The following is a 245531-nucleotide window of genomic DNA, read 5'->3' as shown; positions in this document are numbered from 1 at the left end:
TGTCTGCTTTTTTTAAGGAAGAGAAGTGTTTTGGAATGGTTATGGGTGTTACCGGAAATAGAAAATTACTTCATATAAAAGCATAAGGATAGAAATGGAATTAAAAGCTAGAATCTATACTTTCTTTAAAAAAAGTCAATTTTTCTTCCTAGCAGGCTTAAGGAGAACTCTATCTAAAATACATCACCATCTCTGTCTTTATTTTCTGAGATATTGGTTGCTACCTCTGCTATTTTTCTAGCATCCAATCATTTAGCCAGATGAAAAGTACTGGGAACCTTTGATTGCAACAAGTTAGTTTCAATCAAACTGGCATTTATTTCTGAGAACTGCCTGGACAAACGCTGGCAGTCTTGAAGCACTGCCCCCACCCCCTTAGGCATCTAGCAATAACACATAGCTCTTCTGAGGATATTCCATTAGTTTGCTTGACCTCATCCATCCATCCCTACTGACTTCCATTCTCTCAATCACACCAAAATATTTTCTTTAGCCTATCCTCTTGCATCATGAGACCAAAGCATGTTAGTTTCTCCTTGATGATCATCACTTCAATAACCTTTATTTGGTCTAGAAATCAACAGATTGCTCTTAAAAGTCCATGGTACTTTTAGAATAAATTTTTTATTAGGAACAATGTCCAACACTTGAAGCCCGAGACATCTCCTTTCACTATAATTTGTGGCATGAGTGGTGGCTCACATACCATACTTACTTATAATGTGGCTTATGTTTGGTTTTAATATATGTGAACCTACTGGGATTATTCAACAAATGCTTATTTAAAAATGCTTACTTAATAATGTAAGATAAAATCAACACAAATAAAGAACAAATGCTGAAGTCTACACATGCAAATGCAAACTGCAAACCTTTTCATAAATGCTACCATTTTAGACTTTTTAAAAATATTTCTCCAGTAAAGGATCTTTCATTTCTATATACAAATGAAGCATGTTTTCGTGCATGGTTACGGTAGTGAGATCATTGCGTGCACAAAGATGGACAACAATTCAGCATTATTCACAATGAAAGGTTAGTGAAAATGATGGAACTTGCTGAAATGGCTAACTACTTAATATGATCAAAGAAATGACATGTCTACATTTATTTTTGATTGAATCATTAAAACTTTTTGTTGAAACAAATAAAATGAATTTATGGTGTTTTTTTTTTTTTTATTCAAAAAGTTTTACAAAAAAAATTTCCCCCCCCTACCCCTCTCCCTTCACAAACCCTCTCCCCCCTCCCCCCCTGGCTTCCCGGAACAAACACAAGGTATAGTTAAAAATAAAACAAACATATGCTAAAAAAATTTTTCCCCAAAACTATTATACCAATTCTCCCTCTCTAGCTCTGACTTCCTCCTTACATAACCAAATCCTTCAAAAAATTAACAATAAACAGTAATAAAATATATAAATCAGTAGAACAAATTAATCCTAAAATATTTAAAACCAGCTAAAGCATAAAAATCCAATCCAGTTCAGAGAATATCTCCCTTATAGTTTCTATAACCATATAACCATATAATTTCCCCCCCAAATCTTTCTTACATAAGATCTTTCAAGAATATTCTATTTAAAATTCAATACAACAGATTATAAAATTTATAAAATTTCAATAGAGAAAATTACAATATTATTTAATTAATTACAATATCTATTCAACTTTAGTCCTTCCTCATCAAAATCCAGTATATCCAAATATCTAGTCTCTTATAATCACAAATTGTCTTTCGGGGACACTAATATTTTTGTCTATTAATATTTTAAAAAAACCTTGTTTCAAAAATAATACTTTTGTCTCTTGCCATTTTTTTTGATGCATTAATCTCTCTTTCCTTCGTTGCACCTTTTAAAAAGTCAATCACAATATTTCCTAGTAATTCCTTATGTCCAGAAATCCAAAAATTACTGCCGTATATTCCATCAGTCCAAAAAGAGAACTCTTGGGAAACATTAAGCTTGTGAGTCTTTTCCATTTGAGGGACAATCTCCTGTAGCACAAATTCAGGCAGCTCATCCAAACTATTTAAAGAAAACTTCTTTAGATCACCTTGTTTCTTCACGATCAAATCTTCATATTTATCCACTTTTATTTGTAAGTCCTCCATTCCATTTTCCGAATGATTGCACTGGTTAATTTGCTCCAAACTCTCATCCAAAACGTCCCCATTTTTTATCAATTCGTATTTTTGAATAATTAAATACATACTTTCTGTGTAGTCCTGTATAAAGTCACGAATCCATTCTTCTGAAAGAACCTCCATAACAAAATTCCTGCTGAGAATCCCCTTGTAAAGTACTTAAACAGCGTAATATAATCCAACAGTCCACAGTCAAACACAATAAGATAAAATCTCCATTCAGTTTCGATTCAACAGCAAAGCTCCCTTTGATGTATCGCTCTGCTTTCAGTTTCTCTAAAACGAAACTGAAGGGGGGCGAAGTCAGAAAATCAAAAATACTTGCAAACCAATAATTGTTCCTCACACTGTTCCGCCTGCTTTTCGTATCCACAAAAGAAATCAATTGCTAGCAGAAGTGGACACCTTCCTCTTTTCCTGCTTTTCAGGAGCGCAGAGAATACTGGAGGTGGGGAGGGGTAAATAAGGATTCGACCGTTCAGGACTTTGTATTACAAAACAAAGCCCTAGGGAATCTACCCAATTCCTCCCCTTGCTCTGTCTCTCTCTTTCAACCAGAGAGAGAAATGAAGCCGGGATCAGTTGTTAAATCCGGCTTTTACCATATTCAATGCGGAGTGCCATAAATTAGCACCCAGCGAGAAAGGTGGCGCCACCCAGAAGCCCATGAATTTATGGTTTTGATGAGATAGTTTATAGAAAGCAAGCTGTGTTGTAACCAGCGAGCGAGAATTGTACTTATAACTTGACTACTGTACATTGGAAGCTACATCTTTTGTGTTCTACTTTTCTTCTTACTTTTCCTTTCTTACACCTTTAGCTTCTTTTTTTCCTTCTTACATTAGTTTGTATTAATTTTTATCTTTTTAAAAAATGGACTCTCCATTCTTTCTATATCCCCCATTGAAAGAGACAAAAATGACACCATGAGAAGTTTAAATAATACACCCTTTTTAGCCATTGCCTATCAACTGCAGGACGAAGGCCTCTTCCTGATGTTTCCAACCAATATGGTCCTGCGCTTTATCAATTGGGCCTGCAATATTTGATGATGTTGATCCATCTTGATATGTATATGCACATACACACACACATTCCAGCGGAAGCAATTTCTTCCATTGAAGAAAGCCATCTTTATTTTGGCATGAATGCTAATGAAAATGCTGTTACTCATCATTTAGCATTCATAAGATTTCAAATTATTTTTAAGGCATCATAATTCAACATCTGCTGTATAAATTTGAATAATTGAGGGAAACATAATAGATTATTTTGCCGTATATAAACTTTCAAATGGAAGGCATTGATCACAAACTTAATATCACTGCAAATAAATTTCTCAAGAAGTATTGGATGTATTACTAAATCCATTAATATTTCTATGTAGTAATAAGACAAAAGGACACATTTATCAAGATTATGATTTTTATTTCTTAAGGTCTAGCCAACAAGGTGCAGATTCAGGTCTGATCCATCCTTGAAGAATAAAAAGTTGAATGACCTTCAAGATGCTGTTGACCCTAATGCCTGGTTGTAAAGTTCAGTTCTCTTCTTCTGCAACACAAAGATAGATCAGAATGGAAAATGTCTTTCTATCCCAGTCACACACAAAAAAGCCTTAATTTTTGCTCTTTCCATATATTCCTCAGTATTAATTTCTGTATGTATAGATAATAACTTTCTGTACAATAGAACCTCTCATGAATCATTTGACAATCAAATGGCAGCAATGTTTTTAGCAAAAACTTGAAATTTCCCTAACTGTTTATATACAGTTGAAATCAGAAAAGACAAAGATAGAACTGATTTTTTTTAAAAAATATGATTAATATTGTCAGGTATGAACAACCAGACCCACTCATGCAGAGTTCAAGCTAACTACTTGATTACTGAAATTAGATAAGGCTCAAAGGAATTCAGGAAGGGCCAGTTTTGGTTCTGGTCCTTTTACAGTTGTGCAGTGATTCTAGACTAATTCTGCACATATCCCTCCTACCTGCCAGGCTGGGTGCTTCTCAACAATATTCAGTGCCATATACATTTTTCAAAATTCTTGACTAAGGAAACTAAATAACGCACTGAATATCTATCTAGATCTTCTTAATTATTTAGTTCCCATGTACTATATGAAAATCACAGAATGCTGTTCTACTTTGGATAATAGCTTAATCATCCCTTTTAATCTATGGACTAAATTCTGCAAAATATATAATCCGATAAATTGATAAAGCATGCTATGAATAATTCTATCATGCAAAAGATGTGGGTAGTAGAATTATGGAAATTAGCCTCTCAAACAACTTATTTTGAAATAACTCTTTTACAAACTATAGCCTTAATTGGATGTATCTCAAACAGGCACCTCTAGCAAGACAAGCTTCCAAAGATAATTAGATAAAAACACATTAATATGCTTTGATAATATGAAAGTTTGTATTTGTATATTTGGTTTTTTTAAGATAAATTTTTTTGACTATTTTATTTAAGGTCTTTATTTTTTGTATGTACCCTAAACCTTTGCATTTAATAGTACCAAAATGTGGACTAGCTAGCTTGCTAAATCTCTAAGAAAACACAACTCCTATCCCTTTGATATTAAGCAACAAGGAATGGTTGAGACTTTTATTCTCTGAAACATCCAAAAGCAGAAGTTAGATGTAGAAAATAAAGTAATGTAGCAGAAGTTAGATGTAGTAATAAAGTAATCCTTCCAAATGGTGGGATGAATTATTCCAGGATGGGGAAAAACACCAATATATTTAGAGTTCTGCAAGAGGACTAGATCAGAATATATTAAGAGTTTTTATTCTGGATCTGCTGAAGTTGTACCTAATTTCTTTCAAAGCTATTTTTCTCTGAGGTTCAATTCCCCTTTTGGATGAGCTACACACTTTTCATTCTTTACATTCTTTAAAATGTAAAATGTAATTCTTTTTTTCTAAGCTTTTATCTAGCCCAACATTTTTTTTAAAAAAATTGTAAAAATACTATTTAAACAAATGTTTTTGAAGGGCGTGTATTATTAATGTGCCCCAGAAGGCCTGGGTCTCTACAATATGGATATGATAATGTGTTCTAGTATTTCCTGTAGCAAAATTAGGATGCATTTTGCTTCTTTTCGTTTTGCTATTTTAATTCTGGTTGAGAGACAGAAGGTGAGGGCAGCAAATACCAACTGAAAGCAGTAACTGCTACATCACTGAAGCCTATTCTAGTCAGATGGGTTAAGTTCTAGTTGTGAAAGAAAGTTTAAGAGTAGTGATTTATCTAGCAGTCTGAAATTACCTTCCTCTTCCTCTTCCTCCTCCTCCTCATCTTCCTCTTCGTCAGAGCTGAAGGTGCCATCAGGCAGGCTATAAATCCGGATGACTTGCTTATTGGGATCCTTCAGGATAAGGTACTTGCCCTCATCCAGTTTCATGCAGATGTCAATGACACAGCGCAGAATGCCCCAGGCGTTCTCCATGATTAAATTAATTTGGCTTGCAAATTCATTAGGTTTGAACTGCTGTGTGCCCAGAATCACATGGCGTGAAGAATCTTTCACATGGTATCGGGAGACATATCTAAGCAAGGATGAAGAGACAAATATATAATATTATATATTGTATATCATTTATAGGAAAATTGAAAGGTATGTAGATTTAGGAAAATTAGTACACTGCAGATATCATACAGTACGTAAGAAGTGGCTTTTCAGAAATTCGGTACGGCTACTAACAAGAGTATTAACTGGTAGCCACATCTAAAACCCAATCAGCCCTTAATTCATCACTATAGTATCACTGTATCAGTAGCATTTCTTCTGTATACACAGCATAAAATATTCTCAGATTAGCAATAATTGAATTAACTACAGATACAAGTTTGCTGTGTCCTGTTCCTGGTTAAGGTTACAGCTGATACACCTATGCAAAAGCCTTCTTGACTATGATCTCCACCTGCTTTTTAAAAAGGACCCCAAAGGCCAGGACGACCCTAGATTATTTATTTGTTTCACCTTGATAATTTTTTTGCAAATAATTCAAGGGAGTGAACATATCCAACACATCTTTCTCTTCCTATTTTCCCAACAACAGCAACCCTGCGAGATGGATTGGATTGAGTGAGTGTGACTGGCCAAAGTCATCCAGCTGGCTTTCATGGTTAAGGCAGAACAAACTCAGAGACTCCTGTTTTCTAGCATGGTGCCTTAATCATTAGTCCAAACCGGCGGAGACCACTCTTTCTAGCAGAATAGAAGAATCCTAGAACCAGCTGGTCTCTGAATCAAGATGTCAGAGTCAGATTTCACCCTAACAGCCTCCAGAGACTGGATCAAAAGTTTTACATCATCTTCAATGAGTCTGAGGTGAAGATGTATAACTGAATATCTACATATTGATGATACCTCACCCCAAACCAGTGATGACCCCTCTCAGTAGTTTCAGGTCTGAACCTGGACTCCATAACCAAATGTTTGGGGGTAACAACTTCTTCCAACAATCCTCTCACGTCAGAGCAGAATCATCATAACATTGTGCTTCCAACTCCTGATCCTCCCTCACAGTCCAGAAGGAGGCTGTGGTCAAAAGCATCAGAAGTCACTGAAAGACCTAGAATTTATACACTACTAATTTTCAGAAAACTGTTCGAGAGGTTACTGCAATTCTAAATGTCTGCCTGAAGACCTAGTTTCCCCCATGTACACCAGACAACACTCTATTTTTAATATATTTTTGATCTTACCCTAATTTAAGATATTCTGATCCAGCCAGCAATGCACAAGTAGTCCAACGAGCAAGTTTGTAACTATTATTTTTCAGTTCAGTGGCAATCACAGCTCCTCGCTGGGAATCCAGTTTCTGACGCCAATCTACTCCATTACAATGCTAGAAAAATATGCAAGCATATCAGTTTTTCAATTATCATTATCATCATCATCCTTTTAATGACCCCATAATCCCATGCGGGGTGGAGTCTGGGCAACTGAATGGAGCTGAGTGTTTACTGGCCGGATGCCCTTCCTGTCGCCAATGCAGAGTTTTCTGCAGCAGATATATTCTCAGTGGGCCCAGAGAGAAATATCTGCCTCCACCTAGGATTGAATTTACAACCTCCTGATTGTGAGGTGAGAGCTCCACCTCTAGGCCACCACATCACTCATCAGATTTTCAATTATACCATACCATATTATGGCAATTTACAAGCTGGCTATACATGTAACAAACTCATCTGTCTTGGCATGGTTGGCAGCAGAAAAAGAAGGTAGTATGCTGAACTATTATTCTTTTGTTTTTCATTTAGCACTCAAACTATGCTTTGCATAAAATTTGAACATACAAGTTAGTTGATTCAATATTTATAGTTCAACAAACAGTGCTTAATGAACCTGGCTTGCATGACAAGAGAAAGGCATTAGTATGGTAGGCAGATATTCAACCAGTGGTGGTTAGATAATCAAGATGAAGACAAAAATGGAGAACGTTCACATTCATAAGTAATCATAATCAAAAGATTAATCAGCACAAATACTGTCTATACAAAATAACTATGTAATACTCTTCTCATATAATCAGTATAATCATATAATCAGAGTATATACGTGAATATATACACAAATTTCTCTTTGTTTTGATCAGTATCTCAGCCAACATGCTGAGCCACTTTTATTTTTTCTTACCCTTGAATCCCATTCATTCAGTGTTTTAATGTTGATGAATGATACTTCTCCATTGGCTCCAATCATCACTCCATCATGCTCACAACGTACTATCAGATCAATGTCATCTCCCAGCTTCCACCTTCGATACCTACAATCAAAGAGAGTTTTGCTGATTTCAGTGGTATAACAGCTGTTTATATGACGAGTTTCAATAAAAACTGTAATATGTATAGAACTGACCATCAAATCCCATCAATGAGCTAGAAGCAACAACGTACCGATATGCAACAGAAGCAACTTCATTCTTATCCATATCATCTTCCACAAATGGGTTTGGATTGGGAAATGTGTATTTTTCTTTCCCCTATAAAAAATGACATGCAGAAATGTAACCAACAGCAATAACTATACGATCAAAATAGTCATGGTTGCTTCATAAGGGATTCCATTTTGCTTCTTTATCAATCTTTCCACAAACAGCATAATAGCTTTAGGGTGCCACTGTGTGGATTTCATTACATGTTGAAATCCACACCAGAACACAGATAGTCCCTCACTTACAACCATTTGTTTAATGACTTTGAAATTAAAACAGCAATGAAAAATGTGACAATTGATGCTCACACTTGTGACTGACACAGCATCTTTAAAGTCATGTGATCAAAACCTGGGCACTTGCCAACCAGTTTGAATTTAGAACAATTGCAGCATCCTGGCGTCACGTGATCTCCAGGGGGGGCTTCCAAAAAGCAGTTAATGAAACCAGATAAGCTTAATGACTACATGATTCACTTAACGACCATGGAGACTCACTTAACTATGGCAAAAAGATTGTAAAATTGGGCATAACTCACAATGATGACATTATTTAACAATGTTAAGTTCCAGCCCTAATTAACTGTGGCAATAAATGGACTACTATTTCTCTGGTCTTGCTCAGTAAATATACCTCTAAGAAAAAAATCTGAAGAGCTTATAAATGCAGAAATAATAGTTCTAAATCTATTTTTTGCTTGTTTAATTGGATTATTGCTGGATAAGCGGCGTTTTCTTGCTAAGCAGAGCAAAACCTCCACCTGGTTAAGCTGAAAATACAGGTAGTCTTCGACTATTTAGTGACTGTTTGAAGTTACAACAGCACTGAAAAATGTGACTTATGACCACTTTTCACACTTATGACCGTTGTAAACCCCCCCCCCAATGGTCATATGATCAAAATTCAGATGCTTGACAACTGACTCATATTTATTATGGTTGCCATCTCCTCGGATCATGTGATCACTTTTTGCAACCTTCTGACAAGCAACGTCAATTGGGAAACCAGATTCACTTAACAACCACGTTACTAATTTAATACAACTGCAGTGATTCACTTAACAAATGAGGTAAGAAAAGTTGTAAAATGGGGCAAAATTCACTTAATAACTCTTAGCACTTAACATGTCTCACTTAGCAACATGAATTTTGGGCTCAACTGTGGTCCTAAATTGAGGACTACCTGTATAGTCATTATAGCCAATATCCTTCAGTAAGCAGAAATTCGTGTATTTTAGACTTGTGATGCAAGCAGATCATGGATCAAACCCCAACCCAACTATACTCAGTAAATTTGAAGGAAATTGAATAGGAAGACAATAGATTTGGTGATGTACAAGATCAATGAAATTATTAATGTCCTTATAAAGGGTTATAAATCCAAGGAATGTCAGAATGATAGGTATTTGTTCACAGATTCATCAGGATTCAAACTGAATCCAGTGATATCTAATTAAAATTTTAAAAATCTATGGCAAATTAAATATTCTATTATTACCATTCTTAAGCATTGCTGAGAGAAGTTGTGGTTGATGTAGGTGGCTTCCATAGCAAGGTTGCGAGGTGAATTGAAAGAATTGCCCTCATCCTGTGGTGGCTCATTAGCAGTTTCACTCACTGTAAGAAGATCTGAGAATACAGCCAAACACAACTATCATCAGAAAGTTTAATATCTCAATCCTATGCAACAAAACTACTCCATACTAAGATAGCAAGCCATAAAAACTAGAAACTCTTGATTTTTCCCCCCTCAAACACTGTTTACCCCTTTCATATAAAGGAATTATAGGGCCACCACTATTACCTTGTTTTTCTGCAAACATACATGAAAAAACTCACCAAAATCAGAGTTGTCCCTTTTGTCAAAGAACAGCTTGGAACCAACTCTTTGGACTATGATATCCCAGGAATATACTGAACGAGTGCAAGACATCAGGGTAGCTAAGATAGCATCTGTAGCAAATACATTCCCTTGAGTTTTGGCCAGCTATATGCAGAGAAAAGGCATAATGGGTAAGAATAGGAATGTAGTACCCAGATTAAGAAAAATGAGCTGAATCCCCATCTACTTCTAATGGTCTATATCTCAATTTCTAGAAATTCAAATTTTGGGATCAAAAAAAGACAGGTGGTTTTAGAATATTTTTCTAAAATAAAGGAGAAACAACTGTGTCATTTGATTTCCCTCAATCTACCCATATGATATTCAATATTACTCTAATATTTATAACCTTCACATTTTAAGATTTTTGGCTGGGAAAGGACGGAAATGAGAAACTAATCATCTGCCAAACCAACTTTTTAGTTTATTATTTATCCCACCATCTCTCTAAGATTCACAGAAATTATACCATCTATTATTCCATCTATTATCAGTATAATAACTACAAGTCATTATCCCCAAATCCAGTAAAGATAAAAAATCTGTAACACTAATAATTTTATTTATTTAGTCTTGCCCACCATAATGTAAGTTTCTTGTCCTATCAAAGGTAAAAAAAATCTATTTTTTTTTCAAGCAAAGCACTATTACAATGGTCCTCAATTTAATAATATAAACTAAACAAATAGATACTACACCTTGCGTATGACTGGATCATCAGTGGTAGTCACAGTATGGAAGATGCGCTTAATGCTACGAAGATTTCTTTCATTTCTTGTGGTGATGCGGTCAAAACCTTTGTCATAATATTCTAAAGCCCCACAGCATTCTCTGCAAATTAAAGAACATGAAAGTCTCCCCAAAGTAGCACAGAGTACCGTGTAACTTCAGTGCAACCAATCCAAGGAATAAACATAAATTATCATCCCACTTCCACGACATAGTTCTCTAACCCATAATCCTTTAGGTGTGACAGAACATAATTCTCACTTCCAACAACATGACCATGGGAACTGTGGCCAACAAATCTAGAAAGAATTACTCTCTGGCACCATCTTTGCCAAATCAGTTTAGTTTCAATCTTCATGCAGCAAACCCCCATTTTAGAGATGTGAAGATGATGAGAATTCTTATCATGGAATTGGGCCATGTCTAGTCTAAATAACTGGTGTTGTCCTCAGATAATTTTATACCTCGGATAATATTCTGGTTTGCTGGTTTTGATTAATCGTCTGCAGGCTTTAAATCTTAATTTGTTCCTTATTCAGGAACCAAGTATATTAGCAAAGGGGACTGTAACACAGAGAAGGGGGGGAGGGAGAGGAGAAGAAGGAAGGAAAGAAAGAAAGAAAAAGAAAATATGTCACCCTTTCCTAATAAAATGTACTTTAAGTGTCTGGGATTCTTAACTCTTAGGAATTTGAGAAATTGTAGTCTGGGAAATGTGAACAGCACTGGTCTGAAAAGCTCAGTTGGTATTGCTAATTCCAAGTCTTACATGTCCTGAGGCTCTGACACCTCCAAATATCTCATCTTCATTAATCTAGGAAAATCCATCTCCTCCTTCACCTCCCAGTCACTACGAACCTCCACTGAGGAATCACGTGGCTTCTGCAGATTAAACATAAGGAGATGGAAAAAAGGAAAGAGAAAACTCATCAGTGTTTAATGCAGGAGCAGTAACAGTTGAAATGAAATACCTTAGGCCAATAACAGCAACCCGAAAAAATATTTATTTATTTATTTATTTATTTATTTCGATTTTTATACCGCCCTTCTCCCGAAGGACTCAGGGCGGTGTACAGCCAAGTAAAATTCAATATATAAACATTAAGAGAAAATTAAAAAGCATATTATAATGTGGCCCAAATTTTAAAACAAATTTAAATCTTAAAATATAAATAACCCCAATAAAATTTCAGTCCAGTCTCGCTTGAATAAATAGGTGCGTTTTCAGCTCACGGCGAAAGGTCCAAAGATCAGGCACTTGACGTAAGCCAGGAGGAAGTTCATTCCAAAGCGTAGGAGCTCCGACAGAGAAGGCCCTTCCCCTGGGGGCCGCCAGCCGACATTGCTTGGCAGACGGCACCCGGAGAAGGCCCTCTCTGTGAGCGTACGGGTCGGTGGGAGGCATAAGGTAACAGCAGGCGGTCCCGTAAGTACCCGGGTCCTAAGCCATGGAGCGCTTTAAAGGTGGTAACCAAAATCTTGAAGCGCACCCGAAAGACCACAGGAAGCTAGTGCAAACTGCGCAGGATTGGTGTTACATGGGAGCAACGAGTTGCTCCCACTATTACCCGCGCAGCTGCATTCTGGACTAACTGCAGCCTCCGGGTGCACTTCAAGGGCAGCCCCATGTAGAGAGCATTGCAATAGTCCAAGCGGGAAGTGACAAGGGCATGAGTGACCGTGCATAAGGCATCCCGGTCAAGGAAGGGGCGCAACTGGCGCACCAAGCGTACTTGGTGGAAGGCCCTCTTGGAGACGGCCGCCAAATGGTCGTCAAACGACAGCCGCCCATCCAAGAGGACACCCAAATTGCGCACCCTCTCCGTTGGGGCCAATAACTCGCCCCCCACAGCCAGCTGCAAATATCCCAATTTGTTACGAAAAGGAATTATTTTACCTGAGATTTTTGGTCCCATTTTTGTCTCACTCCAAACTGCTTCTGAAATTTCTTTTGCAGACGCAGTCTATCTCTGAAATAACAGAAAACCAATAATATTTTTGTCAAACAAGAAGACTTTGGCAAAGGAGTTGCTTATTCCAAATCCTTCATTCACAATAAAGAAGTTAGGCTGCTAAATTAAAGAGTATGGTTGATCCCAGATATACTTCAGATATTTCACTCCATATTGCAAACTTTAATATAATTACTTGAAAAGTACATTAATCAAGGGTGGATATGAGAAGATATAAATGCAAGTTTAATAAACAAAACAAATGGTATTTTTGATTCACAAAAACAAAAACAATTCAGCAACTGGATGAATTCAGAATACAGCATAGCGGAACCTAGCAACTCATTTATTGAACTATTTGCTTCACAGAAAAACTGACTTGTTACTGTTACAAACAGAAACAAAACTGTTCTGCCACAGACAAATGAAGATTACCTCTCCTTCTGCTTGGCACTTTTAGGCAAAGTCTGTAGGTTGAATTGAAGTATGTTCCGTCGGTCCTTGTCTCTTCGAAGGTTCCTCTGAAAGGAGATATTTGTGTAAATAGGAAAAACAAAATTCATTTTAGAGTATCTTGGAAACCAGGGAAAAGGACAACAAACTTGCATGATACCTGCACCATATTCACTGCAGAGCATTAGATATAGTCAGAAATGTCACTGAGCTTTTGGAGGTAAAATAGATGTGTATTTTAAACATTAGAGACTGCATGTTGCCCATTCCTCACTTAAGGAGTTTCAAACTTGTTTCAAAAGTTAATTCTATGTTAGAGAAAAGGAAACATTTCCCGCATATTGCAGCAAGAAATTATCTAGTAGGCTGGAAGGCAGAGATAACATTTTCTGCATATATCTTGAAAAGCGTGTGTGTGAGAGAGAGAGGAGGGGAGGGAGGGAGAAAACCACTAAGTAGTCATTCAAGTGTAAAACCTTTAATGAGAATATCATACCTGTGCAAATCTCATACGATTCCTCTGGTATGCAGTTTTCTGGGCCCGTGTTGTGTCCACTAACTGGAAACTGGCTTCATCTTCCTCATGGAAGTAAGCATATTGGCTTCCTCCTCCAAACTGGGATGAGTATTTATCTAGAAATATAATTACCACTATCAGCTTTATGCTCAGGTTTTGCATTGTTTGGAAGACCTAGGATTGAAATGATCCTAGGAATAACCACCATGAAAGAAAAATCATAAGGGAAACTATACTAAGAACAAAATTACAAGTAAAGAAATTTAATGGCTGATCATGAATTGAAGCTGGTCTGTTTTAAAGCCTACAAGCACAAAATAAATTCTATTTTATTGTGATTAATATAGAGATACATCAATAGTTTCTATCAATGTTTTGTACATCCAATTCAATAGAAATGTATTCATTAGATGAGATACTAGTGTCATACACATTTGAAGATAAATGTAGGCTTGCAGAAATGCTTAGCTGTTCTGGGATGATAAAACAAAGGAAGCATGATGGCCATGTCCTGGAAGCCTTAGCAGAGGAAAAATAATACTTAGACAGATAATAATCTGCTCTAAATCAGGTCTTTTAGCAAATAGAACCTCAACACCAACTCTGTGTTACTTAATTAGCACCAGACTGGGTTTGATTCTTGGGGACAAACATTTACTATCCTAACTTTCTACCTTTTCCTCTTCTCCCCCCCCTCAACTTGCCAAGCATAGTTTCTTTTCCCTATGATATCCACCCATATGACATTCAACCCCCCCCCCCCATATGTGGGTTCTTGCTTGTTGATTACAGATTCAGGATAGATTGATTGGCTCTTCCTAAAACTCACTCTTAGTAACTTATTAAAATCCATAATTTGAAGATTTTTATCCTTTCTCTCACTTTTCCTCAATGACTGACTTTCACAGCTGTGCATTATGTCTAAATTCCACTGCTTTAATTATTCTGACTATTGTCATCATAAGAATACTTGTTCTGCATGATCCTATGCTGCTCACTGTCTTCCCTCCTAGCATTTATCTTCTGTTTGTTTTTCCAGAACAATGCCCAGCTTAGTTTACTCTTGAATCAAGAAAACAAAATTATCTACTACCTTCTCATCTTATTCTCAACTGTAAGTAAGCACACAGACTGCAATTTTTAAATATTTAACATTAGCTTGGATACGTCGTTTCCCATATTTTATTTTTCCAGTTAGGCTTTATTTACTTTAGGCAAATAAAGTGAAATCATCTGCCTATGTCACTAATTAATACTTTGACTTCAAACTGTTGATTCTACCCATCATTTCTTCCAATTCTGGCTGTTATATTCGTTATGAGTATTTCTCAGAAGAGCAATAATGTGTTCTGGCTCTCCAAATAGCCTTTTTATGTTCTACATAATGGATCTTTTTGGAGTCAATGGGATCTCCATTACCCATCTTAAATTAATTATTTGTTCACCAGTCTTTTTGTCTTTTCTGAAAACTTGCCTATTCATTTGGTATTTCTCTTTCCATGTATGGTTTTATTTACAGATACCCTAAAATAATATTTTAAGCTTAGACAAGTGTGCTATTTCACTCACTTGTGTATCGTTTATCTTGATAAGTAGCTCCGGTCCAGTCTGCAACCTAGACAAAATAAAAACATGCATCTATATGAAACAATCACTGAAAAAAATTCAACAGATTATCTAAAATTATCCCTCAATCCCGTTGAATTTTGAACAAAAAAAGTGGGTGCAAATGTCTGTGCGAATATTGCAGTGGTGGGAGGGGGGCCTGTCACCGCTGCCGCTGTTCGCCACCACCAGGGAACACTGGAGCCTTCGCTGCCGATCAGTTGATCGGCAGTTGGATCGGCCTCCTGGAATACTGCTGATCAACTGTTCTAAGCAGTGGAAATTGCTGCTGCTGTTCGTCGCCAGCGATTGACGGTGGTGATAGGTGATCCCCACTGCTTCTGGGAGGCCAATCCAACTGCCAATCAGCTGCTTGGCAGCAAAAGCTCTAGTGTTTCTCAGCGGCAGCTCAGCTCAGCTCAGCTCAACTCAGTTCAGCTCAGTTGACCGGTGGTGGGTGCAACAGAGCGGAGTCCTGATAAGTCACGTGCTGGGGCTGCGATAACATGCTGAAACTGACTAGCCTGTTTGCTGCAAGGACACTAGCCAGATGAATACTGGGAAGCAGAGGCAGATATTTTTTCTTGTTTTCCTCCTCTAAAGCTAATACTACTAATGGAGGGTCTTGTATCAACACAGGGTCTCAAACTGACAATGAGTTAAAATCAATTAAGAACTTCTGTGCAAAGATTCAGATAAAAGTACCTTTCCAAGCCGGTCTCCTTTGCTGAAGGGCTGATAAGGCATATCTTTGAATTGCTCAGGAACAGCACATGGACCCCAACCAGATGGATTGTCCTGGACAACAGGTGTCACGAATTTTGCCATCTTCTATAACTATCAAGAAAGATGATGAGAGGAGATAAAATACAATAGACAGTCTAGAACAGACCTGGGCAAATTAAGGCCCGCGGGCCACATCCGGCCCTTTGTACGTCCCTGTCCGGCCCGCGTGAGGCCAATCATAAACACCATAAATTAAACTTTTTTTTAAACTTTTATTTTGAAAAATAAATTGCACTGGTTCAATAATTGTTTTTCTTATTTAACCAATAGACCACAGTTTCACATAACCTAATATACATATTTACAGAGTGCTTTATTCTTCTGATTATCAGTACCAGCTATTCAAAATATTTAATTTAAGTATTTTACAATGAAAGAAAGTTGGTGGCCCTCTGACACAATTCAGGCTTCTCATGCGGCCCCTGATAAAAATTAATTGCCCACCCCTGGTCTAGAACATGGGTGTCAAACTCAATCACGTCACGTGACATATTGTGACTTTTTTGCCTTTGCGGAGCCAGAGTGGGCGTGACCTGTGCTAACGCATCTGGCCCACCAGTTTGACACCCCTGGTATAGAGCAATAATCAGTTGATGGTTTAATATAATGAAACTCAAAACCAATAGACATAAAAGCTGCTAAATCCCAACAGAAGATAAAATTTATTCAAAACCCAAATGGAAAAAATATCCATCATTATAAAGAAATAATTTGGAGAATTTTTTATATTCTGATATGTATAAAAATCCACAAGGCATGATACTTAACTTCACATTCAACCTTTGGAAATGATACACTATGCATATTTCTTGTAAACAATTGCAACATCTAAAACAATGTAGTATCATGATATAATATAAGGGCATAGAGCATATCCAAATCAAGATGTATTCACAATCATCAACAAAGGTCTGTTAACATATTTTACAGAATCTGGGATCAGATTATATTCTCTGGACTCTTAAATTTATTTCCAGTATTTTTAATTTTGTTATATTGCTATGTAGTTTATATAAACATCCCATCTTCACATAAACTGATTTGATATCTCCTTTTTTTAGTGACAGTGTAATTTACAGGTCATTTTTTTCTCAATAAGGGATACTACTGTATGAGAGGAAAGTGATAGGTGTCAAACTTTTCCTGTTTTCTCTGAGAGGAACCAGTGGCAAGTTTAGTGTTTTATGTATTTTTAGGGGATGGGGTGGGGTGGGGTTATATTATTTTTTTGCCCCAACATGGGAGTAAATTATGCCACTGTCAACTACACTACATCTTTAAAAAGTAACATACATATCCACACTCTGCATTAAGTCTCTCTATAAATTGAATGACAGTTTTAAAGAAAAATAGCCTTGAAATTAAACGTTTTAGAAGACAACTTCAGTTAGGCAGCTGTTTGTAACCACTGACAATTTATATAAAGATCTGCTTCCCATTCAGACTATGAACTCAAATGAACATGGAAGAGATCACTATAATCTAGACCGGCTCTCCAACCTTGGCAACTTTAAGACTTGAGGACTTCAACTCCCAGAATTACTCAGCCAGCTTTGCTGGCTGAGGATTTCTGGGAGTTGAAGTCCACAAATCTTCAAGTTGCCACGGTTGGAGACCCCTGGTCTCGACGTCTCAAGCCAATTCGACCAGACCAGGTTGCTCTGTTCTTAACCGATGTGGGGAAACAAAGAGGTAAATGTCACATCTCAGTATCATCATCAGTATTTATACCCGGAGTTGAGTTAATGCTTCGGAGCACCGGGTTTTAATCGTGACGTTGTCAAAAACCAGGCCCCAGGAAACTAGGCCCAGATTCCCACACTTTTAATATGGAGATCTATTAACGGGGCAGGGGAATGCGTGAATACCGACGGATCTAGGAAGGGGTGAATGGGGCCTATTCTGAAGGTTTCACCACCGGAAAGGCAGGCAGGGGTCCTTAGCCCCACCCGGCATCCTAGCTAAACCTGCCGAGGGAGAAAGACGCCGATGTTCCGCAGCGCGAAGGGTCGCGGGCTCAGCTCCAGGATTCGTCTCTCACCTGAACGACCCAAATGGGCCCAGATGGCAACGGATTCAGCCCAGCGGCTGGAAGCGAAAAAGATTCGACGGGTAATCGCACCCTGCTTAGTCGCTCGTTTCAACTTCCGGCGCTTTTTTTTTTTTGCGCTGTGTCATTGTACCGCGACACTAGTAAAAGGTGATAGAGTACTGTTTAAAAACTCAGACAGAGCGTCGCAGTTGGTGTAGTTAGACTGGATGCCTGGTTTTGGTTACACTAGATGGAGATAATGTGGGAGATTACATGGAAGAAAGGAGGATGGGGGCGGGAAGGCGGGGGGGGGGGCGGGAGCTTAAAAGAAAGCCTTTAATAAACTAGGGGTGAAATTCTTCAAATATCTTGAGATACATTAAAAAAAAATCATTTCATCTGGCTAAAGCTGTCATTAATGGCCAAACTTTCACAGAACTGCACTCGTATACGTATTTAAAGAAAGAAGAGTATGCAATTTTCAGTAATTAACTAAACTAAATAATTAGTTTAGAACTAGAAATGGAAACATCAGTCAAGGTTGTTTTGCAGAAGTTATGAGTACTTGAAGAGGGCTAGTGGAAATGCTAAAGAAAACATTGGAAAATTCAAACAATCATATTTCGGTTGGGAAATTTAATGAAAGAGGGTGGGATGATGTTGCAAAAATTTCAGGAACTGGATTGTTTTTCTACTATTAGAAATATTTTTTTGCCCAGATTAATAAATGCAAATAAATGCATTCTTAAACCAGAATCGTTCTCGTCCTCATGTATTTTACTTGAAATAAAGATAGTTGTTTTCTTAAATTATAATGGGAGAGTCCTACTGGCCAGAATATGAATCTGAAATGCTAAACAATAGTGCAAAAGATCTAGGTAAAAGGAAGGAGAGAGTCTGCTTTTAAAAAAAATGCTATTTTCTAGACAAGGGTGTATGTATGGTACTAACTTGGACTTGCATTATATCAGGGATATGCAACTTTTAAGATTTTTGGACTTCAGCTCCTACAATTCCCCAGCCAGCCTTAAAGTTGTCGAAGTTTTATACCCCTACATCAGATGGTTTATTTGTAAGTCAAACTGGTGGTTTTATTCCATTGTTTTGTTACACATGTTAGTAAACTATAAGTCAGTCTTTATTCATATATTTGGCTACATTCATATATTTTGCTTTAGCTCAAAAAAATTCTGTAGAAAACAGTATCCAAGAGATCTGTAATATTTATAGCAGCAAAGCACTGTAATCTACTCAAAACATTATTTCTTAATTAAATTTGTATTTTCTTTTTAACCAAGTGGCATTTATCTTCCAATGAAATACTAGCATTCTGAATATTCAGTGGTCCCCCCTCCCCCATTTTTCAGCTTTTCAATCCTCAACAAGACTAGAAATATATTCTACTCATACAATCTGGTTACTATACTATGATTATTGTAGGATGGATAGGTTATTACCTTTTTTCTCTTCCCTTCCTCTTATGCCACAAGGAGCCAGAGAGGAACAGTGATACTAATACATTCCCTTCCCACTGAGCCACAGGTCATGCTTAGATACATTTTGTTTTTGTAATGGTTTTCTGAATATTTTCTACAAGGTCATCTCAATGGTTCCCTATATGATATTGATTTTGTTCATCTCAATTAGGTAGTTCAGAAGCTGAGATATATTTTAAAGTCTACCACAAATTACAAATTCACCTGGCTTCAAGCATAGATTGCTTTTAAGGCAATCAATTGTGCAGTTCCTAGATCTGATACCGTGTCTTTACTATAGTTTCCCTTTCCTGCAGTTTTCACAGCTGAGCTTGGTGCAATTTATTTCTACATCAGCAAGCTCATAATTCCACCTTCATTCAGTTTCAATGGTCATTCATATATTCATTCCAACATGCATATCTTAGACGAGCTTTGCATTTTGTAGTATTATGAACATTTTTTTCATCACTGACATGGGGAAAAGCTAGAGTCTATTATAGGTATAACTTTAGTGCCTAGAGTATAACGGCACATACGGAATGTGTTAAGCTTTATTTTTAGTGTTTTAATCCTATCAATAATTTCTCAGTGGGAATTCCTTTTGAACAAACATGAATAATGTCTGGACAAAAAAACATTATTTCTGATCTCATATACAGTACAGGTAATCCTTGAGTTACATCAGTTCACTTAGCGACCATTCAAAGTTATGACATTAACACCCACACCCAAACCTACTTATGACACAATCCCAAAGTTATGAATGTTGCAGCACGACAGTTGTTCATACTTGCGAACAATCACAGAGGCTCTGCAACATTCACCCTGCCTATTCCCCACCCCCTAGCCAGGTCTCCACAGGCACTAGGCCTATGGATACTCACCTTGCAAAGATCTAGTGAGCCTTTGGTTTCTTAGCCTGCTTCAGTGATTCAGGCTTCAGTGTGATTGCAGAGAACGGAGGCCTTAAGTACCACAAGATCACATGAAATCAGTAGTGCGAGATCTCACGCTAATGATATTGCATGATCTCATGGTACTTTAGACTTCTGCTCTCTGCAAATGGAGGCTTGGACGAGATCTGTGGCAAAAGGCTTTGCAAATGGAAGGAAGGCCTGAAGAACCAAAGCCTTCCCTTTGTTTTGCAAAAAGCCCTTGCCACCGAGTACGGAGGCTGGGAGGGGTGCATGCATCCCTCCAGGTCTCCATTTACAGTCGCAAAGGTCGTAAGTCTTTTGCCAACCAGAATGGAGGCTGGGAGGTTGCACGTGTCCCTCTGGGCCTCCGTTGTCATCAGCAAAGGCCTTTCCTCAAGTTCTCTGCCTGCACAAATGGAGCCATTCCTTTGCTCAAGGCGAAACCGCAGCAGAGAGTCTGGAGAGGAGACAGCTCCGTTGATCATAGAGCTCTATGTAAGGGTAAGTGACCCGGTTGGGCAGGATGGGTGCGGGGAAGCATGAGATATCTCAGTGGTCAGGGGAGGCCTTGGATGGCCAGAAACACTAGCCCCCCCCTACCCTGAGATACCTTGTGCACTTAACAATCCGTGCATTTGATTAGCAAATACGTGGGCGAAAGCAGGGAGTGATCATGTTCAAATTACATGATTCATTCCTATGACTCCTTGGGTTACGAATGTAATTGGCAGGCTCCATTACATTCATGATTACATTCGTAAAATTATAGTTAGCCTTACATTTACAGCGGGATTTTGCTGTAAATGTAAAGTTAACTATAATACTATAATAACTTCCAACCATTTGGAATAAAGATGGGGATTGGAAATAGGTATGGGCTGATCATTTCATTGGCATTTATAAAATAACTATACAACCCATGACTTCTTGGGTCATTGTTTCATAACATAACATAACATAACATAACATCAGAGTTGGAAGGGACCTTGGAGGCCTTCTAGTCCAACCCCCTGCCCAGGCAGGAAACCCTACACCATCTCAGTCAGATGGTTATCCAACATTTTCTTAAAAATTTCCAGTGTTGGAGCATTCACAACTTCTGAAGGCAAGTCGTTCCACTTATTAATTGTTCTAACTGTCAGAAAATTTCTCCTTAGTTCTAAGTTGCTTCTTTCTTTGATCAGTTTCCACCCATTGCTTCTTGTTCTACCCTCAGGTGCTTTGGAGAACAGCCCGACTCCCTCTTCTTTGTGGCAGCCCCTGAGATATTGGAACACAGCTATCATGTCTCCCCTAGTCCTTCTTTTTGTTAAACTAGACATACCCAGTTCCTGCAACCGTTCTTCATATGTTTTATCCTCCAGTCCCCTAATCATCTTTGTTGCTCTTCTCTGCACTCTTTCTAGAGTCTCAACATCTTTTTTACATCGTGGCGACCAAAACTGGATGCAATATTCCAGTGTGGCCTTACCAAGGCATTATAAAGTGGTACTAACACTTCACGTGATCTTGATTCTATCCCTCTGTTTATGCAGCCCAGAACTGTGTTGGCTTTTTTAACAGCTGCTGCACACTGCTGGCTCATATCTAGATGGTTATCCACTAGGACTCCAAGATCCCTCTCATAGGTACTACTATTGAGCAAGGTACCACATATACGGTACTGGTGCATTTTGTTTTTTTGGCCTAAATGTAGAACCTTACTTTTTTCACTGTTGAATTTCATTTTGTTAGATAGCGCCCAATGTTCAAGTCTGTCAAGATCTTTCTGTAACTTGAGCCTATCTTCTGGAGTGTTGGCTATTCAGAGATATTTCAGAGATACATCCCTACCAAACTCCTTAATATCTCCAACAGTAGCAGAGCTTCTAATGTATTGGAAAAGTTCTTAAAAATTCAGGGATACAATCAGGGATGTATCTGCCTTGATACTATACAGTTCAATATGAACTTATATTGAACTGTATAGCATAGTGAAACACCAACATTTGACCACAGGAAGTGTTTATGACATTTTGTATTATGCAGGGATGGGCTTCAAAATTTTTAACAAGGAGTTCTCTGCCTGGTTGCTGGGTGGGTGTGGCCATGTGGGTGTGGCCTAGTTGGCCTCCTGCACTATGGTGGGGGGGCGTTTTAGCCCTTCCCAGGCTTCAGAGGCTTTTGTTGAGCCTCCGGGAGGGCAAAAACGGCCTCCTTAGGCTCTGGAGGCCCTCTGGAGGCTGGAAACAAGCCTATTTCTGGCCTTCCCAAACTTCCAGTAGGCCCGTTTTTTGCCATCCCTGAGCCTCCGCGCACACCCTGTAATTACCTGCATCTAAAACAGGCTGCGTGGGGACTCCTGGGAGGGGGGGGGGCGGGATGGGCAGGGCGGAGCCAGCCATGAGTGGGATTTGGGGTTCTCCGAACTGCACAGAATCTTAGCTACAGTTTCTCCCAAACCCCTGTGAACTCCCAGCAGCCCACCCCTGGTATTATGCCATAAAATACTTTCTAATAATTTTAGTATGTCATAGTTTAGTATAAAATGTTTTATAAAATTTACCAAATTTTCAGTTCCACAGGCCTCGGATTTTGGATGCATTTTGTAAATTAGCCTTGGTTCAAAAATTGTTGCTCTGCAATACACCATTTCAACCAGTTCAAAGTTCAAAGTTTCAGTATTATATAGATTATGCTAATATATTGGGGCATTCAGGTGATATAATCTTTTATTCATTATCCTATGTTTTATGTCCTTTTCTTTTTTGTTAGAGATAATCCATTTAGACAGAATCTTTGAAGTTTGGTAATTCTATGGCATTATGCTTCTAAAGGAGTTTTTTTTTTTTTTTTTTTTTGATGGGGGGATTCAGCACCTAGAATGTGCACTGCTTTATTTTTTCCCCTTTTTTACAGCAGAATATCAAAATATTACAACTGTACAATTTGGAGATTTCTGCATCTTGCTTGTATTTTACTTTTTGCATTCGGTATGTTACCAACATTGAGTAGCCCATATATAAAAGCAAGACATTTATGATCTATAACTAGAAATTGTGTTATGCATTGAAACAATAAAAAATAATATATCTGCAAACAAAAAATAAACTTTATAAAAATAGTATTCCCATGTACATAGCTGACAACATTTATTTTAAGGAAGAGAAAGAGATCTTTTAAACAGTTGCCAAATTGCTGATCTCTAATGTTAGCACCATTGTGCATTAGGAACAGTTCCTTTATACAAGTCATTAATTTGGTTTAGACAACGAATTCTATTAATGTTTATATTCATATGATATTTTATTTCATTGTTATATGAGAAAAACTGTGTGAGAGGTATGGAATGGCTTGAATATTTTGAAGTTCCAGAATTGCTATTTATTCATTAATTTATAGAGCAACTATTTCAGGTATATGCTATATTACATGAAATCACTGATCTTTACATGTGTGCTTATGTTGATACCTTATTGACAAATAAAGATGTGAAAATGGAAGTCTCCGTAAAACATGGAATTAAAGGCACTGAATTAATTTCAGTGGTAATGGAATCTAAAGTTACTTGCTGGGAATGTTATCTTGTCTCATACAGTGCAGAGTTTATTTTCTTTCTCTTCACAGTTTCTCTGTGTTCTGATAATGCAGCATGGCTCAAACCATTTCCAGTTTGTGGATTTCTAGCTGAGTACCAATTGCCCAGTGGTGACATTCAAATTTTTCCCCTGCTGGTTCTGAGGGTGGGGTTCCTGTGACTGAATGGGCGTGGCCAACTCTATGTCACTCATGCCCACTCAGTCACATGACCCCCCACGCCACGCCCATAGAACTCGATAGGAAAAAATGTGTGTATGAGCATGAGAAGGGCTCATAGGAAATGCTTCTCCCTCCATTCACAGTGGAGATGCTCCTCCCTTTATGGTGTCCCCCCCGGCCCTCCCTCCCGGGGACTACCTTATAGGGACAGGCTGCAGCAGCTCCATTGCGAATGGAGGGAGAATAGTTTAGATTCTCTCTGCCACAGAATTCAACGTTACATGCAGCAGAGAGAATCCAAACTTTTCTCCCTCCATTCACAGTGGAGCTGCTGCAGGCTGTCCCTTTAAGGTAGTCCCTGGGAGGGAGAGAGGGAGGGAGGGAGGGAGAGAGGGGTGGATGGGTGGGTTGAGAGGCCTGAAGGGCCAAGTGAGCTGTCGGAAGAGGTGACCGGTGACTGGGCGACTGGGCGGTGAACTGATTCAAATTGTCCCTACGTTTGCCCGAGATGATCTAATCAGTTCGAATTTCACCCCTGCAATTGCCACATTTCACTAATCTCCCCTTCTTCTTTTTTCAAAGCAATAGCATCACTTACATAAGCCAGAATTCTCAACCAATCCCTCAAATTCTTTACCCATACCTTCTAGATTTCTTCTATCCCAAAAATATTACTGCTTTATTTGCAACTGTGATTCACACCTAATTAAATAGGTTCAACAGTCAACTTAATTGCTTTTCAATTGTTTATAAAAACAATACTATTTCTAGTAGACAATATGAACTAATTAAGGGAAATCGCCTAATTCCTTTTTCATAGGATGTCCTGTGAACATGGAATTAATCATTTCTAAATAATATCATTCTAAGAAATATTAAGAACCACAATTTCTCTCTTCTTACACTACCACCTTAAGAGTTTCAAAAAGTTAAGTAAGCTATGTGGAGAAAAATATTCTGAGAGATTCTTCTGTGTTGTTCTGTTATCAAGGCTCACCTATACGTGCTCAAGCTCTTTAATTACAGGTGCTTCTCACAACCACTTGATCAGTGATCAAAGTTATGATGGTACTGAAAAACCAGATTAAACTGTAACTTTTTCCTCAAAGTCAAATAAAAATGCTATCCCTCAGTCCTTGAACTTGCTGGAAACAATACTAACATAAAATTTTCTGCCCATACTGGTAAATTTTATCCTACCACAGGTATGATGCAAGCAAATGGTACTCTCCTTATTTACACATACAAGGTGTATTAAGGACAAGTATTGGTGGATTCTCCTGGCTTTCTTTTACTCTCATTAATTACTCTCATTAATTTAGGTTAGGGTTGGGTGATGGCTAAGGTAGAGACAAATTCTGACAGATAGCTAGACTGGCAACAATTGACATCAGGCAGAGAGTTGCATCCTGAAGCAGCAAAGAATTATTAATTGGCCTGTTACATTCCACTTCACTGTATAGGCTCCTCCCTACTGCTAAGCACGTGCTATTTAGATTGATTTCTTAAAATCTCTTGACCTGGGAATCAGCTTGGAAATCTAACAGATATAGGACAGAGGTTGGTTTGAAAGGATCAGAGTTTTTCTATGCCCAAAACAGAATGCAAGGGGATCCATTCTGATAGAAAGATACGTCTAGATCTGAATGTACTTTGGGAGGAGCCTTAAGATGATCTATGATAGATTACTGGTTGGTATCTCACAACTTGTTTTCGTCCTTTGTGAATTGTTGAACTGTATATAATAATTGGTTTCCACCAGTTTTGCATGTGTTGCTTCCAAATGAAAATTGTAGGAGAGGAAAGTTAAATAATATTAAAGAGCAGAGATACCACTATCCACTTACCACAAAATGGAATTCCTAACTGGCTGACCAACCATACTCAACATGTAGTCATTAATGGAACTGCATCTATATGAAGGGAATTATACAGTGGGGTACTCCAAGACTGTGTCTTAGCGCCAGTACCCTGCAGTATCTTCATCAATGATTCAGATGAGGGGATAGATGGAGAACTCATCAAATCTGGAGATGACACCAAGCTGGCAGGAATAGCCAATACTCCAGAAGATACACTTAAGATATACAAGGATCTTGACAGATTTGAACACAGGGCCCTATGTAACAAAATGAGATTCAATGGTGAAAAAAAGTAAGGTTCTACATTTAGGCAAGAAAAACCAAATGCACAGGTATAGTATAGGTCAGGGGTCACCAACTTTTCGGACCTCAGGGACCACTAAATTCATAATTTTAAATCCCGTGGACCACTAATATGATCTGCCTAATGACCGGCTGGGTGGATGTGGCAAGGTGGTCATGTGACTGGGTGGGCATGGCCAACTCAATGTCACTCACGTCGAGGGGCACCTTGCTAGTTTCTACTCGCCACTCCTCACCTGCCCACCTGGGCTCCTTAGGGATCCAACAGGAAGCAGTTGCTGGAGCTAAGCAGCCACCATGAGAAAGAGTTGGCAAAATAGCTCAATTCAAATTGAATCTGACCAAGAAAGAGGCTCAGCAGAAGCACCTCACTGAGGACTACGAGCATAGGCTTTCCAAGCAGAAGGAAGACCTGCGGGAGTGCAAGGCCAGGTACTGGCACCTGGAGGCTCAGCAGGGTGAGATTGTCAGCCAGTTCCAGGCCATGATGCAGTCCTACTGGAACAAGGCCCTGCGGCTCTTCACCAACAGTGACGCTTTCCTCCAGCCTTCGCCCAAAGCCTCACACCAGGAGGCTGAAGCAGACCCTGAGTCAGAATTTCTGCCCCCCTCTGACCCACACAAAAAGACCCTGAAGGGGGAGACTCTCTGCAGCAACACAAATGTTCATTGCACGTATCCGGCCCAGGGGTCTTAGTTTAAGGACCCCTGATTTAGTGCAATATAAAAAATGCAAATAATTTTTCTGGGGACCACCAAAATTTTCTCACGGACCACCAGTGGTCCACGGACCACCAATTGGTGACCGCTGGTATAGGTGGCACCTGGCTCAATAATAGTAACTGAGAGAGGGATTTTGAAATCCCAGTGGACAATCACTTATCTATCACCAGTGTGCTGCAGCTGCCAAGAAATCCAATGCAGTCCTAGGCTGCATTAACAGAGGGATAGAATCAAGATCATGTGAAATGTTAATACCACTTTATAATGCTTTGGTAAGACCATACTTGGAATATTGCATTCTATTTTGGCCACTATGATATAAAAAAGAAGTTGAAAAAAGAGAATAGAGAAAGGGTAGAAAGAGTACAGAGAAGAGCAACAAAGATGATTACGGAATTGCAAACTAAAACACATGAAGCACAGTTGCATCGTTGCAGGAATTGGGTATGTCTCGTTTAATGAAAAGAGTTTAATGAAAAGAAGGACCAGGGGTGACATGATAGCAGTGTTCCAATATCTAAGGGGCTGCTACAAAGAAGAGGAAGTCAACCAGTGGTGGGTTTCAATTTTTTTTACTACCTGTGGGTATGGCTTGCTGGGCATGGCATGGCTTGGTGGGCGTGGCTTGCTGGGTGTGCCAGGGGAAGGATACTGTAAAATCTCCATTCCCACCCCACTCCAGGAGAAGGATACTGTAAAATCTCCATTCCCTCCCCAATCCAGAAGAAGGTTACTACAGAATTCCCATTTCCTCCCTATCAGCTGGGACTTGGGAGGCAGAGAACAGATGGGGACGGGGCCAGTCAGAATTTTTACTACCAGTTCTCCGAACTATTCAAAATTTTCACTACCGGTTCTCCAGAACTGGTCAGAACCTGCTGAAACCCACCTCTGAAGTCAACCCATTCTCCAAAGCATCTTAAGGTAGGACAAGAAGCAATGGATGGAAAGTAATCAAGGAGAGAAGTAACCTAGAAGTAAGGAGAAATTTCCTGGCAGTTAGAACAATTAATCAGTGGAACAACTTGCTGTCAGAAGTTGTGGGTGCTCCAACACTAGAGGTTTTTAAGAAGAGATTGGACAATGATTTGTCTGAAATGGCATAGATTTTTCTGCCTGAGCAGAAAATCTCCAAGGTTCCTTCCAACTCTGTTATTCTATTTTTCAGTTATTTAAATGGAGCTAAAGATGCACCAAAGATTCTGCAGAATGGGAAAACTCACGGCATGTTAGAAATCTGACCAGGAGATAACATGATTAAGAAACAACTTGACATCAACTGACTATATTGAGCAAAACTAAATAGGGAAATAGATGCAGAGATGTTGATGTCTAGTCTACCAGTATTTTTTATTTTATTTATTTGTCACAACAGTATATATAAGCATAAGCAAGAAATAACTATACGATATATAAGCATATATATAAGCATAAGAATGAAATAACTATATGAATTGGATACAATCAAAGGGAACAGTAGGACAGGAACGGTAGGCACGCTGGTGCTCTTATGCACGTCCCAGTAGAATGATAAGGGAAATTTAAAATGTGTACTTACTTCCACTGACTGTCAGTATAAGGGGAAATACTAATACTGGTACAGCTAGGGCTATCTTAAGGCTGGCAATCAGATAAAGGCAATGTCATCAAGACACATTAAAAGAAGGTTATTGGGGCATGTTTGTGCTGCAGTTAAAGACAAGTGGGGAAAGGTTCTGGAGCCTTCTGTGCTAGGTTGCAACTGCAAAAGCATAGATCAGAAACTATGAGTCAGAGCTCAGTTGTACTTCTGTGGCCTCAATCCCACTGAAACAAAGGGATTTGGAAATAGGAGAGAGTTTGAAGATCAAAGCTTATGCCCTGTCTTCTTCCTTATATGCGTGCAGGGAGATTAGATAATTTGAGATACAGTCTCAAATTACAATGTGGAACTGCTTCCACTGGAGGGCACTGCTTCCTAAAAAATGGAGATTACAGCTCAGCATCTTGATGAAATTAATAGGAGGAGGCAAGGTAATATAATTGACAGATCCCTGGAGAGCTCATTCCTATATTTTATTTATAGCTTCTCAGATGGCTTGGCCCTGCCAGTTCCTTCTGATTGGTACTGGGGTTATTGAAACAAGTGACTCCATTTTCTGGACCTTTAACTCTTTCTCCTTTGTTGAAAGCAGTTCTGACCAGAAATGACTCTCAAACATTTGAATCTCAGTCTTCACTTGTTTGCTCTTTGACCCAATTCCACAATCAAGAACCAGCTACTTCACTCCAACTCAGCTGCATTTATGTGCACTTATGTGTAAAGATTTGTGGCTTGGTTCATAGCAGGGATGTTTTCACTCTCTCTTGGTTTCAGCAATGAACTGATTCAACACAATGCCTCTAGCTGAAAAGGTGTGGCAGAAGAAATCAAAGTTATATTTCCACCTGGGAAGAAAACGCATAGTGCCACATTCCTCCCAACTCCCTAATGGTTCTGTCATCTAAATAATGCCTTGTTATTTGTTTATATGTTCATATGAGACTTCTCAAGTTTAATTAGGCTTTTGGTGTAGGAAATGTGTTGGTTTTATTTCATCAATTTCTTAAGTTTTGTTTACGTAGCAAACATTTCAGCAAAAATAGTTCCTGAAGTTTTAAGTGTTACAGAACCCAGATGAAGTTATTTCTGAATGAACAAGGTTAGGCTATATCTAGTGAAGTGCCCAAACATAAGCCACATACTTTACTGTGTGTAAGAAGGCTGTTGAGATTTTTATACAAAGAGCTTTGCTTAAAAAGAGAGAGAGAGAGAGAGAGAGAGAGAGAGGTTCAAACAAAATACCCCTTGAATACGCCTTGTGAAGCCATGCAGCAGCAATCTCCCTTCTAAAGCAAAAAGCCACAGCATTTTTCACCTTGCATCGCCAGGGGCAGAGGTCTCCCTGGCAGCTTCCTCTGCAGGCAGAAAGCCTCTCCTGCTTGCAAAAAGCAAGTGAGCGAAGAGACTGTGAGATGATCAAAAGCACTTCCTTGAGGTGAATCAAAGTCATCTCATACAAACCTAATATGTCATATCACAAAGCAGCACACTGAGATGGTGTGATAGCTTGGATAATTAGTGGGGGGGGACTTAGATTCAAATCTAGCAGAATGGAATATATGTATTGTACCAATTCTGTGTAGATCAGTGGTTCCCACCCAGGGGTGGAATCTAAAAATTTTCCCTACCAGTTCTGTGGGCATGGCTTAATTGGTGGGTGTGGCTTGGTAGTCAGGTGACCAGGTGGGCGTGGCCAATAAATAATAAGAATAATAAAGTACACAAAACAATAAGAGGTACCAAAAATCAACTTTCACACTTTACACACACACAACACACAACACAACTGACTCACACACAATATAAAAGCAGCTTACTTCACCCAAAATGGCCCCTGCAACAAGCAGGAACCTCACACAATCACAAACAGCTCAAAAACCAACTTTTACACTTTACACACATACAACACAACAGAACTGACTCTCTCTCACACACACAAAAGGTCACATACAGCTCTGTGAGATTTTGTGTGTTTGTGTAGTTAGAGTGAAACACTACAGAAATACACCAAATCTCAGAAAGCTGCACAAATATTTTATTTTACTATTTTATTTTATTTTATTTATATTTTTAGATAAAAGCAGCTAAATTTAAAACTTCCTTAACTTTAAATTGCTATGTCTAAAAAAAAATAAAACTCCTAAAAAAAAACCCAATTAACTATTTTTTTAAAGCCCCCCACCTTACTTACCCAATTGAAGGGACCAGGCAGGCAGATTGAATTGCTCACTGATGAGATGGATTACAGGCAGGCAGATTGAGTTGCTAGCTGATGCAATTGATTGCAGCAGCCGAAGCAAGGCAGGAATAGTGAGCGAGCCCGAAAGAAGCAGCAAGCTGCCAAGTAGGCAAGTGGGGACTGGGTGATTGGGTGGGCATGGGCAGGTGGGGGGCAGGAATTTTTGCTACCGGTTCTCTGAACTACCCACCCCCATTGCTACCAGATCGTCTGATCCGGTCCGAACCGGGAGCATTTCACCCTGTTCCCAACCTTTTTTCGGCCATGCCCCACCTAAACATCTCTAAAATCCTGATGTCCCCCCCCCCCCGGTGACAAATAATTCTTACTTTATTCAAAAAGTGAACTCTACTCACACAGAGGAAGCCTAAAAGGCCATTAACTTGGTTTAAACAAGGTTCAGATTGCCCCCCATTAAAAATCAACTTGTCTCCCTGTGGGGCATGGGCCCCATGTTGGAAACCACTGGTCTAGATTTTTGGAGAATAGGTTTCAAATCTGTGCAGTATTTACTGGGGCTTTGAAAAGTTTACTCCACTCAGTTCAATCTATTTCAGAGGATGGTGTTTTCTGTAGGTCCCCAAATTATTTGTTGCTCCTGGCAGCCCTTTTAAGACCCCAAAGTTAAAAGACTCTGGAGTTGGACTTTGAGATTCAGCTTTAGATAAAATTAATTTGAGAGACTCATCATCTTCGTAGCATGGAAAGCTTTTTCTCGTCGAGCAGACACACTCAGATTTCTGAAATGAGTTTTTGTTTTTGGACTTTGCTTGAAGGCTACACCCGTGGCTCTTTATTTAACTTACTTGACTTTAAAGGCACTGCCTGAGTCAACATCACAGCAGGATGCAGACATTATTGTGGCAGCTGCCAGAGAATTTGTTCCTGATTGATCCCAATCTAGATGATTTTCCCGTCATTTTGTGATTTTAGTACAGTCACATAAATATACTGTTTTATATGGTGCCCTGGGGATTTCAATATCTTAATAGTCCTATACAAAAAGTTGTTACATTTGTTACAAAGAACACAAATGGTGTTTCTGAGATAAAATAGAAGAATCACATAGGGAATTTCTTTTAATATGCAAAGGAATTTTTCTCACAACTTGTCCCCTGATGTCAGGTTGGCCCCAACCCTCCTATACATTTGTAAGGGTCTAAAGATATGGTTCTGGCTTGGGGCACCAATGGGGGAATAGCACAGTAGTGGTGGTTGATCGAGTAACAGTTCCCACCTCCCCACATTCTACCTCCTTCCTCTTCCCCACATGCCTTTAGATTTTAATGTTTGATTTTAATTTATTTATGTATTAATGTATATATAAAGGGACATGGTGGCTCAGTGGCTAAGACGCTGAGCTTGTCGATCGAAAGGTCAGCAGTTCAGCGGTTCGAATCCCTAGAGCCAAGTGGCGGGGTGAGCTCCCGTTACTTGTCCCAGCTTCTGCCAACCTAGCAGTTTGAAACCACATAAAAAATGCAAGAAGAAAAACAATGACCATCTTTGGTGGGAAGGTAACAGTGTTCCGTGCACCTTTGGCATTTAGTCATGCCAGCCACATGACCATGGAGATATCTTCAGACAGCGCTGGCTCTTTGGCTTTGAAACGGAGATGAGCACCGCTCCCTAGAGTCAGGAACGACTAGCATGTATGTGCGAGGGGAATATTTACCTTTACCATATACATATTTTAATGACCCAGAGTTACCCTATGATAAGATGCGAGGTCATTAAATTTTATTAAAAACAAACAAACAAATAAATGAATAAATACATTTATCCTGTTCCTTTTATTTTTAGCTAACTTATAGACCTGTGAAGGAATTTGACAAAAGGAACAGCAACTGACATTCAGAATTACCCGTAGAACATATTTAACTGACAGGATCTGGCACTAGGAATAGGTGAAATAATTAAAAAAAAGTATACAGGTAGACCTTGATTTAGGACCACAATTGGAACCAGAATTTCTGTTGCTAGGCAAGGCAGTTATTAAATGAATTTTGACTGATTTCACAACCTTTTTTTGCCAAATTGTTAAATGAATCATGGCAGTTTTTAAGAGAATCATGTCATCATTAAATGAATCCAACTTCCCCCATTGACTTTGTTTGTTGGAAATCAGCTGGGAAGGTCACCAAATGGTGATCACATGATCCTGGGAGACTACAACAGTCATAAACACATGGCAGTTACTAAGTACTCAAATTTTGATCATGTGATCCTGGGGATGTTATGATGGTCCTTAGGTGTAAGGACCATCATAATTTTTTTCAGTGCTGTTGTGATTCAAATAGTCACTAAATGAATAGTTGTAAGTTGAGGGCTACTTGTATTGTACATAGTAGATTTCTTGTACTATTAGAAAACCAAATCAGTCTATTTTTTACATCTAGCCCAGAGGCTTTATTCCTAAAAAAAAATCTCATGCAGAGATATATTTTCCTCCTCACATTTATTCCACTACACTTGTATCTTGAACTTTTGTCTAGCTTTGTCCTTTTTGGAGTGTGGTGTGGTGTTGACCGTCATTGTGTCCTCGTCACTTTGTATTTGGATGACTTCAATGAACTTTATTTGGAGCTATCTTTGAAGGCTGTTTAGAAATTGTAGTTAATTCAAAATGTATCTGCCCACTTGCTGACTTGTGGCAGTCATTTCAGCAGAACAACATCTATAGCTGCAGACTAAATAGGTTTCTGAATACATTTCAAAGTGCTGATAAGACTTTTATGGCTCAGATCCTTGTTATCTTCAGATCTACAGCAGAGGTGGGTTTCAGCAGGTTCTGACCAGTTGTTCTGTTTCCCTTCCCCCAATACTCCCAGCAAAGAGTCCGTCAGAGGCCTTCCTTTTTTTCCCCTTTTATTTACATAGATACATGTCCTGGCCACGTCTACCCACGGGCCTGCCAAGTTTCTGGAGATAACGAGGAAATTATAGATAAGGCCAGAATTACTCACGAATATATTCTTCCCTCCATGAAATAGTTAGCTCGCGCCAAATTCATTGCTTTGTCCAAGACAAAAAACCAGGAAGTCCCGCCTCCTATTTATAGTCTCTGCAGATGTCACTGCATGACAATTATGACTTGGCTTTGTCCCAACTCTTCCGCTGCTGCGCACGTCGATCAAGTCTTCGTAATCTTGCGTCACTCCAAAACTGCTCTTGGGGCGTTGCCAAATCAGAAGAAGGCCCGGGAGAATCAGGCCGTGCCAGCCCCTCCTCCTCCCTTTGAGTGGGTGCCAGGGAGGGAGAGGGCTCAAGAGAAGCAGGGCTTGCCAGGTCTTCTCCTCATTTTCTGAATCATCCGAGTCCAGGAGTCTGGGTCCAGGAACCTGGGTCACAACACTATCCCTCACCGCAGGGCCCTTCCCCCGGGGCTGACGATCGGGATGCGGTCGGGCTGGGTTCTGCTCATGGAAGGCCTGCACCAGGTCAGGGGCATGAACGTCGGAGGCATCTACCCAGGAGAAATCAGTCCCGTATCCCTTCCACGCGATCAAATATTGGAAACGACCCTTTAGCCAGCGAGAGTCTCGTACGCTGTGGACTTCGTATTCCTCCGATCCGTCCTCAGCGACAGTGACGGGTGCTGTTGGGCACCGAAGGGGACTCGGTGTGGCCTCAGGAACCAGAAGGGACCGGTGAAAACGGGTGGATCCGCATGGATCGTGGCAGGGTCAGTCGGTAGGCTACCGGGTTGATGACTGCCTCGACAGGGAACGGGCCGATGAATCGGTGGTCCAACTTTACCGGGCAGTCGGACGGGAGGTGTTTGGTGGAGAGCCACACCGGTCTCCAACTGCCAGCGGGGCGTTGCCGTCGGGAGCGGTCGGCGGACCGTTTGTAGTCCTCCTTTGCCCGATTCAGCTGCTGACGTACCAACTGTTGGACCGCATGCAATTCCGTCAGGAAGGTCTGCGTTTCGGGAACAGGAGAGTCCGGTGGTGCCAGAGGGAAGAGCCGCGGATGGTACCCCACATTGGCAAAGAACGGGTCATCTGAGTAGAGGTGTGCTGAGAGTTGTTAAAAGCAAACTCCGCCAGGGACAGGTAGTCGGCCCAGTTGTCCTGTTGCTGGTTGATGAAGCAACGGAGATACTGTTCCAGTATACCGATGACCTTCTCTGTACCCCCGTCGGTCTCCGGATGGTGCGATGACGACAGACATACCTGCACCTCCAACGCGCCATCAGGCTCTTCCAGAAGCGGGCTGTGAACTGAACTCCAGCGGTCCGAAACCACCCTGTCCGGTAGACCATGGAGGCGGAAGATGTGCTGCAGAAAGAGGCGGGCGTTTTGCGGCTGTGGGCAGTCCGCGGCATGGGATGAAGTGTGCCATCTTGGTGAGCATGTCCACCACCACCAGCACCGTGGTGAACCCAGAGGGCGGCAGGTCTGTCAGGAAATCCATAGAGATCGCCCCAGGGTCTGTCGGGTGTCGGCAAGGGCTGGAGGAGCCGGGAGGGGCCCCGTGGCGGTCTTGGCTTGCCGGCACGGCACGCAGGATGTCACGTGAGGCATGTATATCATGCCGCACTGGGCCACCAAAAGGTCCGTGTCACCAGGTGGAGGGTCTTGAAGAACCCAAAATGTCCTGCTGCAGGGTTGTCGTGGCACTGGGTCATGACGAGGGCTCGGAGTGGTCCTGTGGGCACATATAATCGCCCAAACTTGAGTAAGTCCTCCTCCAAGGTCCAAGGAGACGGGGCCCACCTCCGCCTCCTTTGCTGCGACCAGGCGTCCTGGCGCTGCGCCTCGCACCTGGGCCCGCAAGTCCACTGGCTCCGTGCTGCGCCAAGGCTTCTGCCGCAGCACTGTCCGTGGAGGAAGGGGTCCTTGGCGCAGAGGTACTCTGGCTTGCGGGACAGGGCATCCGCCTCCGGTTGTGACCGCTGGGAATGTAGGTCACGCGGAAGTTGAACCGGCAAAACAACGACCACCGGATCTGCCGCTGGTTCAACTTCCGAGCTGTGGTGAGGTGCTCGAGATTCCGATGGTCCGCTCGACCTCCACCTGATGTCGGGCCCTCCAGATGGTGTCGCCAAGCCTCGAATGCAGCCTTGATAGCCAGCAACTCTTTTTCCCAGATAGTGTAGTTGCGCTCGGAAGGGTTGAGTTTCCGGAGTAGTAAGCGCAGGGAAAAGTGTGCCGCCATTCGTCGGAGCCTATAGCAGCACCGCTCCCAGAGCCACATTGGACGCGTCCGTTTCCACCACAAAAGGCCGGAGCGGGTCGGGATGCCTCAGGACGGGTTCCGTGACGAAGGCTTTCTTGAGGGCTGTGAATGCTTCTTGCTGCGGGGGACCCCACCGGAATGCAATCTTCTTCCTGAGGAGCTGGGTAAGTGGAGCTGTCAGTGTGGCGAAGCCCGGGATGAAGGTCCGTAGTAGTTGGCGAAGCCCAGTAGGCGCTGACCATCCCTCACCCGACGAGGGGCTTCCCAGCTACACAAAGCTTCTACTTTACATGGGTCCATGGCTATGCCCTCGGGCGAGATGATATGCCCGAGGAATTCTATGGAAGTCCGGAAGAAGACGCATTGAGTTGTTGCTCCCGCAAGCGTTGCAGAACCAGACTGACGTGTCGAAGGTGGCTTTCCTGGACCGAGTAAATCAGGATGTCGCCGAGGTAGATAACCACGAACCGATCCAACATGTCTCGAACACGCTGCTCATGAAGTGCTGAAAACGGCGGAGCATTGGTCAACCCAAATGGCATGACAGTGTATTCAGAGTGTCCGTATCGGGTGCCGAATGCCGTCTTCCATTCGCCTCCTTCTCGTATCCGCACCAGGTTGTAGGCCCCGGAGATCGAGCTTGGTGAAGATCGTGGCCTCCGCAACCTTTCCAGTAGCTCCGGGATGAGCGGCAGGGGTAGCGATTCCGCACCGTAATGGCGTTTAGCCGGCGGTAATCACAGCATAGGCGCAAGTCCCCTGTCTTCTTCTTCACAAAGAGGACCGGGGCCGAGAGGGACTTTGAAGGCGGATGAACCCTCGGGCCAGGTTTTTGTCCAGGAAGTCCCTGAGGGCGCCAACTCGGCCCGACATGGAATACAGGCGCCCCACAGGCAGTGGTGCGTTGGGCAGAAGGTCCACGGGCAATCGTAGGGCCGATGCGGGTAGTCGGTCCGCCTCCTTCTCGCTGAACACGCCGGTGAAGTCCGCCAGCTCAGGAGGCAAGGTGATGGCAGCGGTGGGGACGTTCTGGCCGGCACAGGTGTGGCGGATGTGATCGACGCACTGCAGACTCGGGAAAGAGATGGCGTTCGCGACCAGGCCACCTGAGGATCGTGGGTCCGAAGCCAGGCCAACCCAAGGACCAAGGGAAAATGAAGGTCCGCCGTGACATAAAACTGGATCGCCTCCTCATGGTCCCCAATAGCCAGGCGCAAAGGCTGGGTGGCGAATTTAATGGGGCCGGACACCAGTTCTCGTCCATCAATTGTCTCTACCCGCATCGGAGGGTCCACCGGAACCACGGGGACCGCAAACTGGGTCACAAAGGCCTGGTCCATAAAGTTTGTTGTGGCCCCTGAGTCCACCAGCGCATGCGCCTGGAGCCCGTCCGACTGGTTCCCCAACCATATCCGTGTGTCCAGAATCAGATGCCGAGGGGGCCCAGAGTCTACTTCCGCACCGTCCAGTGGGGGCTTAGTCCGTGCCCGACCTAGGGTTCCCCCGAGGTCGGGCCTGCTCCGTTTCCCGATTGGTCACGCTGTGATTCGGGGACCGGCGTGCGTGCCCCACTTCGCTTTCTGGGGCAAGAAGCAGCGAAGTGGCCGGGCTCCCCACAGTACAGGCACAATCCCCCTTGGCGCCTCCGGTTCCGCTCCTGGGCTGTTAGGCGAGGTCTGGCCGCTCCCAACTCCATGGGCTCTTCCGCAGCGGTTACAAAACGTGGGCGACCCTGGGTGCTGGTGGTGCAGGAAGTGGGGTGCAGATGTCGACGGAGGGTCCCGGGGTGCGACGGACGGTCGCCGTTGCAGACGGGCATCGAGGCGGAGACAAAGGGCACCAAGTTGTTGAGGGTCCGTGGCGCCCACGCGGGCCAGCTCGTCTTGCAATTCCTCTGAGAGTCCCTCCTGAACGCTGCCCACCAGCGCTGCATCATTCCAGTCAGAGTCCTGGCACAAAAGACGAAATTCGCGATGTACTCCTGCAGGGGCGTTTCCCTTGACGGAGTTCCTTAAGGCGCCTGGTTGCCGTCAGCATTCGAACGGGTCCTCATACATGGTGCGCAGGTGCTGCCAAAACGCTGTTGGTCCGCCAGCAGGGGCTGTCCTGGAGCAAGAGGGCGTGCCCCATCGACCAGCCGAGCCGGAAAGAAGGTTAATCACGAAGGCCACCTTAGCCCGGTCGTCTGGGAAATCCTCTGGCCCCATAGCCATGTAGAGCTGGCACTGTCCCAAGAAGGTCGGGAACATCTCAGGCTGCCCAGAAAACTTATCCGCACGGTTATCGGGCACTTGCGGCGAGGAGGAGGAGTGGGAGGATGGGGGCTGCAGGCACATTCCTGGCAGCAAGTTGGCCTGCCAAGTGAGCCACTTGCTGCTGGAGCTGTTGATTAGCCGCTGTAGCTGCTCTAACTGCTGCTGTACCTGCTGCTGATCCATCTTTGGTGGAAGATGTTTTAGTCAGGTCTTGGACAAAATGTTCTGTTTCCTTCCCCAATACTCCCAGCAAAGAGTCCGTCAGAGGCCTTCCTTTTTTCCTTTTATTTACATAGATACATGTCCTGGCCACGTCTACCCACGGGCCTGCCAAGTTTCTGGAGATAACGAGGAAATTATAGATAAGGCCAGAATTACTCACGAATATATTCTTCCCTCCATGAAATAGTTAGCTCGCGCCAAATTCATTGCTTTGTCCAAGACAAAAAACCAGGAAGTCCCGCCTCCTATTTATAGTCTCTGCAGATGTCACTGCATGACAATTATGACTTGGCTTTGTCCCAACTCTTCCGCTGCTGCGCACGTCGATCAAGTCTTCGTAATCTTGCGTCACTCCAAAACTGCTCTTGGGGCGTTGCCAAATCAGAAGACGGCCCGGGAGAATCAGGCCGTGCCAGCCCCTCCTCCTCCCTTTGAGTGGGTGCCAGGGAGGGAGAGGGCTCAAGAGAAACAGGGCTTGCCAGGTCTTCTCCCTCATTTTCTGAATCATCCGAGTCCAGGAGTCTGGGTCCAGGAACCTGGGTCACAACACCAGTTCTGGAGAACCGGTAGCAGAAATTTTGAGTAGTTCGGAGAACCGGTAAATATCACCTCTGACTGGCCCTGCTCCCATCTTTTATCTGCCTCTCAAGTCCCAGATGATCGGGAGGGAATGGGCATTTTACAGTATCCTTCCCCTGTTACGCCCACCAAGCCACACCCACCAAGCCACACCCATAGAACCGGTAGTAAAATTTTTTTGAAACCTACCACTAGTCTATAGTAGAATCTACCCATCCTGTGTGTTCAGTCTGACAATGTCCACTTCTGATTTTGCCTGCCTGAGATGTTAAGGGTTGGGGACTGCGAAGCAAGACTTTTTAGTGGCTTCCCTACTCTTATGGAACAGCCTTTCTTTTGAGATAAGACTGAACCTCTGTCTGTTGCCTTTCAGAAAAGAGATGGAAACAATTCTGTTCTGCTAAACTTCTGGATTATAAATTCCAAGACTTGGTAACTGGTATTCAACTTTTTGTGCTCTCGTTTATGGTTTTATATGGGAATTGTACATTTTTATTGTATGTAATTTATTATGAAAAATATATGCTTTAATTGTTTGTTTTTTTTGTATGGTTGTAAAGAGACCCAGTTTGACGTAGTTCTTAAGGCAGAGGTCTTCAAACTTGGCAGCTTTAAGACTTTTGGAGTTCAACTCCCAGAATTCTCCAGCCAGCTAGAAACTGGGAGATTGAGTTCTACTCCTGCCTTAGGCACAAAGCCAGCTGAGTGTCCTTGGACCAGTCACTTTCTCTCAGCCCTAGGAAGGAGGCAATGGCAAATCACTTCTGAAAAACTTTGCCAAGAAAACTGCAGGGACTTGTCCACGCAGTTTCCAAGAATCAGACATGACTGAATGGAAAAGGAGGGAAAAAAAACCAAACTACTCTAAGTCTATCCCTGGAGTAGCATTTCCATTCTGTGAAATAAAGAAAATAATGATGCTTCTTTAGGACTAAAGTACTCTTTAAATATGATTACATGCACAATTATTTTTACATAATTCTTGCACATGATGCAGAGTTGGAAGGGGAAAAGACAACCTTGTGCGCTCTAAACAATCTTACTATTTTTGTTTCTGTATGCTAAAAGATAACAGTTGCTCAAATAATTAACATACATGGAACAAAAGAAATATTCTATATAGTGCTAGATAATTTATCCACAAAATATCATAGCCTGCTTGGACTCTAAGGAGGAGACCAACAATGAATAGCCAGTTCCAGAGATGCTGGACAAACCTCAGTTTAAGGAGTTCCAGGCAGAGGATGCTATGTTGCCTGGTGACCAGAAGACACAGCTGCCCCCAGTCTCTGAAAATGAAGAGTCTGAGCTGCCACCTCCTCCCAGTGCAAGGGTGTGTCATATAGAGAGAAAAAACAGTGCTGTGCAATGCCCCTCACTAGAAAAGAGACTTTCCTTCCAAATCAGCAACACCTATAGTTGCTTCTATTTAAGAAGAGTGGCGAGTTCAAACCCTTCATTTACCCAGATTCCAGGTGCCTTGACTCCCAATTTAAAATTTTGTAACTTTGGCTCTGGACTTGCATTTGATGGCTCTTCTATAATATTTGGACTTTTGGACTTTGCTTTACCACTCAAAGGGTAAAGGGACTTAAAGGGACACGGTGGCTCAGTGGCTAAGACACTGAGCTTGTCGATCAAAAGGTCGGCAGTTCAGCAGTTCAAATCCCTAGTGCTGCATAACGGGATGATATCCCATTACTTGCCCCAGCTTCTGCCAACCTAGCAGTTTGAAAGCATGTAAAAAATGCAAGTAGAAAAATAGGGGCCATCTTTGGTGGGAAGGTAACAGCGTTCTGTGTACCTCTGGCATTGAGTCATGCCGGCCACATGACCACAGAGACGTCTTCAGACAGCGCTGGCTCTTTGACTTTGAAACAGAGATGAGCACCGCCCCCTAGAATCAGGAAAGACTAGCACATATGTGTGAGGGGAACTTTTACTGTTACCTTTTTCCACTCATGCCTGCTGTTTTGCCAAAGGAACTTTCTCAAGACATGCTTGCTGGACTTTGGGGGAACTTGTTTTCTATAATGTGTGTCTGTGAGTGTGTATGTGTGTGTGCATAATTTCCACTCACTTTTTCTTTGCTGCTTGTTCATTTGCTTCACAAAGTTTGCAACCATTTTGTCTTTGTACCTGCAGGTGCATGGCCCGAGACTGGACACTTAGGGCCACTATTTTCATCCCTGTAGATTTTCCAGGTTCTTTACCAAGTGTCTTTGGAAGACCTATCCCCTCTGATTTTAAAGTTAAGTAGAGATTGAACCTGGGACTTTCTGCATCAAAATCCATGCTCTACCACTGAGGTCCAGAACATCTGAAAGGTTTTTGATGGAATAAGAATCTTCTCTTCCATTACAACAGATTTTTGGTTAGCTAGAATTTGCTGAACAGATCCCTCTGTCATATTGTGTATGCGCCGTTTTACTGTGGTGCTTCTGAGTCATATGTCATCCCCAAACAGAATAAATGGCTATAGGTACCAGATGCTGTATATTGAGCACTCAAGTCTTAGTACTTGCTCTAGCTACTTCAGTACTTAAGGTGAAGATGCAGGGTGCATTTCCTATTATAATAACAGAATGAACACTTCTGCTGATTTGAATCTACCGGTATATAGTAGCTAAAGAACTGAACCAGGTTATCAAATTGATACCTAAGGCTAAAGAAAAATGGGAGGACGAATGTTTGCAATTATTAATCAGTATTTCTACTGATCTCCAGTGGTAGCTTACCAATGTGCAGATCAAAGAGAAAATAGGGGATATTGTGCTTTGATTTTTGCTTGCATGAATGGAGAGGGCTTGCTGTGTTCTAAATCATAAGGAGAAAACACATAAAGATGAGAAAGGGATGATTTCATGCCGTTTTTGAAATATTATTATTATTATTATTATTATTATTATTATTATTATTATTATTATTATTATTATTATTATTATTATTATTTATTTGATTTTTATACCGCCCTTCTCCCGAAGGACTCAGGGCGGTGTACAGGCAAAGTAAAAACAAACAATACAATATACAGTTTAAAATGCAAATTTAAAAAACTTATTATAATTGGCCTGAAACTTTAAAATATATAAACACTAAAACCCCATTTAAAAATTAGTGGTAGAAAATTTAAAATCAATAAAATTTAAGCCAGCCCCGCGCGAATGAAAAGGTAGTAAGTTCAGGTAGTATGTAGGCTTGGAACTTAACCTCTGCTCTTGCATTCCTGGGATGTATTATTAAACCTGCATATTTTTCATAAACATGGACGTAACTGCAACCAAAATTAATATAAAGTAGTCGGATGGGAAAAGAAATTTAATATAGAACAGGTCTGTCAAATTGGTGGCCTGCGAGCCGGTTGGCCACACACAGGCCACACCCGCCCCAGCCCCGCAAAGGCAAAAAAAGTCGTGATATTGTTGTGGTCCGCCAGCAGCCCGCCAGAGTCAGACAGTGATGAGGCTGAGGAAGAACATGGGCCAGTCCTGGAGGCTGGGGAAGGCCCAGATGAGGGCTCTGAGTCAGAGGCAGAGGTGGGGCCAGTTCTTTATTTGCTTACACCCAATAGATAGAATCTTGCCAGACAAAACACTTACTACTGTTCTGTCACCTTATGGATATACCCTGGGAGATTCTAGGGAGTGGCTGCCCTTACTCTCTTCCTTTGTCTCCTATCTAGTTCCGAACTGTTTACCTTTTGTCTCCTTCCTTTCTGGACTGGGCTCCCTCCTTCCTGGGAAACTGCCATTTCACTGTAGTCCATCACACCAGCTCCCCTTTTTGGGCACCATCTTTGATATCAGTGAAAGAGCTAAGATCAGGTTTCCCACTACAGCAATCAAGGATGTTATTATCACATATTTTAGTGGATGGAGAAGAAACAAAGCAGATTAATAGCCAACTTCAAGACAATTGTTATTAATTCTTTAGTTATCTGAGGAGACTACCTTATGAGCCATAGATAGACGTATCTCAAGATGTGGAGGCAAACAAAAAAATATTTGAAGAGTAGAAGTCTAAACTTGAACGAAGAGAACCATGTACAGACTGGAAGCTGTCTATATTATGTGAGTTTGGCTTATAACGGATGTTAATTTACTTTGAAATTAAAATTAATTTAATTTACTTTGCTTTGAAATAGTAATTATATTTAGGAGTTAAGTAAGATATTAACGGATCTGGAAATTCAAAAGCACGTACTGTAATAAGATCAAGAGTTCTTTGTCAGTGACTCTGAAAATAATAGGATTGTTAACTCTAGTGGATCAAAATTACAGTTGCATAGAGAACTGCAGCCTTGGCTGATCCTTCTTGTGATTCTGCTGGTAGGATAAAGGAAGTTGATAAAAGTTTTTGAATACTGCAAAAAAAGTTTTATTTATTTATTATTTTATATTTCCTATTTCTTAATCATCCACCTCCCTCAGAGAGGGACTATTGTTGCAAAGAAGTCTACAGAACACAAGGAAGAGGTATTTAGATTGCATACTATAGGGAGAGAAGTAAAAGTAGCTAACAAACCTACCAATAAAATAGAAGAAATATATGAGAAGGGTATCTCATGCATGTCCTTGCATGCAGGCACATTCATGGATAGAACAAATTGTCTTCTGGGTTTTCATGTCATGTGACATTGTCATATTTTCAAGCCAATTTTCATAACTACAGAGTAGAAACTTTTTTTAAAAGTGATGGATAAAAATATCAGGATGATAAATTCAACACCTAAGATTTAATTCCATGCTTGACTTGCTTAAATACTGTAAATAACAGAGAAAGTCCTGAATTAAGGAAATGGGGGTGATGCTTGCTTGGTTCTCTAAATATCTGCACAACCAATACAACAATGGAGTTTTTGTGTCATACAGTTCAGAACATAAGGAGCCTCCCAGGTGAAAAACTCCAGTGTACTTAATAACCCTTAACTCACTGTAAACTGGAATTATTCAAATGCAGCTGCTGAAGGTAGATTTTGAGCACACACACAGTTGAAACAGAGCAAAAGTTAAGGAGAGAAGAGACCAAACGGGAAGATAAAAGATGAATAAATGATGAAGAGAAGGGAGATGAGAGAGGGGAGGGGCAGAGATGCTGTTTACAAGGGGCTGAATCAATTGTGGAATTTTAATCTGAGCCCTGATATTGATTGGTGGGAGATGCAGCAGAAAACTGCAGTGCTATTAATACAGAGAACACACGGCAATTTATCAGTGTCAGACAGAGAATCCAACCTGCTGCTTTAATCCTTATGTTTTCTGAGGGTTTTTTTTCATTACTAAATCTGCAAATAAAAGGGATGCTCATGTGATCCATGCTGGAGACCATTACAGAGAAGAAATTTTGATATTTCTGTATTTCAGAATGTTATAATCATATTATGCCCATACTAATGATGTCTTACTGTGGAAATGTTGAATATTATACATAATACTCAATAGAGAGCTTTGACTGATGACAATTAATGCTTCCTGTATTTTTTTTCCGCTACCAGTTCTTGTTCAATTTGCAGAAAGACAATTTGTTTTGGAGAGGAGAATTTTGGAGAAATAACAGGTGTGTGTGTGAGAGACAGTCTGGTGTTTCCCATGGCTCTCTAGCATCCAGTCACTTATGTATCCAGCCAGACACATTACATTTTTTTAGCTAATAAAGTGGAAGGTGAGCATGAGGGTGATAGCACAAGTTCTCAACTTTCTCATAGGAAAGGGAGTTCCTGCTGACTGGCAAGAAGGAGGAGACAGGCTGAGATTTGAAACAAAAGGTCTTACGGAAGGAGCGTGGAGAGATGGAGGTGTAATGGCTGGAAAACCAAGGCTAACCTCAACAGTCTTGGTTGATAAATAGATTGTTAAATAGGTATTGCTTCCAGGAGAGCCTGGAGCATATCTTTGAAATGATTATGAGTGGGCAGGGATGTACAATAGGCAAGGGTTGACATTGAAGATAGACCATTGCTATGTGATACCGTTGTTAAGTGAATCATGTGTGGTTTTAATACCTTTATTACTAAATTGGGATTACATGGGAAAAATGAAATTCAATGTAGAGAAAAGTGAAGCCTTACACTTCACAAAAGAAACCAAAAGTACACATATAGACTGGGTGAAAGCAGGCTTAATAGCAATAACTGTGAGAGGGATCTTGTAGTCTTAGTGGACAACCAATGAGCAAATAGTGTGTGGCGGCAGCCAAAAAAGCAATGCAATCCTAAACTGCATTAACAGAGGGATACAATCAAGGTCAAGTGAGGTACTAATACCACTCTATAAAGCCTTAGTAAGACCACATCTAGAATACTGCATCCCTGTTTTGGTCACCACACTATAAAAAAGATGTTGAGACTCTGGAAAGAGTGCAGAGAAGAGCAACCAAGATGATTAGATGGACAAGATTAGGGAACTGGAGTCTAAAACATATGAGGAACTGGGCATGGCTAGTCTAGTGAAGAGAAGGACCAGGGGAGACATGATAGCAGTGTTCCAATATTTGAGGGGCTGCCACAGAGAGGAGGGGAGGTCAAGCACCTGAAGACCAGACAAGGAATAATGGAGGAAAACTGAACAAAGAGAGATTCAACTTGGAAATAAGGAGAAATTTTCTGGCAGTGAGAGTAATCAACCAATGGACCAGCTTGCCTTCAGAAGTTGTGGGAGTTTCATCATTGGAGGCTTTCAAGAAGAGACTGGACTGCCATCTGTCAGAAAAGGTGTAGGGTCTCCTGCTTGGATGGGGAGTTGGACTAAATAACTTACAAGATCCCTTCCAACTCTGTTAATCTGTTAAAGTATAAATTGTAAGTGTGAGGATTGGTCATAAGCCACACTTTTCAATGCCATTGTAACTTTGAATGTCATTAAATGAATGTTTGCACGCTGAGGATTACCTGTATCTGTAGCTATAACTGTTACTTATCTCCTGCAGTCTCTTGTCTCAGCTGGGCTTATTTCTGTTACCTAAAGCCAGTTTTGTATTGAAGAAATAAAGAGGTTTTACTGAAAATATAAATAATGTGACTTTTGTACATCGAGTCAATGTGCTTTTGAATATATATGAAAGAAATGGAGAAAAACACAGAAATATGCTCTTGAATTTTGAGCTCTGATTAACTGATGATTGTTAAATCTAGTGTAAAATTTCTGTTTACATAAAATCTTCAGTATAATTTTTTCATATAGTCTAAGACTCAGCCTTATTGTTCTTTACTCGAAATTATTATGTTATTAAATGTGAATGTTGTTACATCTTTAGAAAAGATCACAGGGCTGCAGTAGATGCACAATAGCTGAGCAGCATAGCTTTACACAAGGCCATTCAGTTTTGCAATTCTTATTTTTTAAACGACTATAACACTCCTAAACCATATCTCAGTGATACGTTTGCATTCAGATCTCCACAGGAGAAGCAGTGAGCAGCACCTCCCATTTCAAACATCTTGTTGGTAACATGATTGAAGTACCGGTCTCCATAGCTATGCTGCAGTCATCTGCAACACAGATTTTTGTGTACACTTTGAAGGATGTTGAGCATTTGTTGCTGAATGTTTGAAGAAGTGAACTGCTTATGCTTATGGCTTTAAATAAAATTTGTTAGAAAAAGTGCTGCCATTCTCCTCCTGACTTTTGTGTATACACGAACATGTCCACAATAGCTCACGCGGAGGTCTTTGTTTATATGCTGTTTTTGTGAAGATTGGCTCTTGGTGAGATCACCAGTATAACTACAAGAAAGTGGAACTGTTCCCAGCTCCTCTTCATCTAAATATATTATCTGAATAAGGCTCCCATTCCAAATATTTCTGTACAGGTAGTCCACAACTTGTAACCACACTTGGGACCAGACTTACCATTGCTAAGTAAAGCAGTTGTTAAGTGAGTCATGCATAATTTTACCTTTTTTTGCCACAGTTGCTAAGTGAATCACTATAATTGTTAAGTGATTCATGTGGGTGTTAAACGAATCCAGCTTCTCCCATTGACTTTACTTGTCGGAAGCTAGCTGGGAGGGTCACAAATGATGATCACACACTTAGGAACTCTAACTGTGATGGCTTCCCCAGATGCCTCTCCAGATGTCAGTTCAGAGGAGGATGAACTTGTCCCAGGCACATCAGGAGGGGAGTTGGTCAGTGGCTCCAAGCAGCCATCTGAGAGTGATTTGGCTGAAGCACAGCTGCAGCAGGACAGCTGTGAGGCTTCGGGTGGGCAAAGCACGCAGTTGCAGCCGGTCAGCAATAAGGAGGAGGAACTGCCTTCTGTACCTGATCCAAGAACACATAAGCTAGAGAAAAGGCAGGAGCAGCGAAGGTCAGCCTGATTACTTGTGAGGAGGCAGCCTCCCCCCTCTTGATGGGCTTGCACCAGAAACTGGCTATTTAGCACAGCAAACAATCCTGGGAACAATGTGTTCATTTCCTTGCTCTGTGTTCTTGCCTTGAACATCAGATTGTGTCTCTTCAGCTGTGGCCTTGCCTTTGCCTTGCTTGCCTTTCCCTGTGGCCTTGCCTTTGCCTTGGGAACTTGCTTTTGCCTAGTGGACTGGAGTCGCCTTTGCCTTGAGGACTAGTGTTGGCTTCATTTGAGTAGCCTGTGGAACACATTGAGGTTGAGCTGGTGCCAGCACAGGGAATTGCTGGGGAATACCAATTCAGGCTCTGAAGTCTTAATAAGGACTCCTTACACCCGTGGTGTGTGTATGTGTGAGCAGGACAGCAGAGTCATCCTCATAAATACATGCTGGTTGCCAAAGTTGATCACATGATTGTGGAGATGCTCCAACATCTGTAAGTAGTCTAAGGACCAGTCATTACTCACTGTTTCCACTGCTTTTGTAACTTTAGATGATTGCTAAATGATTAACTGTTAAATCCATGACTATCTTGGATTTCAACCTCAGATCTATATTCTACTAAAACTCTTATTTCTGTTTGCCTGTAACCTTCAATGATTGAAATTGGAAGGTATAGAGCAGGGCTGTCAAACTCTTGGCTCATGGGCCGGATGCGTCAGGCACTGGCCACACTCACACCCAGTTTAACGAAGGGGGGGGGGAAAGTCCCATTACGTCAAGTGACAACATTGTGACAATGCAAGTCTGACACCCCTGGTATAGGGCAACAATTATTGAACCAAGATAACTTCAATGGGCTAACTTACAAAATGCTGGGATCCTGTTTATTTTAAGAATGAAATTTGGGAAAGTTGTGCCTCTTTTGGCGTCACCATGTCTTCCAACTACACTCTCCAGAAAGCCATACATTGTATGGTACAAAGGAAGATGGGAGGGCTGTAGCCTCACCCTCTTTCCTGCCTCCCTCTGGCCCCTGCACCCAATCAGCTGGCAGCTAGGTCTGATTGGCAAGCTTTGGAATCAAGGCTGAAATTTTAAATCTTTTAGCAGCAGAGGGTGGAGGGAAGAAAAGGGAGTGACTTGGATATTTACTGGTAAGGTAGGGCTGACTTGGGGGGGAGGGAAGAGGGGGAGAGGCACTGGTAGTGAATGATTTTTTTCCCAGAAGAGAGGAAAAGCTTGGGAATATGTCAGAATGAGGAGCAGCAGTATAGTTTTCCTTGCAGTCTGTGATTACTTTTGTTCTCTCTCCCCACTTCAGAGTGGCAGTTTGTTTTCACAGGTCATCCAAGAAGGAGGATTGATTTCAGACTGTCCCTGCCAGCTTCCCACAACCAAAGTCAATAGGGAAGCCATTAGGAAGTCTGCTTCTCTCTTTGGGCAAGGAAAACATATGGATCCTATTAAATTTGTTTTCCTTAATTTTCTTTGGAATATTGTGCATGAAAGACTTCCCTGGTTCATGTCCACAAATATTAAGCAATGTTAGTTAATTAAAAAAAAGGGTAGTCAATGATCTAAACATGATTTGAGTTATTTAAAAGATAATAGTTGTATAAATATCTATTCCAAAATAATTTTTAGAAGTTGTTTTGCAGTAGCAAAAGACAATAGTATAGACCTAAATTTGCTTAGGAAAAAATTATCTGTATGGGATTCTATCAAAAGCAAAGTGATGCCATCACATTAACAGTCTACAATGTAAATGTGTCTTCCTCTTCTGAAAAATAGATACATAGAAAATATATCTATATAGTTATTTTATGAAGAACACGATGCTTAGTTGCATGGTTCCCAGGCTATGGGTTGAATCTGTTATCTGAATATATAAAATTGCCTTAGTAAGAGTTAAAATACTTTTGAAATGAATTTTATTAATTAGCAAGCTAAATTTGTTTGGCTAAATATATTAGTACACTGTACGTTCAATATCTTTGTCCTCTTTTAGAGACCTAGATATCAACATTGTGTAAACTGTCCAGAGAAAATATGGTTCTGAAAAGTAGCACACAAATTTTTAAAATAAAAGAAAATTTTAATTCATTTGCGAAGAGTTGATGGTTAAAGTAATCCTTTGTGATGTGAGTAATTTTTACATAACATTCAGGGTTTTGGTTTTTTTTGAGAAAAACCTATTGTACATCAGATGTTACTAAGCCAGAATTTCTATGTCAGGAAATAAATACCACAAGCAAGTTTATTGTCTTATAGAACATCAAAAGGCACAATATTTCCCACTTGCACTTAAATGTAAATTATTTAGGTTTCCCGATGTTTTGCACCATTATGTGCTTTTTTTGACTATATTTTCCAGGATTTCTCATCATTGGTTGGACAAGCTGGGAATCCAGAGAGCTGAATTGCAGCAACAACAGGCGTGCCACATATGTCTTAACCTTGTTCCTGGTTTTCTGCTCATGTTTTGTCATGCTGTGGTGTTGAAAAGGTAAAATTCTTTAAAAGTAGGTTTTCTTTTTTAAGATTTGGTTTTTTATGTTTGAATCATGTTTTCAGGGTCAGCAGAAAATGACACAGAACTAAGAACTTTGTTGGGATTCAGAATGCCTTATGATACTGTAATTCAGTTTAAAGTGACTTTGAAGATGAAGCAAAAGGCAGATGAAATGATGTTGGCTTGTATTTTGTAGAGAAGTATGAAAAAGAGCTACCTGGTCATAAAATAGAAAGAAATACAGATCCGGATGGATGACAAGGGAAAGCCAAGACGCCAGCCTCACGGCTAAGTCTGGCTGATGACAATATTACTGATATTGAGTCGGGGGCTTTTCCTGTCTGTGCTATGTAATTAATTATTCACGTTTATTGATATCAATCTATTGTCAGGGCACTCAGTCAGTTTGGCTTGGAGTCCAATAATGTTAATAATGAAACTTTGTTTCAACTCTCCATGCTTCACTTTGTATTGTTGTGAATCACTTTCCCCCACAAAACATATTTATTATGGTTTGTCGCACAGTCAGCCAGATGTTCAGACTGGCCATTTTTGCCATTTTTATACCTACCCTCTGGAGAAGGGGTCTCCACCCTTGGCCACTTTAAGACTTGTGGACTTTGCTGGCTGAGGAATTCTGGGAATTGAAGTCCACAAGTCTTAAAATGACCAAGGTTGCTCTGGAGTCTTTCCCCAGGACCTGGGATAGGTAGTTGTTTGATTGTATAATGTAGGCGGTTCCGAGTAAAGCTGCCTTTTACAATTTAGTGATGGTGAATTTGTCATTGCCAAGTGGTGCTTCCAGTTATTTTGGGATTGCACCCAAGGCATCTATTACTATTGGTACTACTTTTGCTTTCTTTTGCCATAGTCGTTCTATTTTATTTGCAGGTCTTTCTAGTTTGTTATCTTCTCTAGTTCTTCTCTTCTGCTGTCTCCAGATACTGCCATGTTCCTTATCTGTTTTTGTCTTACTTATTGACAATTTGTTATTATGGTCCATCACACAGTCAGCCAGATGTTCAGACTGGATTTGGCATTTTTGTCCACCTATTGTGTCTTTCCGAAAGACCTTGGGTAGGCAGATGTTTATGTTTGATGGTGTTAAAGTATCTTCACAGGATGTAAGCTGTTTTGAGTAAAGCTATCTTTATTTTTGCATTTGATTGATAGTGAATTTATTGATGCTGCTGCTGTTCAAGTGATGCTCCAGTTGTTTTGTAATTGTACCCAAGGTGCCCATTACTATTGGTATTACCTTTGCTTTCTTTTGCCACAGGTGTTCTATTTCTGTTTTTTGCTCACTTTGCCGTTTGAAGCAACTCTGACTGGCTTAGATTTGGTCCATTATGGATATGAATGTTTAGATCCTCCAAAACTTATATTATCACAGGATCTGAAAAAAACTTCTACATGTAGTTAAAGAAAAGTGTCCAGGGGTATCTTAAAGAGTTACCTGAAAGATTGCAATTAAGATCATCATAAAAATATTTTCTCTGGATAGGTCACAACTAGAGAAAGGGCATATTTAGTGCACATTTATGAAATTGCTTATTAAGAAAGGTGTACTTAGTACCTTCTTTTTTAAGATGTCAAGTGAACTCCATCTTATAGTATTCTCTGGCTTTTTATGATGTTTCTTTAAATGTTTGTCATGATGTACAAGTGGCTTTTTTTAAAAACACTGACTCTAGAATTGTATTTCTTGTTGATTGTAGACAGCTTACTTTTTCTGTATTCTTAATATTTTCATAATTTATCATGTTTTTCTACTTTGAACTGTTCTTTAAAATTTGGTAAATAAATCAGCATAAAAATAATCATCATAACCAAAATGAAATGTTGACTTCAGAAAACCTTCATGAAATTGAATATAGATAGAAACATTGGCTATAGGAAGATACCCGTTTGCACCTCTAGGTTCTGGCTTGTTTAGAATGGATACTTTGATAGCATGAATTTATGCTCTGAAAATATTAAAATTTGCAAAATGAATCTATTAGTGGAAATTTATATTCTCTGACAGGCAGAGAAATATATTTCTCTGCCGGTCAGAGAAAAGTGAACCATTCCAGTTAATTGAACCTTATTGCTTTTACATATTTTACCAGGTATCTAGAATACTAGCAAAACTGGATTTCAACTATGGCAAAACAGCTTCCATTCACCTTCACTTGAATCCTGTCTTCTTGGACATTTTTCCACAGAAGAATGGAAGGAAGAATAAGCCTTCACTTCAAACTACCAAATAAATTCATATAAACAAGGACCAAGTGATATTTTTTTTAAAAAAACTTTATTTCATGTACCAGGATTTTTTTAAATTTTTCCTCTTTTTAAAATTTTTCTTTTTAACAGTCTGAAAAAAAATAATAAAATAAAGAAAATGGAGATTTGTGTTGAATTGGTTTGAGATGAACATAAACAATACCCTTGGGAGAAAAACAAAACCTTCACCAGTCCCAATCTTCTCTCTCTCTCTCTCTCTCTCTGTCTGTCTCTCTCTCTCTCTCTCTTTCTCTCTCTCTCTCTCTCATCTCATACACATTTATATGCTCATTCGCATATCCACAAATATTCATTCAACGGTATTCTATTAGAAATGCTCAAGAACATCACAGTAGCAAAGTCCTTGGTAACAATTTTGGGATTTCAATCAAAACACTGTCCTCTGCTTATGCTGGAGTATGGGACACCAGTTTTTAACTCCTTCCTTGGGCTTTGGATATTAGCTTATTTAACTTCTCCCAACTCTTTCATTGTTGGTGGGCAGGCTGAGGCTTGGGCTATAGTTGCAGATTTAGACACTCAGTACTGAATGGGAGACGCCATACTGATTACTAACAATACTGTGTCTCGATATTTTTTTCAACTTGTTCTTGTCCAGTCATTTTGGGATTGTATTGAATGAGTTATCAGCTAATGCTTGGGGAAGAACTGATTCTGCTATTGTCTTACTGTTTCATACATTGCTCCTCATCCTACCCTGAGTGGGACTCCATTTTTCTATCTAAGAGAATAAACTTAGGAGGAAGCAGCATTAAACTGGGTGGGTAGAGGTTTTTCTCTGACCCTATATAGTTCCCAGCAGGTACAGAGTAGCTATGGGTGTGAAAGCTCTTTGAATTTGAAGCAGCACCAGGAAAAATCAAGCAGAAACCTAAACCTAACTGGATATAATGGCTGGGTCAGGTTTACTTAACCCCCAATCTTCTTTCAAGGCAACACAAAAGGCTCAGATATTGCAAGACCACAGAGAATTAATTCCATATATTTTTGTCTGAAGCTTGATCTGCATCTTAAAGCTAACTTAATGCCACCAGTGGTATAACCACATCTCTATTCTGACCCAAGACCTTGTTAGATACTACATTCTTGATCCCTCAGCTGCTGTGGTACCAGAAGTTTTTAACAAGTTTCATGGTGATTTAGATGGTTGCTGTGGGCATGTTATGCCTGAAATCTATGAGGGATTGAGGGTGAGGAAAGGAACATGTCCTTTTTTGGGATGTTAGCCAGTAGGAAAAGCAATGACATGATTTATGAGGAAGAAATCAGATTCTTGAAAAGGAAAGCTAGTATCACTACTGCCCCACAAAGTTTTCTTCAATTGTATGACCTCCAGATATGTCAACTTTTACTCTCAGATTGTTTAACAATGGCCACCTGGAGGACCTTCGGATTGTAAAGGTTGCCTTGCAGAGTTTATGTTCCCATCCTGGGTCAAATATAGAAAGTTATTTCTGAAGTGAGCAATTTCGAGAATTTAGCAACCAGGCCTAGCAGCAAAGTATAGAGATAGGAAGCTCATTTTTTATCTGTCTAACTAAGAATGTTTAATAGATATTTTAATCTCATTATTTTTCTCCTTTTCTTAGTTTTTGCTAAGATTATACAAGAGATATAAGACATGTCTTCATCTAGCAGTAGGAACCTGCCAACATCAGTTTCTTACTCACTAGTAAAGTCAAAGGAACTCCTTTCACATAACATTCTAGCCTCTGGGATAAAATTTTCAATATTTCTTTAAGGCCATAAAACAAGGCAAGGTACCAATAAAGGAATGGAGACCTGGCCTTGGAAATTAGCAAACCAATTAAGGGGGACTTTCATAAAAGCTTACGTAGTCCTGAGAAAGAGGAAAGAAAGAAACTCAAAATAACTCCACCTTGATTTTGTTTGGCATAAGTTTGGACAGAAAGAACCCCTCACAAATTTTCAAGATTCTGTTATTCTATTCTACAGTAATAAAGAACATTTTTGGAATCCCTGCCATGCTGTTTCTTGACTTGACCTACCTCAAAGAGCTGACATCATTAGATATGAGGTGCAAAAATCTGGACAAAGTCTAGATGCAACAAAGAGATGCAAATATACTGAGTGCTTTGTTGTTGTATGGTAGCCCTAAAATAAGGAAGAGACTTGGTAGGTATTCTGTACCTCTTTTTTCCCTTAACTTTTTTCCCTTCCTTTTCTATCTTACTGCATTTTCTAGAGCTTCCTTTCCTAACATGATCTAGCTAACCTCTGTCATAGAACATACACTATGATCCCCGCTTTCTTCCTGTCAGTTACATCTTCAGTGAGAGAAGGACCAGGTAGACCTCTTCTCAAATTCTGTTGAAACTATAGAGCTGCCAAATTCCATGTTTGGGGCACTTCAGCTGTTCTGCCTTTAAACCAGAGAAAAAAAATTAAGCTGCAGTTTCTTCCAAATGTGCTACAGAGGTGGGAAAAGCTGCACTTACCAAGTATTTCCTCTTCTGAATGATTTTTAAAAGCTCATTTAAAAGATAAACTGTCCCATACTACATATGGCAACACCATAAGTAAGCCTCGGAGAAAGGCAGACTGAATGTACAGCCAGGGACTGGCTAGCACTAGCAACAGAAGGAAACCAGGGCATATTTCTTTTAGTGTTATGGATTTGGCACCAGAGCTGAATTTCAGCCAATGACAGCCTGTTCAGTGTACATGAGAGAAAGTCCAATGGTTTTGGCAAGATTGATCCACAAAGCAGAAAAGCTACTGATGTAAATGAAGCTGAGGTCAGTGAGCAAATAGTAGCTACTTCGCCTAGCATCTTTCTAAAGCCTGCAAATGACCGCAAGGCAGGGGTGTCCACAGAGTTTGGTCAAAAAAAGTCAAAATAGCAGAGTTCTGCCTGCTTTTATATACAACGCACATTTTAAAAAAGGGTGGTGCTTTGATCACACCGTTGCAGCCACCATCCTGACATTATTAGTTTTTTTACCAGGCCCCATGGATATCCCTGCTACAGGGGGAGAACAACCTCTAGATATTTTTATCAATTTTTCTAAACCAAGTGGCCTCATTTTCTCCATGGGGAGATTGTTTTCTTAGTCCATAATTCTCATGACTGGCAAGGGAAGTGGGGAGGGAGGGAATGCTATTAATGTCAAACAACAGGTCAAGTACTGGGTATCTTTTTTAAAAAAAGTGCTGTTGATTTTTTTCTAAGATTTTAGTTTTCATAGTTTCCAAGTTGGAAAAAGATGAAAATAAAAATACTATCTCACTTTCTGGCAAGTAAATCCCCTCATTATATTTACATTTATTTATAGCTGTTTTATTTAAAAAAATGCCACTTTATATTAAGCTTTTTTCTTTGTTGCAATGTCCCGGTTAACCCCAGAATAGTCGTAGGCTAATGAGGCTGAGCTGCTTAGCTTTAACTTCCTGAGACCTGGAGATTAGCACACTGGCACTAACCTTGCGAATCCCCAAGGACAAAGAAGGTGACTGTTAAGCTCTATGGACCAACAAGGACACATTGAATCCCCAGTCATTCCTGGGGTGGCGGGTTCAAAAAAATTAGGTAGACCCCAATGCATGTACAAATAGGGTAGACACCAGAGTCACTGCATTTTATTTCTGGCTGGAGATTGCCAGGGACTTGCAAATTCACAATGGGCTAAAAATGAAAATAAAAATAAACTAAGAAATTAAAGAGTAGTTCTTCCCCCCCTCCCCTCCCTCCAATCCAAAGAGCTGCCTCCTCTTTTTCCCACTTGTTTTTTAAAATTATTATTATTATTTTTTTATTTCTTGGTTCCTTTTTTAAATCTGCTTTTATTAAATGTTAAAATAATGGTACATGGGAAATCATGCATTTTCTTTTAAATTTATTTTCTATTTTTTATATTTTTAAATTTCTTTCTCTTGATTTTTTTATTTTTTATTTTTTTTCCCTTTTTTTAAAACTTTTTTTCTTTCTTTTTGGATGTTTCACTTAAGTTTGTTTGTTGTTGTTTTTTTGCTTTTGGAAGGTTCCTATGGTTGCTTTCTTCTTGCCCCTACAGGCCCTCCCCACTGTTCCTCCCTCCTGCACCCAAGTCCTTCTCCCACCTTCCCTGTCCCCCAGTTTCAGCCCCTTGTGATAACTTCATACAGGGGTGGTCCGGCGGTTGGCTGTGTTAGTGTGGATAGAGTCTTTGTTTTCTTTCTGGATACAGTTGTGTACCTGGAGGAAGCTGTTATCCCTGTCTGAATTGTAGGTGGCTGTGGGGGTAGTAGCAGCCTTCAGGGGGTCCCTGGTCAGGGTATACATCGAGATTTCCGTGGATGGGAGGGTGTTGAACCCTTTGATCCCAACAGGAGAGGCATCCCTGGAGTGTGAAGGCTCAGTGGAACGGGAACTGGAGCGACTGCGTCTCTGATAGCGGTAGCGGTAGCTGGGTATGCGGGTGATGGCAGAGGACTGGAGGTAGTCCGTGGTGTGAGTGCTGGCACGCAGCTGTTTGTGCCGGTCAATGAACATGTGTACAGCCAGCACTCCAACCATCTCAGCTATAATGAAGGACAAGGCCCCAAAGTAGAAGGACCATCCGTAAGAGTAACTGTTCTTCTTGGAGTCACTTTTAGAGGGGTCTCCAGCATTGGCTGATATGTACACAATGATGCCAATTATATTACTCAGACCTGTGGACAAAGAGTAGGAGAAAAAAGTTATAAAATGTCTCTTAGGCATACCTAATATAATTAGAAGAGGCTTTGTAATCAAAGGGGACTATTCTGTTGCTACTGAGATATTTTGATCTTTTTCCCTCTAGGATCAATGACATGGCCAGTTTGAAACGCTTAATAGTACAGGACAGTCATTGAAAGCTAGCATTTGGTGATTTATCTGAATGTTCCAATACTGCATATATTCACATCACAATGACACTTTCTGACTCAAATTCCTTTTGAAAAACTTTTTAGAGCAACCTGATATTCTCCAAACACGTTGGACTTCAAGTTGTACAGTCCTTAGCCAGCATAGCTAGGAAGCTCAATTCTGCTTAATATTAACAATTAAAATCCTTACTTTTGACCACAAAAATATAGAATGGCAGCAGAGGAAACAACACAATTCTAGCAAATATGTGAATAAATATGTGTTTGTGTTACCCTAGACTAGTAATTGCCTCCACCATTTGATGACATTGATTTTTCTCTCTACAGCTTTAAATTGATACTTTAGCTAGATTGTAAGCTTACTTTTTAATATATAGAAAAAATATATTTTGAGGTATTTGTTTTCTAAGAATAAAGCTCAAGTAATACATTACAGACCAGATGAGCTCTGAAATGGTTAGCATTTCTATTATGTGCCTGTCAGTAATACATCTGTATCCAAAATTATCCTTGCCTACTGTCTATTATTATAAGTACTATCCTAATATGTTCAGCCATATAGAGTATTATTCAAATATTTTTGTACTCTTGTACTGATTTCTTATATGCTATATTGCACCAACCTAACACAGACATTGCCATATCCATAGTATAACATTCACCAACTTGAATTCCTTATCAACTATTTGGAGATACATTTCATTGTATGTTGGAGAACTATCTGGGGTTTTTTTTAGGTTCTGTGTTTAAAACAGAACTGTAATTTTTTTGGTCTAAAGATTCCTATTATGATTTGCTGGAATCTCAAGACAGAGGTTCAAATTCTTTCCTGATGAAATCATTATTAGGATGTCATTTGACTAAACAAACAGCTTTACCCTGTTTTGGCAGTTTTTGTGAGTTTGGAGTTGAAGGGATAAAAAATAGAGACCTTCTACTTCTAGAGTTTGGTTAGAGGGTATGTTGTAGTGCCTCCGCTTTGTTGATGCCTGTTAAACTGGAATTTATTATACCTAAACTTGCCACCTTGGAAAATTATGCTAATGGGCATGGAATAAAATAATGTTATCTGGACACCATTAATCTTTAACAAACTAAAATATAAAGAAAGTGAAAAAGCTGTTGAATTACATATCAGCTTGGCATACTTTACTAGGCTGCAAAACTCTGGGCAGCCACCAGATGGCTGCCAACATTAAGATTTTCTGTATCTCTGTTGTCATTTAGTAATAATCTGGTTTTGGAGGCCCACTTGTAGAAGACCTAATCTTAGAATTATCATGAGCCTACATGTACAAAATCTGAGTCTTTTATGTGAGAGGAGATGCAACATGGACTCTCAACAATTGACAGTTTCTAATTAAGCTAAGGTTTATATAAATATTGAAAGAATGATTTGTCTGTTATGTTTGTGGGGATTTTTAATTCAAACTCCCAAAGTTGGTTGCATTTTAGACCTTGATCCTGGAGAGATCACCACGAGATCCTGGATGTCTCATAGAAATCAGATGCACCAAAGTACTGCATGAAAACCCCATGCAGAACATTGATATAATTTAGCCAATAGCGGAAGTAGGAAGGAATGGACAAGTATGGAGTATCATCACATATGTTGAACTAGACTCATCATTGACCTTAAAACATTAGATCCCTGATGGATCAGGCCAAAGATTTATCTAATCCAGCATTCTCTTTGGACTGTGGTCAGGCAAATACCTTCAGGAAACCCCTATAAGGAGAATGTGAAGGTGATAACTGCCCCCTACTATGTGGAGTGTATGCATAATATTACAGGCATTCTGGGAAAAAAATTAATAATCCACTTTCATCACTAGATGCTGCCACAATCAACATATGAACAGAATAATTCTAAACAAGAGACAAATGCCACAAATAGAGAGACAGGCTCTTAAAAAAGCCCACATACACACTCCAACATTTTCATTGCTTAAAAGAGGATGTTACAAAGCTGGACTTTTACATGAAGGGTATATATCTTAGACCTTATTTTGGCCTAGTTCATTCTGAGGTGAAAACCTGTGTTTAAATTGTACCACTTCTTATTGCAGCCAGGGTTCACATGATCAAATGTTCCTCCATTAAAAAAAAATTAAATACGCTTCTGTATCTAGAAATATTTACACCTAGAAAAGAAGATGATTGGAAGAAAGGTTAAGCTAGAAATTTTCTTCCTGGCATCTGATTTTTCCCAAGACTCCTTCAGCCTATAATGTTGGCCAATGAGAAACTATTCTGGAGGGATTGTACTTCACTTGAAACAACAGGCAGTCCTCGACCTCCAATTGTCTCTAGATTTGCAAATAATGGCTGTACCAAGGACTGTATTTGCAAAATTATGCCTAATGCACTAGCTGCAAATCTTCCTGAGCCGCTTAGATCCGGCAATAGTTACCTGCCCCTTTGTTACATCATAGTTAAAGTACTGTAACATGTTTCATATGTGGCAGTCTTAAAGCTGTTCTTTGAACATAAAGACAATATATATGTCATCAGGTAAATACAAAATTAATTTTAACTTGTGCAAAATGCAGCTGCTATGTGGCTTAACACTTCAAGATACCAGGGTAATGTTATGCCTGTCGTAACATACCTCCCAGTTGTTTTCTAAGTGTAACTTAGAAAGTTATATTTTATGTTGTTGACTATAGGATATAGGAGCTTAGAGTCTCTTATCTGAATAACTTTCTATTTGTGTAGATACTAATTTGGCTGCTAAAGAAAGACAGCCTTAAACATGTCCCTGATTTAAAAGACTTGTAGGCCTCCCCCAGGGGGTCTTCTGCATTTTTCCAAGCTATGACACAAGCTGTCTTAGGAAATGCATTTTGGAAAATGAGTGAACCCTTTGTCTGCAGCCAGGATCTTCTAATTGGTTGGGGATGACTTTAGCTATTAGGTCATCCTACCTAACTTAAATGGATTGCTAATGTACATACAGTTCTGTTGTTGTCTGTCAGCCGCCTTGAGCTTCTATGAATGGAAAGGCTAGATTCAAATTGAAACAATAAACAAATATCTACTGTTTGATATGGAGGGTTTTTTTTAACTATTTATTTTGGTATGGAAGAAATTCAATCCTGTGAGTCTTTACCTGCATGCTGCAGTGGTAAAGCCCAAACATGGGCTTATTCTTTCAATAGTAAACAGGCATAGGAGGCCAAATAAAATTTCTTCATTTTTCTGAGCTGCTCTTTCTTAAACAACCTACAGGTAGCAAACAGGGCCTAATGTACAAAAAAACCCAAAGAAACAAAAAACTGTGTGTGTTGATATGCTCTTTTCTTCTGGTGAAAGATTATCCATATCGCCATCCAATCTATGGTCAAAGAAAAGATGAAAAGTCTTCTACTAGGGCAGTGCTTCTCAACCTTGGCAACTCTTAAGATATACAGACTTCAAGATTGAGAAACATTACACTAGGGGTAAAAAAAAAAAAAGAGGCAGCAGTTAGGTTTCTCTGTTGTGGCCAACAGGGTTGTTTCTCTGTATAAAGTACCATATTTGGCACATGCCTAAATCAGGGGTCTCCAACCTTGGTCCCTTTAAGACTTGTGGACTTCAACTCCCAGAGTTCCAAAGCTGGCTGAGGAACTCTGGGAGTTGAAGTCCACAAGTCTTAAAGGGGCCAAGGTTGGAGACCCCTGGCCTAAACAGACTTGCAGCTTCCTTCCTGGAGCACTAGGAAAGCACTGATAGGGAACTATCAGGAGAATGGGAATAGGGGAACACATGTCTGATGTTCTTTGCCAAATATGTAAGTTGTCATCCAGGATCTTGGGTTTGCTTTCATTAGTGTTACTTTTAAACAGTTATGAAATCATGTTACAAACAATGCACTTGGAAAAAAAAATCCTGTCTGAATACAATGTATGCAAGGCAGCTGAATTCTCTCTGAAATTCTAGAGGCACTGCCTCATATTGCATTGCCAGGGTCAAACTAAGTATGACAGCAGAAGGTCTGTTTGTTTAGACTTGATTGGAGAAGCCCAAGCTTCATGCAAGGAGAGATTTCAAGTGAAGGCAGAACCACATCTCAGGATTTCCAAATGAGGTAGAAGAATCTGATTTTCAGAGCAAAAGAGCAGGTGAATGTGTGAGATAAACACTCCATCTGCCCTCAGCATATATTGAAAACATTATGAATACGTTATCGTTCATCATGCTATTGCTTGGTGTGACTTTAGTTTATTTTTTTCTTCCAATGAACTCCAGCACAGAACTGAATCTGGCTGGGTGTTTGTTTGTGGAGGTGGGAAAATGATGAAAAATTCCAGTGAAGAAAAAAGAGGGCACTAGTCATCTCCATGTGTTGCTCTATGATTGGACCTCCTGTTCCCAGCTCTATGCACAAGTGAGACAGACACAAGTTTAAACAAATTATTCTTCCACTGTCAAATCTAGTTGGACTTCCCCTAAAATAGGTTGCAATTCTGAAACACGGAATGCAACTGCAATGCATTCTTCCTCTCCTGCAATCACTTAGAGTAAAGCATCTCCTTTTTCATTTTGCATGGTTTAAGTCAGATGAGGAAATGAATAACTGTGATTGGAGTTGGGAAATATTAGCATTCCCAGTCTTTTTCTTTTCATAATGTTCCATCCCAATGCTCTGGGAGCCGGTTGTTCCCTTTACCTCCCAACACATTGGGTCCCTCCCTCCTTTTTGATTTTTGTGATTTTATCCCTGTGCAGAGAGGCAGCCCACTGGTCCCTCAGCCCTTTTACCTGCAGACACGAAGAAAATGCCGGCACTAAGGATGATGTTATGTCGGGTTTTGTAGAACTCGCTGGCTGCAATGCAGAGTCCACCCATAAAAAGCAGAATCACACTCAGGATCGGAAAAATACTAGAGGCTCTTACAGCCCCTGTAAGCAAAGAAAACCAGAGGGGTGGGGGAAGGGAAGGGAGGGGGGAGGATGACAGCAAGTGTGGAAGACAAGGAGAGAAAGGAAGACATGCAGTTGGGGGGGAAGGGAATTAAGGAAGAGTGTGGAAGATTGGTGAGGAGTGCAGCAAGGTGGAACAAAAAAGACACAGCAAAGAAGCACAGGAATTGGAAGGCCAGTGATAAGGAAAGAGAAAGAGGAGGAGAATGAAACAGAGCATCAACAGAAGAAGAAAGCTGTTACAAATGAACTATCAACATATTGGATATTAGAAGAGAGCAGTGTACTTAGAGCTGGGGACAGTCAAATGGCGTCTGGTAACCAAAACAAAAACAAAAGCACAGTGCCATCCCTTTGAACATACAGAAACTCTAAAGGCCAGAAAATTAAAACGATGCCATGTACTATTCAGCATATTGTTGACAAATTGCAATCAGCAGGAGATGTCCTGAAAATAAACACAGATATTGTGCAGAAGTGGGCATGGAAGACTTTCCAGATGGACCCAGTCCTTGCTTACAGGCAGGCCTGCACACAGACACATGGTGGTGGGGTGGGGAGCAGAGGAGGTTTTTATCATTCAGGATTTGTGCCTCAAGTATGGAATCTTATGAAGATTCCATTTTTCCCATTCCTCCCTTTTTTGGCCTTGTTTCTTTCCACAGTTAGGAAGGAAGAGAGGGAATTGCTGCCCGACTGCCTTTCAGCTGCTAACACTTGACACTAACTCCCCAGAAGCACATTATGCTTTGGAAATGTGTACATGTATTGCAAATTAATGAAGGCTGTTACAGTTGTTTGTATTAATTTACTGTATTTACCCCAAAGGAAGATGACAACTGATTTAAGGCTTCCTCCAAAAATAAAATTAGACAGGAAAAAATGTCTTTCAACTGCTGGTGTATTATCACACTCCCTGGAAATCTAAGATGACCTTCTCCTTTTAAAGGTAAATTATTTGGGCAAATTTTAACTTCCTTCCATATACTACTTCACTCTTCACAGAGGCTAGCCAGTAGATGGCAGTAGCATGCAGGTACATAAATGCACATAGACATAATGATTTTCAGATTAAGCATTATGGAGAATGGGGAGCTCTTACAAAAAATGTGTGTGACTGGTATGACTTTTTTCTAGGAAACATTAAAGCACTCTTGTGCACAGTTGTAAGCTTGTACATATATAAAATCTGATTCATCTAGGGTCTCACACATGTACAGTATATTAGATAATTAAAAGATAAACATGCACTTTATGGGGTGTCTGTATAATAGGTGCAATACTTTTTATTTCCAGTGTAAACCATAGCAGCATCTAAGTCAGCCTTCCTCAGCTTGCTGGCTTCCCTAAACCTGCTGTTCTCTAAGCCTATGCTGGCTGGAAATTATGAAAGCTGAAGAGCAATCTGAAGGAAGAGTACCTGGTTGGGATAGACTGATATAAGTTATTCATATTAGAATAATTAGAAATACACTTTGAAAGTGTGGATAAAATCCATTGATTTACAATCTTTCACCATGGGATGGCTTATCTATATTAAAATGTATAATTAAAACATAACAAAATGTAATATATTGTTAGTTGTCTTGAGTGCTTACTAGATGAAACATATATTTCTCTTTTTAAAGGATTAAAAAAAATCTTTACCTAGGGACAGGGAATAAATAGCCCCACCAAGATTTTTAACGCATCTGATTTCTTTTCATAAATCTGTATGTTCCTTTGTATCCAGTCTTCCATCCCCATTAACTCCTGCAAATCTACAGGAAAACTTTGCAAGATGCAATAGCAAGACATGTGCTATGACAAAGAAGTTCACAGGAGACCTTTGGCCCAAGGAACTAATTAATAGCAACTTTCTTTCTTGAAAGGGCCATGTGATTCTAAACTGAACTGTCAAATTTGGCTAGTGGGTGGGTTATACAACACAGTAACTTAAGCCTCAATTAACAAAATCTGGTTGTTGTATTTACTTAACATCACATACCTCAACAAACCTTACGGCTTAATGTAATGGCTCAGTTCATACGTGTTAAAACAAAGGTTGCGATTCCCACAACATGCTGGATGACAAAGTACCCAACCCAGTTTTAAACTAGTTGAGTATATCGTTTAAATCCAATTAATGAAAGCTATCAGTACATATTATTAGGTCATAACCTTGCTGTAACAAGAGTGATATGGGTGTTGAAGCAGGATGATCTGCGTCAGTGGTGGGATTCATTTTTTTTTTACAACCGATTCTGTGGGCGAGGCTTGGTGGGTGTGGCATGGCTTGGTGGGCATGGCAGGAGAAGGATACTGTAAAATCTCCATTCCCTCCCCACTCTAGGGGAAGGATACTGCAAAATCCCGATTTCCTCCCAATCAGTCGGGAGGCAGAGAATAGATGTGGGCAGGGCCAGTCAGGATGGTATTTACTGGTTCTCCGAACTACTCAAAATTTCCACTACCGGTTCTCCAGAACTGGTCAGAACCTGCTGAATATCACCTCTGATTTGTGTGTATTCTATCAGGGGAGCTTTATTTCCAGTTGTCTCTGGATCTAGCAAAAGGGCTGAATGCAAACAAGAAATATGACTGCTAATGGGAAACCATCAATGAGTGGTTAGTCATGCAGACTGTGTGACTGGATGGGGAGCTGAAGCCCCCACATCTTAACATTGTCAAGATTGGGAAATCCTGGTTTAAACTGATAGTTTTATTTTCACAGTGCCAATTCCCTAGGAATTCTAAGAAGAAACACTTATTTATTTGAAAATAAAATGAGCACAACACTGCTGTGATACCTCCATTCTTGGGTCATGATACCTGCTTTATTTGGTGTGAATTTTAGTTCTCATGCTGCTTTGGCCTTTGGTTACCCAGAGGGTGGCACTCACATGCAATGCAATTCTATTTGTCACCAGTTTCTCAGGGGTTTTGCTGAAGAATGCATGAGTCAACAAAAGATGGAAAAGGGGAGAAACCTTTAAATTACAACGAGACACTTAATGTTTAACACTTACAATCTATGGATATAATACCAAGTTCAGAATTTTTTTGTGGAAATCATGGACATGATTCTGTCCCATTCCAGGGAATTTAAAATCCACTGATTTCAAGAGAAGTGTCTTTGGCCATATTTCAAAGATGAAACTATGCTTCACTAACGACTTCTAGAAAACACTAATGAGATTTAACACTAAGAAATGTCAGTAATTGCCAGGAGAGGCTCATGATCAAAGGTCTTTTAGAACATAGGTGGATTCTACAATTTCCCTTTTTTCCACACATTTTAATTAGTCCAACACAATTACAATAAAGAATCTTTTACAGTAACATAAGGCTTTTTTCTGGACCAGTTTCGACTGGCTGGAAAAGAGCCATTTCATGAAAAAGCAAGCTGGTTGCTGCAAACTAAGCTTAATTTGCATGATTTATTGCTGTTGCAGGGCATAAATTTAATTACAAACACACATATCTACACATCCTATTATTATTATTATTTTATTTGCGTTTGTGTATATGCACGTACACATATACACACATGCCATTCTATGCAGCTGATAAAATACATTAAAATCATCATAAAAATAACAGATATAAAACATGGAAGCTAAAGCTATATAATTAGAAAGCCTGGGAAAATAAATATGTTTTGAGTCCCTATATAAACTGTAGCAAAGAGTGGTCTTAATTTAATTCACAATATAGAATTGTTGCCTTGTAAGGTAGGTAGACAAAATAACAATTTTCGCTATACCATTTGGCGTTTACAATTTGCATATTTGTGTGCAGATGATTTACAGAGGCACAGGTGGCTTTGCTGACTGTGGGATATTGTAGAAAATAATAAATAATGTGGGATTATTGTAACATGGAGCTGCATATAAATAGTTTACAAGTGTTAGTTATTATAAAATATGGTAGCAAGAATATGGAATGTCTGTAATATTTTATCAACAGTGCATCATCTTCATTCATTCAGATTTAATTTCCAGACTCAATTCATAGTTTTGGTTTGGACTTCTGTATTAGGCTAGACTGGAAAGTCAAAAGCACCCTAGAAGGTAACAGTGGCAAACCACTTCCATAAGTCTGGGAAGTCTCAGGTGTGGAGGAAGAGAGGTTTTTTTATGTCGTTACCCCCTCCTTATGGACTATTCTGCCTCCAGTTGAACACCATTCTTCTGGCCCTCTGGAAAAGTGTGAAGACCTGGTTCTGCTAACTGGCATGGGGATTGAAGTGTGGCATGCATTCCTGGGGGTGCTTGGTGGCTTGAGGATGCTCCCTCTATCTTTTTAACTCTGTTTTGAATTGTATTTTGATGTGTATATTGAACTGGTTTGAATTGTGTTTCGTGACTTTTATCTGAAAATTTGCCCAGAGTCACTTGGACAGTGAGATGGGTGGTGTCTAAATTTAATAAATAATATAAATTCAAGAAAATTAGATAGATTTATTTGCTCATGAAATGACTAGGAGTGGAGCCAACACTGAAGGACACTTTTTATCTGAAGGGTTATCTCTTTCCTTTCTCTTATCTCCTTCACATAATGAAATGCAAGAACGTGTCAGTTATGGTCAAGCACTCATGGGACACAGTTCCCAGATAAATCTAACTACTGCCTGTCTTTTTTAGTAAGAGACTTAAATTCTTCTCAGCTCATATTGTCACCTTTTTAAAAACAACTACCTTGACTGGTTATGCTTGTTATTTTATGGGGCTTTTTAAATAGTTGTATTTATCTGCTGCCTAATTTTATGTTAAAATGGTTTCTTTCCTAGGGGGAAAATGGAGGGAAAAACCCTTCTTACATTTTGTTTTTAGTAGTCAGTAGTCAACATATTTTAATTTGTTTTGCTTTGAAATGATCGTTTGTGCTTTTCTTGATGTGGCTTTCATTAGATTTTAATTTTTCTGTCATTTTTATTTATACAAAGCACCCTGAGAATAATTTGTTTTAGAGCAAATGATTCATTAATATAAGAATATTATTATTTGGTGAAGGTTCAAGGATTATACTCTATCTTCCCTGGATATTTGGCATTTATCAAGAAAACTTCCATTCTTCTGCTGAAATATCAGCTATGGTTTCAGTCTGATCCTCATATATTGAAAACGAGATGAACACTTGTGAAGTTTGTAGCTGCATAGTATCTCCTGATACTGTGTAGCTTCAAACTACACAAGTGTTCACCTGTTGTTTTTGATATATGAGGAGCAGACAGAATAACTAAACACAAACTATACGATCAACTGAGAACCCCACAAATAATAATTGTTGCTGTTATTGCACCCTACAAGACTATGTATGATTACTCCTACTATTAAAACCATGGAATCTGGCATAGCAGATGTCTCAAGGTCAAACTATATTCAGTATGTATTTATCTCTTAGGCCATTCTACAAATGGAGGCCATACTATCTGGGACCAACCTTGCTCTCCAGTGTTTCCAGGACATCAAGAGGTTTGTTTGGAGATTGAGAAAATGGCACAATTAATTTTAGGTGAGCTTCTGCTTTTGCAGAAACATTGAAAGATAGATAACTTCTGCCTTTCTCACCTAATTATTCCAGAGATTTCCCTTTCTTTTCTATACTCGAGGTGGATTGGGGTTGATGGCTCAGAGGAGTGGCTTTGCTATTCAGCATCAACCATGGCAAGTGGGCCTTTTCCTAAATTTCCCCTTAGTCAAAAAAGCAAACACAACAAAGGCAAAATAAGGATGTGAACAGGCACTTGCAAGACATTATTTTTGGCACTCTCATATTGCACTGCTGAAAGGAGCATTGGGAGAATAGGGCACTGGAATACACTCAATTCTGGCTCTGGACCTATATTAGAGAGGTTGCCAACTGTGTGGAAATGCTTTTAGTGGAGAGACAAAAGGCGAAAGGCCATAGCTTACTGACAGAATCCATGCTTTCAAAGACAATTCGCCTAAGCCATGTCCTCCACAGGTTGACTGGGTAAAAATTTCCAGAATTTCAGCGACAAATCATGGGTTAAATACAATGTGTGAACCCAGGCAATTACTGGACTAGGTAAATAGTTTGAATGAATGAACAAATTCATATGCTCAATATTTTGGCTACATGAAAGGTTAAAATATAATTTTTCTATAACAGTGGCTGTCAAACTGTTATAGTTTTATATTGCTGATGATTGATTATACATTGTACATTTCTGCAGCCTGGGAGACTTGATCCAGTAGTATTTTACCACTTCCCAAATGTATAAACAGGATCATGGCAATATAATGACCCCCAGAAGGAAGCAAAGCAAACCTGCAGATGAGATTTAGCCTCTATTTAAAGAAAAATATGTGAATACATTTGGAGCTCAAATTTACCGTAGCTTTCTCTAACCTGACATACACAAGTATGCCAACTTGAACCAAGGGCTCAAATGCAGTGGTGGGATTCAGCCAGTTCGCACCACTTCGGGAGAACCGGTTGTTAACTTTCTGAGCAGTTTGGTGAACTGGTTGTTGGAAGAAACCATTAGGGCAGAGAACCAGTTGTTAAATTATTTGAATCCCACCACTGCTCAAATGCTACTATATCATCCCCAGCCAAGCAGGCTATGCTGGCTAAGAAACAAAATGGAGCTGAAGGTTTTCCACACAGAAGAAAGCTAGATTCGAGAGTTATGATTGGGACTGGAAAAAATTAGGTTAGAGTCATTCAGTCTTGAAGTGTAGTTGACTAGTCATGCAACTGACTAGATTAGGCTATGATGGGATTGGATGACTTGCGATTCCAAGTTATATTGTAGGAACTCATTATTCGGTTATTATTTAGCATGTTGAATAAACCAGGCCATCAGATTAAGCCATAATATTGATAATTTGGATTCATCAAGATTTCCTTCTAACTTTGGAGGAAAGACACTGTATTAAATGGATACAGTATAATAAGTAGCACAATACGTGCTAAAGAGGTAAAATATTCTCACTGAACACTTTTTGTTATCTTCAGCCCTTCACAAAGTCAATCTATATGTGTCCTCAGCTGTTCTAGCTTTAAGATTTCAGTCTATTGCCAATTTATGTTTTTGCTTACAGATAATCTCTTATGCTTCATATAAAATCTTGGAGATGACCTGATGAAGGAGTGGCATCTTTCGTGTTCCTGTTGTGTGGTTAATACTCTGCAGGATGCTCCTTCCTCCATTCATTGCTATTCATGGGCAGTTTGGTTTGGGCTGCAGAAGAATCCAGATATCTATTCTGTGGTGATACCTAGATGCCTGATCTCTTTTGTTTGTTTGTTTGTGGGTTTTTTTTTTTTGGAATTCATATTCAGACATTACTTAAGTTCCTTAAAAACACCAGTATACTGGTCTTCTGGAAGACCACTAGCCCTTTTATTACACATATGTTTAGTGGTCTTTCAAAAAATGGTCAGTAAAAAGATGGGCTGTCAGTCAATTTAAACTAGAAAAAAGGTATTGCTTCTGTCCCAAATGAGGTTTCTACTAGAGAGTTTCAGCCTCATAAATCGGTGACTTCTTTTTTGTTGACAATTGATTTGGTGTGGAGAGGAGAGAAAGCCAAAGGACTGTATGGATCCCTGCCCTTAAATGATTCCCCAGAGGAACTAGACACACAAGACCACTTGCAAGATTTGCTAGTGAGACCAATTAGGGTTTGACTATCAGGGCACTACAAATTATGTTGGCATATTTTTCTGCCCTCTAGTAGAATGCGTGTATGTGTGTGTGTGTGTGTGTGTGTGTGAATATATATATATATATATTCACACACACACACACACACGCACACACACACACACATATATATGTAGGTCTTTGGTTATTCGGGTTTTCTCCCGCGTAAAATTGGAAGTGTCTTGGCAATGTTTCGACGAAGTCTCATTCGTCATCTTCACACATTGCTCCCAGAAGCACGAAGCTGAAGCCTGAAGATGACGAATGAGACCGTCGAAACGTTGCCAAGACACTTCCAATTTTACATGGGAGAAAACCCGAATAACCAAAGACCTACATACAAATACCCGCGAAAACCTCAGAAAACTATATATATATGACAATATATGACTATATATATATGACAATGACAAAATACTTGTGACTCCATAAATGCCAAGATACCTTACGTTATCTTGAAGAAAGAAACAATTGGGACAGAAATTCCTCTTGTGCTTATTGCAGAATATTGCAAAATATGTGTGCATGCATTTGTGTGCATGCATATACACCATTCATCACACCCAGTCAATTTTAGTACTTTTTTTAAATGCGTTTTAAACAGTTTATGAAATGGATTCCCTCCAATTTAATTTATATTATTCTATGCATATCTATATTAGTTTTATAGCCTCCCATTCTTCCAGGAGCTCAAGGCGGCATATTTCCTCTTCTAATTTTCCCCCATGACAACAACCCTATAAAGTAATATGGGGTAAGTCATCATGACTGGTACCTAAGTCAACTTAAAGCTGGATGTCTCCACAGATACATTAACCACTACACCATGCTGTTTCTTTTTAGACTTAGACTTTGTCCTACAGCTGACAGTTCTGAGGTGCTGACAATTTTCATAAATAAAAGATACGTGCAACTGGTGAAGTACTCAGGAATAATAACCCATCTTAGAAATTAATGTCATAGCCTTGGCTTTTGCAATCTTCAGAGCACATGGAGGCAAAAGTATCCTCTTAAAGATTTTCTTTTAAATAAATTATCAGGGAACCAAATGATCACAAACATGCAAAAGACATAGCATGGGATTTTAACAGAATATTTTAAGGCAAATAGCCAGAAAGCCTAAGAGATGTTCTATTCAGGTAGCTCAACCAGGGTGTCCATCCTTTGGTAATATGTTTTGTCTAGTGTCATTAGAAGAGAATGAAGGGCACCCCTGCTCTGCTCGGAGAAGAAACAGAAAGAGAAGTTGCAGACTTACGGAGGAAATATTCTGCTGTGTCGGCTTCATACTCTGTGTCCTCGAGGAAGTGATCGATTTGCTTACACAGACCTTTAAAATTCCCTACAATACAAGAGAAGAAACAATAAATGAGGACACCAGAAATTGGAGGAGGAGCTTCCTTTCAGTTTTCTTTATTTAATTTGATTTAATTTTATTATTTCACCTTTCACCAAACGCCCGATTCCTTTCCTATAGTGGATCCAGATGTTCTACCCCTGCTATACTAGTATGTTTTCTAACTGCAATAGTCTACTGTTGAGTAAATGTATCTTTCTCCCCTCATCTGTCTCAGCAAGAATTTATATTCACGACAGTGAAGAGAATGTGGAAGGAGATTACACAGGTATCAAAGTCAACTTAAAGCTGGATGTCTCCACAGATACATTAACCACTACACCATGCTGTTTCTTTTTAGACTTAGACTTTGTCCTACAGCTGACAGTTCTGAGGTGCTGACAATTTTCATAAATAAAAGATACGTGCAACTGGTGAAGTACTCAGGAATAATAACCCATCTTAGAAATTAATGTCATAGCCTTGGCTTTTGCAATCTTCAGAGCACATGGAGGCAAAAGTATCCTCTTAAAGATTTTCTTTTAAAATAAATTATCAGGGAACCAAATGATCACAAACATGCAAAAGACATAGCATGGGATTTTAACAGAATATTTTAAGGCAAATAGCCAGAAAGCCTAAGAGATGTTCTATTCAGGTAGCTCAACCAGGGTGTCCATCCTTTGGTAATATGTTTTGTCTAGTGTCATTAGAAGAGAATGAAGGGCACCCCTGCTCTGCTCGGAGAAGAAACAGAAAGAGAAGTTGCAGACTTACGGAGGAAATATTCTGCTGTGTCGGCTTCATACTCTGTGTCCTCGAGGAAGTGATCGATTTGCTTACACAGACCTTTAAAATTCCCTACAATACAAGAGAAGAAACAATAAATGAGGACACCAGAAATTGGAGGAGGAGCTTCCTTTCAGTTTTCTTTATTTAATTTGATTTAATTTTATTATTTCACCTTTCACCAAACGCCCGATTCCTTTCCTATAGTGGATCCAGATGTTCTACCCCTGCTATACTAGTATGTTTTCTAACTGCAATAGTCTACTGTTGAGTAAATGTATCTTTCTCCCCTCATCTGTCTCAGCAAGAATTTATATTCACGACAGTGAAGAGAATGTGGAAGGAGATTACACAGGTATCAAAGTCACCTATTTGATAATGCTCATGACATTATTGTGTTGAAGTTCAGGCATCCATTTTAAAACAACACAAGCACACACAGAGTGACATGGAGACATACACAATTTTCTGCAGAAATCCAGTTCATTAAAGACAATCATTTAAGACTTCCTTTTTACTTCTTAGAAGGTTACACATGAGTGAGCTGTTCTATACACATTTCTGTGTTGCCTAAGCAGCTTGATAATCAGTCTAAGTCCTAGCTCAAAACTCAGAGCTACGTTCTTGGTATCTTCCCTGCATGAATAGCATCGGATGCAGTATTAACCCACTGAAACTGTAATATGATTATATTGCAGCTAAGAATAAAATATAAGTTTTGTTTGTAACTACTTTTCCATCCCTAACCAGATGCCTGTCAAACAACCAAATGCAAATGATGTGAAATATGATGTGCTTCCATCCACTCCTACTTAAACATATTTGCTGTTATAACTAGCCACATACACAGAGGCACACCCATTTCATATTCATATACATAGGGATTAAATCTATGGCCTGTATTCAGATGTTGTAATTGTGAATTCCTGTAGCAAGAACTTTTTATTGATGCCAGATTTAACACTAACATCAATGAATATGGCAACTCTATACATGGCATTAAGCAGTAGTGGGTTGCTACCGGTTTGCCCCAGATCGGGCGAGCGGTTAGCGGCAGTGGCGGGAGGCTCCACCCACTCTCCCGGATACTTCTGCACAAGCACAGAAGTGTTGTGCAAGTGCAGAAGTGTTCCGCTCACACGCGCCCATGAGCAAACTGGTAGCAACGGGTTTTGAAACCTGCCCCTGGCATTAAGACAGGTTATGTTCATATAACACACTGACTTTAGTTACAGAATTAATTTATGTTCTGGCTTCATAGAATTCACTGAATCATAAAGTAATTAAATGAGATGAATTAATACAGACCTTCTCTCCCAAAAAACCTCAGCAAAGTTAAGGTTAGGCAGACTTCATCTATTATACAATCACTAGATCTTAAATTGACACGGATTAATCATGTTGTATGTAGACACAGAGTCTGCTTCCCAGTATATACAATCCCATCTCTGATTACAGATATTACCACAGTTTCAGTTGTGAACTACTGGAGAAGACAGTTCACTGTAGGCTGATGACCAACTTCATTGTTGTCATCCTTACTAAGTATCAGCTTCACCCAAGCTGGTATCCTACCAGTTGTTGGATTTTCCATAATTCCCAAACAACCTGGCAAAGATTGTGTAGTCTGAGGAATTAAGGATATCATAATTTTTGAACAACATCAAGCAGGCAAGCATGCTATGCATAATTGACATTTTAAAATAAAAAAATCCAGATTAAATTCACTATCATACTAGAAACATTAAGTGTAAAGGAAATGACTGCCCAGTTGTAGGACCAATTTATTCATTAAGCATAGTTGGTACAGCGCCTAGGGACCATGAAAATATTTTAATTTTTTAAAATCAGCAAGAATAAAAATGAAGTTATGTATTTTCACGCCTTGCCTTTCAGTCTTGAAAATGTACACAATAAATAGAATGCAAGCTCATAAATTACAAATAAAATATACACATCATTCAAATTAAAAGCTCAGTCATATATTAAATGCCACCGTGGAAATAATGGAAGTATAATTTTTAATAACCCTATTTTTATAGAGGAAGAGGCCTATGAAGGCAAAAGTGCCCAGGCCCCATAAAAGTCCTGTCCAAATGGCAAACAAATTAGCAACAGAGATGGAAAGCTACATATCTGACAATTATGCGGTCTTTGACCATAATAAAGATTTGATTGATATCTGACAAAAGAGAATAGAAGAATCTTGCAGTCTGCCAGGTCGAGATCTAGCATGAATACAGATCTAATTTTACCTTGAGGAATGAATAGTCATAGATTTTGAGCGATCGGTTTTCTAAGTAAACAGCATTGTGGTTGGATAATTTTGGTTCAATATATTGTGTGGGCCCAGTCAGTATGTATCTTATAAGAATCAGTGTGATTGGGTATTATTTGCCATGGATTAGTGCATTGTGTGGATATAGTCTGAAGGCAGGGCATAAATTAAGAAAATAAAATTTTTAAGAGACAATTCTTGGAAACTTAAGAAGTAACCTTAGAGCTGAGCTCAAGTCTTGCTGAATTCATGGGCACATTCATGTGGTTTTCTTTTGTGTGTTTCCTGTTATGTTTAATCTACAGGCCGGTTATTCCATAGGAATCTCCCATCTGAATACCAACTGGGCCTAATCCTGTGTAACTTTCTAGCTCATATAAAGCCAGCCAAGTAAATACTAATGGAGAAGCAAGGCCTCCTTATTCACATTTGTACCTAAAGTGACCATGATTTAAGATAAAAAGGAAATGGCAAAATTACATTTCATTAAATCACAGGCCCCAAAGTGAACTAAGGTCTCTTACTGTGTCTATTTGTAATAAAAGAGAAATAAGTGCTTTGGTGATAGTGGGAGCTTTCTTTCCATTACAAGTAGCTGGTGTAGATAAAACCCTCTCCCAGTTTTCATAAGGACTGCAACTGAGGTAAAATTAAAAATCTCTCCTGCCAATTGCTAGGGTATTTTATTTATTTATATTTATTAAGAGTTTTCATATTATAAAAAATAATCAAAAAGAGGGAAAAAAAGAAAAAAAATGCAGGAAAAGAAAAACTGAAGTTAAGAAGCATATAAATGACTTCCAGCCTTTTAGACAGAGTAATACAATTGTATTTGTCCCTCGTTCCTCCTAAATATTTTGCAAATCCCCACACTCCTTTAATCCACATATTTTCTAATCTTCAAATCCACAAATCATTTTTTTTCTTTTTTTTAGCAAAAAATCCATATAAGGATTCCTGTCTTTCAAAAAAAATTTGGGGGGGAGGTTTCTCTGACCAAACTATTCCGTTTTGCCTTTTCAGCAAGTTCAGACATTTTCACAATCAAATTCTTCTTCACTGTGGGAATATCATAATTCTTCCATCATTTTGCATAAAACAATCCTGCTGCAGTTACCTGTACAATCTCAATCTACCATATGTCTTTTTAAATTCATTGTCCATCAGTTCCAGTTAGCAATATTAATCTTTAAGTTCCTTTGCCTCATTATGTCAATTTATAGCCAATTTTTCTTAGCTTTCTGAAAACATCCAGGGAAGAAATGATGAAATGAATACGGCTTCAATGAGAGTAGAGTCTGACATGAAATAAAGAGCCCGAGTGATTCCTCCCTGGACAAGATGATGACTGAGATCACCCACAAGTGCTACAGATAGCTGCTTCTCATGAGGAGACTACAAAATAGTGCTCTCTGATAAGTTTAGCATACTAAGAGATGAGGGGAACGCCATTGGGGCCCAAATGGCACTTTGGCACCTTTAAAAAATGTAAAGGTCCTCCTGCTTGAGCAGGGGGCTGGACTAAAAACTTCCAAGGTTCCTTCCAGATTCAGAGGTGGGTTTCAGCAGGTTCTGACCAGTTCTGGAGAACCGGTAGCGGAAATTTTGAGTAGTTCAGAGAACCAGTAGTAAAAATTCTGACTGGCCCCGCCCCCATCTATTCTCTGCCTCCCAAGTCCCAGCTGATCAGGAGGAAATGGGGATTTTGCAGTAATTCCCAAACAACCTGGCAAAAGATTGTGTAGTCTGAGGAATTAAGGATATCATAATTTTTGAACAACATCAAGCAGGCAAGCATGCTATGCATAATTGCCATTTTAAAAAAAAAAAATCCAGATTAAATTCACTATCATACTAGAAACATTAAGTGTAAAGGAAATGACTGCCCAGTTGTAGGACCAATTTATTCATTAAGCATAGTTGGTACAGCGCCTAGGGACCATGAAAATATTTTAATTTTTTAAAATCAGCAAGAATAAAAATGAAGTTATGTATTTTCACGCCTTGCCTTTCAGTCTTGAAAATGTACACAATAAATAGAATGCAAGCTCATAAATTACAAATAAAATATACACATCATTCAAATTAAAAGCTCAGTCATATATTAAATGCCACCGTGGAAATAATGGAAGTATAATTTTTAATAACCCTATTTTTATAGAGGAAGAGGCCTATGAAGGCAAAAGTGCCCAGGCCCCATAAAAGTCCTGTCCAAATGGCAAACAAATTAGCAACAGAGATGGAAAGCTACATATCTGACAATTATGCGGGTCTTTGACCATAATAAAGATTTGATTGATATCTGACAAAAGAGAATAGAAGAATCTTGCAGTCTGCCAGGTCGAGATCTAGCATGAATACAGATCTAATTTTACCTTGAGGAATGAATAGTCATAGATTTTGAGCGATCGGTTTTCTAAGTAAACAGCATTGTGGTTGGATAATTTTGGTTCAATATATTGTGTGGGCCCAGTCAGTATGTATCTTATAAGAATCAGTGTGATTGGGTATTATTTGCCATGGATTAGTGCATTGTGTGGATATAGTCTGAAGGCAGGGCATAAATTAAGAAAATAAAATTTTTAAGAGACAATTCTTGGAAACTTAAGAAGTAACCTTAGAGCTGAGCTCAAGTCTTGCTGAATTCATGGGCACATTCATGTGGTTTTCTTTTGTGTGTTTCCTGTTATGTTTAATCTACAGGCCGGTTATTCCATAGGAATCTCCCATCTGAATACCAACTGGGCCTAATCCTGTGTAACTTTCTAGCTCATATAAAGCCAAGTAAATACTAATGGAGAAGCAAGGCCTCCTTATTCACATTTGTACCTAAAGTGACCATGATTTAAGATAAAAAGGAAATGGCAAAATTACATTTCATTAAATCACAGGCCCCAAAGTGAACTAAGGTCTCTTACTGTGTCTATTTGTAATAAAAGAGAAATAAGTGCTTTGGTGATAGTGGGAGCTTTCTTTCCATTACAAGTAGCTGGTGTAGATAAAACCCTCTCCCAGTTTTCATAAGGACTGCAACTGAGGTAAAATTAAAAATCTCTCCTGCCAATTGCTAGGGTATTTTATTTATTTATATTTATTAAGAGTTTTCATATTATAAAAAATAATCAAAAAGAGGGAAAAAAAGAAAAAAAATGCAGGAAAAGAAAAACTGAAGTTAAGAAGCATATAAATGACTTCCAGCCTTTTAGACAGAGTAATACAATTGTATTTGTCCCTCGTTCCTCCTAAATATTTTGCAAATCCCCACACTCCTTTAATCCACATATTTTCTAATCTTCAAATCCACAAATCATTTTTTTTCTTTTTTTTAGCAAAAAATCCATATAAGGATTCCTGTCTTTCAAAAAAAATTTGGGGGGGAGGTTTCTCTGACCAAACTATTCCGTTTTGCCTTTTCAGCAAGTTCAGACATTTTCACAATCAAATTCTTCTTCACTGTGGGAATATCATAATTCTTCCATCATTTTGCATAAAACAATCCTGCTGCAGTTACCTGTACAATCTCAATCTACCATATGTCTTTTTAAATTCATTGTCCATCAGTTCCAGTTAGCAATATTAATCTTTAAGTTCCTTTGCCTCATTATGTCAATTTATAGCCAATTTTTCTTAGCTTTCTGAAAACATCCAGGGAAGAAATGATGAAATGAATACGGCTTCAATGAGAGTAGAGTCTGACATGAAATAAAGAGCCCGAGTGATTCCTCCCTGGACAAGATGATGACTGAGATCACCCACAAGTGCTACAGATAGCTGCTTCTCATGAGGAGACTACAAAATAGTGCTCTCTGATAAGTTTAGCATACTAAGAGATGAGGGGAACGCCATTGGGGCCCAAATGGCACTTTGGCACCTTTAAAAAATGTAAAGGTCCTCCTGCTTGAGCAGGGGGCGGCTGGACTAAAAAACTTCCAAGGTTCCTTCCAGATCAGAGGTGGGTTTCAGCAGGTTCTGACCAGTTCTGGAGAACCGGTAGCGGAAATTTTGAGTAGTTCAGAGAACCAGTAGTAAAAATTCTGACTGGCCCCGCCCCCATCTATTCTCTGTCTCCCAAGTCCCAGCTGATCAGGAGGAAATGGGGATTTTGCAGTAACCTTCCCCTGGAGTGGGGTGGGAATGGCGATTTTACAGTATCCTTCCCCTGCCATGCTCACCAAGCCACGCCCACCAAGCCATGCCGCACCCACCAAGCCACACCCACAGAACCGGTAGTAAAAATTTTTGAAACCCACCACTGTTCCAGCTGTATTCTATTCTAAATTCCTAAAAGGACACAAGGTTCACATATTTCCTTTCTTAATCATCTTTGGAAATTGCTTGTTAATTGCTTTTTGTCTGTGAACCGCCCTGAGTCCTTCGGGAGAAGGGCGGTATACAAATATAATAAATAATAATAAATAATAATGGCATAATTTACTACATTGGGTGAGTTTCCTTTAATTCGTAATGAAATTTTTATACAAGTTTAAAGATTTAACAAAATTATTTTGGGGGGAAATAAACAGAAAAAGGTGAAAGTTATAAATGGACTAAGGGTCCAAAAGGATTTGAAATAAGATTTTGAAACCAATTATAAGAATCTTTCCCATGAGAAAATGCTATTGTTTACAATATTTTAAATATATAAATAACAAAATTTCATAGCTTTTTCATTAAGTTCAGCATGCTTGATAAAATGTCCCCTCATGTTTTTCACATTTCCAAAACTGACTTGAAGTATCTTTGTACATTTTTTATAGTTTCTCTTATGTCATATTCCAATGATATATCAATTTATAAAAATATAAAACCCCGACCCAGTTACTAGAGTACTTTTCATCAGCTCTTTATTTTTAAGGAAATGAGCACAGTGCCAATGTTTGAATATTGTCAATATGATTGGGCTGCCTGAGCTTTTGTTTCCTTTTCAAACATAAATACTTCTGCAACAAAGGCATACTCTGGAAAAGAGATTTTTGGATCTGAATGTTTTAGCAAATTAAAGAAAAAGAAAATTAAGTAAAACTCCAGAAATAGCTTGACAAATCAAACCAAAGATGATTTGTCCCTATAGTTAACTAGAAATTCAGTTACTGCTCAATGTCAAAGTATGTTAAGCTCCAAGGAACTCAATAGACCCCATGTATTAATATTGTGCAGCAACTTGCCATGTGAATCAACTTTAAAAAGAAATATTCACTTGGCATACGAAAGAAGTCTGAATCCAAGGTTGAGTTGCAGCAAAATGGCTTGTCCAGTGCACCAGTTTAATGTGGCCTCTAGGTGGCAGTGGATCTATTTCACTGGCCAATCCTCATAGGTTTTGAGGAGGCTGGTAGCCATTTTGAGGATTTGTCAATTAAGTACAGCAGTGACTGAAAACTGCAGTCTTAAACTTCATTGGCCAAACAATAAAAAAGTTTTATAAATGTTATGTGACATCAATAGTGAATCATGGTTACTGAAAACTAACACAACCTCCTGGTATCCTGACTCAACAAATTACAAAATGCCTATCATTTGATGAAGCAAAGGTTGGCAAAAGATATAACGGAGGACTTTCCTCCATTATTGTTGACTTTGCTCCAGGGTTGACCTGAGCCATTTTACTGCCCGAGGCAGAACAATAATTGCAAAACATGCACAGACACACCCCTTGTTTGCAAGGCAGGTTATAGTCCTGAAACCTGGAAAATTATCTTGGCTCAGGGGGATGAAAAGTCCATGACTATCTCCCCCTGCACTTGCAATAAAGATACAAGAATAGTAAATGTAAATTAATAACTATTTGTGGCCTATTATAGGCTGTCTTTGATCAATAGTACAGGTGGCCCTTCTTCCATACCCGCAATTTTAATCTTTATTTTCTTCCTTGTAAAATGAAGAAGACTTTAGGAATTATTGTAATTTGGAAGACAATTGTTTGGAATTTGAATTTGAATTGTTTGGAAAACAATTGCCTCGTCTTATCTAAAGGGCTTTAAACTAAAATTGGAAGGGGGAGGAGATGAATCTTTAGGATCTAACCCCAAACATAAATCTCACAATAACCAATCGGACAACAAGGAAGGGAATGGTGAGAAGGGGAACTCAGGTATAAAATGGGAAAAATAGGATGCAACATAAGGGCTCAGATGCCTATACGCTAATACTCAAAGTAAGGGGGAACAAACAGTAAACTTGAAGTCCTAAAATATGAGGGCAAGTATAATACTGTTGTCATCACTAAATCTTGGTGGGGTGGAACCCATGATTGGAATGTACTGCTAGAAGAATATAAATTGTTCAAAAAAAACCCCCACCAAAAATCTGACAAAAGGGGAGATGGAATTGCATTTTATGCAAGGAATCATAACACCTTTATAGAAATGCACAACATCAAGAATGAAAGCTTTTGGGAATGGATTTAGGTGAAAATTAGAGGAAAAAGAAATGACATTGCTGTAGGTCACAGGCCACTCAATGATGCAGAGGAAATTGACGAATTTTTTTACTATCCAATTAGCCAAGGTATTCAGAAAACATACTACTGTATTAATTGTTCAGTTGCTAAGTCATGTTTGACCCTTTGCAACTTGTGGACCATATCATGTCAGGCTCCCCTATCCTCCTATCTCCCAAAATTTGACCAAATTAGTAAATATAATAAATAAGTATATAGTAAATATAATAAAACTGTATTAATGGAGGTCTTTAACTATCCTGATATTAAATGAGATACAAATTAGCCAGCAAGTGGAAGATCAAAAAGCTTTTTGATATGCCCAGCTGACAACTTTATCACTCAAAAGGTAGAGGAGAACTAGTGGGTCACCCATCTGGGACTTAATTCTTACCAATAAAGATAAAATGATAGAAGGAGTAACAATTGTAGGAATCATGTGGGAAAGTGATCATGTTATACTAGAATTCAAAATAATATAGGTCTCGGCTTGTCAATCCAGGTCCGTGAATCCATAAAAGGCCAGCAGCAAAAAGATGGAAGCAGAGTTCTTTAATGAGTAACCACAGCCAGAATGCAGAATAAGTCAAATTACAGGGTCAAAGTTAGCGCTGAGAGCAGCTGCCTCTCAGCACTATTTATACATGCTGTTTATCTTAAGCCATTATCCGATGGCTAAGACCACCCCCCATCAGCTATTCATCAGTTTTAAGATTTCTGCCTCCGTGGAGCATCTCTGTCTCCCCAGTGTGCGATGCATGACATCATCAGAGTCAGCCGCTGTCCCTTCATTGCAGCTGCTTCCCAGTCCATTGCAGATGCTGCCCTCTGCCACCAGAGGTCACTACAGGTAGTTTTGGTGGCTTCATCTCTCCCTTGCCTCCCCACTGAATGTCGAGTCCCGGCTGGGGCTTGACAGGTGGCTCCCCTCTACCAGGGGTCCACCTGCAAGGGGGAGAGCAGAAGGGTTAATGTTGTTAGTAATGTATCCCGGACCCCCAGCTTATTTGGGTATTTACGACGGAAACGCCTTAGTAATCGTGCGGCGTGGATGTCTGGTGCCACCACCCAGGTAGCATCGGTAAAAGGGTACCCCTTCCATTGTACTAAATATTGAACCCTTCCCCTATGTAGTCTGGATTCCAATATTTTATCTATCTCATAGTGATCTGTGTGTATTGGTCCTGGTGGATTCGGATGGTCGGTGGTTCCTTCAGTTGCCACGGGTTATAACAGACTACTGTGGAAGACAGGGTGTATCTTCCCCAGTAGAGGTGGCAGCTTTAAAGCAACCGTTATAGGGTTGATTACTTGGGTTACTCTAAATGGTCCCAGATATTTTGGACCCAATTTTTTACTTGGAAGCTTTAGGTATTTTGTGGACAGGTAAACTCAATCCCCCACCTGGAATGGTTTATGGTCTGCCCTTTTTTTGTTTGCCTGCACTTTATATTCCTTTGCAGCTTTCTGTAAGGCTGTCTTTACTTGAGGCCACAGCCGACGGATTTTGTCTGCCCACCCAGTTGGGGTCTCTGTGCTTTGAGGTTCTGGTTCTAGTTCTGGGATCGCTGGGAAATCTCTACTGTACACTACCTGAAATGGAGAAAGGCCTGTGCTACGGTGTAATGTGTTGTTATAGGCTGCCTCAGCAAACAGTAAGAGGCTTGACCACTCCGATTGCTGGTATGACACATAACACCGTAGGTAACCTTCCACCATAGCGTTGGCTCGTTTGGCCGCTCTGTTAGTACTGGGGTGGAACGCCAAACTGAGCCCTTGGGTGGAGCTGATTAACCGCATGAAATCCTTCCAAAACCGAGCGGTAAACTGCACATCCCTATATAATGCATCTTGGTACCCCATGTAGGTGGTAGATGTGTCGAAGAAACAAGCCCATTAGTCGCCGTGTAGACAGTACGCCCTTGCATGGCACAAATGAGCTTGTTTCAAGAACAAATCCACTACCATCCAGATTACCGTATGGCCATTACTATTCGGGAGGTCAACTATGAAATCCATAGCGATTTCCTCCCATGGCTTACTTGGGTCAGCTACTGGTTGTAAGAGACCAAGAAGCTTTCCTGTTTGTGGTTTGGCTGACGAACATGTCGGACACCCCTTTACATACTCTTCAATGTTCCCCCTCATCCAGGGCCACCAAAACTGTCATCGTACCAGAGGCAATGTTTTCAGAAAATCAAAATGGCCAGCTGACTTTGCATTGTGGCATCATTTTAGTACTGCCGTCCGAAGGCTGCTAGGGATATACATTTTGTCCCCCTTCTATGCTAAGCTGTCCCTGTGGCTCATCAAGGACTGGTTATCTAGTAACCAAGGGTCCGTCAGTAAAGCTGACCTTAGCTCATTTTGAAATGGATTGCTTGGCGTGGTACCAGTTATCATGCCTTTTACTGCCTGACTGGGCGGTATAAGTGATTCCACTACCTCCTCTGTTCTGTCTCCTTCCCCACTTCAGACCCACGAGCTGGCCTTCAGCCAGTGGATTCACGGGTCTTATCAGTCCTGGCAGAGAAATTGCAGCTGCCTGCCAAAGTTCAAACAAATGACTCACGTAGCAAGACTTTCAGCTCTCTTTGAAACGGTTCAGCTACATTTTGCTTCCCGTGGAGTGAGAGCAGTCCCAAAGCTCCTTATATATCCTTCCTTTTGATGACGCCGCCTCTCTAATCTTCTGAAGTGCGGGTCGATCCAAGCTTGATTATTATTATTATCAGCTGGGTCTAAAGGCATAGCCTGGGGAAGGGAGGAATCAGGGGATGATGGCCTCATTACGTCCTCCGACTGGTCTGGTTCTGGCTCCTGGAGCCGAGCCAAAGGAATCGGTGCTCTCGAGGTAAGCCTTATGGCCCTTCCCCCTCACTTTCTGAGTCACTTTCGGGCATGGGGCCAGGTTTGGGGGCTGATCCGGTAATGGAAGTAGATGGCAAGAAAGTGACAGGCAGCAGGAAAAATGTGGAATTGCTTAATTTCTTCTTTGGAAATTCCTACCGTCACGCAAAAAGGAAAAACTAATCCAAACTACCAAAGCAGCACCATGGGAAACAGAACAGGAATGAAGATTGAAACAGGCAAGAAACTGGTAAAGAAACATCTACCTAGCCTAAACAAGTTCAAATTACCAGGACCAGATGGCTTACATCTCAGGGTTCTGAAGGAGCTGGCAGATCTTGGAACCATTGAATAGAACCTTTCACAGGTCCTAGAGTATGGGGGTATAATGCCAGAGGACTGGAAAAGAGCTGATGTGGTTCCAAACTACAAAAAAAAAAAAAGGAAAAAATATAACCAAGAAACTATAGACCTCTCAGCTTGACATCAATATCTGGGAAAATTCTAGAAAAGATAATCAAGCATGATTATACATGTATTAACTGCAGCGACGATAGTATTTGCACAAAGATGGAAAGGAGAGAAAATCCCTTTGGAAGGGGAAGTAATTAAAAAAAATTTAGACTGTGCAGAAATGAATAGATTAACTATTCATTTCTGATTAATAGGTAATTAAAGAAAGAGAGGATACAGAATATTTTAAGATGTGAGGACAATTTTATCAAGGGTTAGAAAACAGATATAGATAAACAAATTAATAGTTAAATAAGAGAATGGTATAATAAAAGTATTGAATTGTGGGAGTGATGTCGTAATAGATTGAGAAAAAATGAAGATAGGAGGAGTAAAAGAAGAAGTCATTGAAGAAACACCAAGATGACACACGGAATGACTGATGTGTTTGTTTGTGTATAAAATAAAATAAAAATTACAGAAAAAAAGAAAATATAATCAAGCAGCAGATTTGTGAACATCTACAAATGAACAAAGCAATTACCAGAAGGCAGCATGGATTTGTTAAAAAACAGATCCTGCTAGACAAATCTTACTGCCTTCTTTGATAAAGTGACTAAATTAGTGGATCAGGGAAATGCTGTGACTATAGTATACTTAGACTTCAGTAAGCCATTTGATAAAGTAGATCACAGCCTACTTCTTGGTAAGGTAGAATAATGTGGGATAGACACTATTATCACCACTTGGCTGACCAACTGCACTCAACATGTAGCCCTCAGTACTATATTTATATGGAGGGAATCCGGCAGTGGGGTACTTCAAGGCTGTGTTTTGGGGCCAGTGCTCTACAACATCTTCATAAATGATCTAGAGGAGGGAATAGAAGAGGAGCTCATCAAATTTGCAGATGACACCAAGTTGGGGGGAATTGCTAACATTTTGGAGCATAGACTCAAGATTCAGAAGGAACTTTACAAATTTGAGCATTGGGCCCTGCATTCAATAAAATACAGTTTGGGGTGGGAAAAGTAAAACGCTGCACCTAGGCAGGAAAAATCAGATGCACAGGTATAGAATAGGTGGTACCTGGCTCAACAGTAATAAATGTGAGAAGGATCTAGGTGTCCTTGTGGACCACCCCCTTAGTGTGAGCCAGTTGGTGCTGCATTTAAAAAAAAAAGCCAATGCAGTCCTAGGCTGCATCAACAGAGGGATAGCATCAAGATCATAAGCAATGATAGTACTGCTTTATACTGCACTAATAAGACGCTGGAATACTGCATTCAGTTCTGGTCACCATAATACAACAAAGATGCTGAGACCCTAGAAAGCGTGCAGAGAAGAGCAACTAAGATGATAAGGGTTTGCAGGATAAACCATATGAAGAATAGTTAAAGGAACTAGATACAATATACCTAGCTTTATGAAGAGAAGAATTAGGGGTGACATGATAGCTGCCTTCTGATACACGAGGGACTGCCACAGAGAGGAGAAGGTTGCATTACTCTCCAAAGTTACTGAGACCAGGACAAAAAGCAATGGGTAGAAACTCCTTAAGAAGCGATCCAACTTAGAACTAAGAAGAAAGTTCCTGACAGTGAGAACAATTAATCAATGGAACTGTTGGCCTCCCAGAGTTATGGATGCATCATCACTTGAGGTTTTCAAGAAAAAAAATGGACAACCATTTGTCCAGAATAATATATGGTCTCCTGCCATGGGCAGGGAATTGGATTAGAAGACTTCCATTGTACATTTCTATTCTATTCTATTCTATTCTATTCTATTCTATTCTATTCTATTCTATTCTATTCTATTCTATTCTCTCTAATCTAATTAAAAAAATACATGGCCATGAATTTTTAAAATTGATTTAGACGCACCAAGCATCTTAATTTGACAGGTATAATTAAATGCAGGCCAGCATGAGGGTAGTGGAAAGGGAGAAAGGAAACAGATCCTTATATGATTTGGTAGTTAGTGAAGTTCTGTAGAGTTGAATAGCCGACAGTGATCAGGTACTGAACAGCCTCAGTGGGACTTGAATGAGTGAAGTGAATGAAATTGAGCATAACTGACAAAAGCTCAGTTCTACAGTCCTCATTGTGGTGTCATATTAGAATTACACAAAGCTGTGGATCTCTGTTCTTCTATTCTTGGTAGGAAATTTGAGGAGAAGTTAATTTCAAAAAAATGGGAGATGGATGGTACGACAGGAAGTCAGTAAGCATTAGTTAAAGCATTAGTTAAAGAGCAGACCCTTGGAGAAGATTGGTAGCAGGAAGGGAAGGGGGGAAGGGGCGTTCCTACACTTCCCCATGTGTCCCAAACCTTTATCCTGGTCATACTCGCAATAGGTCAGAGTACTTGCCTCCAAGGTCATGACAAGCAAAATGTTATAGATTTTGCACCTCTTGAAGCTCTATAATTAGATATTCTTTTTTTGGGGGGAGGCTACAGTTCTTTTGTTAGAGTACATGAAGCGAGAACATAAGGACATTTAAACTAAAGGCTGGAGGCATGAAATAAAGCAGCTTTGTGTGACCTATGGTAATACTAGCAAGGGTTATCAGGTCTGTGTAATGGGAAAAGGATCTTCGATCCCTGAATGTCTTTCAGCACATTCTGAGACTAGGAATTTGTTTCCTAATGCAAATTCAGCTGTGTTCACAATCATTTGACAAAGAAGTCCAGTCTTGGTTATTTTAAGGTTTTTAATTTCATAACCCTAATTTACCACGTGCAGCTGTAGGACACTCTGATCATTGCATGATTCACCTTGTACCTGCTTACAGGCAAAGACTTAAAGCCATAAAACCAATAATTAAATCAGTGAAAACCTGGACGGAGGAATCAGAATTAAAGCTACAGGCATGTTTTGACTGCACTGATTGGAATATTTTTAAAGATACCTCTGCAGACCTGGATGAACTCACAGATACTGTAACATCATATGTCAGCTTCTGTGAAGACCTATGTGTACCTACAAGGAACTTGCGAATACACAGTTTTTTTTGTTTTGTTTGTTTTTTGTTTACATTTATACCCCGCCCTTCTCCGAAGACTCAGGGCGGCTTACAGTGTATAAGGCAATAGTCTCATTCTATTTGTATATTTTTACAAAGTCAACTTATTGCCCCCCCAACAATCTGGGTCCTCATTTTACCTACCTTATAAAGGATGGAAGGCTGAGTCAACCTTGGGCCGGGCTCGAACCTGCAGTAATTGCAGGCTACTGTGTTCTTAATAACAGGCTTTTACCAGCGTGAGCTAAACCGGCCCCTAACAACAAACAAACCTTGGTTTACACCTAAACTTAAGCAGCTACGACATTCCAAAGAGGAAGCCTACAGAAAAGGTGATAAAATGCTGTACAATCAGGCCAGAAATGCACTAACAAGGGAGATAAGAGCAGCAAAAAGAAGCTACTCTGAAAAGCTAAAGAATCAGTTTTCAGCAAATGAACCAGCAAACATGTGGAAAACTCTTAAAAATATCACCAGCTATGGCAAACCTCCTTCCCAGGCTGAAGGTAATCAACAACTGGCAGATGACCTGAATGAGTTTTACTGCAGGTTTGAAAGGAAACTACAGCCACCTATCTCCACAACCCCCATCTCAGACACACCAACAACAGCCAAGCCTCCTACAACTGACCCCATTTCATTGGGTTCACAACCCCTAGTGATCACAGAAAAGGAAGTGCAGGACCTATTTCACAGACAAAAGCCAGGAAAAGCTCCAGGCCCAGACAAGATAACTCCTTCTTGCTTAAAAGTCTGTGCTGACCAATTGGCCCCATCTTCACCCATATTTTCAATAAATCACTAGAGATGTGTTATGTTCCTTCTTGCTTCAAACGCTCTACCATCATCCCAGTGCCGAAGAAGCCCACCATCAAGGAACTGAATGACTACAGACCAGTTGCTCTAACATCTGTAGTCATGAAAACCTTTGAAAGGCTAGTGCTTTCCTACCTGAAAACCATCACGGATCCGCTGTTAGACCCCTTGCAATTTGCATACCGAGCAAATAGATCAACAGATGATGCTGTTAATATGGCTCTGCACTACATCCTACAACATCTTGAGTCTCCAAAGACCTATGCAAGGTCCTTTTGTAGACTTTAGTTCAGCATTCAATACCATCATTCCAGACATTCTTCTAACTAAGCTAAACCAGCTACAGGTACCGGAACAGACTTGTAAGTGGATCACAAGCTTCCTAACAAACAGGAAGCAGCAGGTGAAGCTAAGCAAGATCACATCAAATACCTGTACAATTAGCACAGGGCCCCCCCAAGGCTGTGTGCTCTCCCCACTTCTCTTCTCTCTGTATACCAATGACTGCATCTCCAATGATCCATCTGTTAAGCTACTGAAGTTCGCAGATGACACAACAGTGATTGGTCTCATTCGAGACAATGACGAATCTGCATATAGACGAGAGGTCGAACGACTAGCCTTGTGGTGCAACCAAAACAATCTGGAACTGAACACACTCAAAACCGTAGAAATGGTGGTAGACTTTAGGAAAAACCCTTCCATACTTCCACCTCTCACAATACTTGACAACACAGTATCAACAGTAGAAACCTTCAAATTTCTGGGTTCTATCATATCGCAAGATCTCAAATGGACAGCTAACATCAAAAACATCATTAAAAAAGGACAACAAAGAATGTTCTTTCTGCGCCAACTCAGTAAGCTCAAACTGCCCAAGGAGCTGCTGATCCAATTCTACAGAGGAATTATTGAGTCTGTCATTTGCACCTCTATAACTGTCTGGTTCGGTTCTGCAACCCAACAAGAAAAACACAGACTTCAGAGGATAATTAGAACTGCAGAAAAAATAATTGCTACCAATTTGCCTTCCATTGAGGACCTGTATACTGCACGAATCAAGAAGAGGGCCGTGAAAATATTTGCAGATCACTCGCATCCTGGACATAAACTGTTTCAACTCCTACCCTCAAAACGATGCTATAGAGCACTGCACACCAGAACAACTAGACACAAGAACAGTTTTTTCCCGAAGGCCATCACTCTGCTAAACAAATAATTCCCTCAACACTGTCAGACTATTTACTGAATCTGCACTACTATTAATCGTTTCATAGTTCCCATCGCCAATCTCTTTCCACTTATGACTGTATGACTATAACTTGTTGCTGGCAATCCTTATGATTTATATTGATATATTGATCATCAATTGTGTTGTAAATGTTGTACCTTGATGAACGATCTTTCTTTTATGTACACTGAGAGCATATGCACCAAGACAAATTCCTTGTGTGTCCAATCACACTTGGCCAATAAAAAATTCTATTCTATTCTATTCTATTCTATTCTATTCTATTCTATTCTATTCTATTCTATTCTATTCTATTAATCTTCTCATCGTTCCCATCACCCATCTCCTTCCACTTATGACTGTTATGACTGTAACTTTGTTGCTTGTATCCTTATGATTTATATTGATATTGATTGCTTATTTGTACCCTATGACTGTCATTAAGTATTGTACCTTAGAAATGTTGACGAACGTATCTTTTCTTTTATGTATACTGAGAGCATATGCACCAAGAGAAATTCCTTGTGTGTCCAATCACACTTGGCCAATAAAAAAAAATAAAAATCTATCTAGTCTGTGTATGTGCATTGCTACTGTGAAACAATTCAGAACCTATTCTTTCTTTCTTTCTTTCTTTCTTTCTTTCTTTGCAAAAATCACTTCAACTTCTTCCCTTTAATCCCCATCTACCTTCTACCAACCCAATCTAGCTCTCCCGAGTCTATGTTATATACTAACATTCTTGGAAAAAATCAAGGCTTGTTATATTTTATTGGTTTAACAGTAGAAACATTAGTCATAATGTAATATCTATTGATTATTATGACGATTATGGTGCCAAATATTTTTTGCAGAACATAAGAGTCAGCACTGAAAGGAGAACACAAACACAAATATTGTTCTCTAGTGAGAGAAGGCATCTTGAACTTGCAAATGGGTTTCCCTGTCTCCCTCAGGCATTCCTTACCTGAGAAGTACCAGAGTTCAAATCTACCTGGAAATCCTAATCCCTGAGATGTGAGTTGTGTCCCGGTAGTTAATTTCAATAGGAGAAAGAAATTCTGTTTTTTGAATTTTTCTGTAGTGAAAGACACTAGCAATAGTCAAATGCTAATGGCATTTGGGTGCCTTTTTTTTTTTACCCCTGTTTATGAGAGTCATATTTCCTCCCTATCCACAGGCATATACTGTAAATGATAAAACAATGGGAATGAAAACAATTCCATGGTGCAGATGATAGATCTTTATCTTTGACATTTTTGTACTCAGGTTTTTGCAAGTGAGGGCTACCCAACTGGATCTAGTGGTTCATCTTTCTCATTGCTTTATCCAGTTAGTCTTGAGACGGAGCTAGGATAGCAATGGAGCAGCAGCTTCTCTGCTAAGCCCCTTATGATATTTTGCTTCTCATATTAATTCTGGTAAATACTCTGACTACACATTATAATTTTTATCTAGTTCTATTTAATAAACACATTCTCTGCAAGATATATTTGAAATCTATTCTAAGATATATATTATATTAGGATATTAAGTTACCAAAACATCATGAAGCTTTAGATGCATGCTGACACTGAAGCAATAGGGAAAAACAAGAAATGCAACAAGACGGGTCAAAGCTCACAGACTTCATCTAAAGCAACATAGCGGTCAAAAATTGAGGATTACATGATGCACAAGAAAACTATGAATAAAAATAACATCCTCTCCATTCCTTCCCTAGCTCCAATAAATATAATATTCAACAAATACTATATTAGAGTTCTCCTCTACTTTTCATGAGGAACTGAACTGTCTGATTGAATTTCTGCCTTTATCAGCCTCCCCTGCTGTTAATACATCTCTGAAGGGGGGAGAATTAATCAAGCAATCATCAAAGGAATTCATGATAGGGTTTGCTGCTAGACAATGTCTATTAACTCCACAAACTGTAAAGCACAAAGGTGGACTCTTTAAAAACAGCCTTTGAAATCTTTGTGCAAAATTATACAGATGCTGGCAATTTTTACTGAAAATTGAAGGTTTTTACTGAAAATTGAAAACCTTGATCTGTTTGTGGACAGTCAAATTGTCCAGGAGAACAAATTAAGGTTAGAAAGGAGATCCAAATACAGAAAGAATTTAAGCCTTGCTTTCCACAAAAGAGACAAACCCAAACAAATACAACTGTACCTTCAAACAAATCAAGTTTCTTTAAGCTTTACACTCAGCCGAACATTGGATGTTGGTTTATAAGAAGAGCTATCATTCTATATCACTTGGCTCACTTTTATGCCATTGTGATATGGTTGATTGAAGTGCTGTCGAATGGCTTCCTAGCATGACAGGACACAAATGAATTCTATTGCTTTCCACCATCCCTTGCACAAATGAAATATTTTCTTTCTATTTTTCAAAGATACCTTCGGCACAGATGGAAAAAAGCTGCACTTTTTGTTTTAACATATCAGCCAGAAACGCACATGTCTCATGCTATGGAGCAGCATGCCAAATGATAGCAACCTAACACCTTTAGCTTCTTGACAAGACACTGCTCAAATAATCATACTGAGATGATGCAAGAAAAATGACATTGATGAAGTTCTAGAAACAGAATTAATTAATTCTTTTGAAGGCTTATCAAACTGCAAACAAGAAGAAATATTGAGTCAAGTGGATGAACTGAAGCAAACACTGCTGTTAAGCTGAACAGCAGCCAAACCTTTAATTGACTGATATCTTTGGACTCTCATCTGACTACAGCTCTGCAGAAAATCATAATAAATTCTTTGAATCGTGAAAACAACTTCGCCAAAGAAGGAAATCAACCTACACCTCAGAAAGTCTGTCTACATGTCCTTCTGTTCAGAACCAGCCCAGATCGATTCCATCTTGTTTAGTTTCAGATAATGACAATCTGTTTCAGTCTGTAGTATATGAGGAAAAAAGAAAGTTGCTATATCAAGAGTACATCCTAAACAAGATCTCCAACTTGCAAATCCAACTAGGCCGAGCTAGCAAACTGATAGTCCAAAGTTGCTGCCTGCTAATGATCCCTATTTTGATTAAACATCAATATAACAAAATCAGTATGTCTTCTTGCACTTAGACAATACCATAATGCTCTGAATGCTACCAGTTGACTCGCTTCTAAGATTCCTAAATACTATCTCTTGAAATATTCCTGGGTGGCAAATTAATCAGCGGATAGCCATTTTGAACAATACCCACCAGAATTTAATTTCATCTTAATAGAAGAGACATGGTGCCTGGATATTTCTTCTCCTTTCTTGTCAGGATTCTGCTCATATCCCATGCCTGCCACTAAATTCTGTATGGAAGAGCAAGCGATGTATTATTAATATAATATAACAACAGAGTTGGAAGGGACCTTGGAGGCCTTCTAGTCCAACCCCCTGCCCAGGCAGGAAACCCTACACCATCTCAGTCAGATGGTTATCCAACATTTTCTTAAAAATTTCCAGTGTTGGAGCATTCACAACTTCTGCAGGCAAGTCGTTCCACTTATTAATTGTTCTAACTGTCAGGAAATTTCTCCTTAGTTCTAAGTTGCTTCTTTCTTTGATCAGTTTCCACCCATTGCTTCTTGTTCTACCCTCAAGTGCTTTGGAGAGATTAGTTTTGGAGAGATTAGTTTTGATCTCAGGTGATATGAAGGTAACTCTGCAACAAAGGCATTGATCAGACATCAGTATGCCCAGGTAGTTCCTTGCAAATACTTTGGATTTATATAAAATTCTTGAAGACGCCACTCAACGTTGAATCCAGCTTTGAAATGTATCTCAGTGCTCATGCTATCTTCTAATTGTATTGAACAAAATCTCTTATCACTTCCAGCCACCATGCTATCTATTCTGGGAATCTGAATACCTGTCCTACGCTGGCTGCAGAAAGGTAGACTTTAGTGAGTTTATGGTATCGTTTTTCAAAGCACCTACACTTTTGAGTGTTAATTTCACAGTGAACTTTGTTCTACTTCACACAGAATAGAAGCATTCCAAATGTCCTCAGAAACATTAATTAGTTAGACTTATAATGGAGGAAAGGATGAATCTATCCTAGCATTTACAGTTCAACATAGCCAAGTCTTTGAGCTAGAGGTTGTTTTTCCAAATGTAAATGTGGTGGAGAGAATAAATGTACAAAATAAAGTGGAGAATGCACATTTTTCCTCCCTGCCTTTTAGCAATGACCAGGTCAAACTCACCTCTTTGTCTAATCCTATGAGGTAGACATGGGTTTCAGCAGGTTCTGATCAGTTCTGGAGAACCGGTAGCAGAAATTTTGAGTAGTTCAGAGAACCGGTAGTAAAAATTCTGACTGGCCCCACCCCCATCTATTCTCTGCCTCCCAAGTCTCAGCTGATCGGGAGGAAATGGAGATTTTACAGTATCCTTCTCCTGGATTGGGGTGGGAATGGAGATTTTACAGTATCCTTCCCCTGGAGTGGGGTGGAAATGGAGATTTTGCAGTATCCTTTCCCTCCCACACCCACCAAGCCACGCCCACAAAGCTACATCCACAGAAACGGTAGTAAAAATTTTTGAAATCCACCACTGCTATGAGTTCCCAATGGACCCTCCCTACCTCTGTACAAATCTCTCTGCAATCCCATCTATACCAAAGAAGAGAAGCTCATAGTATAGTCCATGGGGAGTTCTAACAAAGGCTTTGCAACATAGAGAAGCCTCAACTCTGGATTTCCTTATTGATAGTTTGTGCAAGTTGGAAGAAAAGTTTCTACTCCATCTCCTTGAGTACAGGTACCTCACAGAGCTGTGTCTTGAGTCCGCTACTATTCACTTTGATGACCCATGACTGCTGTGCCGTATCTGTTATAAATCATATTGTGAAGTATGCAGATGGTGAGTCTTATCCGGGATGATAATGAAGATGCTTATAGGGAAGAGATGGAGGCTCTGGTGGACTGGTGTAATAAAAGTAACCTGGTCTAAATGTTAATAAAACAAAGGAGATCGTTATAGAGTTTAGAAAGAGCTGGCATAGTCATACTCCACTCAGTATCAAGGATACAGCTGTAGAGGTGGTCAATAGTATTAAGCATCTGGGGGGTGCAGATAAATAACAATCGGAACTGGTCTCTCCACACGTCATCCTTAGTGAAGTGTGCAAACCAGCGTCTGCATTTCCTGCGTCAGATGAAGAGGGCACATCTTTCTCCTTCTGTCCTGGCCACTTTTTACAGAGGCTCAATTGAGAGCGTTTTAACAAATTGCATCACTGTTTGGTATGGTGGCAGCAGTGCCTCAGATAGAAAGTCCATGCAGAGAGTGGTAAGAACAGCCAAGAAAATTATAGGAAGCTCACTTCCTGTTATTCAGGATACTGCTTATAAGCGCTATGTCCTTAGAGCTCAAAGCATTGTTAGAGACCACCACACACTCACTTTACTGTTTCTGTTGCTCCCCTTTGGGAGGAGGTTTTGAAGTATTTCTAGCAGGTCTACCAGATTCTGTAACAGCTTTGTTCCCTATGCTATCCATCTGGTAAACTCTCAGGATTCATTTTTCTTGCCACATACATATATACAACCAAACTAGACTATGTTGTTTCTCTGTGTCATATAATATATGTGGATATACACATAATTTTGTATTTATTTTATTTTTGTCATGTATATGTAGTGTATATTGGAGGTGGTGACCCTTTGAGAGCTATATGCAATAGAATTTCATTTTAATGTATGCCGATTAGTGTACATTCAAAATGACAATAAAGTTATTCTAAGTCTAAGTCTAAACTCCATCTTCAATCAACTCATCTACTCAACATTCCATCTCCCTCACAATGGACTTTGTCAGATCTGTTGCTGAAATACCCATTTTGCCTAACAATAGAAGTAACCTCAGGTATAAGGACAAGGTCCCCAAACTGGCCAGCAAACCAGAGCCCTAGAATTTCTTGCCTTATAGTTCACATCATGATATATAAAAATCTTTTCCTTCCCCTTCTTCCTGGTCCCTCTTCCTTTTAAAGCAGGCACTCAATGGTAGTTGCAATAGATACGTCTTCTTCTCCTCCCTGTTGGGTTCCATACCTCTGAATTTTCCATGACAAGGAATTCACTTTGAAATCTTGACTCCAAATGCTCTTGCTGAGTGATAATAGCTGGTTATAAGGAGAGGGACTTTTCAGAGATAGTCCTCAATTTTGATATGCTATTTCCTTTGGTTATTTCAATGTATTTCATAAATTAATTTATGTTCTCAGACCTTTTAAAATTATGGGTTTTTTAATATAAAAATCTTGTGCATCTTAATACATTGTTTTTAACTGTCATATTTTTTAAAAAAAATATAACAACTTCTAGAGCTAGTAGTCTATCCTTAAGAAAAATGAAGCCGCTACTTGGAGTGAGCAGTGAGACATTAGTAGAGAGAATCAAAGGAGTCATCTATTGCCTCTGTTCTCTCTAAGCTGACCTCATGCTTTTTGGTTTGAAGAAGAGGTTTTTTCCTCAACTGCCACACCAGTCAATTTTTATACATTGCAATATTGTGTACGCAAAGTGGAAGGAGTGACATCATGTGCTTTTCCTTAGATAACAATTAGTTGGGGGTTATTTCTGTTTACCACATGCTATATAATTTGATATTGTTTTCTCTGTGGTCAGAGAAATATGTTTATGTTGTTGGCTTGAGTTGTGATTATGATGGTTTGTTTCTCAAACATTTAATTTTAAGATACCCAATAGAGGGGACTAGAGCTTACAGACTTTGGAGCAGCAGGTATAGACAATATGTTAAAGCAGGAGCGTCAAACTCACAGCCCATGGGCCAGATGTGACATGTGCTGGCCATCCCTATCCCCGTTTTAGCAAAGAGGGAAAAAGTCGCAATATGTTACCTGATAACATGACAATGTGAGTTAGACACCCCTGTGTAAAAGACATTACAAATTCTCCGCCCAATTAGGGATAACACAATAGGCATAGTTGGAATATATATATAAGACAAATCAGAGACTGACACTTACGAAGCACACTTATGATTATGATGACACCCTCTCTTTGCAAAAGAAAACCTGAAAGCAAGTATGATTACATGGAAACTGCTTGATTAGTTGCTGCTTCATTGTGTAAGATATCCCAAAAAAGATAGCTATTCATCAACAAGAGGAACCTTTCTTGCCTAAATGCCTACCAAGAAACCCTCAAAGCCATGAAACCAGCGGTGAAATCCCCCCCAGTTCTATCCAGTTCACCGAACCGGTAGCGCCAGCAGTGGGAGGCTCCACCCACCTGCTGGGATGTCATTCCATTCCATTTTTTTACCATCTCTGCATGCACAGAAGGTGATATGAATGGTGATAAGTTGAGGACTGCTTATAAAAGAATTCTACCTTGAAAAGATTCAGATCATATTTTAAATAAATAAGAGGTATATAATTGATCTAGGTTTCTTGACAAAAATAAGAATTAAAAGTACTAAACTAGGCCTCCTAGTTTCTAGTTAACCATTACTGCTACCATAGCAGTACTTGGGAGTATGGGGGACATGAGACCTATGGCAGTATGGGTGACCTATCAATTTTTTATTATTCAGGATCTGACGTTTTGCTGTTGAATAGCTGTCAGTTGCAAATGTATTGTGCTTGAAATGTTGGAAGGCAATGCAAATGTTCTGCTTCTCTAGAATCATCTGCAATCCATCTAAGATAAAAAAAGAAGTTAACTGCAAGTGATAAAGCAGGAAAAAAATAAGCTTTTTATACCCTAGGGCTACTTTAATGGCTGGGAGTGGATGAGTGCTACAAAGCAGTTAGGGTAGCATCATGTATTTTGACATGATGGGAACGGATGGGGGTTTTGGGAAGGGGAACTGTTTAACTCTTTGTATTTTCCTTTTTTTTAAATTATTATTTTTTATTGCTTTTTTCTAACAAACAAAAAAGAAAATACATTATTGCACCCTTGTGCTATACATAAAAAAAGGAAGATTTGGGTCTTCGGATATGTCCTCATGATTGCCAAAATCCACGTTCTCGAGGTACAGGTACCGAGGCGTCCAATTTCCCAAGCGCATAGTCCACAAATGGTTTCCAAGTCTTCCAGAAAATATCTTCTTTATACACACCACTTCTAATTTTAATATCACATGTCATTTTATCATTTAAGGCTAATTTCCACATTTCAGAATTCCACTCTTCTATTCTAAAAATCACATCTAATTTCCAATATCTAGCTATTATAATTCTACCTATTATAATCATAATTCTAATCAATTCTTTTTCATATTTTGTTAATTCTATTTCCTTAATTACCAACAATAATATAGTTTCCACTCTCAATATTATTACTTTCCCCATCATTTCAAATATCATTTTCTCCAATTGTTGCCAAAACTTTTTAACCTTATCACATTTGTACCAACTCTTTGTATTTTCCAACTGAATGGCAGAAAACTAAAATCTAGCAATATAATAATAATAATACTTTGATTTTGCATGAATGAGCAAATTATAAAACAATTAAATATGACAACCATTTTCTCACCACACTGCTTTCATAGTTTAAGCAGTACAATTGAACCAACCTCATAACAGTTCTGAAAAAAGAAGTATTTTAAGTGTCTTTTTAAATTTCAGGAGATTACTCTCCAGGCATGATTCCAAGGGGAGTCCTTTCCAAAGAAATGGTGCTAGATTGGAAAAGGGTGTACAATATTTTTTTTAAAAAACCTAACAAACCCTAATGAATTGGAAGATGAATCGTGATCTGCTGATTCAAATAACTAGGTGTTCTTGTAAGCAGGAACCTAAAAGCCAACACTCACCATTTAAGCTGATTTTGCTCTTGGAGACTGCAAATCTAAAGACTGGTGAAAAGAAGGCATAGAGGAAAATGGATGAAGTCCAGAATTTCATGAACTGTACAATTCTGAAGCTGAACCAAAGGATGGGGAACAACTTTAGGAAGTCCTGCCAGCAAAGTACTATAGTAATTCAAACAAGACACACTAAATCATGAACTTCTTCTCTAAGTGATCATAGTATGAAAGAGAAGAATACAATACATTCTTTGCAATCAGGAATCTTGTCCCAATTTATACTGGCAAAGTCTCTGTTGCATTAATGCTATTTGTCCAAACCTTTATTAAATCCATTTTGTTTACGCTCAGATGCAATGCTGCTAAACATATGGCCACAATAAAGAAAGAATTGAAAACATAAAGGGAAAACTGAGATAGAAGTAAGGGAAAACTGGGTAAAATGGAGAAAATTAATGTCATATTGCTACAAATGATATATTTATTGAAAAAATCGGTGAAAGAAATATGTGCACACTATGGAACTATTCAATTATCTGACCAAGAGATAAAGAGAATTCTTCACTTACTCAAGTTGTACCTTGATCAGTTTGATTGCTGAGCTAGGCTTTTTATATCTTATAAAAGCCCTTTTATACCAGGCCTTTTATACCTTCACTGTGTCTTTTGAATTATCCCAAATGTCTCATTTGGGGAATAATGAACTACAATGTTGTCAGTAGTTTTGTTTGTGTAGTTCTTCATCAGATTAAAAGAATTTTTAAAAAATGACAGTTTGCAAAGATTCTAAATAAGCTATATCTCTGGTCTGGAGATTGAATAGCATATAAATTCATTAATAGACAATTAAAATGGACAGCTAACATCAAAAAAATCATTAAAAAAGGACAACAAAGAATGTTCTTTCTGCGCCAACTCAGTAAACTCAAACTGCCCAAGGAGCTGCTGATTCAGTTCTATAGAGGAATTATTGAGTCTGTCATTTGCACCTCTATAACTGTCTGGTTCAGTTCTGCAACCCAACAAGAAAAACACAGACTTCAGAGGATAATTAGAACTGCAGAAAAAATAATTGCTACCAACCTGCCTTCCATTGAGGACCTGTATACTGCACGAATCAAGAAGAGGGCTGTGAAAATATTTACAGACCCCTCACATCCTGGACATAAACTGTTTCAACTCCTACCCTCAAAACGACGCTATAGAGCACTGCACACCAGAACAACTAGACACAAGAACAGTTTTTCCCCGAAGGCCATCACTCTGCTAAACAAATAATTCCATCAACACTGTCAAACTATTTACTGAATCTGCACTACTATTAATCTTCTCATAGTTCCCATCACCAATCTCTTTCCATTTATGACTGTATGACTATAACGTGTTGCTGGCAATCCTTATGATTTATATTGATATATTGACCATCAATTGTGTTGTAAATGTTGTACCTTGATGAACGTATCTTTTCTTTTATGTACACTGAGAGCATATGCACCAAGACAAATTCCTTGTGTGTCCAATCACACTTGGCCAATAAAAATTGTATTCTATTCTATTCTAAATAAAATATAGTGCATCGTCTGATGCATAAATGTGCTGCCATAGGATCCGCCAACATATACAGAAATGTATACATTTTGTAATCATACATTTAATATTCTGTGCAGCGAAGCACTTTCTGAGAATAGCAATGGCTGGCCAGCCCCCCCCCTCCCCAATGAATTACAGCATATGTAAATCTGTCCCCAAAGCCTTAGTTTGTAAAATACCAAGGGGGCACAGACCTAATTTAATAGCTTTGTAAGCATATTGTCTAACTCTGAGTGGATAAGGAAAATTATACCTGTACCACATGGTACTCTTCCTGTATTTTGAGTTGAGTCTGCTCTGAGCTTCTCTGCTTTTTGTGTGTTTTCAATATATCCAGCCTGCTTTATTTGTAAGCCAAGGAAACTTGTCATGTTCTTAACTCACTGGGTTCTGCTTTTCTAGAGAGATTCTGACTAAGGTACAATCCTAGGATATGCAGATATTGCATGGATACTTTGAAGGATGTTTTGAGGATGAATAAACCACATCTTTTTACTATGCAGTATAATTTGAATTCTTATCAATCAAAGCGTCCTCTATAGTCTTCTAAAATTGATGGCCTCTGCTCTGGAACATGCTGGCTGAGGAATTCTGGGAATTGAAGTCCACAAGTCATAAAGTTGCCAAGCTTGCAGGCCCCTGTTCTAAAGGGCAGGAATCTCTGGGTTGCCATTGTTTTTTTTCTAAAACTTGTTTATGCTGTTAGTCACTCATATACAGTATGTGGCAAAATCAGTTAGATGCATCAGTTTTGCAACACATGAACTGGGATGATATTAACAGCTGTTCTTGATTCAGATCCCTCCTTCCAAAACCTTTCAACATTTGTATCTCTACAATCCAGAATGAAACAGAAAATAGTGACATGCAGATGTCCCTGGGTTATTTATTTTATTTATTTATTTATTTTGTCACAACATCATACAAAAAGATTATATAGTATATAAACATATATATGAGTAAATGTTAGGAGGTATAAGCATATATATATATAGGAAGAAGAAAAGAAAAACAATAGGACAGGAACGGTAGGCACGTTTGTGCGCTTATGCACACCCCTTATGGTCCTCTTAGGAATGGGGTGAGGTCAATAGTAGAAAGTTTTTGGTTAAAGCTTTTAGGATTATGGGAAGAGACCACAGAGTCAGGTAAAGTATTCCAAGCACTGATGATTCTGTTACAGAAGTCATATTTTCTGCAATCTAGATTAAAGCGGTTAACATTAAGTTTAAATCTATTGGTTGCCCTTGTATTATTGCAATTAAAGCTGAAGTAGTCTTTGACAGGAAGGACATTACAATAGATGATTCTGTGAGTTAAACTTAGGTCTTGTCAAGGCGATGGAGTTCCAAGTTTTCTAAGCCTAGGATTTCAAGTCTGGTGGGATAAGGTATTTTGTTGTTTTCAGAGGAATGGAGAACTCCTCTTGTAACATATTTCTGGACTCGCTCAATTGTATTGATGTCAGAGATGTGGTGAGGGTTCCAAACAGGCGAGCTGTATTCTAGAATTGGTCTAGCAAATGTTTTATATGCTCTGGTTAGTAGTGTGGTGTTTTTGGAAAAGAAGCTACGCAAAATTAGGTTTACAACTCTTAGAGCTTTTTTTGCTATGTAGTTGCAGTGGGCTTTGGCACTTAGATCATTTGACATGAAAACTCCAAGGTCTTTAACGGGATGGGGGTCGTCTGTAAGGTAATGTCCATCTAGTATGTACTTAGTGTTTGGGTTCTTTTTTCCTATATGTAAGACTGAGCATTTGCTGGTTGAAATTTGGAGCTGCCAATTTTTAGACCAAGCGGATAGATGATCAAGGTCGTTTTGAATGATAGAAGTATTGTCTGTGGTGTTAAATAGTTTGACATCATCAGCAAAGAGAACACAATTACTTGAGATGTGGTCACAAAGATCATTAATGTATAGTATAAAGAGTGTTGGTCCAAGGACGCTGCCTTGAGGAACGCCACTCTTGACAGGAACAGGATTTGATAAAGCATTGCCAATTTTGACCACTTGTTGTCTGTTAGACAGAAAAGCAGATATCCATTTGTGGAGGGGTCCTGAGATGCCATAGGATGTTAGTTTTAGGAGAAGTTTATCGTGTACTACTGAGTCAAAAGCTTTGCAGAAGTCTATGTAGATTGCATCTATTGATTTGCCTTGATCAAGATTTGAAGTCCATATGTTTTTGCAATGGAGAAGTTGTAAGTTACATGATAATTTTTTCCTGAAACCAAATTGTTTGTTGGAGAGTAGGTTGTTAGTTTCTAAGTGTGAGGTAATGGATTGGTTGATGATAGATTCCATGACTTTGCAGGTGACGCAGCAAAGGGAGATCGGTCTGTAGTTTTCGACTAAGCTGGGGGTCTCCTTTTTTGAAGATAGGGATGACTGTGGTTAGTGACCAAAGTTTGGGAAAAGAACTGGTAGTGAAAGCTTTATCAAAGATAATACTTAGGGGTTCTGCTATATTAATGGAAAGATTTTTTAAGAAATATGCACATAGTCCATCGGGTCCAATAGAAAGTGATGGTTTTAAGTTGTGAAGAGCTTTTCCAACGTTGTCTTCTGTGAAATCTATATGAGTTAAATCATCATAGTCATTGCTGGTTCGTTTGTGGAATGTCGGATATGTGTTATCGGAGTTAACAAAAACTGAGCCAAAGAAAATGTTGAAGAGGTTTGCTTTGACTGTTTCGTCATTGCATTCTTTGTTGTTAAAATCTTTTAGTGGTGGGATGGATCTTGAGTCTTTAAGTTTATTGTTGACAAAATTATAAAAGGCACGATTGGAATTTGTGCGTAGAAGGTTCTCTTCTTGCTTGGTGTGGTAATTTGTGCATTCAGTTTTTATTTGGTTGCATATGTTTCTGTAGCGGTTTTTGAAATTTGTAACATAGCCTTTTTTGTTTCTTTTCCAGAGGGATTTTTTTTTTGATGAAGCTTTTTCATTTATATGGGTAGTTTGTTTTTCTTGGTCATGGTAGTCATTTGTGGTACATATGGTTTAATGACTCTATTGATTTCAAGTAGGAAGACTCTATAGTGGTCATTAGTGGTTATACAGGTTGCAAACAGATTTTGCCAGTCCAGAAATGAAAGACCGTTGTTTATAAGGTCGTAATTGGCTTTTTTGAAGTTGCAGTTGGGAGTACTGTTGCTATGACGATTTAAGTATGGACGTATATTGAGACGAAAATCAATCATGCAGTGGTCACTGTTGGAAAAAGGTTCTTTAATTTGTAGTCCGTAAATTGAGTTTGAATTGTTGCAGAAGATGAGGTCAAGGCAGTTGTTGAGTCTTGTATTGTTAGTTACAAGTTGTTCAAGACCTAGGTTTGTAACAGTGTTGTATAGTGTAGTATGGATTGGGTCAGTTGAACATTCATTAGTTGTCCAGTTAATGAGAGGTAGATTTAGGTCACTCAGGAAGATGAGAGGATATGGGCAAGACGTAGCCCATGTTAGCATTGAGGTTAGCATATTTGCATGGGTAATGTCATAGTCAGGGGCTCTGTAGCATAGTAAGAATCGAAGAGTAGTGTCAAGGGATAGGTCGCATACTATAGTTATGTAAGGCCTGGCTTTTTAAACTCAAGTTTATGCCTATATAAGGCATATTTAAAGGACATATAATTCTGTGTTACACATTCAGTGCAAAGTAGCATCGCATTTAAATAAATAAATAAATAAATAAATAAATAAATAAATAAATAAATAAATAAATAAATACCTCTCTCAGGATAGTTGCTTAAACTAGGCTTTCTGCTGCTCTTTTGGTCAAACTCTATAAGGGGCGTGCATAAGAGCACCAGTGTGCCTACTGTTCCTGTCCTAATATTCCCTTCGGTTGTATTCATTTTGTGTGGTTATTTCATGCTTATACTTATATATATTGTTGTGTTTGACTAAATAAATAAATAAATTCAACGAAGGGCCTGAAGAGGACACAGAACTTGGAAAAGTCTGTTGTCCTTCTGGTATCACAGACATATTAGCATTTACCAAGGATAACTAAATCAGGTAATAAACAAACAAAACAGGGCACATTTTCTTTAGTATCTATTAGTTCTGTGCTAGCTGCTTCCCTGTGCCATGAGAAATTCCTGGGACTACATTATTTTATTGTTTTTCCTTTAGAAGGCAAAAGCAAGTGTGAATTACAATCTGTTTGTAAATGTTCACTGGAATCCAGGAAACTGCAGCATACAATCAAATATTGGCCCATCTAAATCATTATTTACATCAGGGATGAAGATCTACTTGGCCTTTGATGCCTATCAGTCCAAACCACTGTAGTCAAAAATATGTGGAGGACTACAAGTTGGTATATCAATATAACACTGACTAGCAACAGGCTTCCTATCGCTACCTGAAAGTTCCAGGGACTGAATATAGTATCCCCTTAAGGCAAAACAACTATATTATAAGTAATCTTCAATTTAGGACAATAATAGGGACAGGAAAATTTGTTGTTAAGTGGTATGCATTAAATAAGGCATCATGTTTCTGGAACTGATTTTATAACCTTTTTTGCCTTTATTAAGCAAACCCCTATGTTCATTAAGAGAGACATCACATGATCCCAACTTGAGACCTTCCCCGCCAGTTTCTCCTTTGACCTTGCATGACAGAAGCCAGCTGAGAAGGTTGCAACTGGTGATCATGTGACCACAGGACACTGAAACAAATTACAACGATTGTCAAACACCCAAATCATGGCCATGTGACAGTGGAGATGTTGTGATGGGCACTAAATGAGGATCAGTTGTAAGTCAATTTTTTTCCAGCACTGTCATAACTTCAAATAGTCACTAAACATATGGTCTTAAGTCGAGGACTACCTATACTGAGGTTTCTATCCTATGCAAATAGATGAAGTAAAGAAATATGCATTCAATTCATGTTAGTTCATCAAAGTAACTTCAAATCCTCAGAGAGAAGCACCTTGAATGCACAGTTGCTTTTCATCTTTTTAGCCCGGAAATGTAATCTCACGTGGTCTAGAGGCATGGTATACTGCCTGAACCCTGGTGGCATTAGATTCCATTTATTTTAGAGTGTACGGTGCCTATTTATTTATCTATTTATTCATCATATTTAGATAGCTACCCATCTCACTATTAAATGTTTATCCATAATTACGTACAATAGCCCTACTAACAAGGTCCATCTTCTTGCATATTCCTTGCCATTATCAAACCAGGATTGAAAGCTGATTACAGAATCCTGTCTATATAAGCCACATTTCCAGATGATCTCTGCATTTGAAGAACCTATCAGTGAAGAGCCCCTCACATGGTGCTAGACCTCCATTCTCTGGGCATATACGATGGGGGATACAGCAAAAGGGAATAAAATGTATACAACTTTGCTTTCCGTAGAATTTCAAGCACTGCTAAAGTGGGATTATATCTCCCATTCATTCTAATTAAACTAACATTAGACAGTCAGTCTGAACTATCAGCAAGCAATTTCCTTAAGAAAGGAAGGTTGCCCACTTCTGCAACAGTGCTCCCCCTCCACTTTCTCTTAATTTTCTAGATTTCTGAAGTTGGAAAAAGCAATTGGGGGTATGAGTGTGGAACCAAAGCAGTTTTTTAAAAACTGATATGAGAGAAACATCCTAATGAGTTTTATAAAAACAAAACCTTGCTTATTACTTTGTAATGTTTAGTCAATCAAAATGGATATTGCTCAGTCTGCACATTTTGGAGTTTGTTCTTAAATTGGTATAATTTCCTGTATCTTTTGACTTCTGGATAAAGAAGATGTCTTTGGGGGGAACAATACAAAATCCTGAAATTTGTATCTGTGCAAAAAAGAGAAGTTGGTACATATTACAATTGCAATTCCTTTTTCAAACCATCTTTTAATCCTAGATAGATGATAGATAGATAGATAGATAGATAGATAGATAGATAGATAGATAGATAGATAGATAGATAGATAGATAATTACTGTTTCCAAGTACAGCAAATTTTATTTCAATTGAAAGATGTAATTCTGGAATAATTGTTTTCATTTTTGAGCTTTATGCTGTTATTTCAGAAGTGTATAGAAACTTGCCTATTCTAGACCACACTTTTATTTTCATTCCATAATGGCATTGTTTTTGGGTAACCTGGTGTTTAGTGATGTAATATGATAACTTTATTTAAACTGAATTCTGCAGTTTTTTACACCTGTAAGCAAGAGAAAGGGAACACATTTGAAATAAGTGATAGGTTTTAAAGGCACCTCTCCCAACTTTCACACAGAGAATACTCAGGGGTCTCTGCCATCTTACAAATTGTCCCAATTTTTGAGGACAGGAACTTCAGATCATGCATCTAGGTCAACCTTTGTCAACCTGGTGACTTTTATTTATTTATTTATTTAGTATATGGCATCTACAGAGGTCATGCAATCACTGATATACAGCACTAATAAAACACGTTATCCATACAAACACAAATACGGATTTAAGTAAAGTCCTAGCAAACATATAGGTCTGGCAAGACTCATCCTGATTCTATTGAGGTGGCTCCATGTTTTTCAGGCCAACTGCATTTCTGAAAGTGGTTTTGGGATCTGCGTGATCTGTTTGATTATGGTTATTAAAGGTCACCCATTTTAAACTCCCTTCTTCATCTAGATCATAAGACTATGGTATGTTTTCCCAAATTGGTAGATCTCTAGGAGTTGATGGCCTGCTTATCTTAACCCAATGCCTTGAGATATGCTGACACTGCAACACAAATTGGGAACACATACATTTATATTACAACACTTAAGAATCTTATGACTTGGATGAGAGGATAGATGGGGAACTCATCAGATTTGCAGATGATACCAAGCTGGCAGGAATAGGCTTAAGATACAGAAGGATCTTGACAGACCTCAACATTGGGCGCTATCTAACAAAATGAAATTCAATGGTTAAAAAAGTAAGGTTCTACATTTAGGCAAGAAAAACAAAATGCACAGGTACAGTATATGTGGTACCTTGGTCAATAGTAGTAACTACAAGAGGGATCTTGGAGTCCTAGTGGCAACCATTTAAATATGAGCCAGCAGTGTGCAGCAGCTGCCAAAAAAGCCAACACATTCTAGGCTGCATAAACAGAGGGATAAAATCAAGATCACATGAAGTGTTAATACCACTTTATAATGCCTTGGTAAGGCCACACTTGGAATACTTTATTCAGTTTTGGTTGCCACGATGTAAACAAGATGTTGAGACTCTAGAAAGAGTGCAGAGAAGAGTAACAAAGATGATTAGGGGACTGGAGGCTAAAACATATGAAGAACGGTTGCAGGAATGGTGTATGTCTAGTTTAATGAAAAGAAGGACTATGGGAGACATGATAGCAGTGTTCCAATATCTCAGGGGCTGCCACAAAGAAGAAGGAGTCAAACTATTCTCCAAAGCATCTGAAGGTAGGACAAGAAGCAGTGGGTGGAAACTAATCAAGGAGAGAAGCAACTCAGTTAGAGCAATTAATCAGTGGAACAACTTGCCTCCAGAAATTGTAAATGCTCCAACACTGGAAGTTTTAAAGAAGATGTTGGGTAATCATTTGTCTGAAGTGGTGTAGGGTTTCCTGCCTAAGCAGGTGGTTGGACTAGAAGACCGCCAAGATCCCTTCCAACTCTGTTATTCTATTCTATTCTATTCTATTCTATTCTATTCTATTCTATTCTATTCTATTCTATTCTATTCTATTCTATTCTATTCTATGCTAGTCTAGTCTAGTCTAGTCTAGTCTCTATTCTATTCTATTCTATTCTATTCTATTCTATTCTATTCTAGTCTAGTCTAGTCTAGTCTAGTCTAGTCTAGTCTAGTCTAGTCTAGTCTAGTCTATTCGTCTGCAGGTCTGGTACCTATTATTGCTATTGTTCATCCATTCCAACATCTTCAACACTGTCCAAGCTTATACAAGCCACTGGAAATTGCAATTTAGCAAGATCTTAAGTTCTTCATATTGTTCATCATTGTGTTTTACACTATAACTAAATTGTGTGGGACTGGCAAAATCCAAAACGTGTTTATTTACTTGCCTTGGTGTGAATGGACAGAGATTTGAACTTTTCTTCAGAAACCCTTTTAGAACAATACCCTGCTATTTATTACAATTTGAATTTTGATCCAGGATAAGTACTTTTGTGTAGTTGATCTAATGTTTGGGAGAATACACTTGCCTGGCCCCCAGTTTTGTTTTATTTGAGTAATAAATAAGTTAGCAAGTTTTTAAACTGTTCTTACAAGATATTTTATCTCACTGCTCCTGGTTGTATGTGAATTGAACATCTATTACAGCCTTCAACGTTCTGCTGTTTTTATGCTTGCTTTGAAATTTGGCTGCCAATGGCATTGGAAGATTATAAATCTTGAGGGAATATACCTAACTTTGGATGTTTTTTGGGTCCAATTGCCTGTGTTTTATTGATGCTGGTGGAATCCAAATAGGAATTTTGTGACAAACCTTTCACATCAATCAAAATATGGCTGATTTCAAATGTTGTATACCCTATGATTGCTGCAGTTTCTTTTATAAGGGCTAACATCCTCCTGAGAATAAGCGGTTATTTCCTTTCACTTTGCTAGTGAGCCGAAGGAAAAAAAAAAAGCTTAGAATTTTAATATCTTCCAGATGGGGTTAGAGAAAAAGGGAAGAACACAGGAAGTATTGTATACAGGCTTATCCACTGAAGCTACTGGGGGAAATTCAGGAATGGTAATAAGAAACCAGTCTTTATAGACCATAGGTATTTTGCAACTTCTGTAGTGATTTATAATGTCTTAATAGTCTCTCCTGTCACAGAAGATGGCAGCACTTAGCTGACCTTGGTTGATCTTGAAAAAAACAATAACAAATGAACATGGGTAGTATGTGCAAAGTGGGAAATTATGCTTTATAATATCACCTCCAACTTAAACAAACATTGACAATACATAAAGAAGCACCTTTGCAGAAAAACAACTGTTACTAGCCTGCCTTCCATTGAGGACCTGTATACTGCATGAGTCAAAAAAAGGGCTGTGAAAATATCTACAGACCCCTCACATCCTGGACATAAATTGTTTCAACTTCTACCCTCAAAATGTTATAGAGCATTGCACATCAGAACAACTAGACACAAGGACAATCCCCCCACCCCCGAATGCCATCACTCTGCTAAACAGCTAATTCCCACAACACTGTCAAACTATTTACTAAGACTGTATTATTATTATTATTCTCATCCTTCCTATTACCTATCTCCTCCAATTTATGACTATAACCATGCATAGATAACCTGGTATCTTTACAATTTATATTGTTTTATTTGTTTCCTAGTATTATTTGATTGCTTATTAATAATGTATGACTATCATTAAGTGCTGTATCTTACAATTCTTGATGAATGAATTTTTTTTTTTTATGTACACTGAGAGCATATGCACCAAAGACAAATTCCTTGTGTGTCTAATAACACTTGGCCAATAAAGAATTCTATTCTATTCTATTCTATTCTATTCTATTCTATTCTATTCTATTCTATTCTATTCTATTCTATTCTATTCTATTCTATTCTAGAGCTGCTAGGGCCAAGATAAACCTGAGGCAGAGCTTGACGCTGATTTTAATCTTTTAGGACTTGACATCATTTTTGAAGCCTTAGATTCCAGCATGGTTAACAGAGGAAATTGTGCAGATAATGTTTATCCAAGAAGATTCAGAAAAAGTTATTCCCACTGAAGTCCTTTCCAGGCCTCTCCTGATTCTAGGGACATGACATATCCTCTGTTAATGCATACTAACTTTAGTGAGCAACTACTTTATAGGAAATAATGTGATTTCTTGTATGTTTACTAGTTATTTTCAAGGGGAATTCAATTTCCCCTTCCCTGCTAATTGACTCACAAGATTAAATAATAGTGTGTGTCCATTTGTCTGCATGCATGTAATATATTCACTAGCTAATAGTTGTTTATGTTACAATCCAAAACCTGTTGGGTACAAATAAGACAAGAGAAGGATAGACAGTAAAAAAATGACAAGGGAGCAAACTGTTCTCAAAAGGAAATGTATTAAAGATTGATGAATTTTAAAAAACAAAGTTTCAGTCCTAAGGGACTTTGGGCAGGGGTGAAATCCAGCAGGTTCTGACAGGTTCTGGAGAACCGGTAGCAGAAATTTTGAGTAGTTCAGAGAACCGGCAAATACCACCTCTGGCTGGCCCCAGAGTGGGGTGGGAATGGAGATTTTGCAGTATCCTACTCCCAGGAGTGGGGTGGGAATGAGGATTTTGCAGTATCCTTCCCCTGCCACACCCACCAAGCCACACCACGCTCACCAAGCCACGCTCACAGTACCGGTAGTAAAAAAAATTGGATTTCACCCCTGACTTTGGGACAATGATTCCATAAAGAGAAGAAGAGAAAATGAATGAGAATAAGGAATTTGCTTTTGAAAATTCCCAAAGATTTCTAATAAAGGCAATGGTGTTTTTTTCTAAAAGCCTAATAGATTTAGGTACTTCTGAGAATAATCCTTTCTGATCATTAGCAACAATTAAGATCTGTCCAGGGGTGGGCTGCTGGGGGTTCGCAGGGGTTCGGGAGAACCTCTAGCTAAAATTCTGTGCAGTTTGGAGAACCCCCAAATTCCACTCCTGGCTGGCCCCGCCCCTCCCACCCCTCCCAGGAGTCCCCACATGGCCCATTTTGGATGTAGGTAAGTGGAGGGCACATGCGGAGGCTTGGGGAGAGTGAAAAACGGGCCTACCAGAAGTTCGGGAAGGCTGGAAATGGGCCCGTTTCCAGCCTCCAGAGGGCCACCAGAGTCTGGTGAGGCTGTTTTCGCCCTCCCGGAGGCTCGAGAAAAGCCTCCGGATCCCGGGGAGGGCCAAAAGCCCCCCCCCCAGTTGTGGTGCAGGAGGCCAACTAGCCCACACCCACCATGGCCATACCACCCAGCAACCGGACACAGAACCCTTTGCTAAAATTTTTGAAACCCACCCCTGGGTCTGTCTATATGCTAATTCCAGATTGAAACTGAAAGTCAGTATCTTTCTTGAACCTGGTAGTCCCTAAATGTGTAATCTCTGTGGTTGAAGAATATCAACTTTGGAAAGCTGATGTAGAAAGTTGGTGGATGGCCTGTTCACACATTTTATTGGCCATGAAAAAAAAGTTTCCCTAGGACTCCGTTGATTACACAGCTTCTTGTATGATTGCAAAAAGAAAGAAAGAAAGATCTTGACTATTACTACTAAAATATGTAGTTTAAATATTAGTAACAAGAACTAATTTCCTTAAAACACTCACTTATTGTTGGGTGCAATAATATTTTTCTTACAGGCCCCTGGTAATTTCTGTAAATAAAAAAGAGTATTTTGAATAGCACAGTACAAGAAAGCCATGTATTCTCAGGCCCAAACAAGGTCTAAACACAAAACAAAATAAAACAAAACAAAAATTAAAGGGTACCTGATTGCCTATTGCTGAGCTGGATCATACAGTCTTATAAAAGCTGAGAGAGGAAAATCTGCTATTAGTTGCAATCATAGTGGCTATTTCTAATGTTTCAATTCTGATTAGTTAAAAATAAAAGATGTGATTTGATGTTGGGCTCTGCTCTCTCTACCCAAGAATGGCATTTTGGGATGTTCAGTAAGGGAAATGGGGGAGATCCTGTCTTTAAGTGCAGAATAGTTGCATGATACCAGGGAGATTCTGGTTGTAAGCAATTGTCTACCAATTATATATTGACCCTTTATAGGAACTGAAGTGAGAACTAGATGAATCATACTGTTTTTACAGTCAAAATGTCAGTTAGGACATTCCCAGTAATCAGGGGCAAGGAAGTCACAGTGTCCAACAACAACAACAACAACAACAACAACACACCTTTCTCATATTCCAGCGTCACCATATGTCGGAGCAATGGCCATTATACCCAGGGTTTTTAAATTGGGGAAGGCTACCACATTTAGTCTTGCGCATTGGGGATTTTCCTATCACACCAGTTTTTTTTTTTAAATAAATGTTTTATTTGTAGTTTTCCTTTAAACAACCAGAATATTTTGTGGACAGTGTAATGACTGGGTCAATATATTTTTTACACAGTGCTAACAATAATAATACAATTACATATATATATTTTCGTTTTCCAACTTCTAACCTTAATATGCTCATTATAATTATAACATTTTATTTTATGTATCAATGTATATAATACTATTTTTCTAAATTGTACTTATTTTTTTACCCTTTTTTTCTTTTTCCTTTTTCCCACTTGTTGGGGTTCTTCCATATTCACCTTTGTCTTTAAAATGTACTATCCTCTCTTTATGATTCTTTATATTTCTCCAGAAATATATTTAAACATCAATTATTTTTCTTCATACAATGTATTGGTTGACCCCTATTAAATCACTAATATTTTAATATTTTAAATATTACTCTAAGTTCCGCTCTATTTCCAATATCTCAATTTTCTATAAACACCAATAAAACCAATTATTAATAAAATTTAATCAGTCCTGGGATTATATCAATCCCCTGAATTTATGGTCCTTAAAAGCTATAAATTCCAGTATATTTTTTACACACTGTTAATCATAATAATACATTTAAATATATCTAATCATAGTCTTTAACCTCCTAACCTTAGTATATTTGTGGTTATAATTAATGCTATTATATATCTATATATGTGCTACTATTTTCCCAATTTATATTTTCTACTTATTTCTATTAGTTTTTAATACAATCACAATATTACAAGATATTATATCTCTATCAGTCATCTCTCAACCTTATATTTGTTTCTGACATTTTTCACAGACTGAATGTTCCCTCTGCCTTATCCCTTATCTCCTTCTGCTGCATTACCCATTCCATAACTCTTTCATTATTTTTGGAAAATCTTCCTTTCCCCCCCTCTGTTCTATTGTAAGCTCTTAAAGAATTATCTATTTGATTCTTAGTATTTATTGTTACTACCTTGTTACTACAGTGTTTTTGTTTTCTTGTAACTAATTTGGATTTGTCTCCTCTACCACTCCTCCTCCTGTCTTCTGAGTATCATCTTTTCCCACCATTTGTTGAGGGTCTTCTACACTCACATCTTTATCTTTGAACAATTCCATCATCTCCTTATGATTCTTTGTCAAATTTTCATAAATACTTTTAACCATCACTAACATTTCTTCACAGAACTCTATTATCTCCTACTGAGTCATTTTGTACCAAATTAATATATTACAAATTATTCAAAATACCTCTAATATTCCAGTATCCCAATATCTAAAAACTAAAAAAAATCAATTATTAATGAAATTTAGTCAATCCCAGAATTATTCCTCCAAGTCCCCTAAATTTCTAGTTCTTAAAAGCTATAAATTTATACTTTACAGTCTTTATAATTTTCAGTTTACACCTTCCCAATTGTCCAAATTTTAAAGTCTTATCTTTTCTTCTTTTTCTTTTCTTTTTTCCTGCTATCACTTTTCTTCTTTTGCCTTGTAGGATGATCTATCAAGTGATATTAGTAAACCAAATCCAACTTGATTTCAATGAACAGTTTCAATAAAGTTTTAGTATTTACAGTTCAGTTTGCCTTAAAGATCTTCAAAAAGCTCACTAAATATTTTCAAGCTTACTAAGATAGAGTCAAGGTCAAATAGTCTTCCAGGTATTGTTTACTCTCTCTTTCAACACTGTCACTTAAATTTCCCACAGTAATTGTCTTCCTCCAGTAGATGGCTCCCCTTCTCCCAATTCCAGCATTCAACAGAGTGTAAAAGTCAAAACACCTGATTGTCAACCAATCGGGGTGTGTGTGTGTGTGTTAAAGATAGAGTTTAGAAAATCAGTTTCTCCCAATAATCACTTTTCACAATGTTATTCAACTTTTTCCAGGCTTTCTGTGCTTTAAAGCACCTTTAAGTATTTCTTTTACATCTGAGTCTTTAATCTTTAATTTTTCTCTTTAGTTTTTAGTCTTTAATCCTTCTCCATAAATCCAATCGCAGCTTTCTTAATGTTTGGAGATTGTTTTTTGGAATTTTTTACTTGGGTTCAATCCCTAAGGTAAAAGTTGGAAGTTATCTCACCCAGTTTCACTGCTCTGTCCATAGACCACTCCAGCACAAAATCTTAGTGTCCTGGTTGTCCCATCTTATGACTGACCAAAATGGCCGTTATCTTTGCTGTCATTTAGGAGAGCTTTCTTCAGATCAATGAGGAAATTGCGGTTTCCTTGTGATCGACGAAGCACCTCTCCTTTCTTCACCATCCCTCCAGGGTGGCTTGACCCCGTAGGCTCTCCTGGCAAGCAGTTGCCAGCTGCATTTCATGGAGCCCGGTGAAGCTCAGCTATTTTTCAGCCATTCCTGCCGCAACATCAACCGGAAGTCCTATCACACCAATTTTATGATTGTCCTTCTCCCCCTCCCCCCTCCTCTTTTTCATACACCACTGTGCAAGGCTTACAGGGACAAAACTTTGCTTCGGAGGGAGGAAAATGAAAGATAGCTAGGGGTCTGTACAGTTTAAAAATGTAGTAGATAAGCATACACTCCACAACGCACAACATATTTTATTTAAAAAATTGTATCATTTGAAGTGTAATTTAATGCCACCATAGCCCATATACATGGCCACTTTACAAAATAGATCAATTTCTGCTGCACAATATTCCCTTGCAAGATGGGCATGACTCAAGTACATTGTGAGTTGGCTTTACACTAAGGGCTGCCAAATTGAATATTGGTGTCTGTTGTTCTCCATCAATGATTAAGCCAAATCAAGCCCAGAGAGAAAAGCTGTCTTTTTACTTTGTTCATCATTAATAGCATTTCTCATGACAACACATTTGATAACAAACTTATCTTGAAGGACAGAAGTCTAAAGCATTAGAGCTGAAGCTGCATTACGTAATGTTTCATCCCTTAAAATGCTTTTTGCATCTGTGTAATCTTGCCCCATTCCAAACTATCCTATTTCTTTCCTAAATAAATGTCATGCTTGGTTTACTGTAAATCAGATTCTAAGTGTTGGAGGTGCCAAAAGGTTCTGAACAGAACTGAAATAGCTGTAGAGAGGCAGGGAAGGTAGCCTGTTCTATCAGGGTACTACTTCCCCAAAGGCTGAGTATTCTAAGAGACTCAAAACCTGGATATTCCCACTAGGTACTTTTAAAAAAAGAAAAGGTCAAGATTGATCACTCAGTTACTGCTGTACTTCTTTCTTCTTACCAGTCAAGACAACAAGGTAGGGGGAAGATACGATGGTTCAGTGGTTAAAGACGCTGAGCTTGTCAGCTGAAATATGACAGCCTGGTTCAAGACCCAACATTGTGCAATGAGGTGAGCTCCCGTTACTTGCCTGCCCACCTAGCAGTTTGAAAGATGCAAATGCAAGTAGACAAAGATGTGGGAAGGTGACAGTATTCATATTGGCCACATGACCATGGAAGTGTCTTTGGACGACATTGGCTCCCATGGCTAAGAAATGAAGATGAGCACCACCCCTAGAGTCAGACATGACTGGACAGGGGAAACCTTTAGATTTGGATAATCATATTTAAACTTTTTAAATAGAAAGTGTACTATATAGTTAGTTGTTGTGTAGTAAACAAGAATGCATATATTGCATTTATATTCTTCCTTTTCAGTAGACAATCTATGTGGGAAGGGGGAACTGTCATAATTTTAACCCCCAAACAGAACATTGGGCTGACAGAATGACGATCCCAAATTTACCCACTGAAAGGGAACAAATTCCACGTCAAAGCCCAACACATTCTTACACATGAATCATTCAAATACTGTTCTAAACATATATGCATGTTGTCATATTGTCTACTCATTAACTGTAACTCCTTTGTTGTCTGTCTCTTACCATAGTAAAAATAGTAGGAATAATAGCAATAACAAAAGGAAATCTGGAACCTGGAATGGTTGAATCCTAATTGAGGCAGGAAGTGGAACTGATATTGAGTGTAAAGTGTGAGCTGGGGGCATAATGATGAGAAGCAGTTGCAGGGAAATAGAATAGAATATTGGAAAACCAAAGGATTTAGGATATGGAAGAAGTAGAAAGCCAGAAGAGGGATGAAGTAGAATGTCACTGATCATACACTGAGGAAGGAAAAAAAAGAGTAGGGCACTTACTCAGCTTTAGCTATTTTAAAAATAAATGAGGAGCCCTGAATTTGACCTCTTTCTGGATTCCTGGCCAGGCAGAGCAATTCAGAGACTATAAATGGGACACGTCTGAAAAATACCGGAGCATGCTAATTCTAAATGGGTATTAATTAACTGAGGTTGGATTTGGGAAACAGTGGCAGCTTCAGGGACTGTTACTTGGCTAACCTAATCTAAATATTTTAAGATAGCAACTTTAAAGATTGTGATAGAGCCACATTTTGGGGTCAATTAAAATGTGGAATTCTGAGGGCATCTTATGGATACTTTCATAAAATGGCTGTCAGACCTGGAAGCCATCTTTTGCATTGCCCTGCACCTGGAAGGCATCTCCAGTTGGGATGGTGCATTGATTAGATCATGTGATGGACATGTGAGTGCTGGGTAAGAACTTGGACTTTTCTTTGGGTGGGGAAAACCTGGAAGCTTTCAGATTCGGGTTTTCCCAGATGTGCCAATATAACATCTCTAATAAAATGGAACTTTAAGGAACTTCAAGCTTCGGAGTCTTCTTTTGTTGGGGGTATTACTTGGAACCCTGACATTAACCTGAATCTCCTTTAAAAACTCAGCCAGCTCCCTGAACTCCAGGGTGCTGTCCAAGGTCCTGAGCCCTGAGCCCTGAACGTCGACCTGAAGCCAGGTGGCGTGAAGACTCAGGGAAGATGGAGGAATATAAAGCCACAGAGGGAGTCTCAGGAGCTGGTTCAGCGAGTTATGTTGAAACCATCTACTCCCCTTTCCAAGCTGTGGTGGAAGTGGAGGAGGTTACAGAAAAGGAACACCAGCTGGGTGCTCGGTCCAAAGAGCCAGCGTTTGAGCAAGCTGCGCAACCGGATCCAACTCTGTGGAGAGACACTGCGGGAGCTGTGCCACTCTAGGAGATGACTAGGACAATGCTGTTGGAACCATGGATGGGTGGATGCAGAGTGGAGGGTACCAGGACAAGCATGCTGCAAGCACTCCCGAGAATGGGGATTCCTGCTACTGTCACGCAGCCAATTGCTAGTGGGCTTCCTGGAGCAGTTTGATCAACTCAGCATGGGTAGCACCAATCAGCCCCTTGGGACCAAGCAACCCGGATAGGAACTGGCTCAGCCTACATTCACTTTCCCAAGCCAGAAGGCTGCAGCACCACTGAGCAGGATGTCTACCTCCTTTTACTTGGCATGGAGCAGTTCAGTCCATACTTCGGGCCCAGTCTACTGGGATGACAGCCATCATGGGAATGGGAATGGCACAGTGACAAAGCCCACTAGCCAGCCCAGCCCGGTGCTACAGGGACCACAACTGGGGCTATTGGGATCTAGTACTCCACTCCAACAACCGGTCCTCAGACTGCTTCCAGCTGACCAGATCCCTCCTGGATGGGCATGCTACTGCAGCTAGGGGTGGGTGCAGTATCAGTGGACACCTGCTCCAGTCCTGCAGCCCATGCCGATTCATCAGCCAGTGCACTTCCAGCCAACAGTCAAGGCCCCGCAGCTGGTACTAGTCCAGCCGCTGCTGCAGCTTCAGTCACCAGCCATGGCCCCACAGCTGATACTGGCCCAGCAGCCAGCACCAGCCCAACAACCCATGCTGGCTCTGTAACTGACCCCGCCAGCCGCTCCCCCTCCACAGTTTAGAGCGACATTTGATGTGACTCCAGGGAGGCTAGCCTACTTTGTCAATCAAGTCTGGGCTTACATCGACTGTTATAGGAATCAATACCCATCTGATTGAGAATTGATTTCAGCTATTGCAGGTGGCATGAATGAGGGAAAAGCAGCGGAGTGGATAACTGAGCTACATGACGAGGAAGCTCCTGAGCTGGAAGATGCTGGTGAGTTTGTCTAACTGCTCTGAGGCCAGTTCGAAGATATGGCCCATAGAGCAGAAGCTGAGGCCCAGATTAAGGTGCTGAAGCAAGCAGGCTGGCCACCCAAGGAGCTAGAATGGGAGTTTCAAAGACTAGCCAGGAAACTGAGGGACTGGCTGGAGTGCCTGCTTGTCTACCACTTCAAGGAGGCCCTCGACCCGATGGAAGCCATCCACCCTTTTACTATCAAGACCAGGATATTAGTACCAGAAATGGAGGCTCAAGGGGAAGTAGAAGCCATCATAGACACTGGCTGCACCAGATGCCTAATCAGCCTCCCCATAGTTGAACAGCTAGGCATATACATGAGGCCCCTAGTGCATCCCATCAGCTTTGAACAAGTTGATGGGACACTAATAGGCAGAGCCCCTGCCACGCGAGTCATTGAACTTGTCAGACTAGAAATGGGCCTCCACTGAGAACTCATTCGATTCATCATAGCTCCAAAAAGGACTGAATCAATCATACTGGGCCTCACATGGCTAGACAAATGGGGACAGACCATCACGTGGAAGATGGCTATAGAAAACTAAAAACAGGCATCGGACCACTACCACACGTAAAACCAGACCGGTGCGAAAATGCCACAAATCCCAACAGCACCAGCGAACCTGAAGTTGCAGCCCCCACCACAGATGGACTGCCTGGCAGCCCGCAGGTGCCAAGACAGTTCCAAGACCTATTGGGAGTCTTTAGCGACGAAGGTTGCAACTTCCTCCCTCCCCCAAGATTGCAACTTTCTCCAACTACCCAACAGACTGAGTGATCGAATTTGTGCCAGGAGCCAAGCTGCCCAAGCCAAAGATGTACTCCATAACTCCCAAAGAAATGGAGGAATTCAGAAAATACAACAATGCCAACCTAGCACAGGGCTTCATCCAGCCCACAAAATCCAGAGTGGCTGCCCCAGTACTATTTACAGAAAAAAAAAGATGGGGGTGGATGAGGCTTTGCATTGATTTTCCCAGATGTGCCAATATGACATCGCTAATAAAATGGAACTTTGAGGAACTTCAAGCCTCAGAGTCTTCTTTCATTGGGGGTGTTACTAGAACCCTGACAATGGCTTCCATGGTATGGTTGTCAATTTACAATGATTCCCATAAAAAAAAATCCATTTACTACAAGACTTCCCATCTTCTCCTCTAGTCCTTGGTCTCTTTTCTGGAAAGACAGGTACCAAGAAAAGCTTTATTCTATAGTCATTCACCATTTTTATTTTTTAAGAATGTGAATGGAATCCAAGTCATTTCAGAAATAAAGATGATTCTACAGGCAGATTCTTTGCTCTGCAACATGACAGCCTTCCATTTATTTTAAAAAAAATAAAAAAAAATAAAGTGAATAGAAAATCCCAACTAGAGTGAGAAAGGCAGAGACATTTGAAGACTGCAAAGGAGATGTTCATGGTGGCATAATTTTATTGTATTTCCATGATTTAAACCAAGATTTAGAAGTTGGGGGTAGGGAATAGACAACCTATGTCTCCCCTTTGACTACTGCATTGTGAGACCAAGGAAAAGGATTTCTTTCCTGTATCGTGGAATGGAAGATGGAAAAACCATCTTTCATTCCATGATATATGAAATATATCTTTCCATTCCATGTATTTTCTAAGTTAAAATATTGATTGGGGTGGGAATGCAGATGGCATTGACCTCATATCATATTCCCCAAAAGTCTCAAGAAAAGAAGTTTCTTTTCTCCATGGAAGCTGCTACATGTTTAAAATTGGTGTGATTTTGCCAACGGACCAATAAATGTCTTCCTTGCTGTTTGGATATTCCATAAAACACTTATAGGCAGTGCTTTTGCTGATCTCCAATCAGAGCCAAAATATGTCTTCCTGTACCATCCTGTGTTCAATAGCTAAGTTAATAATTATAGCTAATAATTATTAATTCAACTATGTTGTATCTAAAATTGCTTTACTCCCCTGCCCCCCCACCTAGTCTTTACATTTGTAGTCGTGACCTTGCAGAATGTATGGGCAATCTGGTTTTTATTACATTTGTCCTTTATCTTGCCTCCAGGCATCAGCTCTCACATGAATCTGTTCCTTAATGCAGAAAGATGGCCTAAGGACTTTACTTGTTTCCCTTTACTGTAAGTTTGTTTTTTCTTTCCTTTCTTTCTTTCTTTCTTTCTTTCTTTCTTTCTTTCTTTCTTTCTTTCTTTCTTTCTTTCTCTTTCTTTCTTTCCTTCCTTCCTTCCTTCCTTCCTTCCTTCCTTCCTTCCTTCCTTCCCTTCCTTCCTTCCTTCCTTCCTCCTTCCTTCCTTCCTCTTTTTCTCTTCTTCTTTTGTTATTCCAGGTTTTGGGGTGGTTTTTTTTTTGCATTGACTGTTGACGTTTTTTGCACTCTGCAATTGATTGATTGGAGAGAGAGCTCAAATTGGCTTCTGATCATCTTCTAATTCAGGGGTCTCCAACCTTGGTCCCTTTAAGACTTGTGGACTTCAACTCCCAGAGTTCCTCAGCCAGCTTTGTTGGCTGAGAGAATCTGGGAGTTGAAGTCCACAAGTCTTAAAGGGACCAAGGTTGGAGACCCCTATTCTAATTTGTTCTCTGCATTCTGAGGATTACAGCACTGAAGATTATTGCAGAGCTAATTGTAAAACTGTGGAGAGAGATCGGGGAGTACAAATAGGGTTCTACAGAAATATCAAGAGGATCCATTTTTCAGGGTGCATTGTTAAAGATAGTAGCAACTGGCCTCATTCATTACTGGCCTGAAATCTTTCTGATTAGATGAGAGATTTAAGTTTGGGGAAATCCAAATGAATATGGAATGTTTTTTCTTTTTCTTTCTTTTGGCATCGACATCTGTGTATATCATAACTTAGCCCTCAGTCTTTTAAGAACATTTCTCATCTGAAAAGGTGCCATCTGCCAAATGTCATTTCATCTTTTGCTAAATGAATACAAAATTTCTGCCTTTAATTCCACACCCAGCAGCTCGTATAGAACTCTACAGCATAAAGGGGTGTGCATAAGAGCACAAAAGTGCCTACCATTCCTGTCCTATTGTTCACTTCATTATATCAAATTGATATAGTTGATGCATATTTTTTACATATATATATATATATATTTTCTTCAAAATATGTTGTTTTATCTATGACAATTGTTTGCGTATACTGTTGTGACAAAAATAAATAAATAAAAAACAAACAAACATCGTGTCTCTACTTTGTCTCCTAGAGTCTGAAATCCATTGTATGTGTTGAACTCACCTCCCCATTCCCTCCAACCACAGTATAGCTGAGTATGTCGCATTACAACTAGAGGTTTCTGTGTCAAGCTGAAGCTTCATCTTGTGGCATTGTCACAATACAGGTACAAAAGGGGTGGAGCTCTGTTGCTGAGCCCATTTCATGATTTTGCCCCTCGACCCAGCCAGGCACCCTTCATTACAACTAGAATTTTCAACCACCAGACTACTTAGGAGAGAGCATACAAAAATCCACTCCATTTTATTATGCATTTACTTGTCCTGTCTCTGAATTTGAAAATACATAGTTTATTTCAGTTTCTTCACGTCCTCGGCCTTTTGATTTTGTTGCTTTGGAAAATCAGAGACTTTTGGCTATAGAATGGAGTACCATAAGGACAGCTGTACAATGTATGAAATTACACACGGAATGCTATGAAATGAGCTTAGCTGAATGATAATAGCCAGAGATGAGTGCGCCGCATACTCCTAGAGCAGCCATCCATGCATATTCTTTGTTTTGCATGCAGTGATTTTCAAAGTCATTCAACCAAATGTAATGTGGTATCTCAGGCAATCAGCAGTGTTTCTATAAAATTCTCCTTTCACAGAGCATTCCATACCAATACAATCCAGCTATGATTCTTCTTCCTGGTTCAGCAATTCCACCCCACCCCCCATCCACTTCAATTACTGGAACAAAAAACTGAATACATGGTTTCTTTGCTTTATTCTTAATCTGACATTTCATATTATGATGATTGGTCATTATTATGCCTATTATTTGTGCACAAGCAAGACAATACTCTATCGCAGGGGTGCCAAACTCGATTTCATTGAGGGCTGCATCAGGGTTGGTGCATTAGTGGTCAGGGGGCGTGGCCACAGGGTGGGCATGGTCATGGTGGGTGTGACACGGGACTCGTGTCTGGGTCACCCTGAGACCCTTCCTCATTCTCATTAAAATCTCCTTCCTTCCTTCCTTCCTTCCTTCCTTCCTTCCTTCCTTCCTTCCTTCCTTCCTTCCTTCCTTCCTTCCTTCCTTCCTTCCTTCCTTCTGTCCTTCCTTCCCTTCTTTTTCCTTCCTTCTTCCTTCTCTTTTCTTCTTCCTTCCTCTCTTTTCTTATTTTTCCTTCCTTGCTCTCTTCCCATCCTTTTCTTTTTCTTTCCTCTTTCCCTTTCTCCTTTCATGTACCTTCTTGCATGCTCAAATGCAAAAGGGGAAAAACATTTCTCCTTTTCTTTTGTTTTTAGTTTCTTTTGTTTTGTTTTATTTTTATTCAAAAGTTTTACAAAAAAAATATCCCCTTTCCCCCAACCCCCTCCTTCACTAATACCCTCCCCTCCCCTGACTTCCCGGAACAAGCACAAGGTATAGTTAAAAATAAAACAAACATATGCTAAGAAAATTTTTCCCCAAAACTATTATACCAATTTTCCCTCTCTAGCTCTGACTTCCTCCTAACATAACCAAAATCCTTCAAAAAAAAAATAAAAAAAAAATTAACAATTAACAGTAATAAAATATATAAATCAATAGAACAAATTAATCCTAAAGTATTTAAAACCAGCTAAAGCATAAAAATTCAATCCAATTCAGAGAATATCTCCCTTATAGCTTCTATAACCATATAAGTTCCCCCCCAGGTCTTTCTTACATAAGATCTTTCGAGAATATTCTATTTAAAATTCAGTGCAACACATTATAAAATTTCAATATAGAAAATTACAATATCTATTCAACTTTAGTCCTTCCTCGTCAAAATCCAGTATAGATCCAAATATCTAGTCTTTTATGACAAATATAAAACATATAATCAACCAGATCTTCCTCACATATTGTCTTTCCGGGACACTAATATTTTTGTCTGTTAATATTTCAAAAAAACCTTGTTTCAAGGATAATACTTTTGTCTCTTGCCATTTTTTTTGATGCATTAATCTCTGTCTTTCCTTCATTACTCCTTTTGAAAAGTCAGTCACAATATTTCCTAGTAGTTCCTTATGTCCAAGAATCCACAAATTACTGCCGTATATTTCATCAGTCCAAAAAGAGAACTCTTGGAAAGCATTAACCCTGTGAGTTTTTTCGGTTCGGGAGACAGCCTACTATAGCACAAATTCAGGCATTTCATCCAAACTATTTAAAGAAAACTTCTTTACATCAACTTGTTTATTCACGATCATATCTTCATATTTATCCACTTTTGTTTGTATCTCCTCCATTCCATTTTCCAAGTCCTGATTGCACTGGTTAATTTCCTTCAAGCTCTCATCCAAAACGTCCCCATTTTTTATCAATTCGTATTTTTGAGTAATTAAATACATTCTTTCTGTGTAATCCTGTATAAAGTCATGAATCCATTTTTCTGAAAGAACCTTCATGACAAAGTTCCTGCTGAGAATCCCCTTATGAAATACTTAAACAACGTAATATAATCCAACAATCCACAGTCCAACACAATAAGATAAAATCTCCATTCAGTTTCGATTTTGCAGCAAGGCTCCCTTTCCTTTATCGCTCTACTTTCAGTTGCTCTCAAACGCCATTTTAAACAATTAAAGGAAGGGGGGGGGGAAATTTCTCTTTTTAAAGAAGGTGGAAGTCAGGAAATCAAAAATACTTGCAAACCAATAATTGTTCACTCATGCTTCTTCCGTCTGCTTATAGAAATCCACAAAAAGAAATCAATTGTTAGCAGAAGTGGACACCTTCCTCTTTTCCTGCTTTTGCAGGAGCGCAGTGAATACTGGAGATTAAAGGAGGATTCAATGGGATTCAACCTTTCGGGACTTTGCATAACAAAAACAAAGCCCCTAGGGGAATCTACCACTCTCCCACCCTGCTCTTTCTCTCTCTTTCAACCAGAGAGGGAAATTGAAGCTGGGAACAGCTGTTCGTTGCTGTTTTCACCGGCTTTTACCATATCCAGTGCAGAGTGCCATAAATTAGCACCCAGCGAGAAAGGTGGCGCCAAGCGGAAGTCCGTTTTTAGTTTGTTTTGATAGCCCTCTGCTAGTGAAAACAGAGCTTGGAGGGCTGTGCATGGCCTCCCTGCACCCAGTTTTTGCTAGCAGAGGCACTGTGGGCCGGTCCTTTGCTGTTTCCAGGCTGGCCCTGCTGGCCATATATATAAGTACCCCGCGGGCCTGATCCGGGCCACAGTCATTGAATTTGACACCCCTGCTCTATAGCAAAGATGGATTATTCTGTGGAACAATGGCCCTCCAGCTATTACTCAGCCATACTAATTTCACAGGGCTGAGGTAAGGACAACTTATGGTGGCCTCTTCCCCAACTTTCAATTTATTAGACTACATGCAGCTTTTATCAGTCTTTAAAGGTGGATACTGTACTAGAAAAAATGCACATAGCCCTAACTAAGGAGAGAAAGAAATACATTTTAGAGCTGTATATTATTTTATATTTATATATAAAGGTACTTTTAAGTGCTGCAAGCAGTACCTTGTCCGAATAAATTACATTCGAAAGAGGTGCTCAAGTCAAAACAATAACCTGTTTGAATATTTTATAAATGTCCTGCCAATGAATGTTTGGAAATCAAAATAACTGCTATAGTCTAGAGGGGCAAATTTTCAGATATAGATGGCAAACCACAATTCTTATTTTGTAGTAATCCTTTCACTTGTCACATGCTAAGATACTCTGCATGCCAAAACCCAGCATATGCCAGTGAAGTTGTGAAATTCAAGGCCCAAGTAGAACAGACACGAAACCTTGGCAGACAGTTGAAGTTTGCCACTTTCCTTGATAGACACTTTCCCTGACAGACTGTGCCTTTAAAAACTGTCTGACAATCATAAATTCAGTGGGTGATATTTTTCTCTATCATTTTTCCCATCCTGTGAAAAGTTTCACCTACTGAACGTTTGTCTGTCAAACAGTTTTAAAGGCACAGGGGCAATACTGCAGGAAGAACAAATAAAAAAGAAAAAGAGAAAAAGAGAAAAAATATGACAGTAGAAGTTAACTGAGGATAGTTGCCTTTAGAATTCCAGTTACAGGTAAAACTTAACAGAAAAAAGTAAAGTCTCCTTTGAATTGGTTTGTGTTGTTTTCTGGGTGACAGCAGTGAGCCAGTTTGCCATTATTTTCTTCTACAGTGTTTTTCAGCTTCATCTCCCATCCAAGTACTTTCTAGGTCGAACCCTGGGGGTATTTTTGAGATCGACTGATAGCTGCCAGCAATTAATGCATTGTGTGAGAAAAGAACTGCTGCTTCAGCAGGAGTCCCCAACCAAGTGGATATAGTTTACATTTGGAAAGCAGAAAATACCTCCCCACGGGGAGTGGACCTGTCCATTCACAAAATGGTTGCTGCAGTGGGTACGGTGAGTCACAAAATACAAATTTGCCACAAGACAAGCTAGCGAGAGTGTTTCTTATTAATGTCTCTATCACGCCACTATCTACTCACTATCACTACTTAATTTTATCTTTATTTATAAACAGATGAGCACAATAAAGCACAGGGTAGCTCTGGCCGGCTATTTTTATTTTTAATTTTCCAAGAATATCCCAAAATCTGCATCTTCTTGTGGGTCTCTCAAACAGTCTGTGTTTTGCTATATATGCAGCAAGATATAGACTGTTCAAAGAGGTGCCTTGTTCTAGCCATTTCCATTACAAAACTGAATTTGCAAGAATCTAGGGCATTGTGCGCCCCTTGGGACTACTGAATTAACACAGATTCACAATTCCTGTACTACAGTATACGTTTTAATTCATCTTAGTCATTCCTTGGGACTGCCTTTCCCTCTCACAACTGCAATACAATTAGTGAATTCAAGCCCAAATTTCCAAATCTGGAACCATTCTGTTTGATTTTGTAGGAATTTAGCACCCACCCCCTTCCTAGAAGAATGAAATATTTTAGAAAATACTTCCAACAATTTGATTTTTATTTTAAGAACTAGACAGTCTAAAAACTTTGCTTTCTTTCTAAAATATTTGAAAACATACTCACATTTTCAATGTGACTTTCAAAATAGCATGGATGCCTAGTTTTGGATTCTCTGAAAAGGCTTGCAAATATTCTTAGCATTGTTTCACTCCTATGTGCTGCTGGACATTTATCTCAAACATCTCCCAATTTTTAAGAAAAGATAAACTTTCCAAAACTGAAGATATAATTCAATTTTAAAATCATAGTGTATTTTTAGACTTTGAGACATCATTTTCTGTGGTGCTCTGTTGTAATGAATATGTTCTTGCTCTTTCACATGACTTTTGCTTTATTTTCTCATTTTCAAACTCAAGTTAATATTTCACAAAATCAGAATGACAAATTTGTTTCAAGTTTTCAAATGAAATCTTTCAAAGTTCAATGTACACATATTCAGGACTTTCCTCTTTCCCCGTTTCTCTATTGATCTGCTGTCTTAATGAAGAACTATAATGTTTAAGAGCAGAGATGTTAATTCCCTCCATAAATAATGAAGAAGTTTGCTTAACCGTGGTATTCCTGCAGAAAGCCTGCATTAGAAGATTTCCAGCAGAGAATCAAAGAACATCCTTTGCTTAACTGGAAGTTCAGTGTATGAAATACTCACTGACATAGATACAGAGGCAATTCTGGATCCATTCCAAAAACAATACTGCAAAACTAATACTTATTGTGAAAGCTGCAAAGTTGTGATGACGGGAGAAGAACAGTCAGACAAAAGGGTGGGGGAGGGGGAAGAAAACAGTTGTGTAAAATTCTCCTTCCAAGTCCTTGTAGCACTGAATTTTTTATTTAATTCATTTAATTTATTTATTTTGTCATTACAGTATATATAAGTATAAGCATGAAAGTAACTATAAGCGTATATATAAGTATAAGTATGCTATAACTATACTAATTGGATATAATAAAAGGAAACAATAGGACAGGAACGGTAGGCACATTTGTGCTCTTATGCACAAACATTTGTGCATAAGAATAATAATAAATAATAAAATATATTTTATTATTTTAAAATATATTTTATTATTATAAAATATATTTTATTATTTATGTAAATATATTTATGTATATATATATATATATATATATCTATATATATATGTGTATATATATATATATATATATGTAGGTCTTTGGTTATTCGGGTTTTCTCCCGCGTAAAATTGGAAGTGTCTTGGCGACGTTTCGACGAAGTCTCATTCGTCATCTTCAGGCTTCAGCTTCGTGCTTCTGGGAGCAATGTGTGATTGCAGCTGTTTCTTCCTTTTTAACTTTTTAACGTCGCCAAGACATTCCTTTTTAACTTTTTAACGTCGCCAAGACACTTCCAATTTTACGCGGAGAAAACCCGAATAACCAAAGACCTACATACAAACACCGCGAAAACCTCAGAAAACAAATATATATATATATATATATATATATATATATATATATATATATATATATATATATATATATATATAAAAATATATATATATATAAAATAAAATAAAATAAAATAAAATAAGAATAAAAATGCATAAGAGCACGTTTGTGCTCTTATGCATTTTGTCAGCATCCAACTCACTGACTTATTTACATATTGCACTGAGGGTTGGTTTAATTTGCTGAATAAACCCCAATTTTCTGAGTTGATAAAAAAATGCTAAGTCAAAACCAAATAAATAAATTTGACTTAGATCACTGCGAGATCTAACGGCCTACATATTGTTTCCTATTGGCTGCAGTTTTACACTGATTTTCTAGCAGTCAAGCCAACTGAATTTGACAAGCCTGGCATTTGAATAGACATGAACGGAATTGCACTGGGTAAATTTTCATAATTAACAGAGTTTCACCCTTTTTGAAATGCTAAAAGTCAAGATACAAGACTGACTGAATTAATACAGTATGGTAAAATAGCATTAGGTGTCTAAAACAGCATTAGGTTATCTAAAATTCTATCTCAAAGATCATCATAGCCAAATCAGCCTAATGCAGATGTACTATTTTAAGAGTGAGGTTTTTTATGTAACTGAAAAATGATTTTTTTTGCAATTATAACAAAATTAATATTACAGATAAGAGAGAAAGTCAAATAAAAGTTGATAAAACAATAAAAGCCTCTGATTCTAAGCTTAAAGTAAATGTAACAATGCATAAAACTGATTTCCATTTTTGATTGTGTAATTAACATTGAAGCAAAACTAAGAATAGAACATATAAAAATGATTAAAGTGGTGATTATCTGGCTTCAGTAGAGTTTTACAAACTCTGAGATATATTTAATAATTGTAGACATCATTGTGTTTTCTCGATAGGATATACTTCGTTTTTATGTGCCTGTCAAGGGAGATAAAGATTGCAATCCTACAATAAACAATAGAAACACGTTATTCTTCATTCAGCATATTCCTGAGCTATTCTGTCGTTAGAGGAGATCAGCACATAATTACACATAAGGAAGATTTGCACAGTTACTTGTCAAGCTTCACATAGCTGGCAAAACCAAGAAAGCAAGACCAACATTGATTTCAGGAAGGTATCTTTAATACCAGTCTGGGATACAAAACAAGATCCTGAAAACTGTAAGAGAAAATTCCCAATCTCAGTTTGAGTGAGTTAATTAGGATGGAGTCTTTTTGAAACACTTTCTTCCCATGTCTCTCACGTTTGGATTAAATTGCCACTTCTCTGATAAACCAGATGCCTTATTCTTCACTTTTCCACTGTTTCCTCCCCTCCACCCAAATGAGATTGCAAGACTGCTTCCAGAATTCTGAGCAGCATCATTATTATTATTATTATTATTATTATTATTATTATTATTATTATTATTATTATTATTATTTCAATTTTTATACCGCCCTTCTCCCGAAGGACTCAGGGCGGTGTACAGCCAAAATAAAACAAACAATATAATATACAATTAAAACCCGAATTAAAAAACTTATTACACCATTGGCCTAAGACTTTAAAACATATAAAACTAAAAAACCCATTAAAATTCATAATAAAAATTTAAAAACCCAATAAAAACCCAATAAAATTTAAGCCAGCCCCGCGCGAATAAATAGATGTGTTTTCAATTCGCGGCGAAAGGTCCGAAGGTCAGGTATTTGGCGTAAACCAGGGGGAAGTTCGTTCCAGAGGGTAGGAGCTCCCATAGAGAAGGATCTTCCCCTGGGGGCCGCCAGCCGACATTGTTTGGCGGACGGCACCCTGAGAAGTCCCTCTCTGTGTGAGCGTACGGGTCAGTGGGAGGCATGTGGTAACAGTAGGCGGTCCCGTAAGTACCCAGGCCCTACGCCATGGAGCGCTTTAAAGGTAGTGACCAAAACCTTAAAGTGCACCCGAAAGACCACAGGTAGCCAGTGCAGTCTGCACAGGAGTGGTGTTACATGGGAGCTACGTGAAGCTCCCTCTATAACCCGTGCAGCTGCGTTCTGGACTAACTGAAGCCTCCGGGTGCACCTCAAGGGGAGCCCCATGTAGAGAGCATTACAATAATCCAAGCGGGAGGTAACAAGGGCATGAGTGACTGTGCACAAGGCATCCCGATCAAGGAAGGGGCGCAACTGACGAACCAGGCGAACCTGGTGAATTGAGATCCACATATCTTACAGTTATGAAGGTTGAGAAACACTGGTGGTAAATACCGTACATATAAATGTACCTTAGAGGACTTATTGACATCCCAGTAAAATAAATCAGTGTTTGATTGATGATTGTGCATACTCTACATATAACATCACCTTAAGGAAAGTATTGACATCCCACTAAAATAAATAAACATCTGATTTATTTTAATGGAAAAAAAGTACAGCTAAAGACTTGTTGGTCAACACCCATGTTCATCATGCAATTGGCGTAAACCATCAAGGAAAACAGTGGGAAGAACAAGTTGAAGGATATTAACATAACATTCTTAAATGGTCCAGCTCCTTGGTCTTAAAAGGCTGAAGCTATCTGGAGTAAAATGTGTTCTGGGCTCCTGATGCAGGGAGAAATAGTTGGGACATCTGATTCATTGTAAGGCTACTGTGAATTGGAGAGTTTATGGGAAAGCAGAACAGTTATACACCCTCCATGCCTTGCACACAAAATTTCTACTTAAGTTCTTCTAATTAGAAGCAGACTCAGTTTGGTTATCTTGGCTATTGTAAGCTATAACTTACAATAGATAAGGGGAATACAAATGATAAATCGATAAAACGGTAGGATCGTGCCTACCGTTCCTGTCCTATTTTTTTTCTTTTCTTCTTCCTATATATATATATATATATATATGCTTATACCTCCTAATATTTACTCATATATATGTTTATATACTATATAACCTTTCTGTATGATACTTACATATATTGTTGTGACAAAATAAATAAATAAATAAATAAATAAATAAATAAATAAATAAATAAATAAACCAAGAGAATGACCTGAAAAATGTTTCTTATTGGACTTACAAAAGAGGTTTGTTAAATCCTTGAAAAAAGTTGTGTGATGGAATAAAGAATTGAAGATAAATCAAGTCATATAACAATATTTTGAATTAAGGAGAAAAGATTAAAAGGTTAAAAGAAGATACTTTATGTCCAATGTTCTTGCAATACTTTATGGACTTTTTATTCATGCCAAGATTGAAAAAATTATGTTTCATGGATTTGCTTATAAATAACGGCTGGGATATAGGATGAAGAGATATTCTTTTGTTACCTTATAGGGAGTGAGAGTTACTCAATTTGTTTATACTTGTAAAGAAGATTGGTAGAAATTTCCTTTATATATTTTTTCTTTTTTCCTGCACTTTTAATACTTTTGTTCCATTCTCACTTTCTCTAAGTTTAATTTGTATTGGTTTTTACTCTTGTAATCAACATTTTTAATAAAAATTATATAGGTGAGAAGAAGGGGAGTAAAGACATTTGGAGGCAGGAAGGGAAGGGAGAACTACCAATTCATTCTAATTCTGCACTGCAGGATTTGTTTAGGGATCTTGGTGTGTTGCCAAGCAAAGAGGTGGGATTGCCTCTAGTTTATTTCTAGAACCTTATTTATTTATTTATTTATTTATTTATTTATTTATTTATTTATTTATTTATTTATTTATTTTATTTTATTTTATTTTATTTTATTTATTTATTTATTTATTTTATTTTTTTATTTATTTTTGTCAATCATATATAAGATAACAGGTAAAAGTATAAACATAATTTGGATGCATGGAAAGAGTAAGTTTAAAAAAAAGGAATATTAGGACAGGGATGGTAGGCACGCAGGTGCACTTATGCACGCCTCTTACAGACCTCTTAGGAATGGGGTAAGGTCAACAGTAGACAGTTTAAGCTTAAAGTTTTGGGGGTTTGGGGAAGAAACTACACAGTCAGGTAGTGCATTCTAGGCATTGACCACTCTGTTACTGAAGTCATATTTTCTGCAATCAAGTTTGGAGTGGTTTACCTTGAGTTTGTATCTATTATTTGCTCGTGTATTGTTGTGGTTGAAGCTGAAGTAGTCATTGACAGGTAGGACATTGTGGTAGATACTTTTATGTACTGTGCTAGCAAATGTTTTGTATGCTCTAATTAGTAGTACAATATTACCAGAGAAGAAGCTACGCAAGATTAGGTTAACAACTCTTAGTGCCTTTTTGGCAATGTTGTTAAAGTAGGCTCTGGCACTTAGATCTTTAGAAATGAGTACTCCAAGGTCCTTGACAGAGTGAGGGTTTTCTTTGGAGTGAGAGAAGTGTTTGAGTCTAACAGAAAAAAAATGGCATAGGAAACTATGGAGATGTTCTTGGCGAAAGTATATATGACAGTTAGCAAAACATGAACCAAAACTGGAAGAGAAGAAAGCATTAGAAATAAACTTAATATGGCCCTGCCTTGAGGTTCTTTGGTATAAGAGGGAGAGAAGGGAAAACACTGCCAGGATTTTAGGATTCTGTTATGGTAGTTTAGATCAGTAGAGTGCTGATATTTTTTTTTGAAATCTACAGTATTTCCTGATCTGGCCTACCTTGAGCAATTGACACTACTCACCTTTCAATGTCAGTTTTAAAGCTAGTTGCTGAACCTGTTTTGGACTTTTTAATATTTAATCTTAAAAAGGGCAGAGATCGACCGCAAGGCACCTCATGTGTGGGGTGCCGCAGGGGTCGATTCTCTCGCCCCTCCTGTTCAACATCTACATGAACCATGGACTCCTGTTCAATATCTACATGAAGCCGCTGGATGAGGTCATCAGTGGTTTGGGGTGAGTTACCAACTGTATGCTGATGATACTCAGCTGTACATTTCCACCCCAGACCACCCCAACGAATCTGTCAAAGTGCTGTCCCGGTTTCTGGAGGCCGTGCGGGTCTGGATGGGGAGAAACAGGCTCAAGCTCTACCCCTCCAAGACGGAGTGGCTGTGGATGCCGGCATCCCGTACAGCCAGCTGCAGCTGTGGCTGACTGTCGGGGGCGAGTTATTGGCCCCGGTGGAGAGGGTGCGCAACTTGGGCGTTCTCCTGGATGGGCGGCTGTCCTTTGAAGATCATCTGACAGCCGTCTCCAGGAGAGCTTTCTATCAGGTATGCCTGATTCGCCAGTTGCGCCCCTTTCTAGACCAGGATTCCCTATGCACGGTCACTCATGCCCTTGTCACTTCTCGCCTGGACTACTGCAATGCTCTCTACATGGGGCTCCCCTTAAGAGCACCCGGAGGCTTCAGTTGTTCCAGAATGCGGCTGCGCGGGTGATAGAGGGAGCCACGCATGGCTCCCATATAACACCTATCCTGCGCAGACTGCACTGGCTGCCTGTGGTCTTCTGGGTGCACTTCAAGGTGCTGGTTACCATCTTTAAAGCGCTCCATGGCTTAGGACCGGGGTATTTACGGGATCGCCTTCTGCCACCATTTGCCTCCCACCGACCCATGCCTCCCACAGGGAGGGCCTCCTCAGGGTGCCGTCAGCCAAACAATGTCGGCTGGCAACCCACAGGGGGAGGGCCTTCTCTGTGGGGGCCCCTACCCTCTGGAACGAGCTTCCCCCAGGACTTCGTCAACTTCCTGATCTCCGGACCTTCCGCCGCGAGCTGAAGACCTATTTATTCTTCCGCGCAGGACTGGCATAGAATTAGTTTTATTATTTGTATTTTAAATGGGGTTTTATGATTTTATGTATTTTAATTATGGGCCAAATTTAATAAGTTTTTTATTACTGTTTTTATTTGTATTGTACCTATTTATTGTCAATTTTATTTGGCTGTGAACCGCCCTGAGTCCTTCGGGAGAAGGGCAGTATACAAATATAATAATAATAATAATAATAATAATAATAATAATAATAATAATAATAATAATAATAATAATAATAATAATAATAATAATAATAATTTCAATTTTTCTTAAATTGTACTCCTTGACTTTCATTAGTAAATTTTCAGCTCATGTGTACTTTCAGTTACCAAAGTAGCATTTTTGCAATAGAGTACGTTATTAAAGATGTTTTTCTGCCATTTTTTAACCAGACAAGTCTTCCAATCTAGCTTTCCTCAATATATATTCAGCATATAGACTGAATAAATATGAAGAGAGCACATGACTGTGTTTGACTCCCTTTACTGACCTGGAACCAATCTGACATGGGTCTAAGCTGTTTCACAATCCATGTTCAATCTGAATTATGGTTTCATATCTTATGTATAAAAGGTAAAGGTTCCCCTCACACTTATGTGCTAGTTGTTCCTGACTCTAGAGGGTGGTGCTCATCTCCATTTCAAAGCCGAAGAACCAGCGCTGTTCGAAGACATCTCCCTGGTCATGTGCACGGCATGACGAAACGGACTGGAACACTGTTACCTTCCCACCAAAGATGGTCCCTTAGCGTCTTAGCCACTGAACCATCACGTCCCTATCTTATGTATAGATTTTGCAATTGGGATGTTCTTCAATACCTATCTTCATAAGGTCATTCTACAGCTTGAATTAGTTAACACAATCTAAGAACTTTCGACAGTATAGTCAAGAAAGTTCATATTGATTTTTTTTTGGGGGGGGATTCTTTGGCTTTCTCATTAGCTATAATATATCTTGTTCTTTAGCCTTTTCTAAAACCAGATTGAATTACTGACATTTCGTTTCCAGGTAGGGTTCCACATGCATATTTTTTTTTGCTAGCATGTGAAATTAAGGATAATGTGTTTGCATGCTCTGTTAAATTTCCTTTCTTTGGTATTTGTTTGTAAATGGGTCTCTTCCAATCTGTTGGCCATCATGCTGTTTTGCAAATTTGCTGGTATGGTCTAGTTGACTGATTTTTTTTTTCTGTTGCTTGCTGTATTTCTATAGGTGTTCCACCAATTCCTCTAGGTTTTTGATTTGATAATAACTGAACCATCTTCTGGTGCTAGATGTACTTGTAAATAAGGAATATCTTCTTAAGTATCTTTGGTATTGATTTCTCTAGCTTGCAGAATTGATCTTGAGTCCATTATTATCTGTTTATTGGTATCTTTTACCATTCCAATCTGAGGTTAGGACATCCTTTTGAGTTTAAGAATCTTTTAGAAAACTTTGTTTTTCCATGTCTGTTTCTATGTTCCATTTTTTTTTACATAAATGGTACATTGCACTGATTCTCATCTCCTCCAATAGTTCTCTGAAATTTTTTGCTATGTTCCCTCCTGAGATTTTGGGATTTTTTTGGTTGTAGCTTCTTGGCAATTTCAACTAGGAAACTATGGATTCCAGGCTTCCCTCAATCATGAAAACTAGATGGGTGATTCTGGGCCAATGAACACAAAACGATGTTTTTAAAATAAAATGGTAAAATAAAAATCCGTAACTCTGTACATGTCTGGTTGGCCAATTGCTTCCTTTAGTATATTTCTGAAAAAGAAGGATGGAGCAGTATCAACCTGGGTGGAATTTGGGGCTGACACAAATTTGCTTACAACTGGCATAGTCACTGCCATTCTTATGTAGCCCTATGGGAGGCCTAGAAGTGAACAAATGAACAGCTGGAATATATATATATGTATATATGTCTGTGTTTATATATTGATGGACTGTCAGGTGTAGCATGCTTCTTTTTTCCTCTAATATTATAAGCCTTCCAAGGTGTAACCTGAAATATACATAACACCTGGTACAGCTTTCTCTAGTCAAGATTGGTTATCTCTTCCTACACTCTGTCTGGAATTTCTTAAAATTCCAAATGTATGTGTAGATTCCATGGACACAATTCCAACATCAGGCCAACTTTTTCTATTCTTCGTTCCTCATCTCTTTACGTTGGGTTTGATATGTAGCCAAGATGGAAATATGTGGAGAATTTGAAAGTTTTTGCTAGGTTTTAAAAAAATATTTCATACTATACATTTTGAATATTTACTTTCATATAAATATATAGTTAGAACGTTAAAGCATGTCTTGGGTTTCTATGAAAGTAAAGATTGCATATCACTTAGTGAAGTCTCCCTCACTGACCTTGTTATGAATTTTTAATTCTGATCAGGAAAAAGTGAGTGACAGACACTCCACTGAAATGTCTGTTTTTGGCTATCTGATGGGACTTAAATCAACCATTTTCTTTAATTTAGTTCCTAGATATATTCGGGTTAAGATCAAAGCATGGCAACTGCACATATTTGAATGATTTCATATGCAGATGTATCAGGGTATACATTATGCAGTCATGCACCCTTAACTCCACTGGAAAAAAAGCCATTAAAATGAATATAAACAACACTGATGCAAGTTTAAACAGCTACACAGGCATCATCAATTATGCATTCAGTGCTTGAACCAACAGCTGCTAATCAGTCTCTCGCCTAAACGCAGAGAAGGTGACTGTGAGTAGTACGATGCTACAAAAGATGGGAAGCAGGAAGAGAGGGTATTTAAATGAGAAGGCAGGCAAGGCAAATGTATGCGATCTTTATTTCCAAGGTGCAATTATCGCCTTCAATAGTGAAATGTTACTTTCTCAAGAGATCACTGAAGCCAGGACAAGACAGAACAACATTTCTCAAATTGGAATGACTGGGTGCTCATTTTCAAACCTACCACATCTCAGAAAGCATGTCCCTTTCACAAACATATTCAAAGCAAATGGAAATTGCCTGCTCCTCTAAAAGAACCCTAGTGGTAGTTTGAGGAGTCCTTTCTATTGCACCAGGCTCTTTTCCCCAAGTTGAGAGAGCATGCCTGAATTAGGGCAAGACCAAAGTGCAGCTATATCACATACCTATTTTTCCCCTGTTTCTTCCTGCATAGTTCATTAAATTATTCTGTCTAGTTGGATTTCCTCCTCCTTTGATAAGTATTTTTCCTTCATTTGTGCAATTCCTTTACTCCATTTTTCACATTCTATTATGCTTATACATAATTATGCCCTTTACCTATGGTGACTGCTACTTCGATGCATTTTAAATCTTTCATTTTTGTAGCTTCGCCATGTCAACTCATAAGTCTACCACACAATGCTATGACTGCAACTTTGAAACAATTATCCACTGTCAAGGGCAGACTGGCATTAACCCAATGCAAAATGTCTGAAGTTCTACTTCCTCACTACTTTTTAAACATTCGTCAGAGGGAGATTCAGCTTGGAAATAAGGAGAAATTAATCAGTGGAACAGCTTGCCTTCTGGAGTTATGCTGCTTCATTGCTGGAGATTTTCAAGAAAAGATTGGTCAACCGTTTGTCTGGATTGGTATAAAGACTTCTACCTGGGGCAGGGGGTTGAACTAGAACAGGGGTCTCCAACGTTGGTCCCTCAGCAAAGCTGGCTGAGGAACTCTGGGAGTTGAAGTCCACAAGTCTTGAAGGGACCAGGGTTGGAGACCCCTGAACTAGAAGACCTCTGAAGTCTTTTCCAGCCCTAGGATTCTATTTTTCAAGAGGCAACTGGACTTTCTTCTTTTCACTTCTCATGCAAGAGGCTTCTTCAGTTCTGATTGGATGGTGGGGAATGGAAGGATTTATATTCCTTGCAGACAGCTGGTCATTTGCATTCTTTTAGAGAGTTATTGAGGCCATTTGGAGGTTTATCTGTGTCCTCAGGGTCACTTGAGTGGTGCAAATGAGTGTGGAGCCTTCTTGGAACTGTTGAAGGGACTGTGTTGTAGACTGGAGATAGATGATGTCATATTCCCCCCCTCTGTTGAGAGAGAGGACTGTTTTGACATAGGTGGCCTCTGAAATGCCTTCAAAGAAAAACAGGAAAATTCAGTTGCCTCTTGAAAAAGCACCTTTTGGACAACCATGACCTGGATGACTGAGAAGCTCCATAGACTTCTAAGACCAGAGTTTTTAGTTTTCATTGGACAGACTGCTTACCTTCTTTTCTGAACTACCAGCTCCTTCCTACACACCCATGTGCATTAAAAAAAGCATTGAGACTCTGAAAATAAAAGCAACACATATAGCCCTGCTGTCCTCCAAAGTTTGTGGGAGGTGCATTTGGCACCCTGGAGTGGAGGAAGCAATTATTGAGCCTTTTGCTATAGAATTACAGCCCTTAATAGACTGTAGATTGATTTTGTCTCAGAGGCCCTAAACATTAAAACCACTGAATGGAGAGACATACAAGTTTTTAATTTTTTTAATAAAATGTATAACTTCCAAGATTAGCAGTGGGGTCCAATATGGCTTACAGTATTTTGGATGAAAATAGCCACAATATAAAAATTCAATGTATCAAATAAAAACCACAACCAACAAGATCATAAGAAATATCAACAAGGGTTTAAAATCAATTACATTCTCTCTGTTATTAATACTAAAGACAAGAGAATACAATTTCATTTTTGAATGAAATATAAGTCTTTATATAAAAATGCCTAGGAAGGAACCCTTTTAGGTATTTTTAAAATTTCTGTATAATGTTAGAAATCACAATGATTAAATCAAGAAAGTATTCCTGGAAAAACACAAAGCAGGTACAATTGGAAGATTTATACAAAATAAATCAATTCATTTTTACAGAAAAATATCAAGACGTTTCAAGCTTTGAAGGCCAAGTCCTTTAAACTGTGTCCTCAAAGAGAGGGCTGTAAAACACTGTGAAGCTGTATATAAGTCTGAATGCGACTGCTATTGTAATAATATGTGGGAATGACCTTGGGAGACAGGAGGAAGAGCTGCAAACCAGACAGCAGTCAAACAAGAGGTAGCTGAGCCCACAGAAGGAAGAGGCAAATGTCTCTGATTGTACTTGCTGATTACTTGGGTGGGTGGGGGGGCATTGGGATGGCAGTAGTGCCAGGCCACATTTAGTTGGTGGTTTGATTGGTTTGATTGTGGTGCTGCTTTTTTGTGATGAATTGAGAATGACTTTTCCTGACCTCATACTTTGGTTATGCAAATTATTAGTTGCTCAGTTTTATTGTTGTTTAACCTCTTGTATGCTGCCCAAAGTCACTGGTAAGATAGATATGGTTATATAAATTGTTCAAATGAACAAACAAATCATGTTTAAGCCCACATCATTCATTATACTACTTTATACCTGTCCATCCTTGCTTCTATTGTGTCCATATATCGCTTCATACTTTGCTTTTTGTTCTTTAAAATTCTCATTCCTCTCTTCTTGACAATTTCCTCATGTCTATCCAATCATGTGTTTCTTGACCTTTCCTTCCTCTCAGTTCTTTCTCTTCTTTTATAGATTTGTTTTATTATTTGGTTACAATTCATTCTTCTAATATTATTTTTGTGTGACCACTCATTTTTGTACTGAGTCCACATTCATCAATCACCCATTTGTTCTTGACTTTGTCTCATATTTGCAATACTCGCACTTTAAGTAACCCCTTCGCACTGCATTGAAATTTTTGTTTTGCCATACCAACTCTGTGCTACCAGGATTGTTCTGCCAACATTTGTATTTAACATTTTCCCATCTTACCAAGCTACACAAATTCTATCTATTTGTTCCAGTTTTGTGAAATGTATGCATAACTTGCAATCATTTACCTCATTTCCCCTATGAAACACATTACTATGGTCTTTGATACATTTGATAGATCCATATGCCTCATTGCATCAGGTGGGCTATTTAACATTTCCAGCAAATCATTTGGTTCTCAGTCATCAATAGGGTTCATTTGCAAACAAAAATACATGTACTTTCATGTCCCCAATAAAGACTGCTCTAATATCACTGCAAGCCTTCATACACGTATACATAAATTAATATATTTAACAACTAAGAAGACGTCACTTATTTTCTGCTGAACCCTTTGCTAAACAACCCAGTTATACACAAACATATTTATTTTCATCATACCATATTTAGCAACTTTCAGCTCCATATTCATTCAAAATATGCAATGAAACTTATCATCTTATTGTACACCTTCTCTAAATCAATAAATGATACTTTTGCTTTCATACATTTCTCAATGGCTTGTTAAAGAGCAAGAATTGTTCTGCTCAACCCCTATCCAGGATATTCAAATGCATACTTTACATACTAGTGAAACACACTTCACACACATTCAGAGAGAGCAACTACACCCCTATTTTAATATTTCTCCAATTACATTATTTGCACTTGCAATCTTACCATTTTTCAACATTCTCACTTTTCATAAGCTCTTCTTTTGGATAGTAACATTTATAGCATTTAACTCTGTTGCATCATCAACCAAAGGGTAATATTCTTTATGGGAAGAAGTTATATAAGATTTTCATTTCTTCTTATTCAATACATTTTAAAATGGTTGGCTGTGCCTGATTCTAGATGTGATGGATATATATAGATAGGGCTGCGAAAATATTTACAGACCCCTCATATCTTGGGCATAAACTGTTTCAATTCCTACCCTCAGAATGACACTATAGAGCACTACACACCAGAACAACTAGACACAAGACACTTTTTCCCAGACGCCATCACTCTGCTAAACAAATAATTTCCTCAACATTGTCAAACTATTTACTAAGTCTGCACTACTATTAATCTTCTCATTGTTCCCATCACCCATCTCCTTCCACTTATGATTGTATGACTGTAACTTTGTTGCTTGTATCCTTACGATTTATATTGATATTGATTGTTTCCTGATTGTTTATTTGTATCCTATGACTATCATTATCAGACTATCAAGGATACCTTATGATTTTTGATGAACATATCTTTTCTTTTATGTACACTGAGAGCATATGCACCAAGACAAATTCCTTGTGTGTCCAATCACACTTGGCCAATAAAAAATTCAATTCAATTCAATTCAATTCAATTCAATTCAATTCAATTCTATTATATTCGTATATGTGTATGTATGTATGTATGTATGTATGTATGTATGTATGTGTATGCAGGTGTGTGCCTCCCTTTCAGCCTTTCTCTTGCAAGTTGATAAGGAATACAATACCTGATAATAAACCAGATGAAATGCAACATTAGAAAAAGAAAAACAGTAATAATGCTAAATAGATCTCATATCCTCTTCGCCCAAGAAGATGCTCAGTTTTTTCTTTTACCTTAGCATGCCTCTATCTCTTGTCAAGACAATAGCAGACTGTACCATGAAGGATGACTAAGGATCCTGCCTTGTAAAGCTGAGACTAATTGTTTCCTTCCTTAGCAGTTGTATAATTGGACATGTAAAAGAACAAATTCTTTGAGCATTGTTGTTATTCTGCACAATACAAAAGAGAAAGTGGGAAAAGTGAGAGAATTAGAAAGTGGTTCTTTTAATTGGTCAGACGGGAGACAGGCAATTTTTCAGGCTTGTGGGCACATTGGGAATGTTAAGAGCATCTTACTGGCATTCTTATAAAAAGGCTGCTGTGATGTATATCACAACATGACTGAAATCACTGAAAACTACCTAACAAGAATATTCTACCATCCTAGCTTACCACTGTATTTATTTTTCTTGCCAGTTGGGCATATTTCTGGGTTGCAGCCAACACATCAGATTTGATTTCCAAAAATACCTATGGAATCTTTGCAGAGTTAGGTATTATTATAAATGAGGGAATAGCAGGTTTTTTTTATTATTATTATGGGGTCCTTGGTACTCTTTGAGTTTCGTTCTTTGATGTTTCATTATCCAACTAAGTATTCGGGCAATGAAACATCTATAAAAAATTACCAAGCTCAGAGAGCACCAAGGACCCCACAGTTCAACCCTGAGCTACAAATTTTCCTCTATTAGCTTTCTATTAACCTTTTTAAGCCCAAAAGTTGGGTCTTGTTTTACTCCTTCCTTTTGTGATTGAAGTCTGAAAGACTTTTGCCTACCTCAGCCTCCTGTTTTGACAGACTTAAGTTTTCAAATACTGTTATATAGATATGTTAAATCCATTTGAGCTTCCCATACTTATTTTATTTAGTTTCCCAGTGAAAATAATTAAGAAATCATGCTGCTATTACTTGTTAGTTTCCACAAAAAATGTCATTGGCACAAATTCTGAGCTCTCTGGAGGGCTTGCGACTTCATATGGCCTGTGGGCTGCATGAGACTCTCCTGCTCAATTTATTAAACATTATTCTGTATCTTGGTTTTTCATATTGCTTCATGACATCTCCTCCCCGATTTTAATTAAACTTTAAAAAAAATAGTCAGAAGGGACATGGAGCCTGGTAGGAAAAGTATTCTGTTTATTCTCCAGACCAAGATGATGAAACTTTGATCCTTCAGAGGCTGTCATTCAATGGGTTCCCTCAGCCTAGCCAGCATGGCCAGCATGGCCAGTAGTCAAGGATGATGGAAGTTCATAGTTCTGAAACAACTGTGGTGTACACACATCCCCAATTTGAAGATATGTCCATGAAACAAGGGGACTTTACATTTGGAGGATTCAAAGTTCTTCCTGTTCTGCCCACAGAATCTTTCTAACTGATGACTCCCTTAAATGTCACTAACAGGACAGGAGTTGAGTTGGAGAGTTTTAATACATAGACAAAAGAAAAACAGTGGAGTAAATCTCTCACCGTATGTTGTCTATCTGTCAGAGGACCTAAGACCCCTGAGAAATCTCCCCATAGACTTTAACAGTGCATCCTAAGCAATATTTGAAAATACCAGCAAAGATTTGGATGCATTTGGATTAATAATAATCTACTATTAATATTTCAGTATCTCCCCATAGCATGGAACAGGAACAGCATTGTCTGTTCTTAATTAAGAATGTGCAAGGAATCTCCATTATGTTAGGAACCATTCAGTTAAAACCAGTGATTTACAGTTCGACTTGGTAAGAAAGTTTATGATTGTCACCATATTTGACATAATTTATCAGTTTTTTATTGTCGCAAACACTTTATGTTAGAAAGAAAATAAGCTATTATAGACAGTAGATCTATAAAGCAAATGTTCAAAACTGCTTGAAGACTTACAATTGCTCATCAAAGCTCTATTCTGCACATCTGGAAAATATAATGATGTAAAGGCCTGTCAAGACGACTTTAGACTGCAACATAATGAGCATGCACTATTGGACAGAATTAAGGCTGCAGGTATACACCGTAGCAATTTTCTAATTTTCATCTGCCTTCCTTTGCAAATGCAATTAATGAACTTCCCACTCTGTTCCTCCAAGAAGTCTGATTTCCAAGGAACCTATGAAAGACAATGGACAAGGAAAGAATGGCAGAGCAGTCCCAATTGATGAGAAAGCCAGATACTGAATATGAAATGTGAGTAGAACATTTTGCATGAATGACCAGAATAGTCTTATCCGAAATTCCACCTGAAGGAGTTTACTGATTGAGAAGCCTTTCAATATGTCTACTCTGGTGGCACCATAGGGATGGCAACCGGTCAGCCTAAAATGAGCACCAATAAACTACCTAGTTGGATAATAAAACATCTACAAGCAAATAAATAAGCTTGGAGAGCACCAAGGATCCGCCTGAGCAACTTCTCTCTGTGTGAATATTTATTGCTTTACATCTTTGAATTCCTCAACAGTTCCATTGTCCAGCCACACCAGATAGTCTCAAATAACTTCTACTTTGTTGTTCCCTTAAGCAGCCAATAATCCATCAACATTTGACTAACATAAATTCAGAGAGAGAATATTTTTGAATGTCAATAGCTTGTGAACATGTGGATGTCGTGATACAAGTGGGACGGTGTACATTTTTATCTCAACTACATCAAGAAATGCCCTTCCATCCTTTCCAAATGGGGGCTTTGAAGCATTGTAAAAGACACTTTGTGCCTCTTCCTCCTGACTGCACTGTACAGCTGCTGTTATGTCTGCACTATCCTGCTAGGGAAATTGAATGCAGCTATGCATTGCATGATGGGACTATTGTCTAATGCAGTGCAAAAAGCCAAACAGATCTGATTGCATAAAGATATTTCAGTAACATCAGGGACCTACATTACAAGACAGGAATCTAAAAATCTTTCACTTGCCTGAGGGGACCCTGTGTTTCATAGCAGAACTAGTATTTTAGCACAGAGAAGACAATTATCTCCCCCATCAATGTAAAACAGTAATGAAGTTCTTTGCATGCTTTAGAAAAAGCAAAGGATTGATGACCTGTGTAGAGAATTTTCACTCCCCTAAAATTGAAGAATAATATGCTAGTTCCCATTTGGTCACAAAAGTTAGAATCTGGTGGCTGTATATTTTTATGCATTATATTTACTGTATTTATTGTGTTTCACCCTTCAGACACACAGTTTTCAAGAAATGCAAATAAAAATGACAATAATCTTAGAATAACATTCCTGGGGCCATCTGATTGTTTTATCTGCTGATTCCCTTCCAGCCTTAACAGAAGCATGTGGCTTGATCTGACATCAGAACCTAGAAAGATCTCAAGAGACTAGGTAGAGGCTGCAAAGAATTTCCAATGTCTCCCCACTGGTGTGATATTTAGATTAGATGGTTGTCTCATTGTTTACAATGGCAGGGATTTTTTTAAAAAAAGGGAATAGTCTTGGAGAAATGCAAGTACATTTTCAGCCTCATTTTTGCAGACCATGGGGTGTATTGCTATCCTCTGGTTTTGGAGTGGTAGGACACAGCAAAAACATTGTTTTCCTAATATTGCTACTACCAAGAAAAAATGATAATAAAGCAGGCTGCTAACTCATTTCCAAATCCAATTCCAAGCTGGTACTCCAAAATGGTCAATTTCTACAGAAGATTGAGGGGAAAGCAGATAAAGATAAAACCTCACAATGGCTTACAACTGAACATTAGAATAAGGAACTCTTGTTCTTTGAGTTATTCCCATCGTATCATGGGGTCCAGTGATTAAAATAAGGATTTAGGCTGTGCAAAAGCAAGCTATTTCAAGGCCAGAATGAAACAATGATCAAATGATTCAAAGTGCAGATTGTGTAAAGAAACAGAAGAAATAGTAGATCATATACTTAGCTTGTGCAAAATTGCACAAACTGATAGTAAACAATTGCATAATACAATCCCCAAAGCGATTCATTGTAACATCTGTAAAAATTGATATCTGTCAGTAATGAAAAATGGGTGGGAATATGTAGTTGAAAAAGCAGTAAAAAAAAATGAGCAGGTTAAAATATTGTGGGATTTCTGAATACCAACTGATAAAGTTTTGGCTTGTAACAACATGGTGAATTTAACTGTGGTTGAAAAGAAGAAGGTGTGGATACTTGATGTGGCAATACCAGGGCATAGTAGAATAGAAGACAAAGAATTGGAGAAGATCACCAAATATTAAGATCTGAAAATCCAAGTTTAAAGATCATGAAATAAACTAGCTTTAGTGCCTATCAACACACTGGGCATGATACCCAAAATATCTTGTATGGCATTTAGAAAATATGCACACTGACAGCATTTCCACCTCTCAGCTACAAAAGGCTTAAATCCACACTGATTATGACATTATGACATCCTAGGCTTTTGGGAAGAATTCAGTAAATATTAGGCCAAGAACCAGATTCTCCTTTTGCATTATTATATATAGTAATAATTTGGATTTATATTAGACAAATAATGTTGTAAAATATTTTAAATCATTAATGAAAAAAATGGCCAATGATACATATTTTCAAAAAAATATTAGCCCAGTGGCAAGCATTTTTCTTTTTGTTTAGTGGATTGGGGTAATATATAAATGTAGTCAAATAAAAATGCATATATACATACTTTCTAGATCTGTCTCAGCATATTTATTGACTTACAAAGCACAATGGGTAAAGGTTTCTGTTTTCTCTCACCCCTTTGTATAGATTGATGTTTTTGTATCACATTCTTTTACGTTTCGATGTTTTGTAGACATGGCTCTTATTGAACTGTACCCTGCTACCGCTTACTGGGTTGTAACATATACCAAAACTGCTGTAAAACCGACCCATTTTCCCCACTTTGTCCTCATCTGTAGAGATTTCATTTTTATTTATGGTGCTATCCTGTTTTATAGCTGCAATAGCTATAAATCCCTCTAGTGGGAAGTAACAGGTCTAGAACTGAGAGGAGCTGAGAAAGCAGCAGACAGAGAAATGGGGAGAGACAGCAGCTCTGAAGGGAGCTGTAAAGAATTTGAATCTTTATTCTTATAGCAACATCAAATCCAAGAAGCAAGTGAGAAAAAAGTCATTATCGATGGTCCAAAGGTTTGAGACCAATGGGGATCGAGAGTCACCATTGGCCTCAAAGATTCAAAAGATTCAAAAAGTTCAGGATAAGATTTTGTAGTTCTAAGCAGCAATGAGAAGAGCAGCCAGCTAGCTTAAATCTACCAAGTGGGGCATATCTCCCCAAAGGTCTTCTTAGACAATTTCCTGGGTTGTCCTTCTCTTGAAAGCTTTTAGCTTCAGTTACTTACTGCTTCTGTGCTCTTGCTGTTTGATTTATCTCTACTCCTTAGGATTGGAAGGCGAAGAGGCATGGATGCTTGCAGCTCTTCAGTGCCAGCTGTTTCACTTCTGGAAAAGAATGTAACTCCTGCCCCTCTGGTAGATGAAATGTGATTTCCATGTTTCCTGTGACACTTCGCCTTGAAGAGATATCAACTCCTCCCCGCCCTTCCTCAAACAACCATTTCCTCTTTTGCTGAAATGGGGAAGTTCTCCCTGTTTCAGGGCCTTCTATCCCTTCCCTTTGTGGAACTACACAGTCCTGCCCTCCTCTATATAATTTTATCTGTTAGCTTTGGATAGGGCTCTCTTTCTCTCTTGTTAGTTGTTCAAATGACTATTCAGACTAATCCCTTTCTTCATCTAAATTAGAATTGTCAAGTACCAAAGCCAAAATATTTGGCTAATCCAGTGATTTGGTCCTATGAAGATTATTGCAAGTAGAGCTGGTGAAGGGGGTGTTTCTACTGCTTCCTTCCTTCCTTCCTTCCTTCCTTCCTTCCTTCCTTCCTTCCTTCCTTCCTTCCTTCCTTCCTTCCTTCATTTATTTATTTATTTATTTATTTATTTATTTATTTATTTATTCCACCTCATTCTCCCTTTTTCCTTTACCAAAATGGCATGCCAAACAGCCAAGAAAGTTACCCACGACCTGGAGGGAATGGTGAAATATTATCAGTGTAACTGGAAGCTGCAGACAAAACTTAATAGGACTGATTCTGTACAAGTCTAGGAAACAATCCACTAAATTAGCATCCAGATTTTTAGAAGGTCATAGAGAGAAGGAGATCACATAGTTTTCTACTCAGTTGTGTGTGGGGGGTAACTCCTGGTGATAATAATCAGCAAATCCGTACACCCAAAGATATGAGGATGTGGCAAGATCCAGATGGTCCTTGAGGAAGTGATTGGCTACCAGTTCCTCAAAAAATAGGAACTCTCTGGAAAGCATAGAGTTGGGAAAATAATGATAGTTGGTGCAGGTTGCCCCAAAGTTATGAACAAGCTTCTTGGATGAGATGCGGAACATCTTTAAAGAAAAACAAGACGTCCTATTGCCTTTTAAAAAAGCACCTTTGAGACCTTTGAGACAACCATGATCTGGATGACTGAGAATCTCCATAGACAATTGGTACAGGTTGTAACTGTTAAGGAGCTTGAAAGAATAACATTTGAGTAGAGGTATACACTGAGTTACTATAAATAATTCAACCATATGTAAACAAACTAGGTCAATTATTTTGCTGGTAGTTTATCTAGAAAACAAAATTGTTCTAAGGTGATTTTTGCTCTCTTCACCTGAGAATATGGGATGGGAAATAGGACAGGTAGAATTATTTCTTTCCCCCCATTCAATCATGTCCAATTTTCAGAGACTGTCCAGAGAAATCCTGAAGTTGGCTTTGTGCCTAAGGCAGGACTAGAACTCATAGTCTCCCAGTTTTTAACTTTCTGCATTAATCACTATAACACACTGGCTCTCAAATAGAACCTTGATACTAAATATGATGTGAACTGTGTTCCTCAATAATTGGGTAAATTATGGTTTCAGAAAACTTACTGAATCAATGTATGAGCTGTATTAAGAGCTCATACACTCCTACTACACTCATGCAGGAGTGTAGGCTGCAACAGAAATTGACATGAGTGAACCAGTGGTGGGTTTCAATTTTTTTTACTACCGGTTCTGTGGGTGTGGCTGGTGGGTGTGGCATGGCTTGGTGGGCATGGCTTGGTGGGCATGGCAGGGGAAGGATACTATAAAATCCCCATTTCCTCCTGATCAGCTGGGACTTGGGAGGCAGATAGGGCCAGGGCCAGGCAGAATTTACTACTGGTTCTCTGAACTACTCAAAATTTCTGCTACCGGTTCTCCAGAACTGGTCAGAACCTGCTGAAACCCACCTCTGGAGTGAACTTAGAAAAATGATCACTAGAGTAACATCTAGTTGCTATCCGCCAAATTTAAGAGATCAAGGTCAGGGGTCCCCAACCTCTGGGCTGCAGCCCTCTAGTGGGCCATGAACTGTTTGCAACCGGGCTGTGGCCAGCAAATGTGTGCATGTGTACGCATATCCCCATTTGCGTGAGTGGTGTGCACGTGTGCACACCATTCACACAAATGGAGCTGCATATGATTGTGTGCTTGCCAGCCACTCACATGGAATCATCCCTTCTCCCCTGCCTCCATTGGTCCATAAAGCTGGAAAGGTTAGGGAACTCTGGTCTAGGTTGCAGCTGCATGTTGGTGTGTAGTAGTGGCATCTCTCCCGATTCAGTTGTACACAGAGGTACTGGAGATACTGGAACCATTGCCTATAGCCCTCTTTTTCCTTCCTTAGCTAACTGTCAGCAAACAACCCCATTTGACATATATCTATTGCCAGGTGAGGCTCTCTAGGCAGATTAGATTCTCACTGCCTGTTTCTATACTGTCTCCTTCCTTGTAGACTGGTGGCACTACAAGGCCCAACATTATTCTACCTTCATGAGGTGTTCTTAACTTGACATGACCTACCCAGTCTTTTCTTCCATATTGCCACTCCAAGAATCTTGCATAAGTTACAGAATTGCTTTGTAGGCATGATGATGGGAATGCTGTAGTGGTAGTAGTTTTCAGGCCGAAATTAATTCTTCCTATCTCAAGGACTAGAGGAAAACTGTAGAGCAGAGGGAACAGCAGATTTATTAGAATAGACATCAAAGCCTACAGACTAACATGATGTCTATTTTAACATGAGACCATCAAAAGTCATGGAGAAGGGAAATATTATGAGTGTATGTTAGTTATAGGCTATTACATTCAACTAACTCAAGGTGGAGAACGTGTCCAACACACTTTCCTTTCCATACAACAATAACTCTAAGAGGTGAGTTGGGATGAGTGAGAGTGACTGGCCCAAGGTCACCTAATTGGCTTTCAAGGTTAAGGCCAGGACTAGAACTCAAAGTCTCCTGCTCTCAAGTCTGATAGTTTAACCAGTACTGGCTTCCAATTGTTGTGATGTGGGTCTCCCCATTCCGAAGGCAAGTGGTAGAAAGTAGAAAAGGGACCTCATCTATCCAAACCTTCATACATAGATGTTCTTGAATATCTTGAATATATTCGTGAATATAGATTTTATCAACCCTCTGTCTCTTTCTCTTCCCCCTCCCCCAACATAAATGTTTTGATTGGTTAAGAAAGGAGTCCCTTTTCCAGGTGCAAGAATCTTACAGGGCAGGGCAGGTGTTAGGGAAGATTTTTTTCCATGCAGTATTCATGGGTCAGAAATATTCTTGTGATAGGACATCTTTCTGCTTGTTTTTCACACTGGGAGTATAAGAGAGATGAAAGTTAAAACAAGAAAAAGAATAATGCTCACAACATTGCGGCTCTATTAGAAATTTGTGTTCTAAATTCTTGTCTATTCAGACCTTAGAGAATATTGCCTTTCAACAAAAGGGCACCAGTGCTAAAAGGCTTCTTTTAATGGCCCAAAGTTTCCTGTTTAAAACACTATAGTTCGTCTTGCCTAGAAAGAGTTGCCACAAATGGAAAGCGTAGTTTGGGGGATGGGAGTGGGGGAGGGGAGGAATTAAACTGTCCACAAACCATAGAGCAAATTATAAAGCTCCCATGGCAAAACTGGAAGCATCAGCCTGTACACTAAAGAGGCAGCTGGGGCCTAGGGAATGGACTGAGAAGTAAATGCCTGTTTGCATAAAGGTTTAGTGGGCAATAGAACTCCACTTAAAGGGAGATAGCGCACTTTTGGTCAGATAGTGCAGTTCTACATCTTGTTCTACAACATGTAGAATACATTTATGGTAAAAATTAGCAAAGCTCAGAAAACAGCTGAAACATCTTTCCTCTTACTCTGCAAAACAGAATAGTCTGAACTTAGCTGGATCGTTCTGAATTCCTTCCAAGGAAATACAGGCCCCAGTAGTCCAATTTGGGCACATTAAAAGCAATAGTCTGCTGCATTTCTTTCAGAATACCACTGATATCTAGGCATACCTGCATTAATACAGGAAAAAAAAAAGAACACCCGGAGTTCCTGATGATTTCATCCCCATATTTCTTCAGGTCCCTCTTTAAACTGGTCAATGAAGCCTATTTCATACCAGCCCTCATCCTGAGCTAATGACTAAAATCTGCTGTCTATTTTTGCACAGAGTGTGCTTATCCTGTCAGAGGTGATAGATTTTGTGGCTGGTGGTCACTTATAGCATTAAAGTTAGCCCTCAGAGGTGTCACAAAATTGGTGTAATTGTCCAAATCAGAGCTGTTTTGTATCGGAAGGAGGATTGCCTCTGTCATTAGGCCAATTATAAATCCTACATGAGATTGATCCATGGGAAATTGCTCAGGAAGACATATAATTTGTGAAGAAGGTAATAAATTCACTAGGATTTCCATCTAGGCAGGGAACCAGGTACGTAGTTGAAGAAGACTGATATTAAGGCAGCAGTAGCTACCGAATATTAGGCCAGAACAGATTGGAGTCGCAGTTTTGGCACATTCTGCTCCACTTCCTGGGCTAACTGGTTCATTTTCTGGGTTAACTGGTCTATCTGGATTGCAGCTTGATTCTGGTATTGTGGGAAGGCATTGACGAGTTGATCTGTGGACAGCAGCATTGTGAGGGGATTTGTTGCAATTGTTTAATCTCAGGGTTGGAGCATGGATTATCCACTCATAATATGAGTAGACAGACCGGGCTGTCAGATTTCACATCAAGCATGGCAGTAAACCTCAACTCTCTACAAATGCAGCTCCATTTTGAGTAACTGACAGCAAAGGCTTCCCACACTCAGCAAAGAAGGTACTTTACTGCCAATGAGAAAGAAGTCACATATGTGCAAAGCAAATGCTTAGGCAGAAGACAGCAATCAAGATTAGCATTAAACCATCTGTGTATATGTCAAAACCTTCCTCCAACCCTTTTGAGTTAATAGTCTTTTTGCCAGACTTTCCTCTGCCCTGAGACTTGGAGATAATCCCCATTTCCTCCTGATCAGCTGGGACTTGGGAGGCAGATAATAGATGGGGGCATGGCCAGTCAGAGGTGGTATTTACCGTTTCTCTTAACTACTCAAAATTTCCACTACCGGTTCTCCAGAAGTGGTCCGAACCTGCTGAAACCCACCTGTCGTGTCCCAACACCACCTCTGCTTCCAGAGGTTAATCTGTTATCTGTTATAATCAGTACTGAACTATTCTGTACCAGTTTGCTACCTCCTCCTCCACCTCCTGTCCCATGCAGAGCACATTGGGCAGCAAGTTGTTTTCCAGTGGTTTCAATTATTCACAGAATCTTTGGCATTGTCCCAATTCTACCTGGGTGGGAGGTAACCCAGCCGGGTCCAAGTCTGGATAAAGTGACGAGGGTTGGGTATAGGGTTACCACCCCTAGCCCTTAAAACTAAAAAAATCTCTAAAGAAACATGACAATGCAAACTTTCACCAGTTTGCATTGTCATGTATCAACCACATTCATCTGTATTCCAGCATTTCAGCTACTTCCCATAATGCATCTGTACATCAGTCTTTTTTTTTTTTTTACATAATACTCTTTACATTTTAAAATTTGTATATTGGCCCAGTCAACAGATGGAGGCCTTTCTATGTGGGGTGGTAATGGATGGATTTTGGCATGGTAGGTGCATGCCTTGAGGCTGTGATTCAGCATATTCTTTCATTGCTGCAATATGCTAATCTCAACAAAATTCAAATAAGTGCTTCTACTGGCTGGCTGGCTACATATGCACAGTTTAGGCAAGGCTGATTTGGGGTTTGCAATCTTCTGTCATGGATCAGTACTTAAAAGAACTGCTTGGCTGCAAAATCAGGGTGACTTTCAAGGTCTGATAACTCATGAATCGCTAGATTAAAAACTGAACATTGCTTATGCTGTATGCCACTAGAAATTTAAGGATCTCTGCCTTCTAGTAATATATAGCTCGAGCTTTTCCTTATAACAAGGGACGTTATTTAGAAAGGCAATATTTTGGTTGTCAACTTCTTTTTTTGTTATTTTAGCTGCACTGTGATCTTAGCGAATAGGTCTAGAATGATATCAAACTCAGCACTGTCACAAAGACAATAACACACAAGAATAAAGATATCCTAAAACTATTTGTACCCAGAAAACACACTGTTTAATTGAAAATGGAATTTTTATATGTTATAAAATAAAATAAAAAACTTAAAAAAAAAAAATAAAGATACCAAAAGAGAAAATGCATTGAGCAATATCAGAAGATAAAAAGATAGGTCCGGAGAATTATAGGATTACTCATTTATGCAAAAGCAATGTTTTAAAATAGAGCCTAAGAAAATCAGAGAATACACAGATTCCTCCACCGCATGTAGATAAAGAATAAAATTACATATAGTTCCTCATGGTTCCAGTTTCTCCCGTTGCCAAGAATTGTGGCTGTAATTTGGAGCTAAAAGTTACAATAGAAAGAAAAAGACATTTTATCTCAAGTTGTTCCACTGGACATTGTTTCCTGTTGAACTGCTGTGAAAAAGATACCAATCCTCCTGTGTTTGGATGTTCTTGTCTTATGTAAAAAAACAGTTGGAAAGAGTGAGTCTAGTAGAAAATGAACACTTGTTATTAGTTCCCACCAGGGGTGGGCTTCAAAGATTTTAGCAAGGGGTTCTCTAACTGGTTGCTAGGTGGGTGTGGCCATGGTAGGCGTGGCTAGTTAGCCTCCTGCACCACGGAGGTCGGGGTGGGGGGTAGGGAAGCATTTTTGCCCCCTCTGGCCTCCGGAGGTTTTCCTCGAGCCTCTGGGAGGGTGAAAATGGCCTCCATGCTCTGGAGGCCCTCAGGAGGCCGGAAACAGGCCCATTTCTGGCCTTTCCGAACTTCCAGTAGGCCTGTTTTCACCCTCCCTGAGCCTCCGCGCATGCCCTGCACTTACCTGCATCCAAAACGGGCCGCATGGGAACTCCTGGGAGGGGTGGAGTGGGTAAGTGGAGCAGGCCAGGAGTGGGATTTGGGGTTTCTCCGAACTGCACAGAATCTTAGCTAGAGGTTCTCCCGAACCCCTGAGAACCCCCAGCAGCCTACCCCTGGTTCCTACCCACTTACCCAAAGTTGCAAATAGTGATTATATGATCCCAGGACACTGCAACTGTCATAAACACATACAAATTATGATTGTGAGAATGTTGTGATGGTCATAAGTGTGACGATCAGTCATAAGTTACTTTTTTCAGTGCTGTTACAACTTCAAATGGTCACTAAACAAAAGTTGTAAGTCAAGGGCTACCTGTAATTAATTCTGGTGAGCCAGAATATCACCTTCAGGGACTACAAAGACAAGCCCTTTCAAACGGCTTTCTCACATCTTTGGAACAAGGATACATAGGACCCCAACTGACTAGCTTTTTAAGGTCATTAAAATCTGCCTTTTCCAGAAGGCTTTGGGATTGATGTATTATGAAGCATTCTTGTTTGCTGTGTGATGTTTTGTTTTTTGAACTGAGTCTATTGTCCTTGGAATACAATTGTTAGTCAGTTCAGTTAGTCCAAGTTGAAGATATATTTTGAAATCTTGCTTTACAGAATAGGGCAGTGATAGTGAACCTTTTTGATACCGAGTGCCCAAACCGGAACACGCGTGCATGTGCTTGCACGTGCCCGAGCGCTGGAAACCCAAACACCAGCTGGTTGGTGTGCATGCGCAGGCTGGCCAACTGGTCTTCAGGTTTCCGGCACATGCAGCTGCTCAAACCAGCTGCTCTTCTAGTTTCCTGTTTTTTGGCCATTTTTGGCCATTTTAGGCTCATTTTTTGATGCTCCGGCACCCATAAAGACCAGTTGGCATGCCAGAAACCAGAAAAGCAGCTGGCAACAGCATGCATGCCAACAGAGAAGACTCTATATGCCACCTCTGGCACACGTGCCATAGGTTCACCATCATGGGAATAGGGTATGTAAGCAACTCCGACTTGATGGCAATTCAAGTGGCATACCTGTAGAAGCCCAATAAAATCAATCAATCAATCAGTGGGAAAAAAGTTATGTACATAGTTATGAACATATTTTTTGCCAAACAAGTGAATATGCCTTGATGGGCAGAAAGTATCTCCAACTATTTAAAAATGGTTTCTTGATAGCTGGTCCTTTAGGAAACATTACTACTACATTACTACACTACTAACCAGAGCATATAAAACATTTGCTAGACCAATTCTAGAATACAGCTCGCCTGTCTGGAACCCTCACCACATTTCTGACATCAATACAATTGAACGTGTCCAGAAATATTTCACAAGAAGAGTTCTCCATTCCTCTGAAAACAACAAAATACCTTATCCCACCAGACTTGAAATCCTAGGCTTAGAAAACTTGGAACTCCGTCGCCTTCGACAAGACCTAAGTTTAACCCATAGAATCATCTATTGTAATGCCCTTCCTGTTAAAGACTACTTCAGCTTTAATTGCAATAATACAAGAGCAACCAATAGATTTAAACTTAATGTTAACCGCTTTAATCTAGATTGCAGAAAATATGACTTCTGCAACAGAATCATCAGTGCTTGGAACACTTTACCTGACTCTGTGGTCTCTTCCCATAATCCCAAAAGCTTTAACCAAAAACTTTCTACTATTGACCTCACCCCATTCCTAAGAGGACTATAAGGGGCGTGCATAAGAGCACAAACGTGCCTACCATTCCTGTCCTATTGTTTTTCTTTTTCTTCTTCATATGTATGTGTATGTGTATGTATATGTATATGTATATGTATATGTATATGTATATGTATATGTATATATATATAAGCTCTTATACCTCCTAATATTTACTTATATGTATGTTTATATACTATATAATCTTTTGTATGATACCTATATATATTGTTGTGACAAAATAAATAAAATTAAATTAAAAAAAATAAAATAAAATTTGTTTGAAAAAACAGTGTCAGAACTTTGAGGATGTTGCTGCAGCTTTGATGTCCCTCTTCAAGAAGGGACTGGTTAGAGGTTCTATATTTTCTCAAAAATAGTAAAAGAGAAATTGTCCTCTGAAATCAAGCACTGCCATATCACACAGATTTCACTTTTCAATTATTCAAAGGCAAATTGAAAGTGACCTGTGGTCGTGTTCACTGTTGGAGAATGCAAAATCTGACTCTCTCTCTCTCCCTCTCCCTCCCTCCCTCCCCATCTCTCTCATTCTCTCCCCCCCCCCGTTCTCTCCCTCTTCATTCTTTTATTTCATGCTTTGTGCATTTGTGTAGTGATTTCTACAAAATAAAATTAAAATATGGAATGAAAGCAAAGAAAGCAGCGGACCGGCACTGCTACCAAAGTACTCTTATTTTGTTGCATTTTAAAGGGCTTTGAAATAATACCTCGGCAAAATGCCCTGGGATCAGAGCCAACCTACCGGAAGGGAAAAATGATGGGACTGAGCCTGAAGGTGGAGAGATGTGAGAGTTCCTTAACAGTGTGAAATCTCTCTGCCCACAACTGTACTAGTGCTTCAACATAATAAAAGGGAAAATAGCTTTAAGTGTGATTTCCACACAGCACAACACTGAGCTAGATCATCTCATCTCTTGACCCTTTCTGACAACATGAGATCTCACACTTCTGAAATTGCTTTGGATTAATACAGAGCCCTAAAATTGAAGGTCTGAAAGGAGAAGAGAAGAAAAGACCAAGGCCTAAAGCACCTCTGAGGACTCAGATCCCTTTCCTAGGCTCTGAAACTACTTACAAAAATGTTATGCTATCTCTGCTTTTAAAAAATGGAATTTTAGAAATAAAATAAATCTTCAGCGATCACTCCAAAGAATTTGAGTGAATGTTGCCATTGGAACTTGTCATTGATTAGGGAACTGTTAGTGGTTTAACAATATACAGTACAGACATGCTTAAGAAATATATAATCCATCTGGGGAATAAGCAAATTGGCTCAGAAGTATAGAAGAATAAATATTGTGTGTTTTATGAAGCTTACTTGCAAATCCAAAAATAGTAGAGCATCATTTTGTACATTTTGAAGATGGGGAGGTGGCATCTGCTTGCCGAGGTCCCAGATTTATATGGTACTCCAAGTAGTTGAAATCTGATTCAATTAGCAAGTTGAGCAGTTTGATGGGATGGTTGAAATTTCTGGAGCACCTCTGGGAGATTAACTTTCCCCCATCCTACATTCTCAAAAAGGTAGATCGGGGTGTCCAAACTTGGCCCTTTGGAGAGTGGTGGACTTCAACTCCCAGAATTCTCCAATTAGCAACTTGCTTAAATTTATAGCTCATGCTGGCTGGGGAATTCTGGGAGTTGAAGTCCACCACTCTCCAAAGGGCCAAGTTTGGACACCCCTGAGGTAGATTAACACTTCTCAATTGATGTGTGGACTTCAACTCCTAGAGTTCTCATTAGTGATCATGCTGTCTAGGGAATTCTTGGAGTTAGAGTCTTCACAATTTGAAATTACCAAAGTTGAAATCACCTAGATGTTTGGGACTTCAATCCCCTGTAATGATTTCAGCAAATAAACAATAAACTATGGCCAGTATACTTGCAATTAACACCTTTACCTTACAGAAGGAAATGTGCAAATGAAGTTAAAAAGAGTGTGTCATCAAAACATATACATTCCTCAAATGTAATATCTTGAAATAACAGCCAAGCTTGGAAACATGGACTATTTTACATGGAGGATTAGAATTGGGGATGATGTTTAATTATTATTTAAGAAAGTCACTTCTGGATTTTATCAAATTTATCTGCTAAACCAGTGAATTTGCAGTCTTCAATAAGTAATGAAGAAAAAGTGTGTCACTGTCTTAACATATCTTATTTGAGAATTAACAAGGACAATATGGTTGTAAATTATGTACCGTACTGTAAGTAAACTGTATTAAACCAGAACAATTTCAAGATTTCTGTACCCAGGTTTTCCAAGTTTATCTCTCATATTCTTTTACTTAATGTGTAGAAAACATGGAAATAGAATCTTATTTGTACAATTCAACATAATAGTTAAACTTATTATTTTATTTGTTACATTTATATTTTCTTTTCCTGCAGCACTTCAAGGGGAAATACATAACACTCCCTCCTCCAAATTTTCTCTGGAGATGAATACCAAAGTCCTGGAGTATCTGCCTTTGTTAAATGCAATCCACCATTCTGCCTGTTGAATAAAAAAATTTTCCTGAAAAGTTTCATAGATATGATACAGCACAATTTAAGAAAATCACCCCTCCTAAACATCACCAGCTAGTGGAAGAAAATTCTTAATCTGGATTGCAATTAGGGAGGAAATGAATTTTGACAGATGACTAGATTCATGGGATGATCCATACATTGAGCTATTGGTACCAAGATTGCTGATATGGCCTTGAGATTAGAACCTGTGCCTCTCCTCCTTGTTCTCATCTCCATGACACCATCCATTAGTTCTTATTGTCATGTTTAATTTGTAAAGGAAGAGGTGGAGTAGAGACAGAAGTAGAGGGAAGCAGTTGGGATGAGGAAGGTATTTCTGCAGATGCGACTCTAACGCAGATTGGAATTTTTTTTGGTGGATCCTGCTTTATCAGTTAGCTTACCACTCCATGGATTAATGGGCAGGGACAGAGAGGAGGCTGCTTGGCGGAACAGAGAGCCATCCTTTTCCAGTGGCCACCCCTTTCCTTACATAATGACCTATGGGTATCAAAGGCTGCTCAGCATCTCAGTCAGGTCCCCATTCTCCACCCATAGCCAAGAAGTCTTGAAGTCACCAGTGAAAGTTTCTGCATCGGTCAGCCTTTGGGGAGTGCGCTCTAAACCATATGTTAAATGCTTTTTGAGACGACAGCTGTGTTAAAAGCAGTTGAAGGGCAAGGCAGTATTTGCTCAGGGCAATGGCTGAACTCCTTTCCCCTTTTCTTTGCAACCATTGTCTTCCTCTCTTGCTGGTTAGCTGTTCAGATTTTGGCATGACATGGAAATGCAGCTACTACCTTGTCAAGAGCAATTAGTTTCCTTTTGTTTCTTGCCCATGCCAAGAATTCACCAACTGGCTGCTTCTATCAAGATGGTAGAATTCTTCTTAGAGCTATTTCGGAATTCTAGTCTGGATAATTGTTGGTACTGAGGGAGACAGAGAATTTTCTTCTTTACTCCACATATCTTGGAGCTTTCAAGTGTTTCATAGCATTTAGCAATAGCACTTATATTCTGCCCCATAGTGCTTTAAAGCACTCTCTAAGTGGTTTACAATGTTAACATATTGCCTTCAACAAACTGAATGCCCATTTTACCTTGGAAGGATGGAAAGTTGAGTCAACCTTGAGCCTCATTAGGATTGAATTCCAGGCTGTGGGCAGAGTTAGCGTGCAATACTGCATTTTAACCAGTGTGCCACCAGGATAGAATAGAATAGAATAGAATAGAGAATTATTGGGCAAGTAGATTGGACACACAAGGTAAAGTCTCCGGTGCATAAGCTCTCAGTGTACATATAGACAACAAAGTAATATAATCATAAGAAACCGATAGAAGTTAGTAGAAAAGATGAAGATGAGAAAGATGAGAAAGATCATGGGGATCTTTCTCTTCTTTCCTTTCTTCTCTATTTTAAATTCAAGAGCATCAGATTTTTGAAAATTTTCCGGCAGACAAATTACTTAGTATGATTGGAGAAAGCCTATCTTGCTTATTTCCTTGGGATATTGGGGAACAGCTGAGGGGGGAGGCAGAACACTTCTCCACTTTCCAACCACTCTTCCACCACCACCCTTTGCTATTTTTTAGAGCTATTTACTGTATAAAGAGGGATTCTTAAAAAATAGTGAACTCAAGTTTAAAAGTAGTCTGTAAATGTGACAAGTGCTGTAGGGACCCTGTGGTAAAGCAGGAATTCTCATTAGGAATGAACCCCTCGTCCAATATCTGAATGAATATAACACATTAACTTTGCTCCCTGCTATTACAGAGTCACTCATCCACCCCTGTTCATGGTGGGAAAAATAATATTTGTATTAACAGCTGCTAATCTACATTTTCTACTAAGAGAAGCAAACTGCATGTTAAATATGGATTCACCTCCAGAGAGATCAATTAATCTGCTTGAGCCAGCAATAAATCCTCAATCAGCTAAATTTACCTATTTAGGCTGCAAATTATACAGTATTATAATGTGCAATGCTTGCTGTTACCACAGTTTTTCAATGTTTTTTTAAGGCCTGTTGCTTCCTATTGTGCTACAAATCATACTATCTCGTCAGCAGAGTTTTTCTTTTCCATGGCAGGAAGTGATAAATGTTTGTTTCGAGACCAGCAGAGGTAAATTAAACCAAGCATCACATAAATTCTCATCTATTATGCAAGTTCATTTTATCTTTTCAGATAACTGGGAGATGCTCTCATGCTGGTTAAAGCAAAACTAATCTGTTGCATCCAGCCTTAATCTTTACCCTAGCATTTGGATTTTGGTATATTAAAAAGAAAAAAAAAGTAAAATATAAGTGTTATTCCTGGATGAGGTTAAAAAGCCTGCCAGAAGTGTCATCATTTGCAGGTAAAAAGGATATAACCATGGAGAAGGCCAAGCTATTATTGTTTCACTTGTAAAAGCAGGAAAAATTGAAGATAAACTATTATTGTGACCCAGGTGTGCACATAGGTGCATCCTATTTGCTTTCCTGCAAGGATGGAAGGAGAATTCACAGATCATCAGTCCCGTTAATCATAGTTCAGTCAGAACTATCACCTGGCCATGACTGAGGCCAAAGTGGAGGAAGGGATTCAAATCCAGAAGGGATTTTTAAATCCAGCTTCACCTTCAGCCAGTTTCTGACAGGAGACAAGGCCTGTAGAAAGGCCCTTAAGAAGCCAGGAGGTGAATTCAAGAAAGTAATACTCAGGCTTTGGGGCTGGGAAAATTGGAACTTCCCATAGAGAGAGAGGGAGAGAAGAATGTGATTTCCTGTTTGCGTTTTGGGTTTTAACACATTTTTATTATTGAATAATAATAAACAGTTTATTTATTTTATTTTTATTTTATTTTATTTGTCAATCATATATAACAGGTAAAAGTATAAACATAATTTGGATACATGGAAAGAGTAAGTAAAAAAAAAGGAATATTAGGACAGGGATGATAGGCACGCAGGTGTACTTATGCACGCCCCTTACAGACCTCTTAGGAATGGGGTGAGGTCAACAGTAGACAATTTAAGCTTAAAGTTTTGGGGGTTTGGGGAAGAAACTACACAGTCAGGTAGTGCATTCCAGGCATTGACCACTCTGTTACTGAAGTCATATTTTCTGCAATCAAGTTTGGAGTGGTTTACCTTGAGTTTGTATCTATTATTTGCTTGTGTATTGTTGTGGTTGAAGCTGACCTAGTCATTGACAGGTAAGACATTGTGGTAGATAATTTTATGTACTATGCTTAGGTCAGATTGAAGTCTATGTAGTTCTATGTTGTCTAAACCCAAAATTTGGAGTTTGGTGGCGTAAGGTATTTTATTGCGAGCAGATGAGTGGAGGATTCTTCTTGTGAAATATCTCTGGACTCTCTCAATTGTATTTCTGTTCGATATGCAGTGCGGGTTCCAGACAGATGAGTTGTATTTAAGGATTGGTCTAGCAAATGTTTTGTATGCTCTAGTTAGTAGTACAATATTACCAGAGAAGAAGCTACGCAATATTAAGTTAACAACTCTTAGTGCCTTTTTGGCAATGTTGTTACAGTGGGTTCTGGCACTTAGAAATGAATACTCCAAGGTGCTTGACAGAGTGAGGGTCATCTATAAGGTCATGTCCATCTAATTTGTATTTTATGTTTTGATTTATTTTGCCAATGTGCAAGACAGAGCATTTGTTTGTTGAGATTTGAAGTTGCCACTTGTTAGACCAATCTGCCACATAGTCAAGGTCTTTTTGAAGGGTAGTTGCATTGTCTGTGGTGTTGAATAGTTTAACACCATCAGCGAAGAGAACACAGTTGCTTTTAATATGATCGCAAAGGTCATTTATGTAAAGTATGAAGAATGTTGGACCTAAAACACTGCCTTGGGGAACACAACTATTAACAGGTACAGGATTTGATAGACCGCTTCCTATTTTGACCACTTGTTGCCTGTTTGACAGGAAGGCAGCTATCCATTTATATAGGCATCCAGAAATACCACAGGATTACATTTTAAGAAGTAATTTGTCGGGTATCACCGAATCAAAAGCTTTATAGAAGTCTATGTAAACTAGTGCTTTGCCCTGATCGAGATGTGTAGTCCATATGTTTTTGCAATGTAATAGTTGTAGATTACAGGATAATTTTTTTTCTGAAACCAAATTGTTTGATAGAAAGTAGGTTGTTTGTCTCTAGGTGGAGGGTAATAGATTGGTTAATGATTGATCCTATGACTTTGCAGGTGATGCAACATAAAGAGATTATATATGTAAGATATAATCAATTACATTCTGGAGGCCCATAAAGAAATTACTCTTTCTCCTGGCACTGGTATAGAGATGGGAGCTTGTGGATAGTTTGTTGGGAGTATCTTGGGAAAATGGCTGAGGTGCCTTTTACAGTTTTTAAAACCCTTTTTGCTTTTCCATTTTGTGGTTTGTGGTTTGTGGCTCTGCGAGAGGCAGCCATATAGATCTTGTAAATTAAATGTTAATAAGCTAAAGAAACAATAGACCACGAATAATAATAATAATAATAATAATAATAATAATAATAATAATAATAATAATAATAATAATAATAATAATAATAATAATAATAATATAACAACAACAACAACAGAGTTGGAAGGGATCTTGGAGGTCTTCTAGTCCAACCCTCTGCCCAGGCAGGAAACCCTACACCATTTCAGACAAATGGTTATCCAACATTTTCTTAAAAAATTTCCAGTGTTGGAGCATTTACAACTTCTGCAGGCAAGTTGTTCCACTGATTAATTGTTCTAACTGTCAGGAAATTTCTCCTTAGTTCTAAGTTGCATCTCTCCTTGATTAGTTTCCACCCATTGCTTCTTGTTCTACCCTCAGGTGCTTTGGAGAATAGTTTGACTCCCTCTTCTTTGTGGCAACCCCTGAGATATTGGAACACTGCTATCATGTCTCCCCTAGTCCTTCTTTTTATTAAACTAGACATACCGAGTTCCTGCAACCGTTCTTCATATGTTTTAGCCTCCAGTCCCCTAATCATATTTGTTACTCTTCTCTGCACTCTTTCTAGAGTCTCAACATCTTTTTTACATCGTGGCGACCAAAACTGAATGCAACCTAGTTAGTTGCTGCAGAAATTGCACAATCTGATTACAAACAATGATATGACAAAGTAGCAACAATGGTGCATTGGAAGATCTGCAAGAAATATCATTTGCCAAACAAGAACTATAGTGGGATCATAAAAAAGACAAACTAATAGAAAATAAAACAACTAAAGCGACTTTAGACTTCAAACAAACATTTGCCACATAACATCCTGGATCTAACAATTGTCGATAAGAAAGACGAAAATCTGGATAGTGGATGCTGCAATATTTTGAAACAGCAGCATCCACTATCTGTTTTTTCTATTCTATTCTATTCTATTCTATTCTATTCTATTCTATTCTATTCTATTCTATTCTATTCTATTCTATTCTATTCTATTCTAATAGAATAGAATAGAATAGAATAGAATAGAATAGAATAGAATAGAATAGAATAGAAAAAACACAAAGCCCTGAAAATATAAGTAGAATGATTGTGGCAAAGGAAAGCAATTATAGTACTACTAATAATAGGCATCTTAGGTGCAATCCCAAAACATTTGGAGTACCACTTGAACACCATTGGCATTGACAAAATCACCATCAGTCAATTGCAAAAAGGAGATTTATTCAAAACGGCTTACATCTTGTGACGATATCTTTAATACTATTAAACAATAACCTCTGCCTATCCCAGGTCCTTGGGAAGGATTTGATAGATGGGCAAAAATACCACATCCAGTCAAAACATCTGGCTGGCTGTCCAACCAAAAGTGATATTTTTTTTGTTTAATTCATTGTATGCTACCCAGGCTCACAATTTGCATGAAATATGAATTCTTTAAATAAATAAGTAAGAAAACAAATGAATAATGGTGCAGTAAAAAATAAAGTTCTTTTAACCATAATCCTAGACTGGATTCAGATTCAGTGGTGAGTTGCTACCAGTTTGCCCCGATTCAGGTAAATCGGTAGTGGCGGCAGCGGGAGGGTCCACCCACCCGCCCAGATGTCATCACAAATGCTCTATGTATGTGCAGAATCTTCTGTGTAAGCGCCACACATTCCCAGTAGCAAACTGGTAGCACCGGGAATTGAAACCCACTACTGCTGGATTTGTATATTGAACTGAAATGTGCAGAATGGTACAATGGGTATTCTTCAATATTACTGTATGTCCCAAATTATTGTAAACACCCTGTGACACAGACAAAAGGAATTCTTTGGAATATTACAAAGAAAACCACAGGGTTTCCATAGCAAGTCCTTCAGCTACAGGCCATTTTGTCACTATTTACTTACAGCATCTTTTAACCTCTGTCACTATTTTATTTATTTATTTTTATTTATTTATTAATCATACTTTTATACCGCACCATCTCCCGTAGGACTCAGGGCGGTTCACAGGCATATTAAAAAACAATATAATAAATAAGCATTAAAAACCCAATTAAAACTAAATATTATCATGGCCAAATCACTAAAATTGATAAAAAACCATTAAAAAACCCTTAAAATTTAGTTAAAACATTTTATTCTTAGGCTAGTCCAGCGCGCTGAAATAATAAAGTCTTCAGTTCACGTCTGAAGGTCCGGAGGTCGGGGAGTTGTCGTAATCCCGGAGGAAGCTCGTTCCACAGGGCTGGTGCCGCCACAGAGAAGGCCCTCCCCCTGGGGGTCGCCAACCTACATTGTTTGGTTGATGGCACCCTGAGGAGGTCCACTCTGTGGGAGCGCACGGGTCGTTGGGAGGCAATCAGTGGCAGAAGGCGGTCTCGAAGGTATTGAACTCATTGCTCAGTTGATATAAAGCCTGACCTCCTTGATGTTACATCAGCACAAAGATGGTTAGATGATTTTAGAAGACTATATAAGTAATGAGTAGGGAAATTGCCATGTAACTTTGTAAAGAAGCCTGAAAACTTTTTTTGCCTTCAAAGAATTTAATGTAATATAACTAACCAAGCTTCGTCCATTCCTTTTCTTTCGTCTTGTTCCTAATTTACTTATATTCAGCATAAACAAATAATAATACCAACAAAATAATACCAACCTCTTCCATTTCTTTTCTTGCTTCTAACCTTGCATGATCACTTTTTCATCTTCTGCAACTCAGGAATTCTCTATATAATGAGACTTAGGAATAAGGCCATTCTAAAATGTATCAGGGTATATTAATAATACCATAATATTACAAGAGCTACTTAAATCCAGCTCAAGATTTGGGCTGCAGAAAGTGATCAACTTCTAGCTGGCAGCAAAGTTCTATGGTTTTCCATAATTTTTTAATTGTCATCTATGGCTGCGCCTCTCTTCTTGCAGTTCAGTTCTACAGGTTGGAGGGAAATTTGTTAAATTGCTATTTTAAAGCAGGCTTATCTGATTCACATTCCCTATATCAATATTAATGATTTTCTCTATTTCTAAAGTGCAAGTCTCTAATAAAAATGTGTGTGTGTGTGTATGTATTTCAGAAATAATTTACAATTGCTTTGCATTATATAAAGAAAAAACGCTTGTGCGAAATTGCATTTTTCATATATAGAGAAATACATACAAAGCTTCAAAAAAGAAAATACTGAATTAGTGCAGAATCAGTGTAGAAAGAAGACATGTGGAATTAGGAAGGCAAAGAAATGGAGCAAAGCCATTCTAGATTGCAACAGAGACCATTAATTTTGTTTAAAAAATCTCTGCCATAGAGCTTTTGCATATCAAGCTTCTGATTCTCTGGGTGAGGACAATATTAACTCTTCAAAAAACACCAAACAACTTTGTGGATTGCACACCAATGAAGAGTTACTTTTTTATCATTGTGCAAAATGCAAACTTCAGTTAGATGTGTCATTTTTCCATTAAAGGGGATCAGAAGATATTAATGAAAGAGAAGATATTAATGAAATAAATGATGACAATAAACTTGAGTATGGTTGGCTCATTCTTTTGTTATATACTATATAGCAACTCTGGTGGTCTAGCTCTCTCAAAAGTAAAGCTCTTCTAACAATTTCTTGTTTGAATATGACAATTCAGTTGAAAATGTTACTAATTAACAATATTATTTGAAGCAACCCAACAAACAAACTAGCAAAACAAAAACAAAAACCTGCAGAAGAAAATCGATTCGAAAGTAAAACCAGCCCTTCAAACTGCCCAAGTTGACAAGAGTTCAACTTGCCAGAAGGCAACCTATTTGTGGGCCTAGGATATGGCAATGATTCACTATGCACAATAATCAAGGTTAACTGCCATGACTAACGGCTTGTGTGATTATGTCAGAGCGCTTGGAAACAATTAACATCTGCAGTATGTAAATAGTAATACCCCTACAGCTGCTACCACTATTGAAAATAGTTGCAGAGTGAATATTTGACAGCAGTTACAGAGATTTGGGCAGAAATGCCATAACTGAGGCAGCTGCAGTCCAAAATATGAGTTGTCTATTCTATGGTAAGGTAGCTGGCCTCAGTAAAGCAGACTAATACTAGAACAGAGGTATCTATCTCCAACAGAAGTGAGCAAAGGCAGCCATGTTTCTTCTTTCAAGTTCAAGTTCAGTAGACCTAGTCTTTTGTCTTGATATGAGGAGATTACAAAGGGAGAGGCAAATGGGAGGAACAAGTAAGGGGATTTCTGCTATCTTTCTTCCACTTTGTCAATTGACTGTTTATGGAAGTATCGATTTATACTTCTCACAAGTACAACTCACGCCTTTCTTGTGAAAGATCCTTGGATTATTCCCAAATTCAAGTTCCCATTTTGACTGGATCTGGGCTAGTATTTTTCTCAACCAAACATCTGGAAATGTTATCAGTAACAGCACCCCAGAAATGGGCAGACAAGCTTGAGAGTAGTATTTTTAGAAGCAAGAATATTAGATTTCCAAAATGAACCAATTGGAGCTAATTGTTTATATAGTGAAGCTCAGTGGAGCTATAATATTCTCAAAATTAGATATGGATCTCTGAACACATGCCCAGCCCAATTAATTGTTTTAATTATGAGAATTGAGCCCTAAAATTTAGCACAAAATTATCTTGACTTTCCCCAAGAGAAACTAAACTTTCCTTAAGTTTTATTTCACTTAAAGAGAGAAAAAGGCACAGTAAAGTGTTTCTGCAAATGCTTAATTAGGTCAGCTAATACAAATGGCTGCATTTGCATCACGTATGAAGGCTATTAATACTGACCTTGATTAGATTTGTATTGTGTGAATCATCCATTTAGTCTATAGTACTGTACATTGTGCAATCCTGTTTAGGAATAAAGTTAAATATGTTATGTGAATATAATCACAGGGAGATTCTTTTTATTGATAAATAGTTGGAAATCAGAAACTTCTACCTATTGGTGGATCTTGCTGAACAATTTTGACCCCCCTGAGAACTATTCTGAGCTGAATGGATCAATGATAGCGCCATGTGTTCTATCAATTATTTTAAAATTAAGGAGCGTTTGTGAAACTCACTTTATGAAACCTCCGTTCATAATAAACTGGTTTTTATTTTAACCATTATATTGGTATGGTTTATAAAATGCCAAAGATGAATTTCATCGTAATAGGAGACACTGTAAGATGTATTAAGAGAGACTAAAAATGCACAGCTGAGCAGCATTTTAGGAAACGGCTACAACCAAATTGAGTTAAAACTCTCAGGCAAGAGGGGGAAAAAAACCTTTACCTGGCACTGAAATGATTTCAACAGATGGACATGGTTTACCCATTTGGAAACTAAAAGGGCAATGACTGCCGCTTGGCATAAAAAGTGGCAACCCCATTTGGCATCACAAATACTCTGCTGAAATTTGCCTCATGCCTTTTTGTAGAAACTTGACTTTTCTAGAATCTTGCATTGTTTATCCCCTGACCAACATGCTTCCAGATGGAGCTCCAATTTTCTGCCTGACTCTCATGGCTGATTAGAGAGCATCAAATAATATCATCTTACTCTTATAACTCCCTCCCTCCTCTCATCTGTCTTATCTTTAAACATTTATATCCCTGTTAAGGAAGGAAATACAGAATAGCTGTGCAGCATCTTTTGGTAGATGACATTGGTGGCAAACATCTCTAGTCTGGTGACTTGAACTACTCCTATAAGTCCCTGATATATTCAATTAGCTGAGAACATTCTAAAAATGACCCACAATTTCTATTAAGTTTCTGCTATCTTCTCCCATTCCAAATTCAAAGGGGGTGGGGTGGGAAGTGCTACAATGCTATAACATGCTTAAAAGAAAGCGAGGACATTCTCAAACAATCTCAGTTCCCAAGTTAAATGCCTAATGTGAGAAAACGTACACTCTGGTGCTTTAATTATCATTTGTGAATAATCCCAGATCATAAGAAACTCCTGCCCAACTTGGGATTTGAAGACTGAAAAACCTTAGTTTTACTGGTCAGAATACCTTGGGCAGCCATTCAATCTTTTTCTCTTTAATTTATACATCGAAAAATGTGAGAGGGATGAAAATAGAAGATGTTGTCTGGACATTCGTTAGAAACCCATGAACAAAATTGGGGGGGTGGGGGGTGGGGTGTTTGCAAAATAAAAAAACCTACCTGGAACCATAAGTTTGAACTTTTAGAGAAGCAGTTGAGAGGATAGATATTGTAAAATTTTGCAAAAGAAGTCAGGCTCTCTGAGCATTCATGCTGGGCTGGGTTGCCAAGCCAACTAGCATCACCAGACGCAACAAGCACCAACTTGACAAAGCACATTCTATTTGGTTGAAAAACCCTCAGCTTCCCATGGTCCCATTCCTTGCTATGCTAACTGCTATCATTTTTCCTTGCCAGAGAATATACCCTATAGCAGGGGTGTCAAACTCAATTTCATTGAGGGCTGCATCAGGGTTGTATTTGACCTGTGGGGCTGGGTGTGTGTGGCCGTGGGGCGTGGCCTGCTTATGTGGCCTCCCCAAGATGGCTGCAGGAGACCGTCATGGCTGAAAATGGGGCCTGGGAGGGCCATGCGTGGCTCTCCTGAGTTCCATTTTTGCTGGCAGAGGCACCATGGACGGGTCCTTCACTGTTTTCAGGGTGGCCCTGTGGGCCAGATCTAAGCAACTTGTGGGCCAGATCCGGTCCGCGGGCCTTGAGTTTGACAGCCCTGCCCTATAATATGACATCAGTTTCTCCATCTCATGGTATAGCGTTCAATAACCTCATACCATCCAGATATTTTGAGCCTGGCTTCCTTTCCACTGTCTACCATCCACTACCATGAACTAAAGTCCAAAACATCAGACCCCAGATTGCCTGCCCTGTTACAGCAGTGAAAAGGCCTTCCTCATCTCACTTCGAAATACGGCTTCTGGGCTATATTGTCTAGCCCTTTCAAAATGCTGACAAAAGATCAGTTTACTATCAAGTGAAAAAGAGTAAGGCAAATGCCTCTTGTTGCATTCTCTCCACTGCAATGTCACTAGGCTGCTTTATTGATACGGCAGCTTTGGTTTGAGCAGATTTTACGGTCTAACTATGGTCTTGTGTATCCAAATATTGAGACTAGCCTTGCATTGGTGTCACAACACTGCTAACAATTAGATTTTTAAAAAATTAGCTTCCTGATTATTAATTCACAATTTGTTCACCGTTTTCTGTCAGCTACCATTGTTCCCCCCTTCTTTCAAGAAAGCTTACATTAAAAAAAATCAGATGAAGTTGTTGATCCCATTTTTAAAGATGCAGTTGTGGTAAATAATTGTAACATTTGCAACTGTTTAAAATGAAACTAAATTCTTCACTTTTCTTTATTCCTTTTCTGGTCTCCTAAAGCTAAGTAGATCATATTTTTATGATTTCTCATCTTGTAAAGAGAAAACAGAGAGAAATCTGCTTTGGTTATAAAGGATGGCGGTTTCCTCCCCCCCAACTATTGGCTATTTTTTGTGGTATGAACACATTTGCCACATGGAAGGTACTAGAGAGAATAAATACTGTTATATTAATATTAATCAATTAATATCAAAACCAACAGATCCCAGTAAGCACTAGAACATTCTACAAAAGTCCATCCATCCATCTTTTTATTAAATCTGCTGATTATGTAACTACTGCATATGACTTACTTCTTAGCTATCACATTACATCAGTCAAAGTGTTGTCCAAAGATAGTTGGGTCACTGTAGCTGGTGCCAGGCTGGAGCCAATAGATGGGAAAGGCTTCCCCCAGAACCCCATGCCAAGAAAAAATGACTATACTAGGCTAGAAGGATAAACTGTATGATCAGGTATACATCAGCACTAAATTTTCAGTCTGCTAGGGATGCTTGCTCCAATGTCTCCTACGTTAAGAAATATTATTTGGGAATAAGTTCACTGCATGAAATTTACTACACATCAAGCTTAGAAAAGGACTTATAGACCCCTAGAAGCAAATGCAATTGTTATTTCTTGGTTTATCACCCAAACATAAAGCATCAAATAACGCAAGCCTCAGATAACAATTTATTTCCTATGCATTGCATAGGAAAATAGGGAAATGCTTTATGCTTATGAACTGATTTACTTCCATGTAGGTGCTAATACTCTTCAAGCACAGAAAAGTCTTCCAGATATATTCTAGCAAGCACTTTTAACACTTTGGAAAGAAGTGACGAAATGAGACGGAGTCCATAAAGGCATGAAAAGCCCTAGAAGATAAGATGTTTAGGCTTTGAAAGCTTTCTGGAGGAAAATCCAAGACCAGAGATTTGCCCAGTGGCTCATTTAGTAACTTGCTTGAAAAAGAATGAGCGGAGTAAAAAAAAAAAAAAGTGGATGAAATATAATTGTTAAACTAGCACCTGTTAGCAATTCGGAGATAATCCTCCTTCAGAGATGCTGGCAGCTGGAAGGAAAAACTGATGATCTACCTAATTGTCAAGAAATGGTGCTATAGCAGAAATCTCCAAAGGGACAAGAAGTGCTTTCATCTCCAGTAAAGCTAATTCTGAGAGAAACTGAAAGCTGCAGATTTAATAAGGGAGAAGTATGCATGGACTGCCAGTCTGAATCCAACATTGTTAAGGACTGATGTAGCCAGTGCAGTCAGTACAGAATTTGCTAAGTCACCATGAAAATGCACAAAGGAGCAATGAGTAACAGAGATGTTTCCCACCACCACACCCGATATTAAAATGGCAGTGGTCTCTATAAAGACCTATCAGAACACTGAAATTGTGGGAAACAATCTGAATGGCTCCTCCACCCACTTGACTTTTGAGTCAAATCCCCTAAGCATCTCCTGTTCTGTGGCAACTAAAATTCAATAAAAATTAACACAAATTATGAAGAAACAGCTTTCATGGTACAGCCTCCTCTATGTAAAGACCAATCTTGTATATAGATAGCGCCAGTGGTGGGGTTCAAATAATTTAACGATCGGTTCTCTGCCCTAATGATTTCTTCCAACAATCAGTTCACCAAACTGCTCAGAAAGTTAACAACCGGTTCTCCCAAAGTGGTGCGAACTGGCTGAATCCCACCACTGGATAGCGCTGTGTAAACAACAATAATACTAATTAGGAATAAATTTCCCATGCTTGGTGTTTCTGACAAATGAACAGGGCCTTCAATAAGGATGCTTCTTTCATGGCCATGCTGCTTCTGAAAGACTTCCAGCCATAATACAGGTAGTCCTCGAGTTACAACAACTGGGGGCCAACATTTACGTTGTTAAATGAAACATTCGTTAAGTGAGTTTTGTCCCATATTATGACTTTTCTTGACACAGTTGTTAAGTGAATCATTGCATTTGTTAGTAATATGGTTGTTAAGTGAATCTGGCTTCCCCATTGACTTTGCTTGTCAGAAGGTCACAAAGGCTGATCCGATAAACCTGAGACACTGCAACCATCATAAATATGAACCAATTGCCCAGCAACTGAATTTTGATCATGTGACCGTGGGGATGCCACAACGGTTGTAACTGAAAAATGATCATAAGTAACTGTGCCGTTATAACTTTGAATGGTCACTAAATGAACTGCTGTAAGTCAAGGACACCACTGTTGGGGATCTGATACCAGAGATAAATATATTCTTCTGTCTTTTGTAACCTTGGGTTTTCTGGATATAGTAAATCATCATCTTTACTCTGGAGACCTACAAATACATGCCGGGCCAGACTTTATTTTAGCTTAGTGACTTTCAGAAATGTTGGATCAGCCCCTTCCAATCAACAGAGGTGCCACAAGATTGGGAGAGGCTGTTTCGGAACAGAGAACTGGGCATTTCTCCTTCTTGTGTGACATAAATATAATTATCATTCTTGAAAGTATTGCCATGCAATTTATATGCAACTAGTGCTTGGGTTCATACTGGATCAAAGGAATGGTTAAAGAACGAACAAACACAACTTCATGGAAGTTTTAGCTGAGGAAGATCAATAAGAAAAAGAAGTCTTTAGTTATTTAGGCAAAATGTTGCTACTGATTTCAATCTTTATTCCTAAGGCTGTCCACAGGTTTCTTTCTTTCTTTCTTTCTTTCTTTTTGTTTAAACAGAATAGCAATTTCTTTTTTTCCTTAACTCCTATAACTCTCCAAAACCTTAACTCAACATTTTGTTTAAATTAGGATAAAACAATGGTCCCATGCTCCAATACTTTATATGACAGACAGTTTGCCTTAACATGAAAAAGCCCTTTAATGTCTTGATCAAATAGAGGAACATGTAATTTCTCTCTATGTATATGCATGCAAGTGTGATGCCTGATGCTTTGAGGTCTTAGAAACTGGGGCAAGGTAAGGAGGGAGCACAGGAGGAGAAGGCTGGCTTGTGACAGCTGGTAAGGTAAAGCTGAAAAGACATCTGAGAGAGGGCACTAAGTAAAAGTGGGGAGGGGGGAAACTCAGAAAGAACAGACAACAGAAAACACTAGACTGAGAACCACTGTAATGATTGCCAGAAAGGAATGGTGAGCGTGTCTACTCTTTAGCTAGTGAAAGAATCATCCTGTAGCTGACAAAAAATTTGGGGTTGTCCTCATTTCTGGTTTTGTTTATATATTATTCATTAATTGGTTGGGTTTATGACCTTTAAATCTGTAACTTTAAAATATTTTTACATTGCCTAGAGTTCAATGCATCTCTCATCCATAATAGATAACTGGACATATCCTACCTTCTATATTCCTTCCAGCTCAGTCATTATCTTAATCTTCTGTGGCACAAAACTTGTACAGTGGTCCCTGAAGATGTTAGCCTAGTAGTAGATCCTTTGATGTTGATGAAAACGTCAGAGTATGTATGTAGCACCAGCGTAAAGACAATATAGGGGTACTCAAGAGTTCCCATTAATTCAAAGGGGAAGTGTGCAGAACAGCTACCTTACATCTATTGTGAAGTTCATTCATCTACTTTTCCTAGAAGACATTCAGGCGGGAAAAAGTTTAGTCATGCATAAAGTTTCTTTGGATGGAAAACATGCAAGATCTGGTATGTGTTTAACAGGAAATAGAGAAAGTGAACCAAATTGACCATCTTATGATGCTTGAAAGATAGAATAAAAAGCTGGAACAATGAGGCCTGAAAAAGAGAGTTTAGGGATGAAATGGAGGGAAACTTGACTGTAATATTTTGTACACAAACACAATGATACAGGTAGACCTTGACTTACGACCATTTTCATTCATTCGTTCATTCATCATTCATTCATTCATTTATTTCCTCTCTTTATTATTTTTACAAATAACTCAAGGCAGCGAACATATCCAGCACACCTTCCTCCTCCTATTTTCCCTACAAGAACAAACTTGTGAAGTGGGTTGGACTGAGAGAGAGAGTGACTGGCCCAAAGTCGTCCAGCCTGCTTTCTATCCTGGTACCGTAATAACCACTAGACTAAACGGAACCATTTATTTAATGACCATTCAAAATTATGACTTACATCAATCCTTGCAGTTACAACCTTCATATTTACGACACTTGCAGCCTCCTGGGGTTATGTGGTCACCATTTGTGACCTTCCTAATCGGCTCTGACAAGCAAAGTCAATGGGGAAGCTGGATTCACTTAATGACCACATGGTTCATTTAACAACTGCACTGATTCACTTAATGAATGCAGCAAAAAAGGACTTTACAATTGCCTCACTTAGCAACAGAAATTCCAGTCCCAATTATGGTCTTAGTTGAAGACTACCTGTCCTAATTTATGTATTATAAATACTGGCATAGAATAAAAGGCACAAACATAGAACTATCTCTTCCAATTCTGTGTACAGAGTTACTTCAAAATAGAAACAAACACTGATAAGTAGGTACTGTATCAATCATAAATATGTAAGTATGTATTGTCTTTATCAATATGGTTATTTATCAATATTATTATTCTGCAGTCTGGTTTACCTTAGCAATAGAGTCCAATATGTTGACTGAACCCAATGGGAATTGTAGTTCAAAATACTTGGAAAGCATCTACTTTTAGAAACTTGCAGTTTTTATAGGTATTCGTAGTAAAAATAGTTACTTAAAGTAATTATTACCTGTTTTCCCGAAAATAAGACATCTCCTGATAATAAGCCCAATTGGGCTTCTGAGCGCATCCGCTAAAATAAGCCTTCCCCCCAAAAGATATTTAAACGCAGAGCTGGAAATCAGGTAAGGCAAGAGGAGTCCCATCTTGTTCCACGTGCCCCAAAATAATAAGATCTCCCTGAAAATGAGGCCAAGTGCATATTTCAGAGTTCAAAAAAAATATAAGACAAGGTCTTTTTTTTGGAGAAATATGGTATATTATTTTTTGGGAGGCACTTTTTATTTTATTAATGGAAAGAGCTTAAAAAGTTTATACAGGAGAGCCATTATATACCAGTACTTAAAATATTTGTTTCATATATTTATTGAAGAACTTTGAAGGCAATTAATAACTAATTAAATAAAATAATCCCATCTAAAATAAAAAAAATCCATAAAAGTTAAAATGCTTATGAGAAAGTCCTTTTTAAAACAAAATAGCATCCTGCAGATTTAGCATTCTTATACCAGGTCTTCACAGTACAGTAAAGCTCAAATTAATTAATTAATTAATTAATTAATTAAGAATTAATATTTTAAGAGATTTCCAGGCCAGCCAAAATTATACAACTGACAATGAAAGACAAACGACATTTAATTTCTTTTGCCAAAGAGTGATCTGTGAAATGATGTTTGCCTTCTCAAAAGGGATCTGAGAGTAGAGTAGAATAGAATAGAATAGAATAGAATAGAATAGAATAGAATAGAATAGAATTTTTTTTATTGGCCAAGTGTGATTGGACACGCATGGAAATTGTCTTGGTGCATACGCTCTCAGTGTACATAAAAGAAAAGATACGTTTATCAAGAATCATATGGCACAACCCTTAATGATAGTCATTGGGTACAAATAAGCAATCAGGAAAAGACCTTCAGTCAATATAAGTCTCAGAATGCTCTCTTAAATTATGCTAGAATTCTGAGTCAGTAGTGAAGTGTCTGCCCTCAACCCAAAGCTCCTCTTTACAAAGAAACATAATATTCTATAGAAAAATGTCTTTTTTTGTATAGGAATGTAATATTTTAATTATGTGAACTGTCAAGTCACAAATATTGGAGGGATGGATTGATGGAGAGATGGAGAAATGGATGGAGAGATGGATGGATGGATGGATGGATGGATGAATGATTGGTTGGTTGGTAGAATGGATGGATAACCTTCTATTAGCTTTTTGTGTGACTTGCCCATTTGGAATATATACTATTAAAAGACAAGCAAATACATTTGTAGATATGTCTATAATGAGAAATCCCACCTAGAAATAGGTGTCCAATCACATTTCATGGAATTGTGTTCTGTGTATAGTAAAAAGGAATATTTATTTATTCTTATTGTCTTGCTTTTCATTGAATTTATCCAGTGGTGAAATCCAATTTTTTTTACTACTGGTTCTGTGGGCGTGGCTTGGTGGAAATTGTGTGGCTTAGTGGGGGGTGGCATGGGGAAGGATATTGCAAAATCTCCATTCCCACCCCACTCCAGGGGAAGGATACAGAAAAATCCCCATTCCCTTCTCACTCCTGGGGGAAGGATATTGCAAAATCTCCATTCCCACCTGACTCGGGGCAGCCAGAGGTAGTATTTGCTAGTTCTCCGAACTACTCAAAATTTCTGCTACTGGTTCTCCAGAACTTGTCAGAATCTGCTGGATTTCACCCCTGAATTTATCTATAAGTATTAGTACTTAGATCCGCTATTCAATTTCAATGCTTTATTTCAAAATTGTTGTTTATTATGAGGCAGCAAACATGCATTAGTTGTTAAAAGAAATACCACTGAAATAATAAGATAATTACTTATACTTATTTAAATTATATTAATTAATGGTATGTATTATGGTATGTATTACTAAATCAGAATATACTAATAAATGCACATTGCAATATACTTTAATAATGCAGCTAACCTGGCACTTTAATAAAATTGTTTATTTTACATATTTACAGAATTACAAAACAACAGAGTTGGAAGGGACCTTGGAGGTCCTCTAGTCCAATCCCCTGCTGAAACAGGAAACCCTGTTTCAGCAGGGTCTGTAGAGATTCTCAGTCATCCAGATCATGGTGTTTTTCAGGAGGCAAATGGACTTCCTTGTTTTTTCTTTTGAAGATGTTTTGCTTTCCATCCAAGAAGCTTCTTCAGCTCTACTATCCACTATCCTGTCAGAGGGGAAGAAGCTTCTTGGATGAGAAGTGAGACGTCTTCAAAAGAAAAAACAAGAAAGTCCAGTTGCCTCCTGAAAAAGCACCTTAGGGAACCCTATACCATTTCAGACAAATAATTGTCCAATCCCTTCTTAAAAACCTCCAGCAGCAAGCCCATTTGGAGCTAAAACAGTTTTGGTTGTTCAAATGATAGGAAAAAGACATACAATTTGACCAAGAGAGCGAAAATGATACATTTCATTTTGAATTTGGTTTTAATTACTGAAGTTTGAAACCAAGATAAAGATAGTCTTTATTGTATTTTTACTTTGTACTTTTAATTTTCTTTTTTCTTCAAGATTAAAGATTGTTTTGTTAAAAAAGAAAGAAAGAAAAGAAACAAAGATAAAAGTTTTATCAAGATCAGAACAGTCAGATTTGGATTGCTAGAAGCTAATAGTCATCCAGATTTTTGCAGCTCTGGCTGATGCAATTTTCCTTCACTATCCAAAGGTTTGTTTGCCCATCTCTTCATCCTAGTAATTAGTCAGTCATTTAAAACAAATCCTCATCCAAGAGTGTTTCATTTATTTTTGAAGTATATTTAAGTATTTTCTATATTTTGTATAGTTTGTATTCTGAAAAAAAGTCCGCAACCAAATAAAGTTCTAATTATAGCCTAACATAAAGAACAAATGAACTAACTCCAACCCTTAAAATCTCCCGTTCAGCCTTATTCTGCCCTTCTTCCACATAAATCTTCCTAAAGCCTCCATTATTTTTTTCTGGAGCACTTTCATTCTGGTTCCACTGCTTGTGCCAGCGATCCAAAGTGACCTCTTCACAAGGCCTCTTTCATGCTTGATATCACACAGATGCTCACGGAACCTGCCTTAGCCAGCCTTTCAAGATCTGCAGCTCTCTGTGTAAAAGTAGCACATGTAAACATTATGCAAATCCCTTGGTTTGGTAATGCCACCTACTTTTGTCTCCAGGAATATTTATTTGGGGGGAGGAGTGGAGAGATTGCCAGCTCTATACTGAGTGTGTATGAATGGGGAGACAGGAAAGCGTCAGTGCAAATGTGCTGTATAAGAGGTATGCTGGCTGCTGAGATTTGTAAGTAGACAAGCATTACAAAACAGTACAGTCTCTTGCCAGCAGTTCTACTTTTTCCTAAGGAAGCTGACTTGGTAAAGATTCTCTGAGACTTCCAACTGTTCAGAGAATCAAGGATCTCTTTCCTTTCAAGATACTTCCGAAATTACAGCAAAAGCAGTACTCTAGTGTCTTCTCTTTCCTCTTTCTTTCCAACAACAAAGAAAATCAAACAGCTTTTGCTGCAAAAATGGAATAATTAACTAAAGTTTAAAAAAAACTGCTGGGAAAAATAAAGCTAAGGATAAGGATAGGGGTCAATATTCCATTGACTTCAAGACCTTATGAGGGCTACAAAAGCTGAGTATAGTCTCAAAAGGTCTCAAAAAATCACATTATACTCTACATACAACATGAGTGGCACATTTTAAATTATTTTGACACGAGTGGAAAATTATTAAATGATAAAATGCAATGGACTTTCCTAAAAAAATATTTGTATTTAAAATTATGTGTAAAAAATTAATCAAGTATGTTTGATTTTAGTTACAGGAGAATGTAAATGGAACCAAATCAAATATAACTTTTGTCCTGTCATCTCTTAGTTTTTGAAGTATTCCACTGGTTACCAAATCTAGCTCTCAATCTAGAAAACATGTGCACTTTGCTAAAAATAATAATTGATAAACCACAATGGCTGGAATCAGACATAAAACCCTAACCCAAAGCAAGACATTTTTTTACTGACTTAAGTGATGTGTTGAATAATATATAACAGAACAACAGGAAGAGCTCTTGGAAGTTTTCTAGTCCAATTTTTAGACAAATGGCTGTCCAATCTCTTCTTAAAAACCTTCAGTGATGGAGCACCCATAACTTCTGAAAGCAAGCCTTTCTGTTAATTAATTGTTCTCACTGTCAGGAAATTTTTTCTTAGTTCTAGGCTGGGTTCTAACTAAGAACTTAGTTCTTAGTTCTTGGCTAGATATATTTGACTCTGGTTATTGGTACCATAGCAGAATTGTTCAACCCTAACCCTCCAGATGCTGCCCCATTCTTTCTGAGATTCTATTATTTTGGCCATAAATTGTATTTTTCTCAAGCCCATATTTGGGCCAAGCTTGGCATAATGGGGCATATGTCATATCTGTTTATTAACCTGACCATATTCACAATGGCTATCAGAAGAAAATTAAATGGAATGCTTCTACCATTAAATGTCCCTTGTGTAATGGCACTTTTAGACAAGATAATAATTTTGCATTTTGTATAAGGTAAACAAGGTGGCTCAGGGGCTAGGACGTTGAGCTTCGATCGAAAGGTCAGCAGCTCAGCGGTTCGAATCCCTAGTGCTGCCGTGTAAGGGGGTGAGCTCCTGTTACTTGTCCCAGCTTCTGCCAACCTAGCAGTTTCGAAAGCACGTAAAAATGCAAGTAGAAAAAATAGGGATCACCTTTGGTGGGAAGGTAACAGCGTTCCATGTGCCTTTGGCGTTGAGTCATGCCGGCCACATGACCACGGAGATGTCTTCGGACAGTGCTGGCTCTTCGGCTTTGAAACGGAGATGAGCACTGCCCCCTAGAGTCGTCAACGACTAGCACGTATGTGCGAGGGGAACCTTTACCTTTAAACAAAATATGCTAAAATGACCCTACTCCTATATTTTAATTCTACAGGCTGAAAAATGACACTAAATGAATTGCAGACTATGTTGCCATTTGTTTTTCATCTGGGAGATGAAAAGATATGTTTTGTCCTGAATGGTTGAATTTGGAGAGTTGCTCATTTTTATCAGAGTTTGCATGTATGGGGATGCTGAAAAACAAGATACGTGTTTGCCCTCCATTGCCATCATTCCCATGAGAGGCCCATTAAAAAATGTACATATTGCCTGTTTCCACCATGAAATTAATTATGAGCAAATGAATAGAATCATGAACAATAAAACTAGCAACTTGTCTGGTGTAGCCTTAAATGACATACCCATCTCTGTTCCCAGCTTTAAAGTGGGCTGGAAAGGTTCTGCCCCATGGGTCCTGCTCTTCAGGAATAGAATTCAAAAAACAAATAAGATCTTCCCAAACATTGTATCACAATTATATCACTGTATATCAGACATTAGTAGGGACGCGGTGGCTCAGGGGCTAGGACGTTGAGCTTGTCGATAAGAAGGTCGGCAGCTCAGCGGTTCGAATCCCTAGTGCTGCCGTGTAACGGAGTGAGCTCCCGTTACTAGTCCCAGCTTCTGTCAATCTAGCAGTTTCGAAAGCACGTAAAAATGCAAGTAGAAAAAATAGGGACCACCTTTGGTGGGAAGGTAACAGCGTTCCGTGCGCCTTTGGCATTGAGTCATGCCGGCCACATGACCACGGAGACGTCTTCGGACAGCGCTGGCTCTTTGGCTTTGAAACAGAGATGAGCACCGCCCCCTAGAGTCGGCAACAACTAGCACATATGTGCGAGGGGAACCTTTACCTTTACCTTTATATCAGACATTAATACAATTGAGTGGGTCCAGAGGTATTTCACGAGAAGAGTACTCCACTCCTCTACTCAGAATAGAATCCCTTATGCCACCAGGCTTGAAATTTTGGGCTTGGACAATCTGGAACTGCACCGCCTGCGGTCTGATCTAAGCATAGTACACCAAATTGTCTGCTATAACACCTAACCTTTCAATGACTTCTTCAGCTTCAACCTCAATAATACATGGGCAAACAATAGATACAAACTAAAGGTAAACTGCTCCAAACTTGATTGCAGAAAATATGACTTCAGCAATAGAGTGGTCAATGCCTGGAATGTTCTACCCGACTTCGTTGTTACATCCTCAAACCCTCAAAGCTTCAACCTTAAACTGTCCACTGTGGACCTCACCCCATTCCTAAGAGATCCATAAAGGGGGCATGCATAAGCGCACCAGTGTGCCTACCATCCCTGTCCTACTGTCCCCATTCATTTCCTTCGTTCATGTCCATGTTCATATTCATACCTGCTATCTTCTGCATGTTTGACAAACTAATAAATAAAATAAATAAATTAAGAGTTTTTCCAGGCGACATTCTGCTGTTAGGTTATATTTTTATTATTCTTACAGACATTTTAAGATGGTTGATTAATTGATCAATCAATTTTTGATTGATAAGGTTTTAGATTACCAATAAAGGACAATATTTGTAGCTCAGGGTCAAAATGAAATCGGTACTAGCACTGATGATGTTAATCATCAGTCTGCAAGATCTAATCTGGTCTGCAAGAAAACAACCAAGGGCAGAGAGCACCAAGTACCCCACAGGTTTTAGATTGTTGTGCCCTTTTATTTGGCTCTGTTTCCTTTTTTAAAACAAAATATGCTAAAATGACCCTACTCCTATATTTTAATTCTACAGGCTGAAAAATGACACTAAATGAATTGCAGACTATGTTGCCATTTGTTTTTCATCTGGGAGATGAAAAGATATGTTTTGTCCTGAATGGTTGAATTTGGAGAGTTGCTCATTTTTATCAGAGTTTGCATGTATGGGGATGCTGAAAAACAAGATACGTGTTTGCCCTCCATTGCCATCATTCCCATGAGAGGCCCATTAAAAAATGTACATATTGCCTGTTTCCACCATGAAATTAATTATGAGCAAATGAATAGAATCATGAACAATAAAACTAGCAACTTGTCTGGTGTAGCCTTAAATGACATACCCATCTCTGTTCCCAGCTTTAAAGTGGGCTGGAAAGGTTCTGCCCCATGGGTCCTGCTCTTCAGGAATAGAATTCAAAAAACAAATAAGATCTTCCCAAACATTGTATCACAATTATATCACTGTATATCAGACATTAGTAGGGACGCGGTGGCTCAGGGGCTAGGACGTTGAGCTTGTCGATAAGAAGGTCGGCAGCTCAGCGGTTCGAATCCCTAGTGCTGCCGTGTAACGGAGTGAGCTCCCGTTACTAGTCCCAGCTTCTGTCAATCTAGCAGTTTCGAAAGCACGTAAAAAATGCAAGTAAAAAAATAGGGACCATCTTTGGTGGGAAGGTAACAGCATTCCGTGCGCCTTTGGCATTGAGTCATGCCGGCCACATGACCACGGAGACGTCTTCGGACAGCGCTGGCTCTTTGGCTTTGAAACAGAGATGAGCACCGCCCCCTAGAGTCGGCAACAACTAGCACATATGTGCGAGGGGAACCTTTACCTTTACCTTTATATCAGACATTAATACAATTGAGTGGGTCCAGAGGTATTTCACGAGAAGAGTACTCCACTCCTCTACTCAGAATAGAATCCCTTATGCCACCAGGCTTGAAATTTTGGGCTTGGACAATCTGGAACTGCACCGCCTGCGGTCTGATCTAAGCATAGTACACCAAATTGTCTGCTATAACACCTAACCTTTCAATGACTTCTTCAGCTTCAACCTCAATAATACATGGGCAAACAATAGATACAAACTAAAGGTAAACTGCTCCAAACTTGATTGCAGAAAATATGACTTCAGCAATAGAGTGGTCAATGCCTGGAATGTTCTACCCGACTTCGTTGTTACATCCTCAAACCCTCAAAGCTTCAACCTTAAACTGTCCACTGTGGACCTCACCCCATTCCTAAGAGATCCATAAAGGGGGCATGCATAAGCGCACCAGTGTGCCTACCATCCCTGTCCTACTGTCCCCATTCATTTCCTTCGTTCATGTCCATGTTCATATTCATACCTGCTATCTTCTGCATGTTTGACAAACTAATAAATAAAATAAATAAATTAAGAGTTTTTCCAGGCGACATTCTGCTGTTAGGTTATATTTTTATTATTCTTACAGACATTTTAAGATGGTTGATTAATTGATCAATCAATTTTTGATTGATAAGGTTTTAGATTACCAATAAAGGACAATATTTGTAGCTCAGGGTCAAAATGAAATCGGTACTAGCACTGATGATGTTAATCATCAGTCTGCAAGATCTAATCTGGTCTGCAAGAAAACAACCAAGGGCAGAGAGCACCAAGTACCCCACAGGTTTTAGATTGTTGTGCCCTTTTATTTGGCTCTGTTTCCTTTTTTAAAACAAAAATATTTCCCATTTTTTTAAAAAATTCCTTCAATTGCTTCAAGCAAGAGCTGCTTAAGATAGTTCGCAGTCTGAGATGAAGCAATAATGACATCTGATTTTGCCATATCCTGAAATCAAGGTGAATAGTTACTAGCGTCAATTAATTTGGTATCCAATGCAGAAAACCTGGCAAGATTTTGGAGGTTGATTAATCATCTTTTAACTGGATTTTCAGTGTTTTAATTATTTGCTTTATCTTTTGGCTCTGGAATGTTCTAGTTAGTCAGGTAGCTACAGCTGAAAAAAAGCAACTTTTTTCTATCTTGGCAGTTTTTTTTCTTTTTACAACCCATTAATCCCAACTGAGTAGAGCTGAGGATTTACTGGCCAGATGCTCTTCCTGACACCTAATGTGGAGTTTACAACATCGGACCACCCCAACGAAGCTATCGAAGTGCTGTCCCGGTGTCTGGAGGCCGTACGGGTCTGGATGGGGAGAAACAGGCTCAAGCTCAATCCCTCCAAGACAGAGTGGCTGTGGATGCCGGCATCCCGGTACAGTCAGCTAAATCCGCGGCTGACCATCGGTGGCGAGTCAGTGGCCCCGATGGAGAGGGTTCGCAACTTAGGCGTCCTCCTGGATGAACGGCTGTCTTTAGAAGATCATTTGACGGCCGTCTCCAGGAGAGCGTTCTACCAGGTTCGCCTGGTACGCCAGTTCGCCTTTCTGGACCGGGATGCCCTATGCACGGTCACCACGCACTCGTGACGTCTCGCCTGGTTTACTGCAATGCTCTCTACATGGGGCTCCCCTTGAAGGGCATCCGGAGGCTACAGTTAGTCCAGAATGCAGCTGCGCGGGTGATAGATGGAGCCCCTCGTGGCTCCCGTATGACACCCATCCTGCGCAGACTGCACTGGCTACCTGTGGCCTTCCGGGTGCGCTTCAAGGTTTTGGTGACCACCTTTAAAGCGCTCCATGGCATTGGGCGGGTTATTCTGGGACCGCCTACTGCTACCGCATGCCTCTCACCGACCCGTGCGCTCTCATAGAGAGGGTCTCCTCAGGGTGCCGTCAGCGAGGCAATGTCGCCTGGCGGCGCCCAGGGGAAGGGCCTTCTCTGTGGGGGCTCCCACCCTCTGGAACGAACTACCCCCCGGCCTTCGTCAGCTTTCGGACCTTCGGACCTTCCGCCGCGGGCTCAAAACATACCTATTTAATTGTGCAGGACTGAGCTAGATTTTAAATTTATGGGTTTTAACTTGGTTTTATTTTTTTATATTTTAAAATACGGGCTTATAGAATAAGTTTTTTAATTGTTTTTATAGTGTATTTATGTGTCTATGTGTTTTTTAAGTGCCTGTAAACCGCCCTGAGTCCTTCGGGAGATAGGGCGGTATATAAATATGATTAATAAATAAATAAATAAAATAAATATATTTTCTCTTCAACACTTAGGATTGAACTCTCAACCTTTCGAGTGGGAGATGAGTGTCTTCACCTCTAGGGCACCGAACCGCTCTTATGTCTTGGCCTAAATAATAATGCCAGAATATCCTATTAATTATTATCAGAATCATCTTGAGCTGACTATATTATTGTCTTGATGAATTAAGTATTGTTTGAATGTTCTGCCTGTAGACAAGATCAAAAAAGTCTATTGAAACCTGAAGGCTTTATCATGATCAAAACTACTCTGTTGTATATGAAGACACTGTTGCTGCAGTAAAGAAATTAAAGAGCTTTCCTGTCTAGCACTCTCGTGGTTCAGGACACAAATCAATTGCTTCTCTGTAGCCTGGTAAATTTTAATGGTTTTAGATTCTTTGGCTCTCAGAAGAGAAAACATAAAAACATGCCCAGCTTTGTACACTTTTAGAATGAATGAAACATGAGTTGGGAATCTAAGAAGGAAGGACATGTTGCTCTGTAAGTCAAGAAGGGAAAAATAATGGCCAAGGTTTAGGCAGTGGCTCACAATTTTAGAACTTCATCGGGTTTGTTTTCCGCCACCATTTTTGAACATTAAAACAAAAATACTGTTTTAGACCTGGAGGATAGAATAGAATAACAGAGTTGGAAAGGACTTTGGAGGCTTTCTAGTCCAACCCCCTGTTTAGGCAGGAAACCCTAAACCACTTCAGACATGTTTATCCAATCTCTTCTTGAAAACTTCCAGTGTTGGAGCATTTACAAATTCTGGAGGCAAGAAGTTCCACTGATTAATTGTTCTAACTGTCAGGAAATTTCTCCTTAGTTCTAGGTTGCTTTTCTCCTTGATTAGTTTCCACCCGTTGCTTCTTGTCCTGTCCTCAGGTGCTTTGGAGAATAGCTTGACTCCCTCTTCTCTGTGGCAGCCCCTGAGATATTGGAACACTGTTATCATGTTACCCCTAATCCTTCTTTTCATTAAACTAGACACACCCAATTCCAGCAACTGTTCTTTATATGTTTTGGCCTCCAATCATCTTTGTTGCTCTTCTCTTCACTCTTCCCAGAGTCTCAACAGAAAACATATTGTACCATTTAATCTGTAAAGATAAAAGTAAATTAAATATATTTTCTTTTTAATTTATGACCATTATGCAGTCCTGAATAAACACACACACACACACAAACACACACACACACACACACACATACACACACTTTTATGAGTCTACCCTGTTAGATGTGAGCCAACAAACAAGTCATGTCTGCGGAAGCACTTGATAAGCCCCATCACTCTAGAACCCCTAGAGAAAAGTTCTTTATATCCATGTCTTTCCAGAAAAAAGCAATGATTGTTTTCTCAACTATTTCCATTTATAGATGCTAATTTAATATCGCATTGTGAATTTGATTCCTCTGTCTTTTGTCTTTAATTTAATGTTGTAGAATTGTCTTCCTCTACTATTCTGTATTTAAATGTGGCTTTTTGATTCTATGTTTTACTTAATTTGCTGTGTCTTATTAAATGTTATTATAATTATGATTAATTTAACTTATTCTTAAAGAGTCAGTTTGATGTAGTGGTTAAGACAACGAGCTAGAAACTGGGAAACTCTGATTTCTAGTCACACATTATTTGTGTTTTTTGTATGGCTGTAAACCGCCCTGAGTCCCTAGGGAGATAGGGCGGTATAAAAGTATGAATAATAAATAAATAAATAAATAAATAAATAAATAAATAAATAAATAAATAAATAAATTAGACATGAAGTCAACTGGTTGACCTTTGCCCAGTCATTTTTCTCAGCCCTAGGAATGAAGCAATGGCAAACCACTTCTGATAAACCTTGCCAAGAAAACTGCAGGGATTTATCCAGGCAGTCTCTGAGAATCAGACTCAATTGAATAGAATGAATAGATGTTCTTAATTCATACGTATCTATGTGTGGATGTTCCTGGCTGGATTCCTTCTCATGTCCTTTTTAAATATAGCCCTACTATTGCCTATTCAGACATAAATGCCACTGAATATAATAGGAATACACTTAAGCAAATATCAAATACTGTGGTCTAACTTTGGGTAGAAAATGTAGAAAATATAAGGAAATAATAGAGTAATATATCGGCAAGGGTAAGTGGTACAATCCAAAAGTTGTTTTAGCGTATGTGTTGAGTCTCTGGATGCTTTTATACATCAAAAATAGGTAAACCTTTATTGATCATGTGTAGTTCTTCTAGCTTCTCCCAATTTTCAAAATTTAAATTGTATCCTGATTTTCAGATGATTTTTCACCTCTATGATAGGATTCAATTTCCTTCCTATAATCCTAAATTTATAAATTTAAGACTACATGCAGTGTTTAACTCTGTTGATGCCAAAGTTGTAGGCACACCTAGAACAGAAGGCAGCACATGGTTTTTAATGAAAATAGTATGCAATATGTTGTTGCTATTATGGCCTTTGGATGCCTGACCCCAGAGAAGTCCAACAAATGCAATATATTGTGAAGTGTCTCCATGGTCTCTTTTTCTCTTTTAATGCAAAATAACTAGGCATTGTATTCCTTTTGTAAATCTGTGATTCAGTAGAAAGGGGCATGGTACTACAAAACTTAAAATGGCCCATAGAAAGATAGTACTACATCACAACACACCTACTATACAGATCTTACTAATTACTGTAAATGATATAATCTTTCTTAAGAGACAATACTGAATGATATGGCAGTATGGCTTGCCACAGCTTTATGAGTTGATTTCTCTGATTGGCATTGACAGTACACCTACTGGATGATTAAGCCAATTAAATGGCTCACTAATCCACAAAAGCCATGTAGCCATATTTTATTGAGTAATCAAGACAATGGAATGGGTGAACCCTACTCCTGATTATGGGCTGTGGATCCATGATACCTAATACTGATCTCAAAGGAAACAAACCTGATTTATAACAGTATTAATCTGATTATTGGTCATACCATCAATATGCAATTTATGACTTAGACTGCTGTCAGGTAGCTGTAATAGGATCCTTTGATATTTTTTCCTCCTCCTCCTGCCAAACCAAGAGCGGAAAGAGAAGAAAGGAAATAATACCATAAACTATGTTATAGTATTTCTATTATACATTGACTCTGAGGAAAGTAAAGGTCCATTCTGCTGAATAGTGTAAAGATTACATATATTGATGTGCATGAGTGTAAAATCCTTAAATACTCTTATTGTACACTTTCAATATGATAGCACATTACATTTCATTGGCTGATGCAGTCTTCCCCAAGCTAGTGCCCTTGAGAAAGTTTGGGCTATAGTGCCAACTATCTGCAGTCAGATGTAGGGATAGGAGAGGTCCTAAGAATAAACTAACAGTATGACATAGATCAGGGGTATCAAACCCCACCCCTGGGGTACTTAGATTTGGCCCATGAGGCCACCCTGGAAACAGTGACGGACCAGCCCACGGTACTTCTGCCAGCGAAAACGGGCTCCTGAGCTCCCTTTTTGGCTGCTACGGCTTCCTGCAACCCTCTGCCAGTGAAAACGGAACTCAGCAGGGCCCTCCTGAGTTCCATTTTCACTGACAGAGGGTTGCAGGAGGCTGTGGTAGCTGAAAACAGAGCTCTGGAGCCCGTTTTCGCTGGTACAGCGCTCGGGCCTCCACAAGCGCCCCCGACAGGAGTGATGTTGAGATGGCCATGCCCACCCTAGCCACACCCACCCCAGCCCCCCTGAATTCAAACACAACCCTGATGTGGCTCTCAATGAAATCGAGTTTGACCCCCCTGACATAGATGATAGCTTACCCTTCATTAGATGAAAAGAACCCTTGCCAAAAAGTATGCCATAGAACTCTAGAAACTGTTAGATCAGCCTTAGAAAGATAGCTGTTTAGAAAGATAACTACACTGAGCAGGCTGGCAACATTGGAAATAATCTGCCTCTCCACACAAATCTGTGTGGAGATATTCCAATCAGATTTTTAATAAGCTGGTTTTGGCTGTATTCAAATTTGGCTAAACAATCCGCTTCTGAGGCCTGGACATTTTTTAAAACACACACATATATGGATTTTTCTCTCTTCTATGCTCTAGCAAACTGAATCACAAATGATAAAGATTATTTCCATCCAAAACTTCTGACAGGGAAAATTAGAACTACCATATGTTAGAATTTTTTTATACCTCATTCTGGCCATCTAGCAATCATCCAAATTTTTGCATCCCAGATACTATACCCCTAGATAAATAACTGCTAACCAAATCAGTTATTATTACCATGTAGAAAAAATTATAATTGCAATTCATCATGAATGGTTACATAATCAAGCTTCTCGGTTAACTGGAACAGCCTTCCCCAATGTGATATAGTCAAAAAATTTGGAATCACAAGATTAATAAGTAATAACTTGATTGTTGTGACTGCAAGTCGTAATAACATAGCGTTGCATAAAAAGATGATAAAAAATTTCCCCTGAAGTACTTAGAGACAACTAAGATCAATAAGAACAAGTGAATATCTGGGAGACTGGTGAAGTTCAGAGGAGTATTATTATTTTGAAATACAGATATGTTGCAGCAGTGTAAGAAATATTCACGTATGCTCATACACAGTTGCACTTATTTAAGGCTTAGGTTGACTCAGCCTTCCATCCTTTATAAGGTAGGTAAAACGAGGACCCAGATTGTTGGGGGGGCAATAAGTTGACTTTGTAAAAATATACAAATAGAATGAGACTATTGCCTTATACACTGTAAGCCGCCCTGAGTCTTCGGAGAAGGGCGGGGTATAAATGTAAACAAAAAAAACAACAACAACTATGGTTTAGAGAATAAACCATAATTAGCAGCCTTTGGAGAGCCATTCAATTCATACAGCTGGGGATGTATGAATTGGCAGTGAACAGCACCAAAGTAAGCACCGCCACTTCATTGAATCCACACTCTTTAAAAAGAGTTATTAAAGGTATCACATGCAGGCGTGTAAAAAGGAACAGAGCTTTGATCATCCTAGTTGCACCCACAATTTTGATCCCCCTGCTGAATTCCCTCCCCATAGATACCCCTGCATACATCACACTTTAGAAAAACTGAACAGGTTGTGAGTTAGCAGCCTGATGAATGAATAATTGCATCAGAGCAAACTAAGTTTGGGTTTGAAATCCATCTGTGCATTTGTGGATCCTTCATATGGACAAGATTTTAAGTCAATCTGATGCAATGTCAGGATGACATACAATAACTCTATTTATTTAAAATATTTGTATACTTCTTCCCATTATATATCTCAAAGCATTTTACAGTGCTTCAAAGAAAGCACTGAATAAGCCTTTCTTCTGCTAAATGGGGAGACTTCCAGCTGTGCAGTTGTGACTGAATGTGGTTTTTGCTTCTGAGTTATTCCGGGCTGCATTAAAATTCTTCATATTGTGAAGCATTCGTATGTGAATCCATGTACGTTCTTAACATTGGTGCTTGGCTAATTTGACTAGACAGACATCATCATTTCTTATATGTATGCATTTGTTCTAAATCTTTGGAGTGAGACAGAATACAGCTGGCTATATGTGAAGTTTATTGAAGCATAATAACCCATTTGAAGAAATAAAGAAATACTTTCCTGGCATTTATAGAAAGGATAGGGAAGCTAGGGCTTGACAAGTATTGCTGAACTCTAACTTCCAACAGATCCAACTAAATGGTCAAAAGGTCAGGGATGATAATAACTTGTAAGAATACTCTTTTAAAGTCTGTGCTGGATAGTGTTTGTTTCCTTCAATCAAGCTTTGAACAATAATTTTCTGTTCGTTTGAAAACATCTCATCAACTTGGATCAAGAGGTTGGGAGTCAGAATGAAACACTTACCCAAAGCCACCCTAATCTATAACCTGGTTTTGTGGTATCACAAGGCCCTTTATTGTTTTTCTTTAGTACAGCAAATACGTTGACCTTCTAAAATCTTCGAAGAAGGCTCCTAAGAATACTGTGGACAACCAAGGAAACAAATAGAACACTGAACAAATCAAGCCAGAGTTTTTACTACAGGCATAAATGACCAGATCAAAACTATGTATCCTACTTCAGTCCCATTACGCAAAGACTCAGCTCTCTGGAGCAAGTTCTCATGCTGGGCAAAGATGGAAGAAAAGAGAAGGAGGTGGATGACCAGCAGCAAAGTGGAAAGTCTCAGTTGCAGTAATATAGGGTAAAGACCTCAAAGAACAGGTTACGGACAGATTGCAATGGAGAAAATCTGTCTATGTAGTTGCTAAGAGTCCACAATAAATGTTATTAGTTGTACTGATCCAACAGTGCCAAGCCTCCAGAAAAATTCTGGAATCTGTCCAGAAAGATTGTCTAGAAGTATGGATCAAGTCCTAACTGCAGTTTTTTTAAAAAAATAATAGCATTTTTCTCTTCTAGAAAAATAGAATTGGAAAAAAAAAAGAATTATTGGTAGTTCACGTCCTTCTATTCAGGACATAGCATATAAGCGATGCTTGAGCAGGGTCTGCAGTATTGTCTGGGACCCTACCTGGGATGCTACATATCTTCTTCATGACTTGTTACCTTCCGGGAGGAGGCTTCATGGTATCCAAAACAGAACATCCAGATTTAGTCAGTAAATAATCAACCTTATGAACTCTCAAGCTTCCTTTTCCTACTATGTATTCAAAATGGACAATGATTAATATACACATACATGTGTATATGTGTGTATTTGTATTTGTATGGGTGTAGGTATACAGATAGTCCTCGATTTACAATAGTTCACTTAATGACTGTTCAAAGTTATAATGACACTGAAAAGAGCGACTTATGGTCATTTTTCACACTTATGACCGTTGCAGTATCCTGATGGTCACATGATTTACATTCGGATGCTTGACAATTGACTCACATTTATGATGGTTGCACTGTCCCAGGGTCATGGGATCACCTTTTGCAACCTTCTGATAAGCAAAGAATTTGGAAACCTGGTTCACTTAACAACTCTGTTACTAATTTAACAATTGCAGTGATTCACTTAACAAATGTGGCAGGAAAAGTTGTAAAATGGGGCAAAATTCACTTAACAAATTTCTCATTAGCAACATAAATTTGGGGTTCAGCTGTGGTCGTAAATTGAGGACTACCTATATCTATCTATCTATCTATCTATCTGTCTGTCTGTCTGTCTGTCTGTCTGTCTATCTTTAACTATATATGTGTGTTTCTGTAATGTATATGTATATGTATATGTATATGTATATGTATATGTATATGTATATGTATATGTATATGTATATGTAATAGCATGTGTATATGTGTGTATCTATGTGTATGGGTAGATATATACTTTCTTTTGAGAGCAGGCAACAGAATTTCATTTTTAATATGTGCCAGTGTGTCCACAGTAAAAAGTGACAATAAAGGTTATTTTATCTCATCTCAGTCTCAGTCTCAGTCTCAGTCTCATCTCATACTATAGCTGAGTTGGTTCATGAGAAAAAATAAAGACCAAAATTCATAGCTGGACAATAACTTTCAGTCAACCTAACTACCCAAGAGTTTGCATATTCTTGAGTCCTGAAAGCTCTTCATTATCCAGCAACATGAAATAAAAACAGGAAAGCTTCAAAATCAGGACATGGAATTTAGCTCAAGGCTAAATAAAATAAGTAATGCATATAAATTGGGGATATTGAGCAATCCTATATCCTAGTTCTATTTTTTTCCAGAGTAAATATATAACGACCAATTCAGGATCTGCACAACTATGGACAGATAAGCAAAATCTAAATCTACCTTTTAAAAGAAAGATTAACAGTTTTGTGTGTGAAGATATTCCCCTTTTCATTGACACCAATAGAGATTTTAAAAAAATATATCCCAGGCCTATCTATATATAAATATGATTAAATAAATAAATAAATAAATAAATAAATAAATAAATAAATAAATATGCAAAAATCTTTCTTTTAAAAGAGGAACGAAGAAGTTTTGTGGTCTTAGTCCAAACTAACTCATATATCCTTGCACTAAAAAAAACAGAAAAAGGGAAACATAATACGTATCGTACATATCGTTTGCTGCAGCCTACAAAATTAGTCTCAATATGAGGATCATACACTGAACACGTTAGACCAGGGATGTCAAACTCAAGGCCCATGGATCGGATCCAGTCCGTGGGGTACTTACATCTGGCCCGCAAGGCTGCCCTGGAAACAGCAAAGGACCGACCTGCAGTTCCTCTGCCAGTGAAAATGGAGCTCGGAAGGGCTGCGTGCAGCCCTTTCCGAGCTCCGTTTTCGCTGGCAGAGGGCTGCAGGAGGCCATTACAGCTGAAAATGGGGGTCCATTTTCACTGGCAGAGGGCTAGCAAACTAAAAGCAAAACAAAACAAAAGGAGAAATGTTTCCCCTTTTGTATTTGAGCATGCAAGAAGGGACAGGAAAGGAGAAAGAGAAAGTGGAAAGACAAAGAGAAAAAAGGGAAGATGGGGAGAGAGCAAGGAAGGAAGGAAGGAAGGAAGGAAGGAAGGAAGGAGAAAGGAGATTATAACGAGAGGGAGGGAGGGTCTGAGGGAAACCCTGCCTTAGCACCTGGCCACCACAGCCCCGCCCCCTGACAAGAGTGATGTTACGTTGGTGCCACCCACCCTAGCCCCACCCACCCTTGGCCCCTGAGTTTAACATTCCTGTGTTAGACCATAATAGGTGCATTTGATTACTTAGCTCTCTGGGATGAAAAAAAAAAAGTATTGCATGATCGCTCCTCCTTGCTTCTCCTATTTAGATTAAAGCTGTATTAAACCTGTCTCTTGCTTAGAACGCAAGCACAGGATCTTAGATTGGCAGAGAACAGCAGTAAATGAAAGAACAAAGAAAGCAAGATCTTTGTATTAAACTTCAGCCCGTATTTGCATGGAGGCAAATGCAGGTTTGTAATAAATTATACATTTTTAAAGAAACAGCAGCCATAACATCAAGCTTACCCTGCTATTAATTCCTGTTGGGCATTATTTTTTAAAAAAATATGAAAATAAGTTTAGCAGCAACCCTACATACAGGAAGCTTCTATTTATTAACCAAGCACTAATGCTACAGGCAATCTAGCTGTGTTTCTGAGTCACAACCCCAAGAGAGATCATGGAAGATTTGGATCTCTCAGTCTACCTCTCAGCTCTGCAAAAAGAAAAAGGGAAAGAAAAAAGAAAGAAAAAGAAAAAAGAAAAAGAAGAAAAAGAAAGAAAGGACATTGAGGAGTAGAAACAGTAGCGGCAGCAATGGAAAATGAAAATAACACAACCCTTGGTCCCTGCTCAAGTAGCAACAGGAAGTTGCTTTGACATGAGTTTTTAAATGATTTTTTATTAATGAAAATGATAAACAGTTGGCTCAGAACAGAAAATCAATGATTATTTGCCTAACATTCAGCCATGCTGGATTAAACACCACAACAAAATAATAGCCATCTGGGATATGGGGAATGTGTCCCTTATACGATATCAGATTATTCATCCAGACAGCAAAGAATGGTCAAGCAGTAGCTATCTAGAATCTGCAGAAAAATTGTTACCAGCTCTGAAAGGAGATCCAGAGACTGAACATCAGGCCTTCTATATGCAAAAAAACTATTACACTGATTTATAAATTTTCCTTTAAATGGTCTTTTACAAAGATAAACTGAAGAAAATTAATCTCCGGATACTTTGAATTACAACCTCTTGTCATTGGCCATACAATCTCTGGGCAGATTGGATGTTAAATTCAAAGACATCTAGACGACATTGGTTTGCTTAGGCCAGCTTCCATTTCTAAAGATGGGTACGTAGTACTGAATTTAGGAATACTCTACTTACAGAACACAGAGTAATAGGGTTGGAAGGGACCATGGAGTTTTTCTAGTCCAACCCCCTGCTCAAGCGGGAGACCTTACAGCAGTGATGGCTAATCTTTTTGCCATCACATGCCAAAAGCAGGAGGAGCACGGGGGGGGGTCTTGCATGTGTCCACACCCATAATTCAATGTGCCCCACCCCCGTGCATGTGCATGTGACCCCCCCACACTTCCCCCACTTTTGGCACGGTGGGCCTGGTAGGCCTGTTTTTTGCCCTCCCCAGGCTCCAGAGGCTGAGCTAGGGCAACACTCATGCCCACCGATATGGCTACGCATGCCATAGATTCGCCATCATGGCCCTATACCATTTCAGACAAGTCGCTGTTCAGTCTCTTCTTAAAAGCCTCCAGTGATGAAGCACCCACAACTTCTGAAAGCAAGCTGTTCCATTTGTTAAGTGTTTTCACTGTTAGGACATTTCTCCATATTTCCCTTCATGTAGATTTAATACCATTAAGGACTACTCATTCAGTGTGGTATGTCAGCCAGTTACAAATCCATCTGTCTAGCCCATATTTTTCTAGCTTACCAAGAAGTAGGTTATAGTCTACTTTGTCAAATGCCTTACTGAAATTGAAGTATAAGATGTCCGCATAATATACTTCATAGAAATCAATTCTATAGAAACCATACTTCATAGGAACCAATGGCCCAAACCCAACCATACAATTCAGACTGTTTTCTTTACCTGAACATACTAGATTGCTAATATAGCTGAGAATTTTAATCCTATCAGCCTGAGGGGATTAATATCTTCTTTTCTAGAATATCCTCTGGAAAAATACAAAACAAATAAAAGACCAGACTTCTGATTAGGGGGCTTGAGTATACCTTCCAAGTAGAATGCTTTGCAATATTTAGTGCTGTGTGATCTGGGCACATGTTTACCTAGGGCAACTGTGTGAAAAAGAGATTAATTCCCAAGTAAGGTTACATATTACTGCAATCGTAACGATTTAACAAATCATGGGAATAATTAGATATTTCCATCTGAAGACCAAGGATAATTAAGCCAGTACTATTACTTCCAACATTATTTCTATTTCAATGAAGCCAAAACCATCAAGAAAATATTTGGCACATTCATTCATTTCCCACCTTCACTTCAAGTAATTCCCCAAGTTTCAGACTGAAATTTGAAACTCATCTGCACACTTGTCTACATAATAGGATAGTAAAGACTTTGAAAGTGCTTTGGAAAAGGAATTATGGAATTGCATGGCAACATAAACAGAACACCTCTTTAAAAAATAATATATTTTTTTCCAGGCTTCCATATCAGCTTTAAAAAACCATTAAAGACTTAACTTGTTAAAGAAACTGCATCTCTAAGGTGATTCTTTAAAGCAGCCATATCTGTTTTTAGCCTTGTGCAGAAGCCATAAAAAATAATTGTTTCAAAGAGGTCCTGCACTTAAAAGTCCATGTACAGTATTCCAAAACTCCAAATCATTTCCTAGGCCTCTGCTTACTTTCTGGCAAGTATGGTATAATAATGGCCCAAACTCATTTGTGCCTGCTCGTAGTAGATGTACTAAATGTAATCATAGGAACAACCATATCACCTTGGGTACTAGCTCCTCTTAGTGCCAGACTCTGTTGTGCTTTGTCTTCAGTTATAGCAAGAACAGGAGTTGTTATTGAAGCAGAAATTATATATTACATGACAGCCAGCTGTCAACACTACTCCAAAGGCTACCTTTATATTACTAATGTTTCTCCCCCTAAAACACTGCCAACACCCAAAAAGAAAACCCAAATAGATTGGCATGGCTTCCATCAAGGGACACTGGTAACAGCTGCTTAGATTGTGAGGGAAATGCTGGAAATCAGAGTACAATATTTTGTATTAGGTTTTTTTTTTAAAAAAAATAACAATTTGTATATTCTCCTGTTTTTCAAAGCAGCAAGGTATTCCCAGGACAGTATGCCTGAATCTGGTTTCCTTTTCGAGGCAAGTCTTCCAGTATATGTGTAGTATTTTAGGTTTGTTTATACATTAATTTACTTATTTTTTAGAGGTATTTCTATACAGACCACCTTAAGACTGACTTCTGGCAGTTTACATAGAATATGAAATGCAAAAGTCAAACAAAATTCATACAAATGAAAAGAGTCCTTTGCAATTTATACATTTATAAACAGATGAATAGAACATAGATAGGGTGATGACTAGCATGGAAATGTCTTACCTGAAAAAGATCCAGACTCAATGGGAGCTCCCCAAGGGGAGAGAGATGCATCTCCAACAGGCCTTCAATTCAGATTTTGCTTCTGATCAAAACTTGTGTTTAACACAGCAGGAACATCATCTGCACCAAACCATCAATTTAAAGAGGCTAGAATGGCAATGATGCATCTAATGGGAACCATTAATGTAAATAAAAGACCTCTGCGGCTTAAAGAGGTATCAAATTCAGAGTCTTGTGCATTTAAAAAGAAAAGAAAAAAAAAAAACAAGGAAGAAATGCATATCCAGTTCTGTTAAAGTAGAGGAAGAAATGAAACAAAGCAATAAATAGATTACATCAGGAAGGGAGATTTGGGATAGGGCTTTATGTGGACATATCTAGCTAGGGCCTCTTCAAACTTAGCAGCATTGTTGGAGAATTTTTTTTATAGCCTTTCCACTTCAAGGAGCATTTCATTTTGTCCTAACTCCTAATCCATCAACACCCTTCCCCCACCATTGTAAGTCCATCCGTATCTATGATCGATATTATTTCAAGGCCAACCCACACTCAGTAAACAAACTACTGTCTCAGTGTAGTAATACAGTAGATTTCTCTCTCTCTCTCTCTCTCTCTCTCTCTCTCTCCCCACCCCCCATCCATCTTTGTTCCTGCTCTTTTATTCCCCCCCCCTTTCTTGTTTTAGGTAGCTTTCCATAGCTTCTGTTATTTTCCACAGGCTCTCATTAAATATGCTTGCTTTTATCATTTCCCCTTTTCCCTTCATAAGAAGATTCATTCATGGTTAAGAAACCTTACTGACCTGTATTTATTGAAAAACTGTTATTTGTGGGTAAGGAAAAAAATAATAATTTCAAAGCCAAAGCAATAGTTGGAAACAGTATCTTATCTGAGATAATAACAGATCTAAAACAGCTTATTGTATTCCCCCATGGGAATTAAATCAACACATCTGAGGAGTACCACATTAGAAAAACCTGCTTTACACTACTAAGATAATTATTTAATTTGCAGGTGAATACAAACTTATATAATTTTTATTTCCAAATAGATAGCAATAGCAATAGCACTTAGACCATGATGGGATTCAATTTTTTTACTACTGATTCTGTGGGCATGGCTTGGTGAGCATTGCATGGCTTGGTGGGCGTGGCAGGAGAAGGATACTGTAAAATCTCCATTCCCACCCCACTCCAGGCGAAGGTTACTTCAAAATCCCCATTTCCTCCTGATCAGCTGGGACTCAGGAGGCAGAGAATAGATGGGGGCGGGACCAGTCAGAGGTGGTATTTACCAGTTCTCTGAATTACTCAAAATTTCTGCTACCAGTTCTCCAGAACTGGTTAGAACCTGCTGAATACCACCTCTGATTTAGACTTATATATTGCTTCACAGGGCATTACAGCCCTCTCTAAGCGGTTTACAGAGTCAGCCTATTGCCCCCCAAAATCTGGGTCCTCATTTTACTGATCTCGGAAGGATGGAAGGCTGAGTCAACCTTGAGCCAGTGAGATTCGAACTGCTGAACTGCTGGCAATCAGCAATCAGCAGATGTAGTCTGTAGTGCTGCATTCTAACCACTGCGCCACCATGGCTCATTAATCAGGGTGTGTTTATTATTAATTAATAATAACAATACATTAATTAAAACATTAATCCAGGTATGTTTATTATTAAAGATTAAATCTTGCTGTGCAGTTTTCAGGTTTAAAAAAAGTTATTAGGGAAAAATCTGCATAAGAATGAATATAATGTAAACATATATTACAAGTAGTCCTCAGCTCACTCAGCCCAAAATTTATGTTGCTAAGTGAGAAATTTGTTAAGTGAGTTTTGCCCCATTTTTCTTGCCACATTTGTTAAGTGAATCACTGCAGTTGTTAAATTAGTAACATGATTGTTGGGTGCATCTGTCTTTCCTATTGACTTTGCTTGTCAGAAAGTTGTAAAAGGAGATCACATATTCCTGGGACATTGCAACGGTCATAAATGTGAGTCAGTTGTCAAGCATCCGTGTCCCACGACAGAATCTAAATCACATGATTCAGTTAGTCCAGAATGCAGCTGCGCGGGTGATAGAGGGAGTGTCGCGTACCTCCCATGTAACACCGCTCCTGCGCAGACTGCACTGGCTACCTGTGGCTTTTCGGGTGCACTTTAAGGTTTTGGTTATGACCTTTAAAGCGCTCCATGGCTTAGGGCCTGGGTACTTACGGGACCGTCTGCTGTTACCATATGCCTCCCACCGACCCGTACGCTCTCACAGAGAGGGACTTCTCAGGGTGCCGTCCGCCAAGCAGTGTCGGCTGGCGGCCCCCAGGGGAAGGTCCTTCTCTGTGGGGGCTCCCACACTCTGGAACGAACTTCCCCCGGGTCTGCGCCAAATACCTGACCTTCGGACCTTTCGCCGCGAACTGAAGACACACCTTTTTATTCGCGCGGGGCTGGCTTAAATTTTATGGATTTTATAGTTTTTATTATTAATTTTAAATGGGGTTTTAGTTTCTATATTTTTTAAATTTTTAGGCAAATTATAATAAGTTTTTTAATCTTGCATTTTATATAATACTGTCTTGTCTGTTTTTATTTGCCTGTACACCGCCCTGAGTCCTTCGGGAGAAGGGCGGTATAAAAATCAAATAAATGAAATGAAATGAAATGACCATGGAGATGTTGCAACGGTCATAAATGTGAAAAATAGTCATGTCACTTTTTCCAGTGTCATTGTAACTTTGAACAATCACTAAGCGAACTGTTGTAAGTTGAGGACTACCTGTATAGTTAAAAAGCTCTTTAAAAATTCATTCCATAGGCAAAACTGCAAATAAAAATGCATGCATTTGGAAAATGTGTATAAATATGTACAAAGACTATGCACTTTTTAAATATAAAAAGATCCCAAAATATGAGATAATAGAATACTATGGGAATGAGCTCATGAGTGGGATAAATCAATATTATGAATGGAAAAATAAAAAGTTGCCAAACAGAAACTTCAAGAGTTGTGATTCAGCCATCTCTCTAATCCAGGGGTGTCAAACTTGATTCCATTGAGGGCCACATCTGGGTTATGTTTGACCTCGGGGGGGGGCATGGGGGGCGTGGCCAGGGTGTGCATGGCAAGCTCGACATCACTCATGTCAGGGGCACCTGTGGTGGCCTGAGTGCTCTGCCAGCGAAAATGGCTCCGGAGCTTCATTTTCAGCTGCTACGGCTTCCTTCAACCCTCTGCCCGGGAAAATGGAGCTTGGGAGAGCCACAGCAGGCTGGTTCTTCGCTGTTTCGAGGGCAGCCCCACAGGCCATATTTAAGCACCCTGAGGGTCGCATCTGACCCATGGGCCTTGAGTTTGACACCCCTGCTCCAGGGGTGAAATGCTCCCTGTTCTGACCGGATCACCCGATCTGGTAGCGATGGCAGCGGGTGGTTCGGAGAACAGTAGCAAAAATCCCTGCCCCACCCCCATGCCCAGCTGAGCCGCACGATCATCAGAGGTTTTTTGTTTTTACTTTTAAAATCATTTTTTCTTCAGCTGAAGAATTGCTTTTAAAAGTAAAAAAAAAAGCCTCGGATGATTGCGCAGCTCAGCTGCGATCATCAGACGCTTTTAAAAGTATTTTTTTATAACCTTTTTGGCTGAAGAGGTTGTAGAAAAAATGCTTTTAAAAGGCTCCTCTGGTGATCCCAGCTCAGTTGCCTGATCATCAGAGGCTTTTAAAACCATTTTTTACACCTCTTCGGCCGAAGAGGTTGTAGAAAAAATGCTTTTAAAAGTAAAAAAAAAAAATTGGCCATGCCCACCTGGTCACATTACCCCCAAAGCCACGCCCACAGAACCGGTAGTAACGAATTTTACATTTCACCCCTGTCCTGCTCTAATCTAAATTTTTATTTGGCCTTTTAATTTGTTCCTGTAAACCAGCAGCAGGTGAAATCACAAAGTCTCTCTCTCTCTCTCTCTCTCTCTCTCTCTCTCTCTCTCTCTCTCTCTCTCTCTCTATATATGTATATGTATGTGTATATATATATATATATATATATGTGTGTGTGTGTGTGTGTGTGTGTGTGTGTGTGTGTATATGTATGTATATGTGTGTGTGTGTATATATATATATATATATATATATATATATATATATATATATATATATATATATATATATATATATATATATATATATATTTGTTTTCTGAGGTTTTCACGGTGTTTGTATATAGGTCTTTGGTTGTTCGGGTTTTCTCCCGTGTAAAATTGGAAGTGTCTTGGCGGCGTTTCGTGAAGTCTCATTCGTCATCTTCAGGCTTCAACCGTGCTTCTGGGAGCAATGTGTGATCGCAGCTGTTTCTTCCTTTTAACTGCTAGTGGGGTTTGAACTGATTGGGTGGGAGCTTGGCTGTGCTCTGATTGGATGGGTTTTTGTGCTCTGATTGGCTGGGGTGTGTCCTGTGTTGGTGGGGGCTTGGTTGTGCTCAGTTTAGTCTGTGTTGCAGGGGATTTGAGCTGGTGAGCTGCACTGCTGCTGTTTGGCTTCGTGTTCGTGGTCGTGCTACATCTTCGTAGTGGGTGTCAGTCTGCTGCATGTATGGATTGGAGAGGTTTGAAGTGGCTAATGTTGCCGCTGCGGGCTGGCTTCTGGTCCTTGGTGGTGCTTCCTGATCAGTGTGGGTTTGGGTGTGCTTCTGGGTGGATGTGTGGTGGTGACATCCTGTGTGGACCTCGTGAGTGTGGGTCTGGTGTCATTCCTCGTGTTAGGGACACGTTTGTCAATAAGGGCAGGTTTCCAAATGGCTGGTAGGCGGGAGGTATCATCTAGTGGTTTTTTCTAGGTAGGTGGTGGGGTACTAACGTACTAACATCCAATGGATTCCAGAGAAATAAAATTACCAAACTAATCCAAAAAGAACCCCCCACTAAAACCCAAGACAGAGAGCAAGAAAATGGCACAGCCCTCCTCCCATATATAAAAGGCACCACAGACAGAATCAGCAAGATCCTCCACAAACATAACATCAAGACAGCATTCTGCACAAACCAAAAAATATCCACCATCCTAAGAAACCCCAAAGACAAAATTGAGTTAGAAAATCAAGGAGTATATGAAATCCCATGCACCGCCTGCCCCACCACATACATTGGACAAACCAACAGAAGAATAAGTGCACGCATTGAAGAACACAAGAACTCATTCAAAAAAGAGGAACCAACTTCTTCCCTGGTCCAACACTTTAAAGTCACAGGACACGATATTGACTTTAAAAGACCAGAACTATCGCCAAAACTGAACACTTTAACAACAGAATAATCAGAGAAGCCATCGAGATAGAAAACGCCCACACAGCATGAACAAACGAGATGATACCTCCGCCTACCAGCCATTTGGAAACCTGCCCTTATTGACAAACGTGTCCCTAACACGAGGAATGACACCAGACCCACACTCACGAGGTCCACACAGGATGTCACCACCACATCCACCCAGAAAGCACACCCAAACCCACACTGATCAGGAAGCACGACCAAGGACCAGAAGCCAGACCGCAGCTGCAACATTAGCCATTTCAAACCCTCCAATCCATACATGCAGCAGACTGACACCCACTACGAAGATGTAGCACGACCACGAACACGAAGCCAAACAGCAGCAGTGCAGCTCACCAGCTCAAATCCCCCTGCAGCACAGATTAGACTGAGCACAACCAAGCCCCCACCAACACAGGACACACCCCAGCCAATCAGAGCACAGAAAACCCCATCCAATCAGAGCACAGCCAAGCTCCCACCCAATCAGTTCAAACCCCACTAGCAGTTAAAAGGAAGAAACAGCTGCGATCACATTGCTCCCAGAAGCACGGCTGAAGCCTGAAGATGACGAATGAGACTTCGTCGAAACGTCGCCAAGACACTTCCAATTTTACGGGAGAAAACCCGAACAACCAAAGACCTATATATATATATATATATATATATATATATATATATATATATATATATATATATATATATATATATATATATATATATGTAGGTCTTTGGTTATTCGGTTTTCTCCGTGTAAAATTGGAAGTGTCTTGGCGACGTTTGAAGTCTCATCCGTCATCTTCAGGCTTCAGCCGTGCTTCTGGGAGCATTGCCTGAAGCCTGAAGATGACGAATGAGACTTCGTCGAAACGTCGCCAAGACACTTCCAATTTTACGCGAGAAAACCCGAATAACCAAAGATCTACATATATATATATATGTATATATATATGTGTGTGTGTGTATATATATATATATATATATATATATATATATATATATATATATATATATATATATATATATATATATATGTAGGTCTGAGGTTTTCACGGTGTTTGTATATAGGTCTTTGGTTGTTCGGGTTTTCTCCGTGTAAAATTGGAAGTGTCTTGGCGACGTTTGAAGTCTCATTCGTCATCTTCAGGCTTCAGCCGTGCTTCTGGGAGCAATGTGTGATCGCAGCTGTTTCTTCCTTTTAACTGCTAGTGGGGTTTGAACTGATTGGGTGGGAGCTTGGCTGTGCTCTGATTGGATGGGGTTTTCTGTGCTCTGATTGGCTGGGGTGTGTCCTGTGTTGGTGGGGGCTTGGTTGTGCTCAGTCTAATCTGTGCTGCAGGGGGATTTGAGCTGGTGAGCTGCACTGCTGCTGTTTGGCTTCGTGTTCGTGGTCGTGCTACATCTTCGTAGTGGGTGTCAGTCTGCTGCATGTATGGATTGGAGAGGTTTGAAGTGGCTAATGTTGCAGCTGCGGTCTGGCTTCTGGTCCTTGGTCGTGCTTCCTGATCAGTGTGGGTTTGGGTGTGCTTTCTGGGTGGATGTGTGGTGGTGACATCCTGTGTGGACCTCGTGAGTGTGGGTCTGGTGTCATTCCTCGTGTTAGGGACACGTTTGTCAATAAGGGCAGGTTTCCAAATGGCTGGTAGGCGGGAGGTATCATCTAGTGGTTTTTTCTAGGTAGGTGGTGGGGTACTAACGTACTAACATCCAATGGATTCCAGAGAAATAAAATTACCAAACTAATCCAAAAAGAACCCCCCACTAAAACCCAAGACAGAGAGCAAGAAAATGGCACAGCCCTCCTCCCATATATAAAAGGCACCACAGACAGAATCAGCAAGATCCTCCACAAACATAACATCAAGACAGCATTCTGCACAAACCAAAAAATATCCACCATCCTAAGAAACCCCAAAGACAAAATTGAGTTAGAAAATCAAGGAGTATATGAAATCCCATGCACCGCCTGCCCCACCACATACATTGGACAAACCAACAGAAGAATAAGTGCACGCATTGAAGAACACAAGAACTCATTCAAAAAAGAGGAACCAACTTCTTCCCTGGTCCAACACTTTAAAGTCACAGGACATGATATTGACTTTAAAAGACCAGAACTATCGCCAAAACTGAACACTTTAACAACAGAATAATCAGAGAAGCCATCGAGATAGAAAACGCCCACACAGCATGAACAAACGAGATGATACCTCCGCCTACCAGCCATTTGGAAACCTGCCCTTATTGACAAGCGTGTCCCTAACACGAGGAATGACACCAGACCCACACTCACGAGGTCCACACAGGATGTCACCACCACATCCACCCAGAAAGCAGACCCAAACCCACACTGATCAGGAAGCACGACCAAGGACCAGAAGCCAGACCGCAGCTGCAACATTAGCCATTTCAAACCCTCCAATCCATACATGCAGCAGACTGACACCCACTATGAAGATGTAGCACGACCACAAAGCCAAACAACAGCAGTGCAGCTCACCAGCTCAAATCCCCTGCAGCACAGACTAGACTGAGCACAACCAAGCCCCCACCAACACAGGACACACCCCAGCCAATCAGAGCACAGAAAACCCCCATCAATCAGAGCACAGCCAAGCTCCCACCCAATCAGTTCAAACCCCACTAGCAGTTAAAAGGAAGAAACAGCTGCGATCACACATTGCTCCCAGAAGCACGGCTGAAGCCTGAAGATGACGAATGAGACTTCATCGAAACGTCGCCAAGACACTTCCAATTTTACGCGGGAGAAAACCCGAACAACCAAAGACCTATATATATATATATATATATATATATATATATATATATATATATATATATATATATATATATATATATGTAGGTCTTTGGTTATTCGGTTTTCTCCGTGTAAAATTGGAAGTGTCTTAGTCATCTTCAGGCTTCAGCTTCGTGCTTCTGGGAGCATTGCCTGAAGCCTGAAGATGACGAATGAGACTTCGTCGAAACGTCGCCAAGACACTTCCAATTTTACGCGTTTGTACTTACATACAAACACCCGCAAAAACCTCAGAAAACATATATGTATATATGTATGTATATGTATATATACATACATACATACATACACAGTATATATAACATATCTGTCTGTCTGTCTGTCTGTCTATTTATCTATCTATCTATCTATCTATCTATCTATCTATCTATCTATCTATCTATCTATCTATCTATCTGTTCTGATGTCTGAAAATAGCCCATCTGCATTTGTTTGACAGCCTTCAGATCTCTATCCATCCATCCATCCATCCATCCATCCATCCATCCATCCATCCATCCATCCATCCATCTATCTATCTATCTATCTATCTATCTATCTATCTATCTATCTATCTATCTATCTATCTATCTATCTATCTATCTATCTATCTATCTATCTGAAGGCTGTCAAACAAATGCAGATGGGCCATTTTCTGATGTACTTTTCATCCCCAGCACCAGTCTCCCTTTTGCATATTGTGCTTTCCCATGAACAGCGTATCCTACATTGTTACCCACAGCTCACATTAACCACAGCACATTTTTCCATGTTATGTTTCCATTAGGATGTTCCACAAGTACCTCTTTCTTTGGTGGGGTTTGGTTGTTCCTCTCAGATTTGGTAGAATAAGAACTAGAATGTACCGGGCAGAACTGCCATTTATTATATCTGAATACCTAAGTGGCCTAAAATCTAAATCAGACCCACACAACTTGGCATCCACCAAATGTAGTCTATCAGTATAGACTGTATTTGGTGTCATCTATTATGATGGCTAGTCTGTGGAATCAGAAAAAACTCAGAGCATCATGAAGAAATGCTCCAAGAAGGCTGGAGCAAGTTTTGCATATTTGGATACCCATGATATTTATTAACTGCTACAAGTGAGCATCATCTGACCACCACTTATTTAGTGACTGATGTAATAACAGTGCGGAACTAGTGATAATTACGATGTAATATATCAATTACAGCATCCCCAGTGGGATTGCCGTTTGTAATCTTCTTTGTTGGTTTTCTACAAGCAACTTCAATGGGAGAAAATAGCAGGAGGTCATCAGAATTGCCATCACTAAGCGGCATGGTCTCGTGATTTCACACCCTATGAATGCTTTGCTTAACTATGGAAATCTCAGTTCCAGTTCCTGTTGTTAAGTGAAGGATACCTGTACTTGGAGAAGTGGAGAAAACCCAGTTCTAGAGTAAAAGTGGGAGGGATACAGAAAAAGAGAATCAGAGGCATTATTGTAATTTGGTCAGAGAACTTCCTTGCAGCAAAAGACATAGCTGAGTAGCTGGGACTCTATTTGTTCTTGCCTAAATCATTTCTGCCACTGGATTTCAGTCTGCACCTGAACAGGAATTTCAGTTGTAAAAGGCCACTGTGCCTTTCTCTGAAAAATTACATTTGAGCTGCATAATTGAAAGAAACCGAACAAAGATGTGAAGTCACTGAATGGCCTTTAGGCAAGCCTCCATTTCTCAGGCTCCGTGCAGCTTTGCCTTCCCTCTTACCTACCCTTTATAAAATGTTACAGAACTGCTGAGAGAATGAGCCTCAAGGGCTCTGAGCATTTATAAACAACACAGGAAGCATAGAGAAGCTGCAGCACAAGGCAAAGATCCTCACATCAGTTATAATCAATAGAAGGAACTTTCTTTTCATAAGAAGTGTAGGATGTTGCTAAGCACTCAATAAAATTGGAAGTTAGAGCATCTCTAAAGGGATGGTGGATAAACTTGCATTTTAAACATTCATAATGTAGAAAAAATAATAGAACAAGGATTCAAGACTTCCTGGTGGTCATATGTTTTAAGAACATTATTTTCTTTTTCTCCGGGGCTAGTAATTTATTAATAATAACTTGTTAGGAAGGGAATGAGGTACTTTATACATTATATTAGGAGTGAGGAACTCTGGGCTTAATAATTGTTCTTTATTTTAATTTTGTTTTTCCATTTTTGCTTCTTAAGGCAGTAGGGATATGACAATGATGTCATTGGAGGGGTTGTGGTCAACCATTATAAGATCGTTCAGTGATGAATTACAACATTTCCTCTTATTTTACTTAGGAGAAGAGGTTGAGCTTCCCAGAAATCGAGCATCTCTGAGTTTTATTTTGAAAGAAAATCCAGGAAAAAAGTGCTAGAGATAATTACCCTCCTGCCAATGACTTTCAACGATATAATCTTGAGAGTTTTGAAGGCCACAGAAATGGGGTTGGTGGCTTCATGTATTCCATGGGTCTCTCATATCCTTCTCCTAATAATGGAAGCATATCCCAAGGCCTTCTATGGAGCAAAGCACGGACTGCCTTTTAATTTCAGTAAGAATCTGAGGATCCTTCATTGTTCTTCCCCCTTAGCCAAACAAACAGCCTAGCAAATGTTATTCTGCATCTATGGCCTAGTTTTCTGCATATGCCATTTCTCTCCTTCTGTTATTGGATTATTTGTACTTTTTGAGTGAAAGAATGTTGAATTACTTTAGCTTCCGCAAACCATTTATTTATTTTACTAGGTTTATATGCTGCTCCAATTGTTTCCCAGCTCTGTGTGGCTTACAATCTTACTATGTGTACAACCAAGAAATAAACAACTAAGATTTTGCAAAGAACAGAATGTGCAAACCTGAAATTTTAAGCATCCTTGATGACTAAGGGAATTCCCTGTAAAAAAAATTAAGTGAATTCTAAACTGGAGTTTAAACAGTGTTAAAAATGAAGTACCCTCATAACAGTCATCTTTTAAAAAAATATTTTTTGATTTTTAAAAAAATCTATTTCACGGGTGTCAAACTTGATCACATCACCTGACATATCACAACTTTTTGCGGAGCTGGGGTGGGCGTGGCCTGCATGTGATGCATCTGGCCCGTAGGCCCCCAATTTGACACTCCTGTTCTATTTAATTAAAAGGTGCTCCTATTTTAAAAATTTTAAAACTATTGAATTAGCTGCAGATTTGTTTTTCATACAAATGGGCTTATTCTGTCCATTGAAACTATTTGCTCCAAGGATGGGATCAGTGGTGAAATTCATTTTTTTTACTACCAGTTCTGTGGGCGTGGCTTGGTGGGCGTGGCAGGGCAGGACAGGATACTGCAAAATCTCCATTCCCACCCCACTCTGGGGCCAGCCAGAGGTGATATTTGCCGGTTCTCCGAACTACTCAAAATTTTCAATACCGGTTCTCCAAACTTTTCAAAATTTCCAATTCTGGTTCTCCAGAACCTGTCAGAACCTGCTGGATTTCACCCCTGGATGGGACCCTCCTGGTGAGAATGAACTTGTTTTTTCCTTCAGGTCTGCCTTCCACATGTGATATTTTTTTGGGGTGGGGGGAAAGTCGGCAGAGTATTGGGAAATAGAAATAAGCAATCTCCTTTCCTTGATGAAATTTCCAAAGTGATAGCAAATCGCTCCAGTAGCTACATAGGAAGGTCTCCTATATCCCCCAATCTAATTCTAATTGTGATTAAAGAAACCTGTTTGAACTTTACTCTGAAATTCTGCTACAATGGGTTAATGCCAAAAGTTCTCCAATGCAAAGAAACAAAGGAAACAAGTTGTGCACGTCCAAAGTCTATAATGATGTTTCTTAACCTTGGCAACTTGAAGATGTGTGGCCTTTTGCTGGCTGGGGAATTCTGGGAGTTGAAGTCCACACATCTTCAAGACAACATATCTGATGACAAAGGAAAATGGAAGATGCAGTGCAACAATAACTGCAGTGTCACTAATTTTCCATCCCTGCTTTAATTCAATAGTTTGCATATAGATTGCAGAAAAGGGGGGGTGGGGGGAGAGAGAGATTGCTAATGATTCTTGGTGCATTTCAAGATTTTGATTAAAATAATAAACAGGAAAAATTAGCAAGTGATGTGATTAAGTAATTGCAAAAATCAGACCCAGTGGCCTTATGGGACATTCTTTTAGAATATTAACTTCATCTGTGAAACATGCAATTAACATTCTTTTTCTCCCTATCTTCAAAGTAAATCTATGCTTAAAAGTGTTTTTTATTTTATCTCCTGATAAAATTTGGTAACATAAAGGGCATGCACACAAACATATACCCAGAGAGATCTGTATCTTGCCACAATACCCAGCCTATTTAGCCTCATTAATATAGAAAATATAAAACAACGTGAAATTCATTAGCCCTGTATTTTATTAATAGCAGCATCCTCATCCCCCACAGAATGTTCTTTGACATGCTTTGATCCCCTAAAGCAGTTGGAGATCTGGTTGATTCCTGGGAGACAGAACCTAGGCTTGTCCACACTGCAACCTTAAATTAAACTCCTGTGAATAAATCAGCTGGAAATGAAACAATCTAAGAAATCTCTTTCCAGATTATAAATCCTTTTCTCTGCTTTGGCCATAATGTCAGCCCTGTGAGGGTTTTTTTTTAAATCACATTTACCATAATCCCTGACAGGTGGATTTTCTTGCCTCCTTCACCATTTTTCTGTCAGTAGGGATGGAAGGAGAAAGTGGCAGAATTATTGGCAATTTTTCCTCATCAAAGAGATAGACAAAAGGAGAATTCATTTCGCTTCCTACCAATTATTTTGTTGAAGAAAACAGCTTTTCACTATTATACTAGTGAATTTGTAAAAAAAAAAAAAAACACCAGAAAAACTAAGGAGGGCAGTGACCGGTGATTTGAGGGGAGGAGGTATTCCTGTCACGCCAACCAAGTGGAATAGAGTAGTTTGTGCCTACAAAGAAATGAAGCACAGCAGGTGAACCAGACAGCACTGCTTGAGTTGGCACAAGCACGAAGCCCTACTTTTAACTCATAGCAAAAAAATGACAGGCAGGAGTTGCTTTCCTGGGGAGCTGGGTACAGGTAGAGGACAGTACCATGTGTTCCTGCCTCAGAAAAATGGCCAGTAGTCCATACTATTGCTTAGGCAAGGAGGTCATAGGGATCAGCCTGATGCGGGAACCCCTACACATGCTAATTTTATCCTGATAGAGGAATGATGAGTTAGAAATGTATTAAATAAATGAAAAACTCCTGTATCTCACCTAATGAATTCTAGATGGTGCAAAGGATTCTGGAAATTAGAGATGATGCTAATTGTGAGTACAGATAGCATATACATTTATTTCTAAAAGTGACCAGTAGCTTTCTTTCTTTCCTTCCTTCCTTCTTTCTTTCTTTCTTTCTTTCTTTCTTTCTTTCCTTCCTTCTTTCTTTCTTTCTTTCTTTCTTTCTTTCTTTCTTTCTTTCTTTCTTTCTTTCTTTCTTTCTTTCTTTCTTTCTTTCCCTCCCCCCCTCTTTCTTCTGTCTCTAAGCATAAAATAAATGGACGGGGGCATGAGGAATTTGGAGGCAGAGGTATAGAGTCAAGAAATTCCACCAAAAATGAGAAGTAATAAAAGCTAATATATGAAATATATGGTGGAGCTTAGTCTTCTTTTAGTCCACATAGACTACCATGTTGTTGTTTTTGTTCATCCACGTACTATTTAGGCTTTTTAAATGGTTGTTTGGGAGCATATATTCTAACTAGCATTTGGCAAGATTATGTCTGCTCAGGTTAATGTAATCATCAACAGACCTTCTTCTATCATGTTTGCCCTTTTATCCTCTTGTGTCCTGAAAGCAGAAAAAAAAATAGCTGATATTGCAGTCACGTTGGCCATTGAGATATCATGAAAGGCTTCTCAGAGATCTCAAATAAACTTTTATCATCAACAGAATCCAAGGTAGCTCCTAGTGGAAGTATATCACCTGTCACTTCTCCCTGATGTAGTCTGGCCTTATTAGCTCATATTTCAAAATGTGCTTGTCTCTCAAATGCTGCATACTTGCATACCTGACCAATAGGATATTTCTTTTTCTCTTAACCCATATCCAGAGGGGCATCGGTTTTGAAGGAAACAGCTTGCCACTTAGGATGACCTGGATTTTTATAATGAAGCATGCAGAAAAATAACAACTGAGATCTGAGTCGCTGTGTCTTTCTAAGTCTTGTGAAATATTGAATTGCTTCTCAATAATGGAGGAAGGGAAGATAGTTCAAAGACTGTTCCCTCCCGCCCCATCCGACAATAGAAATCTAGTGATAAACCTCAGCATTTGCAATGATGACCTGACAGGTAGCAAATTAATGCTATGCATTTTAAGGTGGATAGTTTGTAGAACATTGGTCTGATTCAATGTATGCCAGTAATTCTTATGTAAGTATACAGTTTTCTTCAACAGCAAACATAAAATCATCTCTCTCTCTATCTATCTCAATCTTTTTTTTCTCAGCAGAGTGACTCATGATTTATACTAATCCGTGAGAAGAACAAAAACATACTAAACAACACATACTCTGCCTTGCGGGTATTTAGAACAACAAAAGCAACATATGCCATCCAATGGCACTAATTTCAAGTTCACCATTGATTCTACAGACTTCTGCATATCTGCTAAAGGAATAAAAGTAGGAAGTTTAACTTAGCCAGTTCATCCAACAGCATATAATTGCTGCAGCATCAATCCTTTTATCTGGGAAATAGCATGATTGCCTATACTAGAGGGATAAAATGAAGCCATAAGGTACTCGGGCAAAGATAAGCAATAGCAGTAGCACTTAGACTTATATACTGCTGCGCAGTGCTTTACAGCCCTTTCTAAGCAGCTTACAGAGTCAGTATATTGCCCACAACAATCTGCGTCCTCATTTTACAGATCTTGGAAGGATGGAAGGCTGAGTCAACCTTGAGCTGGTCAGGATCGAACTCCTGGCTGTGGGCAGAGTCAGCCTATAATACTGCATTCTAACCACTGCACCTCCACAGGATAAGCTTCATAATACAAAGTCACAATTTTCCGCTGGATAATGCATCTCCAGGAAAAATACAGATCGATCAGACAGGTTCAAAGTAAAACTCTGTGCAAGCATCCAGATAATACATATTATTTACTTTGTGCTTGGGCTCATCATCAGAATCTGTTTTAACATCAGAAGCCAAGGCATGTGACAAGGAAGATACTTTTGAAAAGATGTGGCATTCTCTTCTTGACTCCAATAAAGATATGTTCATATGTATTTTGAATGATCTAAATTGGACAATTTAGTGTCCATCAGGTATGTTGGATTAGCAGTGTTGACCATTTCTAGGAATTGTAACCACAATAAATTTAAAGACTCCAGATTGCAAAGAATACTTCAGAGGACCAGTAGCTCTTGCCTTTCAGGTAGCAGTATTTTGTCCACATGAAAAATTCTTACTTACATTTCGTCCCTAGGTTACAGTTCTGTGGAAACATTCAATGCCAGTGAGATCCTAAGAACATGGGTTGATACAGAATGCCTGATTAGATGGGCCATTGGTTTGATCAAGTAGGAATCTTCCTATGTTCTTGGCTTGGCAGTGAAGTTTATTAAATGAGGACAGATGATCGCTATGGCATAATTACAAGATTTATTTAAAAGCTTTTACCTTACCCTTAGAAAACTGTAAGAATCTAGTTGTTCATAAAATTCAAATTGTCACTCCAATAAGAACTGCCTGGGCCTCTCATCACATATAAGTAGAATTGCTGAAATTTTTTCCAATAGTCTGTTTTTCACTGATTTCAAAGGAATTTTTGTTTGATTAAAAACACACTAGGGAAAAAAACATTATTGTCAAGCTAAGCAGTTACCATGAACTGCACCAAAATAGATGAAAAGCTGGCTGTGCATAACAGAATTATTCCATATTAATTATAAGAGTAAACTATAGAGACAAAATGCACTTAATTCCATCTTATAGCTCACCCCTGACTCAAAAAATAAGGTTTTGGTGGTTAGGATGAGAAGATAAAAAATGAAAAGTATTATCTACAGCTGTTTATATTACAAGTAACTGACCCATTAAGAGGTGCAGTGGCTCAGTGGTTAAAGTAACTGAATTTATCAGCTGGAAATTACCAAGTTCCATGCAACAGGGTGAGTTTCCATTTCTTGTCCCAGATCCTGCCCACCTAGAAGTTTGAAAGCATGCAAATGCAAGTAGATTAGTAGGTACCACTTTGGTACCATGGTATCTTGCTGCGCCGGTTGGAGGGTTTGGGAGTGGGAGGCACTGTTTTGTGGTGGTTCTCCTCCTATCCTTATCAGCATATAGTCATGCTAGTCACATGACCACAGAAATGTCTTTGGACAATGCTGGCTCCCTTAGCTAAGAAATGGAGATGAGCACTACCCCATAGAGTCTAGGGGGCAGGGGAAACCTTTAGCTTTCACTGACCCATTAAACAAAGCTATAGCGGATGTTAACTTTGGTTTGGTATATACCTGGCTAGTAAAGAGTTTCATATTGTCTTCTTCCTGAATATAGACTATAAAACAGTTCCAATCATTGCCACCCAATTGTAAATTTTTAATTAACTATATTTAATTAATTCCAATTATTTATTTATTTATTTATTTATTATTTACTTATTTATTCAATTTGTATTGAATAAATAATACAATTTAATAATAATGTAGCTGGCACGTCAGCTACCCCAGTTCCTGGATGAAATGGTCTATCTAGACCCGTTCCAGTCCGGCTTTTGACCTGGATACAGCACCGAGACAGCTTTGGTTGCGTTGGTAGATGATCTCTGGAGAGCCCGGGACAGGGGTTATTCCTCTGCCCTGGTCCTGTTAGATCTCTCAGCGGCTTTTGATACCATCGACCATGGTATCTTGCTGCGCCGGTTGGAGGGTTTGGGAGTGGGAGGCACTGTTTTGTGGTGGTTCTCCTCCTATCCCTCTGACCGGTCGCAGATGGTGTTGACAGGGGGGCAGAGTTCGAGTTCGAGGGGCCTCATGTATGGGGTGCCTCAGGGGTTGATTATCTCGCCCCTCCTGTTCAACATCTATATGAAGCCGCTGGGTGAGATCATCAGTGGCTTTGGGGTGAGTTACCAACTGTACGCTGATGATACGCAGCTGTACTTTTCCACCCCAGGCCACCCCAATGAAGCTGTCGAATTGCTGTCCCAGTGTCTGGAAGCTGTACGGGTCTGGATGGGGAGAAACAGGCTCAAGCTCAACCCCTCCGAGATGGAGTGGCTGTGGATGCCGGCGTCCCGGTACAGTCAGTTGCAATTGCGGCTGACTGTTGGGGGCGAGTCATTGGCCCCAATGGAGAGGGTGCGCAACTTAGGCGTTCTCCTGGATGGTCGGTTGTCCTTTGAAGAACATCTGACGGCCGCCTCCAGGAGAGGTTTTCATCAGGTTCGCCTGATTCGCCAGTTGCGCCCCTTTCTAGACCGGGATGCCTTATGCACGGTCACTCATGCTCTGGTTACCTCTCGCCTGGACTATTGCAATGCTCTCTACATGGGGCTTCCCTTGAAGAGCACCCGAAGGCTCCAATTAGTCCAGAATGCAGCTGCGCGGGTGATAGATGGAGCGGTTCGGAGCTCCCATATAACACCCATCCTGCGCAGACTGCACTGGCTACCTGTTGTCTTTCAGGTGAGCTTCAAGGTATTGATTATCACCTTTAAAGCGCTCCATGGCTTAGGACCGGGTTACTTACGGGACCGTCTATTGCCATCCAGTACCTCCCATCGAACCTGTGCGCTCTCACAGAGAGGGACTCCTTAGGGTGCCTTCAGCCAAGCAATGTCAAGTGGCGGCCCCCAGGGGAAGGGCCTTCTCTGTGGGGGCTCCTACCCTGTGGAACGAACTTCCCCCTGGACTTCGACAACTACCAGACCTTCGGATCTTTCGCCGCGAACTTAAGACATATCTATTCCGTCACGCAGGACTGGCTTGAATTTTAGTTTTTAGCTGATTTTATGGGTTTTAAATTTTTATTAATTTTATAGGGTTTGATTGTATTTTAAAATTGGGCCAAATTTAATAAGTTTTTAATTGTCTGTTTTTAGTATTGTATGTGTTTTCATTGTTATTTTATTTTGGCTATTAACCGCCCTGAGTCCTTCGGGAGAAGGGCGGTATACAAATTAAAATATTATTATTATTATTATTATTAATAATAATAATAAATAATCTCATCTCAAATTTGTATAGAGGTAAACCATTATAAAAACAAAACAGTTAAAATATAATAAAAAAAGAAATTAACTGCAAACAGCCAAGAGATATTATAATCTATTGGATTATATTCAAATTAAATTAAATACAAGTATTTTTTATTTTGTTCTCATTCACTTGGTCCTGGCCTTCCCCACAATTTAGAAGTTGGTCCTGGCATCTCATTCAAGGGTGAGTCCAGATGATTTATACTGTAACATAATGTGTTAATCAAGCCAATTGCATTATTGTTATTAAACCATGTTTCAGCAATCGTGGACTGATTTGAGTTCTCAAATTTAAAAGATGCCTTAGCCTGATCCTATGTTTAGTTAGGCAGAAACATCCATCTTTTTATTGTGGGTAGTGGTGTCATTTAAAAAAATTATTACTATGTTTTCCCGAAAATAAGACATTCCCTGATAATAAATCCATTTGGGCTTTTGAGCGCAAGTGCTAAAATAAGCCTCCCCCCAAAAATATTTAAACGCAGAGCTGGAAATCAGGTAAGATGGCAAGAGGAGCCCCATCTTTCTCCACGTGCCCCAAAATAATAAGATCTCCCCAAAAATAAGGCCAAGCACTTAAATAAGACAGGGTCTTATTTTCGGGAAAATATGGTATGATTATACTAGGGGTATAATTATTATGCCCCTAATAACATTAATAATTGTTACTAGGAAAGATGTATATTTCCAAGCTTGAAAGTCAAAATAACTGCACTTCCTGTGGATACTTGGGACAAGAAGTGTATTTACAGCTCTTCCTCAGACAGCCAATTGTTTTGGTCTAGACATTTTTCCAAAAAGAAGATAGGGCCAAACATGACGAATGATTGACTGAAGAAACAAGATGGAAATTGCCACAAGATGTGAGGGAACAAGATGGCACTTGTAGGACAGCCATGAAGGCCTTCAAAAAAAGGTATGTCTGTTTCTAAAAGATCAGGTTCAAGAAAGCAAAAGTATTCCCTATATCCCAGATGGCGAACCTATGGCACGCATGCCAGAGGTGGCACAGCACCCTTTCTGTGGGCACCTGAGTGGTTGCCCCAGTTCAGCTCCGCTGCGCAATGCGGGTGCGCCTCCCGTCAGCCAGCTGGTCTTCGGGTCTCTGCTGCACATATGCAGGGGGAGGGTTCATGTGAGGGACCGTACACACATGCATAGGGGGTGGGGCATGTGTGGGGGGCATGCACACATGTACGGGGGGCCATGCATGATGCACAGGGGTGATGCATGTGCAAAGGGGCCACTCAGGAGCCAGGGTGCATGCACAGGGGCTGCGTGCGCATTACATTTTGGGAGTTTGGGCTCACACTTTGAGCACTCGGTTTGGAAAAGGTTAGCCATCACTGCTCTATATGATCTGCCATGGAAGCCAAAGATTAATCTTGAAAAGCAGTATAGGAAGAGTATTGATGCTTTGGAAGTTGGTGTTGAGAAGACTCCTGAGAATATTGTGGACAACCGAAAAAAGAAATGGATCATCAAGCAGTTTTCAGTTGAGGCACAAATGATCAGGCTCCAGTTATCTTACATTAGCTGCATTATGTGAAAACCTAGCTTTCTGGAGAAGAATTGAATGCTGGACAAGGCAGAAGGAAAAGAAGATGAAGACAAACAGCCAACTGGATTGATTCACTTAAAGTGGCAATGAATGTTCCATTGGAAGACCTAAAATCTATCTATGTAGTCACTAAGAGTCAACAGTGACTTGATGCCACATAATCAATTACTTACTCACTTAACTTCAGCAAGTTCCCAAGATAAATCCTGGAGAAGTAACAATTTCAAAGAGCCATTCTACCTTCATTCTCTGAAATGTTGGTTTGTTACAGCCTTGCCCAATCATGGCTATGTAGGCTAGGAACTGAAAATATCAGGAGGTGACCATGTTAAAGAATGTTACTGTCTGACAGAGAAGACCAATATATGACCCTCCAGATGTTTGTGAACTACAACTCCAAACATTCCTATAATGGTCTGAACAAAGAACAACTGTAATTCAGCAAGATAAGTAATGCATATCTGAAGAGGCACATATTGCTTATCCCAAAGGTGCTTTTTCAAGAGGCAAAGGAGCTTCTTCAGCTTCTTGGATGAGAAGCGAAACATCTTCAAAGAAAAAAACAGAAAGTCCAGTTGCCTCTTGAAAAAGCGCCTTTGGGACAATCTTGACCTGAATGACTGAGACTCTCCATAGACACATATTGCTCAGTTGAGATAATTAAGAACAGCAGCATAGTCTAGGAGGGTAACAAATACATATATTATAGAATATCAAAATAAAAATGGATTCTCAGTAAAACTTCACAATCACTTCATGATAGTTATGTAATTATAATTATTCAGTGATCCAAATTGACTATATACAAGCAGGCTATTCCACTGTCCCTCCTCACTAACAGGATTGAGTTTGCTTAGTCCCCTTAGATTAGTTTGAGATTTTTTTGTTTCGCTTAATCTGTCCTTTTACAAACCTATTATTTTGCATAAATTATTACCTTTGCACTCCTGCAAACCTGAGATGTATAAAGTATGCCCTTTTGCCCTTCTTATTTTTTTTTAGTGCTGGTTTCAATGGGTCAATATTTGTTACCAGAGTTTCTTGTTGTACAGAGAAGGCAGAGAATCAGCGTGAAGAAAACTGCCTCAATGCCAACATGGCAATTGGGAAAAAGAGAAGTTTACATAGAAAAGTAACAAGGTGTAGAAAAAGGCCATGACGGCTTCCTCTTTTATGAACTGCCAAACAATTGACAAAGTTTTTCTCTGGTTGATTCCTAGTTATTATCTTGGAGCAAGTCAAAGGCACATATATTGTAGAAGGCAGTTCCTAATATCACTTGATTTAAATCAGTGGTGGGATTCAAAATTTTTCACTATCGGTTCTGTGGGCGTGGCTTGGTGGGCATGGCATGGCTTGGTGGGCGTGGCTTGGTGGGCGTGGCTGGTGGGCATGGCAGGGGAAGGATACTGTAAAATCTCTATTCCCTCCCCACTCCAGGGGAAGGTTACTGCAAAAATCCCCATTTCCTCCTGATCAGCTGGGACTCACGAGGCAGAGAATAGTTGAGGAGCGGGGCCAGTCAGAGGTGGTATTTACAGGTTCTCCAAACTACTCAAAATTTCCGCTACCAGTTCTCCAGAACTGGTTAGAACCTGCTGAATACCACCTCTGGTTTAAATGTCTCTCTGTCTTTCTGCCAACATGAGGAAATTGACATCTCATTTATTTGTCAGATTTCTATAGCTGTCCATCATACCAATGTGACTCTGGATAGCTATAACAATTAAAAAACTACAACAGAAACAATAAAAGATATAAATAAACACAACAGCATGCCACTACACTAAAGCCGCTACTATATTAAAAATTCAATAAAGCAATCCACTATTGTCTCTGATTCATCATTTAATTTTAAATATATGGTTAATCCAGATATGAATTATAGATAGATATAGCTGCATTCCTGTCAAATTTCATTAGCTGATAGGTTCTGTGTCTTGATTGCTTTTTTTTTTAAGGTTAGCAATTCCTGATCTTACTACCAAGAACCACTAAAGAAGAATGATCAAGACCCTTCCCAGTATTTTGTGCATCTCATCATAGGAAGATGTTATAGAGACATTTGCATTGCACATAAAAATCCTAGCACCAGAAAGGTTGTCATGTATCACAAATGTATTGTATCAGAAAGGTTGTCATGTATCACAAATAATCACAAATAATCATTGTGAACAAAAGTTAAAGTAGACATTTTCCATCAGAAGAATGAAACTTTGAACAACTTGCTATTTATTTTAGGAATTTCTGCATTAAGAACTTCATGCACAAAATGATACTAAAGTTTTGCTTCTTGACATTATCTCACATCTGCTTCTTCTCTGGGAAACATTGACTGGACATGACCAAAGTGCTAAGTCAGTCAATTACTGCAGTGCTTCTCAAACTGTGGTCCGCTGATGCTTGGGGGGGGGGCGCTGCGATGTCATCACAGGGGGTCCACAGAGGCTTAAAGAAATATTATGATTTAAATCTTGAGTTAAATCTTGAGTGGTCCATGACCACAAAAGATATTTAAAAGGGGTCCATAGTGAGGAAAAGGTTAAGAACCACTGAATTACTGTATTCAGGAATCTTTTAGACTTGCTGCAATACAAACCAATTACTATTACAAAGGAAGTTAATTCAAGATAAAGCTGTGTGTGGCACTGATAACATGGAACATAAATGACTGTGCAAATACAAATTTGAGAACACGATCCTATATTCATGTAAACATAAATAGGTCTATACATATAAGGAGAAAAGGCTGTTTAGCCAACTACAACTTCTGAATGGTTTGGGACATATATTGTCTCTCTCTCTCTCTCTCTCTCTCTCTTGTTATTGCCAAATGCAAATGCTAGCAAAGCTTTGTTTCAAAGGAGTGCATATGGTGCCTTCTAAAACAATGGTTTCATTATCCCCTTGTCAAGGTTCCGACTAATGAAGCAAATCAAGCAAATCAGAACTCCAAGGCTTTCGCTTTCCTAAAAGAGTTTCTTTATTGGACACACCATATCGGCACACTTAGTGTAAAGCCAACTTTGACTCTTTCCCGTGGTTTCAGCATAGTTCAAACCAGCAACAACCCTCCCCCCTCATTTGTCACGTTGGCCAATTAGCTTAGTTGGCAGCTTTCTCAGGCACTTCTCTCCTCCTCCTGCCAGGGAGATGACCTTGGTTCTCAGGGTAAAGCCTTGTGTTGTGTCTAGTAGTGCATTCCTTCCGTCACCAACCTCCCACAGTATCTGGCAATGGCGAACGGAAAAAATGGCTTCTGCCAGGTTCACTTCAGTGTTGACACCCTCCTTGGTACATTCAAATGGGCATGACAGTTCCCATAATTCCCAGCCAACTATCCATGTGTTTTATTTATCTAGAATGGATCAGATTTTGAGAAGGTGGGATTGTGTAACTGAAGCAGCAAAGGTAAATGTCTACCCAGCTGTATTTGTCATATTTTCTTGCAGCCTATATATTAATTAGTGGCCACCAGATATAAGATACAAGGGGTATCCTACAAGGACACAATGAGGAAAAAGGTCTAGGTCCAATTTCTTCTCAGAAGTGGTAGAAGTGGAAGCCATGAGCTTAGAAAAGGAAGTGTGTGTGGCAGTGCATAGACATGCGTGAGATAGCTTCCCCTTATCCTTACGAGCAAAAGCAGCTCCTCTATTTCTCGGTTTCAAGAAAGAAAGAAAAAGGACTCAGGCTGAGAAGATAGGCATCAAAAAAGCAATTTTAAACAAGGTGTGAACAATAGCAAGAAGTGTCATAATAACAAAGAAAAGAGTTCATTGAAAGAGATAGAGGCACCAATAGTGAGAAACTGTGAGATGGAAAGTCTACAGAATAATGATAGAAGATGAGGATAAAAGAAAGTTGTCATGGAGCTGAATACAAAAGTATAAATAGCCAACACAGATACAAAAGAATAAAGAAAAGGGGTTTAAGAAAAGCAGCAAAGAGATAAAAATGTAGATGGAGGAATGAAGTTGTAGAAGGCAGGGAGGGAAGGGGGGTTGGTCTTTCTATTAAGTGAAAGTAAAGACATAATTTCCCCCAAGTTATGCTCAACCACTTAAAAAACCACTTTCTTGTCCACAGTATAAAAATGTTTTGCCATTGTTTTTTTCTGGCTGCTTTCAATTCCCAGTTTAGCCTTCAGCTGTGGGATTTCCAGGTCATTTTAAAGGCATGCATTAAAGAGGGGGAAAAACTCAAAGGACTCTAATATAACTGTCCCCCTCTTCATTTCCTTCATTCAAAACCTTGCTGTAAAATGTTTATATATTGGAGTAAGATGGGCTGGAGTTTAAAGAGCATTCTCCTTAACTTCACTAGATGCGTGTTTTAAAAATGTTCCATAATCTATCAATTCATTTTCATTGCCTTGAAGAAAGAAAAGAAGGAAGACATATAAAGCACCATTTTCCTTTGAAAAAGGTGTATGTGGACCATTCAGCAATGATGCAAGAGTAGTTTAGATCTGGACAAGATCTCTATGAAATTAGATCCATTACACATTGGGTTGGTAATTGGGTTGGTAATTTACTGGTTAACAGCAACAACAGCAACATGTTGAGGCAAATACTTCAGTACTCTGAGATTTGGAAATGTATTGCCTTAGTTCATAGTAAAATCGTGTGTTTGTGTGTGTGTGTCTGTCTGTCTGTGTGTGTGTGTGTGTGTGTGTGTGTGTGTGTGTGAGAGAGAGAGAGAGAGAGAGAGAGAGAGAGAGAGAGAGAGGGAGAAAGTGGTGGAATTCAATTTTTTTTACTACCGGTTCTGTGGCCGTGGCTTGGTGGGTGTGGTGTGTCTTGGTGGGCATGGCAGCAGAAGGATACTGCAAAATCCCCATTCCCTCCCCACTCCTGGGGAAAGGATATTGCAAAATCTCCATTCCCACCCCACTCTGGGGCCAGCCAGAGGTGGTATTTGCCGGTTCTCCGAACTACGCAAAATTTCCACTACCTGTTCTCCAGAACCTGTGAGAACCTGCTGAACAGCACCCCTGGGGTGTGTGTGTGTGTGTGTGTGTGTGTGCGCGCGCGCGCACACGTGTGTATAAATAAAGAGATGGAGGGAGGGAGGGAAAGAGAGAGAGAGAGAGACAGACAGACAAAGAGAGAAGATGGTTGAATCAGGAACACAAGGCAGCGAAAAACAAGAGAGGTTATCAAAGAGAGTGTCCTTCAGCATTCCTGAAAATATTAGAAAGCGTCCATTATTTTTCACCCAGTATTGTCGAGAGTGTTGTTGTTGGTGGTGGCGCTACTACAACATAGCTTTGACCTCCCCTTTCCTATCTTAACCTCACACACTTGTTAGGGTGGTACATTTCAGGATTTTAACTTGTGCAGTGAAAGACTTTTTCTTAAATTTTTTCTTTGTACGGTCAATCTTTTGAGGATTGCATGTTTTTATTTTATTTATTTATTTTGTCACAACAGTATATATAAGCATTGACATGTAACAACTATATAATATATAAGCATATATATGAGCATAAGTATGCAATAACTATATTAATTAGATATAATGAAAGGGAATAATAGGACAGGAACGATAGGCACGTTTGTGCTCTCATGCACGCCCCTTACAGACCTCTTAGAAATGGGGTGAGGACAATGGTAGACAGTTTTTGGTTAAAGCTTTTGGGATTTTGAGAAGAGACCACAGAGTCAGGTAGTGTGTTCCAAGCATTAACAACTCTGTTACAGAAGTCATATTTTCTGCAATCAAGATTGAAGCGGTTTACATTAAGTTTAAATCTATTGTTTGCTCTTGTATTGTTGCAATTGACGCTGAAGTAGTCTTCAACAGGAAGGACATTGCAATAGATGATTCTATAAGTTAAACACAGGTCCTGTCGGAAGCGGCGGAGTTCTAAGTTTTCTAAACACAGGATTTCAAGTCTGGTGGCATAAGGTATTTTGTTGTATTCAGAGGAGTGGAGAACTCTTCTTGTAAAATATTTCTGGACACGTTCAATTGTATTGATGTCTGAAATGTGGTATGGGTTCCAGACAGGTGAGCTGTATGCAAGAATTGATCTAGCGAATGTTTTATATGCTCTGGTTATGTTGCACTGTAATGGTTTCTCTCTACCCTTCAAACCAGTCTACAGAAGTAAGAGCTGTTCATAAAATCAAATCAAGCACTGGATGTGCAGATGATCATCAAGCTGACAAAAATCTAGTACCTCCACTTCAGTTTTTCAAAAGAAGCTCTGTCTTTTCTCAACCATCAGGCGTTTTTTGGAGAATGACGGAAAATACAACAGCTCTTCTGCAAACAAGCTTATTCTCCTGCAGGAGAGAGGGCTTGTTCATCTAGGCCGCAGCTCTAACAGCAGCTCGTCAAATCAGTCCTGATGTTGAAGAACATTGTTTTAACTGGGAATGTCAACCACTGGACTTCATATCTGCACAGCATGACTGAACTACATCTCCTCAATCTCCACTGCATCTGGACAACAAGCCATTGGTGTGCACAGTGTGCTCAGCAGTGGCTTGCTGCTCTGTGTGCAACACAGTGCTGTATGCAGCAAAGTTACAACCATCCTGCCTTCATCCACAGCAGCTGAGAATGTTGTGCTCCAAGGAGATCTCAGGCTGGAACAGCAGGTTGTATTATAAATCCGCCTGGATGTGCAAGAGCAAAGCTGTGCAAGTCTTAGCACTATTTGCAGGTGTTTGGGAATGGCAAAACTGAGGAAGCCAAGCACAGCAGGTTACAAAACTGGAACAGCATGCCCGTCACCAGTTACAACTGGTGTCTATCAGACAAAAAGGCTGATGAACGATTAATAGGAAAGCAATTGGAAAACCGAGAACCGACTGAGGCTGAAGGGCAGTGGCAGACTTCCATAGGGGCCTCTGTGTATGTATGTGTCTCTCTGTGTAAAACACAGATGACAGATGCAAGAGATGAAGAGAAAAGGATGAGAGACTGAAACTGAATAATAGGGGTTTGGCCTCAGTAATGTGAGAAAAGGGAAAAAGAAGCTAGCTAACAGCTGTCTGCCTTCTATCCCAGTTTCTGACCAGAACTGAGTTTTGTCATGGTCAAAATTTCCTGCAAAAGGGAAGCAGGGAGTTTGTTAGTATTTTTCAAAAAAAACAATTTCCTAGATGGCATTTCTTTCCAACTCCAGATTTTGCATTCAGCTTCTTGTCATCACTCTAGGCAACCCACCTGTGATGTCTAACTTGCTTTACATCTCCCATATTTCCTCTTAGTAGATGTTCTTTCTGTCCTCTGCTTATATACAGGGTCTCAGTAACCAATCTTTCTTTGATAGCAATGACATGACAAAGCCTTTAACCAGGAAAAAAAAACACCCTCCACATTTATTGCTATGTGCTTCCAAAGGCAAAAAGTTGTCCTTCTTTTCTTATTTCTGGATCTCTTTAGAAGGGGACTTCGTTAGTTTCTACTTATGAGAAGCTCAGATCTAGCATTAAACAAAAACAATAGATAATAACTAGTGAGAAATAGCCATGAGAAAGAAAGAAAACAATTTCTGCAAGAACAAACAGTGTGGCAGAAGGAAGGCTGCAGATTTCATCTCCTTGACATGCAAATGAGCAATTAAAAACTGAAATGATCCTTTCCTAGAACAAGCACAGAAAATTAATCTGCTACAGCAAAAAAAAAAACACCTGCTATACAGCAAGAAGCTAAAAGCTTACTTGAAATAAGGCTTCTCAAATACAGTTGAACTTATACCTAAGTAAGTCCCTGTAGTAACCTTTTTCAACCTAGTGACCTCCAGAATTGTTGGGATTGCAATTCTTAGAATTCCTACCTGGATTCTTAGGTTATAGTTGAACTGAAGGTTGCTTTAGACGTAAGTTCTTAACTTGCCTATCTAGTCAATTCTAACTATCTTCATTTGTAAGAAGATCATATAATGTATGGATATAGATGTTAATAGCTCTGAGTATTTTCTACATATCTATAATCAGCAATCAAAATTACATCAGTAATTTTTAAAGATTTTCCCCTCAGATATTTTCATAAGGAGCTGTGATCAAACTTGTCCTGAAAGATCAAGGTAATTGCTTCTGAAATAATTTTTTCCTCGGCATATTATCAGCCTATTTTTCTAAGAGTTTCTAAATCAGATACTTCTTCAACTCGGAATGGTTCTCGTTCTGTCCTTCAGGCATGGCAGAAGGAAGAGAGCTTATTAGCTACAAAAATATGACTATTCTCCAAATATTGAATATCCATTCTAAAGTTATCAACATCTGGCAGAAAAACGTTTGCTGTTTCAGTTTGGTTTACAAGCCAAAGATCTCAGACTTTATCAACAGTATCTCTAGGTAGAGCTAGAAAAAACAATTGTCTAAAAAGCATAATAGAAAGCTGTTTGATGATTTTGAATGGGGTTTGGGTAGCTTCCTATGATGCTATGTTCATACAAAGATGTGTTTGAATGTACAGATGGAAAAAACAATTTTGACTTTTGATTAGGAGGAAAAAAAATGAGCGAAGGCATTAAATATTGCAATTCCATCACTGTGAATTATGCATTCCTGAACATTCTTTTCAATCTTTGAGCAAGCAGCTTATGGGATAGGTGCTGGCCTAGAAAAAGGAGAGTATGAATTCTAGGCTTGCTTAAGCTTGAAATCTGACTGGGTAACTCTGGGGCAGTCACTTTTTCTCAGCCCAACTCACCTCATAAGATTGCTGCTGCTGTGGGGAAAGTAGGAGGGGGAAGGAATATTAAGTATGCTTGCCATAAAGATAGATAATGAGAGAGAGAGAGAGAGAGAAATGGTGATAGACAGAAAGATAATTAGACAACAGCATCTGCCTATTCTAGGTCCTTGGGAAGGACTCAATAGGTAGATTTTTTATGCCAAATCCAGTCTAAAAGGCTGACTGTGTGACCATATTATTAAACATAATAATAACTATATGGGCACCCTGCCTTCATGGAGCACATGTGCTGAATCAGAACATTATATACAAATATGTATACTGTATGTTACATTCAGATCCCAAAAAGGAAATACAACATAATTTTGAATAACTTAAATAGAAATATGTTCTCCTTATGGATAAAATTGTAGGCAGAGGTTCTACTGTATGGTTTATATATAATTCTGCACACCAGAACAACTAGACACAAGAACAGTTTTTTCCTGAACGCCATCACTCTGCTAAACAAATAATTTCCTCAACACTGTCAAACTATTTACTAAATCTGGACTACTATTAATCTTCTCATCATTCCCATCACCCATCTCCTTCCACTTATGACTGTATGACTATAACTTTGTTGCTTGGAACCTTACAATTTATATTGATATTGTTTCCTGATTGCTTATTTGTACCCTATGACTATCATTAAGTGTTGTACCCTAGAATTCTTGATGAAGATATCTTTTCTTTTATGTACACTGAGAGCATATGCACCAAGACAAATTCCTTGTGTGTCCAATCACACTTGGCCAATAAAAAATTCTGTTCTATTCTATTCTACTAAGAATTCAATCCTTTTTTTTTGAAAAATCAGATTCTTCCTTAACACAGAAATCTAAATTAAATTTAAAAAGATCTAAATCCCTCTTGCCAGGAACTACAGACTCTATAACAAAAGCTACTTTTAAAAACCAAGTTCCAGTCTGAAGATGTTATTTCAGTATTCCTTCCGATATTCACAATGAAAGTGAAGTATTTTTTACTCAAAATCACAATTATCTGGGTTCAAACAACACATTAAACTACCACGGAATTTGCAGACTAAAAGTGACTTGCTTCATGCTCATCCAAAACCACAGAAACACATGGTATGTATTTAACATGTGTATGCATTATATAAACCAGGTCAACTATACAAAAAGACATTAGCCAAGTTCACACAATATGCTAAAGCCTAGATCTGGGTTAATGAAGCACAATTTTGATGTTCACCATAAATCACATTGTGATTTAAGATGATGGTTTAGTTCATACACATGCTAAGACAAGTTCTGTGTTTCTGAAAGCACACTGCCTACTGGTATGATCTAGTATGTTGTATGAATCCAGCCAAACAGTTTATCAATCAAACCTTGGCAGGAAGCAGAGCCACTGAGTGACCTCTTTCTTCCTGGTGATCAGCTTCAATTGGGGTGGAAAGGAACATAAGAATTTCTCAGGGAGTGTGTGTGGAGAGCTATCTCAGAATTGAAAGGCAACAGATCAGAAAGACCCAGAAGGCTTTTCTCCTGGGGCCAGGGGCTGAGGAAAGACCAACAGTCCTGGGCGGCCAGCCCTTTGCGAATAATAAGGTCTGTGATCCACTAAGATCTCAGCTTTTGGGGCAAGTAGGTCTGAAGAGCCACTTGGATCTCAGGTGAGTTGCGCAGAACAAGAGCAAGTCAAAAGCAGAGAAGCTCCGGAACCCGAGAGCTGGCGTAGGGCACACTTTCCTTAGGCACTGCTTTAGGGAATGGGCAGCAACAGGCGGAGGGGACTACGGCTTGCTTATTTTCCAGGGTCTTAAGGAAACTGAGTTAGGGAAGAAGAGTTGCGAATAAAGCAGCTTCCACGCTCGGCTCGTTCGCTGCTCCTCGGTCCGGGCTGCAAAGGCTTTGCGGGATGGCTTGCGGTCGCACGCATGTAAAATATTTCCCCGGTCCAGGGGAGTGGGGAAGCACCGGGTAGGCCCCGAGCCAAGGCTGCTGCTCGTACATCTCACACCCATTTTGCTATGCTAGAATGAAGAGCCCGAAGTCGGCTGAGAACAGGCGTACGCACAACGAGCCCCCCGATTTCAAGAGGCTGGTGAGGCGGCGCCTCTTGAGATGGGGACAATTAAGGGTTTTTAATTAAAACGTCTTTGCTTTTTTTTAAAAAAAAAAAATCTCCAGGCGATCACAGTCCAGGCGAATGGGGGAGGGGTGGGGATGGGGAGTGGACGGAAAGGAGGAGGAGGAGAAGCCGGGGCGGGGGGGAGGGAGGAGAAGAGAGACTCCTACAAAAACGGGCGAAAGGAGAAAGCCCCCCGGCTCTTCTTCTTGACACCCCGCCTCCTCACCTCCCCGCTCCGCGCCAAATGTCCTGGAGCCAGAGGTACGTGCCCGAGGATCTAGAAGCGCAATCGCACAACCACAAAATACGGCGACAGCCCCCTCCCCCCTCCCGATCTCTCTGCTAAGGGTCGCTTGGCTCCTTCCCGACTGTTTCCAGTTCTCCCCTCCATCAGCCAACTGCCTAAAAATCCCTAAAGCCAGAGAAAGGCACCGAAGGAAGAAGGGGCTTTTCCTCCTTTCTCGCCCCCTCCGGTCCTCCTCCTCTAAGCCCCCTTTCTTGAGCTTTCTAGCGGACGATATTCTTTCACCAAGAGGTCACATCACGCTTTCATTTCGCGGTTAAGGAACGGGCTGCCTGCCTGATAGGCTGTCGGGTTGGCTGGATGGATAAATATTGGAACGTATAATTTCACTTCCCTAGAGGTGGACGCGCGCCCTCGGGGGGTGTATTTGAAACACCCTCGATTAATTGGCTGCTTTTGCTTCCCCACCCCCTACCCCTGGCTTGAAGATACCCGGGCGGAAGGTCCTCTGCAGAATATGTTAAAAGGCAGCGGCTTGGAGAGAGAAAGGGCACCAAATGCAGTATGCGTCAAACAGACCATCGCTCAATGAAGTCACTTAGCTATTCAAAACATGTTCTGCCATCACTCAACCATTTGCACCAAGAACGGCGCGCGGGGCGGGTTGGGGGGTGGAGAGGGTGGAAGATGCTCTCTTTTCTGGCTACAATCATTTCCAAAGAACAGCGTTTGCTTTCTCTTTTCCCCTTTCCTTTTTTTTATTTTTGTTTTTTAGGGAATGGTGAGCTGGGGCGAGAGAAAAGAGGGATTATTAGGCGGCACATTTGATGTTCTTTTTCCCTGCTTCTACAGATGATCTCGCTTGCAATCTTGCGGGGGTATGTTTCCCCGTTCTCAGCCCTGGCATCACTGGCAATTATCAGGACTAGCTCGCTTTTGAGGCGGGGACACAACACAAGCCTGTAGACGCGTGTCCACTCTGACCCCCTTCCCCATGCTAGTTCTAATCTTAAAGAGCACGGGGTATTAGGAATTCCTATCTATCAAGCACCCCTGTTCTCCAGAGGATCTGAACGGTCAACATTTGATTTTCCTCTCCATAATTCTCCACATCATCATCATCATCATCATCATCATCATCATCATCATCATCATCTCTTGTACCCTAATACCCCTACATCTCTTGCACACTGATTCTCTTCTCTTCCAGTGCCTGATTTTTCAGAAGCTAGCTGCCTGCGGCTTCTTCAGCTGCCATCCCGCGCATATTACGGGTGAGAGCAGACTTGGCATGTTCTCCTTCACTTTCCCACTAGAGGAGGAGGAGGAGAGGAAAGAGTTAGAAAGGGTGTTCACCCTTCCTGTTTCCACCACTTGTTCATTTGGAGATTTGAGTGTATAAATTCCCTTCATCAGCCCCAAGTTCTAGAAAGGAGAGCAAACAAAACCACATCTATCCCAAACTATATGATGGTTGCCTGGAGACCATTATGAAAGCTCCCCCTCCCACTTCTTAAAAAAGAAACTCTTCTGGACCAAGGCAATGAGGGACATTTGAGCTTACCAAATGAGACAGCTGCCTAGACATAACACAATCTACAGTTGGAGGATGACTTTAAAAATATAAATGGCTGCAAAGAAAATCATCTAGATAGGAAGTTTGCTTTTCTTTCTTTGGTTTCCCTGTCCCAGACTTCATCAATCCAGTTCAAAAAAGAAGACCACTTATTTCCTCCTGTTTTTTTAATAAGCCCAACAACCCATTGCAATTATGCAACTTTTGACTTGCATTTTATAAAAGAACTCAACAGAAACCAGAAATTACCAAGCAATTCAGGGTATAAGGAGACAAATGGAGGGATGGGGGAGGGGGGATAATGGGAACGTGCCTGCCTTATATTGACAACTTGACTGTTTCTCTTCTGTAACTAAATCAAACACCCTGCTTTCTTTGTGGTTGGGATTGAAGTGAGAAAATGGTGGAATGGGGAGCATAGGGGTGGGAGAAAAAGAAAGATGAAAGAATTGAAGAGATCTAGATTTAAATACCTTCCAAGCAGCAGGTTCTCCATAATCCAGAATGGGTCATGACTTCTTCATTCTTTTTGCTGGTTTCATTATCTCCGGTTCCTTTCATCTTGCAAACCCCTCTGGAGTAAAGCCAGTAATCGGTTCCCACAGCTATGGTCATGAGGCTGAAGGCAGCGAAAGCACCAACGGTGGTTAAAAGCATCTGAACACCTCTGTCAAAGAGCCCCATAATTCTTCATTATACAAATACCCAACTGCTTTCTGATTCTTGGGCTGTTTGTGTGTGTATGTGTGTGTGTGTATAATGTTAGTAAAAGAAATGATAATCTTATTAACTATTTGAGATCAATAGAGAGAATCTATATATAAAAAAAGAGGTAAGAAAGCCCACCGAATCAGTGTAAATGAAAAAAAAAATCACACAGAAGAGGCTTGATTTTCAAAAGGAAAAAAAACGTTCCAGTTGTTAATATTTTATATAATATTATAAAGAAAATAAGAAAGAAAATAGGTAACCCTCCCCCCAAAATGAGATGCCTTAATCCCTTTTTCTAAAATTCTGGTCTCCAGTTTCCATATGTGATGGCTAATTTGGAGATGGCTTCCACAGTGAACAGGGGAGCAGTAGCAGCAGCAGCAGCAGCAGCGGCAACCGAAGCAGCATTCTCAACACACTCTCTCATTATCTGGACCTAGACAGTTAGAGACTGTAAGAGTAGAGATGCAACCTTCAGTCTTCTTGCTTAGCTCTGCAGCCTGCGCCATGAACAATCCTTTTCTTCCCAGTGTATATTCCTTGGATTTCCCCCCTTACTTTGTCTGTTTGCTGGTTTTGGTTTCAATTCTTTTCTTCTCTGACCCTGTTTTTCTTCTCCTTTTTTTCTTTTTACCACCAAGCCAGACTTGCCAGTTTCTTGTAAGCCCTTGCTTTCAACTGAACAGGTGCTGAACATTTGCCTTCCATGGCTCTTCCTCCAAGGCAGTGGTAGAGAAGTGGTTGTTACTCTCTCTCTCTTTTTGAGATGGTGAGCTTCTGGAGTGGTAGTAGCTAACAGTTAGGCAGGGGAGAGGGGAATTTCTGCCAGATGGGTTTTCGAGATGGATTTCCCCTTCCTGCCCCCTCTCTGCAAAGCTTCTGAAGATAAGGAAACCAGGAAGGCTTGCTGCAGGATACGCTGCCCGTCGGTGTCTCTCGCCTCACTTTCCTTGTGAATTCCGCTCTCCACCTACTGCATTAACGTGGTGGTGCTGAAATGGACAGCTCCCCTGCACTGATCACTCCGCGGTGCTGAAGAACAGCTCTCTTACCTCTTTGCCCGGGGTGCTGCCGGGAAAACCGAGGAGGCATTGGAGATTGGGGTGGGGTGGGGGTGAGGGGAATCTTTCACTTCCTAGATCCTCTTCGCCAGCATCTGTAAGTGAGAATAATTGTCCTAGCTAGCTCTCAGAAGCAGGAAGGGCGGGGCTATTAGCCTTCCTGCTTGTCCTTTTCCATTTTCACTCCTCTTCTCCCAATCCCTGAAATTATCTCTCCCATAGGTTTCCAGGAGCTCGGAGAGAAGCATATCTGGATCTCCCCGCCTCTGCCCCCCCCCCCGTTTATTTGCACTCCAGTCAAACCTGCCTAATGCTCTAAATTCAATTGTCACATCACAATTAGATGAGCAACAAACTTCAACTAGAAGACAGTGAAAATGAAATAGAGAAAAATATAGCACATTATGTGTATTAGCAAAACGAAATAAAAGCAAGAAAAATCAATACTAATTATTCTTCACTGTCTGTTTTGGGGGGGGAAAAGAACAGATAGCTACTATTGCTCAATTTTTGTTTTATTCCTCCCCCTCTCCCCCCCCCCCGTATCTTTTAAGAACCCAGACTGGTATATATTTTCTTTGTGGAGTATAGAATAAAACAGACAAAAAGATTATGAATATTGTATTTGAAACACCTTTAAATTCTTAAAGAGAGAGGAGAGCATCAGGTGATAAGAAGAACCCTGCAGGATCAGACCAAATCGCTGCCAATCCCATTACCTGGTTTCCTGAAGTGGCCTGGGAATCCCATAAGTAATATTTGATGATAATAGCTCACTCTCATTTAAATCATCTGTGTATGATAATTTGAACATATGCGCTAGTGAATCTGGATGTACAGTAGCATACAGAGATCATGACTAAAGTTATCTTCCACAAAGTAGTTAAACTCCTCCCTCTTTAAGGCCATGGAGGTTATTTTAATTTCTTACTATGTAGTATGATAAAATAACTTTGGACTGATTGTCATTCAGTGTTATGTGCTTACCACCAAATTAAAGCCTAATGAAGTTAATTTGTTTGGTCATAGAAAGTTATGTGAGCACAATAATTGCATTCCTTTATCCATGTTAAGATTTGACATGCTGCCTGAACAGTGGGTATTGTATATTCTTTATTTAAGGTTTTGTGAAATTCCAACATTGAGATTTCTTTGTTAAACAAAGGTGATAACCATTAGGTCATAAAGCATTTCAGCACCTTTCCATCTCTTTTCCAGTTGTAATTAGTTAATAATGGACCCAAGAAATATTTGAAAACTTTAAAACACATAATCACTAATTAATATAACAGTAAAGGACACTATATGGTTCTCATCTGCTTTCTGATCCAATTGCAAACTACAGGAACCAGGAGCACCACTCAGGTGAGGACACAGATAAACCTTCAAGTGCTTCAATAACCCACTAAAAAGAGTATGCAGACTACAAGCTGTCTGCAAAGAATATAAATCCTTCCATTCCCCAATCCTGTCAGAGCTGAAGAAGCTTTTTGGATGAGAAGCGAAACATCTTCAAAAGAAAAAACAAAAAGTCCAGTGGCCTCCTAAAAAAGCAACTTTGGGATTTCTGATCCAATCAATTTTATTTATCTCTAAACAATTTCATACATCAGAAAACTAGATAGACTGGAAAAACCAGTGCAATTTTTTCAGAGGACTTTGTGAGGAAGTTGACTTTGTAGAAGTGATTGAGATGTGTTACATTTTCATAACTCTGTAAGCCTTTCTTGTTCTCTCTCCTTCCCTCTTTAAAGGCTGAGCAGGTTTGGTTAAACAGTCATTCAAGAATCTGATCTTCATTAATCAGTATGTGAAAGATAAATGACTTATCTGCAAGAGTCATATACAATATGAGAAATATTCATCATTCTTTAAGATTACTTTTTAAATGCTCTTAAATTGATAAAGATCTCAGGGATTACCCATATAATGATTAAACACTATTTAATCATTGGTGGCCAGTTGTTGCTTTCCACAAGTGGCTGGATGTGGCATCCTATCTATGGAGTTGGATGACAGGGTAAGGTAGATATGTTGTTGTTGTACCACCTCAGTATCTTTAGTAAAGTTGTTTGACTTCATGCCCAGGATAATTTTTTTATTTTTATTTTTTATTTGCATTTATATCCCACCCTTCTCCGAAGACTCAGGGTGGCTTACACTATGTTAGCAATAGTCTTCATCCTATTTGTATACAAAGTCAACTTATTGCCCCCAACAATCCGGGTCCTCATTTTACTTACCTTATAAAGGATGGAAGGCTGAGTCAACCTTGGGCCTGGTGGGACTAGAACCTGCAGTAATTGCAAGCAGCTGCTGTTAATAACAGACTGCATTAGCAGTCTGAGCCACAGAGGCTCTTTTTCCATATAACTCGGCTTGTATCTTATGACATTCCATCTTCTCAGTAATTCAAGAAACTCCCTGGGTTGATTACCCAGAGAGGCCACTCAAGAGAAATCCTGTTAAGCCTCTGGTGCAGGGAATTTTTAATTTTGATACCCTGATGGAAAAACAGGATAAGTTTAAATTTCATGTCAACTGTGGATTCCTCCCAAATTATCATAGGCCTGAACTGCATAGGGGAACCAGTTTGAGCCAGCTTGGTCTAGTAGTTAAGGCACTAGACTAGAAAGCAGGAGACTGTGAGTTCTAATCCTTTAGCTATGAAAGCCAGCTGGGTGACCTTGGGCCAGTCACTCTTAGCCCAACTCAACTCACAGGCTTCTTGTGGGGAAAATAAGGGGAGGAAGTTGTTTCGGATATTTGAGTTGTTTGTAAAAATTAAATAAAGGTGGGAAACAAACAAACAAAAAGACTTTGGATCCAACTTTTACTGTACAATAATGGGAGTTTGATTTGGAGACTGAAGTCACCTCCTTTACTCATTTGTCATGGATAAGCCACTTCTTATTAAGATGTTGTTAGATGGCTTTGTTAGGAAACTAAGTTAAGAGGATCTGCCTGAGCTGCCTTATGGGTTCTGATCATTTTCAGAGTGAAGTTGTAGAGTTTGCCAACAATCTGACAGACTGTTCCGTCAAATGCCTGACTGTCAGTAAGGAGGGGATGAAAGTGCTTAACAGGATTTCTCTTGAGTGGCCTCTCTGGGTAATCAACCCAGGGAGTTTCTTGAATTACTGAGAAGATGGAATGTCATAAGAGACAAGCCGAGTTATATGGAAAAAGACAAAGCGCAAATATAATTGACCGTAACCTGGAGGTAAGGGTTGACATTCCCTACAGTTATTGCAACTTTGGGTAAATACCCTGTTTAGGGTTACCTATTTCCTGTTGGGGAGTAATAGAGTGGAAATTTTTCTTGCAGGGTACTATGGCCTATTTGCAAAACACTTTCAAAACAAAACCACCCATATTCATTCTGAGTTGGATGTTGGGTTGGTGAAGTCTCATGACAGGTGATTTGAGATTCAAACATGTGAACTCTGAGGAAATGGTCAGAATTGTTTGCAAGATGAACTCCATCAGCTATATACTTGATCCTTGCACTGGAGTGGAAGCCACAAATGGCCATGCATGAAGCAATTTATATGGATCCCTTCCAATCTGGGTTCAGTACAGGGCAGAAAACAGAAAACGGTTGACTTGTTCTTGTAGATGAATTGCAGCAGGATCTAGATTCAGGGAGCACACATCTCCTTGCTCTGCTTGATTGCTTGGTTGCATTTGATACCACTGGCCATGGTATTCTCGGAACCATCTATGAGCATGGGATTTTTGGTACTATTCAAACTTTTAGTAGAAGCCTACTTTCTTTAAAGTAGTAGAAGCCTACTTTAGGAAATAGGGCTGTTTCCTAAAATTCTGGTGTACTTTTCAAAATTGCTACGGATATTATTCCTTTCTATAGCTGTGTTTCAAACTTAACCTTGCCAGTTTTCAAAACTGATGTTATTCTCTTATTCCATTTGCAAAATTATCAGTAAGCAAATAGGGTCTACCGAGAGGCACAATATAGTCTCTGATCCCACTTGCTTGGCAGAGGTGCTAGCCTTTCCAAGTTCTTTGCTGTTGGATATGCACAATTTGTTTGCTCATGAATTTAGCACAATATGAATTAAGTCTGGGAAGAAAACTATTTTTTTTAAGAAACATAAATTGACTCTGTTTTAATTCTGTTTGATCTAAGATAGAAGGAAAGCTTACCTTCCCGGGTTTGAGATCTCAGCACCTTGCAACATGGTAAGCTTCCATTACTTGCCCAAGCTCCTGCCTACCTAGTAGTTTGAAAGCATGCAAATGTGAGTAGATAAATAGGTACCACTTCAGTGGGAAGGTAACAGCATTCCATGTGCCTCAGCATATAGCCATGCCAGCCACATGACCATGGAAGCATCTTCAGACAAAGCTGACTCCCTCAGCTAAGAAACAGATGAGCACTATGCTCTGGAGTTGGAGATGATTGGACAGGGGAAATCTTTGCCTTGAGTATAAAAATATATATGAAAACAACAACATGGCAAAACAGAAGTGCAGGCACACATCTGAATCTAACAAGGAGAAGAATTTGTTGATGAGTGGGAGAGATACTTGGAAGGAGAAAACAGCAGATTTGGAAAGGATTACAGTTTCTGTATTTTTTTTCTCCTTTGACAATGTATGCATTTTCATCTGTGCACTTTTCCATTTCTTTTTTGTCACTCTTTTGAAAGCAATAGAAGAATAAATTAAAAGTCTTTGAAAGGATTAAATAGTTCCTCTGATTGTCATCACACTAGTACAAAACTCTCCTTTCAGTTGTTTTTCTTACATTAGAGAAAGAGAGGGAGATTATTCAAACAGCATAATGAATTTTTGCACGGTAAAGAATAGTTTTGCAGAGTTTTGGCTTGAAACTTTATATCACATCATCATTGGATGCTCTCTAAATGCTTCTAGGAATCTGCATATTTATGAAATTACAGAAGTTGAATAGTTGCTTGCATAAAAATATGGAAGATCATGATTGCAGAATTACTGTATTCATTCCTTTTTATGCTGGTGCTGTGCTAAATGCTGTTCATCGAAGTGGCTAGTGGGTTCTGAAGAAGCTATGTAGCAGACTTACCTAAAACAGTTCTGTTGAAGCCTCTCTTTATCTGTGGATGAGCTTAGATATATGTCAGGACTAGGTCATGGCCTATAATAGCTGAACAGAAGTATTATGTAATTTAAGGTAAAAATAGGGGTGGTTAACTCTGAGCAGAGATTTCCATCTTGCCCAGCACTCTATTTCTAATTCTTTTGACACTCATCAATCTGCTCCTAGATTGGGAGATGTATCACATAGATTGAGCCAATAGAACCCTGATTGGCTTTATTGTAACAAAGCCTCTATTTGAACACAAAATAATATCCCTGTCCTGAGATTTTAGTTCAGCACATTCCGTTAAATGGAAGAATTCTGAACTGGGTAGATTTATAGTTCAGGATAACTCTGATGAACTTGAATGGCATTTTGAAGTCAGCAGGAGGGACAACCTTTATGCCAAACTGAAATAATAAAGACACTTTAAGTCCGTAGTCTTGTGGCTGGTGTGACACTGACAACAAGAACCATTACTGAGACCTGTTTTGTTTGGAAGTTGTCATCCTTTCCTCTTTGTGAGGTATGATGCTCTGAGGAGGAGATGCATGACTTTGTCTCTGTTTTTTTTAAATAGTTTTATTCCATACTCATCAAGTGTATCTTTCTCTTTTAGAGGAATGTCTTGTAACCAAGAGCCACAAAAAGACAGCTGGACAATTCTAAAACATACCCAGTTCTAGAATATACACAACCCCAGGACAAAATTACTGGAAAGTTTAGTATTCAGAATAGTGTTTTTAAACTTCTCCCTCTTTATGTTCACACCTTTAAAAAAAGTGGAGCTTTTATCATATCAACATGACTGCCATTTGACTTTTTTGACCACATCCTGTAGCAATCTGAGCACATGAGCTTCACTCTCTCGTTTAAGATAGGAAACTCGTGAACAGCTAAACTGTTGACACTGAATGGTCAGTATTTCAATAACATCAATAGAAAACCCAGTTTTGCCATTTAAAAAATATTGGTTCAGAATTCAAACTTTTAGTATAAGCAGCCTTCCTGTGACAGGGCTATGTTTCCTAAAATTCTGGTGTGCTTTTCAAAATTGCTATTATTCCTTTCTATATCTGTGTTTCAAAATTAACCTTGCCAATTTTCACAACTGATGTTATTCTCTTACCCAGTTTAGAAAATTATCAGTAAGCAAATATGGCCCACTGAAAGGAACAAGATAGTCTCTGATCCCATTTGCTTCGCAGAGGTGCTAGCATTTCCAAGGAGTTCTTTGCTGTTGGATATGCACCATTTATTTTCTCATAAGCTAAGATACAATATAGCATGGGAGGAGAAGGGGGGGCTGGAGGTCAGTGCATTCTTCAATCCTGGCAAATACCATCACAATTTTTTTAAATTTTTTTCCCCCAAACTGCAGACACCAGCTCCCAAGCAAGGGAGAATAAGGGGAATAAAGACGTCAAATCACCCCTGTACATAAATATTGCTTTTTTGTATCCTTGAGTTGTTTCTCTTCTCACCCACCAAATTGGTGGTATATTCACCTACAATTCACACCATCAAACACAGTGAAAAATTGGGAGGAGGTATTTCATAACTGCTCTATTTAGGTTTGTTCCATTCACAGGTGATAGGCTTTACAGGGAGTCTGGAAAATGGAGGCCAGTTGCTTGGGATTGTTTCTTCAGCTTTTTTGCTGAGACAGCATTTGCTGTCTCTTGCTGTCATCTCAATTTTGGCTTGGTTTTTAAGACTTGGTCTTGTGCAGTCAGGAGCAGCCCCCCCCCGTCTCCTTCAACTTTCCTGCTCTTAGCCATTGCCAGGGTTTGCAATTCTCTGCTTTTCCTGCTAGTTTTTATTTAATTGTGTGTGTACTGGCCATGTGCTACTTTATTGCCCTGTCTCTTTTCTATTCTTCGTCATTTTTGCCTCTTTGATATTCAGTAAGCTTTCTTAGTGTACTAGCTTCAGTGCATCTTCTTCACTGCCCTTCAGATATTCTTCCAATGACCTTTTATCATCTTCAACTGTCTGGTGTATTTGCAAAATTTCACATTCACCTATGCTCCTTGATAAGCCAAATCTTCAACACTGCTGTGAGGATGAAAGGCATTATTCATTGTCATTGTTTTTCCAGTCTTCCTATCCAGTGCTTCTCATTCAGTTTGAGTCCAGTGCTCTACTCTAGCTGTGTATCTAATAACTGGATTTGCCCAGATGTTAATTGTCTTAATGGCATTTCTGCCACTGAGTTGGACTTTTAAGGATGCCCAGGTATTTGGAGTTATCTAGACTCTTTGTTATTTCCATAAAACATCTTGATTCCTTCGCTTTTCACTCTGGTTTGTCCAGGTTTTACAACCAAGATTGAAAAATGCTGGTTAAAATATGAGCTTGCCATCTTAAAGTTTAGCACATTTCTTTATGTTGAGTTTTTCCCTGCTCTGGGAATCCAGAGGTGTCCAGGATATTTGGAGTTCTCTTTGACTGAGGAAGAACTACCTTTGGGAGCAGATACCAAGTCGCCTATTTCAACATTAAATTTAGGATCTAGATTTCACACTAGAACAGACTTTGATCTGATGATTCAGTGGACTCTTCTGATTCAGCATTTGTTCCCAAACAGCGAGCGCTAGGAAAGATACTATGGGATTATATATAGGAAAACATTATTTTTCCTGATGCGCAATCCTGCAAATAGGAGTAGAAATAATCCAGTCCACTGGGCAGTCCTTGAAAGAAAAATCAATATAGCTGATCAATATACAAGTCTATTTTTCTAAGTGTATGTCTCCACAGGAACCACTCCAAAGCCATTCATTTGGAGAAAAGTATTACAGGTAGTCCTCAATTTAAAAATATTCATTTAGCAACTGTTTGAAGTTATGACGGTGATGAAAAGAGTGACTTTTAATGTATCCTTGCACTTATCACTGTTGCAGCATTCCCCACAGTCATGTGATCATGATTTGAGTGCTGTGCAACCAACATATATTTATCATGTTTAGAGCATCCCAAGGTTATGTGATTACCATTTGTGACCTTCCCAACCAGTTTCTAACAAGCAAAGTCAACAGGAGAAACTGGATTCACTTAATTATCACATTTCACTTAATGACCATAGCAAAAAAGGTCATAAAATCAGGTGTGGCCAGGTAATGACTCGCTAAATGACCACATTGTTAGGAATAGAAGTTCCAGTCCAACTGTGATCATAAATTGAGGACTACCTGTAAGGAAACTGGCATTATGTTTGTACATGAGACCTATGCCAACTTCAAGTTTGGAGTGCCTTAATTTTGCCATCTCATATTGCTTTGCACAAAATTCAACTGCTAGAACACACGCTGTTGAGGGCCTGGTTGAGCAGTGTTCCTTCTGAGCTTAGCACACGCCAAAACAAGAAGAGAAATGCAGAAAGGGAATAAGAAAATAGATCCACAGCTTCTAATGTTTTTGCTCTGCTTTTCTTCTATTCTGTCAGTGTTTGTTTTCAATAATGGTGAACATCTGTAGCTCGGATATAGGATGGTGAAGGTTTGTTTGCCGAGCTTGTGAGTTGGTTTCCAAACATTTCATTACCAAGCTAGGTAACATCTTCAGTGGAGTTTAAGGGATGTCAGTGTCAGTGTTCTTCTGTTTATAAGGGCTACAACCAGACTATGAATCCAAATTAAATGCACAGCTAGCCAGAGACAGCACCAACCCTCAACTAACCAATGCAAGTCCCCCCAAACCAGCACTTCACCTCCCAATGACCCATACCTGATGCAACCTCCCCATCACAAGACTCCCACTGATGACTCACACCTGACCCATTACAAGACCCTCACTTGACACACCCACAACTGACCAATCACTACAGACTACACAAAGCCCTTATAAATAGAAGAACACTGACATCCCCTACACTGAAGTTATTACCTAGCCTGGTAATGAAATGTTTGGAAATCAACCCACAAGCTTGGAGAATGAACCTTCACCCTCAGTGTTTACTTTCATTCCCCCCCAGATTATTTTCCTTTGCTTCTCTTCATTTTTTATTAAATCTATAATGAAATAATTGTTGGGGTTTTTTGCTTTAATAGTGAAAGCATGTACCTGACATTACATGATGTCCTAAGCAGGATACACCCGGTTAGTATCTGAATGGGAAATGAAAACTGAAAGAAGACAATGGCAAATCATTTCCATTATGCTGTTTAGAAAACTGCATGGATGCAGTTCTTAGGAGTTGGGCTTAACCTGAGAGAATTGTTACATAGTATGTATATTTTAAATTAGCACGCTCTGATTTTCTTTGACTATCTTTTGGGTGTGATATATAGGACTGCTAAAATTCCCAGTCAGTATGGCCCTTAGTATCATGTGGATATGGAGCTCCCTGAGGAGCAATGTGCTTCTGGGTACATCGAAGCTAAATAGAGGATTCTGATCTTTTGAGATATTCCTGGATCTGACATTCTCTGGATGTGTCAACCCTTCAAGGTAGATCAGATTAGCATGATACCATGTAGGTCAGTACTATTTTTATTGTAAGGCTACAGTAACAGAAATTTGCAAGTCCGAGTACATTTTCCCCTCTCTTTATCTTTGTCATAACTAGGCAGGCTCTTGTCTGAGACATTTACTCAGGTTACATTCCTGCCCCAGACTCAGGTCTCTTTTATCTAATCATGGCCTTGGTAGCAGCTCCTCCTTCGGTCCCTCAAGGCCATTCCCTCTCCCCTGCTACTTGTTTTAGAAATGCCGACTCAGTTAGCCACCATTTATAGAATGAGTTGAATTGATACAAACTAAGGTGTATTCATAAGTACTGCAAGAGCCTTTTCTGGCAATCTGCAGTTGAGCCCCCAGTAGGATCGGAGACTCGGGCCCAAAAGATTTCCTTAAAATCTTGGGTCTACTTAAAACAGTAACTTGTTAAAACAGTGACTCGTTTTATTCACTGAAACCCTGAATCTGATATACAGACATTGGCCTAGCTTATTGTAGTAGTTCAGAAACACAATTATACTCTAGGGAGGTCAGCTGATCATTCTTGCTAGGAATTCTGGAAATTAAAATCTGAGTACTGTACATCCGCAGGTTATCAGAGTGCGGAATTACTCCAATTCCACAACACAGACAAGTGTTAGAGTGGAATGTGTCATCCCACTTCAGAGGAATTTGTGAGAACGTTTCTCTTCACCCCCAGATGCAATTATTATATTATTTATCCATGGCTGGAGGTATCATATATAGAAAGTCAGCATGACTCAGTGCATGTAAACTGTATGTTAAAAGAAGAAATGCATAATCTTTGTTCAGAATGCATCAACTTTTAATTATAGTAACGAATCCTACACACGTTGTTATATTACAGGTGAAATTTGAGGCGCTGGTTATTATCTATAAAGCCGAGTGGCCTAGGTCCAGGTGATTTGTTGGACGGTCTCTCTTTAAGGGTATTTGCACGTTCCACTAGGTCTGAAAGGATGGGCATAGTTCTGGTTCCTTCTATTACATGATGCCCTCTAGTGGGACCTAGGCATTGCACCTTCTTCATAGCTGCCCCTGCCCTCTGGAATGCCCTTCCTCCTGAGATCTGGCAGGCACTCACCTCTTAGCTTTCTCCAGAGATTTCAAGACTTGGTTTTTCACCCAATTCACAAACATTGATATGAGACTATTACAAACAGTACTATCTTTGCTTTGTTTTGGAACAGTCATTCTGTTATTATTATCATTACTACCATTTTATTATTGTTTGTAATATGCCCATGGTTATGCTGCATAAAATGGGTAGCTAATAATTTCATCCTTTTGTCTCCTCAATGAATGAATGAATGAATGAATGAATGAATGAATGAATGAATGAATGAATAAATAAATCTGGATCTATGATTTGATATTTCTGAATTATTTACCTCCAGCGTCTTTACATAATTGTTCAGCCATTGTTGAAATAATAAAGCTATCCACATTGTTATTATTTTAGCACAGTGATGTCTGGATGACTCTAAAAGTTGACAGAAATCATTATTACTGTGGACAGAAATCATTACTACTGTTAGTAAAACTATTACTAATCTGAATTTAACAGCAGAAACAGAGATCGTAGTAAAGAAGCATATGGGATTGCAGTGGTGAACAACAGTGAATATTGGAAACAATTTATAGGGTCAATAGAATTTATATAATGTGCTTTTTAAAATAATTTTGTTGCCTTTGGTTGCAATTAATAAATTTCTTAATAAAGAGAGCCAAAGGTAATAACTCTGGAACAAGAGGAGACAGACCACTTTGGCAGTAAAATCTTGTAAGTTTACAAGCTTAGGTGAAGAATATTAGAGTTCTAACCTCCACAATTATGGGAAATGAACAGAATATCTTCCTTCTCTCAAAAATATATGGTACTCCAAAAAAAGATTGGAGGGTGCAAAGAGATTTCTGAGACAGAAAACAGCGACAATTACTCTGATCACATTCAGAGTAATTCTGCAGTGTAATTCTACATCAATTATTTATTGATGGATCTTTCATTAGCCTTCCAAAAAAAGATGGCCAGAAAATGGGATCACATAATCCCAAAACTCCAAAGACTGAAATCCATTAAATTTGTGGTCTCAAATCAATTTCAGCAAATACAGTATACATTACTTTGGAACCTTTTCATAATATCCACATAAATTTAATGTGCTTTTGCCTATTTTGAAAACATTCTCAGATCTGAGTGCATATTAGAATATGCACAATAGTTGTTAAACTAAATCATAAACTTAGGATAGTTTTATAGGTACATCTAAAATGCAGATCAAAGACGGAATGAAATGATTTCTCTTTTGAAAGGGGCGAGTTCAAGCAGTGCTGTTAAATTTTATTTCAAATAGTTATGGTAGGAAGGAATTGGATGAGGGTTAAGATTAAACAAAAATAAAATAAAATAAATCTCTTCTATTTTAATTTGTCTTTTAAGTATGCAACACAAAACGCTGTGATTTAGTTTGGACATTTTAGGGATTCCTCTGACTGATTAAATAAAACAGGACAGGAAATTTGTCAAGTCTAACAAATACCAGAATCAGGTCTAACAGCATCTACATTTTTACAGTTCTAGCAAATATGTTGAAGCTATGCTTGTAACTGAATTTAACAGTAGTAACTGAATTGATGAGAGATAATACAATTATTTTATTGGCTTTGTTGCTTTTCAGTGGCCCTTTCCATTTCTGAAATTCTGCTGAAGTGAACAGGAATACAGCAATGTAAGGCAAACATTTCTGCCAACATTTTTAATAAATTACCAAGAGGCCTCAACAGTATATATGAATAATAATAATAGTTATCTCGTTTGCTGTGTATACTGTCATAATAATAATACTTCTTATATAATAATAATAATGGGGAAACATTACACCCCCTCCATCCATAATTGTCTTTTTAACACCATTTGTTCGTATTGCTATCTGCCAATGAATAGAACTTCTGACCTTTAAGAGTTTTCACCCATTTCAGCTTTTCAGTTCACCGATTCAGTTTTATATCTGAAAGGTCAATTTTGGCTCCTAATTCTTATCATAATTCACTGCAGAAATTTCCTTGCCATTCATACGGCTTTCTTATGTGCTTGATTCACGTTATCTGATAAATTCTGGCTGACTCTTGTGAACTTATTTGTCCCATTGAATGCAGTAGGATTTATGGCTTACAAATGTTTTTAGTGTCACACTTTATTTCTCTGATCATCCTGCTTTCTTCCCATAATTTACCTAGAGCTTCTCCTTTTCTTGTATTAGATTTATAAATGAACATTTTTTTCAAATTATTCTAATGTCACAAATAGTTTTGCAAATATCAATGTCCCCTTTTCAAATTCCATTTTTTCTCAATTTTTCTTTCCCTGCATCTTGTTATGTACAATACTATGCACAGATTTACTTGTAAAGAACTCTCAATAAGTACTTTTGATTTTAAGTTTTAGTTAGCAAGATTCATGTTGTCGTCTCATACTTTTAAGATTACACAGGTTTTTATATTTACTACTATATGAGTGCTATTTTCTACTAATAGCCATTTAAGAAGTTTTAATTATTAGCCAAACTAAATAAACAGCGTAAAAATTACAGAGAAAAGGTAAGAGAAAGGGTTAAGTCTATTTTTCTCCAAATTTGGACAATCATATATGCTTCTAACCTATTAGAAATAGGAGCTAAGTAGACAATCATAAAAGCCAAATAACTACTTTTTAATACCCTCTTATTGCATAACTTCAAATGACATAGGTAAACATTTTTTAACTTGACTAGAAAACGTTGACATTCTTTCAGTGTTTTCCAAATGTCCACTGGGACAGTGTTGCTATTGTGGAGATAATTATGGAGGGATTGTTACTTGTTACATGGAATAGGCTCTTCATTACCATGAACTGAGACTTGGCAGTGGGATATAGATAATTTAATGAGCATTCTGGAACGTGCCAAGTATTTTGAACTAGCGGATGTAAAATTTATCTATCCTATGAAATATCTATCTCAAATGAGACTTCTGCACACTATTCCCCGCCCTCCCTTTAAATAGCGAAACACTCCTATGTTGTTGCCAAGAAAGTTGTGTTCTTGTGGCCTTTATGATTGAGCACCCTAATGAGTGGAACTGAGAGAGCCCTGTCCTGTTCTGTGTAGTTTTGGAACAATGAGTCAGGCTCTGCCAGGCACATTATCTGCATGAGAGTTTGTTTCTGAACTGTTTTTATCTCCTTTCTCTTTGCATGTTTTGGTGGGATGTGAACATTCAGCAGCTGCCTAATCAATAAGGGAAGGGAATAAATCAATGCATGTCAGCCATTAGTTCTAAATAGAGGGCAGGCTGTTAATAAGGCATACCAGCTGAAATAATGGTTTTGTGTATGTGGTGTGGGGGAGAATATTTGTCAGGAATATAGGTAAATTCTGTGAGTGAAATCAGACTATTAAAATTCATATTTATGAATTATTATACAGTTATGCCAAAAGTTATGGTCTTTCTCTCATCTGTAGACATACAAGGAACAGAGAGATATTTTACAAATCAAATACTTTTTTTGGCTGCAAATCAAATTAAGCAGGGCATTCTCTACTCTTAAATGAAGATATCTGTACAATGTACAATGCTCTGAAACTGAAGGAAGATCTACTCTCAACTTATTATGCACTGCTGAGAAAAGTTGATACATCCATAATCAAAACATCATTATTACAAATATCTGACATGGAAATCTTAGGGAGTTTTTCCCTTGCAAACAGGAAGTAAATACTTAGGATACTTCCATGTATCTTTAGACTGCAATATTTGCAACCGATCCAATCCTCTGCAATGTGTGTAAAACAACAACAACATAAACCAGCATTGCAACTTTATGTAAAGGAAGTTACAGTATATAACAGAACAGTGAGCCTTGTGTTGGCTGTTGGATTTTGACTTAATATATCAAGCTCTGTTGTAGTAGATGTAGTACAGACATATTGCTATGATATAACCATAGTACAATACAGTAAATATAATGACTTATTATCCAACAAGCTGCATGATGTTATACCTTTATTCAGACATCTGACTGTAGAAGCAGCAAGGCTGGAAAGAATATATACCTACTTAGTTATCAGTGTTTGCTAGAGCAACCCTTCCCAAGAACACTGCTCTGGTAGAGGAGGAAACATTAAGGAACATATTTCATGGATGTTTTTCAAAGAGGTGATATCATGTATTGAAAAACCAAGGTAATTGACAGATTTTATTAACCGATTTGTATCCAGCCTTTATTATTTTAACAAATAACTCAAGGCAGCAAACATGTCAAACACAGTTTACTTCTCCTATTGTCCCCACAACAACCCGAGGAGAGGAGAGGAGAGGAGAGGAGAGGAGAGGAGAGGAGAGGAGAGGAGAGGAGAGGAGAGGAAGCGAGAAAGGGACGGGGGAAGCAGACCAGTTCTGGAGAACTGGTAGCGGAAATTTTGAGTAGTTCGGAGAATCAGTAGTAAAAATTCTGACTGGCCCATCTATTCTCTGCCTCCCAAGTCCCAGCTGATCAGGAGGAAATGGGGATTTTACAGTAACCTTCCCCTGCCACACCCACCAATCAATGCCACGCCCACCAAGCCACACCCACAGAACTGGTAGCAAAATTATTTGAAACCTACCACTGGAGGGGAGGGAGAGAGGGAGGGAGGAAGAGGGAGAGAGAGACTCCTCTTTCTCTGGCAAAGAAATGTTGAAAATCTTTTCCAAAGAAACTATTGTCTGTGACAGTTTAATACTGAAGGAATCGGAAAATGAGGAAGAAAAATCAAGCAGAAACTAATCTTTCTTTTTTAAAAGCTCTTCATTTTCCCCTTTTTTGCAAGCTTGTTTGCATTTTTAACTAAGAATCGAAGTGTACATTACATACAGCTAAGTCAACTCTATGTTGTAGAAGTAAGCAATGTACTGGTATTAGAAAAGGAGTTTTAGGTATGAATGAAAAAGATAAACATGAACTCTGGAATACTTTTTGATTTTCCAGCAGAGATGTCTTTATAATTCAGAGGATTGCTTCTGCATTCTCCCATAAATGCCTTCCTTCCTTTTTTTAAAAAAGAAAGTCCAACAAAATTAGAAGACTCCAGCAGTAGCAGAATTTGCTAGCCATGTTATTCAATATGCTGATAGAATGAAGTAAGACAATTTCTGATTAAATAAATATTTATGATGCAGCTTTGCTTAGATTTTTTCATTTAAAGGGCAGGAAATGAGAAAAATGAGAATCACAAAATAAGAGAATATTATATATCAATGTGAGGACAATAAAAGTGCAAATACATTAAAGCTGGAATGGGGCTAATGATTCTTTTTTTTTTTTTTATTCAAAAAGTTTTACAAAATTTTTCCCCCCCTTTCCCCCCCTCTCCCCCTCCCTTCACAACCCCCCTCCCCCCCCAACTTCCCGGAACGAACACAAGGTATAGTTAAAAATAAAACAAACATATGCTAAAAAATTTTCATCCCAACTTAATTATACCCCTACAATCATCAATTCCTAACTTCCCCCGAAAACAATCAAAAATAATACATCATAATCATTCAAAAACAGTCTGATAACTCTTAGTCTGATATCTACGTTGAATATAGTCAATCCATTTTTTCCATTCCTTTAAGTATCTTTCTTGCGTATTGTCTTTCAAAAAGGCTGATATCTTCGCCATCTCAGCCAAATTGGCAACCTTCAATATCCATTCTTCTATTGTAGGTACTTCTTTTTTCTTCCAGTATTGTCCTATTAGTAATCTTGCTGCTGTTATTAGATTTAAAATCAATTTAGTCTCAATTACTGTACAATCCATAATAATTCCCAACAAAAAAAAATTGCGGCAGGAACGTTATCTTCTTTTTCAAAACA

At 39.2% G+C, this 245531-nt stretch overlaps 2 protein-coding genes and 1 long non-coding RNA gene across 4 annotated transcripts; 1 reads left to right on the top strand and 2 right to left on the bottom strand.

The window, feature by feature from the left end:
* Nucleotides 1-3556: 3556 nt before the first annotated feature.
* Nucleotides 3557-18212, bottom strand: EIF3D (eukaryotic translation initiation factor 3 subunit D). Of its 2 annotated transcripts, none has more exons than XM_058191140.1 (15): nucleotides 18074-18212; nucleotides 15952-16083; nucleotides 15211-15256; nucleotides 13621-13757; nucleotides 13107-13192; nucleotides 12617-12689; nucleotides 11489-11601; nucleotides 10689-10821; nucleotides 9948-10095; nucleotides 9607-9737; nucleotides 8072-8157; nucleotides 7812-7941; nucleotides 6878-7020; nucleotides 5435-5715; nucleotides 3557-3703 (listed from the first exon to the last, which is right to left on the bottom strand). In XM_058191140.1, the coding sequence occupies exons 2-15, from the start codon at nucleotides 16072-16074 to the stop codon at nucleotides 3690-3692; spliced, it is 1644 nt and encodes a 547-aa protein (XP_058047123.1). In that variant the 5' UTR covers nucleotides 16075-16083; nucleotides 18074-18212; the 3' UTR covers nucleotides 3557-3689. The 2 variants fall into 2 exon arrangements, with proteins under 2 accessions (XP_058047123.1, XP_058047124.1); XM_058191141.1 differs by having other exon boundaries at nucleotides 15952-16077; nucleotides 18074-18196.
* Nucleotides 16092-52255, top strand: LOC131202301 (uncharacterized). Its single transcript, XR_009156122.1, has 3 exons — nucleotides 16092-17724; nucleotides 49810-49941; nucleotides 52059-52255. It is a non-coding gene; the product is annotated as an uncharacterized LOC131202301 (long non-coding RNA).
* Nucleotides 52256-56316: 4061 nt separating this feature from the next.
* Nucleotides 56317-228001, bottom strand: CACNG2 (calcium voltage-gated channel auxiliary subunit gamma 2). The gene is made up of 4 exons (XM_058191775.1): nucleotides 227791-228001; nucleotides 71769-71852; nucleotides 61834-61974; nucleotides 56317-56889 (listed from the first exon to the last, which is right to left on the bottom strand). Exons 1-4 carry the CDS (start codon nucleotides 227999-228001, stop codon nucleotides 56354-56356), a joined length of 972 nt encoding a protein of 323 aa, XP_058047758.1. The 3' UTR covers nucleotides 56317-56353.
* Nucleotides 228002-245531: the final 17530 nt, after the last annotated feature.

Source organism: Ahaetulla prasina, chromosome 7 (genome assembly GCF_028640845.1).
Source record: "Ahaetulla prasina isolate Xishuangbanna chromosome 7, ASM2864084v1, whole genome shotgun sequence".
NCBI classification, from domain to species: Eukaryota; Metazoa; Chordata; class Lepidosauria; order Squamata; family Colubridae; genus Ahaetulla; species Ahaetulla prasina.
Note: the sequence above shows the minus strand (reverse complement) of the source record. Positions and strands in the feature narration are given on the sequence as shown.

Coding starts and splice junctions, on each gene's coding strand:
- EIF3D (XM_058191140.1), bottom strand. CDS start 16,074: ATGGCAAAATTCGTGACACCTGTTGTCCAGGACAATCCATCTGGTTGG. Junction 12,690..13,106: donor AGTGCCAAGCAGAAGGAGAG/GTAATCTTCATT, acceptor CTGTTATTTCAG/AGATAGACTGCGTCTGCAAA. Junction 8,158..9,606: donor CTCAGCAATGCTTAAGAATG/GTAATAATAGAA, acceptor CATTTTTTATAG/GGGAAAGAAAAATACACATT.
- CACNG2 (XM_058191775.1), bottom strand. CDS start 228,001: ATGGGGCTCTTTGACAGAGGTGTTCAGATGCTTTTAACCACCGTTGGT. Junction 61,975..71,768: donor CACAGCAGAATATTTCCTCC/GTAAGTCTGCAA, acceptor CTTTGCTTACAG/GGGCTGTAAGAGCCTCTAGT. Junction 56,890..61,833: donor CATTTTCTTCGTGTCTGCAG/GTAAAAGGGCTG, acceptor CTTTGTCCACAG/GTCTGAGTAATATAATTGGC.